The sequence below is a fragment of the Chiloscyllium plagiosum genome, unplaced genomic scaffold, assembly GCF_037043375.1.
Source record: "Chiloscyllium plagiosum isolate Xiang-an unplaced genomic scaffold, Cpla_swu_hap1 HiC_scaffold_19, whole genome shotgun sequence".
NCBI classification, from domain to species: domain Eukaryota; kingdom Metazoa; phylum Chordata; class Chondrichthyes; order Orectolobiformes; family Hemiscylliidae; genus Chiloscyllium; species Chiloscyllium plagiosum.
The window spans coordinates 53,918,227-54,180,333 of record NW_028270157.1 but is presented as its reverse complement, the minus strand read 5'-3'; the positions used below and the strand labels follow the sequence as shown (position 1 = coordinate 54,180,333).

At 42.0% G+C, this 262,107-nt stretch overlaps 4 protein-coding genes across 10 annotated transcripts; all 4 read left to right on the top strand.

The window, feature by feature from the left end:
• Positions 1 to 11,368: 11,368 nt before the first annotated feature.
• pnpla3 (patatin-like phospholipase domain containing 3) lies at positions 11,369 to 40,619 on the top strand. Of its 2 annotated transcripts, XR_006314458.2 has the most exons (10): positions 11,369 to 11,920; positions 18,691 to 18,923; positions 25,193 to 25,258; positions 28,316 to 28,525; positions 33,115 to 33,175; positions 33,712 to 33,960; positions 34,184 to 34,316; positions 36,629 to 36,751; positions 38,026 to 39,195; positions 39,610 to 40,619. XR_006314458.2 is itself a non-coding variant. In XM_043709204.2 (9 exons), the coding sequence occupies exons 1-9, from the start codon at positions 11,734 to 11,736 to the stop codon at positions 38,237 to 38,239; spliced, it is 1,476 nt and encodes a 491-aa protein (XP_043565139.2). In that variant the 5' UTR covers positions 11,369 to 11,733; the 3' UTR covers positions 38,240 to 40,619. The 2 variants fall into 2 exon arrangements, 1 of the variants encoding a protein (XP_043565139.2); XM_043709204.2 differs by having other exon boundaries at positions 38,026 to 40,619.
• Positions 40,620 to 49,259: 8,640 nt separating this feature from the next.
• Positions 49,260 to 96,024, top strand: LOC122559551 (sorting and assembly machinery component 50 homolog). 2 transcript variants are annotated; one of them, XM_043709206.2, is made up of 15 exons: positions 49,260 to 49,390; positions 54,893 to 55,003; positions 58,015 to 58,116; positions 63,758 to 63,845; positions 64,424 to 64,530; positions 64,618 to 64,748; positions 67,971 to 68,058; positions 68,721 to 68,849; positions 70,835 to 70,906; positions 88,174 to 88,260; positions 88,549 to 88,619; positions 90,191 to 90,258; positions 93,332 to 93,478; positions 95,019 to 95,160; positions 95,883 to 96,024. In XM_043709206.2, the coding sequence occupies exons 1-15, from the start codon at positions 49,370 to 49,372 to the stop codon at positions 95,926 to 95,928; spliced, it is 1,410 nt and encodes a 469-aa protein (XP_043565141.1). In that variant the 5' UTR covers positions 49,260 to 49,369; the 3' UTR covers positions 95,929 to 96,024. The 2 variants fall into 2 exon arrangements, with proteins under 2 accessions (XP_043565141.1, XP_087853524.1); XM_087997398.1 differs by lacking the exon at positions 58,015 to 58,116.
• Positions 96,025 to 98,412: 2,388 nt separating this feature from the next.
• Positions 98,413 to 179,928, top strand: parvb (parvin, beta). Of its 3 annotated transcripts, none has more exons than XM_043709207.2 (13): positions 98,415 to 98,620; positions 135,019 to 135,108; positions 135,397 to 135,467; positions 136,169 to 136,271; positions 143,329 to 143,469; positions 149,721 to 149,836; positions 153,844 to 153,902; positions 156,429 to 156,448; positions 158,498 to 158,559; positions 160,231 to 160,299; positions 166,997 to 167,098; positions 170,025 to 170,097; positions 173,382 to 179,928. In XM_043709207.2, the coding sequence occupies exons 1-13, from the start codon at positions 98,503 to 98,505 to the stop codon at positions 173,456 to 173,458; spliced, it is 1,101 nt and encodes a 366-aa protein (XP_043565142.2). In that variant the 5' UTR covers positions 98,415 to 98,502; the 3' UTR covers positions 173,459 to 179,928. The 3 variants fall into 3 exon arrangements, with proteins under 3 accessions (XP_087853523.1, XP_043565142.2, XP_043565144.1); XM_043709209.2 differs by lacking the exon at positions 98,415 to 98,620 and adding an exon at positions 123,474 to 123,584; XM_087997397.1 differs by lacking the exons at positions 170,025 to 170,097; positions 173,382 to 179,928 and adding an exon at positions 168,964 to 170,018 and having other exon boundaries at positions 98,413 to 98,620.
• A 22,910-nt stretch (positions 179,929 to 202,838) lies between these two features.
• Positions 202,839 to 254,515, top strand: parvg (parvin, gamma). 3 transcript variants are annotated; one of them, XM_043709210.2, is made up of 14 exons: positions 202,839 to 203,196; positions 203,673 to 203,763; positions 216,642 to 216,732; positions 220,963 to 221,027; positions 223,443 to 223,545; positions 224,231 to 224,374; positions 226,917 to 227,032; positions 234,309 to 234,364; positions 235,983 to 236,011; positions 237,502 to 237,563; positions 242,715 to 242,783; positions 248,969 to 249,070; positions 251,694 to 251,766; positions 254,110 to 254,515. In XM_043709210.2, the coding sequence occupies exons 2-14, from the start codon at positions 203,689 to 203,691 to the stop codon at positions 254,181 to 254,183; spliced, it is 1,059 nt and encodes a 352-aa protein (XP_043565145.1). In that variant the 5' UTR covers positions 202,839 to 203,196; positions 203,673 to 203,688; the 3' UTR covers positions 254,184 to 254,515. The 3 variants fall into 3 exon arrangements, with proteins under 3 accessions (XP_043565145.1, XP_043565146.1, XP_087853522.1); XM_043709211.2 differs by lacking the exon at positions 203,673 to 203,763 and having other exon boundaries at positions 202,840 to 203,196; XM_087997396.1 differs by lacking the exons at positions 202,839 to 203,196; positions 203,673 to 203,763 and adding an exon at positions 214,855 to 214,877.
• Positions 254,516 to 262,107: the final 7,592 nt, after the last annotated feature.

Below are 262,107 nucleotides of genomic sequence, written 5' to 3'. Positions count from 1 at the left end.
AATGGAGATCAGCAGCTTCTCACCATCAAAGTTAAATTGATTAGGAAAGCATCTCATAATATTCAGTGAGGGAAATGCATATGGAATCCAGGCACTAAGGGAATGCACAAGTTTATCTATTATGCTAGTTTTTTGTTAATGTTTTCTAATCAACCAGCTCAGAGATGTTATTACACAGATCTCCTGGCTCAAAGGTAGGAATATTACTACTGCACCATAGGAGCCCTGTTTTATGCTGGTTTAAACCAGTGTAAAATTTAGCAGGTGCTAGTAATTTTGGTCCCCGACATAACTGTCCAGTTAGTGAGCAGTGTGGATGCCGCCTGGATAACGAAATCATTCAAAGCAAAAGGCACCTGGAAGTTGGTGTAAAAGCAAATGTGGATGTGAAATAAAAATGGAAAGTGCTGAATGAATTCAGCTGGCATGGCAGTATCTGTGGAGACAGAAACAGAATTAAAGTTTCAAGTCCAATATGCCTTCTTTGGAATGTTCAGTTTCAAAGAATAGTCGTATTGGACTCAAATCATGAACTCTGTTTCTCTTTCCAAATGGCATGGCTTAATCATCTATCACAACTAACACACCCAGTTTTAGAGAATAATGAATTTAGCCCCAGTAACTACCTAAGCTCCCAGGTTTGTGTTGTGAGGTTTACTGATGATGATGAAGCTGCAAAACAGAAAAAAAAATCAGCACTTTCAGAGGAGGAAGAAGACACTGTGCATTTTTTTCATTCAGAACTTGCATCCTGAAGAATGTTTTTTTCTTTTTGAGGCTTTTATTCACCTATATTCACCTAAGGTACTGAATATCACCAGAACAGCCTTCTATCATTGCTAACAAACATTTAGTATTTCGCCAAGTGGCTATTAATATGTGAGCTCAGAGTCACTGATGATAGGTTAATCAACACAGAAGACACCAAACCATACAACATTCCATTCTAAGCAATATTCACTTGGGTTTACAATCCAACAGTGGATACTGAAGAACATCAGGAGGGGGAGCCCTGGCAAGTTTTATTTAATTGATGTTAGTAATCAATGTATTCTCATATCGGTGTGTTAATTTGGTACCACAACTGGTTCCTTAAACAGATATCCTTTAGAGAGAGTATCACCATCAACGAGCCTTACTAACAAGTAATTCTTATCCAAAACAAAAACAGAAGTTGCTGGAAAAGCTCAGCAGGTCTGACAGCATCTGTGGAGAGAAATCAAAGTTATTGTCTCAGGTTCATTGACCCTTCCTCAGAACTGATGGTAGCTAGGAAGATATTGGTTTATATTTAATTCTTATGTTGCACCACGAAGTTAACTCTTAATTCCTTCCAGGCATCCAGAGATTGGTAATAAATGCTGGCAGTCCATCCCAAGCACACATTTCTTTAGCATGAGTCTAGTGATACTTCTCTGCAAAGCACTGTTTTGAAGTTTCTGGACTCCTGGCACAGCCTCAGCAAAGCAAGCACAATTAGCTCAGTAAGCTCGAGTCAATTTCAGCTTCCCAAAGTCATAAGACAGTTTAATATATTTTCAAAGATAATAATAGCTGATTAGAATGTTATTACAGAATATGTTTACAGGCACTCCTCAGATAACAAGCATATCAGCCCCTGGACTTTGTTCAAATACCACTTATCAATATGCGTGAAAATCAAGAAGATAGAAAACAGTTACATAAGTGTAATTAAAAGTCCAATTACAGTAATAGAGAAGGAGCAAAACTTGACATTCTCTTGGGAAACAAAGCAGTGTCGGTGACTGAGGTGTCAGTGGGGAAGCACTTTGGGACAGTGATCATAAATCTATTAGTTTTAAAATAGTTATGGAAAAGGATAGATCTGATCTAAAAGTTAAAGTTCTGAATTGGAGTAAGGCCAATTTCGACAGTATTAGGTAAGAACTTTCAAAAGTTGATAGGGAGAGGCTATTCGCAGGTAAAGCATGGTTGGAAAATAGGAGGCCTCAGAAATGAGATAATGAGAGTCGAGAGGCAATATGTTTCTGTTAGTGTGAACAGCAAAGCTGGCAGTTGTAGGAAATGCTGAGTGACAAGAGAAATTGAAGCTCTGGTCAAGAAAAAGGAGACATATGGTAGGTATAGACAGCTGGGATTGAGTGAATCCCTCAAGGTGTATAAGGACAGTAGGAATATACTCAAGATGGAAATCAGGAGGGCAATAAGGGGACAAGAGATAGCGTTGGCAAATAGGGTTAATGTGAATCCAAAGAGATTCTACAAAAACATTAAGGACAAAAAAGTAACTAGGGACAGAGTAGATCCCCTTAAGGTTCAACAAGGCTTTTTAAGTGTGGAACTGCTGGAGATGGGTGAGATACAAAATGTGTATTTTACATCAGTATTTATTGTGGCGAAGGATATGAAAACTAGAGAACTTTGAGAAATAAATGGTGATATCTTAAAAAATGCCCATATTACAGAGGAGGACTGGGCGTCTTAAAACACACAAAGGCTGTTAAATCACCAGGATGTAATCAGGTGTTTCATAGAACTTTGTGGGAAGCTAGGGAAGTGGTTTTTGGGCCCCTTGCTGAGATATTTGTACCATCGATTGTCACAGGTGAGGTTCCAGAAGACGAGAGGTTGGCTAATGTGGTGCTACTATTTAAGAAAGGTTGTAAGGAAAAGCCAAGGAACTATAGACCAGAGGGCAAAAGAGAAAATGCTGGAAAATCTCAGCAGGTCTGGCAGCATGTGTAAGGAGAGAAAAGAGCTGATGTTTTGAGTCTAACTGACCCTTTGTAAAAGACCCTTTGTCTCTTTTGGTTTCAGATTCCAGCATCCGCAGTAATTTGCTTTTATTTTTTGTAGACCAGAGGGCCTAACCTCAGTGGTGGATGAGTCATTGGAGGGGTCTCTGAGGAACAGGATTTATATATATTTGGAAAGACAAGGACTGATTAGTCAACATGGCTTTGTCTGTGGGAAATCATGCCTCACCAACCTTTGACTGAATTTTATGATGAACTTGCATAGAAGATTGATGAAGGCACTGCCTAAGTGGATTTCAGCAAGATATTTAGACTGCTTAGCAAGGTTAGCTCATAGGAATCCAGGGAGAGCTAATCATTTGGATTCACAATTGGCTTAAAGATAGGAGACAGAGGGTGGTGATGGAGAGTTGTTGTTCGGACTGGAAGCCTGTCACCAGTAGTCAGCTGCAAGGATCAGTGCTGGATCCACTGGTTTTCACCATTTATAAAAATGCTTTGGATGTGAATATAGGAGGAATAGTTAGGAAGTTTGCAAATGAAACCAAAATTGGTGGTGTATTAGACAATGAGGAAGGTTATCTCAGAGAATAATGGGACCTTGATCAGATGGACCAATGGGCTAAGGACTGGCAAATGGAGTTTAATTTCAATTAATGTGAGGTGTTGTATTTGGTAAGGCAAATCAGGGCAGGACTTATACACTTAATAGTAAGGTCCTGGGGTGTTGCTGAACAAAGGCACCTTGGGGTGCAGGGTCATAGTTCTTTGAAAGTGGAGTCTCAGGTGAACAAGGTAGTGAAGAAGGCATTTAGTATGCTTGCCTTTATTGGTCAGTGTATTGAGTAAAGGAGTTGGAATATCCTGTTGCGGTTATACAGGACATTGGTTAAGCCACTTTTGGAATACTGCATTCAATTCTTTTCTCCCTGCTATAGGAAAGATATTGTTAAATTTGAGAGGGTTCAGAAAAGATTTGCAAGGATATTTCCAGGATTGGCTGGTTGGAGCTGTAGGGAGAGGCTGAAAAGGATGGGGCTATTTTCCCTGGAGCATTGGAGGCTGAGGGTTAACATTATAAAGGTTTATAAAATCATAAGGGGCATAGATAGGGTGAATAGCCAAGAGCTTTTTCCCAGCATAGGGCAGTCCCACATTAGAGGCATAGGTTTAAGGTGGGTGGTGGGGGGTGGGAAGATAGATTCAAAAGGGACCTAAGGGGCAACTTTTTCACAGAGAGGGTGGTGTGGGTATGGAATGAGCTACCAGAGGAAGTCATGGAGCTGACACAATTACAACATTTTAAAGGCATCTGGATGGTATACGCATGGGAAGGATTTAGAGGGCTGTGCCCAAATGCTGGCAAATGGGATTAGATTAATTTAGGATATCTGGTCGGCATGGACTAGTTGGACTGAAATGTCTGTTTCTGTGCTGTACCTCTCTGTGACTCTATCCCTCTATTCCTTAAATGTTTTATATGATTTTTGCACTTTGCAGCTTCTTCAAAAGCTGGAAAGTTCTCATGAAAATGAAGAGAATTTTCATATTGTGTCTTATAGAAGCGAGACAATCTAGTACAATTTAACACAACAGAAAGCTGCATAACGTGGAAAACCCATTGTGGAAAATGGGATTGAATAGTATGAGTTAGCCTGATTGTTTTATGACAGAGCTGAAAATGTGTTGCTGGAAAAGCGCAGCAGGTCAGGCAGCATCGAAGGAACAGGAGAGTCGATGTTTCGGGCATGAGCCCTTCTTCAGGAATGAGGAAAGTGATTGTTTATGACAGGCAATTTTTTAAATGTTAGAAACTGAGAAATTTTCCAGCACTATAACTAATGGATCCAAAAAAAAAGTCTGCAAAGTAGTTTCTTCTTTCACTACTGTTGGCAACAATTGCATTTTCCGGTAATTTGTGACACCAACACCTCAAGGATTAGTGAATTAACACAATTAAGTATGTGCAGATAGGTCAGAAGCAAAGTTCCTGCACTGCATTGCAGCACATTATTGAGTGTTGTTTCTTTCATCTCTCTCCCCTTTTAGGATAGTCTAAGCTGTACCACAAGAAGTTTATTGACTTGACAAAGGAAATCAAGTTCAGATTAATGTGGCCTTTACTTTAACCGTGGGGCATCCTCCACTTCTTCAGTGGAATAAAACATCTTCATTTACACTGCACTGTACTGAAGTGTTCCATCAGGATCTCACCTCACAAGCTTTTCTTTCAGCCCCACTGATCCTTCTGTCCCATTGGTTGTTTACTGCCATCTGGCAGATTGCATATAAATGTCTGCCCCTCTCAGTATTACTCGGGAAGAAACTGATATTTAGGAGCTTAAAGGAAAAACTGAATGTTCCAAAACACTCTATGGTCCTGAGCCATAATAAGAGAATACTGTAAGTCAGAATAGGAGGCAATCTGAACAGTCTTGATTTTAACGTAGTGATGGTGCAAGGAAGAAGAAAAGTTCTACAGTATGATTTGACATTAGCAGCAATGAGTGAGGGATATAATGGGAGAGATGGCAGAGAGTTAAGAAAGTTAATGATGGAAGGAGGGTGGAGATGAAAGGAGGATCCTTTATCTGACAGTAAGTTTTATGTACTTTCATGGATTTATAAAATCGTGAGGGACATGGATAGGTGAATGGCCAAGGTTTTTTTCCCAGAACAGGGAAGTCCAAAACTAGAGGGCATAGGTTAAAGGTAAGAGGGGAAAGATTTAAAAGAGACCTGAGGGGGCAACTTTTTCATGCAGAGGGCGGTGTGTGTATGGAATGAGCTGCTACAGGAAGTGGTGGAGGTTGATACAATTACAACATTTAAAAGGCGTCTGGCTGGATACGTGAGTAGGAAGGGTTTAAAGCGATATGGGCCAAAATGCTAGCAAATGGGACTAGATTAATTAGGTTATCTAGTCAGCATGGGCCAGTTGGACCGAAGGGTCTGTTTCTGTGCTGTATATCTTTACGATTCTATGTCAACAAGTAATAGAGGTATGAGGAGAGTTTTTCCATTTATAGATACAATACTCAAATTTGGGTTGGCTTTACTTTCTTTCAAGGCAGGAAGAGTAGGTCTTTAATAAACCATTCCCATCAATAATACCTGGAGTCAAAACCTGATCAGAAATATCATTGACTATAAAACATTGATGAATATAGAACTCAAGTTCATTAGAACTCGCAAAAAAAGCATAAACATTGAGTGAAACAGATCTAACCCACTTAGAATTAAATTAGCCAATGAATGTAATATCTTTACACAAACTAACCCAGTTAGAACTAAATTAACTAATGAATGTAACATCTTTACACAAACCAAAGTAATTTACGACACAAGATTACAAAGGTTAATTCAGGATATATAATCATTACAATCTCACTGAAATTGCCTGCCACTGCTAAATATCCATGCATTGTAAAATCATTAAAATAGCAAACCAACTGATAACAATGATGTTACACCTGCTAACATGCTGAAGCTGCACCTTAAAGAAATATCACTGAAATCTTGCTCTTCGACGCTTTAAACATTGCCAGCCTCCATGTATGCCTGTGAAAAGTATACCTACAAAACAGAGAAACCGGAGCTCATGCTTTGGTGCAGTGATAAGGCATAAAAAGGTTCATGAGACAGGGCAGTAACTTGGTACAAAGTAAGGTCTGGGTACCATATATTGCAAAAAGTACAAGAGAATATCAACAGCCAGGTGTATACCTCACCTAATTTTATTCCCATTATCACTCAGCAATCAAGACTGAAATACAAATATGTAAGTTGCTTGGTAATATATAAGGAGATCATGGGAAATTGTAGTTACACATAACCCTGCTGCATAACCCTGAGGTGACAGGGTTCAAGTACGTGTCTAACAATTGATTGCACAAGTTTGTGATATCTGAAAGAACGTCAAATAGACATTGAAAGAGGGAATGAGAAACATTTCCATGGGATGACAAGAAATTAATCATATCAGTGAGCTCTTGTGCTCTTCTGTATTTATACAACCCCTATCTCAAATTCGGAATGTGTCAAATTATTTCACACCTAATGAGTTATTTTCTAATGATCCAATCATTAACATTTAAAGAAAAGTCTAAATATCGATTCTTGCCTTTATCAGTTGAGACATGGATTATAAGTACAGGGAGTTAATGTTGAAGATGTGTAGGACTTTGATTAGGCTACATCTGGAATACCACGTGCAGTTCTGGTCAATGCATTATAGGAAGATGTGATTACACTGGAGGGAGTGGAGAGGAGATTCACCAAGTATTGCTTGAGATGGAGCATTTCAGTTATGAGCACAAGCTGCATAAGCCTATGCTGTTTTCTTTGGAGCAGAGAAACCTGAGGGAGTATCCTTGATGGAGATGTACAAGATTGTGAAGGGTTTAGATAAGATGAATAGAAAGTAGCTATTTCCCTTAGTTGAGGGGTCAATGACAAGGGGACATAATTTATGGTGATAGACAAGATGTTTAGAGGGAGGTTAAGGAAAAATACTTTCAGCCACAGGGTAGTGAGGGTCTACAATGTTCTGCCTGTGAGGGTGTTTGAGGCAGGAAACCTCATAAACTTTAAAAAGCACTTGTATGAGCACTTGAAATATCATAACATTCAAGGCTATGGTTCCAGTGTGGGAAGGTGGGACTAGTGTCAATTTAATGTAGGTTTGGTGATACAGACTTGATGGACTTAAGGGCCTCTTCTGTACTGTATGATTCAATTATTGTAATTTTAACAAATAGAACTACACCACAATATTTCACAGATTAAAAACAAATACATTTTATTAAAAGACTTAAACAAAACATGCACTATTATCCTCACAATATAGTTTACAACAATGTATCTTAAGCACGCAGGTTTATTCCTAATTCCACAAAGCAATCTCATAAAATATGACAGTGCTCTAGTTATTTACTTCTGAAGGAACCATTCATAAATATACCAGAATTTTCTAGAAACTATTTTTAATTCTTTTCAGCATCAACTAATCGAAGAAATAAAACTTTCACTGACATTTCTCAATCATGGATGCTTCAGTCTCCTGTTCTGGTTAACTTTCCAATATTTCCAAGCTAATCTGCTTATTGATTTTTTTTTGCCAAAACATTCTGAGGACCATTGTACATTCTTCCACTCCTTTCAAACTAGGTAATCTTCAAGTTTTTGGTCTGCCACAAAATTCATTTTGAGATTAATCCTTACCTGTATTCTACATAGTGAATGATGAAGACACATGGTGTTGATGTGTTCTTCTTGCTAATAGGAAAGTGCTGAACTAGACACTACAGCAGGCCAAGTCAGACACAGCATAATCTCCACAATTGTTTGAGAAGATTTGTAGCTCAGGTTGAGGTTTTGGATGTAGGTTTGCTCGCTGAGCTGGAAGGTTTATTTCCAGATGTTTCCAGATCAATGTGGATTTCACCAGTTTCCTCATTTCCCCTCACCCCACCTTATCCCAGATCCAACCTTCCAACTCAGCACCACCCTCTTGAACTCTACTACCTGTCCATCTTGGGACACACTTGATCAGGTCAGAGAGTCATAGAGATGTACGGCGTGGAAACAGACCCCTCGGTCCAACTCGTCCATGCCGAACAGATATCCCAATCTAACCAAGCCCCATTTGCCAGTACGTGGCCCATATCTCTTTAAACCCTTCCTAGTCATATACCTATCCATATGCCCTTTAAATGTTGCAATTGTACCAGCCTCCACCACTTCCTCTGGCAGCTCATTCCATACACGCACCATCCTCTGCATGAAAAAGTTGCCCCTTAGATCCCTTTTATATCTTTCCCCTCTCTCCCTAAACCTATGCTCTCTAGTTCTGGACTCCAGGGAAAGACTTTGTCTTTTTATCCAATCCATGATTTTATGTCCTTGCCTTTCCAAATACATGTAAATCCTGTCCCTCAGGATCCCTCCAATAACTTGCCCACCACCAACCTCAGGCTCACCGGTCTATAGATCCCTGGCTTGTCCTTACCACCTTTCTTAAATAGTGGCTTGACGTTAGCCAATCTCCAGTGTTCTGGCACCTCATCTGTGACTATCGATGATACAAATACCTCAGCATGGGGCCCAGCAATCACTTCCCTAGCTTCCCACAGAGTTCTAGGGTACACCTGATCATGTCCTGGGGATTTATCCACTTTTATGCATTTCAAGACATCCAGCACCTCCTCTTCTGTAATATGGACATTTTGCAAGATGTCTTTTTCTCTATATTCTACATTTTCCATGTCCTTCTCCACAGTAAACACTAATGCGAAATACTTGTTTAGTAACTCCCTTATTTTCTGTGGCTCCACACAAAGACTGCCTTGCTGATCTTTGAGGGGCCCTATTTGCTCCCTAGTTACCCTTTAGTCCTTTATGTATTTTTAAAAACCCTTTGGATTCTCCTTAATGCTATTTGCCAGAGCTATTCTCATGTCCCCTTTTTGTCTTCCTGATTTCCCTCTTAAATATACTCTTACTGCCTTTATACTCTTCCAAGGATTCACTCAATCTATCCTGATATACCTGACATATGCTTCCTTCGTTTTCTTAGCCAAACCCTCAATTTCTCTAGTCATTCAGCCTTTCCTTTCACCTCAACAGGAATATACTGTCTCTGGATTCTTGTTATATCATTTCTAAAGACTTCCCATTTTCCAGCCGTCCCTTTCCGCCACTATTTTGAAACTAATATAATTATGGTCCCTGGCCCCAAAGTGCTCCACCACTGACACCTCAGTCACCTGCCCTGCCTTATGTCCCAAGAGTAGGTCAAGTTTTGCACATTCTCTAGGATATCCTGGGGATTTATTTATCTTTATGTGTTTGAAGACCTCTAGTCCCTACTCTTCTGTAATATTGACTCTTTTCAAATGTTGAGTACAAAGAAAAATTAGATTTTTTTTTATAAAGACCATTTTGTCACAAAATACCAACTTTCAGTCGAGTGGAACAGGTGTAATAGTTTCTCTTTATATCAGATGTCTATGTGTATCTCTCCAAGTCATGTTTATATACATTAGTCCTCTGTGAAAAATCATCAAGGGGATGATTAAAATGGATAGGGAGTATTTGCAAAAGAAGCAAATGTGATGTGGGAAGAAAATGTTTTCACACAATTGCTGGTTAGGGTGTGGAATGTACTTTCTGGACCTGTGGTGAAGGCAGTCATTCAAGAGGGTCCTTTGTTATTCGTTATTTACATAAATGATCTGGATGTGAATATACAAGGCATGATTAGTGTGTTTGCAAATGATACAAAATTAGGAGGTTTATAGCCAGAAAGGCTTATATCAAAAATTACAAAGGGATCTTGATCAGATTGGGAAGTGGGCTGAGGATTGGCAAATGCAATTCAATACAGATAAGTGTGAGATGTTGTAATTTGGGAAGTCAAACCAAGGTAGGATTAATACAGTAAATAAGAAGGTTTTGAGGAGTGTTGTGGAACAGAGAGACTTAGGAGTACAAGTACATAGTTTGTTGAAAGTAGTGTCACAGGTAGACAGGATGGTGAAGAAGGCATTTAGCATTCTGGCTTTCATTGGTCAGGGCACTGAGTATAGGAGTTGGGGTGATATGTTACAGTTGTATAAATTGTTGGTGAGGCCACACTTGGGAGTACAGTTTTGATCACCCTGTTATAGGAAAGACATAGTTAAACTGGAAAAAGTGCGAAAAAAGATTTACCAGGATGTTGCCAGTACTAGCAGGCCTGAGTTCTAGGGAGAGGTTGCATAGGATAGGACTTTATTCCTTGGAACGTAGGAGAATGAGGGGTGATCTTATCAAAGTGTATAAAATCATGAGGGGCATAGATTGGATGAATGCATATAGTCTTTTTCCCAGGAATGGAAGCACACTAGCTTTCGGAGCGACGCTCCTTCAAACCTGTTGGACTATAACCTGGCGTTGTGTGATTTTTAACTTTGTACACCCCAGTCCAACACCGGGATCTCCAAATCATCCCAGGAATGAGGAATTGAAAATTATAGGGCATAGGGAAAGAATTATGAAGGACCTGAGGGGTAACTTCTTTGTGCAGAGAGTCATGCATAATGAGCTGCCAGAGAAAGTGGTTGAGGCGGGTACAATAGCAACATTTGGATAGGTATATGGATGGGAAGGGTTCAGAAGGATATAGACCAAATGCAGACAATTGGAAGGAGCTGAGTGGGCACCATGGTCAGAATGGACCAGTTTGGGCTCAATGGCCTGTTTCCATGCTGTATTACTCTACGACTCTAAGAGGACAATGGATTTCTATTTTAAATAGAAATCAATATGGGGGATAAAGTGATGCTCATTTGGAGAGTCAGTGCAGACACCATAAGCTGAATAATGTTCTGCTCTGTAACTCTGTTGTGATGATGTAGGGCTTCCGTTGTTAATAATGCTTCAAAACCGCCGTTCGCTCCTATTCCTTCTCTCTTCGATTGGAATAACTTCGTATTTTGACTGATAACAATTCAATTGTAAATTACAGGATTTTCAATGACTTGATTAGATATGAAAACCTGCAGAACTGTCACATTCGCTGTCAACGATTAAAATTGTTGCCAATATGCTTCTATTCCACCAACTGCGGTAGGCAGCAAGCTCCCTCAACTTACCTTCCAGCATTTTTCTTTCTAAGTTGCTGATATTTTGGTAAATGTTGCGTTTGCACCTTTCACCTGTAAATTTCACCGGTGTGTATATGAAAATATCGACGTGAAATAAGCCAGGTTCCATTAAAATGAATTTGGAGAGTGATTAAAAGTTCTCCAATAATTCCATGTCCCCACCCTTAAGTCTGTGTAGTTGATTGGCCAGTGTTAGCGTTACTGTCACACGGACACAGTGCCTTTAAACTGAGCCTCCTGCTTGCCGTGTGAAACAGATCAGGAGAAAGACGATTAGCTCAGCTCTCCTTAATGTAAACTCTTAGGGTTGTGAAATTCCCTTGTCGCTTTCCTCTCTGTAGCTCGAGATGCTCGATCTGGAAGGCGGCTGGAACATCTCTTTCGCTGGCTGCGGGTTTCTGGGTGTTTATCATATCGGTGCAGCGAGCAGTATCCAAGAACACGCTCCTTACCTGACCAGGGACGCCACCAGGATCTATGGAGCGTCCGCCGGAGCGCTCACCGCCGCCGCTGTGGTCTGCGGGGTTCCGCTGGGTGAGTCCCAAACCTGGGGTGGACAGGGGACACCATCTGGGTCAATAAATCATCGACACGAACGTCAGTATCCTGCTGAGTACGGGGCTGGCGAGGGCTTTAGAATCCAAAGGAAAGTCAGAGATGAGGTAATGTTTGGAAAATGGGCAGCGGGCAATTTTGGAAAGTTTTTTTTTTAAAATTTATTTCAAAAATATACTTTGTTTACAAAAAAATCTTATTCACAAAGGCAGTTCAGTTCTGTACAATGGCACATTAAGGAAACAAACAGACCATTGGAGTTACATTTTTTTAATACATAGTATTTCCCTTTTTGGAGTCTGGAAAATGTGTATAATTTTGCCTCCAATGATTGAACTTTTGTCTCTTCACCGTCATCGTCACTAACTTTTACATTTAAAATCAAATAGCTTCCAGTTTTGAGAAACTGCAACAGCGTTTTGAGCGGCAATGTCTTGGAGCCTGGCTTGTTTCTCGTTCAGACTGCAACACATGAAATTTCCACTATTCTCCCAACAATTCCAATACCGAATGTGTTTTACATCCGCTGCAGAAGCAGTGGATGTGTTTAATTGATTGTTTTCTTGTTAACGCACCATATTTGGCCGCTTCATCTTATTTACTAATAGGGTTGACAGAATGATCCTCAGTAGCTGGAGGTTTTTGTATTGCACAGAATCCAGTGAAGAGAAATTCCAAGGAGAAAGTAAAGCTTGTTTTCTCTCGGCCTGCCCCTATTTAATAAACACCCTGAGTCTCCTCGCTGATTTCCCGCACATTTAATACACAATGATTTAACAAGTCGCTTTATTATTAGCTGGGACAGCTGTTAAGTTTTTTAAAAATCTGATTCGCTGTATCCAATGTTAATGTGGAGTTACTTCCTGCCCAGGGTTGGATGGTGATTTGTAATTCCTCAGAATTTGAAGGCAGTGGTTCCACGATGAATCACGGCTGACCTGAGGAACAGCGCTCTGTGTAATTGGAGGCTGCTCCGTGGACTGATTTCATGGCGCGGGTTTCAAAGTCCGCTTGTTGGTGGGGTTACTGTCGGCCATTGACCTCACTGACCTCACACCGAGCTTGTTGTAATTAGGCTCTTTTCAAATACAAACTTGTCAAAAATGATTTTAAAAGTTCAAATTTTTTTCAAAATAACACTTGCACTGTTTACGTGGAAAGTGGATGCTTAGTTTTGGTATTAAAGGGACTCCCTTTTTATAATTAAAAGCCTTTTTAAAAATGATATTATCCAGTGTGGATACTTTTTAAGGGAAAAAGCAGTTTTAGCAATCATTACAAATGTTTGCTGGTATATCTTTAGGATGAACTAAACGACTTCACTAATTTACAAGCTGAATTTAAACATGCATGATTACACTTTAAATTAAATAAAATGTTCCCTCCTGAGGGGCTTTGAAGAATGTCATCGATCTGTACTTAACAATGACTTCATTCAGTCACATTGGCTGTATTTGTTGTTCACAATGTGACCCCTGCACACTGGGTGACCATGTGCTGAATATGTACATTCTGTAAAAATGGCCCCAAATTTCCTGCTGCCTGCCACTTGGATACATCCCCTTGTTCCATGCCAACATTTCTGTCACAGGCATGTTACAGTGCTGCAATGAGCTTCAACACCAGCTTAAGGAACAACACCTCATCTTTCACCTTGATAGCAAACTTGAGTTTAACAATTTTAAGAACTTAAATATCTTTCTCTATTTTCATTAGTCTTCTCCCACTACACACCTCTACCCCTCAGTCCTCTTGTCAAACATATATACTACTTGTTAGCAGCATACCTAGCATTTATCTCTCTCAGCTTATCATCAACAATCTTTTTTTGCCTATCCTCTTTGTTGTTACATGCTTTCCTGTGCAGGTCTATCACTTTTGTCTCCAAGTACCTTTTTATTCACTTACTCAGTCATTTACTTCCATTTAGAATGTATTTGCAGCTTACAATGCATTGTCTTGCCTTGGCAAGACTAAATATGGATTGGGTTATAGCCTTTTGCTTGGTTGACAAGCATTATCTTTTAGTATTTCTATCCTCTGCCTTGCTATGTGCATGTTTCCATCCATAAGCTGCTGTACTGTTCCAGCAGTACAGCAGCTTATGGTTGACACCAACCAGAGGAAATGCACTTCCTGCTGCTTGCTCCATTTTAGCCAACACATCATGTCATAATAGACTTTGATCTTGACAAGAATCACCAAAAGCCAAGGTAGCTGTTCTTCCTTTAAGGAGTTTTTGATTCTGATTTCCTTTCCTCCGCATGTAGCTGCAACTGTCTGAATCGCTATCAAAAGTTTGTGAACTTTTGTGTACCTTGAACCCAGTGTTATGACCCCAGCTGATTAATACTAGACAAGTCTGGTTCCAGAGTGAAATCTAGACTGATTCACCAATGCTTTATTTTGGTTACCTATACTTAATCACTGAACATGTTCATATGTAGTTGCTAATATACTCCTTAACAAAAGGACATGAGTGTAATGTTGTAAAGAGAGGGGGAAGAAAACTGGTTTTTAAACAAATTACATTTTGGAAAGATCTTATTGTAAGCAACCAAGCAAAAACTAACTCTTTCTTTCAGCAATATCTTTTACAGATGTTGAATCCTAGTCATGCATTACTGCTATCTGAAAATTTCTTCAACTGGCAGGTTCGTAAGCATTGCTTTTGCAATCTTTGCGCACATTCACCAGTTGTGAATTTTTCTGAGACTCAAAACATTTTTTTCATTGCACCTGACAGAAGATATGCTGGCTTTTTCCAGACTTATGTACTTGAACCATTAAAACAGTAAAACAGTTTAAGACTTCTTTCCAACCCTCTTAGCCTGAAAACCTCCAAGTTAAAGACAACTTTTCAAAAAAGATCTATTCCAGCAGAACTTGAATGCTTGAGGCTATTGACCATCTATCTTTATCACACTAGCAAATATTCAACTCTGTAAACATCCCTGCATTTTTATCTCCAGGTAATGTGCTTGTCATTTAACTTAAGTTAGAGTTATAAATACGTACAGCACGGAAACAGAACCTTCGGTCCGACTTGGCCATGCCAACCAGATATCCGGATCTCATCCCACCTGCCCCATATTCCTCCAAACCCTTCCTATTGATATACCCATCCAAATGCCTTTTAAATGTTGCAATTGTATTAGCCTTCACCACTTCCTCTGGCAGTTCATTCCATACACGTACCACTCTTTGAAAAAGTTGCCCCTTGGGTCTCTTTTATCTTTCCCCTCTCACCCTAAACCTATACTCTCCAGTTCTGGACTCCCTGACCCCAGGGAAAAGACTTTGTCTATTTATCATATCCATGCCCGTCATAATTTTGTAAACCTCTATAAGGTCACCCCTCCGCCTCCGAGGAAAACAGCCTCCGCCTGTTCAACCTCTCGCTAAAGCTCAAATCCTCCAACTCTGGCAACATTCTTGTAAGTCTTTTCTGAACCCTTTCAAGTTTCATAACATCATCCCAATAGTAAGGAGATCAGAATTGCACGCAATATTCCAAAAGTGGCCTAACCAACATCCTGTACAGCTGCAACAGTAATCTCCCAACTCCTGTACTCAATATCTGACCAATAAAGGCAAGCATACCAAACGCCGCCTTCACTATCCTATCTACCTGCAACTCCACTTTCAAGGAGCTACGAACCTACACTCCAAGGTCTCATTGTTCAGCAACACTCCCTAGAACCTTACCATTAAGTGTATAAGTCCTGCTAAGATTTGCTTTCCCAAAATGTAGCCCCTCACAATTTATCTGAATTAAACTCCATCTGCCACGCCTCAGGCCATTGGCCCATTTCATCAAGATCCTGTTGTACCTCAAGATCTGAGGCAACCCTCGCTGTCAACTACAACTCCAATTTTGGTGTCTTCTGCAAACTTATGATTATATACCTCTTATGCTCACATCCAAATCATTACATAAAGTGACAGAAAGTAGTGGATCCAGCACCGATCCTTGTGGCACTCCACTGGTCACAGGTCTGCAGTCTTAAAAGCAACCCTCCACCATCACTTCTGTCTTCTACCTTTGAAACAGTTCTGTATCCAAATGGCTAGTTCTCCCTGCATTCCATGGGATCTAACCTTGCTAATCAGTCTCATGGGGGAACCTTGTCAACTGCCTTACTGAAGTCCATATAGATCAGGTCTACTGCTCTGACCTCATCAATCCTCTTGGTTACTACCTTAAATAACTCAATCAAGTTTGTGAGACATGATTTCCCACACACAAAGCCGTGTTGACTATCCCTAATCAGTCCTTGCCTTTCCAAATAAGTGTACTTCCTGTCCCTCAGGATTCCCTCCAATAACTTGCCTACCACCGACGTCAGACTCACTGGTCTATTGAAGAAAGGGAATATTCTTGAATTGTTAAGTAATACATTAAACTCCTTACATGGAGATAGTTTGAGACCACAAGTGTTTAATTAAAATCCTGAGGGGCTGCTTCAAGCTGATAAAGTTTACATTCCATTGTATGAAGACTAGAGGCAGAGGGTTATCAGCTTATCGAAACTGGCAATTGAAGCCACGTTTAAGGTGGACCTTAAGCCCTTCCTGAAGAAGGGCTTATGCCTGAAACGTCGATTCTCCTGTTCCCTGGATGCTGCCTGACCTGCTGCGCTTTTCCAGCAACACATTTCCAGCTCTTAAGCTCATAAGATAAAGGCCGGCAAGTATGTTCTGCCATTCCATCAGGGCTGATGTGCGCCTCACCCCGATTTTCCTGCCTTCAATCCATTACCAAATTTAAAAATGTCTAACTCCTCATTTAAATTTAATTACTGTCCCAGCATCCACCACATTTATGGGTAGTGAATTCCACCGATGCACAACCCTTTGGGAGAAGTAGTTTCTCCCCAACTGTTTTAAATTTGTTACCCATTATCCGAAGACTATGACCTCTCATTCTAGAATGCTCCACAAGTGGAAGCATCTGCTCCACATTTTATCCACACCACCTTTTTTTTATCATCTTGAATACCTCAATTTTATCTCCCATCATTCTTCTAATTTCCAAAGAACATAGACCTCAACTGTTCAATCTCTCTTCAAATGACAAACCCTGACCTCTGGGATTAATCTAGTGAACCTTTTCTGAATGCCACCAAGGCCACTACTTTCCTCAAATAAGGAGACCAAAACTGTGCACAATACTCCAGGTTTCAACAATACCTTTTTATAGTTGTAACAATATTTCCTTACTTTTTTACACTATATTGCTTTAGCTATAAAAGCCAACATTCCATTTGCTTTCTTTATCTGCTGTACCTGCATGCTAGCTTTGTGACTCCTGAACAAGTAAACCTAGATCCTTCTGCACTGGAGCACCCCTAAGTGTCCCCTCACTAAGATAATAGGTCGCCTTCCTATTTTCTCAACCCAAATGCATGACCTCGCACTTATCCACATTAAACTCCATCTGCCACATTTTGGCCCACTCTCCTAACCTATCTATAATCCATTTGTAATGTTCTTATTTCTTCATTGCAATTTACCATCCTGTCTATTTTTGTTTTCCACAAATTTTGCCAAAGAGCATTCTAACCCTGTATCCAAGTTGTTATTGTCGATTTGTAAAAAGCTGGGGTCCAAGGACTGAACCTGTGGCACCCCACTAGTTACATCTTGCCATCCAGACAAAAACAAATCCCAACTCTGTCTTCTGTCCATCAGCCAGTCATCTATCCAGGCTAATAAATTACCCCTAATTCCATATGATCCAAACTTGTGTGGCATTTTATCAAACACCTTCTTCTGGAAGTCCAGACAAATTTATATCTACAGTGTGCCTGTTATCCACTTTGCTTGTTACATCTTCAAAGAATTTAGTCCAACATGATTTGCCCTTCATAAAGCCATGCTGACTCTAATGGATATGAAATGGAACGAGTACTCTCTAATGGGATTAATATGATTGTGTATTTTTTTTTTTGAAATAGTTAAAATTCTGTTATGTAACTGGTTTGGTTTAATCTATTTTTCCATTTGTGTAATAAAATCTGCCTTTATTGCGCTTCTGTTTTGGTGCAATTTGTGGTTGTTTAACAAGACCATCTAGTTTAAAACTGAAAAGGAATGATCTATCAAGCCAACGTTTAGCTGGGATTATAAAGTTAAGACTCTTAGATTAAATGAGGTACTGGATTTGAAGTATAGTTTAATTATATAAAATAAGTCCACAACTGAATTATACTTGTCAAATTATGACAATTAGGAACTATGTTGAAGCCTTCTAAACTTTTTCAGCATTGTGCTACTTTCCAAGGAGACTATCAGTTATGTCAAGAAATTGGAGAAGCAGGAGTTTTTCTCATTGGAATAGAGCATGGTTATAAGACTTAAATGTTTTTTGGAGTTCAATCATTTTAATGAAGATGCTGTGTTCAGGTTCAGAAGGGTGAGTAGTCAGTAATCAAGAACGTGCAATTTGTGTAATTGAGGAAATCGGTCATTAAGACTTTAAATTAGACAGTTTATGATCTGGAATGTATTGCCTGAAAGGGTCATTAACTTTAAAGGGTATTTGATAAATGGTAAGGCCAAAATTTACACTATTTTATGGAAAGAAAGGGAAATTGATTAGCTCGGACTTTAAAAGAACTGTCAAGGGCCGAATGATCTGAATGGCTTTCTTGTGTGCGATATTATTCTGATTGCATAATCTATTATTTCTTCGTGTATTGATGAACTGCAATTCTCTAACTTTATTCTTTGTTTAACTCTTCAAGACAGTTGTTGTGCAGATGTCATGAAAGTAGCTAAGGAAGCCAGAAAAAGACACCTAGGACCTCTGCACCCATCCTTCAACCTCGTAAAAATAATTAAAAATGGACTTTTCAGGAATCTTCCAGAAAATGCACACCAACTAGCCACAGGCAGGCTCTGCATTTCTCTTACACGGGTACCCGACGGTGAGAATGTGCTGGTATCTGAGTTCAACTCTAAGGAAGAACTCATTCAGGTAAGATGGAATCTCCTCAAACTGTAGCTGTCTCTACATTGTTATATGTGCTGAGTCATAATTTTTACCTCAATTAGGATTGTACAAAGCAATGATATGGGACTGCAACTGAGGCTAACAGTCTGTGAATTGCTGAGTACCTCTGCACCTGAGTGGGGATAGGGGATACTTGTCACTCAGCGATGACAACAAACTTTAGGAGTTCAATCACATGAGTGTTTGTGACATTTTGCATATTGCTATTATAAAAGATAAGTCAGGGTCTGTGCAATTGTCAGTGTTTGCAAACGTTCCTGTACCGAAACTAAAACAACCTTGGACATGTGCAGCGTAACACAAATCCAAAGGTGCTATTGGTGAGTGCATGCTGTCCCTTAAGGTGCACTGTCAAGGTTCCCCACACACTGCTATGTCCCTTTGAAATTACAAACTAACAAAAGCTGCCAGTCTAATGCTGCCAGTTTTCCATATTTGAAACAGAAATTTGGAAAATGTTGCATCTTATTGAATGAGGTATAAGTGAATGTTTTCATAATGTATAAAGTCATGTTTGACATGCTCAATGGCCCTAAAAAGTTAATTTTAAATTTGTGTACTGTCAAATTTATCTCCTAAGTTCCATATTTTGGCAATCATTTGAAAGTCTGTTTTACTTGATTTTAGCTTTTATATTAATGAAGTTGTACACCTTAGTGTACACCTGAAAATGTAAATGAAGACTTTTAAGACCTTGTAACTTCCTGGTTTGCTGTGTGTGAGTACTTCAATGTGATTGTCTAGTTCCTTGTTGACATCATTGATATGGCACACAGAAATACCCTGTTGATTTGAGAGCAGATTTAATCTACTGTTGGTACATTTTTGTCAGATTGATAGATCTTTGTGGACAGTTCTCTTTTGAGGTCAATGGTTAACATCCTTACTTCATCACTGGACTGGCCTGGATTTTATACAATGTCAAAATCATCCTGGGATTGAGCCACTGTGCTTATTTTATTTTGCTCTTGTTCTACTATTACCAGTATTTGTTTTGAAGTTTAATTAACACTTTTTTTTTTTAATTTTAAATTTCATGAGGAAATATGACTTTCAGCAAAAAAACATAAGGTTTGTCTTTTGAGAGTCTGAGTCTGTCCAAAGTTTAAAAATCGTACAACACCAGGTTATAGTCCAACAGGTTTAATTGGAAGCACTAGCTTTCGGAGCGACGCTCCTTCATCAGTTGGTTGTGACCTGATGAAGGAGCAGTGGTCCGAAAGCTAGTGTTTCCAATTAAACCTGTTGGACTATAACCTGGTGTTCGTGATTTTAATTTTTTTAAAAACTTTGTACGCCCCAGTCCAACACCAGCATTTCCAAATCATGAGTTTGTCAAATCATTGAGATTGTTGCTCTCTTGTTAGCCAAATGTTCTTCCTCACTGCAATGACTGCTCGTTATGTTCTCCCTGAGGTGGAGGTGTCGGTGTCGGTGTTGGACTGGGGTGGACAATGTTAAAAATCACACCAGGTGATTGTCCAAAAGGTTTATTGGGAAGTACAAGCTTTTGAGGTATTGCTGCTTCATCAAGTAGCTAATAGGGCAAAATCATAGGTACAGAGTTTATAGTAAAAGGTCAATGTGTCGTACACCTGATGCGATATATTGAGCAAACCTAGGTTGTTAAGTCTTTTAGAATAGGTTGCAGCTTTCTAATCACTGATTTATGTAAATCCCAGAACGTCTTTCTCAGGGCTGTGATGTGAACGTAAGGATTTTTTAAAAAAAAGTGATCTCTCAGCTCAGACAGTGTATTAAAGGTGTGAGGTTAGAGTCTGAAAATGTGTTGCTGGAAAAGCGCAGCAGGTCAGGCAGCATCCAAGGAGCAGGAGAATCGATGTTTCGGGCATGAGCCCTTCTTCAGGAATGGTAAGAGTCTGTCTATATCCCAACCTTGAGTCATACTGGTTCTGTTTCCAAAGTAGGAATTTATAAAATGTCACAGGGAATTCAGAATGGTGTTTTGCCTCCCTGGTGCCAGGATCAAGGGTGTCTCAGGATGCAGAATGTTCTCAAGGGGGAGAGGGCCCAGTCGGAGGTTACTGTACACATTGGAACAAATGACATAGGAAGGGAAAAGGATGAGATTCTGAATGGAGAATATAGAGAATTAGGCAGGAATTTAAAAAGGAGATCCTCCAGAGTAATGACATTTGGATTACTCCTGGTGCTGTGAGCTAGTGAATGTAGGAATAGTAGGGTAGAACAGATGAATGCATGGCTGAGGAGCTGGAGCATGGGAGAAGGATTCACACTTTTGGATCATTGGAATCTCTTTTGGGTTAGCAGCGACCTGGACAAGAAGGATGTTTGAAACTGAATTGGAAGGGGACTAATCTACTAACAGGGAGATTTTCAAGAGCTGCTCGGGAGGTTTTAAACTAGTAAGATGGGGTGGGGGGGCGGGGGGGTGGTTGGGAAACAGGGAAATAGTGAGGCAAGAGATCAATCTGAGACTAATACAGCTGAGAAAAGATGAGTCGGGCAGGCAGGGACAAGGTAGAGAACAATAAACTGCATTTATTTCAATGCAAGAGGCCCAACACGGAAGGCAAATGAACTCGGGGCATGATTAGGAACATGGGACTGGGATATCATAGCAATTACAGAAATGTGGCTCCGGGAAGGGCAGGACTGACAGCTTAATGTTCCAGGATACAAATGCTATAGGAAGGATAGAAAGGGAGGCAAGAGAGGAGAGGAAGTGGCATTTTTGATAAGGGATAGCATTACAGCTGTGCTGAGGGAGGATATTCCTGGAAATACATCCAGGGAAGTTATTTGGGTTGAACCAAGAAATAAAAAAAAGGATGATCACCTTTATTGGGATTGTATTATAGACCCCCCCCCCCCCCCCCCCCCCCCACCAATAGTCAGAGGGAAATTGAGAAACAAACTTGTAAGGAGATCTGTTATTTGTAAGAATAATAGGAAGGTTATGGTAGGGGATTTTAACTTTCCAAACATAGACTGGGACTGCCATAGTGTTATGGATTTAGATGGAGAGGAATTTGTATGTACAAGACAATTTTCTGATTCAGTATGTGGATGTACCTACTAGAGAAGGTGCAAAACTTGACCTACTCTTGGGAAATGAGACAGTGCAGGTGACTGAGGGGTCAGTGGGGGAGGACTTAGGGGCCAGCGACCATAATTCTATTAGATTTAATATAGTAATGGAAAAGGATGGATAGACCAGATCTAGAAGTTGAAGTTTTAAATTGGAGAAAGGCCAATTTTGACGGTATTAAGCAAAAACTTTCAAAAGCTGGCAGATGTTCGCAAGTAAAGGGATGGCTGGAAAGTGGGATGCCTTCAGAAATGAGATGACGAGAATCCAGAGAAAGTATATTCCTGTCAGGGTGAAAGGGAAGGCTGGCAGGTATAGGGAATGCTGGATGACTAAAGAAATTGAGGATTTGGTTAAGAAAAAGAAGGAAGCATTTGTCAGGAATAGACAGGATCGACCGAGTGAATCCTTAGAGTATAAAGGAAGTAGGAGTATAGTTAAGAGGGAAATCAGGAGGGCAAAAAGGGGACATGAGATAGCTTTGGCAAATAGAATTAAGGAGAATCCAAAGGGTTTTTACAAATAGATTAAGGACAAAAGGGTAACTAGGGAGAGAATCGGGGCCCTCAAAGATCAGCAAGGCAGCCTTTGTGTAGGAGATGGGGGAGATACCCAAATGAGTATTTTGCGTCAGTGTTTACTGTGGAAAAGAACATGGAAGATGTGAGGAAATAGATGGTGACATCTTGAAAAATATCCATATTCTGTAGGAGGAAGTGCCGGATGTCTTGAAATGCGTAAAGGTGGATAAATCCCCAGGACATGATCAGGTGTAGGCAAACGTGAGGACTGCAGATGCTGGAAATCAGGGTCTAGATTAGTGTGGTGCTGGAAAAGCACAACAGGTCAGGCAGCATCTGAGGAGCAGGAAAATCGCCGTTTTGGGCAAATGCCCTTCATCAGGACTGACTTTTGTCCGAAATGTCTATTTTCCTGATCCTCAGATGCTGCCTGACCTGCTGTGCTTTTCCAGCACTACACTAATCTAGACCCTGATCAGGTGTACCCTCGAAGTGATTGCTAGGCCCCTTGCTCAGATATTTGTATCATCGATAATCACAGGTGAGGTGCCAGAAGAGTCTAGCTTGGCTAATGTGGTGCCATTATTTAAGAAAGATGGTAAGGGAGAGCCCCACATCAATGCTGGGCAAGTTGTTGGAGGAAATCCTGAGGAATAGGATCTACACCTTTTGTAAAGGCAAGGAGTGATTAGGGATAGTCAACATGGCTTTGTGCGTGGGAAATCACATCTCAAAAACTTGGTTGAATTTTTTTGAAGAAGTAACAAAGAGGATTGAGGCCAGAGTGGTAGACGTGATCTGTATGGACTTCAGTAAGGCAATCGATAAGGACCCCCATGGGATACTGGTTAGCAAGGTTAGATCTCATGGAATACAGGGAGAAGTAGCTATTTGGTCACAGAACTGGCTCAAAGGTAGGCCTGTGACCAGTGGAGTGCCACAAGGATCAGTGCTGGGTCCACTACTTTTCTTCATATAAATGATTTGGATGTGAGCATAAGAGGTATAGTTAGTAAGTTTGCAGATGACACCAAAACTGGAGGTGTATTGAACAGCAAAGAAGTTTACCTCCGATTACAAGGGGATCTTGATCAGATGGGACAATGGGCTGAGGAATGGCAGATGGAGTTTAATTTGGATAAATGCAAGTTGCTGCATTTTGGGAAAGCAAATCTTAGCATGACTTATACATCTTAATGGTAAGGTCCGAGGGAGTGTTGCTGAACAAAGAGACCTTGGGATGCAGGTTCAGCATTCCTTGAAAATAGATCAGAGGTAGATAGGATAGTGAAGAAGGCATTTGGTATGCTTTCCTTTATTGGTCAGAGTATTGACTACAGGAGTTGGGAGATCATGTTGCGGCTGTACAGCACATTGGTTAGGCCACTTTTGGAATATTGCATGCAATTTTGGTCTCCTTCCTATCGGAAAGATGTTGTGGAACTTGAAAGGGTTCAGAAAAGATTTACAAGGAAGTTTCCAGGCTTGGGGGATTTGAGCTATAGGGAGAGGCTGAATAGACTGTGGCTCTTTTTCCCCTGGAGCGTTGGAGGCTGAGGGGTGACCTTAGAGGTTTACAAAATCATGAGGGACATGGATAGGATAAATAGACAAGGTATTTTCCTGGGGTCGGGGAGTCCAGAACTAGAGGGCATAGGAATAGGGGGAGGGGGAAAAGATGAGAGATCTAAGGGGCAGCTTTTCCACACGTGTGTGTGGAATGAGCTGCCAGAGGAAGTAGTGGAGACTGGTACAATTGCAACACTTAAAAGGCATCTGGATGGGTATATGAATAGGAAGGATTCAGAGGGATATGAGCCAGATGTTGGTAGGTCTGACTAGATTAGATTTTGGTTGGGATGTCTGGTCGGCATGGACAAGTTGGATCGAGGGGTTTGTTTCCATGCTGTACATCTGACTCTGTCTAGATTTGTTTTTTTTTTTGGGAACAAAATAGAATGTATATGCAAATTCACCCCATAGACTGATATGTACGTGGGAGAGAGAGGTGTATGTGCAAAAGAGTAAATGGCTATATGGGGTGGAGGTGTAGTGTGGTGTGTCTGAAAGAATGCATATAGACTCTAATCGCACTTTTTTTTTTAGAAAAAGCATTGTCTGAGCTGAGATGGTACCTTTTTTTTATTTTAAAACCTTAAATTATCTGAGGACTGTGTGACTTGAAAGAAGTTCTGGGATTTACATATTGAATCGAAACCTGCATCCCCATTCTAAGTGATTAAAGGCTTAACAGCAATCTAGTTTTGTTCAATACATCGCATCAGTTATGAGGCTTTGATCTTTTAATATAAATTGTGTCTTATGATTCTGCCCCACTAGCTATCTGACAAAGGAGCAGTGTTCCCCAAGCTTGTACTTTCAAATAAACCTATTGGAGTATAACCTGGTGTTGTGATTTTTAACGTTCTCCCTGCGGTTTGGGTGTTTTCAAATGATCAACCGAATAAGTTGCATAAAGTAAGGTACTTTTCACTTCCCTCCATGAGGCCCAGTTATGTTGATTAGGATCTGACTTCTGCACTTAATTCCATAACTTGTGATGTTTTATACTCTGGCTCTAACACTGAATATTGCATTAAAATATATCTATTACAAATATTTCTGTTTATTCTCCTCAGGCTCTGATCTGCAGTGCCTTTGTTCCAATTTATTGTGGACTCATTCCACCATCTTTTCGAGGAGTGGTAAGTGTGGTGTGTTTTTTTTTTTTTGTTAGGCTTTTCAGAATATATCTCTTCAATATTAATTTAAAACCTTTTTTTAACCTGTGTACGAGGGTCAATATAGCTAAAAGATCATGCATCAATGGGGTTTGATCATGACCGATTCAGAATGTCTGATTTCATTGCAAGAACCTTTAAGAATGCTTCTTGCTGCAACATGAACAACTTTTGATCACAAAACTCCATGAAAGGGAATTTGATCTGCTGACTCAAAGATGAATGGATCTACCACTTGTGATTTTTTTTTTTCTTTTCCCCAAGTGGAGTAGCGCACTTTCTGTGGAGAGAAAGCAGAGTTAATGTTTTGAATCCAGTGACCCTTCTTCTGATCACTGGACTCAGTCTTAACTCTGCTTTCTCTTCACAGTTGCTGGCAGATCTAAGTTTCATCAATTTCTGCTTTTTGTTTTGGATCTTTTTCATCCACCGTTCTGTTTTATTTTAGCAAATTGTTCTGGCAGATGGCAAATGTGAGTGTGAAAAAAAGTTTCTCAGATTTCTTCTGGTGACAACTGGTAGAAATCTTCAAATGCTTTTAACCAAATAATTTTGCATAAGGACCAAAATGAATTCTTGCTATTTGGTTTCTCCAATATCTAATTACTAATTGTGCTAATAGGTTAGTGTTTCCAATACAGAACACTGGCCAAAGTTTTAACATTCATGAAGTGCCAGATCAGCATTAGAACCCTTGAATGACTTCTTGATTAGGTATTGATAGGAAGAAAATAAACCTCAATTTTAGGAAAAAAAAATGGAAGTCCCCAGTTTAGTAAAATCTTACCACGCACCTCTTTTTAACCATGCTGATGACCAATGTGTGATTTTTGTTTTATTAAATTTAAAAGTAAAACACTTGGCTTGCCCTATTACCTTGCAGTTCTGTACTGCTGCCAATGTGAAAATAGTCTTTCTGTGTTGGGGTGGCAGAAGAGGAGTGAAGAAATAAATAACAACTACAAAGGAGTTAATAAGGTTCTTGGCTTACAATAGGCATAACAAGTTTACTGAGCCTACATAAGATGTTCTTGTAATTAAATTCCCCAAAATCAGTGTATAGTGACTGAACACAAACCTTTGTTATTTCTAAAAACATACATGAATAAAGGTGTATATAGCTCACAGACAAAAGAATGTTTTGTGATTGTGTAAAATACACAAGTTTGGAAAAGAAATACAACGTTAATGTTCTTGTAATTGACAACTGTTGCAACACTGCTTCGGTGTCCAGCTCATGCATTACATGAGTGATTGGATTGGGAATTAATTGTAAGGACTTTTTTGTTTTTGTAGGATTTTTGATTTTTACAGACTACACAGTGTGAAGTGGGAGGCATTTTGTTTGCATAGGTTTGAGAAGAAAACATAAACAGCACGTTCTTCACTACAGTCCTCATACAGAAATGGTTGATTACTGAAAGCTCAAAACATTTCTGAAGATTACCTATTATTATCGTATTGAGTTAATGGTCCTTAAATTTCACCCAACTTGAAGAGCAGTAAGAATGCAGATCGAACATTTTTTTTTCTTGGTTTTGAAAAGCCTAGGAGTGTGGTTTGTTTGGGGTGCAGGTGGTGTAGGGAAGCTAAAATTATGCTGTGAGCTCTGAATTAGTCAGAGTTATACACACTGACCAAACATCCCAATCTGACCTTATCCCATTTTACAGCATGTGGCCCATATCCCTCCAAACCCTTCCTATTCATGTACCCATCCAGATGCCTTTTAAATGTTCTAATTGTGTCCACCATGTCATCTGGCAACTTGCTTCATGGACACCACCCTCTGTGTGGAAAACGTTGCTCAGATCCTTTTTGTTTTTTAAAAAAAGTCTTCTCCTCTCCACTTTTAAACCTATGCCTTCTAGTTTTGAACCCTTAATTCCCTAGTTAGCAAAAACAATCTGTCCACCTGTCTTGAAGTATTCAATGCCCTTTTATCCACCACCTCCAGAGGCCAAGTGTTACAAAGTCACACCTCAGAATAAAAATGCCCTCAACTGTTCTAAAACAGCGCCCTCTAACCCTCATAAGAGGGTAGCATAAATCTTTTAAAAAATTTTATTCCTTTTTAATCACTCAAGTGTAATTTATGGCAATGTCACATTGGAATGAATATTTAAGAGCTCTTAGGAAGTGGACAACTAATCTTGCCTTGCCAATTAAATTAGCTCAGCTTTAGTGCTGCATGGCATTCACCTCATAATGTTTCCACTAATCTCCAAGGAACAAAAGTCATCTTTATCAGAATATTTTGAAACCCTATCACTGTCTCTATTTGGAAACGTCAGTTTTAACTTTGTTTTTTCTCGTTCCAATATTCTCAAAACTGCTTTGAACCGAAAACATACTTGTATGAGCTTTCTCCTCTTAAGAGCGTTAATGATCTGACTGATTGTAGATTCGTGGATGTTTACAGCACAGTAGGAGGCCATACCGGTCAACAAAGATGTAACTACACTAATCCTATTTTCCAGCTCTTGGCTCATAACCCTGGAGGCTATGGTAACAGAAGTGAATATCTGAATGCTGTTCCAATGTTAGGGTGATAGCTTTTCTAATTCAATCAGGCAGTGAGTTCCACATTCCCAGTACTATCTGCATGAGGAAAAAAAACTCCTTGGCTTTCCTCTTGGTTTTCTATCTCTTGTTTTTAAAGTCATCCCTGTGGTTATTGACCTCACGAATAATTAACATACCATTCCTGTGCTTGTAACACACAGGACAAGTTACCGTGCTTGACATCCAAAAAAACTTCCTGCATTATCTTGCATTTATAATTACGTTTTCTTTCACCCTCCACAGACACTGTACTGTAAACTTCAAATGCTTGCACTCCGTTTTCTAATTTTCCTGTGTTTTCTTGAGTTTAGCATTTTATTCTGATTTAAGTAACTATTTTTACAGTGTGACTTTGGAAGAAACCTTGTTTTAGAATATATTCTAAGTTTGAACTGGAGACTCTACCATGCAAATCTAATTTAAAAGCATTTAAAATGAATCCCTTTATTTTGTTAGCGTTATGTGGATGGAGGGATCAGCAACAACTTACCTCTGTCTGAATTGAAGAACACAATTACAGTGTCTCCATTCTCCGGAGAAAGTGATATCTGTCCTCGAGACAATCCCAGCAACTTCCATGAACTGCGGGTCACCAATACCAGCATCCAGTTTAGCTTGGGAAACCTGTATCGACTGACCCGAGCTCTCTTCCCTCCAGAACCAAAGGTAGAATTTTTTAAACTTACTAAAAAATTGTTTAAATTTAAATACTTAGCTATGCATTTAATATTATCTGGGTAGCACTCAAAACAAAATTGGGCCCCAGCTTTTCTGAATTTCTCACTCTGTTTTGCAAAAAACTTTTTGGATTACTTATTTATTATGTCGATGGAGGGATCTAAAACAATGTTTTATCAGCGTATTTAAATATTATTTTGTTGCATTGGAAGTGTACACAGCTTATTTCATCTTTGCACAACTTTGACATCTTTGGGACAAGGTTACAAGATTTTTTTACTTCAAAAAGCCTCCACCCTGTCTGCCTCCCTGATCAGTTCTACCACAATTAGCTTTGGCTGCCTGCTGAGGCCACCACTTAAACTGCATTTGGGTTCAATGTGAATGTAAAACAATGTTGTTTTTGGGATGTTTAGGGCTGCCAGCTCAAGAGAGCAAATGAAATTGGAGCCAGATGGTTCCATGATCCAAAACAGGGAAGCTCTTCTGGTAACTTTATTTTAAACTTTTTTCCCTAACGAATGACTTTCATTGGACAGGCTAGAGTTAAATTCACTCTGTGTTTCCTGCTCATTGTATTCTGATGATCGGGCAGCAGATGACTTCAATATCTGAAGTATCTCCAAAAGTATAATTGTTTCTTTACACATTGTCCATGGTTACGTAAATGTAATAGATGAATTTATTTTTCCAGTGTCTGAATTTCACATTATTCGAAATAAAATGCAATTCTGGAAAAAAATCTAGTCGTCTCCTTGTTCCTACACCAATCTACCAGTTTTTATATGCATCCATCAAATGAATGTCTTGATGTGATCAGAATAGGAAATGCAGGATTATGCGGGTTCTGCAGTTAAGACAGGATAACATTTGTAATATTTTGGATTTAATCTCTAGAAGGTTCATCTTCTTTTCTCTTTTTTATATATAGTTGCCAATGCACTAGATGTGTATTTCAAGCATTTTGTATGTTTATTTCCAAGTTATACATTTTTTTTCTTATGCCAGGTTACCTTTCTATTCTAAATTATATTTTGAGACCTCTGAGCAGAGCCATTCGGCCCACTCTACTATTCAGTGAGATCATGGCTGATCTGATAATCCTCACTCCACTTTCCTGCCTTTTTTTTTCTCCACCGCCCTGGAGTCACTGACAGATTTAAAAATCAGTCTCTGCTTTGAATATATTTGATGACACAGCCTCGACCGTGCTTGGCAGTAAAGAATTCTGCAGCTTCACAACCCTCTGAGGACATTCCTCTTCACCTCTGCCTTAAATGTGTGACTCATTATTTTGAGGTCATGCCTTTTTGGTTCTACAATAACCCAAAAAGGGGAAGTGAGTGGAAGATGGAGTTTTAATTTAGATAAATGTGAGGTGCTGCATTTTTGGAAAGACAAATCTGAGCAGGACTCATACACTTAATGGTAAGGTTCTGGGGCATGTTGCTGAATAAAGAGACCCTTGGAATGCAGGTTCATAATTCCTTGGAAGTGGAGCCTCTGGTAGATAGGATAGTGAAAAAGGTGTTTGGTATGTTTTCCTTTATTGGTCAGTGAGTATAGGAGTTGGGAGGTCATGTTGTGGCTGTACAGGACGTTGGTTCGGCCACACTTGGAATATGGTGTGCAATTCTGGTCCTCCTATCGGAAGGATGTTGTGCAATGTTGAAAGGGTTCAGAAAAGATTTACAAGAATGTTGCCAGGGTTGGAGTTGAGCTGTAGGGAGAGGCTGAATAGGCTAGGGCTGGTTTCCTTGGAGCATCGGAGGCTGAGGGGTGACTTTATAAAGGTTTACAAAACTGAGGGGCATGGATAGGGTAAATGGGGTCAGGGAGTCCTGAACTAGAAGGCATAGCTTTAGGGTGAGAGGGGGAAATTTTTTTTAAAGGGACCTAAGTGGCAACTCTCTATGCAGCAGGTGGTGTGTGTATGGAATGAGCTGCCAGAGGAAGTGGTGGAGGCTAGTATAATTGCAACATTGAAAAGGCATCTGGATGGTTAAATGAATAGAAAGGGTTTAGAGGGATATGAGCCAAGTGCTGGCAAACGGGACTAGATTAGGTTGGGATATCTGCTCGGTATGGACGGGTTAGACCGAAGGGTCTGTTCCCGTGCTGGACAACTCTATGACTCTGACCTTCTTTCGCTCTACCCTGCCAGACCACTAGGGAATTTTGTATGTTTCAATAAGATCTCTCTCTCTCTCTCTCTCTCTCTCTCTCTCTCTCTCTCTCTCTCTCTCTCTCTCTCTCTCTCTCTCTCTCTCTCTCTCTCTCTTTTCTAGATTCCAAAGGTTACAGGCCTAACCTATCTGACCTCTCCTCATAAGGCACACCCACCGTACTTGCTATCAGTTTAGTGAACCTTCTCAGGAATGCCTCCGTTGACTGTGTAAATCCTTTTTTTTAAGGGGCCCAAAACTGTTCACCGTATTCCAGCCAAGGTCTTTTCCATGCTTTGTACAGTTTTAATAAAGCCTTCACACTTTCTTATCCTACTCTCTTTGAAATAAAAGCCAACACTTGCTTTCCCTATTACCCACAGAATTTGGTTGCCAGCTTTCTGTGATTCATGGATAGGGAATCCCAGATTCCTCTATTCTGTAGCTTTCGGCAGCCTTCCTCTATTCGAATGAAATTCAACTTCTCTTCTCCCTGACAAAATACACAACCTCGCATTGTATTCCATGTGGCAAATTTTTGCCCACTCTCTTCAGATGTTGAGTCGGCGTCACCACTTGCCTTACATCTATTTTTGTGACCTGTGCAAACCTGACTATAGTATTTTCACTTTCCTTATCCAGATCATTTGGTCCCAGCGCTGCTCTTCAATGCATAGTGATAGGGAATTTAAAAATTGCTTAAAAGGAAACTATTATTTAGGATTTTTCCCCACACGCTCTTCAGAACTAGGATGCAAGCAGCAGACTTGGGAGATCGAAAGACCGAATGAGAGGGGATGCTCATTGGTTGGGCTATAAGAGACAGCGATGCAGTCAGAACAGTTAACTGTCAATCCTAATTCTCAGGCCATGTAGGCAGACCTGAATTGATCAAGGATTACACCAGCGTTAAGCCGTTGTCTTCCTTTCATTTTGAGGAAAGTAAAATGTATGCACAAAATCCTTTTTTTTTTTTTGCTGACACGAAACCAGAGACTGAATATTTCTGGATTCTAGCGTGCGCGAATACAATATACTATAGCCTGGCTGATTTTTATTTTGAATAGTTTCCTAGTGGAATTCTTAGAACAATCCTGATTTATTTTAAAGAATGACTTCTAATAGCAGAATGGCGGATATGTTTTTGAGGCTTGCACAGATGAGCTGGTTGAACACAGTCAGGATGCTGTCAGATGCGAATGCTCAACAGGACAGGTTTGGTCTGCCACTCATTAGGAAGTACAGCTGACATACCAGGCTTTACACTTGCTCTGAAACTCTCATCACATTACTCATACACGTGGTTGGCAAAATGTCTTTTTGACTTGATGACCGTGCCGTGTAAGTGACAAAAACTATTCGTGGATTAGTCTTTAAGTATATTCATAGCATGTAATTTAGCTATTAGAAATCATTTTATTTTTAAAAATCCAGACTGTGTAGAGTTACACTGACAACCACTTATGATCATCAGCTGGGCCCGCAATGTGCTTTTGCTTATGGTAGATACATATGTAAAGGTTAAGGACATTGTTTTATGTCAGCAAAATGAATTTGTACATCCACTGCACCTCTTCCCAAAAAAAAATGATTTGGAGATAGTAGAGACTTTTGCTGCATCCCTCTGCAACACTTTGATCAATCAGAATCTGCTTTGTCTGGTATGATGATTAATTTCTTAAGTTTTTTTTTTCTCTCTCTCTCCTGGCATCTCCAGTGAATTATAAACCAACCAATCAGCACACTCTTCACATTCTATGTAAAATGGTGTCTGTTTACAGATTACATTACAGTGTGGAAACAGGCCCTTCGGCCCAACAAGTCCACACCGACCCACCGAAGCGAACCCACCCATACCCCTACATTTACCCCTTACCTAACACTACGGGTAATTTAGTATGGCCAATTCACCTTACCCTGCACATCTTTGGACTGTGGGAGGAAACCCACGCAGACACGGGGAGAACGTGCAAACTCCACACAGTCAGTCGCCTGAGGCGGGAATTGAACCCGGATCTCTGGCGCTGTGAGGCAGCAGTGCTAACCACTGTGCCACCGTTTATTTCCTGCCCCTCTCCCTCCTGAGTCTGCTTCTTGCATCCTAGATCTGAGTGCAAGCTCACAAGCTTCAATGTCTGGGTCTAGCTGTTCTGAATTGTGTTCCAGTTTAACTGAATGCAGAGAGAGGAGGAAAAATGTCATGAGTATCTTTTGTAAGTGTGAAGAGTGCAGGGTTAGGCCAGGAAGTGATCTTGTGATTTTTTTTTTTCATTAAAAATTCTACTGTCACCTTTTTGTCTGTTACCATAACATGCTTTCTTAAAACAAGGCAGAATGTCTGTACACTTTTTTTTTTCTACACAGCCTGCCTTTTATTAAAAATAAGTAAATTTTGATGAAACCTATTTTCAGGTGCTTGGTGAAATGTGTCATCAAGGGTATGGAGATGCACTTCGATTTCTTAAAGGGAATAGTAAGTCTTGAATTTCCTTTTGCATGATTTCAATCTTGAACATTGTTAATCTAATTTGTTGCCACCATTTCCTAAATTTGTCATTTAAGAGTAGCACTTGGTTTTCACAAACTAACTTCTTTCTTTAATGATTTTCAAGAAAGAGCGTTCCTACTGTCATTAGTCTTTTTTTTGTTTTTTTTAAAATAAAAGTAGGATGTATTCACACCATTTGTGCATGGCAAAGCTGTCAAAACTAAAATGTGAATGCAGTCCAAATCCAAACAAAGTCTGATCTATCGGTGAAATTGAAGTGGTTCCCTTAAGGATGGGAAATCTTGTTATATTTTATCCCAGAATTTAAAATTTCAATCTCTGGATTTGCATTTCATGAGTTTTAGTGCCAATACTTACTTTCTTTTTGTGTTACACCTTTTAAGAAATATTGACGTGGTTTATTTTGCAGTTTCTATCTACTATGTGGTAGAAATTTTTGTTAGCTGCTTTTAAAATATTTTTGCATATGCCAATCTACCCTGTTTCTGTTTGCTTCTCAGATCTGCTTAAAATGCCAGTTCTTACAGTTGATTTGACTTCTGTCACATCAATGAGGGAGATTGACAGATCTTACAAACAGTATCAGGACAATTGTTACAGCAAATCTCTGGAACAGGAGGAGGTAACAATGGTTACAAACAAAGCTTCAGCACCAAAACCCAAATCAAACAATCAACAACTGAGGAAAAAGCATTGGTCATCAACCTTGGATGCCGAAACAGACAATTTACCACCAAGACTTTGTATCGGTACTGTTAAAAACAAATGTTTGCCTTGAATATATAAGATAATTGCATTAGCTAATTGAAAAATTCTGAAATCTGGCCATTGTGGAAATATGATACATTGACTTGTGTACAAGATTCCTGTTGCAAGTTTCTGATTACATCCCCTGGGGGATTTTAATAATCTAAAACTGTTCGGTTCTGACATCTCCATTTTCTTTTTTCTTTTTTCTTCTTCCCCCTATAGCGTTGCATGAAGCTTGTAAGGAGACAAGTGGTCTTTATGCACAGCTTAGCAACCTCTTCTTGGTTAGAATGGCATCTTATGCAATGCTGCCTTACACACTACCATTGGAATCTGCTTATTCTTTTGGTTGCAGGTATGTGTTCTGAGCAGCTAAGTTTTGCTGGCTTCAGTGACTTTAAAAAATATGGTTATTTTACCAAATAATTTGACTACTGCATGAATCTTCCAAAAAAAGAATTCACATAAGGAGTAGGCTGTGCACGTTCTGCCGTTCAGTAAGATCATGGCTGCTCTGATCTTGGCTTCACCCTGCTTTCCGGCATTTTGCCTGTAACACTTTGTTTTCCCATTTCAGTCCAAAAACCTGCCTCTTAGCCTTGAATATATTCATGACTCATTGGGGCAAAGGTCTTCCCAGCACACATCCTGTCAAGCCCCCTCAAATTCTTTATTTCAATTGGATCACCTCACATTCTTCGAAACTCCAAGTATAGGCCCATCCTGCTTAGGAAATAACTTTTCATTTGCACTAATTAATCTAGTGAACATTCCTTGACGTTTCTCAAGTGCAAGTATATTCCTCCTGAAATAAGGAGACAAAAACTGTTTAATTTATTTGATCTGTTAGGAATAACTCTGCTTTTTATTCCTTCTCTTCTTCCTCCTTTTAATGTTCAACCCAGTAACCTTTTCAATTTTGGACTATGAAAGGTTTAGGTACTGTAAATCAGTATACAAGAAAACGTCATTACATCAATGATCTATGCAAGTCAATATGGCAGTCAACACACTCCATTCCACAACAAATAAAGATAGATGCATGACCTTTGCAGTTACTGGAAAAATAAAAAGGCATAGATTGATAGAACCTACATGTCAGATATACCTGACATTCCACCACTTTATTGTACTAAAACAATACTATTAATAGGAGGAATATACTTGCACTTGAGAAACTGTCACTATGAATAGCATTGTGACAGCAAAATTTATTTAAGGATGACAACACTGGAGATAGGAGAATTATTTTCTGTTGGGTTATATTGCAATGGAACATGTAAATGCTTAAAACTAGTAAGGTGCATATCAATATCAATATATTAATTGCATCCCTGAGTAAATTGCACTAATACGTTAAATTGAAGTGTCTGATTGCTCTTATTCACTCGTTAGTTTGTTCCGAACCTGAGGCTATTCCACAACTAGTGTCAGGAACCGTCAAATACAACCAAATGATGCATGCATATTTGGAAACTACCATCATATCTCAAATCTATAAAGTAATTTTAAAGGAAATAAACAGCCACTTTGGACAGACTCCTCAAAATCCCTTTTCTTATTGAGGAAAGTGTAAATTTTTAGAAGCGTCTTAAAATAATACCATGAAGTAGGAAATCATTGATCTATTGTACCAGCCCTTAGGGAATTGTTGTTGTTTTTTTTTTAAGAAAATGGTTAATGATGCAGTCACCTTTTTTGTTTTATGGTCCCTTTCTGTGTAACTGTAGCTTTTTGAATGTGCAAATATATAACCACCTTAAACAATGTATTTATGCTCTACAGTTAAAATCAACTAACTGATTTCCCACTAAGGACATGGCAATCTTGGTTATTTTCCTTGGCTATCAGTTTCCACCCGTCATGCCAATAGAAAGTCTAATTGCGTTATCCCAACTGCCACCATGTAGATTACTTAGGCACCTAGTTCAATTCTCGTACAGTAAATAGCCATTTCCACAAGGTATTGGAGAGTTGCTATGTCTCAAGGAGCTGTGGCCTGTGTAAAGGGAGAACGCCATTTTCTGTGTATTTATAGTAGGTTTGGGTTTCCCTATTACTGTACAGAATTGCAATTGCAACATCATATAGGATACTTGGTAGAGGAAGCCAAACCTGTTTAGTGACATATAGTGGTGTTTCACGTGCTAACTCAACTGGGGTGGATTGACTCTTGTGCCAGTGACGCCACATGGTTGCAATTACATGCTAGCTGCTGTTCTTGACAACACAAAGGCGAAATATAGCAGATATTGGCAATCTGAAGGAAAACACTGCTAAAAACATTACATGACTGAATAGGTAACTCTCTTTTTTCCATAAGAACTGTTAAGTCACTGGTCTGGAGTTTAATCTTTCTATCTCCTCACAGCTGTGACCCGACATACTCGTGTCTAATAGCATTTTTATGCTTGTCTTTCTTTTCAAAAGGCTTGCAGTTGTCTACATATTCAACAGACAAGGAGATGAATTTCATGTAACTGAGTGAGACTTCTGTTGCATGGTCTGCCTAGAGTGGTTGTAACTTCAACCAGCAATGGCTTGGAACAGAAATTACCTGGTTGGTTTTAGGAAAATGCTGGTTTGATTGCATTCAGTAAAGGAACATCATAATTGCAATAATTTGGCTACCGCAGCTTCTATTTAACTAATGTTTTTGGAAAACAGGTTAGTGGAGTGGCTTCCTGATGTCCCAGAAGATGTCAGTTGGATTCGTGAGCAATTGCACATTATCAGTGGTGTCCTTTATCACCGAGCGACAAAGCGGTTTCGGCTGCGTCCATGTTCTAGGTATGTATAGCACCATTTTCTGTCTTAATAATGTTTGGATGTTCCAGCTTCCAAGTATAGGCAATATAATTGACTAAGACTTCGAAAATTTTTTGGATATGTTTGGAAATAAAATTACTTCAGTCAGTTTAAAGCAAAGGCTGACTTTTATAAACTAATGTCATGACTGAGTTGCTCATAATCTTTGGTCTCTTTTTAGGTTTTGCAGACCTCTGTTGGGTTAGAATTTTTGAGTCCAAAATGAAATGGGAAACAAGTACAGAAACATAGAAAATAGGAGCAGGATTAGGCCATTTGACCCTCGAGCCTGCTGTGCCATTCAGAATGATCATGGTTGATCATCCACCTAAGTACGCTGTTCCCACTTTGTCTCCATACCCTTTGATCCTTTTACTACTAAGTATGTATCTTTCAGGATTAAGAAAATATATAATCTGTGGCTCAGGCAGTACCACTGTACCTCTGATCCAGAATGTTCCCAGTTATAGTGCTACTCCAGGGCATGTTGGTAAGGGAAGAACCTAACATTGGCTTGTCTGCACCAGCTGTTATCAGTACAAGTCCTCAGCCCAGAAGAGCAAGAAGGGTTTAGTGGTAGGAAAGTAAAATCGTCCACCAAATCCAAAAATGTTGATTTTGACCATGTCATTCTGCATACTCATCAGTATAATCAATCCGCATTACAGGACTCCGTCCAAGATTATGCAATGAAGACTGAAAGAAGTGGTATGCTGGAAATGTGTATGCTAACTAACTGAATATCCCAAGATGTATCTGTGATTTGGGAATTAATTTGTTCAACTTGCTCATGATAACTATCTAATTGCTAGATTGACTGACTCTATTTCCCCAACAGTGGATACTTCCCCAATCTGAGAGGGTTTTGTTGTACAACAGTCATGTCCCCACTTCTAGATAGGAGGGTTCAAGTCCCACCTGCTTCAGAGGTATGTAATAGTATCTCTGAACAGGTTGATTAGAAAATGTCTACCACACTAATCAAGAATCATCATACCAATAAAACAATTGTCAGGTTATGAGTTTCAAATAAGACTAAGATAAAGCTTTAGAAGATGGTTGTTCTGTTGGCTGAGTAGAATGTATTTTCATTGCTATAATAGCACACATTTTTATTCAAGTGATTTTGAATTTTATGTATCCAGGCTGTTGTGAATTGATTAACGCTTTTTTTAAACAAAGCACCAGTTTTTAATAGAACCTTATTTTGATCCATGAACTGTGTTTTTGGTAATGGTTGCCTTTTTATTTTGCAGTGTTCTACCTAATGTACCTCTAAGAAAATGCTTTAGCCTACCACCTATCTCTAATCCGTGCCAACCTTACTTCACTTCTCAAATCTCATCTGTGGAGCTTCACTCCCTGCAGTTTGGATTGCAGGAGCTGGGGAATTCGATGCTGTGTGAATCTGATGTTTTGGCAAAGCAGGGTCTAGTTGCGTCAGACAAGCAAATTCATTTTTTTCACTAGCTCTTATGAATCCTGAATGGTGACAGAAGATTTGGAAAGACAGCCAAACAGGACATCTTTTCAGAGAGATGTGTGTTGCCTCCCACAGTTGTCATTCCTATATTCAGTCAGAGTAACCAATGTTTCTACTAGTTTCAAGTTAATTGTCTTAAATCCACTTAAATGTTTACCTCCTAGAATTGTTGTACAATCCAAACTGCTTTTCAGGAATCTTAATGTGTTAGGAATTACATAGGGCATGACTTTATTTGCACTTTATTGTTAACCAGATACAAATGGCTTCCACAGCATTGGTGATTAATGCTGAACTGTTTATGGCTCATCAATTCAATGGTATTTATCATTTTAATCTACGAAAGTTATCAGGATATAAACTATTTTATTAGCACAATTAATGGATTTTAAACTACTGGATATTTAGTTTGATCCAAACCATATGCGTTAGTTTACTTCTTTCTGTGTACTATTCCTACTGTGGAATCCTTTACGTGCGTGACTAAGAAACCTGACCAATTGCATTTGTTAATTAAAAGTTAGTATATCAAATTCATTAATACTTTGGTATTTTGCCTTTGGGACTTTTGAATATTCAAGTATTTGTAAGTACTATTGAATTCACGTGACCATCTCCTACAACTTTATACATTTTTTGGACTGTCTAGTTAATATTTTTGCAATGCTAGAAACATTAACTTGTTAAAATGTTTGTGAGTATTGCACTTTATATTGTGCTGAAAGCCTTGCTGTAACAATTGAGGGAGTCTCTAAATTTTGCTTTTAAATAAAATATTAAATATCTCTATCTACTACCAGTAACAATATGAAACTTCCAGTGAATGAACTTGCTACTTGCTGTGGAAAATTGTGTGTGTATATAAAGCATACATTTCTTACACCATGTATTTTTGTTCATCCATTAAGATGACTGAAAAACCTGGAATTCTTTTCAGTGAAAGGTGATTTTTTTTTTTTTCTTTTAAGATTTCTTTCAAGTCAACTTTATCTCTGGTGCTATTTTCATTGTGATCTTTTTGAAGATGATAAAAGTCATGATGTGTTTTGTATCTGTCAGTACTAATTGATGCACATACCTCAATTTCAAATACTGCTTTGAATATTACACCTTTTTTTGTATAAATTTAATTCTATTTGTCTTGTTTTGTTAACTATAAATTACTTAATTTAACATGTAACAAATTTCTGTATGATCTGAAGAGTGTATCTCTAGAAAGGTATAATATACGCTGTGCTCATCTTGATTTAAGATACTAATTATAGTTTCTCTTCTGATTCAACACTCTCTCCAATATTGTAGTCAATCTTTTGTGACATTGCCTGGAATACAGATCAAGTTTTCTCTTTGGTTTCAGGATTAAACGGAACACTGTAGCAGAAAATGCTGAAAATACTAAACAAGCCTGTCTGTACCAGAGAAGAAAGTTAACAATGTGTATGAAACGTTGGCCTGCATAAATTATTTTTGTTTCCCTCAGTCAGTTGAACATCTGTCTGTCTGCACTTGCAGCTTTCTAACGCAACATTTATCAACCTGCTGACAAGATGCTGTCTGCAGAACTGATCTCTATGTAATGGGATTAACACCAATTATCTGACACCTTCCTTCTCCACCTCCAAGACCATGACTATATCATTGAATGTAAAGCCATTTTTCTATCACTAAACTCCTATTGTAGATCTTCCCTCCACAGCCTTCAATCCCAAATAACCAGCTTCTCCCCACAACATCCACAAACAGGACTCTGCTTGCAGATTTCTTATTACAGCCTTTGTCGTCCCATGGAACTGACTGACCCTCTTTATCTCAACACTTTTTTTTGGCCTAAACTGTTCCCACCTAATCGGTGACTCTTTCATATCTTGCCATTTTTTTTTAAAAGTTCTGATGTACAGTCAGGGACCTGAAATGTTCATTTCTGCTTTTCACTCTCAACTGCTGGACCTGAGTATTTGTTTGTATTACTGATTTTCTGTCTCGACAGTCCTTCAATTTTGCCACAGAAATGGTGTGTACAGATAATTCTGCTTTCATTTTAAAGATCTGTATTCTAATGTTTTATGTAATGTTTTGATGTTTTTATAGAAAAATCTGTCCAGGAAAAAAAGAGCAGAGTTCACATTTATTCAAATAAAGCAGTTGTAGACAGGTGCTACAGATTAAGATGACAAGTTTGCATTGGCTATTTCTATCATAATCAACTTTTATTTTTCGATGCTCACATTTCAGTAAATATTTCTCTCACAAACATGTGAAGACTTTTTTATTTGTACTTCCTCACCCATGCCATTGTACGTGCCCAAAGGGAAAAGCAAATTACCATGTTTCGATAGATCTAGGCAAATAATAAAGACTAAATTAAACATGTTTATTGTTAGTCAGCTCAGCATTCCTCCTTTTTGTTTTCATTCATTTTATACGAAAGCCAACTGGAGTCTGTGTAGGTAAAACTTAAGAAGAATGCAGCATAATACAATATAGTGTTAGAAAACTTTTTTAGATCAGGCAGTTCAGAAGTAAAACATTTATTGTCGATGAAGGGATGATCACCTTATTGGGATTGTACTATAGACCCTGCCCCTCCCGCCCCCCAATAGTCAGAGGGAAATTAAGAAACCAACTTGTAAGGAGATCTCGGTTATCTGTAAGAATAATAGGGTAGTTATGGTAGGGGATTTTAACTTTCCAAACATCGACTGGAACTGCCCTAGTGTTAAAGGTTTAGATGGAGAGGAATTTGTATGTACAAGACAATTTTCTGATTCAGGATGTGGATGTACCTACTAGAGAAAGTGCAAAACTTGACCTACTCTTGGGAAAATGACAGGGCAGGTGCCTGAGGTGTCAGTGGGGGAGCACTTTGGGGCCAGCGACCATAATTCTATTCGTTTTCAAATAGCGATGGAAAAGGATAGACCGATCTAAAAGTTGAAGTTCTAAATTGGAGAAAGGCCAATTTTGACAGTATTAGGCAAGAACTTTCGAAAGCTGATTGGAGGCAGATGTTCGCAGGTAAAGGGACGGCTGGAAAATGGGAAGCCTTCAGAAATGAGATAACAAGAATCCAGAGAAAGTATATTCCTGTCAGGGTGAAAGGGAAGGCTGGCAGGTATAGGGAATGCTGGATGACTAAAGAAATTGAGGATTTGGTTAAGAAAAAGAAGGAAGCATTTGTCAGGAATAGACAGGATCGACCGAGTGAATCCTTAGAGTATAAAGGAAGTAGGAGTATAGTTAAGAGGGAAATCAGGAGGGCAAAAAGGAGACATGAGATAGCTTTGGCAAATAGAATTAAGGAGAATCCAAAGGGTTTTTACAAATATATTAAGGACAAAAGGGTAACTAGGGAGAGAATAGGGCTCCTCAAAGATCAGTAAGGCAGCCTTTGTGTGGTGCCACAGAAAATGGGGGAGATACTAAATGAATATTTTGCACCAGTATCTACTGTGGAAAAGGATATGGAAGATATAGACTAGGGAAATAGATGGTGACATCTTGAAAAATATCCATATTCTGTAGGAGGAAGTGCTGGATGTCTTAAAGGTGGTTAAATCCCCAGGACCTGATCAGGTGGCTAGGGAAGTGATTGCTAGGCCTCTTGCTGAGATATTTGTATCTTCGATAGTCACAGGTGAGGTGCCGGAAGATTCAGGTTGGCTAACGTGGTGCCACTGTTTAAGAAGGGCGGTAAAGACAAGCCAGGGAACTATAGACCGGTGAGCCTGACCTCGGTGGTGGGCAAGTTGTTGGAGCGAAACCTGAGGGACAGGATGTACATGTATTTGGAAAGGCAAGGACTGATTAGGGATAGTCAACATGGCTTTGTGCGTGGGAATTCATGTCTTACAAATTTGATTGAGTTTTTTGAAGAAGTAACAAAGAAGATTGAGGGCAGAGCAGTAGATGTGATCTATATGGACTTCAGTAAGGTGTTCGACAAGGTTCCTCACGGGAGACTGATTAGCAAGGTTAGATCTCATGGAATACAGGGAGAACTCGTCATTTGGATACGGAACTGGCTCAAAGGGAGAAGACAGAGGGTGGTGGAGGAGGGTTGTTTTTCAGAATGGAGGCCTGTGACCAGTGGAGTGCCACAAGGATTGGTGCTGGGCCCTCTACTTTTTGTCATTTACATAAATGATTTAGATGCGAGCATAAGAGGTACAGATGGTAAGCTTGCAGATGACACCAAAATTGGAGGTGTAGTGGACAGCGAAGAGGGTTACCTCAGATTACAACAGATCTGGACCAGATGGGCTGAGAAGTGGCAGATGGAGTTTAATTCAGATAAATGCGAGGTGCTGCATTTTGGGAAAGCAAATCTTAGCAGGACTTACACACTTAATGGTAAGGTCCTAGGGAGTGTTGCTGAACAAAGAGACCTTGGAGTGCTGGTTCATAGCTCCTTGAAATGGAGTCGCAGGTAGATAGGATAGTGAAGGTGGCGTTTGGTTTGCTTTCCTTTATTGGTCAGAGTATTGAGTACAGGAGTTGGGAGGTCATGTTGTGGCTGTACAGGATATTGGTTAAGCCACTGTTGGAATATTGCGTGCAATTCTGGTCTCCTTCCCATCAGAGATTTTGTGAAACTTGAAAGGGTTCAGAAAAGATTTACAAGGATGTTACCAAGGTTGGAGGATCTGAGCTACAGAGAGAGGCTGAACAGGCTGGGGCTGTTTTCCCTGGAGTGTCGGAGGCTGTGGGGTGACCTTATAGAGGTTACAAAATCATGAGGGGCATGGATAGGATAAATAGGCAAAGTCTTTTCCCTGGGGTTGAGGAGTCCAGAACTCGAGGGCATAGGTTTAGGGTGAGAGGGGAAAGATGTAAAAGAGACCTAAGGGGCAGCTTTTTCACGCAGAAGGTGGTACGCATATGGAATGAGCTGCCAGAGGATGTTATGGAGGCTAGTACAATTGCAACATTTAAGAGGCATTTGGATGGGTATATGAATAGGAAGGGTTTGGAGGGATATGGGCTGGATGCTGGCAGGTGGGACTAGATTGGGTTGGGATATCTGGTCGGCATGGACAGAAGGGTCTGTTTCCATGCTGTACATCTCTATGACTCTATGAATATGCAATGCTGCTGTATGTTAACACATACAATTGTGGTAGAAGAGTTCAAGGATCTGTGGATACAAGTGAACGTATCATTTTAAAAAGCAGGATTACAGGTCATCATAACAAAAATGAAGTTTTATTTCTTTGGACATGTAACTTCTATCCACATTGTACACAGAGCTGGTCAGACTGCGCTGAGAATACTACTAATGTACTCTATATTGTTTTATAATATGGAGTTACTGAAGGAAGAACCAATAAATATTTACAAGGATGATTCCATAAAATGTAGATAGCTGGGAGGATTGAACAAATAGTTTTCCTTTAGAAAACAGAAGACTTGAGTGACCTGAACATTTGGTCAAACAATTATGAATTGTTGGTTGTGGTGGATGTGGACAGAATGTTTCCAACAATACTGTGCATAAACACAAGATTATTATAAAGCAAACAAATGTAATTGCTACAATGAAAATGTGGATCAATTGAATTAAAAAAAACCTTTCAAAATGAAGACTGCACAAGTACATACGAGAGGAACTGGAATACAAGGAACAATATTAGTCAATAGATATATGCAATATGCAACATGACCAGCACAGACTCCTATGTGGGTTGAATGGCCTGTTCCTCTGATATTTTTCTGTGCACATTATTTATTTTTGCACTTAGGTTGGTAGTTGGGCTACAGAGAGAGACTGAACAGGCTGGGGCTGTTTTCCTTGGAGCGTGGGAGGCTGAGGGGTGACCTTATAGAGGTTTACAAAATTATGAGGGGAATGCATAGGGTAAATAGACAAAGTCTTTTCCCTGGGGTCGGGGAGTCCAGAACTAGAGGGCAGAGGTTTAGGGTGAGAGGGGAAAGATATAAAAGAGTCCTAAGGGGCAACTTTTTCACGCAGAGGGTGGTATGTGTATGGAATGAACTGCCAGAGGATGTGGTGGAGGCTGGTACAACTGCAACATTTAAGAGGCATTTGGATGGGTATATGAATAGGAAGGGTTTGGAGGGATATGGGCCGGGTGCTGGAAGGTGGGACTAGATTGGGTTGAAATATCTGGTCGGCATGGACGGGTTGAACCGAAGGGTCTGTTTCCATGCTGTACATCTCTATGACTCTAATTGCCCATTGTTAAACTATCACATTATAATTACACTTCTGGAGCTGCAACAATTCCAATCACCTAAAGGTTTAATTCCAGGATGTGACATAATACTTCAATGAGACTTAAGCTAACTCAGATTAGTTTACCTACATTGTGGAAACAGGCCCTTCAGCCCAACACGTCCACACTGACTCTCTGAAGAGTAACCCACCCAGACCCCTTTCCCTCCAACTAATGCACCTAACACTATGGGGCAATTTACCATGGCCAATCCACCTGACCTGCACATCTTTGGACTATGGGAGGAAACCAGATGAAACCCATGCAGATACTGGGAGAATGTGCAATCTCCACACAGACAGTCGCCCAAGGCTGGAATCGAACCTGGGTCCCTGGCTGTGAGGCAGCAGTGCTAACCACTGAGCCACCGTGCCACCCCCTTAAAGAGTAACCCACCCAGACCCAATTCCCTCTGCACCTAGCACTATGGACAATTTAGTATAGCCAATTCACCTGGCCTGCACATCTTAGGTCTGTGGGAGGAAACCAGGGTGCCCGGTGGAAACCCACGCAGACACGGGGAGAATGTGCTATTTTGCTGTAATGTTTTTACAGAAACGGCTTGCTTCTATTCCTGAAATATATGAAGAAGCAACACTGTACCACTTGAGAATGTGGAGACAATATCCTTAGACTCAGGTTCACATTTATTGCATTTCCCTTTTAAATAATAATGAAACAACATCCATGATTCTGTGAAGAAGTCTTTCACTCTGAATGTTCAATCCTCCTATTTTGGAAAATGTTTACATTAAGCAAAGGAGCAAGTCTGGCAACCCACTCTTGTTATGGAAAGGTTTGGCTGGAGATGGCATGAAAAGTAAGATTTGGACGTTATAGTGCTTTTCCTGACCTTAGAATGACCTAAAGAGATTTCCACCCAATGGAATTGCTATACTGTTGAACTGTAAGAAGTTCATAATGTCATATGTACTGTAGTCATAGTCTCCCTTCATTATGGGGCTACACAAGAAGATTTTATGAGAGGCATAAGAACTTGTAGAAAGTCAGTTTCTCTTGAAGCTTTCCTATTTCAAATTGCAGTCGCGAAATCATTAATTGTAGTAAGTTTGCTGCTTCTTTGTATTTGTTCACTTGCAGCACATCTGTGGGATTCTTTTCTCACTGGTAGAATTCCGAACTGTGCTAATGTCAGTTATTTCTCCCTTTTCCGAAAAATTAGATTTCCATACTTAAGTAAAATTCAACAAGCAGTTGTTCCTGTCTGATAAGTTAAGTTGCTATTAGTTATATTTGAGCTTTGCCACTGATTATTAACTTGCGTCATGTCAGGCTGATTCTGACCATATTTGTCAGGCATGCCTATAGGTATGCAGCAGTGACGGTTCGAAGAAATAGAAATACCAACCCTAATACTCCTTCCCTTTCTGGGCACCAAGACAGTGATAAAAGCCTAGAGATCAACAAATTTGACACAAGTCAGTTGTCCAATATGGAGCTTTGCTAATTAAGGGAGTCATGTTTGTATTATTATAAGCATGCCTTTATAGGCTATAGGACCACAGAAAAGTTATAGCATAGAAATAGGTCATGCACTCTATCATGTTGGCACAGTTGAATAAACTAGCTTCCTATTCCAATTCTACTTTACAGCACCTGATGCTTAGAGACCAGAAGTTATAGTGCTTCAGGCGCAGTTCCAGATTGCTTCCAAATGAGTTGAGGGTTTCTGCCTCAACCAGCAAACTGGGCAATGAATTTCAGACAACCACCACCCTCTGCGATTTGCCTGACCATCTTATCTAAAGGCAGCACCTTCTCTAGCATAACCTCAGTAAGGCAATGTTGCACCTCCCGAGTATTGCTTAATCTTTAAAATGGACATGACCTTAAAAATGTGTAGAAGTGCAAAAACTGAGCCAAAGACATAGTAACTATATACTAGAAGAAATAATCAAAATTGAATATGTACAGCATTTACCTTAAGGGTAATTGGCTATATGGAGAACAGCACCCATGTTACTGTGAACAAGAATTTGATTCTTATATTTCAATAACAGCAATATGCATTATTTGCCAGCATTCTTTAAAAGTTTGTAAAATTTGAAAATGTGTAATTTTTTAATGAAAATAAATGATTGAATGCTTAGTTATTAAGGTTGGAAGAATTTTCAATTATGTACCAGAATATCATGTTCCAACAATCCTGAAAAATGCCATATTCAAATTTTATTACTTTTGATTTTACATTGCTGTCCAAAAGATAGTAACTATCTTGATCAGTAAGCACCTCTGTTAATATATATTGTTCTGTTTGAAAAATTGACAAAAACATCAACATAAATAGGGCAGGTGACTCATTTAGGTATAAGAATGTGCATTTCCAAAAACCAATGCATCGAACATCAGAACTAACAAAATTTCTAATAAAACATTTCATCAGGACCAGAAACACTAAGACAATTGATACACATCTCTTGAACATTAAATAGAAAGAATGATCACAAATAATGAACATTTGCATGGAAAAAAGTTATTTTCAATGAGTGATCAATCCAGTGCCAGGCACAGAACTTTCAGCATCAAACCTTTGGAAAGAATGAAGGCTGGAGAAGTGGGAATTCAGTTATTTGAACAACCTGGAGAAGCTGGTATTATTTTGTTCAGAACAGAGAAAGTTAGTATTCTAATTTATGAAGTTTCAATACAATAGAAGCAGATTCAATAATGGTTTTCAAAAGTGAACACTGGAAATACTTGGAAATCACATCAGAGTGCTTGAAGAGTGGATTCAATGGAAATCTTACAAAGGGCTGGTGTCAGGTCCTGGGGTTTCAAGAAGTTTGAAAATTTGCTACTTTGCACATATCTCGAGATGGTAATAAATGTATTACTCAGATCTTAGCATCTGATTTGGATTGTTACATTGAGAAGCAGGGTACATGTAAGTATGTGTGTACAATATAGTTTCGAGATCATATCTCTTAAAATACTCAGCTCTTCCCTTGAAGCTTTTTCCTGCCTGCTTGACACTCTATTTACATTACTGAAAAACATGAGAACTTCCATTTCGCTGGGAAGCTTCCAGTCAATCAACATCCAGCAACCTGCTCTGAAAACAATACTCAATTTGTGATAAATTGCACACATCTGTAGAGACCAACCACGATATTCTAATTTAAGCTGTATCTTTTGAATAAATAATCAAATTGCCCTATCTTCTAATGTTATCGAATCATTTTTTATTAAAATCCAAGATCTGGAACTGCATCTGTACACAAAGTAATTTTTCTCCTGTGGAATGTTGCTGAACAAAGAGACCTTGGAGTGCAGGTTTATAGTTCCTTGAAAGTGGAGTTGCAGGCAGATAGGATAGAGTTGCAATTCTGGTCTCCCTCCAATAAGAAGGACATTGTGAAACTTGAAAGGTTCAGAAAAGATTTACAAGGATGTTGCCAGGTTTGGAGGATTTGAGCTTTCGGGAGAGGTTGAATAGGCTGGGGCTGTTTTCCCTGGAGTGTCAGAGCCTGAGGGGTAACCTTATAAAGGTATATAACATCATGAGGGACATGGGTAGGGTAAATATGGGGAGGGGTGGCACGGCGGCTCAATGGTTAGCACTGCTACCTCACAGCACCAAGGTCCCGGGTTTGATTCCTGCACATTCTGTGTCTGCGTGGGTTTCCTCCCACAATCCAAAGATGTGCAGTTCAGGTGAATTGGCCATGCTAAATTGTCCATAGTGTTAGGTGCATTTGTAGGGGAATGGATCTGGGTGGATTACTCTTCAGAGGATTGGCGTGGACTTGTTGGCTGAAGGACCTGTTTCCATACTGTAGGGAATCTAATCTAAAATAGACAAGATATTTTTCCAATGTAGGGGAATCCAGAAGTAGAGTGCATAGGTTTAAGATAAGAGGGGAAGGATGTAAGAGGGACCAGAGGGTGGTGTGTGTATGGAATGAGATGCCAGAGGAAGTGATGGAGGCTGGTACAATTACAATATTTGTTGTGGTTCTGTTCGCCGAGCTGGAAATTTTTGTTGCAAACGTTTCGTCCCCAGTCTAGGTGACATCCTCAGTGCGTGGGAGCCTCCTGTGAAGCGCTTCTGTGGTGTTTCCTCCGGCATTTATAGTGGCCTGTTCCTGCCGCTTCCGGTTGTCAGTTTCAGCTATCTGTTGTAGTGGCCGGTATATTGGGTCCAGGTCGATGGAGTTTGTGGATGAGTGCCATGCTTCTAGGAATTCCCTGGCTGTTCTTTGTTTGGCTTGCCCTATAATGGTAGTGTTGTCCCATTACAATTACAATATTTAAAAGGCATCTGAATGGGTATATGAATAGGAAGGGTTTAGAGGAATATCTGGTCAGCATAGATGAGTTGGACCATAGGGTCTATTTCCTATAGGACTGTACATCTCTATGACTCTAACTGGGCCATACGGAGGCATGTCTGTTAGTTTTATTTTGATTTGATTTATTGTTGTCACATTTACCTAACTCCAGTGAAAAGTAGAGGCACACTATATTCCAGAGATAAAGTCCGAAGCTCCTTTCCTGGGATAGCATTCGATGAAGGATCAACGCTCCAAAGCCCCAGTGTCTTCAGATAAACCCGTTGGACTCTAAACTGGTGTAAGGGTGATTTTTGACCTTGGGATAGCATCAACCGCGGGCCGCGTGGCCGCCTCTAGCGAGAAGGTTCCGCCGACAGTTGATTGACGGCTTCCTTCAACTTGTGATTGGTCCGTGTCGCGGCCCCGCCCTCTCGCTGCCACCCAGTCAGCGGGCGCGCTGGCCCGGTCACGTGCTGTGTGCTGACGGCGGCGGCGTCCTTGCTGTCGGTCTCGGACCGTGTGACGATCGGGGGTCACCAGGTAGAACCCGGCGGCGAGGAGGAAACAGCGGCCCCGGCTCTTAGTGACCATGGGCACTGTCCACGCTCGGGTAAGGACAGGCTAATGATCCGAGATCCCCGCGGGGATATCCTCTCAGCACTCGAGCCCCCCTAACCTTCCTCCCCAAAGTGGCTGGGCCCTCTCCGGGATCAGCTTATGGATCTGTCCAAGTGTTTTCCCAGTGAGTCGCTCAGCCTCACCTGCACTTACTGCTGCCACTAGCATCCTGACTGGGAACAATTGACAATTTTCCCTCGGATATTGAGGAGAAGCGTTATGTTTCTTCGCTGTTCATTCCTGGGATGTGGTTGGCAACCCATAATTGAGGAGGTGGTGATGTGTTCGACCACTTGGCGTGGTGTGAGTGCAGTGCCCTTTCCTCAAACAGTTTGATGCAACTGGGTAACTTGCTAGGTAGGTCATTTCAGAGGGTAGTTAGGAGTCAACTACTTTGCTCACTTTTATAGGTCTGTTTCACGAGTTTGTATGACTTTAGGCTTCTTGTCACCTTGCTGCTGCTGACCTTTCTTTGTGGTTCAAGGGTGTAGAAAGGGTGACATTGATCATTTACTAATTGATTGCAATGCTTCTGTTAGATTGAATATTGAATACTACAAACAAATGCGTGTCAATGGTATGGGCTGTGTATACGAGTCTAACCGTAGAGAGATTTTTGAGTTTTAATGTGTCCCTACACCTGTCCAAATGCACAATGAGTGTATGTCATCATTCTTTTGACTTGAGCTGTAGTGGTGCTTTCACAGGTCAAGTGGTGAACTACATGTCGCAGAATATCTTGCTTCAGCCCAGCTCTTTTGCTGTGTAATTTTTTAAAAAGTTAACGCTTGAGATGTTGACATTGATTGGTCTCTATGCCAGTGGAAGTGTTGAAACGGAGAGGTTTTTGAATTTTTAGACCATCAGGATGCATAAAATACTTGACACATTTTTCTTTTGATGTGTAGTCTCTGTAGTTATCACAACAAATCTATAAGCCAATTTATAAATCTGTTGTAAGGTCCTGCAGACCACAAAGGAGATAAGAGACCAGTTAAACTTTCTTTGGTGTTAGAGGATGCACATCAGCCAGGATACTTGATGAAATCTCTAGCTTTCTCCAGGTATGGAACACAAGATACGCCTAGCAGTCAAGTCCTCAAATTGGATTTGTGCACCTTGAACGTCTGCCAGAGATAAGAATGATGAAGTTTGATTGATAAGCTTTTTCTCCTGCCACTTTTGGGAGAACGTTACCAACTCTCCTGACAGTTGGGTAATGTGGAATGGAAATATGTTGCACACTTGTTAGGTTAAATGGACTATTTCTGTGCTCTTGGTGCCATCTTATAGACATGCTACCTAGGTACAGGATGCTTAAGTATGTGTTACAGAATTGAGTAACTCATTAATAAAAGCTCAGCATAAGAATAAAGGATAAAGAAGTTTTCTTTTTAAAATGTACTCACACTTTAGTCTTTTAACTAAGTCCATGCTGGCTTTCAGACCGCCGAGCCAAGTGTCTAGGAGATGCTGGGCATCAATCAATAGACAATAGACAATAGGTGCAGGAGTAGGCCATTCAGCCCTTCGAGCCTGCACCGCCATTCAACATGATCATAGTTGATCATTCCTAATCAGTATCCTGTACCTGCCTTATCTCCATAACCCTTGATTCCACTGTCTTTGAGAGCGCTATCCAACTCTTTCTAAATGAATCCAGAAACTGGGCCTCCACTGCCCTCTGGGGAAGAGCATTCCACACAGCCACCACTCTCTGGGTGAAGAGCTCTATCTAACTCTTTCTTAAATGAATCCAGAGACTGGGCCTCCACTGCCCTCTGGGGCAGAGCATTCCACACAGCCACCACTCTCTGGGTGCATGCAGTCCTCAAGGAACTCACTGCTGTCCCCGTGCTGGCTTCCGCTCTGCTCTGCTTATCTCTGGGACTCCCCAAAACGTGTTGCCCCCATGCTGGGTTGGCCTGGGGCTTGTCTTCAAAGCTCACCTGGAGTCGCTGCCTCCCATGGTGGCCTCACCTGGGACTCGCCTGGACTCGCTACTTCCATGTTGGCCTGGCCTAGGCCTAGCTTGTGGGATTCACCAGGACTTGCCGCTGCCACTCCAGCCTGTCCTGGGCCTCTCACCCGTCACTCGCCTGAGCTTGCTGCCTCCGTGTGGCCCCTCCAGGGCAACTGACTGCCCACTTGGCAACTACATGCAAGAACAAACCCCCATTGCTATCTCTGTTGTATCCAGACCATGCGTTACACATAAATAAGAAATAACAAGCTGGGAACCAATAGGTTTCATGCACATTGTATTGTATTCACATTTTATATTGTGAACTCACTTGTGAGGGATGTATGTGACCTGATCATAAGACTTAGGACCAGAAGTAGGCCATTCAACTCATCGCTGAAAATGTGTTGCTGGAAAAGAGCAGCAGGTCAGGCAGCATCCAGGGAACAGGAGAATCGACGTTTCGGGCATAAGCCCTTCTTCAGGAATGAGGAAAGTTTGTCCAGCAGGCTAAGATAAAAGGTAGGGAGGAGGGACTTGGGGGAGGGGCGTTGGAAATGTGATAGGTGGAAAGAGGTCAAGGTGAGGGTGATAGGTCAGACTGGGGTGGGGGCGGAGAGGTCAGGAAGAAGATTGCAGGTTAGGAAGGCGGTGCTGAATTCGATGGATTTGACTGAGACAAGGTGGGAGGAGGGGAAATGAGGAAACTGGTGAAATCAGAGTTCATCCCTTGTGGTTGGAGGGTTCCGAGGCGGAAGATGAGGCGCTCTTCCTCCAACCGTCGTGTTGTTGTGGTCTGGCTATGGAGGAGTCCAAAGACCTGCATATCCTTGGTAGAGTGGGAGGGGGAGTTGAAGTGTTGAGCCACAGGGTGGTTGGGTTGGTTGGTCCGGGTGTCCCAGAGGTGTTCTCTGAAACGCTCCGCAAGTAGGCGGCCTGTCTCCCCAATATAGAGGAGGCTACATCGGGTGCAGAGGATGCAATAGATGATGTGTGTGGAGGTGCAGGTGAATCTGTGGCGGATATGGAAGTTTTCTTTGGGGCCTTGGAGGGAGGTGAGGGGGGAGGTGTGGGCGCAAGTCTTGCACCTCCTGCGGTTGCAGGGGAAGGTGCCAGGAGTGGAGGTTGGGTTGGTGGGGGGTGTGGATCTGACAAGGGAGTCACGGAGGGAGTGGTCTTTACGGAATGCTGATAGGGGAGGGGAGGGAAATATATCCTTGGTGGTGGGATCCGTTTGGAGGTGGCGGAAATGACGGCGGATGATGCGCTGTACATGGAGATTGGTGGAGTGATAGGTGAGGACCAGTGGGGTTCTGTCTTGGTGGCGGTTGGAGGGGCGGGGCTCAAGGGCGGAGGAGCGGGAAGTGGAAGAGATGCGGTGGAGGGCATCGTCGACCATGTCGGGGGGGAAATTGCAGTCCTTGAAGAAGGAGGCCATCTGGGTTGTACGTTTTTGGAACTAGTCCTCCTGGGAGCAGATGTGGCAGAGTTGAAGGAATTGGGAGAATGGGATGGCGTTTTTACAGGGGGCAGGGTGGGAGGAGGTGTAGTCTTGCGCCCTCACCTCCCTCCAAGGCCCCAAAGTAAACTTCCATATCCACCACAGATTCACCTGCACCTCCACACACATCATCTGTTGCATCCTCTGCACCCGATGTGGCCTCCTCTATATTGGGGAGACAGGCCGCCTACTTGCGGAGCGTTTCAGAGAACACCTCTGGGACACCCGGACCAACCAACCCAACCACCCTGTGGCTCAACACTTCAACTCCCCCTCCCACTCTACCAAGGATATGCAGGTCTTTGGACTCCTCCATAGCCAGACCACAACAACACGACGGTTGGAGGAAGAGCGCCTCCATCTTCCGCCTAGGAACCCTCCAACCACAAGGGATGAACTCTGATTTCACCAGTTTCCTCATTTCCCCTCCTCCCACCTTGTCTCAGTCAAATCCATCGAATTCAGCACCGCCTTCCTAACCTGCAATCTTCTTCCTGACCTCTCCGCCCCATCCCATTCTGACCTATCAACCTCACCTTGACCTCTTTCCACCTATCACATTTCCGACGCCCCTCCCCCAAGTCCCTCCTCCCTACCTTTTATCTTAGCCTGCTGGACAAACTTTCCTCATTCCTGAAGAAGGGCTTATGCCCGAAACGTCGATTCTCCTGTTCCCTGGATGCTGCCTAACCTGCTGCGCTTTTCCAGCAACACATTTTCAGCTCTGATCTCCAGACCTCACTTTCTCCATTCAACTCATCATCTGCTTTGGCATTCAGTGAGATCATGATTGATCTGATATGCCTCAACTTCCCTTTCCTGCCTTTCCCGATGACCTTGATTCCCTAACTGATTAAAAATCTCTCTATCTCAGCCTTGAATGTACTGAACAACCCAGCCTTAGCAGCCCTCTGTGATAAATAATTCCATGGATTTGGAGCCCTTTGAGAGAGAAAACTCCTTCACATCTGTATCTTAAATGTGCAATCCCTTTTTTTTGAGGTTATACCCTCTGGTTCTCAACTCTCCCAGGGGAATCAGAACTTTCCACATGTACTCAAAGTCCATGAAAAATCTTCTATGTTTCTAGAAGGTTTACTCTCATTGCAAAGAGTGCAGGCACAATCTACTTAACCTTTCCTCATAAAGCATAATCTTTCATCCATACTGGTATCAATCTAGTGAACCTGCTGTGAACTGTCTCCAATGCCATTTTACTTTTCATTTGACAAAATGCCCAAAATGCTTCACAGTATTCCGGTTGTGGCTAGTACCTCATACAGTTTGAGCAAAACCTCCCTTTTATTGTTTCAATCCCTTTGAAATAAAGGTCAATATTCCATTTGCTTTCCCTATTTTCCCGTTGAACTTAGGTGCTAGCATTTTGTGATTCACATGATCCTCCTCACGTTTATTCTGTACCTTGAGTTCAAAGCTGCTGCATTTCCCAAAATACCATGATTGGTTTTGTTTTACCTTTGAATAAAATGTATGCCTTAAAATCTCAAACAGTTTCACCATTGAAATGTATGTTACTTGTCAGCAGTCTTTAACAATATGCTCATTATGTCTGGCATTTACACTTTCACTGTGTGTTCTCAGACCTGCGCCTTCTCTACCCAATGAGAAACCCAGTGAACATTTGGGGAAAAAAATACATTTTGCATAATTGATCATATGTTTTAAGATCTTTCCCTTATTATTAACATTTTAGACATGAACTGATTATAGATCCATTGTCATTATTGCTGGCTCATGCTTCCTAGAAATGCGTACTTTTATTTTTCCAGACCCTTTTGGTCTAGGGAACTATTTTGAGCATTAGATCTAACAAGACCAAATTATTTTATTCATTGAATCTCGATGTGCGCAGCACAGACTAAGGGTAAGAAGCAAACTACTGGTATTGAAGTTTTTAAGAGTTGTGTTTGACCCATTTGACTTCATTTTTTTTTCCATGTTACTGTATCTAGCAAGTATGCATTTAGAACACTAGAGAATAAAAGAGAAATATATACAATATCTTTCAGAGCTTGGAGCCTCTTCCAGTGAGTGGACCGAATTTATCACCTTCAGTGGATGAACTGGAAACAGTTGAAGTGGAACCTGAAACCAAACAAGAGGTTCTAGAAAATAAAAGGGTGAGAAACTTTTTTTTAAAATCTTTTGCTTTAGTTAAAACAGCTTTGGTTATGACCATATGTTGTGAGATTTTGTCTGTGTTTTCACTCAGCTAGCAATGTCTGCTGTGTGCTAAAGGACAGACGAGTGATAACGTGGTGAGTTATTCAAATAAATCACAAGATGAAGCAAGTTGTGAAACTCACCTAGAATATAAGTTGGGAGTCTTGGTCTGCAGAGCACTGGAAGCAAAAAGCCCTGGGTTGATTCATGGAGAAAATAGTCTGAGAAATCAGCACTTCAAGTCACCAATCAACCTAGTGGTTTGAAACAAAAACACATTGCTGCCATAACTCAGAAGGTCCAGCAATATCTATGGAGTGAAGACAAAGTCCAGTGACTCTTCTTGACAACTATCCTGATGGTATTTTTGCTGTTTCTATAGCCTTTCAGCATTGTTTGTAATGCCTGAGAGATTCAGGCAATTGTACCTTTAAACCTAGACTTTTTTTCTTGCTAACAGCTTGTCAAGCCTGCATGATAGATGCATGCTAGATATTCTGAACCACATACAAAATGTTGGATTTATTTTTGTTAAATGACTTTGAGTTAGCTATTGCTAGTTAAATTCTAAAATGACAAGCTAATCAATATAGTTTATTGATTTTTGAAATTTACCGCTTCAGTTTCTGTGTCTGTGGGCAATTCAGTTTTTATTATGACCTCAAGTTGACGCTTGTTAGATTCTCAAAGTCCCAGAAGATGGGAAAATTGCCATTGTTACACCTACATTGACAAAAGAAAGGACATAGAAATGAGGTAACAAGAAGCCAGTTAGCTTCATGTCTGTTATTGGGAAAATGTTATAGTCTATCATGAAGGATGTAAGAGCACAGCATTTATAAATGCAAGTTATGATCAAGTAGAGTCAGAATGGAAAATCATGCTTGACAAATTTACTAGAAACTTTTGAGGAGGTATCCAGCTGGATAGATAAGTGAAGCGATGGATGTGATTTCTTTTGATTTTTAGATGGCTACTTAACAAGGTAAGAGCCCCATGTTGGTGGAGATAATGGTTTATCATGACTAGAGGATTAGCTAATTAACATACAGAGTTGATGAATTTTCAGGATACTAACTGTAACTAGTTTTCTGCCTAAGAATCGGTGCTAGGGTAACAATTGTTTAAAATATATATCAGTGATTTGAATGAGAGAAGTAAATGTACTCTCGCTAACTTTGTGGATGACACAAAGATAGGTTGGAAGGCAAGTGGTGAGGGTGACACAGTCCGCAAAGGGCTGTAGACATGTTCAATGAGTGGGCAAAAAACTTGACAGTTGGAATATTGTATGGGGAAATGTGAGGCTAGGTACTTTGTCAGGAAGAATAGAGGAACTGAATATTATTTGAATTGAAAAACACTGTAAAACGTAAAAGAGCGGAGGAATTTGGGAGTCCTTGTCCATGAATCGCAATCTGGGATCAGAAGGCACAATCTCAGAAAAAGGGATCGCACTTTTAAGACACAGTTGAGAGGGAAGTTCTTCTTGCAGAGCTTAGTGAATCTGTAGAATTCTTGATCTTAGATGACTTTTGAGACTGAAACATTAGGTCAGTTGAGGCTGACATAAAGGGATTTTTAATCAGTAAAGGAATCAAGGGTTGTTGGGAAAAGGCAGAAAAGTTGAGTTGAGGATTATCAGATGAGCCATGATCTCATTGAATGGTGGAGCAGACTCGATCTACCAAATGGCTTACTTCTGCTCCTACATTGTATGGTTTTATTCTGGAAGCGAATACTGATGCAGCATGGAATTAATTCCGGTGTTTGTTTCAGAAGGAGTTGTTTTCCCTCTTGCTCATCACTTCATCAGATTTTCTAATGTGTTTCAGGCAATGAGCTATACATTTGGAGTATCATAACTTTCAGCCTTTTCTGTTTGGTACAAAGTTCCACTGTTTGCCGATCTTTATTTTTATTCTAAATCCCCTTTTGGAATTGCTCTGTCCTCATTCTCATATTTGCACTTTTTTACATGAATTTATTTACTTATGCATGACTATAACAATGTTGAACGAACTTGTATTCTAATTGTTCAGAATTGTAGTACTTAAAGTATGCAGAACTATGTATCTGAATTGACAGTTAGTATAAATTTCAAATCTAGGTCAGAAGCCTCCTTTTAAACAGTATCTCTTTAGCATCAGATCTTACATCAAAACCATGCAGCTAGGTTGTGATTAACAAAGCAGAAATATGTGGTTTAAATATAGAGTTTCCCAGCTATAATACTGTATTGATTCTGCTTGAAGAACCCAAGATTATGTCTTAAAATGGAAGAAACTGTCTGAATTTCACGTGTACTTTAAAACTTTAGCTCAAACTCTTTAACTATCCGACTGACTTCTAATCACTTTTTGACTTCTGTTATTGTGTTGATAATCTGTATATGGGACTTCTTAATGACTTGTCATTTTCTCCATTCGCGAAGCTGTATATTGTAACATTCAAAGTGTAATGTGGAGTTTCCTTGTTTTGACCCAGAAATGGGGAAGACTGTATGTGTTCAGAGAACCCCATGCACCTTCCACCATTGTTGCCACTGCTATCAGATCCAGCCAATCAAATTTTAACTGTAGTATATGACAGGTATTCACATTGCTCAGTTGAGTATCTGGTAACAGTGATTTAATTTAATTTGGTTTCAGTACTGGGTATTATTACTGGCACATGTATCAATATTAAATACATGTTAAATCACTTAGAGAACGTCATTCTTTCCAATCCACTGATACGTTCTAAATTCCTGAATTTAGTCAAGACTGTCTGATTGGATTTCTTGGTTAATCCTTGGTCTTTTTTTTCTTGCTAAGCCCTATTAAATAAATTTTATTGTACGTCATGTTTGGGTTCTGCTCGAGGGAATTAGCTTTTTAAAGTTGAATTTATACATGCCTATTTTAAGTTTAGAAGAATTCTCAATTTGAAATACTTGTCAGGTCATAAACTCTTTTTCCCATTCTAGGTGGTAGTTCAGCACGTGCACATTGATGGAATTAGCAGAACTAAAGATGATCTCCTAATATATGAAATTGCTGATGTATTCAAAGCTAAAAACCTCATTGAGGTAAGTATATATAAAAAAGCTAGTAGAACAAATTTACAACAGTATTAGAGTGTTCCAGGGCCCATTCCATAAACATGTTAGTCAAATTGTAGGAGAAATAATTTGCATTTCAATTGGGAGGAAAATCCCAGGGCTAATTAATGGAGAAGAATGCATAAGACACAAGAAGTGCATAAAATATCATTGGACTATGTTTGTCTTCACTATGGCTTCGAGATACTGTTGAGCTATTTCTTTCATGTACAATTTTAACTTTTCTCCTGCTCAACAGCTGTAAATTCCCAGCCCTGCAAGGTGATTCATATTTTACATTCTGTGTCTGCCCATTCTTCCAAATAATCATTTGTTTTTCTAATCCAAAGCCCTAGCCCTCTTTCAAATCTTCTGTCTTGTGATAGTTTCTCTCAATGCAGTCATCTGTTTCGTTAATAAAGATGAAGAGCAACTGTCCTAATGTCATTGTTATAGAAACCAATCTGCTAATAGAATGATTACGAAGGAAGATTTTCGCTTCCCCAGTCCCCAACGCCTTATTTTCACCATGGACATCCAGTCCCTGTACACCTCCATCCCCCATCACGAAGGTTTGTCTCCGCCTGCTCCTGCCCCACCGAACTCATCTCCGCATACCTTGACACCGTCCTGTCCCCCTTAGTCCAAGAACTCCCCACCTACGTTCGGGACACCACCCATGCCCTCCACCTGCTCCATGATTTTCGCTTCCCCGGTCCCCAACGCCTTATTTTCACCATGGACATCCAGTCCCTGTACACCTCCATCCCCCATCACGAAGGAGTCAAAGCCCTCCGCTTCTTTCTTTCCCGCCGTACCGACCAGTACCCTTCCACTGACACCCTCCTTCGACTGACTGAACTGGTCCTCACCCTGAACAACTTCTCTTTACAATCCTTCCACTTCCTCCAAACGAAAGGAGTAGCCATGGGCACCCGCATGGGCCCCAGCTATGCCTGCCTCTTCGTAGGATATGTGGAACAATCCATCTTCCGCAACTACACTGGCCCCATCCCCTACCTTTTCCTCCGCTACATCGATGACTGTATCGGCGCCGCCTCGTGCTCCCACGAGGAGGTTGAACAGTTCATCCACTTCACCAACACCTTCCACCCCGACCTCAAATTCACCTGGACAGTCTCAGATTCCTCCCTCCCCTTCCTCGACCTTTCTATTTCTATCTCAGGCGACCGAATCAACACGACATCTACTACAAACCGACCGACTCCCACAGTTACCTGGACTACACCTCCTCCCATCCTGCCCCCTGTAAAAACGCCATCCCATTCTCCCAATTCCTTCGACTCCGCCGCATCTGCTCCCAGGAGGACCAGTTCCAAAAACGCACAACCCAGATGGCCTCCTTCTTCAAGGACCGCAATTTCCCCCCCGAGGTGGTCGACGATGCCCTCCACCGCATCTCTTCCACTTCCTGCTCCTCCGCCCTTGAGCCCCGCCCCTCCAACCGCCACCAGGACAGAACCCCACTGGTCCTCACCTACCACCCCACCAATCTCTATGTACAGCGCATCATCCGCCGTCATTTCCGCTACCTCCAAACGGACCCCACCACCAAGGATATATTTCCCTCCCCTCCCCTATCAGCATTCCGTAAAGACCACTCCCTCCGTGACTCCCTCGTCAGATCCACACCCCCCACCAACCCAACCTCCACTCCCGGCACCTTCCCCTGCAACCGCAGGAGGTGCAAGACTTGCGCCCACACCTCCCCCCTCACCTCCCTCCAAGGCCCCAAAGGAAACTTCCATATCCGCCACAGATTCACCTGCACCTCCACACTCATCATCTATTGCATCCCCTGCACCCGATGTGGCCTCCTCTATATTGGGGAGACAGGCCGGCTACTTGCGGAGCATTTCAGAGAACACCTCTGGGACACCCGGACCAACCAACCCAACCACCCTGTAGCTCAACATTTCAATTCCCCCTCCCACTCCACCAAGGATATGCAGGTCTTTGGACTCCTCCATCGTCAGACCACAACAAAACGACGGTTGGAGGAAGAACGCCTCATCTTCCGCCTAGGAACCCTCCAACCACAAGGGATGAACTCGGATTTCACCAGTTTCCTCATTTCCCCTCCCCCCACCCTGTCTCAGTCAAATCCATCGAATTCTGCACCGCCTTCCTAACCTGCAATCTTCTTCCCGACCTCTCCGCCCCCACCCCAGTCTGACCTTTCACCCTCACCTTGACCTCTTTCCACCTATCACATTTCCAACGCCCCTCCCCCAAGTCCCTCCTCCCTACCTTTTATCTTAGCCTGCTGGACAAACTTTCCTCATTCCTGAAGAAGGGCTTATGCCCGAAACGTCGATTCTCCTGTTCCCTGGATGCTGCCTGACCTGCTGCGCTTTTCCAGCAACACATTTCCAGCTCTGATCTCCAGCATCTGCAGACCTCACTTTCTCCTAATAGAATGATTATCATTGGACAATGCTATTAACAAGAATGTAATAAACTGATGTTCCAACCAAGTCGAAAAGATTCTGTCTCATTAAAGTAGACTATGTATGTTTCATAGGTAGAAGTGGATACTGCAGTTGCTGGAGTTTAGAGTCAAGATTAGAGTGGTGTTGGGAAAATACTGCAGATCAGGCAGCATCCTGACGAAAGGGCCTTTGCCCGAAACGTTGATTTTTCTGCTGATGAATGCTGCCTGACCTGCAGTGCTTTTCCAGTACCACTCTAATCTTGACATGTATGTTTCATACAGACTTGTAATGCAATTTGTCTTCCCCTTGAATTCTTTCTATCCTGATTTTAGTAATCTCAGCTGATTAGATTAAAGTACAAAGTAATATTTTGAGGCATTATACTTTGTAGAAACAGGATATTAGATTGTCGAAACATGGGGTCTTAATTACCTTTCTGATCCATTTTAAATAGACATTAACAAAATGAATGACCAACAATGTAAATTACAATACTTTTCCTGTGCTTTTGATTCATTTTTAAGGCAGGAAACCACAGAGTAAATGTGGTTGGTACTAGTACAGCTTTAAGGTGTTTGCTTCTAAGGTGATTTAAAATCAGTGAAAATTTATGAACAGTCACTGTAGATAATGTTTAAATTATTTTTTTAAATTAGTGGTTCTCAACAAAACATTTGAGTCAAAATGAGATTTTGTGTATTTTATAATTAATGTATTAGAGATTAACGATTGTGATGAATTTAGCTTTATCTTCCCCATTTTTCCATCAAGTAATTACTTTTAAAGTTTTACTGGTGTAAATGCAGCTGCAAATGTGTGCACAGTAAGTTCCTAGGAACACCAGTTAAATGAGTGACCAATGCTTGTGAAATTAAATATTGACCTGAATATGACAAGAACTCACTGCTCTTGTCAAAGCAGTACTATGTGTGCAATAGGCAAGGATTGGATTTTAATGTCTTTTCTTAAGGCTGGTGGTGCCGTTCTCCTTTAGTTGTATTGAACTGAAGTATAAACCACGATTATACAATTGAATCTCTAGTTATGATTAACAGAATAATCTTATGACTCAAAGTTTGTGAGAAGATTTGTAGCTCGGGTGCTCGTTGTTGTGGTTCTGTTCGCCGAGCTGGGAATTTGTGTTGCAGATGTTTCATTCCCTGTCTAGGTGACATCCTCAGTGCTTGGGAGCCTCCTGTGAAGCGCTTCTGTGATGTTTCCTCCGGCATTTATAGTGGTTTGAATCTGCTGCTTCCGGTTGTCAGTTCCAGCTGTCCGTTGCAGTGGTCGGTATATTGGGTCCAGGTTGATGTGCTTATTGATTCAATCTGTGGATGTGTGCCATGCCTCTAGGAATTCCCTGGCTATTCTCTGTTTGGCTTGTCCTATAATAGTAGTGTTGTCCCAGTCGAATTCATGTTGCTTGTCATCTGCGTGTGTGGCTACTAAGGATAGCTGGTTGTTTCGTTTCGTGGCTAGTTGGTGTTCATGAATGCGGATCGTTAGCTGTCTTCCTGTTTGTCCTATGTAGTGTTTTGTGCAGTCCTTGCATGGGATTTTGTACACTACATTAGTTTTGCTCATGCTGGGTATCTGGTCTTTCGTTCTGGTGAGTTGTTGTCTGAGTGTGGCTGTTGGTTTGTGTGCTGTTATGAGTCCTAGTGGTCGCAGTAGTCTGGCTGTCAGTTCGGAAATGTTCTTGATGTATGGTAGTGTGGCTAGTCCTTTGGGTTGCGGCATGTCCTCGTTCCATTGTCTTTCCCTTAGACATCTGTTGATGAAATTGCGTGGGTATCCGTTTTTGGCGAATACAATGACAACCGGAAGCGGCAGATTCAAACCATTATAAATGCCGGAGAAAACATCACAGAAGCGCTTCACAGGAGGCTCCCAAGTACTGAGGATGTCACCTAGACAGGGGACGAAACGTCTGCAACACAATTTCCCAGCTCGGCGAACAGAACCACAACAATCTTATGACTCTCAGAAGTGCGTTAACACCAAGCCAAGACTGACACCTGAACTGAGCCATATGATTAGAATTTATACAAATATAAGTTTATATTAATAAGTTTATTTAGTACATAGTATGATGTACTGAAGTAATGCAATTGTATTGGAATCACTGAAGTCTGTGGTGCAGAAGAAGGCCATTTGACTTATTGTGCTTAGCAAATCACATGGGCATTATTCTCTGGTACCAAATCTCCTATTTTTTTCCCCATACATTTAAAACTTTCCCCCTTACGTTAATCCATGCAGTATTTGCCAGGTAGAAGCAAAACTTTGCAAGGCCTCTATTGAACCTGCCTTCATCACAATTCCAGACAGTACATTCCACATCCTAACAATTCGCTCACCGAAAAGGTATTTTTTCTCTTATCACCTTTTCTTCTTTTACAGGTCACTTTAAATTTATGTTGTTATTCCCATTCCTTTTCCAAGCAGGCACAGTTTTGCCCTATATGTTGTGTCCAGTCTGCTAGATAGAACCATTTTCAGTGTGCTGCACACCCATAAACTATGTGTTGAGTAGAAGAATATTCAAAGATTTTGGTTAAATGTTATAGAGAATATGATGGTTATGAGGTCTGGTCATGAGCCTTTTTTAAAAAAATACAAAACACTGAGTTAAGGTTTCAGACCAATGTCATAGTGTATGTTCTGAGTTGGGGAATGCCTGTGCTTCATGCACTGTGCAGTGTTGTCACCCGTAATAAGTCAGCAAGAGATTTTCAAGGTCAAGGGGAACAGAATCAACCCAATTCAGTACTTTAGCTTAAATTTGAACTGATAAGTGAGATTGACCTCTGCAGCTGTTTGTTTGCTCCACTATTATTAACTTTATTGGTTATTAAGTTATGGAATCGACTTTGCTATTATTCTGTTTTTTTAACAGTCACTTAGGCAAAACAGTTTTTTTGAATCTACGTTTTCTTGACAGCAGTATGTGTCCTCCTCAAACGTTACTTTTGTCATACAATTAAAACTTTTCCCCTTAAATTACCTGGCAAACATTGCATGGATTAGAAGCAAAACTTAGCAAGGCTGTGTTTAGCAAGGAGCACTATAAAATTTAAATTTCATACTTTGATAATACTTTTGTCACTGTAAGAGCTGTTTCATTGCAAAGTTGATGAAATATTAATTTTTTTCCTATCTTTTTTAAAAAGGTGATGAAGAAGTCCCATGAAGCTCGTGAACGCTTACTTCGCCTGGGAATTTTCAGAAATGTAGAAGTCCTTATTGATACTGCCCAGGGTAATTTTCAAGATGTACATACTCTAACCTTCTACCACCTAGCAGTTCCTGGCATAGTTGAGTGCAGTTTAATAGTATTCCTGAGAAGTCTATGAAGGGTGTCTCCTTTAAATATTTTTCTTTTGTTTTTGCCACCCCTCCAATTCAGCCTTTGCTTTTTTTTTCAAAAGAATCTGTGATTAGATTAGTAAAACATCTGGTGATCAAAATAACCCTGTCTTTCACCTGTATCATTTATTCAGTATTTCAGACACATTAACGTTCTATACTGGGCCCAGTAACCCCTGTATCTGGCTACTACATTGTCTTCGATACATATAAAAGGGAAGCAAATAACTTGTTTCCACTCTTACCACTACAAATCCTTAATAAGCTGTGCAACTACTGGTGGAGAATGTGTTCCTTCCCTCCCAGTGAAGTTAAATTTGATGCTTATTAAGAACCCATGAAGTGGTTGTTTGAGCTCAGAAGCTCTGTGTTAAACATATTTTGCTTTGACCTGTTTTGTGCTTTGACCAATGGTGCTGCAGAGCTTTCTGATGTTTGTTTACGTTTGATACGTTTTGTTGATATTAAAGGTGAGGAGGCATTGGCTGAAGGATTGGACGTGATTTTTGAAGTAAAGGAAATGAGACGATTGACTGGGAGCTACAACACTATGGTTGGCAATAATGAAGGAAGTATGGTAAGATAGTTTTTATAATTGCATTAGTTGTAAAGACTACAGCTGCAATTTCATTTTACAACTTCTCTCTTTTCTTTTTCCATATAGGTTTTGGGTCTAAAGCTGCCCAATCTATTCGGTCGAGCAGAAAAAATAACTTTCCAATTCTCCTATGGAACAAAAGAGACCTCTTATGGCCTCTCATACTTTAAACCACAGCCCGGTAACTTTGACAAAAAGTAAGCACTTTAGTCCATGCTTTTCCACCATATGAAAAAGATCAGTAGGAAGTTATGATCTTGTTGCATGTTTGTGCCATATCTAATGTCTCCACAAAATCATTAGATATATAGAGGTCCACAGCACAAGAAAAGACTGTTTGGGCCATTGAGATTGCCTGGGTCAAAATCAAGCACCAAGTTATTCAGCACTTGGCCTATAGTCTTGTATGCCTTAATATTAAAGTGCACAACTAAATATTTCTTAAATGTTATGAGGATTTCTGCCTTTACCATTCTTGGAAGCAGTGAGTTCCAGATTCCCACCACCCTCTGGGTAGGTCTTTCTTTCCCCTCTAACTTACTGTCCTGTACCTTAAATGTATGTCACCCTTGTCATTGATCCTTCCTGCAAGAAGAAAGGGTCCTTACTGTCTACCCTATCTATGCTCCTAATAATTTTACTTATCTCAGTCTCCTTTATATGCTGTCCAGTACAGAAGCATCACTCCCATAATGTGAATTCTAGAACTGCACATAGTACTCAAATTATTTTTCAAATAATAACTATTAATCTGAATATTTTCCAAAGGCGATGAACATTTCATTTTGTGCTTCACAAGAATAATTTGGGTTTTTGATAAATACTACACAGAAATGCAACCTCCACCTCTCTCATCAAGCTCCATATCTTGGGCAAGGATTTGGGAAGTACAAAATATAAATTTCATTATGCAAATATTTGTCTTAATTTGTGAAAACTATGGGTAGGCTGATGGTGCTTGTCATTATTTTAATGCAAATGCCACACAAATTCTGCCAGGGTTAGGTACACAATTAAACATGTAAGTTGACAGGTTGCTGTCAGGAGTGGGTGTAGCTGTGTATCAGCTTTGCAAAAGCAGGATCTCATGGTTTAACTTTTTATTCAAATGTGTTGAGTGACATGAATTTCTTGTATGAAGTCAAGTTGCCACAGAAAGTTAAGTCAAGCCTTAAGTATCTTGTTAATAGTGTAATTAATGTTCGGTACTCCCAGTGCATCTGTCTGGCAAGAAAATTAACTATTATGACTGCATATTGCTAAAAAAGACACTTTGTTGAAGATTTTCATCTGGCACTCTTTAGATCAATTTGGGGGAAAACCAACCTCACGTTGTATGATAGGATAGGGCTGATTGGTGATAGGATTTTGGTGGAGACATTGTCATGAAGAATGCACCTATTAATAATGATTGACAGTTAACTGCCATGCATTGTTTTCATATTTCAAACCAGCCAGGTGGACACTGATTGGACAAGGCATTGTTCTAACAAATGAACTAGCAAGTAGCTGTCACTTATTTTGTTGAGTTTATATATACATGTACATGTTCTTTCTGTCTGCAGTGAACAGGTTCTTGTGTATTAATATATGTAGCATCAAGTAAACGTGTCAAACTGACAGCCCAACTGACAAACATAAAAAGTGAAATTCTTCTCACTATCCAGAGTATCTAGTAAGTGTTGATGCTTGGTATGTAGGATGTACATCCCAAAGACCAACAGATCATCTCAAAAAGCATATCCTTCAGTGTTTGGAACAAGCACTGATGATATCAAACCAGCCATGCTTGCTTGCATAAGTCCTATCAATAGTCATAGACTAATCATGGAAACAGACCCTTCGGTCTAACCAGTCCAGGCTGAACATAATCCCAAACTAACTAGTCCCACCTACTTGCTCCTGACCCTTATCCCTCCAAACCTTTCCTATTCATGTATCCATCCAAATGTCTTTTAAACATTGCAAATAAACTCACGTCCACCACTTCCTCAGGACGTTCATTCCACATGCGAATCGCCCTCCGTGTAAAACATTTGCCCCTCAGGTCTTTTTAAATCTGTCCTCTCATCTTAAAAATGTGCCTCCTAGTCTTGAAGAGACAACTGCCATTAGCTCTATGTAAATCCCTCATTATTTTATAAACTTCGATAAGGTCGCCTCTCAATCTCGTACAATCCATTGAAAAGAAGATCTCAGTCTATCCAGCCTTTCTTTATAACTCAAACCATCTATATCTGGCAACATCCTGATACATCTCTTCTGAACCTTCTCCAGCTTAATAATATCCTTCCTATAACTGGGTCAGCAGAACTGGACACAGTGTTCCAGATGAGACCTCACCAGTATCCAGTACAACCTTAAATTGACTTCCCAACTCCTATACTCAGGGGACTGAGCAATGAAGCAAGTGAGCCAATGCCTCTTTTAACCATCCTGTCTACATGTGATGCAAACTTTAAAGAATTATGTACCTGCACCCCGAAGTACTTGTGTTCTACAACACTATCCAAGGCCCTACCGTTAATTGTATAAGCCCTACCCTTGTTTGTTGTACCAAAATATAATTCCTCACATTTATCCAGATTGAACTCCATTTGCTATTTTTCAGTCCACTGACCCATTTAATCAAGATCCATTTGTAATCCCAATAGTGTCAAACATTAGATGTGATTCTGCAATTGGACACCATTCATTGGTCCCCCTGCACCTCTGAATTCTGTAGACGTTCTCAGTTTAGGTGACACTCTGCTTTTTCCTGACAATGTAAACAAATTCTTCATTTTTTCCCCCATTAGACTCCATCTGCCAGATTTTTGCACACTGATTCAAGCTATCTGCATTGATATGCAACTTTAAGATGTTGTCACACATACTTTCCAACCTGTCTTTGTGTTGTCTGCAAATTTAGCTCCAATAGCTTTTTCTCATCTAGGAATAAAGGCAGTTAGAATTAGACCCTTTTTACAAAAATAAAGAAATCTAATGCTTTGACCATTTCCGTGCAGACAAATTCAGCATCTGTTCATTTGGAAATAAATAATTCTTTGTACTTTTTGCTATAATAATTAGTTAACTAGTTGTCCATTTGCTTCAATGCATGCAAAGTTGTATTATCACTTTTGGTGTTTTTAAGAAATCATAAATACACTCACATCCATTTAGGCTGCAAGTAATAAAATTCATGGTGATAGTGCTTTGTAAAAGATAAGAATTAAGCTGAGGGATTTGGAGATTTCCTGTGATTTAATGAGGTACTGCTCTCTGCTTGCTGAGGTGAACTATATAATTAAGATCGGAAAAAATATCAGTTTGAAGGTAATGAAACTGCAGTATTTGTATCAAAACAAAGCAAATTTTTTGTGATATGAACAAAAACATGCTTATCAATTTAAGTATGTCTGTATCTTTTTCCTCAGTTTTTCTGTCAATTTGTATAAGGTAACTGGACAGTTTCCTTGGAGCTCTCTTCGTGAAACTGATAGAGGCGTTTCAACTGAATACAATGTATGTGTGAAGTACTTTTTTTATTTAATTGTTTTAATTTATAATCTTAGTGATGCTGTTTATTTGTAATGATGCATGATGTATAATTTCTGTTGGTAAATAGATTTTTATCAGCATCAATATGATTGTGTTAGCATGCTTGAAAGGAAGTGGTGAAGAGGTGGAATAAGTTTCAATTTTAAGATTAGAGGTACTGCAGTACAATATTTAAATACAAACATCTTGGTATGGAAACTACGGAGAATATTCGTGTAAATTTAATCACAATCATAAGCCTGTATTTTGAAGTAGAGACTACTTTCAAGAGCTGTTTCATAGTACTGTGTCTCTATATCAATGGGAAGCTTTTCCTATTGAATTATCATGGCAGATTCTTTTCATAAACAAAAGAAAGTATTGCGCCTGTTTTCTGTATACTATAGCAGGTGATAGAGACTTATAAACTGATTGATTTCTTTGCGCATTAGGTTTGAACAGTTATTTTCTGAACAATAGATATCTGCGATCTTGAACATGTATCGTTCAGAACATTTATATAGAGAAACTATTTGCGCTGAGAGTATTTTTTAGAACCAGGGCAATGCAGAATAATTATTTTTGCTTTACAACTGTAATGTAATATTCTTCAGGTACTGATGGAAAGATCTCTCTTCTCATTGCAGTTTCCAATCTGGAAAACACATCATGCACTGAAATGGGAGGGAGTTTGGAGGGAGTTGAGCTCATTGTCTCGCACAGCATCTTTTTCTGTTCGGGAAGAAAGCGGACATTCTCTCAAATCTTCGATTTCGGTAAAGCTTCAATTACTGCAATTGTGTTGTGGCTCTAAAGGAGGTTAATCAGCCTTATTTACAGATTTAAAATGCTTAAACTTAAAGATGACTTCCCATTTTGTAATCTTGATTTTTCTGCTGCATATTAACAACTATTTTGCATTCATGTTGGTAATACCCAGCCTTGGTTTTTTACGATACAATACCGCATTTTATTTTTGTCAAACAATAAAGCAGTCAGTACCTTCTGAAAAGGGTATATCCCCTGTGACTTTGAAGTCCAGCTATCTCATTTGCTGAAATTGTAATAATGGCAGTCCAAGCTTGATTGTTTTTACCTAAATGAATTTCAATTACTGCAGATGCTGGAAACCAGAGTCTAGATTAGAATGGTCTGGAAAAGCACAGCGGTTCAGGCAGCATCCGAGGAGCGATAAAATCAACGTTTCAGGCAAAAGCCCTTCATCAGGAATACAGGCAGAGAGCCTGAAAGGTGGAGAGATAAGTGAGAGGAGGGTGAGGGAAAAAGTAGCATAGAGTACAATAGGTGGGTGGGGGAGGGATGAAGATGATAGGTCAGGGGGGAGGGTGGAGTGGATAGGTGGAAAAGGAGATAGGCAGGTAGGACAAGTCATGGAGACAGTGATGTGTGGAAGTTTGGAACTAAGGTGAGGTGGGGGAAGGGGAAATGAGGAAATGACCCTCCTCTCCTTAATCTCTCCACCCTTCAGGCTCTCTGCCTGTATTCCTGATGAAGGGCTTTTGCCCGAAACGTCGATTTTACTGCTCGGATGCTGCCTGATTTGCTGTGCTTTTCCAGCACCATTCTAACCTAGATCCTGAAATTCATTTATCCCACTGACACAAAGTTTTGCAAACATTTCTTTGTCGTGCTTGTTTCCATCCTTTTGTGTTGAAAAAAAGACATGCTTTTTTCCACCTCCCTCTCTTCTCCCCACCCCCTCAAATCCCCCAGTAAATACTGAGCTCTAACCTCAATCTCATAAAAAAATTTCAAAATTAGTTCGAAGAAATGGCTTTCAGGATACTTGAGTGAAATGAATTGATAGAAACCCAACAGTGTAGATAAAGGCCACTTGGCCACTCTGCACTGACCCTCCAAAGAGCATCCCATGCCCTCTATCCTTGCAACCCCACTTTTACCATAGCTACCCACCTAGCCTGCACAACCCTGGACTCTATGGGGCAAATTAGCATGGTCGATCCATCTAACCTGCACATCTTTGGGCTATGGGAGGAAACTGGAATGCCCAGATGAGAGAATGTGCAAACTTCACGCAGACAGTCACCCAAGGCTGAAATTGAATCTGGGTCCCTGGTGCTTTGAGGTAACAGTGCTAACCACTGAGCCATTGTGCCAGCCTAATGTAGTTAGCAGAATTTAAACCAGTGATAAAACTAAAGCATAGAATACAGTTCAGTGAACTAGACCTCTAAATTGGCTGTGTGCTTTAATTCCTAAAGATTCATCCGTGGACATAGTTATTCTACTGAAATTCAGATATTCCTGTCAAAACTATATGTAAACTATTCAGGGTTAATTCTACAGAGGAGCAATAAATAGAATACAGCTAGTGCTTCTGAAGATTTTTAATAAAATTATTTGTTTATAATACAATCTTTTCTGAATTGGATTTTTGTGATTGTGAACTTTAGCTGAAACCAGATCAATGATCAAATGAACCATAGTGTCATGCTTTGCTATCAAAACATCTTCAAGTACTTAACACTTCATTACTTGGAAGGGCAATGACTTGTGGATAAAATAAAACAGCCATCTTGTCCAGTCATCATCACACAAATAGCAATGAATTGAATGACAAGTCTGTATAGCTGCAGTTCCTTTTAATTGGACTTCTAATTGATAAAGTTCACTACAATTTTTTTTTGCAAAGGCATATTGGAAATGCATTGACATTAGTTGTGTGTTCTGGGAATTTTGTTACTGTCTGAATACTTATCAACATTTTTCTTTTTCACAGCATACCATGACTGTTGACACGCGAAATTCAGCGATCCTCCCCAAACGTGGAGCTTTGCTGAAAATCAACCAGGTAAAGCAGAAGTACTGACAAATGAATGTGTTTTAAGCACCAAAGCAAAAATTTCAGCTTTTGTCAATGTGAAGCAGGTCATTTTCGGGGTGACAGAAAAATTGTGGTTCAGTTTTTATCGTGGAAACTACAAACATTGTGCCAGAATCAAAAGTTAATCTGCTTCATGAAAAAGGTTCACTGAATTATTTGATTTTGAGGAACATTAGAGCACTTAAATTAATTGAGGGAATCCACATTTAATGTTGTTAGGTTATTAAAACTGAAAATCTTATTTAGCATTATGACAGTTATTTTAATGTTGTTTAGTACAGTACTGTTGTGGGGAAAATCACTAGTCTCGGAGTCAGAATCGGAATTCACCGACAGTTTATTGTACAAAGAAACCGGAGCTCCGGGGGAGAGAGAGAGAGAGAGAGAGAGATATTCATCAGCACGGCTGTCAGCTGCGAGCCTCCTCTCAGCCTCCGAGCATGTCATGATATTTTCTACATTTTGTGGTACAATAGTTCAGGTAACGAGTCTTTGTACAGCATAGTTTGTTTGCAGAAAACATTACAAAATCATTGTCAGTTTCAGTGGTCGTGATCGTTCTCCCTGAGAAGGAAGATAATTTTCCATTACTGCAGATCTGAAGTTTTAACACTTGTATACAAGCAGTCTCAGGTAGTTAACATTTCTATTGAAGGTGGTGGCTTGACTCAGACACTTCGGCGGGCAGTAGATGTTACTGGTGTGTATTCTTTCCCCCACCTGCCTTAAACTAATCATCTATGCTTTGTCTGTTGTGCTGGTATCCTCTTAGTCTCAGGCAGTATCTGTGTATGCTTTGCTGCATTAATGTAATGGCTCAGCAGCCATCTTGTATGCTAAGTGACCAATTTATGGCTCAGCAGCCATCTTGTGTCTGTGTGCTCTGTCAGCATGCCCAGTGTCAACTCCCACTTCACTCCCCCCTTTGTGGTCGAGGTGACTTCTGAGATCTCCCACAGACCACACAATTCACATATAGAGGTAGGCCTTTTGTCTACCTGGGTTGTGCTGTGCGCCAACCATGCACCCGCGGCAGTGTTTGACTATATCTCTTCTCGTTCCCTTCCACCACCACTCTCCCTAGACTTGCTATCATAGCTTCCCTGCCTGTACGTGATACAGTTCGATCAAAGTGTTTTGTCTGCATGCTGGTGCTACCACCTTGTCCGCTTGTCTCCAGATACCGTGCTCCCCTTTAAGTGCTCCCTGCATTCCCCATCTCTGCCTCTCTGCATGCGGGGTGTCCTCCTGTAGGTACTGTATGTGAGTAGCATCTTCCACTAGTTCTATTGTTGCTATTGTCAGTGGTTTCCTGCTCTAAGGGCTGGGCTGCTCTGTCTGCAGCTTGGTTCCCTTTAAATTTCAGTCAGCCTGGACTATCTTTCCCTGGCTCCTTTGGGTGCGCTTTGATTTTTATTACTGCAGCTTTTTTTGGTAGCTTGCTGGTGCTCAGCATTGCTTGGATTCTTAACTGGTATTTGATGGGGATTACCCCAGCTGTGGTGAACTGTCTTCTCCCCCATGTAACCATGTAGTCGTGTATAACTCTGAAGGCATATTGGCTGTCTGTGTTAATGTTCACAATTCTCACCTTTGACAGCTCAAGTGCTTTGGTTAGCGCTACTATCTCTGCTACTTTTGTGGACTGACTTCCTGACATAACGGTCTCGAGTTTATTGTTTACCACGGCCCATCCTGTGCAGGGTGACCCAGCTATATATTTCCGTGACCCATCCGTGAAGAGGGTGTCCTCGGCTGTGTCTGGGGGGGGGATATCCTTTACCCTACCCTTATCTTCATCCCCATCGATGTCTCCGCAATTGTGTGGTTCCCCTGTATCCAGAATTCCTTCGGTTGGGTTATATCCTGTATCCCTAACTATTATGAGTGAGGGCAGCTGATTGTCAGCTCTGTGGATCTCTGGAGTCCTGGCATTCCGCAGTGTTCCAGGTGTTGTTTGGGGATTCCCCCATGTTTTTCCCAGCACACTGTATGCCCTGCTGTATTGCAGTGGCTGCAGTATTTTATGCTGTTCCTTGTCCTATTACCTGCCTGTGGGGCCCTACAGTCTCTGGCAAAGTGTCCCTGTCGGCCACAGTTATGGCAGGATAGTTTGGTTCTGCCTTTGCCTCCATTCTGGTAGTTTGCTCTGTCAGATTTTGGTTTTTATTGCGGGAGCTTCAGCCTCCTGAACCCCGCTAGCCCACTCTACCAGGTCATCGTAATTTTGGGACATTATCACTCCCATTTTCAGGATGGATTGATGGGTGCTAGAGAGCCCATCTCTAAAAGCCTGAATGAATGCCTGGTCCCCATGATCTGAGTTTGCTTGTCCTGAGCACTGCTGGTATTACCCTAAATGATTGTTCCACATACTCAGAGGCTCCTTCCCCTTTCAGCTTTTTAGTGGTCGTGATTTTGCACCAGTTCATGGGAACACTTCCTAATACCCGCTGGATCTCTTCCTTAAAATTGTCGAAGGGGGTCTGCTGGGCATCTATCTCTCCTGTAAGGGCAACAGCTTGTGTCCACCCCCTGCCGCCCCCATAGTCTTGGTATGCTGTGCCTTCAGGTCTGCCATCTACCAGTCTCCATTTGTCTGCTGAGAAGGCTGCCTAGACCAGCTGGTGTATATCTCTCAAGTGTAGTTGGTGCCCTCCCCATATACTGTCTAACTCTCCCCAGAACCTCATGTTTTACGCTTTTGGGCTGAAACTTGCCCAGGGAGGCCATGATCTGTTGCCTTTCTCTGGGGTAAAGGGCTTATAGTTTGCTTTTGGCTGCAACTCTGTTCCCCCCTCTAGAGACTGGCACGAGATTATATCCTTGCACCTCCTGCTTTGCTGAGGGAGCAGTTGCTGTACAGTTTTGTAGGAGGAGACAGAGTCAGTCTCCCTTTCCTCCTGTACTTTTTCTAATCTTTGTTCTAGCTCCTTTATCCTATCCTCCAGCTCCTCAATACGTTCTTGGCTTTTCCTCCACCTGCTAGTGGAGGCACCTACTTGTTCAATTAGGCCTGCTAATTGGTACACTAATATTACCCCTATCTTTTAAGCTTTATTTCGTTTTTGTTTGTCAATCCCATTCCACTGCTGTACTCCTGTCTGGGATGGATCCCAACCCCCTTTTCTCATCTTTTCTGTCAGCACTAGTCTGTCTGTCTTTTATTTCTCAGCAAGGGAACCTGCAGTGTACTCTTTAAAATCCTGATCCGCCATCTCGCAGATTGTGTACCCCTGGATACCACCAACAGTAAAGTGTCCTTAGCCAGTGGGACTTCTCCACCCCATGGCCCTTAATACTGTCCCAGAACTGTCCGTAGCAGCCTTCTACCAAGGTGTGCTCTCTACCGGTGGGACTTCTCTACCCTCTCGGCCACACCACTGGTTGGGAATGTCTGTTCAATAGGGTGCACTCTCTACTGGGACTCCTCTACCCTCCTTGCCACCTCTACTTTCCAACACCACCCAATAGGCCCAGAAACCTACCTCTAGCCCAGTGTGCTCTCTACCAGAATCCATCGGGCCATGAAGTCACCACAGGCAAGTTCCATAGCTCCATCACCATGCCCCTCTGACAGATTGGGACCCACAGCCAGTCAAACAATAAAGGGAGCCTCCAATTTACCCTTTGACCTCCAGCCCAGACAAAACCCAGTAACTTCTCTTCCCTGATCCATTTGCCATGAACCATGGCATTTGCCACCATCACGGGGGAAGGGGAAGAAAAAGAAGAGCAAGGCCAAGGTCTTACTGCAGGAAAATCGACGTTTTGGGCAAAAGCCCTTCATCAGGAATGACCTGCACCACTCTAATCTAGACTCTGATCTCCAGCATCTGCAGTCCTCCCTTTCACCAAGGTCTTACTGCCATTAACCAGGATCAGCTCAGCTCCACTGAATGGTGGCTCGATCAGACACTAGAAAAGGTCTGAGGGGTTCTGCTGATGTTCCAAAGAAATGCCAGTAGTGGCCAGGAGTAAATGACAACCCCAAATAATTGACATTAAGCACAACAGAATTGGATGACACATTTTACGATTACGACTATTCTAAGATTAAGATGGAGACCAGGACAATCTTTTTCTGAAGGTTGTCTGTGGAATTCCCTTTTTGTTTTCAGAACATAGTGGATACTGTGTCAGTGAATTTATTCAAGGCAGAGTTACATTTTTTATTTGATAGATCAAGGTAATGAGAGGCATACAAGAAAGTAGGGTTGTTACCACAACCAGATCAACCATTATCTTATTGAATGGTGGAGCAGGCTCGAAAGGGTTGAATGGCCTAAATCTGATTGAAAACAGAACTTTGATCTAACACGTCTGCACTGTCGAGACATCCCAATCTGACCTAGTCCCATTTGCCAACTATTGGCCCATATCTCTTTAAACCCTTCTGTTAGCGTCGATGAAGTGATATCAGTCCGAGCCCAGAGTGCAGTTCAACAATCGGTAACGTTTATTGATACTGTAACACCAGCGGAGACCAACCGAGGTCCGAATCGCGGCTGTTCTGCTGTTCCCGCACGCTGCTACACATTATATACATTTCTTTGTCAGGATGTGAGGATTTTGAGTATGAATGGGATGATAGTTTCCCATCCTCGCTGGAGTAGGTGCAAATGGTGGGTTTCCTGCCGTCCCAGGAGAGTTGCAGTGTACACACAATAGGGTGCTAATTGGATTATGTAAACAGGTCTGGGTACTATCTGCTTGTCTCTCTCTGTGAGGGCTGGGGGCTAGCACCCCCCTTTGTTCCCTTGGGGTGCTGGTGTGTATTAGTCTGTTCGTTCCTGTCTGGTGGATGCCTGTCCTTTGTGTCAGGATGGTTCTGTATTGATGAATATGGGTGTGTTTCAGTCAGTCTCTTGATTTGATTAGGAGATGGGTTTCCATATTAATTAGCTCTGGAGTTTCGGTCTATGAGTCATGGTTAGTGTCTGGCCTAGTGTGGATTTGATCTGTCCTCTGGCTCCCATTTCCCGGTCACGTGGGCGGACTGGCAGCTGCTGAATTCTGTGGGTTTAAGCTGCGGCTGCCGTTTAAAACACAAAATGAGTTCCTATAGTTTTACTGATGTAGGCATAGTCCCGTGGCAAATGCGGGGCGGCTCTGATGCCCGCTTGCAGTCCCCCCCTTTCGGCAAGGGGTTGGACACGTCCACACCCCCGATGCCGATATCTTGAAAGTCGGTTCCTTGCCGGGTACATTCCGCCGGCCGTCATGCTGCAGTCATGGGGCCTTTGGATAGTCCCGGGAGATGGTTACATTAACTCGAGCCCTGTGAGCTCGTGGTGCCTGATCGCCCGCCAGGAGTCTATGGCGTGGAGCATGGTCTTTCTGGCCTTTCGTTTCTTGTGCTGACGGCATGAGTGACACGCCACCAGGAGCCAGGCCAGAGACAGCAGTAACTGTATGCCTACAATGGTGTGCGAGATGATTCGGATCCAGGGATGTATGTTTACGTTTAGGCCCCAATCCCACACCCTCTGTGCCCAGCCCTGGGACTGCAGAGCTGTCTCTGTGTCGTCCTCTAGGTCCTTTATATGTGATTGCAACTGGTGGTACAGTTTCACTGAGTGTCCTACCCGGGTCCTAAGCTCCCGTAAGATCTCGGCCAAATGTGGGATGGGGGCTTGTTCGGGCTCCTGATATTCCCTGAGGGTGTCCCTGAATTTGTCGGTAGTTTGTATGGTCTCGGGGTTCCGTCGTCGGACCTCTGAGATGTGAGCTTGCCCAATCGTGACTGGGTGCCTGGGGGTGAAGCAGAACTCGTGCTGGGGAGTCGGGCACTGCAGTCCGTTATACCAAAATGAGGTTTCAAGAGTGGAAACACAATACTGTCCCCTTCCACCATACCCCGCCCTAGTGAAGTGGGGGCCCGTGGGTTCGATTTCAAGGATGCAGCCCTGTGTCCGGTTGAACCCGCATTCCGCTGTTTCACTCCTTTGTAAGGGGTGAGGGCAGATGGTAATTGCCCCCTGCCGCTTGCAGCCTGTAAGCGGCACCCCGTACACAGCGCCGTTTCGAGATATGGCTGTGTGGTGAGCTAAACGATATTTGAGGGAAGCGTTTTCCCGTATGACTCCGATGTTCTCAATGTGAAACGGGGAAATGGCCCAGACCCTGGGGTGACCACAGGCATCAGGAGGACAATCCCGACTCCTGTCGCCTCACAGTCGGGAATCACTGGGTATACTCTGGCCATACCCTTCAGAGTCCGGCTGTCGAGCGGCCCGGAGCGCCCCGCGAGTGAGGCCAGTTTGGCGCTGTCGATCCAGTCGGGCACCTCCCCCCTTTGGACCTGGTCAAGATTATGCTGAATCTGGGCTACCATACGCATGGCACAGCTGCCCCTCATGGATATGGGCCGTGTTTTCTCTTTCCCGGTCTATAAGGCGGTTAATGGTGTGGGCGTGTGTTTTCAGGACTGCAATGCCGTCGAGCTGGATGTATGCTCCCTCTTCCCCCAGGAGTGCCTGGTCTGCCTGATTTGTGAGAGACCTCTGTAGCAGGTCCCTCATTACCCCTTTTATTTGCTCGATCTTTACGTTAAAGCCCTGGATGTCTAGGGAGTTTACTACGGATGTCCCCGTGTTGAATCCTGTGAGAGCATCGTTGACTATATCCCGTCTGTGTCGTTGTGTGTGCGTGTTATGTATGTCGGTCCGGTAGTGGGTTGCCCCCATGGTGTCTATGGCCCTCTCTATAACCTCCTTCCCCATCATGGCGTATAGGTTGCGTACCTGTGCTGTGCAATAGTCCGGTACCTGGATGCCCGATATATTGACCAGCACAGGTACGACCTCGTGTCGGGCGTTGTCATAAAGGGTCTCTCCCTCATCCCACAATACCAGTCCCCCCGCAGACCTCGGTCCCAGAGAGGGGCACGGCAATATCTCGGGAGTCGTGGTCGGGGGTGGTGTGGTTGGGGCGGGTGGAAAGCACAAATACAAGGAGATTACCGCGGCATTGGTGAGCTCATAATACCCGCAAACAGACAGATCCCGTAAAGTAAAAGCATCAAAGGCCGGGACAGAGGCGAGGTCCTCCGGCATGGAACACATTATCACGAACATGCAACCCCCCAAGTCCATCGCCTCAGCACGCCGGAGGCAGGTCGGCCGCGGGTCACGCTCCGACGTGCAGAATAAACAGAGTGTCTGTACGCCCGGGAGAACTTCCAGCCAGGTGTTGTAGAATGCGTCGATCTCGTCGGGCTTGTCCCTTGCAGGAATACAGATGGCGTCGGACGCGTTGAAGGCAACACCGTGGCGGTAGAAGTTGTCATGTATCTCGGGGAAAGAAGGCATTAGTCGTAGGGCGAAGAGGAGAGCAGGGAGGAGAGCGGTGCACCGGTGAAGCATGTGGGAAGAGAGGGAGAGAGAGGGGCACCCTTACCAAGGGTGTAGGGTTAGTGTGTGTAGGAGCAGGCCCCCCCCGGACCGGTCCGCCCGTCGCGCTGTAAGGAGAAAAAGGAGGCGTTTAGAGCCAAGTCAAGGGGCGGGGGGGGGGGGGAGTCTGTCCGGTTGGGGCTTAAGGGAAGGGTTTAAGCTGGGACCAGTGTTTCCATTTGCCCTTTCCTTTCATGTCGACACAGGCGCAAGTGTCGCTGGTGAGGATGATTTCGTGCGGTCCCAGCCACCGGGGGGCGAAGCCGGGCCAGTCGGGGGCGGCCTTGACCAGGACTTTGTCCCCAACGCCGGGAAAGGGTTGGGCGGGCAGATGCGGTTGCAGTTTTGTCTGGTCCCTAATGTCCTGCTGGTCGCGCGCAGTTTGTCTAAGGGCCCGCAGCTGCGTGTCCAGCTGCCTGATATAGCGCGTCATCCTGTCCCTCGGGGGGGGGGGGGGGGGCATGTCTTCCTTCCCCCCCCCCCCCCCCCCGACCATGACGTTCTCTGGTAGTCGCGTGGCCCTCCCCGTCATGAGCTCGAAGGGAGTGAGGCCAGTGGAGCGGCCTGGGGTGGCCCTTAAGCGCATCGGTATGCTGGGCAGAACGTCCACCCAGCCCTGCCCTGTTTCGGCGATCGCCTTCGCAATCGCCGCTTTGAGGGTCAAGTTCATGCGCTCGACCATCCTGGAGCTCTGGGGACGGAACAGGATGTGGAAGCTCTGTCTGATGTCTAGGAGGCGGCAGGCCAGTTTCATTGTGCGCCCGGTGAAGTGCGTGCCCTGGTCCGAGTCAATCTGGAGGGGACACCCCAGCGCGGGAAGATGTCGAAGGCCAGCACTCTGGCCATGGTGGCGGATGTACAGTCCCGTGTAGGGAAGGCTTCTACCCAGCGCGTGAAATGGTCAACGATCACCAGGCAATACTTCTTGCCACGGCTGGAGGGTAGAGGGCCTATGAAATCAACCTGGAGATTCTCCCAGGGCCCCTTGGGCCGTGGCTGGTGCGCCCGGGGAATGCGGAGGGGCCGCCCCGGGTTGTGCTGGGCGCAGACAACGCATCGGCGGCAGTGTTTGGCCACGTTGTGGCCGAGGCCGGGCCACCACCAGTCGGTCTGGAGCCTAGCAAGCATTCCGTCGCGGCCCGCGTGGTCTGGATCGTGGTGTAGTTGCATCAAGGTCGTTCTGATGGCCGCGGGGGCCACGACCCTGCCGCCGTGCTGCCACACTCCATCGGGGTCGCGGGCTGCGCCCTTTGCCAGCCAGTCCTCTACCTCTCCGGGCTGTGCGCAATTCTGAACGAGCAGGAGGAGGCGTGCGGCCGCCACCAGGTCGCGGACCTTATTTTCGTGTTTAATCTGGCCACTGCTGGCCGTAATAAAGCCCCGGCGGCTCCACGCTGCCATGTAATCATGGGCTACCCCGAAAGCGTACTGGCTATCGGTAAAGATGTTTACCTGCTTGCCTGTTCCCAGGCGGAGTGCGGCGGTGAGGGCGACTGCCGAGTCGATGGCGGCCTGGCAATGGTGGGGTTCCCCTACCGCGATAATCCCGTCGGCGGGGTTTGGCCCTGTGGCCCTAACGATCTGAATGGACTGGTCCCAGGGGAGGAGAACCACCTCCCAAGTTGCCCTGCGGGCATTCGAGACCGTCTGGAGGTGGCCCGTATTCAGGAGTTCGACTATCGTGTGTCTAGTGTGTAAAATTATCTGGCCGGACATGGTGACCAGCTCACACGCCCGGACCGCCCATGCGGCGCAATCCAGCGCCGCCACGCAGCGGTGCATGCCCTTCACGACCGGGGACTTCTTTGTGGAGTAGTAACCCACTGGTCTCATGTGATCGCCTGAGGTTTGGGTGACAACAGCCCTGTAAAACCCCCCCTTCGAGGCCGTAAAAGATGTGGAAGGGCTTTGATAGGTCAGGGAGGCGCAGGGCCAGGGCGCTGAGGAGATGGGACTTTAACTTAGAATAAGCGTCGTCCTGTTCGGGTCCCCATACCACCCTCTCCGCTCCTGGCCTGCCCCCTTCACTAGGCGCTGAATGGGTTCGGCGATAGTGGCGAAATGTGCAATGAAAGAGCGGCAGTAGTTAAAAAGCCCTAAGACGTGGCGGATTCCCCTGACTGTGTCCGGTCGCGGCATGTCGGCGATGGCCGACTTGCGGTCGGGGGGTAGGGTCTTGCTTCCTTAGCTGATGTCGTGTCCCAGGTACCGGACTTTAGCCAGTCCGACCTGGGCCTTCGTGGGGCTTATTTTGAAACCTGCCCGACTGAGGGTCCGCAGGACGGTGGCCAGGGCTCCCAGGTGGTGGCGCGCGTCTGTGGACGCGATCAAAAGGTCGTCTACATACTGTAGGAGGGTGCTCGAGAAGGGGGAGAGGTCGCACCCCTCCAGGGTCCGGCTCATGACCCTGTGGAAAATGTTAGGGCTGTTGTGGAAGCCCTGCGGCAGGCGGCTCCATGTATACTGTCTGTCCCGCAGCGTGAAGGCAAACTTGTCCTGTGAGTCACGGTGCAGGGGAATGGACCAAAAGCCATTCGCCACGTCCAGGACAGTAAAGATCCGCTGTGAGGGTTCGAGGCCGTTGAAGATGGTGGTCGGGCTGGCTACGATAGGGTGCTCTCTGGGGGTGACCCTATTGAGTGCCGTGTAGTCGATGGTGAACCTGTAGCTCCCATCCGGCTTCCGGACTGGCCATATAGGGGAGTTGGTGGTGGACGCCGTGGGGCGCAGGACGCCGTGCCGGGTGAGCTCGGCAACGATTGCCTCAGTGGCACGCAGGTTTAATCGGGTATTGTCGGTGCGGGGCGTGTATGGGACCGGGTATCCGCTCGTGGCCGCAGTCCTGCAGGCCGCAGTCCTGCTTGCTCGTGGCCCACACCTCTGGGACTAGTTGGCAGACAGCCCCAAAGGCCCAGTCCCGGGCGATCGGCACACTGGGGGCAAGCGCAGCGACGGATTTAGTGGGCACCCATCTACCCTCGTGGGCGCTCTTGTGAAATTTGCGGGATGTCCACAGGAGGCGGCGGTGGAACGCGTCTACCACCGCCCCCAGTTCGCCCAGAAGGTCGATACCCATAATCGTCCCCTCCGAGTTTGGGCAAACCCAGAAATGCACGGGGAGTAAAATGTTGTCTACCTCTAGGAGGACGGCCTCGCTTCGGCGTGCAATCACCGAGCTTCCACCAACCCCTTTAATGGAAATGGAGTGGTGGGTTGAGGGAAGGTTGAGGTCGGTGAGGGAGGACGACGCCCCCGTATCAATCAAAATCTTGCATCGGCAGCCCCCTCGTGATGCGGAAACCCAGATACGGGGGTCGGCTCCCGGGATGCGGGCCGACGCTACTCAGTCTTTGCGTCGGGTGAGCAGCTGTAAAAGCTCGAGCAGCTGGCCCCGACTGAGTTGATCCCAGTCGGGGGGGGGGGGGGGGGGGTTTGTGGGGGCTGGGGTCACTTTTGACCCCTTGTCTGGGGCGATCCTGGTCGTGGGGGCGTGAGGAGTGCGGCTGTGAAGGTGGCGGGCCCCCCTTCGGACCCGGACCCCAGGGGCGTCGGAAAGAGAGCGGGCATTGGGCTTTGCGGTGCCCCGTCCGTTTGCAGTGGAAGCAAACGTCCGGTTCGTCCATCGAAACTGCCACAACGGCGGGCGCCGCTCGGTTGTCAAGGGACATGGCCCAGTTCTCAAGCTCCGCAAAGGTGACATAGGGCACCAGGCCCGTCCGTAGGACTGCCTGGTGTGCAGGGCTCAGGCCATCTTTGTATAATTGAATGAATGCGGGGTTCTGCCTATCAGCGTCGGGAACCCCGCTGTGTGCTCGGAACGCCTCAAACTTGCGGACCCCATATTCCTGGGCGCCCTCCCCAGGTTTCTGAGTGATACCCACAATGGCGTTCCAGTTGACCGGTGTATGGCTGAGCGCCTCGCTGACATCAGCCTTGAAGTCGGCGAGAGCAACCTCCTGTTCGCGACGGCTGTCGCTGAGGTCAGCGCACCAGGACCCTTTCTGGTGAAGGTTGTGGCAGATCTGCATCTCCCTAAGCCTCTGCCAAAATTCAGCGTTATTGTGCCGAGGCTTAAGGGCGGGGAGCCTGTCCAGAAGTTTCATGGTGTCGCCCGGGGTCAGGGAGATGTAGGTCATCTTAAGGCGGAGGTTATGGGCAAGGGTCGTGGCCCGTCCCCTCCCCCGGGGTTATATTCAACTTTCACCGGGGCTGCACGGGCATAGCCCGTGCGCGATTCCCGGGGGTCCGGATTGTCCGTGAGCCCCTCCCAGTCCCAGGTGGGGGACGGCGGGGCGCTGGGCGCATCGGATAAGGACTGTAAAACCGTACGGGCAGCAAGTGCCTGGGCTTCTAGGTGCTCTGTGGCCTGCTTTTTCTTGTCTTGGACATAAAGCTGAACCTTGCCAGCAAGCCTAATGTGTGCCTGTAGCACCAGGACGCAAGCTTTCTCATAGCTATCTTTCTTCTGGCGGGCCCACCACTCGCGCTGTACATCCAGCGGGTCGCCAGCCTGAGCGAAGCATAGCCTTAATAACTTTTTTATTCTCATTGGCTATAAAACGGGTAAGGGAACCCTCTGGCCCCCAATCTAGGTCTTCAGCTGCGATTCCACCCATGGTCGGGGCGCAGTGGGTGTAACTTGACAGAAGCTAAACTAAAGTAAAGCTAACAGGCGTGCTAAGGGATGTCGCTGGCACTAGCTTATTAATCTCCCAGTCAGGGAGCCCACTCCCTGTAAGTCGAACCCTAGCCCCGCGGGTCAACCTGGGCAGGGGTGGGGATAGTTACAGACGGGGCGCGTGTCAATTCCTGAGCGCGCGACCCTGGGTTTCCGTGAGTCTCTCTCTCACCGCTTGACGTTCAGCGGCCATGTGTACCCCACGAACACTAGGCGTGAACCAGGGGCCCGAGTGCAAGGGGGGGGCGTGAACTCAGACCTAACCGTGCCTGATCCTGCAGAGGCCAACACCTCGGGACCGCGAAGTCAATGGGCAGAGCGCGTAACCGTCGCTTGGCCCAGAGGCTCAGCGTCTCGGGCTGGTTTGGAGGACTTCCCTTCTTGTAGCACGCGTAGACCTCCCAGCCTCTACCGCGTACGCAAGGAAGGCGCTAAAACCGGGCTCAACGTACAATGGGGTCCCCTAACTCCCACTGCAGAGGTCAAGCGGGAAGGCTTGTTTGGTCGGTTTTTAAACGTGGGGTCAATCTGTCGGGGTCTCGTACCTAAAGTCGTCGGTCCAAGGATCGTCCGTCAGTCACAGTAGCACATTAACAATAAACGACAATAATAATAATCACGCACACATTTACTAGTGTTCCGCGACCCCAATCATCCACCCGCGAAGGATAACTCTCTCACACACACACACACACACACTCACACTCACACTCACACTCACACTCACACTCACACTCACACACACACACACACACTTTTAAAGAGTACTCTACCGTTACACGACTGCCGGACTCACTCTGTTCACAGGTTTAGATAACAGTCGGCAGTGAAGTCCCTTGCGGGGCACTGGGAGACTTTTACGCGAGAAGTAAAAGAGTAAAGATACTCACCCAGTGCCGTCGCAGGGATCCAGCAGCCTTCGGCATCCCGGACGAGCCCCCAATTGTTAGCGCGGATGAAATGATATCAGTCCAAGCCCAGAGTGCAGTTCAACAATCAGTAATGTTTATTGATACTGTAACACCGGCAGAGACCAACCGAGGTCCAACTCTCGGCTGTTCTGCTGTTCCCGCGCGCTGCTACACATCCTGACAAAGAAAGGTATATAATGTGAGGATTTTGAGTATGAATGGGATGATAGTTCCCCATCATCGCTGGAGTAGGTGCAAATGGTGGGTTTCCTGCTGTCCCAGGAGAGTTGCAGTGTACACACAATAGGGTGCTAATTGGATTATGTAAACAGGTCTGGGTACTATCTGCTTGTCTCTCTCTGTGAGGGCTGGGGGCTAGCACCCCCCTTTGTTCCCTTGGGGTGCTGGTGTGTATTAGTCTGTTCGTTCCTGTCTGGTGGATGCCTGTCCTTTGTGTCAGGATGGTTCTGTATTGATGAATATTGGTGTGTTTCAGTCAGTCTCTTGATTTGATTAGGAGATGGGTTTCCATATTAATTAGCTCTGGAGTTTCGGTCTATGAGTCATGGTTAGTGTCTGGCCTAGTGTGGATTTGATCTGTCCTCTGGCTCCCATTTCCCGGTCACGTGGGCGGACTGGCAGCTGCTGAATTCTGTGAGTTTAAGCTGCGGCTGCCGTTTAAAACACAAAATGAGTTCCTATAGTTTTACTGATGTAGGCATAGTCCCGTGGCAAATGCGGGGCAGCTCTGATGCCCGCTTGCACTTCCTATTCTGATACTCATCCAGATGCCTTTTAAATATTGCAATTGTACCAGCCTCCGCCACATCCTCTGGCAGCTCGTTCCACACAAACATCGCTCTGCGTGGAAAAGTTATCCCTTGGATCTCTTTTAAATCTTTCCCCTCTCACCTTAAATCTATGCCCTCCAGTATTGGACCCCTCCACCCTAGGAATAAATTATTTTATAAACCTCTAAAGTGACCCCTCAACCTCCGACATTCCAGGGAAAATAGCCCCAGCTTGTTCAGCCTCTCCCTATAACTCAAACCCTCCGAACCTGGCAGCATCCTTGTAAATCTTCTCTGCACCCTTTCCAGTTTAACAATATCCTTATAAAAGGGTGACCAGAATTGTACACAATATTCTAGAAGTGGCCTCACCAGTTTCCTGTATAGTTGCAAAATGATGTCCCAACTCCAACACTCTGTGTTCTTACCAGTAAAGACAAGTGTGCCAAACGTCGCCTTCACCACAGTGTCTACCTGTGACTTCACCTTTAAGGAACTATGCACCTGCATCCCTGGGACACTTCCCAGAGTTTAGATCAGAGTGGTGCTGGAAAAGCACTGCAGGTCAGTCAGCATCCGAGGAGCAGGAACATCGACATTTCAGGCAAAAGACCTTCATCAGGAATAGAGACAGAGTGCCTCCAGGGTGGAGAGATAAATGGGGGGGTGGGTGGGGAGAATGTAGCAAAGAGTACAATACGTGAATGGGGGTGGGGATGGAGGTGATGGGTCAAAGGAGAGGGTGGAGTGGATAGGTGGGAAGGGAGATTGGCAGGTAGGACAGGTCATGAGGATGGTGCTGAGCTGAAATGTTGGAACTGAGGTAAGGTGGGGGAGGGGAAATGAGGAAACTGGTGAAGTTCACATTGATGCCCTGGGGTTGAAGTGTTCCAACGCGGAAGATGAGGCGTTCTTTCTTTAGGCGTCAGGTGGTGAGGGAGCAGCGGAGGAGGAGGCCCAGGACCTGCATGTTCTCGACAGAGTGGGAGGGGGAGTTGAAATATTGGGCCACAGGGTGGTGGGGTTAATTGGTGCAGGTGTCCCGGAGATGTTCCCTGAAGCGCTCTGTGAGTTGATGTCCAGTCTCCCCAATGTAGAGGAGACCGCATCAGGAGCAACGGATACAATAAGTGACATTGATGGATGTGCAGGTGAAACTTTGGATGTGGAAGGCTCCTTTGGAGCCTTCGATGGTGGTGAGGGAGAAGGTGTGGGCGCAGGTTTTGCAATTCCTGTGGTGGCAGAGGAAAGTGCCAGAATGGGAGGTTGAGTAGTTGGGGGGCGTGGACCTGACCAGGTAGTCACGCGGGGAACCGTCTTTGCGGAAAGGGGTGGGGAGGGAAATATATCTCTGGTGGCGGGGTCCGTTTGGAGGTGGCGGAAATGGCTTTGGATGATATGATTAATGCGAAGGTTGGTAGGATGCAGAAGTGAGGACTGGGGTGTTCTGTCCATGTTACGGTTGGAGGGCTGGGGTTTGAGGGCGGAGGCTGGATCAGTGGTGCTGGAAGAGCACAGCAATTCAGGCAGCATCTGACGAGCAGCAAAATCGACGATTCGGGCAAAAGCCCTTCATCAGGAATCGTGCGGGATGTGGACGAGATGCGTTGGAGGGCATCTTTAACCACGAGGGAAGGGAAATTGCGATCTCTAAAGAAGGAAGCCATCTGGTGTATTCTTTGGTGGAACTGGTCCTCCTGGGAGCAGATACGGCTGAGGTGGAGGAATTGGGATTACGGGATGGCATTTTTGCAGGAGGTAGGGTGGGAAGGGGTGTAATCCAGGTAGCTGGGAGAGTCGGTGGATTTATAAAAAATGTCAGTGTCAAGTCGGTCATCATTAATGGAGATGGAGAGGTCCAGGTAGGGGAGGGAGGTGCCAGAGCCCTAGCATTAACTGTATAAGTCCTGCCCTGGTTTGCCTTACAAAAATGCAACACCTCACATTTATCTAAATTAAACTCCACCTGCCACTCCTCAGCTCATTGGCCCATCTGATCAAGGTCCCATTGTACTCTGAGATAATCTTTGCAGTCCACTGCATCACTTATTTTGGTGTCATCTGCAAACTTACTAACCATGCCTCCTATATTCATATTCAAATCATTTATATAAATGATGAAAGGAGTGGACCCATCACCTATTCTTGGTGCACTGCTGGTCACAGGTCTCCAGTTCAAAAAAACAACCCTCTATATCCTACCTTCAAACCAACTTTCTATCCAAATGGCTACGCTCTCCCCTCCCAGATCCCATGTCATCTAAACTTGATAAGACCTTTGGTCATATAGTTGGTCTAGGCCTCCAAGTTACTATAGTTTTGAAGAACTGCCATATCAGATTCAAAATGTTAACTCCTCTTCTCTCCACAGACATTGCTGAGGTTTTCCAGCATGATTTAGTTTTATCTCTGAGTTACTAATCTAGTCACCTAATCACTGTTATCTTTTTTTCTCTTCATTCCATCAGTCAGCTCAGACCTCAGCTCCTGACTCCCATCCAATGTGGCTGTTGAAGCCCTAGTGGCTAATTTCAAGATGGTGGCAGAGTACAGAGAGAAAGAGAGTTAATATTTCCTCTCTCTTTTTCTTCTTCTTTTCCCTCTCTGTCTTCATTCTTTTCCCCCTCTCTTTTTCTTCTTTCTCAACAACTCCCAGCCTCCAGCGAGCGACGACTCCTGGCCTCCTCTGGTGCAGTGGCCTGCCCGTGTGGTGACCTTCCACAGTGGCCTCCTGGTGTTGGCATGGCAACCTCGTGCAGCAGCCTCTTGGCTTGGCGCACTGGCCTCCTCCCATAGGAGCCTCCCAGCATGGTGTGGTGACCTCCTGCAGCAACCTCCTCCTTTAGGGGCTTCTTGGCATGGTGTGGCAACCATGCCTCCCAACATGGCATGTCTCTGGCACGGTATGGAGTCAGGGTCTAGTGCAGACTAGAAGCTAAGTGCCAGTGTGGTCTGCTATATTGAAGTTTTATTTCTGTAATGCAGGACATTCCATTTTCTGTATTGCCTAAATCTTGTAACTAAAGAAGCTGTGCCTAGAAACTTCTGTATCTAAGTTGACGTTATAATTGGCGACGTAAAAACTTTTCACTATACTCATTGAGTATATGTGACAATAAAGGCTATTCTATTCTCGATGCTTTGAAAAATGCTGCACGTTACAGGCAGAAATTCTCAGTTCCAAGATTGCTTGATCTAGTCAATGCAGGCCGTTCAAACAAGGAAACTGAGCAAATCTTTCATATCTGTTTCACTTGCAACATTATCAATAAAAAAAAGTCCTCATTTATCTTGGGTGTTTAAAAGTAGTTGGAGAAAATCATTTGCCAAAAAAATCAAACATTATACTTATGAAGCTGTTAGTCTTGTGTATGCACTTTACATGCAGTGCAAGCCAGAATAATTGTTGCCTGTTCATAAGCATGCTTGTTATTACATCAGTTTTCTTTCCTTTGAATAGGAGCTGGCGGGTTACACCGGAGGTGACGTGAACTTTTTGAAGGAGGATGTTGAGCTGCAGCTCAATACCAGCCTCTTATGGGATAGTGTAAGAACTTATGATTTCAGTCTAGTTCTGGTTATAATACAACTCATGAGCTTAGAAATGTTAAATCTCGAACAAGATTTCATGTAGTAGAATTGATTATAACCTGTACAATGCAGCTTTGTGATATGCTAGACAAGTTGCATTCCTGAAAAAGTGCATAGAATGACTTGCGGCATTGCAATGTGACGAGATTGAATGGTTGTTGTGTTGCTTTGTTGATGTGTTTACATCAAGGATAGTTCCTTGTATTTATGTAGTGCTGCATTTATCTTTTTGTTTTATCACTAGGTTCTCTCAGCTTCCTTGTGGGGTGGTCTTCTCGTACCCATGGGAGATAAGCCATCCTCTATTGCTGATAGGTGAGTGTTTGTTTCAGTGGTAAATGAAAGTAGCTATGTGCTGGTTATTAGATAATGTTCTAGTACAGACAATGAAACTAAAATGCATTGTGGAACACAGTATAAGGACATGGTACACCTCATTTAATCCATCTTCTGGAGCACTTGGGTGCTGTGGTGCCACAACTCATTTCATTCATCTGTGTGGACATTCCACATCTTGTCACTAGAACAGAATTTTCCTGTACTACTTTGCACATAAAATGGGCTAAATGTATTATTTAGGAAAATTGGATGAGGGAAATTAATCTGGTAGTGTGAAGGGAGACAGTTGATGCAAACTTTTATTTCCTGTGTTTTTATTTGTGGATTATTGGACTTCAAATACACTGTTTGTAGTTTTCTTGCTCACCCATAAGTAAGACGGTTGAGATTTTAAGGGCTCATCTGAAAGTCTAGATTCATCAAGGGTTGAATATTCACCATTTTTTTTTTTCCTGGTCAAGCTGCTTCTGGGGTACTTGTATCCATGAATTATAACTTGGATTGCCAATAATGGATCTCGCTTTTCAGGAGCTATGACAGTCAATTGCAAGTTAGAACATTATATTCTGACTTACTGTCTATTAAAAGAATAAGTAGGGCAAAGTCTAATGTTTAATGGTAAGACTATTACTAAAGCCAACTGTCACACAATGCTAATGCATTGCAACAGAAGTGTCTAGTACATGTTTTCCCCAATTCTCCATGAAATTCCCAACCTCTGTCAAGTTTCTTTTGAGTACTGGGGTGGGAGGGAAAGACTTATCAGCTACTTGAAACAAAAGTACAGATATTACTCATTTAAAGTGAGTTGTAACATTTTGTTTTTGTTTCTGCATGATTTCTAAACTGGGGACATTCTCCAAATATTGTTGCCTCCACTTTTAAACTCTGCATGCTCAGTCTTTTTTGAAAAAAAATCAAACCCTTGCTTCCCCCCGTTGCTGTAAGGATCTTGGGAAAGGATTGAGTAAAGGAGCTAGAGGTGCTGTGACTGGCAGGGAACAGGGTAGGCAGCTGGTAATGGTAAGCAGGAAATTCGGGGGAAGGAAATGGAGATAGGGTGGTGGGAGGGTGTAGAGGGGAGTGTTAAGTGAGAAGTAACAGACAAAAGACAAGTAGAAGAATTAGTGCATTTTGATTTTTTTTTTTAGCAGTTGAGTTCAAGGAGGGGTAGGCTTTTAATATAAAAATTCCAGATTAGGAATGTGACCCACATCATATTTTCTTGTGGGAAGGTGATTTTTGTTTTATTAGGGCTACAAGTGCTACATGAGGGATAGGTGTTTGGATAGATCTTTTTCTGTCCCAGGTGGCTTTTGTGAATCTAAAGATGCTCAATAAAATTCCATTAGTGTATAAATCATGTCATTATTAAAGAATGAAAAGGGATACTGTTAAATCCAAATGTGTTTATTTTTATATAGAATGACATTTGGACCAATGTCCATTGTGAAATGTTTCACTGTGAGGACAGTGAAAACGATGGCATGTAATGTGCAGATCGGCTAGTTTTATTACTGACTCTTCCAAATCTGTTTGATACTCAGATTTTACCTTGGAGGGCCAACAACTGTGCGTGGCTTCAGCATGTACAGTATTGGACCACAGAGTGAAGGTATGATATGCATGAAGACACATATACATGTTTAACAAAGGTTAATAGAAAAGCTCTTCATATTACCTGTTCTAAAACTATTTTTTATGATGTGAATTCCCCACCTTGTTGCAGTTTGAAGACAAAATCAAGTTTCACTTCTTATTCGGTTGATAGCTCAGTGTGTCACTGAGCTGAACAGCAGGTAGACTTGCCAGTTCAATCCCTGCTTTGCATTTAGGTAGTGACAATTGCCTGTGCTCAAGAGGGTTTAGAATTATTGGCTGATGTGCCAGCTCTTTGCTGAAGATTGGTCATTGTTGGTTTATGATAAAGTGTTAGTTGAGCTGTGCTACTGTTGTTAAGTACTATATCAGAACTGTCTGGAAGAGGCTGGAAAATATATCTCTGACTTTAATATAGCAGATGAAAAATTTCAGGAAAGCCAAAGTAGAATTATATTGAATATACAGCTCCGAAATAGGGCGTTCTTCAACAATATTTATTGTGTGTGCTTATTTTGTATCTTTGCCTTGGGACATTATATTACATCAATTCACAAAAACATTATAAAGCATGCTTTCTCACCTAGCTTCATAGATGATATTGAGGTAGATGACCATAAACTTTTAAAAGAGGCAGGTTTTAAGAATGTTAGAAAGGAGGTAAGAGAAGCAGAGTGATTTAGGGCGGGAGTTCTGAAGCCACTAGCCTGCAGCTGCCTCATGGCTAAGTGGTGAAGCATTTAAAATGAGCAGATTGCAAATATCTTGGACATTGTTGGGAGAAATGGAGTCATGAGAAATTTGAAAACCAGGATGAGGATTTTAAAAATTGATGCACTGGTTAAGCACCGCTTAATTGAACTTTGCAACTTGATGGGAGAGTGGGACTTGGTGAAAGTAAAGACATGATCAGCAAACCTTTGGCGTCATGTTTACACACAGTAGAGTGAGAGGGACGTGGCAGGTGTGCATTAGACTTAAAAGGGAATGAGGATTTCAGCTGCAGATGAGCATAGACTGGGTTGGATTCAAGTGACGTTATGGCAGTGGAAATAGGCTTGCTTAGTGATAGCTCAGATATGTGGTTGGATACACATAATTTGGTCCATCTAGTCTATAATCATGTTGATATTTCATGTAAGTCTTATTATTCAATACACCACACCTCAATGTGTCCTTATTTCTTTCATATCACATTTGCCTAGTTTCTCAATGAAAATATTTTAAGCTGTTTGCCTCAATCAATTCCTTTGGTACTGAGTTCCATGTTCCAATGGCTTATAAAATTTGTCTCCTTATTTCTGTGTTGTTTTCTAGCCCTAGTTTTGGATTCCCTCCCAAGTGCTAACAATCTTTTCATGTTTATCCTGTCCAACCCATTCATCTTTTTCTAAAGAAAATTTCTCTGCAACTGTTTAATCTTCCCTGATAACTGCAATCCCAACAATGTTCCATTCATCTTCTGATTACTTGCTTAGAAACGTTTTGCAATTCATGCACTAAGACATTCAGATTCTTCTGCATCTTCAAGCTTTGCAATCTCTTCCCATTTCAATAATTTGTTTTTTTTTCTTCCTACCAAAATGGGCAATTAAACGTTCTTTCAGGTAAGCTTCATTTGCCAGACCATTACCTAGTCACTTATCCTATCTAACTCCCTTTGTCACTTCCATGTGTGCTATTCACAACTTGCCTTCCAACCTGTCTGAGTATTATTCTTTCCATCAACCAATCAGGTCATGCCCTCTACCTGTGTTCACCTATCCCTACCTCACCACCCCTCCCCTATTCCCAACCCCACCCCCCACCCCTTATCTGCAGCTCCCCTTACATTCACCCCCAGTCCTGAAGAAGGGTTGCACCCGAAACATTGACTTCTCCAGCACCTGATGCTGCCTCTTCTAACCTCTTGTCTACCTATCATTAAATTTAGCAACCATCCAAATCAATTTTATAAACTGCAAAAAGTCAAGTTTCCAACAATGATCCCTGTGGCACTCCACTTCTTACATTTTGCCAACCAGAAAATGACTAATTTATGATTGCTGTTTCCTGCTATCTAATCAATCTTGTCCCCATGCCAATATGTTCCCTCCTACACCAAACAGTTTTATTTTCTGCAGTAATCTTTGTGGTACCTCATCAAATGGGCGGCACGGTGGCTCAGTGGTTAGCACTGCTGCCTCACTGCGCCAGAGACCTGGGTTCAATTCCCACCTCAGGCAATTGTCTGTGTGGAGTTTGCACATTCTCCCCGTGTCTGCGTGGGTTTCCTCTGGGTGCTCCGGTTTCTTCCCACAGTCCAAAAATGTGCAGGTTAGGTGAATTGGCCATGCCAAATTTCCCATAGTGTTAGGTGAAGGGGTAAATGTAGGGGAATGAGTCTGGGTGGGTTGCTCTTCGGAGGGTCGATGTGGATTTGTTGGGCCAAAGGGCCTGTTTCCACACTGTAAGTAATCTAATCTAATCTAAAAAATGCCTCCGAGAAATTCAAGTCTGGTACATCCATCAGTTTCATCCAAATCACCAAACATGATATTCTGCAAACATTTCTATCAGTGCTACAGTCACTGATTGATCTTAAATCCACCTCTAGCAAAGTGAAACAAAAAACGTGCTGGAATAATGAAAGAGGCCACAGGCAGTCAGTGATAATTTTCTTTATTGGAATTCATATTAAAAACAAGTAGTGTTTGAGCCTATTTATGAAAACTTGGTGATTTTAAAATTGCACAAAATATTAACCCTTGGAATGCAATGGTTACAGTGATGCAATATATTGAAATGCTTCTAAGTGGTTGTAGGGAAAAGAGTTTCTAGGCATGAGTTGCTCATGTCTTCTGAACTATACATCATAGAACAGGTCTGAGGCAAGTGAATTAGTTATATTCTGTCATATGAACAAAACAGTAATTATTCTTGGTATTTATGCTTGTATTTTTTACAAAAGAATGTATTTTCACATTTAATGTAATTCTGTCCTTTTTTTACATTCAAAAGCTGCATTACTTTGGAGTTTAAATTTTATATGTATAAAATGTATATCATGTATCAAAGTTTGATTCTCCCTCTCATTTCCACTGTACAAGGAGATTACCTTGGTGGTGAAGCATATTGGGCTGGAGGACTGCACTTTTACACACCTCTGCCTTTCCGTCCAGGCCAGGGAGGATTTGGAGATCTTTTCAGAACACACTTCTTCTTGAATGCTGGCAACCTTTGTAACCTCAACTATGGTATGGCAAATATTTGTTCCATAGGTGATTGCTTCTTGTAAGTTATTTTTGAAATGAGATTTACACTGCATCGATTAGTTAAATTACAATAGAATTGTTGTATCCCATGCTTTCATATATGAGGGACATTAACTAATGTTTTGTCTTGTAGGAATTTCCCAAGCATCACATCTATACATAGTAGTTTCAAAAATTCATGATACCGGAATGTAGACCGTTGTCCTTGCTAGTTTAAAATAAATACACAGCTATAATTCTAGGGTGTAGGTTTGCTCGCTAAGCTGTAGGCTTGATATCCAGATGTTTCATTACCTGGCTAGGTAACATCATCAGTGGTGACCTCCAAGTGAAGCAAAGGTGTTGTCTCCTGCTTTCTATTTATATGTTTGTCTTGGATGGGGTTCCTGGGGTTTGTGGTGATGTCATTTCCTGTTTGTTTTCTGAGGGGTTGGTAGATGGTGTCTAGATCTATGTGTTTGTTTATGGCATTGTGGTTGGAGTGCCAGGCCTCTAGGAATTCTCTGGCATGTCTTTGCTTAGCCTGTCCCAGGATAGATGTGTTGTCCCAGTCGAAATGTCAAACACAGCCACAAACCCTAACAACCTTACCATACATCAAAGAAGCTTCAGAAATGACAGCCAGACTACTAAGACCCCTCGGAATCCTAGTAGCACACAAACCCACCAACACACTCAAACAAAAACTAACAAACTTAAAAGACCCAGTACAAACCATGGACAAAACCAACGCCATCTACAAAATTCCATGCAAGGACTGCCACAAACAATACGTAGGACAAACAGGAAGAAAGTTAGCCACCAGGATACACAAACATCAAAAAGACACGACCCTCTCTCCCTCGTAGCCCTACACACGGATGAAAAAAAAACACCAATTCGTCTGGGACAACACCTCTATCCTGGGACAGACTAAGCAAAGACATGCCAGAGAATTCCTAGAGGCCTGGCACTCCAACCACAACGCCATAAACAAACACATAGATCTAGATACCATCTATCAACCCCTCAGAAAATGAACAGGAACCCCATCCAGGACAAACATATAAATAGAAAGCAGGAGACAACAGCTTTGCTTCACTTGGAGGTCGCCACTGATGATGTTACCTAGCCAGGTAATGAAATGTCTGGATATCAAACCTACAGCTCAGCGAGCAAACCTACACCCTAAACCTCAACCTGAGCTACAAACCTTGCAAAAAGCTATAATTCTGATTTGTATTTTAAATATCTGCTATCAGAGTTTAAATACAAATGCAGTATTTTGCTTGTGATCATGTTGCTCTTAATTTAGGGTTTATTACCTATCCAATTCCACAACAAATAAAAAAAAATCTGCTACGATTTCAGTGGTTTACATGAGAATATTTCCATTAGGATGAACTTGCAATTAAATTACGTTTTATAGTACTAAGTAATGAAAAATCACATTTGATGTGATGGTGCTGTTTTAGCAAAGGAGCTTAATTGGAAATACTTTTTATTTCACGTATATGTGAAAACCTTTTTGAATCTTTTGCAGGCGAAGGTCCCAATGCACACCTGCAGAAGCTGGCAGAATGTATCCGATGGTCCTATGGGGCAGGGCTTGTCCTGAGACTGGGAAACATTGCCAGACTGGAACTCAACTATTGTATTCCCATGGGTGTACAGAGTGGGGATAGGTAAGTCTGCTCATATTTATCAAACTTTTTAAAAGTGTACTAATATTAAAATAATACATTATTAAACTACTGTGTACATATAGGGCTATGTACACACATTGATCTGTGCAGTTTATTTGCCAATTTTAACACTTGAAAGAAAAAATGGATGAGTATTATGTCCACAATGATGAGAAATCTTGCATTTCTCTGTGGATCCAGGGTTGTCTAAACTGAAATATAACCGAATAGTGAAGCTAATGTTGCTAAATAAGGAATTTTGTTGAACTATGCGTTAATAAAACAGTCTGAGATATGAGTTTGCTTTTGGTTTGATATATTGATTATAGGTCTTTAAGGTAAGGCAACATCTGTGGAAAGAGAAACAGTTAACATTCTAAGACTGATATGACTCTTCCTCAGAACTCTACCAGACTCAAAACGTTAACTCTGTGTTTTCCTCACAGATGTTACCAAACTGCTGAGTGTCTCTAGTGTTCTATTCTTCAGATTACAGGAATCCCTGGAATTTTTCCATTATAGGACTGTAGAATCCTTGATATAGGAACTAAAAGATAGTGTTGGATATCAGAAATTAAAATGAAAAACATTAGTAATATATGTCAGATTTATCAGTCTGAAAGAGAGAAAATTAAATTATTGGACAGACTTTTTTTATTCATTTTGATGCCAAATGTTACCAAGTCAAAGTTTGTTGTAATCTCTGTTTTTATCCAATGCAGGATATGTGATGGTGTCCAGTTTGGAGCAGGAATAAGGTTTCTATGATACCTTTTTTTGAAAAGAAGCAATCTACATGTATTTCATTATTGAAAACTGAACCAGTACTTTATCAAAAACATAATAAAGTTGTCTGTAATTTGATACAGTTTGGTTTTATTTAATACTAAACACTGCACAAATGATAACTATTGGTATAAATACTCAAACAGGCATGAGCCATTCAACCCTTGATCTTGTCTGACATTGTGGCTGATGTGTTTCTGCTTGCATTTGTCTTGCCAGTGAAAACTTATGAACTGTGTCACTGTGTTGGTGGTCATTGCTATCTTTGCAGAGCTCTCCAGATTGGGGCTTTCTACCTATGAAGTTTATTATGTTTGATGACATAAAGATCACCCCAAGAGCCCTAACATGCAGCAATTGACAGCAAAATCCTCACATATATATCTCATAGTTTCTTCACTGTACAAGTTTATTGGTGCACATAAAATAGTCAAGGCATGGAAGGTATTATCTTGACTTAATCTTTTATTCCTGAAGAGGTGCCTAAATCCATTTTGCATTCAGGTCTATTCACAGTACTGTAGTCAACATTTATTTAATGAAGGGAAACATAAAGTTGGTTCTTGGTGGTGAATTAAATTGGCTGATCTCATCATCCTTATATCAACTTTCCTACTTTGTCTCCATGACTCTGGATTCCTTTAATGATTAAAAACTGTCTATCTCAACCTTCAATATTCTTAACAATTAAGTCTCAACTGCACACTGCAGTAAAAAATTCCACTGATTTAGAACCCTCTGAGAAAAGAAATTCCTCCTCCTCTGTGTCTTAAATGGGAGACACCTACTTTGAGAATGTGTATGTCCTCTGGTTCTCGACTGTTCCCCCTTATGGGACAATCTCTCCACAGCTATCCTATTGAGCACCATAAGAATCTTGTATGTTTCAACAAAGTCAACTCTCATTCTTCTAACTTCTAGAGTTCAAACTACTTAACCTAACCTCCATTAGAAAATCCCTCTATTGCCTCAGATCAGTCTAGTCTGGCTTGTCTGCACTGTTTCCTATGCCAGTATAACTTTTCTGTGGGGATGGGAACCAAAATTGATCACATTCCAGGAGGGAGTTTGAAAAAGAGAGACTGACAGAGGATGAGAGTACAGGCAGCCGTATCAGGTGAGTGTTGTCTGCAGACATGAGGAGGAGGTGGTGCAGTGGGAATGTGACTCAGATGAGTGTGTGTATGATGGTGGAGTGGCTTTGGTGGCTAGCTACTTCTGGACAGCGGCCTGGGGAATGTGGTGACGTCTCTTTTTGAGAGCGGGTAGCGGGTGATCAGCCACATCAGAGCAGAGGGTGCAGATACTCAGGAATGTGACTGTGATTGTGCTGGGATAGGGACACTGAATTAAGAGTCTGTGTGTATATATATTGAGTGAAGTGACCATTAGCCTTATCTGGAGGAATTGAATTGAAATTGTTTTAGTTTCACTTCAGTTGCTACATTGGGAATGTGACCATGAGGGGGTGAGGGTTGGGAGAAGGTAAAGGTCAGGAGGCATTGCCTTGAGAATTTGGTCAGGCTGAGTAAATGTGAGGGTCTAGATTAGAGTGGTGCTGGAAAGCACAGCAGGTCAGGTAGCATCTGAGGAGCAGGAAAATCGACGTTTCAGGCAAAAGCCCTTCAGGAATTTCCATCACTAACGTGCTGTGCTTTTCCAGCATCACTCTAACCTAGACTCTGATTTCCAGCATCTGCAGTCCTCACTTTGCCTGAGTAAATGTGAGAGCTATGGGGAGGTGGAGGTCAGATGCAACCTAGTGACCATGAGATACCAGGAGCTGGTGGTCTGGCAGAATGGGCGTTGTCTTAGGATTGTAACCATGTGAATGGGGTTGGGGAGGGTGAAGCTTGCGTTCAGCCACTTCCCGGCAGAGAGGGCGCTGTTTGGGAGTATAGCCGTGCGACGGGGGAGGTGGCGCTGTTTTGGGAGTGTGGCCGTGCGAGGGGAAGGTGGCGGTCAGTTACATTCTGGCAGAGAGAGGCGCTGTTTTGGGAGTGTGGCCTACGAGATGGGGTGGGGAGGTGGCAGTTAGCAACATCCCGTCAGACGGGGCGCTGTTTTGGGAGTGTGGCCGTTCGAGGGGGGAGGTGGCGCTGTTTTGGGAATGTGGCCGTTCGAGGGGGGGAGGTGGCGCTGTTTTGGGAATGTGGCCGTGCGAGGGGGAGGTGGCGATCAGTTAAATTCTGGCAGAGGGAGGCGCTGTTTTGGGAGTGTGGCCTACGAGATGGGGTGGGTGGCAGTTAGCAACATCCCGTCAGACGGGGCGCTGTATTAGGAATATGGCCGTGCGAGGGGGAAGTGGCGGTTAGCAACATCCAGTCAGAGGGGGAGCTGTTTTGGGAGTGTTGCCGTGCGAGGGGGAAGTGGCGGTTAGCAACATCCAGTCAGAGGGGGAGCTGTTTTGGGAGTGTGGCCGTGCGAGGTTGCGGGCCGGTGGGTGGGTTGAGGCGAGGTGGCGGTTAGCCACATCCTGAGGCTGCGGCTCCTACAGACGAACCGCAGTACTGTACGGTACTGTATTGGCGACGTCAGTGAGTAGCGGCTGGAGAAATGGCTACCACACCGATCAGGTCACAGAATGTGCAGAAAGCCGGCAGGATGAAGAAGGACGAGTCTTTCTTGGGAAAGCTAGGAGGAACCTTGGTGAGGAAGAAGAAGGCCAGAGAAGGTGAGGAGAGGGACGTGGTGAACAGAGCTACTGTCCAGGAGTCAGTGGTTCACTCCTCTCTGACTTTATACAAATAAAATAAAATAGCTTCAACTGCTTCACTTCATGCATTACTTGATCGGAATTTTAAAATTGTGCCTCTGTTATTTTACCTTTAAACTACTTTTTAAAGCCAAATTAATTTGATTCAGATGGAAATACCCCCTTTAGTTTGGTTCTTGGTTTAAATTTATTGAACTACCCTATTTGCGGTTGATTCCCCATACAGGTCTAAAGCCTGAAGGTTATGTTATTTTAAACCGAATTTAACACAGCATTCATTCTGTAAAAAGTTTGACGATCAAATTAGGTTTGACAAAAGTTGATTTTTATTGTTGAAGGCCTGACTGGGTATGATTAATAAAATAAATGGTCACGTGCTATTTCTATGTCTCATTCTTTCGTGAGCTTAAAAGCTAGAGATAAGCAGATAAAATCTGTCCATGTTCTCCCTGTTGTGGTGTTCTCAAAACCTGTAAAATTATAGTAAGACTCTTTACTGTTCCACCAATCAAACCCATGTGGTATTTGCCTTACTAATTGCATATTGTGCCTGCATTCCAACTTTGATCCTTTGTATGAGGATACATTAATCTATCAACATTACAAGTTTCTACTATCTGAACAGTCTTGATTTTTCTGATTGTCTTACCAAAGCGAATGATCTCTCATTATTACAAATAGCCTTCAAAAGAAAGACTGGTTAAGTGAGTTGATAGAACGTGAGATCACTCTATAATTCTATAATTCTACCAACTCACTTAACCAATCTATCCCTTTTGAAGGCTATTTGTATCCTTGCTTTTAGTTTATTAGATAGATTCCCGACAGTGTGGAAACAGGCCATTTTGCCCAACAAGTTCACACCGACCCTCCAAAGAGTAACTCACCCAGACCCATTCCCCTACTTCACCCCTGACGAATGCACCTAACACTATTGGCAATTTTAGCATTGCCAATTCACCTAACCTGCACATCTTTGAATTATGGGATGAAACCGGAGCACAGGGAGGAAACCCAAGCAGACGCAGGGAGAATGTGCAAACTCCACACAGTTCCCCGATGGTGGAATTGAACCTGGGTCCCTGGTGATGAGGCAGCAGTGCTAAACACTGAGCCACCTTGCCGCCCTTCTCCTACTTAGCTCTGTAATGCCAGCAAATCTGGATATATTACTCAGCCCCTTCACAAAAGTCATTATTAAATATTGTGGATAACTGATTGAAAAGCAGTAGTCCAGGTGGCACTGCACTAGTTACACCCTACCAACTTAGTGCTTAATTTCTTAAAGTATCTGTCCGTTCTAGTATAGCAACTGCTCAAATCTATAGATTGTTTAATAAACAATCATTTTGTTGCATACATTTCATAAAATTACATACACTGCTTACATTGATTTCCTTTTATCAACTATGCTGGTTCCTCAAAAGAAAAGTCCCAATAGATTTGTCAAACATGATTTTCTTTTCAGAAAATCCTGTTGACTTTGCCTAACTATGTAATGATTTTCTAAATCCCTCGTTATAATCACCTTTTAATAATGAGGTTGAACCAACTAGCCTGTAGTTCCTTGTTTATTATCTTTCTTTCTTTCTTGAATTGTGGTGAAAATATTTACTACTTTTCAATATGCTGGACTTAGAGAATTTAAAAACAGATAAAAGGTTACAATGAGTACGCTTACTGTTTCTGCAGCCAATTCTTTTAGGACCCGAAGATATAGTTGAGGGAATTTGTCAACGGTTCGTTCTTTTTGGTTGCTACTTTTTTTAATGCTGATATTATTTAACTTAAGTTGCTCAATCTCATTACTCCTTGATTCCCTACTATTTTTGGTACATATTTTGTCTTCCGAGGTGAAGAAAGATTCAAAAGAGGGATTCCATAGTGCCTGTAGCTCGTGTTTTAATTTAAAATTAAGCTCATTCAGAAATGTTTGCTTTAAACTCCGCCAGTTTACTGTAGCAAGAAAAGTTGTTTATTTCTTATGTGTATTTTTTTGTAATAAATGCAGCTTTGTATTATGACCTAAGTTGGAAGAGTGTGCTGTTAATTATGCCCTGCTGCCATCCCAAAATGTATAAAATCCCACCTAGACCACAAAGATGACTACTTTCATTTGTGGGATGTGTGCATTGCTGGGTGGGCCAGCATTTATTTTCCATCCATAGTTGTCCTTGAGAAGGTGGTGATGAGTTGCCTTCTTGAACTGCTACAATCCAAGTGCTGTATGTACCCAGAGAGGTGGAATTCCAGGATTTTGACCCATTGACACTGAAGGAATGGTGATATATTTCTGAATCAGGATGTTGAGTGGCTTGAAGAGGTATTTACAACTGGCAGATTTTATGTATCTTCTGCTCTTATCCTTCTAAATGCTACTGGTCTTGGGTTTGCCTGTCTTACTTCTATTTAGAACAAAAGCACTGCATCAGGTTTTATGATTAACTAAAAATAACGTTTTATTGAAACACGATTTCAACAAAAAAACAGAACGAAAGGAGGGATTTCTAATGTACCACAATGTGACTTAAACTAAGCTTCCTTTAAGATTCCCAAAGAATCTTAAAATTTAATCAGAATTAATGCAGACAAAATGAAAAGGGCCTAGGAAGGAAAACAAATATGTCCGGTTAAACAAAATTCCAATGATCATTGGTCCAGATTTCAAGAGTGGGTTTATTCATCTATCACAGTCTTGTTTTTAATTTTCACAGTGATGACATGCTATTGTGTTTAAGGTGATGGTTGATCAGGTGAAATTAGGTCTTTTGTCAGTATTCTTTCTTTCTTTCAAGCTTTTTATTTTGCCTTTTTTCAACACTGGAAGAGGGAGATGGATGCTTTTAGTTTGCAGACTCTGGATGTGTTTTCTCTCTACTGCCCTGGTACTTGGAGCTTTTAGCACTGTGCAGGTTAGTCAGTCAATTGAAGGACTGTAGTCAGGCAGAACTACTTTAATTCCAAAGAATCTCTGTGCCACTCTGTCTTGAGCTCTTCCCCATCGCTGCTTCAAAAAGCATTATATTGTGCAGCTCACAAATATGCAACATTTGATTTTCCAGTTGCAATTATCTCCCAGCATTTCATTTAGATAGCAGTCCAACTTCAAATTTAAATTTATAGTCCCAAAAAGAAAAATATTTTGTATTATAGTAAATTTGCAGTTAGACTATATACTCTGATGGTCTTCCAGTTATTGGGCAGATCAGAAGCATATGGTGAATGGACTGGATGCAGTCTAGTCTAGTTTATTCTGGTGTTAAAGATATTTTCTAATCAAGCAATTCAGAGATGAATTACAAACACTTGAAGCAGGTGGGTGTTGAACCTCCCGGTCTCCAGGTAGAGACACTATCACTGCACCACAAGAGCCCCTATTCTAGTGTTAAATGTTATCTCATCATGTCTGGTATGGATGTTTGAGATGAAATAGAAGTAGAGTTCTGGTGAGAATTATAATTTAATTAAAGAATAACTGAGTGAGAATTACATATATATGACATAGGGAACAAGTATCAGTAGTATTTGAGTTTTGTGATGTGAGTTGGAATTAAACTTTGATTGGAAATAATATATGCCTAGATTCCAACAGTACCAACACAATGGTTAGCTGTTTGTGGGTTCATGATTGAAAGCTAACCATTATTCTAACCAAAGAGGGATTGAGGGGTGGAGGGATCCCTCAGCCTAGTGGAAGAATGAAGTAACAATGTGAGCCTGGGTTGTTTCTTCACTGAAGAGGGGACAAGGTATGGCCTTGGCTTTTCAAAACCGCACAAAAGCAAGATAGAATTTTTTTTTCAGAATTGGATATTAATGTGACATGAATGAAGCTTTGGAGAAAGTATTTAACTTTAATGGATAATATCAAGAAGTTGGCTGACAATCTGCTTCTGAAGCATGGCAGATTTTGACAAGTTTAGAAAAAATGATAATTCCATCGAATAGTTCAAATTGGAATTCAATAGATTGTATCCCAAACTGCATACATTCTATTTGGAAATTCCCCAGTCCTGGTATCTTAAGTCATTAGACTGTGCAAACATGTTGTGTTTAGACAAACTTTTAGTTTTGACAGGATTTAAATTTGCAGAGAAAAAGCACACAGCTAATCCACACTCCTTAAGCACTAAAAATGTTCTCTGAAAGTTTCCTTTCCAATGGTGTTTCTGGCACAAATGGGAAAATCAGCCATAGTACAAAAAATGCAGGACTCTGTTTTAATGGACTTGGAAGGCGAAAGATACAGTTCATGGGTGAGAGTACAGTACACAAAAATTAACTAAGAGAAATGAAGACAAGTGCTTTTGACAATTTTGAGAATCAAATACAATTTGGGGCTTACAGTAAAATAATAAACCGAGAGACATCCAAGCTGTAGGCACTCGATGTTTTGGTGTGATTCAAAATACCATTATTACACAAAGTATCATGAATGGTAGTATAGAATTTTTAAAAAACTAAACACAACAGATTCAAAAGAAGAAGTTGGAGATATGGATCAAAGAGAGGGCATTGCTCTGGTCAGAAAATATTTCTGCCCAGTAATTAATGTACTGGTGGCAGAATCTTTCAATTTTTAAAAAATTCACTTGCAGGGTATGGGTATCACTGATTGAACCAGCATTCACTGCCCATCCCTTGTTGCCCTCGAGAAGTAGTGGTGACCTGCCATCTTGAACTGCTGCTGTCCATTTTGGTGTAGATATATCCACAATGTAATTTGGGAGGGCATTCCAGGATTTTGACCTTGTGACAGTGAAGAAATGGCAAGAAATATCCAAGTCAGGATAGTGACCTTGTAGGTGATTGTATTCCGATGTATCTGCTGCCATTGTCCTTCTAGATGGCAGCAGTTATGGGTTTGAAACATGCTATTAAGGAGTCTTGGTAAATTTCTACAATGTATTTGTAGAAAGTGCACTTGCTGCTACTGAGCATTAGTGGTGAAGAGATTGAATGTTTCTGGATAATATCAACAGGCTGCTTTGTCCTGGTTGGTATCGAGTTTGTGTTTTTGTCAAGTGGGGGGTTTTCAGTCATATTCCTGGCTTGTACCTTGTGATTTGTGGACAGTCTTTAGGGAGTTAAGAGGTGAGTTATGCTCTCATTATTGTGGAGTGTTAGGTGGTATATGTAGCTTTAATGGAATAGACTGGCTGAAATGTTACTAAACTTTGAGTAATAAGGATCAGAGTAAAGGAATTTAGAAGTTCCTCCTGTTTCAGAACTGGGGGTGATTGCTGGTTTTTAAAGATTTTCGTTATTCCTTGTAGAGCTATTTGAATCTATTACTATGTTAGTCTTGATGTAGTGTCCTGTAAAATACTCTTGCTATTAAGAATTCCATTAATTTAAATAAAAGTATAGATGACACTGAATATGTAAAGTAACAAAGCTGATGCATTTGGAAAATCTAACTCTTTGAAATTTTATGCAATTGTAATGCTTTACTGGAACACAACTCCTCCAAAGAAATTAAACAAATGTTATTGATGTTGGTGTGCAGAAAGGTAATTGTATTAAAACATTTAGTTTACTGATCTGTCCTCAAAAGCATTTGAAAGTGTGGCATAAAACAAAATGCACTTTGTAGATTTAGCAACAAGATTCCAAGGAGAGTATCCAATTAAAACCCAAGGCATACAAAGCAGTGGAAACAAGTGGTCAGAAGATTGGGATTTTTCTTAGGAACCAGCAGTACATAGCTAAATGGCTTATAAGGAGGGAGAAGCTTGATTGAGAAAATAAATTGGCAACAAATATATAAACAAACAACAAAACATTCCATGAATATATAATAAAAGAGAGTAGCTAAAGCAACTGTGGGACACTTGGGGGATGTAGCTGGGGAATTGATAACTGGGGACAGGGAAATGGAAGATAATTGTAACTAATATTTTGCACCAATCTTCATGTTGTAGAAACTAGAAGCATGCCAAAGATAACACAAGCAGGATGGCTATGGGAGGTGAGATCATGTAGCAGTCTCTATCGAGAGGGACAAAGTATTCACCAAACTAATGGGACTAAAGGCAGGATGCTAAGATCTGATGGCTTACATCCAAGTGTTTTAAAAGAAATGGCTGCAGAGATAGCAGAGGCATTGGATGTCATATTGTGGATCTCACTGGATTCTGAGACAGTTCGAATGGATTTGAAACTTGCTAACATACTGCCTTTATTCAAGAAGGAGGAGAGACCAAAAGCTGGCGATTGTACTTCGGTTAACCTAACATCTGTTTGAAAAATGCTGCAGATGGTAAGGAAGAAATTTAAATTAAAAAATTGGAAAAGCTTAATGCAATCAGAGTAAATATAGTTTTGTGAAAAAAGTCTTGTTTAGCAAATTTGCTTGCATTCTTGGAGGATATAACAAGCAGACTGATAAGAACTGGTAGATGTAGTGCATTTGAATTTATAGAAGATATTTGATAAGGTTATTGCACAAGCTAGAAGCTCGTGATATTGTGTTTAGAAAGTGTATAAGATATGAACAGATAGGGAAAGAGTTAAATTTTGGGTTGCATGAGACAAAGGCTCAGCTAGCATGCCTTGGATCAGATAAAAACTTGCAGTAAACAATGAGGTGCTGGAGGCAAGGACAGTAGGTTGACCAGATGAAAAAACATTCCTTATGTAAAGCCATTTAACAAGATGAAAAAGCATTTGTTATGTAAAGTCAGTTAACAAGGTTAAGGGCATTCATTGCGTAATACCAGATGGCTTAATCTTTACTGTTGATGCTCACTGATTGTAATGGTCACCCAATCAATATAAATGTTGCCTTACTTGGATGCTGCTCCCTTTAAGTAACTATATAATTCATTAAGAATGTGCTGTTCGAGAGAAGATCGAGAACTCATATCTCTGTGCACATAGGCGATTGTTCTCTATCCCTTCAGGGCCCGGAATAACTATGGAGGTAAAACCATACTGTGTCTGAGTGTTTGTTTCGACTGATGCAGGGATAGAGAAATGATACATGAGTCTAATGTATTAGAATGGATAAATGATGTCTTAACATACAATTGAGTCGTAATTAATGGATCTTTTTTCAGTTTGATTGGAAATACGTAAGTACAGGTTGCTCTGGTATAATAGTTTGGATTAGAGTGATGCTGGAAAAGCACAGCAGGTCAGGCAGCATCCGAGGAGCAGGAAAATGGATGAAACGTCGATTTTCCTGCTCCGCGAATGCTGCCTGACCTGCTGTGCTTTTCCAGCACCACTCTAATCTAAACTCTGGTTTCCAGCATCTGCAGTCCTCACTTTTGCCTGCTCTGGTATAATAGCCAACACAAATTGGCTATAATGCAATTGACAAATTGTGGATGTTGTTTGGAAACCGCAAACTTTTTACTGAATGGGTGTAGTGATTTTCTGTAGTGATTTTCTACAGTATAATTTTCCATAACGGTTTTCCAAAGCGTGCTCTTCGATAATGCGAGGTTGCAGAGGAACGCAACTGTCACATTATAGCAGAACAACTTGTAATTGAAGTGTCACAAGGATTGGTCCTAGGGCAGCAATTACTTATCTATTATGTCTTGGAGGAGAGAGCAGAGTGTAAATGCATCCAACTTTGCTGACAATGCAAAAGTAGGTGGGAGGGCATCTTACAATAATGTAAGAAATCTACAAAGAGTATAGAGTAAGTGAGCAAACGTTTGGCAGATACAGTTTACTGTACGAAAGTGAGAGGTTATGCACTTTTGCAGGAAGATTCAAAATGCAGACTATTAAATAGAGGGACTTCAAAGTGTAGCATGGAATGGTCTTGATGTTCTTGTGCATGACACACAAAATGTTAGCATACAGTTGCAGCAGGTAATTAAGAAAGTGAAATTTTGGCCTTTACTGCTAGGGTTTTGGAATTTAAAAATAGGGAAATCCTGTCCTTTGTCCAGGATATTGGTGAGGCTACAGTTGGTATTAGGTACAATTTGGACCCTGTATTTAAAAGGATCATTAGAGGGTATTCAAAAAAGTTCACTTGGTTGATTCCTGGGATGAAAGGATTGACTTCTCAAGAACATCTAAACAGGTTAGGCCTGTATTTATTAGAGTTTATAAGAACGAGGGATAATATTATTGACGATTTGGAGATGCCGGTGTTGGACTCGGGTTTACAAAGTTAAAAATCTCTCAACACCAGGTTATAGTCCAACAGCTTTATTTGGAATCACTGGCTTTCGGAACGCCGCTCCTTCGTCTCCTTGATGAAGATGCACATGTCCAAGAATGAGACAGATAGTAGAGAGTAGTCGATGGTGAGTTTGGTGGGATGAAACTTGTTGATATCGTTGTGTAGATTTTTCAGTGACTCCTCTCCATGGGTTCAGAGGATACAGACACGAGCTGCAACCGACAGGGTGCCCTTCATTGTCCAGTACTTCCCAGGAGCTGAAAAACTACGCCATGTTCTTCGCAGCCTGCAACACATTATCAATGAGGATGAGCACCTCGCCAAGACCTTCCCTGCACCTCCACTTCTCGCCTTTAAACAGCCACCAAACCTTAAATGGATCATTGTTCGTAGCAAATTGCCCAGTTTTCAGGATGATACCATACAACCTTGTCACGGTAGACGCTGGAAGACGGGTCAGAATGTTGACATGGATACCACCATTGTGCGTCGGGACACCGCCCACCACGTACCCGGCAGGTACTCATGTGACTCAGCTAACATACGCTGCAAATCATACGCTGCAGGCAAAGATACCCTGAGACATGGTACATTGGCGAGACCAAACAGAGGCTATGGCAACAGGTGAATGGACATGGCAGAACAATCAACAGACAGGAGTGTTCCCTCCCAGTCGGAGAACACTTCAGCGGTCCGGGACGTTAGACCTCGGACCTTCGGGTTACCGTCCTCCAAGGCGGACTTCGGGACAGGCAACATTGAAAAGTGGCCGAGCAGCGGCTGATAGCCAAGTTCGGTACCCATGGGGATGGCCTCAACCAGGACCTTGGGTTCATGTCACACTGCAAGTGACCACATTACACTGTCCGCACACTGACAGATTTTTTTTTATTTCAAAAATATACTTTATTCATAAATATTTGATCTATACAATTGGACATGCCATCCTTCTGTAAACATTCCATTTCTTTGCGTATCGAAACAGGGTAATCATTCCTATTCACAGGTTGGTGCGATTACATTGAGCTGAGGCGCCAGCGGAGCCCAAATGACTGCGTGGGCCCCCTGTTCTTCTTAGGCAGGCAGATGTTAGACGGTGGTCTTTCCCCACCGCGCCTTGGTGGCAGCTGCCCCAAGCTTCAGCGCGTCCCTCAACACGTAGTCCTGGACCTTGGAATGTGCCAGTGTGCAACACTCAGTCGGGGTCAACTCCTTCAGCTGGAAGATCAACAGGTTTCGGACCACGCAGAGAGCGTCCTTCACCGAGTTGATGATCCTCCAGGCGCAGTTGATGTTCGTCTCGGTGTGCGTCCCGGGGAATAGGCCGTAGAGCACGGAGTCCCGCGTCACAGCGCTGCTCGGGACGAACCTCGACAAACACCACTGCATTCCTCTCCAGACTTCCTCTGCATAGGCACATTCCAGAAGGAGGTGTGTGACAGTCTCGTCCCCCCCGCAGCCGCTTCGAGGGCAGCGTGTGGTGCGGCAGAGAGTCCGGGCGTGCATAAATGATCCCACAGGCAGAGCCCTTCTCACCACCAGTCAAGCCATGTCTTGGTGCTTGTTGGAAAGTTCTGGCGATGAGGCATTCTGCCAAATGGCTTTGACAGTCTGCTCAGGGAACCGCTTGACAGGATCTGCCCTTTCCTTTTCCCGAAGAGTCTCAAGGACACTACGTGCTGACCATTCCTGATGGACTTGTGGTCAAAGGTGTTTTTCTTCATAAATTTCTTCACGAAGGACAGGTGGTACGGAACGGTCCAACTACTCGGAGCGTTCTGCGGCAGCGAGGCCAGGCCCATCCTTCGCAACACCAGGGACAGGTAGAACCTCAGTACGTAGTGACACTTGGTGTTTGCGTACCGGGGATCCACGCACAGCTTGATGCAGCCACACACAAAGGTGGCCATCAGGGTGAGGGTTGCATTGGGTGTGTTTTATCCCCCATTGCACCGGTCTTTGTACATTACATCTCTTCGGACCCGGTCCATCTTTGATCTCCACACGAAGTGGAAGATGGCCCGGGTGACTGCGGTGGCACAGGTTCTGGGGATAGGCCAGACCTGTGCCACGTATAACAATACTGAGAGCACCTCACACCTGATGACCAGGTTTTTACCCGCGATGGAGAGCGACCGTTGCTCCCATCTGCCCAGTTTCTGTCTCACCTTCCTGATCCGCTCCTCCCAGGTCTTGGCGCATGCCCCAGCCTCCCCGAACCAAATACCCAGCACCTTCAGGAGGTCGGTCCTGACGGTGAAGGGGATAGAGGTTTGGTCGGCCCAGTTCCCGAAGAGCATGGCTTCGCTCTTGCCTCGGTTTACCTTGGCCCCCGAGGCCCGTTCGAACCGGTCACAGATGCACATGAGTCTGTGCACGGACAGCAGATCCGAGCAGAAAACAGCGACGTCATCCATGTACAGGGATGCCTTAACCTGCAGACCCCCGCTGCCAGGAATAGTCACCCCTCTCAGGCTCGCATCCTTCCTGATGGACTCGGCAAATGGCTCTATGCAACACACAAACAAGGCAAGAGAGAGAGGGCAGCCCTGCCTGACACCAGATCTGACTGGGAAGCTATCTGATTCCCACCCATTGATTGAGACTGCACTGACAATGTTGGTGTAGAGCAGTCTGATCCAATTAGCGATTCCCTCCCCGAAGCCCATTTTGCAGAGGACATCCCTCATATATGTATGCGATATCCTGTCAAAGGCTTTCTCCTGGTCCAGGCTGATGAGGCAGGTGTCCACCCCCCTGTCCTGTACGTAGGCAATTGTATCTCTGAGGAGTGCGAGACTCTCAGCGATCTTCCTGCCTGGTACAGCACAGGTTTGGTCAGGGTGAATCACCGATCCCAGAGCAGACCTGACCCGGTTGGCGATGACCTTTGACAAGATTTTGTAGTCTGTGTTTAACAGTGAGATCGGTCTCCAATTTCTAATTTCTTCCCTCTCCCCCTTCTGCTTGTAGATGAGGGTGATGATGCCTTTCCTCATGGATTCACTCATGGTACCTGCCCGAAGCATACTGACATACACCTCCAGCAGGTCCCGACCAATCAAGTCCCAAAGAGCGGAATAGAGCTCGACCGGTAAGCCGTCGTTTCCGGGAGTTTTATTCTTTTCGAAGGACTCGAGGGCCTTGGTCAGCTCATCCAGAGATAGCGGCTGGTCCAGCCTCTCTCGTGTTCCGTCGTCTAGGACCTCCGTGATAGAGGACAGGAACGACTTGGAGGCAGCGTTGTCGGTTGGCTTCGAGTCATACAGACTGGCATAGAAGGATTTGCTGATCCTCATGATGTCAGCCTGAGATGACGTTACCGAGCCATCATCTTCCTTCAGGCTGCTGAGCACAGAGCTCTCTTTGTGCACCTTCTGGAAGAAGAAACGTGAGCACGTCTCGTCCTGCTCCACCGAGCGGACCCTGGACCGGAAGATTATCTTGGAGGCCTCCGAGGCAAAGAGCGAGGCTTGCTGGCCCTTCACCTCCTTGAGGTCCTCTGTGACATCGACCCCCAACGTCTGCAGCAGGAGCAGGTTCTGCAAACTTTCCTGGAGCTGGGACAGTTTTCCCCGCCTCTCTCTCGCCTCCTGAACACCGTTGAGGATGAAGAACCTCTTGATGTTCCCTTTTACTGTTTCCCACCAGTCCGCTGGAGACTCAAAGAGGGGCTTCACGGTTCTCCAACCTGCGTAATCCCTCTTGAGCTCCTCGATGTTTCCCGGGGTCAACAGCTTGGTGTTCAGTTTCCACGTTCCCTTACCAGCCCGCTGCTCGTCCTGTAGGTGACAGTCGGCCAGCAGGAGGCAGTGGTCAGAGAAGAACACCGGCTGACCGAGAGCGTTCGGGACACAAACAGAGCGGATAGACCCGTCTGCCCGTGACCATGTATATCTACGCTGCGCTCCGTCTGCAGGTCTTTGACCGTGTCCATCAGGGCTCTGGACGTGGCGTCCAGTTTACTGTCCCCCCCCCCCCCCCGGCCGGATCGTCCATCTGCATCGATGATACAGTTGAAGTCTCCGGCCAGAATGACCGGCCTGGACGTAGCCAGCAACAGTGGAAGCTGTTGCAGGACGGCCAACCGTTCACTCTTACCCGCTGGGGCGTACACGTTGATTAGTCTCATGGGAGCGTTTCTGTATGTAACATCAGCAACGAGGAGGCGCCAGCCCACCACCTCCTTAACCTCGGAGATGGTGAAGTTGCCTCCCTGTAACAGAATACCCAGGCCCGAGGAGCGGTTCTCGTTACTCCCCGACCACACTGACGGCGCATGGGCCCACAAGCTCGACCATCTCCTGTAACTGCTGAGGTGCGGTATCCCACACTCCTGCAGAAACAGGATATCGGCTTTCACGTTGGCCAGGAAGGCCAGTGTTGAAACACATCGCGCAGCAGATTTTATGCTGCGCACATTAATAGTTGCAATTTTAAACCCCATTTTGTTAACAGGTTGTAAGGTTACCCATGTCCGATTGTCGCTGGTCCTGCCCCTCTGGGGCAGCACACAAACTGCTGGACCCTCGCAGGGCTGAGGTAGCTGTCCAGTTCCTCACTCGGCCCATTTGCCCGCTTCGGTGTCATCGGGCCGAGACCAGGGTCCACGCTGTCTGTTTCTATATCTGACAGCGGGGCTGTCCACAACGGGGGAAATTCAAATAAGGGGACATAATTACAGAATATGGGGAGGCGATAGCCTAGTGACATTATTGCAGGTTAATCCAGAGATCCAACATTCTAAGCACCACGATTTGAATCCTGCCACGGCAGATGGTGTAATCTGAATTCAATAAAATTCTGGAATTATATGTTGAATGATGACCATTGTTTCCAATTGTCGGAAAAAGCTATCTGTCACTCATCTCCTATATGGAGAGAAACTGCCATCCTTTCTTGGTCTGACCACGTGTGATTCCAGACCTACAACAATGCAGTTGACTCTTAGCTGTCGTTGTCAATTAAGGATGGGAAATAAATCCTGGCCGAGCCATTGATGCCCTCATCCCATAAATGAATTTTTTAAAAAAGGCATGTTCATTTAAAACATGTGAAGGAATGGTATTTTATTAAGGATAGTGAATGTGAGTGCTTCTCTATCTTACCATATAGTTGGGGTAGGTAGATTTTTGAAATACCAGAGGGTTGACAGCTATGCAGAGCTGGCAAGTAAGAATAGTAGAAGCCTGGGAGAGATCAGCCATGACCTTGTTGAATGGTGTGGTGGATTTGAGGGACTGAATTGCCTTCCCTTCTCCTATTTCTAATGTTCTTAGATTCAATCAGTCAACAATAATACAAAGTAAAGATGAGAAAATAATTATGGGTAAAGTAGAAGAAATGGGTAAGGACTGGTCCCTGACCAAAATTACTCATGAGTAATGCAAGGGAGTTTGCTAACAGTAAATTTTGAGATTTGTGTACAAATATGAATAATAAGATGAATGTATACTTATGAGTTTAGCAATAGAAAGCCCTTTTAGGAACAGATGTTGGAAAGGGACCACCAGTGGTTCATACATTTTGGCCAATATCCCTAAGTTTTATGTTGTTGTCTGTACTAGCATACGCTGTCCATGCTAAAATTAAAAATCTCGCACACCAGGTTATAGTCCAAATGGTTTATTTGGAAGTACTAGCTTTCAGAGAGCTGCTCCTTCAGGTTACCTGGTGTTGTGTGATTTTTAACTTAGTCCACCCCAGTCCAACACCGGTACCGCCGCATCATATCTGTGCTAAGATGTATATAAATGATTTGGATGTGAGAGGTATAGTTAGTAAGTTTGCAGATGACACCAAAATTGGAGGTGTAGTGGACAGTGAGGAAGGTCACCTCAGATTACAACAGGGTCTTGGTCAGATGGGCCAATGGGCTAAGAAGTGGCAGATGGAGTTTAAATCAGATAAATGCGTGGTGCTGCATTTTGGGAAAGCAAATCTTAGCAGGATTTACACACGTAATGGTAAGGTCCAAGGGAGTGTTGCTGAACAAAGAGACCTTGGAGTGCAGGTTCATAGCTCCTTGAAAGTGGAGTCACAGGTCGATAGGATAGCGAAGGCGGCGTTTGGGTTGCTTTCCTTTATTGGTCAGAGTATTGAGTACAGAAGTTGGGAGGTCATGTTGCGGCTGTACAGGACATTAGTTAGGCCACTGTTGGAATATTGCCTGCAATTCTGGTCTCCGTCCTATCAGAAAGATGTTGTGAAACTTGAAAGGGTTCAGAAAAGATCTACAAGGATGTTGCCAGGGTTGGAGGATTTGGGCTATAGGAAGAGGTTGAATAGGCTGGGACTGTTTTCCCTGGAGTGTCGGAGGCTGAGGGGTGATCTTAGAGGTTTACAAAATTGAGGGGCATGGATAAGATGAATAGACAAAGTCTTTTCCCTGGGGTCGGGGAGTCCAGAACTAGAGGGCATAGGTTTAGGGGCATAGGTTTAGGGTAAGAGGGGAAAGATATAAAAGAGACCTATGGGGCCCTAGCCTGTTCAGCCTCTCCCTATACCTCAAATCCTCCAACCCTGGCAACATCCTTGTAAATTTTTTCTGAACCCTTTCAAGGTTCACAACATCTTTCCGATAGGAAGGAGACCAGAATTGCACGCAATATTCCAACAGTGGCCTAACCAATGTCCTGTACAGCTGCAACTCCTGTACTCAATTCTCTGACCAATGAAAGGGTGGTACGTGTATGGAATGAGCTGCCAGAGGAAGTAGTGGAGGCTGGTACAATTGCAACATTTAAAAGGCATTCGGATGGGTATATGAATAGGAAGGGTTTGGAGGGATATGGGCCGGGTGCTGGCAAGTGGGACTACATTGGGTTGGGATATCTGGTTGGCATGGATGAGTTGGACCAAAGGGTCTGTTTCCATGCTGTACATCTCTATGATTTTATATTGTGATAGAGGATATAGTTTGTAGTAGTTAATTTTGGGAGGAAATCTTAAATGATCTCTTAAGTAAATAGTGATTTATCCCAGAATGAGAATGGATTGCAATTAGCTGTACTGTTGTGAGAGTTTGTAAATTGCTTAGAGCTGAAGTTGATAATGCCAAAATCTCAGAATTAGCAAGCTTTAAGGCATAACATGAGGCCATTGAAACCTATTTCAACTGGGGAGAAATGTTTTATTATAATGAAGAGAGACTTAAAAAGTGGAAAGGCCCATGAAAGGTTGTGGGTAAAGATTGCAAAATAATAATTGTAGGCTTAGGAATTGACTGGCCAGACTATTCAAGGATATTTACAGCATGGTGACAAATGTACAGATTCTAAAAGATTTACAGAAAGTAACTAAGAGTCAGGTACCTCCCATGAGCATATGTTATCCATGTATCGAACTGTATCCAGGATCGAACTGTAGCAGTTGACACCTTGACGAAGATGGGATCAGCCTGATGCTAAAAAGGACAACTATCAAAAGTGGGTATTGAAGTCAAACATTAAACAAGGAGCATGTCAATAGAGCAGTATGACTATTGTAAGGAGAGGAGGGAAAGCTACTTGAAAGTACTGCAGTTAGTTTGAGTGTTCAGGTTGAAGGATAGGAATTTAAAGCCATGGATATGAAAAATGAATGACAAGAATGGAAATTGCAGAAAATGCAGTGTAAGCTTGGGCGACAGCATTGAGACTGAGCATGCCTTTAGACAGAGATAACAATCTATTGCAACCAATCGTTTAAATTGGACAGGTAGATCAATGAGTAACAGTACTGAGGTAGAAGGCAAATAAAAGTATAACTTTGCCAGTTCAAGGAATGTAGTACAGACTAGGTGGAGAAACTTGTGTGCCTTAGTGTCTGCAGACAAGATAATAAATGATGTCAAATAACAAGTTCCAAAGCAGGAGAGAATTTGGGTGTATGCACAGATGCACAGAACAGGTGCTAAAACCTGTCAGAAGTCAGGCAGCTCAATACAGTATATCTCTGCAAACTAACTTCATAGAAAATATTAGTTATTAGATTATTTCAGTGCCTAATCTTCCACAAACCTGTATTTTTACACCATTGTATCCATGCAGGGGAGAGTTTCAGAAAAATGGTCTGTGGAAAAATAACGCGAATCAATATTAGAGCAAACTCCGATTTTGTAACAGCTGATACAATATTTTGTGTTTTCATCTCTGTACTTAATGCTTTCACTTAATTGTAGTTTTTTTTTATCCTGAATAACACAACTTTAAGTAGAATGACTCGAAGATGGTGAGGACTGCAGTGCTGGAAAGTCAAATCGATGAAATGTGGAGCTGGAAAAGGCAGAGCAGGTCAAGCAGAATCAGTAGAAGTGGAGAGTTGATATTTCAAGCAAGACCGTTCATCAAGACTGGCGGCTGGGGGACTGGGTTGAGCAATAAATGGAGGGGGTATGGGGACTGCGGAAAAGGTAGGTGTGATGGCAATAGGTGGATGTAGATCGGTGAATGAGATTAGACAGTGGGAATAGTGAAGCGGATAGGTGGCAAGAAAGATAGACAGGTCAAGGGGCAGGGCAGAAATGGACAGCTGGACCTGGGATTAGGTGAGAGGATTGGGAGATTTGGAAGCTGATGAATTCCATGTTGAGGCTGTGAGGTTTTAAGCTCCCGAAGCAGAAGAAGTGGTGTTCTTCCTTCAGTTTATATATGGCCTTTTTGTTTTGTGATGGTGGAGGAGGCCCAGGATGGACATATCGTTGGGGGAGTTGAAATGGCTGACAACTGGGAGATGGAGTTGATTGGAGTGTGCAGACCATGGACGTTACCTGAACCAGTCCTCGTGTTTGTGCTCAGTCTCTCCAATGTGATGGGGATGCAAGTGAATTTCTGCGGGACTTGCAATGACTCTTTGGGGCCTTGAATGAAGCTAAGAAGAGGGGAAGTGTGGTGGCAGCTGTTGCACCTCGTGCAGCTGCAGGGAAAGTTACCAGGTGGGGAGTGTGGACCTAATGAGGGAGTTGGACATGGAACGGTCCCTATGGGGAGCAGATGGGGTGGTGAAGGAAATATCTTCTTGGTGGTGGAGTCAGACTGCAGTGGTGAAAATGGCAGAGGATGATGCAATGAAGTAACTCATTTGTTTATTCTTTGGACATTATCAGGAAAAAAATGTAAGTGTTGAAATACATGCAATAGGTGTGCAACTCTGCATTCTTAACTGAAATCATTTCCAAACTTAAATTATCAATAAATAGAAAAATAAAATATCTTCTAAAAAGTACTACACTTGCGTTCATTGTCCAGTCATGTTAAATTCCTAACTCCATCTAGTGGTAAACATTGGTGCGGGAGCTGCTGGACTTCCAGAATTAGTTTGCATTGGCCAACATCTGACAATGAAGCTCATGATGTCACTGTGAGATCAGGAGGGGAGCCAGCAGACATGCTCGGGCCAAAGGGACAAACAGAGAGTAGCAATAAGGCAGAGGATGGGTATAGGCAAAACCTGATGAGCTGAGACCATGGCAGGGGAATGGCTGGAGGGAGGCAAGATCAGAAGCCAAGTCAACAGTAATGATTTTGGGAGTGGAGTGAGAGGGTCAGACTAGAAATACTGGGACAGATGTCATGTGAGAATGCAACCCATCATCTGTGGCTAATAATGCTACAGTGAAGTTCAGATTTAATGAATACATGCCATATTTTATTAATTATGCTCAGCAGTGTGACTTTAAGTGAGGCGTAGTGTACAAATTACACACACTCAACTTCTGCATTAATAAGGGAACTATGTCAAAGTCTTTCATTGTTGCAGGTTTCAATGCACTATGTTACAGTATGTTTTTGATAGCTATACTTGTTCATTTATGCTTTCCAGAATGAAGATTAGATTAGATACCCGACAGTGTGGAAACAGGCCCAACGAATTCACACTGACTCTTCGAAGAGTAACCCACCCAGACCCACTTCCCTCTGACTAATGCACCTAGCACTATGGGCAATTTAGCATAGCCAATTCACCTGACCTGCACATCTGTGGACTATGGAAGGAAACCGGAGCACCCAGAGGAAACCCACGCAGACACTGGGAGAATGTGCAAACTCCACATAGACAGTTGCCTGAGGCTGGAATCCAACCTGGGACCCTGGTGTTGTGAGGCTGCAGTCTAACCACTGAGCCACCGTGCCACCCTTCTCCTACTTAGCTCTGTAATGCCAACAAATCTAGATATATTACTCAGCCCCTTCACAAAAGTCATTATTACCTGTATAGTAGAAAAAAATACACGCTTGAATTGCAGTGATAATGAGGCTGAAATAATTAGGACAATGATATTGTCAAGCCAATGACTAAACAACTTAAATGTGTATTAATGTTTCCACATCTTGCGAAGGAGTTGTAATTGGGTGAAAGATTTCAGAATGTTTGTGTATGAATGAAGTAATTTAATATTGGCTTCAGTTAAATATGATGTCATTCTGATTCTTGGGCATAAATATTGAAAAAAATGGCAATATAGTTCCAAATCAGGATAATGTGTGGATTGGAGGGGAACATGCAGATGGTGGTGTTCTTGTGCATCTGCTGTCCTTTGCCTTTTGAGGCAGCAGACATTGAGTTTAACAGATTCTGTCAAAGGAGTCTTGATAAATTGTTTTGCCTTTTGTGGATTGGTACAGACTACTGCCACTATGCATCAGTAACAGAGGGAGTGAATGTTGAAGGTATTAGATGGGTGCCAACGATATAGGTTACTTTGTCCTGGAAGGTGTCGAACTTCTTGAGTGTTATTGGGATTGCATACATCCCCGTAAAGTAGAAACTATTATATCAAACATCTAACTTTGCCTTGTAAATAGTTGACAGGCTTTGAGGAATCCGATGTGTGGTTGCATGCCACAAAATTCCTAACCTCTGGCCTGCTTTAGTTGCTTTATATGGTTGGTCCAGTCAGTTTCTGATCATTGGTGGGTTCCCAGGATGTTAATAGTGAGAATTCAGTAATGGAAATGCTATTGAAGGTCAAAGGGATCTCTTGTTGAGATCATTGCTCAGCACTTGTATGATACTAATGTTTTTTGCTATTAATCAGCACAGTCCTGAATATTATTCAGATCAATATGGACTGCTTCAGTACCGGAGGTACTGTGAATGTGTCAAACATTGTATAGTCGTCAGTGAACATCCCCAATTCTGGAGGGAGGGTAATTGATGAAGTACCTGAAGGTGGTTGGGCTTAGGCTACTACATTGAGAATTGCTCACAGTGATGTTCTGTGACTGCAGTTATTGACTTGCAACGGCCACAACCGGTGGGAGGTTTATTTGCCCCCCCCCCCCTTTCACCCAATACCTATTTAATGCAGTTTTGCGTGGGCTTTGTAATGCCATATGTGATTGAATGCTGCCTTTGAAGTCCAATATAATCATCCTCATTTCATCTGTTAAGTTTAGCTCTTTTGTCAATGTCTGGACCAACGCTATAATGAGGTAAAGCCCTGGTGGTACCCTAAGTTGGTAAGTTTCTCACAGTATAATCAATGATCCCTTCCATCGTTTTGTTGATAATTGAGAGTACATTGATGGGGCAGTAATTGACTGGCTTGGATTTGTCCTGCCTTTTGTGCACAGTGCATTATCTGGGCAATCTTTCACATTGCTTGGTAGGGATCCCAGTGTTATATTGTTACGATCTGGAGACTGCCAAACCAAATTAATTTTTCTGTCCCTGGATTGCAACACAGTAAAATTAAAGTATTCAATCGTCCTTGAAATTGACCCCATACACATTTTGAGTAACTGGAACTTGACTCTGAAATATTGGTAATACACACAGGTTTTTAGTTCAAACAAGAATTAACAATACAGTAATTTTGAATCAAATAAGAAAAAATAAGGTAATCTAATCAGTGTGTAAGATTTAAGCCCAATCCTGTTGAATTGAACCTTTTGTCTTGTATCAAAAAATGTGATGCTGGAAAAGCCTTGCTTTCTCCTTTAGTCTTGTGTGTCAGCTTTATTTGCTAGCTTGTGGGAAAGGGGGATTTTGACAAAATAGTCCAAGTAGTCAACTAATAGTTTTAAGAGTTTGTATCATTGCCATTCCGAGAATTTTGTAAAGTACTTTTCATGAGTAATTATTACTTATTTCTGGTTTACACAAAAAATAGTGTTAGAAGTCTTCATGATAGGAATAGCTCAGAGGCAGGAAATTGAATGACCGATCAACTGGGAGGAATTATTGCAATAACTTCACACAACTTTCATCGCATGTTACAGACCCGCAATTCTCCACTTTGTATTTGTCCATATGGTTATCGTTGTCTGTGTCTGTGACGTAATCAACAATTCTACAGAGTGCATCAGAACTCTTTTTTTGAGAGTTAGAGTCATAGAGATGTACAGCACGGAAACAGAACCTTCGGTCCAACATGTCCATGCCGAATAGACGTCCCAACCCACTCTAGTCCCACCCCAGGCCCATATCCCTCCAAACCGTTCCTATTCGTATACCCATCCAGATGCCTTTTAAATGTTGTGATTGTACTAGCCTCCACCACATCCTCTGGCAGCTCATTCCATACACTTACCACCCTCTGCGTGAAAAAGTTGCCCCTTAGGCCCATTTTAAATATTTCCCCCCTCATCCTAAACCTATGCCCTCTAATTCTGGACTCCCCTACCCAGGGAAAAGACTTTGTCTATTTATCCTATCCATGTCCCTCATGATTTTATAAACCTCAGCCTCTGACACTCCAGGGAAAATAGGCCCCAGCCTATTCCACCTCTCCCTATAGTTCAAACCCTCGTCTTTTCTGAACCCTTTCAAGCTTCGCAACATCCATCCAATAGGAAGGAGACCAGAATTGCACGCAGTATTCCAACAGTGGCCTAACCAATGTCCTATACAGCCGCAACATGACCTCCCAACTCCTGTACTCAATACTCTGACCAATAAAGGAAAGCAACCCAAACGCCGCCTTCACTATCCTATCTACCTGCAACTCCACTTTGAAGGAGCTATGAACCTGCACTCCAAGGTCTCTGTTCAGCAACACTCCCTCGGACCTTACCATTAAGTGTATAAGTCCTGCTAAGATTTGCTTTCCCAAAATGCAGCACCTCGCATTTATCTGAATTCAACTCCATCTGCCACTTCTCAGCCCATTGGCCCATCTGATCAAGATTCTGTTGTAATCTGAGGTAACCTTTGCTGTTCACTACACCTCCAATTTTGGTGTCATCTGCAAACCTACTAACTCTTATGCTCACGGATACTCTGGCCACTCCCTCACAGTCGCATGTTACCCCAAATACAATGGTAGGATGAGAACATCCTCTGAGATACTGCAAATGTAAATGCCCTAATCCTGGGGAATCATTATGCAGATGACTTCCTGACAGTAATTCCCCAAGACAATGTACATGTGATATACCTAGCTTCAGGGGATAGCTAGAAAGTATTTCTGAATGGAAGAGATCAAATGATGGTTTAATTTGATAATAGGAGGAGTAGTAGCAAATGACTGTCTAGTTGGAGTGGGAGTCATCCACATTCTTTAGATTAGATTACTTACAGTGTGGAAACAGGCCCTTCGGCCCAACAAGTCCACACCGACCCTCCGAAGAGCAACCACCCCAGACCCATTCTCCTACATTTATCCCTTCACCTAACACTATGGCAATTTAGCATGGCCAATTCATCTAACCTGCACATTTTTGGACTGTGGGAGGAAACCGGAGCACCCAGAGGAAACCCACGCAGACGTGGGGAGAATGTGCAAACTCCACACAGACAGTTGCCTGAGGTGGGAATTGAACCCGGGTCTCTGGCGCTGTGAGGCAGCAGTGCTAACCACTGTGCCACCGTGCCGCCCAGAACGGCAGCATCAATGACGTCCCCAACCACTCCAGAATGTTTAGTCAGTGCATTAATGTCCAGAGAGAGTCCCATTTAATCTTTTGACATTACAGTCTGCTTCAGCATCTGAGGACTGGTGCTGAACACTCTAATGAATGGGGCCTTGATGTCAAAGGCAATCACGCTAACTTCACCTGGAATTTAGCTCTTTTGGCTAAGTTTGAACCAAGGCAGAAATGAGGTCAGGAGCTATGTTGGCCTGGTGGTACCCAAACTGGGCATCACTGAGCAGTCTGAGCAATACCTGGGCAATTTTCCACATTCAGGTTGATGCCAGTGTTGTAATTGTCCTGGAAGGGCTTGACTATGAGAGCAGCAAGTTCTGGAGCACAAGTCTTCAGTACTATTGCTGGAATATTGTCAGGGCTCATTGCTTTTGCAGTATCCAGTGCCACCAACTGTTTTTTGATATCATGTAGAGTGAATCAGATTGGCTGAAGCCTAGCATCCATTATGCTGGGGAACACAGGACAGATCATCCACTTGGCACTTCTGGCTGAAGATTGCTGAAAGCGCTTCAGGCTTGTCTTCTGTACTTGTGTTGGGCTCTTCCATCATTGAGGATGGGGATATTTGTGGAACTACCTTCTTCAGTGAGTTAATTGTCCAACACCATTTATGATTGGATGTGACAGCACTGTGGAGTTTAGGTCTAATCCTTTGGTTATGGGATTGCTGAGCTCTGTTTTTTGCTTTTATACTGTTGGGCATGTGCATAGTCCTGTTTGGTAACTTTATCAAGTTAACATCTCATTTTTAGGTATGCCTGATGCTGCAGTTGGCATGCCCTCCTGCACTCTTCATTGAATCAGGGTTGATCCCCTGACTTTGATGGTAATGGTTCAGTGGGGATATGCTGGGCCATGAAGTTGCAGGTTGTGTTGGAGTACAATTCTGTTGCCGTTGATGGCCCACAACGATTCATGGATGCTCAGTCTTGAGTTGCTAGATCTATTAGTGGTCTGTCCCATTTAGCAGTGTGAGTGTCACACAACATGATGCAGGTTATTCTCAAAGTGAAGGCAGAACTTCGTCTCCACAAGAACTGTGCAGTGGTCACTGTTGGTGATACTATCATGAGCAGATGCTTTTGCAGCCGGCAGATTGGTAAAGATGAGATTGAGTATGTTTTTTTCCTTTTGTTCCCTCATCACCTGTCGCAGATTCAATCCAGCAGCTATGTCCTTTAGGACCCGACCAGCTCGATCAGTAGTGCTGCTGAGCCACTCTTGGTAGTGGACATTGAAATTCCCTAAACAGAGTACATTTTACATTCTTGCCACCCTCAGTGCCTCCTCCAAGCATTGTTCAACATGGAGGAATGCTAATTCATATGCTAAGGGAGGATGTGGTAATCAGCAGGAGCTTTCCTTGCCCATGTTTAACCTGAAGCCATGAGACTTCATAGGATATGGAGTCAATGTTGAAGACTCCCAAGGCAAGTTGGTAAGGGTAGGGTGACAGCCTCGTGGTATTATTGCTAGATTATTAATCCAGAAACCCAGCTAATGTTCTAGGTCCCAGGTTTGAATCCCACTATGGCAGATGGTGGCGTTTGAATTCAGAACGTATCTGAAATTCACGTGTGACTTCAGACCCTCAGCAATGTGGTTGACTCTTAACTGCCCTTTGCAATGACTGATTAAGCCACTCAGTTGTATTAATTGCTATGATGTCCCAACAAAGAAATGAAACCAGATGGAGCACCTGATTGACTTGTGCATTGGAAAAAACAATGACAGAAATAACCTTGCCGACGCTGCAAAGTCGTCCTTCTTAACATCTGGGGCTAGTGACAAAATTGGGAGACTGAGTTGAGAGTTGATCTTTTGGGCATGTCCCTTCTTCAGGATGCTGCCTGAACTGCTGTGCTTTTTCCAGATCCACACTTTGTCATCTCTGATTCTGCAGCATCTGCAGTCCTCACCTTCTCCTAAATTAGGAGACAGGTCAAGCAACATACTAGCATTGTCTGTCAGGTATGATTCCACTAGTATGACAATGTCCCAGACATTGTCGTTGTCATCGTTATCATCCATGCATATATCCTATCCCATCAGCAGGACAGACCCAGAAGAGGTGATTGCACAGTGATAAACACAGTAAGCCTCCAGATTTAGGGTGCACAGATTTCATAGAAGCATAGTATATAGAGGTCAAAATGTCAGCATCAATAAAAATATGAGAAATTATACTGTTTGTGACTGAGTTTCAGGCACCCATCTAAGTGATGAATGAATGTAGACCTGAGGAAGAAATGACTAATTGAGCCAGAGGGATACTTTCAGCTGGTGTCATAAGGCCATATTGACAGACAGGTGTATGTACCGTGCTTGTATCAATTAGGAAAAGTTGCATGATAACTAAACTATACAACAAGTTGAAGATAAATGGATTGAAATATATTTTTGGTTTAGGCAGCATTCCTGAGTTTTAAAGCCCATTTTCTTGTCACTGGCATAATGTGTGGTATATTTGCTTTTTACTGGTGATGCATGTGTTAACATTATATGAAGAGTTTTAGAAGCATACCATGGTTTCAGTGATGGCCATATAAAGTAGTAATGGTTTTACATTTCCTTTGACAAAAGCAGAATACTAATTGAATGTTGTACATATGTTACTGATAATCCATTTCCTCCCTGTATCTTTTAGGCTAAGGTTTGATCATAACATGAACATGGCTTCTTCCTCATTTTATGCTGTTTCATTGTCCTTTTCGTCATAATTGTGTTTCTTCTGTTTTTTTGGTAAATCCCTAATCATTGTCATGACCATGACAATTGTGAGATATCTGACCATAGTCAGTACATTTATTCATTATGCTACACTGTGCTGGATAAACAGGCTGTTAACTTGGCTCTGCTTCTTTGTTGTTGATCATCTCTAATTTATTTGTCGTGTCTGAAGGAAGAATCTTAAACAGAAGTAAGTAAGCCAGAGAACAAACTGATCAGCTTCAGTGACCTGATCTGCGTAATTCCAGCCTTTTCATGCTTGTATGTTTGTAATCTGTCATTAAATGTATTGCTGTCCATGGTGTATTTGTTGAAACTTACTCCTTTAGTGATAGTGAGATACATTTAATGTTGTAGTTTATGCAATGAGAAACCGAGAGATAAGGCAAGTTGCAGTTTGTAACTATACGGGGAACCTAAGTTAATATTTTGGCACAGAGCTAACAATAATACCAAGCGAGTGGCTGAATCTTTCAGAATTAGGCTTTTACATGAAGTTCAATAACTTTTAGTGACATTGCTTCTTATATTGATGCTAGTAAAGTTGTTCCACAAATATTTTATTAGCTCGTGCCTGCAGTTTCCTGCTTGGTGTGTTTCAGATCTTGTTCTGGGTATTGGATTGATGCTGAGACTAAATTCATCATAGGAGGAAATTCTCAGAAAGGAAGTGCCTGACATTGCTCAGTTTATTGTGGAATACTGCACAAGGTGGAGAAATGTAGATTTGAATGTATTCAATGTGATTAAGTGTTGCAAGATTTGTGCCAATGTTTGCATTGCTGTTGGATGTAAAGTTAAGGTTTTTATTAGGGAATCTTTGTCCAGGAATTTGTTTGGCTGGGCTGAATGACCATTCTTATCTGAATCTTGATTGTGCTGTTTTGTGCCAAAGTGGAACTGAAATGAAATTGGGATTTCATATCCTCAAAATTTAAAACCAAGTTTGGTTCTTCACTTTGCTCTCAGTTTTAAAATTAACTTAAACTATAGCAATACAATAGAAGTACAAATGTGTGTTGCATTAAAGTCCTGACTCTGACACAGGGTGATTGTGTACTGGTTTAACTAATCAAATATTCAAGAAGATCTGCTTTGATCATGAGAGATCAATGTAGTTTGTAACCAACACACATTGGTTACACACTACACTGATCTCTCATGACCAAAGCAGATCTTACAGTCACAGAGATGTACAGCATGGAAACAGACCCTTCGGTCCAACCCGTCCATACCGACCAGATATCCCAACCCAATCTAGTCCCACCTGCCAGCACCCAGCCCATATCCCTCCAAACCCTTCCTATTCATATACCCATCCAAAAGCCTTTAAAATGCTGCAATTGTACCAGCCTCCTCCACTTCCTCTGGCAGCTCATTCCATACACATACCACCCTCTGCGTGAAAAAGTTGCCCCTTAGGTCTCATATCTTTCCCCTCTTACCCTAAACTTATGCCCTCTAGTTCTGGACTCCCCGGCCCCAGAGAGAAGACTTTGTCTATTTATCCTATCCATGCCCTCATAATTTTGTAAACCTCTATAAGGTCACCCCTCAACCTCCAACGCTCCAGGGAAAACAGCCCCAGCCTGTTCAGCCTCTCCTCATAGCTCAACTCCTCCAACCCTGACAACATACTTGTAAATCTTTTCTGAACCCTTTCAAGTTTCACAACATCTTTCTGATAGGAAGGAGACCAGAATTGTGCGCACTATTCCAACAGTGGCCTAACCAATGTCCTGTACAGCTGCCACATGACCTCCCAACTCCTGTACTCCATACTCTGACCAATAAAATAAAGCATACCAAACGCCGCATTCACTATCCTATCTACCTGCGACTCCACTTTCAAGGAGCTATGAATCTGCACTCCAAGGTCTCTTTGTTTAGCAACACTCCTGAGGACCTTACCATTAAGTGTATTAAGTCCTGCTAAGATTTGCTTCTTGAATATTTGATTAGCTAAACCAGTACACAATCACCCTGTGTCACAGTCAGGATTTTATTGCAATGCACGTCTCCTGTAAGTTGAATTTCTGGAAAAAACACCCAGAAATATATTTTCTAAATAACTGAACTGTTCCTTCTTACTGAAGTACACATTTTAAAAGTATTCTTTCTTGTAGATCTACAGCAAAACAGACAGTTTGACAGTGTCATGCAAAGGCTAATACGCCACATGAGCTTCACTAGCCCTATTATCGTATAGTTCTATTCCTTTCTCTCTTTTATGTTCATTATCTTTCCCTTGAATACATCTATACTGTTTGTCTACACTACTCCTCAAGTTCCATGTGACAAATTTATGTTCAGTATTTATAATGGAATGAAGACATTTTTCCTGGATTCACATGTTGTGGTTCTGCAGGACATTGGTGAGATTACTTTTAGGATACTGTGTGCAATTCTGGTCTCCCTGCTACAGGAAAGATGTTAAACGTGGAAGGGTTCAGGAAAGCTTTACAAGGATGTTGCCAGGATCAGAGGGTTTGAGCTATAGGGAGAGGCAGAGTAGGCTGGGACTTTTTTCCCTGGAACATTGGAGGCTGAGGAGTGACCTTACAGAGGTTTATAAAATCACGAGGGGCATGGATAGGGTCAATAGCCAAGATCTTTTCCCGGTGGGGGTGGGGGGGGGGGGGAACTAGATGGCATAGGTTTAAGGTGAGAGGGGGAAGATTCAAAAGGGATGTAAGGGGCAACTTCTTCACACAGAGGGTCATGCCTGGAAAGAGCTGCTAGAGGAAGTGGTGGAGGTCGGTTCAATTACAACATTTTAAGAGGTATCTGGATAGGTACGTGAATAGTTAGGGTTTAGAGGGATATAGGCCCAATGCTGGCAAATGGGACTGGATCAGTTTAGGATATCTGGTCGGGATGGATGATATGGACTGAAGGGTCTATTTCCATGCTGTATAACTCGATGACTCTATTTATTAGTTTAATTATAGCCCTTGGATTTGGCCTAGTGCAATTGGAAACACCTTTAAATCTGTCCAACTAGAATCTTTAATAGTGCTGAAGATTGCTTTAAGGCCACCAGTCAGTCTTTTCATTTCTTGGCATAAATTCCCCTGCCTGTTCAGCCTTTCTGATTGGTATAACCTCTCATTTTTGATATCATTTTAGTTTTATTTTTCAAACTATGCTTTATACTTATCCATAAAGTCATGGATGCTGCTGAGCAAAGACATTGTCCTAAGTTGAGGCACTTGTTTTTCTATTTTAAGTATAAAACTGTTTTGCATTACACTATAAAGGAAGTTTGTTTATGGAATCATAATGTTGATATTAGTTTTATGTAGTCACCCTGTTAGCACTCCCTTTAGTAATATGAAGTATTAGGACTTAGTTGAACCTAGACTTGTCTTTTCAAGGAAAATGTTGAGTCATTCACTATATAAAAGAAAAGGTATTGGGCATCAAGGACGTACAACATTCATGCTTGAGAAAGAATGAATCAAAAACCCTGTTTTGCAACTATATTGGGCCATGCATACAGAAAATGTTCAAATTCCTGTTGCAGTTTTTTTTATCGTCTTGTAATACTGTATGCATTTGCATGAAGGATTCGTTATGTCAATGTACATAACCATCCAGTAGGTGATGCTGTACTACACTCCAAAACTAGACTGCAAATAGAAAAACTGAAAATGAGCGTGACATCTGATAGCTTTAGAACAGACAATTCCATGTATAAACACTTTGCAAAAATTGGAAGAGAAAGCAAACCCTTTGAGAGGCAACCTTAGAATGTTAACCTACTACTCGCTTATTCACAGACCCACTTGAGTAAATTCCTTTTATTCACAATTATAGAATTTGTAATCTTTCTACATTATCCTTTGTCAGGGGACAAAGGAGATATGATCTCTTAGCATTACGTTTGACCCTGAGAGCTCTGACCACACATCAGCTCCAACTCTAAAAGTGTCTACTTCGACTTCTAATATTGCTGGTCTTTGGATCTCTTGCTGAAAACCCCAGTTTTCATAAAGCCAAGCTCTACTAGAACTTGGCCTCTATTCTAATTTGTGCCAGGTCCAGTTTGCCTGTTACCTCTCTGCACACTCCTTTGTTCTTGATTCACAGTGCCTTGTTTTTAAAAGTTCTTATGCTTGTTTTCAAGTCTCCTTGTGACTTCACCCTTCATTATTTCTATAACCACCTCCAGAGCTAAAGGTTCTTGTAGATCTCTGTGCTCCTTTCATTCTAGACTCTGATTTAAATCACTGTTGCCAGTTGTACCTTCAACTACCCAGGTCCAAAGCTATGGAACTTCTGCCATGTGTCTCAGCCACATAAACCTCTATAAGGTCACTCCTCAGCCTCCGATGCTCCGGAAAACGGTCCTATTCAACCACTCCCTATAGCTCAAATCCTCCAAACCTGGCAATATCCTTGTCAATCTTTTCTGAACCCTTTCATGTTTCACAACATCCTTCCGATAGGAAGGAGACCAGAATTGCACGCAATATTCCAAAAGTGGTCTAACCAATGTCCTGTGTAGCCGCAACATGACCTCCCAACTCCAATAACGGAAAGCATACCAAACAGCTTCTTCACTATCCTATCTACCTGCGACTCTGACTCTATGACTGACTGTTTCCCCTTTTAGGATACTTCTTAAAACCTGTGTCCTTCATAAGTTTTTGATCAACTGTCCTAATGTCTCTTTATGTGGACCAGCCTTGTTCAAACTATTCTTGTAGACCATACTCTCCATGATTTTTGAAATTTCTGAGATTATAAGATTTTTCAGTTCAGATATATCTAGGTAAAATTCTAATAAACTAAGAGCTATATTTTAGATTACTTCGATAGCGTGTTTCATTTTATGCTGTCATGGAAATGCCCATGTTCAAAGGCAGTTCTTCTATCACAAACTGTGACAGCAAAGGTTCTTTTATATCATTGCCAAACATGTATCTTTTTATTTAATGGAGCGATTAAGGATCTTATTTCCTCTCTTCCCTTGTATACGTATATGTCACTTGGCAATTGCACCCAAAAAAAGTGGGCACTTATTTCTACGTCATCTCCTTTATCAGCTTGGACATTCTTCCTGGGACTGCTTAGCAAGACCCAATAGTATAAAATATTAATCGTTAGTGAAGTTATTTTACCACAATGTTTCTTAATTTTTTAAAATAACAAATATTTCAATTCATGATAAACCAATTTATTAGAAAGGAAATTAGATTTTAATAAACAAAAAGTATATTTTTAGTAAATAAACTTTGTCACGACCTTGTTTATGGTAGCAGATAGTATAGCTTATGCTAAAACTATGACTGTAGTCACTGTTTTCAAAATAGTTATTTTGTAAATCCTTAGCTACAAAGGTTTTCTAGTTTGATTTGACTTCAGTAGTTCTCATCTCATGACTTCTCTTTGAAGACTCACTTTCAAAACTCAAAAAATTTGAACTAAAATGTTAATTTGAAGCAAAGAGAATTCATATAGCTGTCAATTCAAACTTCAAAAATAGATTGCATATTTAAATTAAATAGCATGACTACTCCTTCAATTGCTTTCTCAGGATGAGGCTATTTAAGACCATAAGAATAAGAATAGGCTGTTCAGCTATTTGAGCCTGCTCCTTCATTTAATAGAGGTAAAAACAATGACTGCAGATGCTGGAAACCAGATTCTGGATCAGTGGTGCTGAAAGAGCACAGCAATTCAGGCAGCATCCGACGAGCAGCAAAATCGACGTTTCGGGCAAATTCCTGATGAAGGGCTTTTGCCCGAAACGTCGATTTTGGTGCTTGTCTGATGCTGCCTGAATTGCTGTGCTCTTCCAGCACCACTGATCCTCCATTCAATAGGCTCGTGGCTGATCTAGCATTCCTCTCTTCCATTTTCCTTATGCCCATGATTTCCTTACTGATCAAGAATCTTTCTATCTCAGCCTTAAATATACACGAGGACTCTGCCCCTGCAGGAGTTGCAAAGATACTTAACTTTCTGAGAAAGTAAATTCCTTCTATTTTTGTCTTAAGTTGGCAACCCTTTTTATTATGAGACTGTCCCCTCTGGTCCTAGACTCTCCTTTGAAAGGAAAAATCCTCTTAATGTTTAGACTCTCTAGCTCCTGCAGAATTCTGTTTCATGAGATTGCCTTTCATTCTTGTTCACCACAATGAATAGAGTCCTAACCTGTTTAACCTTTGTTCAAGGATAATCCCTCCATACCAGGGGTTATCCTAGTGAGCTTTCTCTGAACGGTCTCCAATTGAATAACATTTTTCCTTAAATGAAGGGACCAAAACTGCTCTGAATATTCTAGCTTGTCTCATCAGCACCTTGTACAATTGCAGTAGGAGTAGGACTTGCCTGCTTGTATACTCCAACCCATTTGAGAAGAGATGACGCAAAGTTTCCCAGAATGAAACTAGTTTTTAGCCTAAATACTTGCCCTTGCCAAGCTAAATGCTCACATGCTTTTGAAGTCATGCTCAACAAACATGGAAATACAAATTCAGATTCTTCTGCACTTCCTTCTCTTCGAAATTTATACAATCTAAGATTACTATAATGCCACTTGCACATGGCTGCACAGCCTTATTACCTTGTTTCTCAAACATCTCAACTGTTCATTATCCAGTACCTGCAACAACATGACCACATTACACTGATAGTTAACCAAAATCAGTTTCTTGAATTGGTTGGTTGGAAATTGTACCCTCCCAGTTCTCATTTATCACAAGCCATGGAAGCAAAGCTTTTTTATATTACTCCCAACCAACTTACCCTTGTTTTGTGGCATGGGGATTATTTATTTCTTGTGTCTGTGGTTTGCTGTGCAGCACCACCCCAAAAATGGACACTTATATCTCGATTATCAGTATTCGCACTCCTTAATTAGTAAGAATCTCATCCGAATAAAATATTAGCTTTTAGTGTGGATATCTTAACACAATGTGATGTTCATGTGTATGTTTGAAAGGTCCAGCTTTTGCGTGTTGTGGTAACTTTAAATTAGATTAGATTAGTTTCCCTACAGTGTAGAAACAGGCCCTTCGGCCCAACCAGTCCACACTGGCCCTCCGAAGAGTAACCCACCCAGACCCATTTCCCTCTAACTAATGCATCTAACACTATGAGAAATTTAGCATGGCCAATTCATCTGACCTGCACATCTTTGGAATGTGGGAGGAAACCGGAGGAAACCCACGTAGACACTGAGAGAATGCAAACTCCACACAGTCGCCGAGGCTGGAATCTAACCTGGGATCCTGGTGCTGAGAGGCAGCAGTACTAACTATTGAGCCACCGTGTCGCCCCTAAATCTTGACTTATTAGTTGCCTTCATTGCATGTTGCAGAGATTTGTAATTTAAAATGGATGTATACACCTGCAAAGTCTTTTTGAGTATTTGTGTTTTAGTGACAGGTGGTGTGTCTGTGTTTTTGAATGTATGCACAAGCTTCATGCCTGCAGCAGTTACAGCATTACCACCTTTGGTGGAAATCATATTGTAATAGGACATGGAGTTGTGGATAGTCTTTTCTGCCCCACTCATCTAGCGCCACAGCAATCTCAACTCTACTGAGAGTTGATAAGTGTACGCTCTTAATGCCCCATTTTTGATTTGATCAGGAAAACATTGTTTGCTGTTATCAATGGTCCAGGATGTATATAATTTTTTTTCATTTTTGTACTCCAGGTGCAATTAAATTGAAAATATCTTTAACCTAACTTGATTTACTACTTAACAGAAAAAAATTTCACTCTGTTATCTGTCAAGTTATTTTCTCTTTGTGCCCCTCTTTGTATCTCTCTCTTCCAGAAGCATATGCTGTCTTCAAATGCGCAATTATGGGATGTATATCAGTTTTACACTGCTGCACATATAGTGTTCAGTCATGCGTCATCTCCTTTCAACACTGACAGCACTAACAAGAATCAAAGTTTAAAAAGAAATTGTTCTGCTGTCATCATGATGTACGATGCAGTTCTTAAACTAGTGTGGAGATGTTCCCAGCTGTGCTTTTGACCTGAATTTCTGTAAACTAAATTTAATGTTTGACTGGTTGCCAATTATTTTTATTTCCATACTGTCTCCCCATGATACCAGTTCATTTTCCGCCACTGACCCTTGCATCATTGATGTGATATTGTAGGTGCAGACTTCTTGGCGCGATAAATTCTGTATCCTGTAATTGAGAATGGTAAATGGCTCAGTATTGCAGAAGATCATGTTAATTGCCATCTTATTTTTGGAGTTGCACCAACTCAAACCTCAGATTTCGTAACATTTTGATGAAGAAAAATTGCTCACTTCAATGTACAGAATTTGTTTTAACAAAGTTTAGTAATGGTGCAGATAAAAACTACAAAGAAATTTTGTTTTTTTCTACTTTTATATAAAAGTATTAACCATGTTTGTTCCCTTTTGGGATAAGGAGAAAGTGAGGTCTGCAGATGCTGGAGATCAAAGTTGAAACTTTATTGCTGGAACAGCACAGCAGGTCAGGCAGCATCCAGGGAACAGGAGATTCGACGTTTCGGGCACAGGCCCTTCTTCAGCATTCCTGAAGAAGGGCCTGTGCCCGAAACGTCGAATCTCCTGTTCCCTGGATGCTGCCTGACCTGCTGTGCTGTTCCAGCAATAAAGTTTCAACCCTTTTGGGATAATATTCACAAAGTAGTAGTGATGTGCTCAAGTAATCATAAACCTTTGGCTTGTGTTTTTTTAAGCATTTCCCCCTATTGATGCAAATTCCCTGTGTGAGGAATGTAGAGAAACCACTTATGCCTTTTCTTGCACAATATCATTATTGAATTGACCATTGTAAGTGTATACGAACTGTCCTGGGTTGATCCATTTCCTTTTTTGATCCCTGAATGAGGGACCCCGGAATGATTTTGATTGAGCATGCAACCGATGTTGTAAAGTTTTCCCAGTGCTTTAGGATTTGATTTTTGCACCTGGGATTTGATTTTTGCACCTGAGATTTGATATGAAACCCATGAGATGTTGGTTTCCGCAGGTCTGTAAATCTTAGCACTGTGCTGATGACTGGGCTATTGAGTAGAAGGATAAAATTGCTTAAAAGATGCCTTGATGTCCAGACCCTCTTGGATGATTAATTTCACAAAAATTTTTAAATTTTTCTTGTTTACAGACATGTAATATAAGCATAGAAACTTGCATCAAAATACATCATTCCACCATTTGTGCAACATCATCTGAATGAAAATGGATCTTGCCAAACAAAAATAGAAGCATGGAATACAAGGCCTGTAATGATGTGACACTTATCCACATATCTATTAGGAGGCTATTCATTTTATAAGTGGCACCATTGCAAAGCTGAAATTCATTCATTTTAAAATATTTAATGGATAAACTTGCAAATTGTCTGGATGGAATCTGATGGTCTATATTTACAGAATAACAAAGCTACAGAGTACAGAAAGTGGGCATATTATACTGTCTCGATGAATGTAGTACATTTCAGAACTATAACATTACTTTGAATGCAAAGTATGTTTCTCATGTTGACATTCTGCAAATGAGCTTTCACTACCTTCAGGTCTAATCCTGGAAATCTCTTTAAATTGGGCTTGATATGAATATCAAGTATCATCAAATATACTAGAAAACTACAAAAAAAACTATCTTTTCATGAATATTCATTCCTATAACTGTAGTGGAGGAAACTGGCTTTGATTTATAGTTTGAAATAATCAGGCAATATTCTATGTGTGATTATTTTTCGACACAGCATATATTTAACTCATCTTCTACTCATTGGACTTTGTATCTGAAAATATTCTGCTTCAATATTGTTGGCCGCAAGTAAAACAAAATGAGCAAGCTGTTTAGAGAGTTGTCAGAGGATGCTAGTTGTGTCCTTGTTGCTTAGAATGGAAATAATCATTGCATGTGTCTCTTGCTGCTTTCAACCCTGTCACAATGATAGAAATGACACATGTGGGACTTGGCTAGGCAGCTCATGGTTGGCCCAGCTGCAACTCTTCCTCCTGCAGCTGGGCTGCTGTATTACGTAGCTGGAATATATAACTGTCTCTTACTAAAAAGATGGCAGGGCTCTTGTGTGGGGCGAAAAGGAGCAAGAAAAAAGGTAGTGAGAACTTTTTTTTTGTCTGGCATGTGAATTGATGAGTGGAGAACAGGTTTTGTTAGTGCAACCATAACCAACAGTTCTATGTTTATGCTATTTATAATACAGGCAAGAACTGCAGTTGAGTTTGAGATTGCTTTCACACCATTTGATAATTTGTAGTCATGAATCTAAGATGCCTGTTTAAAAGTTTGTTCGACAAATAATTCTTCATCAGTCAAAGCTTCATTTAATTTTAGATGCACCATTCTCATTTTTTAATCATCTTGGATGTAGTACATTTGCTTCAATAACTTAAGTTTGTTAGTTCATCGTGATTTATGAATGGCTACAATATTATTACTCGCAAGTGATTTATCAGCAAACAAGTTTATGTTCACTAAATGTAAAAAGTCTTAAGTGACTAGATGTGATTTGGTGCCACTTGGGGTCAGTTTTCTCAAATGACAGGCTTTTACAAGCAAACAAGTGGTGCAAATGCTGAGGCATAACCTGTAGTTAATGCAGGAATATTTTTGTTCTTTTCATTAATCTGGTGTGATGGTGTTTCTATTAATAATGTTGTCTTCTCCTCACCATAAAGCCTATACATATTTTAAATTCATCAGGAGTATCAGGTGAATAGACTGCATATCCTTCAATGATCAGAGCTGTATTTAAACTCTATTAATAAAATGAGAGATTATGTTTTGAAGATAATATTGTATAGCTGACCCATGTTTTATCCGCCCAGCTCTGAAAATCCACTTCTCTTTTTAATCTGAATAACTTCTGTTAGTTTGAAGGTTTAGCATTTTTTTCTGTCTTTATAACTTAATGCATCAGCACGTTAATTCAGCAGTTTGCAAAGGATCATTGTTTCATGTGGTGCAAATAGTATTTGCTGTTCTACCATTTGACTGACTGGTGTTTCTGATCTGTGGTCCCATTAGTCTTCACCCAGAATTAAAATATAAACCTGAATACAAATTAAGGGCTGATATAATGTGGATTTTTTTTTCAAAAGAACAAACAATTTTTGTTTTGCGGAATGATGAATAATTACTATTTCTAATCCGTTATAAAGATGTGGTGCAGAGTTATAGAAATGGTCACATATTTCCTGCTGTTGTTTGTGCAGATGCTTTATTGTACAGATGGGGCTATTGTACAGATGGGGCTGTGCCTTTCGAGTCATAGACATCTATAATCTGGAAAAAGGCCATTCGGCCCACCAAGTCTGTCCTGGTCAAAAACAAGCATCTAACTATTGTAATTCAATTTTCCAGCATTTGACTCATAACCTTAATCATGGTATTACAGAATAAAGTAATTTTTATGATGAACATTTTGTGGGGAAAGAAAATTCATGATGATAATGGCAGCTTAGGAATTCTCTCTTATGCTTCTTGATTTTTTAAAAAATCCATTTTAAAAAGGAAGAGTTTGTCGCCGTTCATTAGTACCAGTTTTTTAAAATTACTATATTGCCTGATAACTTTCTTTTGATTTTCTCTGATCTTATTACCCTGTTTTGTTCCTTTCTAGTGAGTGACTTACAGGAAGAAGGTAAAAATGCTATCAATGCTCCACTGTCTCCAACACCTACTGACATTCATCCAGAGGACACAATGCTAGGTATTTAAGTGTGCTAGTCTTTGCTTTGTATTTTTATTGATTATTTTTAAAGCAAATCTTTACCATGCAATAGTACGTGGCACTTTTCATTTTCTGTATCATCAGATTGCTAGATTTTGTTTTCATTTTAATTCATCAACTATAACATTTCAAATGTTTAGGTTTCCTTTATGTTTAGTTTATTAAGGCTTTCATGTATTTGGTGTTGATATACAAAAATATCAAATTCCTAAAACAAAGTATTGCTCTCTTACTTCCTTGTTTATTCTCTGCTGGATTCAATTATAGAAGAGAATGAAGAAAGAACAATGATTGAACCACATTCCAAGGAAGAAGCCAAATTCAAAGAACTTGTAAAGGTAAAGTAGTTAAGTACAATGTAATACAATCCTGAAATCTTTGGTAATTTGCTGTCAAGCACTGTGATCTATTCCTTAATTTAACTATTATATATAGGACAGATGATGGGATGAGTAAGAAATGCATTATATTCTTGCAGGCATAGGTTGGTAATGTTTATAGATGTGGATGGAAAGTCGTTACTGGTCAAGTCCTGGTGGGATTGTCATTAGTATTATTTTTCATCATCTTTATTAATAATTGTATGAAGGTGTTTGCGGATGCCACACAATTGTTCTGGTATTTGAGCATTAGAGAGGGTAAAATGATGATGATCAGATCCTGATCAGTGGAATTCCATGTAAGTACCAAGCAAGGCTCAGATTAAAACTTGCACGCTGGAAGAGATACAGGAATGATGGTGCAAGCTTTGTCCATTCACAAATAGTGCTTTGAGGCTGCAGCAAAAGCTGCTACCAGTTGTTGAGACTTTTTGGATGATTTCACATTTTAAAACAAATTTAATGTTTACTAATAACCTTATTCGCAGCTCATCTGGAATATTGACTGTTTTATTCCCTTCAAAAGTACATGATATAGAGGGGCCAGACAGGACCTGTGGGTACCAAATTGAATCCTGATTTATAAAAGCCATTAGTTGTCGCAAAATAACATCTGAACTTATTAGTATAATTTACGGTGCAATAATTATAATTTTTAGGTTCTCATTGACTGGATTAATGATGTACTTGTAGAAGAAAGAATAATAGTGAAAACTCTTGAAGAAGATTTGTATGATGGACAGGTTTTGCAGAAGTTGCTAGGTAAGAATAGATGTTTTATATATATTGCTTTAATATTAAAACATAAATACCTGAATTTTTGCATTTCTGGATTGTTAGAGGTGGGATGTATTTTGCAAAGGTCCTGATGTACAGACATGAGAAAATTGTTTGAGAAGTTTAAACTTCGATAGGCTGATTTCCACAGGTCTGGATCCTCCATGTATGTCTTTGACTCTGAGCTTAGTGTGGATACTTAGTTGAGGATTTAGCCTCATACGTAGCCAAAAAATACTAAACATTTAATGCCAAGGCTAAACTGAGCATCATAACTACCCTTCCAACCACTGGACTACGACCTTTCTCAACCCCAACCAGATCTTGCCACATCCCTGACTATATTTTGCCCCTGACCAGACCAGACTAGCCAACATCCCACTCATTTGAGCCATTCGGTTGCCCACTTAACTCATTCACTCACCCACCTATGTTCCTTCATTTAAAAAAATTGACAGCCAGTGTCTTTAAAAGGGGGAATGTCATCTCCCTCCCCCAAATCTCTGACTGTTGGAAATGCTATGCTATCCAATTTTCTGTGCCTCCTGCAATCTTCCTCCACAGTAAATAATTGATTTTGTCCAGAATGATAATTTTATGATCTTTGTTCCAAAAAGGCATTCACATTTAATTGAATCTTCGGTACTTGCAGCATAGCAGGAGACAATTCAGCCCATTATGACTACTCAAGCGCTTGGAAAGAGTATTTTGTAGTAATTACATGTCACTGCTTTTATTCCCCTAACACTGTACACATTTTTCTTCAAATGCTTGTTCAACTCTTTTATTGTATTTTTAAGGACTGCCATCCATTACCTTTTTTCCATTTGGTACATTCTGAATCCTTTCAGCTCTTGAAGAATTCTCCTCCTCTCCCCACTTCTCTGATTTGCATTTTTCCTGTTCTCCCGAAACCTGCCCCTCCTTAAATTCTCCTGACCATGTGCGTAGTTGCCTTGTGAGATATTGCTATCTCTCTTACACATAGAATCCCTACATTGTGGAAACAGGCCATTTGGCCCAATAAGTCCACACTGACCCTCCGAAGAGTATCTCATCCAGACACGTTCCCCATCTCTATTCCTCTGTATTTCCCCTAACTAATGCACCTAGCCTACACATCCCTGAACACTCTGGGCAATTTAGCATGGCCAGTCCACCTAACTTGCACATTTTTGGATGGTGGGAGAAAACCGGACCACCTGGAGGAAACTCACGCAGACACAGCTTTTTGCAGCAGAGAGCGGCGGGGGCTGGGCGGAAGTGAAGTCAGAAGCTGTTGTGAAGGTGGGTGAGTGTTGTTTAAATAGATGTGTTCTAGGCCCCAGGTCCTACACATTTAGGGCCTCCTCTAACCTAAATTAAAAGTCCACAGACTTGCAACAAAACACAGGGGTCGTGGGAAGTTTCTTTTGAGAAAAGAGCGAGTCTTTGGCTCAGGAGTCTTCGACAAAGAAGTTGAGAGAAGTGATTATGCCACAGTTGAAGAGGGTGAAGACATGACTGCCAAGCTGATTCAGTGTACTGCATGTATGATGTGGGAGGTCAGGGACTCTGGTGTAGCTGGCTTGTATAACTGTGGAAAGTGTGTACACGTTCAGCTTCTGACAAAGCATATTGCAGCACTGAAGAAAGAACTAGATGACTTCAGGCTCATCCGAGAGAACGAGATCTTTCTGGACAGGACCTTCAGCGAGGTTATTACACCGAGCATACCAGAAGAGAGTAGAAGAGAGAAGACGATGAGGAAGGCAGAGATGAGACAAGTGTAAGAGACACTGGGGGAAGTACCTGTCAGGGACAGGTTGAATCTCTTGGAAACCGTAGAGACAGACGTCACTGCCAGTCCAAGAGGCGGTCAGGTCTGCCAATCAGAAATTGGTGTGGAGGCAGAGCCGAGAAGCCAGAAATCTCACACAGCCGTGGTAATAGGGGACTCCATAATTAGAGGGACTAAAAGGGGTTCTGCGGCAACAGGTGAGATTTGAGGTGTGTTGCCTTCCTGGTGCCAGGATTAAGGGTAGTGCAGACAGAGTGCAGGAAATCCTCAAGGGCGAAGGTGAAGAGCCAGGCTTGGTTGTGCATGTCGGCACAAATGACGTCGGGAAGAAGAGGAGCAACATTCTACAGTGGGACTTCGGAGAACTCGGAACAAGGCTGAAAAGCAGGACATCCAAGGTGGTAATCTCCAGTTTGCTTCCAGTTCCTTTGGCTGGAGAGGACAGGAACAGGGAGATAATAGATTTGAATGTGTGGCTGGGGAACTGGTGCAGGAAGCAAGGATTTAAATTCTTGGATCACTGGGGTATGTTTAGCGGTAAGGATAAATTATACAAGAGGGATGGTTTGCACCTTAATAGGTGGGAGAACCAGCATTCTGCAACACAGCTACGTTTAAACTAAATAGCGGGGTGGAGGGGACAAACTGAAAGTTTAAGAAGGAATTTAAGGGGAAAGTTAGAACAAGAGAAGTCAAGAAAGACAACGGAATCAATGGAGCAGAAAACTCGAAAAAGGATCATGCTGTAAGGTCAAGTGAAATAGGGATTGATAGGAAGGGTGAGGGGAGTAGCAAATTTAAAAATATATATGAATGCACGAAGCATTAGAAATAAGGTGGATGAGCTTGAGGCTCATTTGGAAATTGGCAGTTACGATGTTGTGGGGATAACTGAGACGTGGCTTCAAGTGGACAGGGCCTGGGACATGAATATTCAAGGCTATATGTGCTATCGTAAAGACAGACTGACTGGCAGAGGGGGTGGGGTGGCCCTGTTGGTAAGGAATGATATTCAGTCCCTTGCGTGGGGGGGGGGGGAACCTAGAATCAGGGGATGTAGAGTCAGTATGGATAGGGCTGAGAAATTCTAAGGGTAAAAGACCCTAATGGGAGTTATCTACAGGTCCCCAAACAGTAGCCTGGATGTAGTGTGTAAGTTGAATAAGGAGCTGAAATTGGCCTGTTGCAAAGATATTACTACAGTTGTTATGGGGATTTCAACATGCAGGTAGACTGGAAGAATCAGGATGGTACTTGACCCCAAGAAAGGGAGTTTGTGGAGTGCCTCTGAGATGGATTCTTAGAACAGCTTGTGCTGGAGCCTACCAGGGAGAAAGCAATTCTGGATCTGGTGTTGTGCAACGAACCGGATTTGATCAGAGACCTCGAAGTAAAGGAGCCATTAGGAGGTAGTCACCACAATACAATAAGCTTTAATCTGCAGTTTGAAAGGGAGAGGGTACAATTGGAAGTGACAGTATTTCAGTTGAATAAGGGGAACTATGGAGCTATGAGGGAGGAGCTGGCCAACGTTCAATGGTGCCATACCCTGGCAGGGATGGCAGTGGAGCAACAATGGTAGGTATTTCTGGGTATAATGCAGAAGATGCAGGATCAGTTCATTCCAAAAAGGAAGAAAGATCCTAAGGAGAGGCAGGGGTGGCCGTGGCGGCCGTGACTGATGAGGGAAGTTAAGGACCATATAAAGTCAAAAGGGAAAAAGTATAACATAGCAAAGATGAGTGGGAAATCGGAGGACTGGGAAGCTTTTAAAGAACAACAGAGGATAACTAAAAAGGAAATACGCAGAGAAAAAATAAAGTATGAAGATAAACTGGCCAGAAATATAAAGGAGGATAGTAAAGGCTTTTTTAGGTATGTGAAAAGATAAAAAAATGGTTAAGACTAAAATTGGGCCCTTGAAGACAGAAACGGGTGAATTTATTACGGGGGACAAAGAAATGGCAGAAGAGCTGTCTTCGCTGGGGAAGACACGAGCAATCTCCCAGATGTAATAGTGGCTGAAGTACCTGAACTTAAGGGAATTTATAGTAGGCAGGAAATGGTGTTGGAGAGACTGTTAGGTCTGAAGGTTGGTAAGTCCACAGGACCTGATGGTCTGCATCCCAGGGTATTGAAGGAGGTGGCTTGAGAAATCGTGGATGCATTGGTGATCATTTTCCAATGTTCTATAGATTCAGGATCAGTTCCTGCGGATTGGAGGGTGGCTAATGTTGTCCCATTTTTTAAGAAAGGAGGGAGAGAGAAAACGGAGAATTATAGACCAGTTTGTCTGACCTCAGTGGTGGGAAAATGCAGGAGTCAATTATAAAGGACGAAATTACAACACATCTGGATAGTAGTAACAGGATAGGTCAGAGTCAGCATGGATTTATGAAGGGGAAATCATGTTTGACTAATCTTCTGGAATTTTTTGAGGATGGACAAGGGAGATCCAGTGGATATAGTATACCTGGACTTTCAGAAAGTCTTTGATAAAGTCCCACATAGAAGGTTAGTGAGCAAAATTAGGGCACATGGTATTAGGGGTAAAATTCTGACATGGATTGAAAATTGGTTGGCTGACAGGAAACAAAGAGAAGTGATAAATGGCTCCCTTTCGGAATAGCAGGCGGTGACCAGTGGTGTGCCGCAAGGATCAGTGCTGGGACCGCAGCTTTTTACAATGTACATTAATGATATAGGTGAAGGTATTAAAAGTAATATTAGCAAATTTGCTGATGACACAAAGCTGGGTGGCAGGGTGAAATGTGAGGAGGATGTTAGGAGATTACAGGGTGACCTGGACAGGTTAGGTGAGTGGACAGGTGCATGGCAGATGCAGTTTAATGTGGATAAATGTTTGGTTATCCACTTTGGCAAGAACAGGAAGGCAGACTACTGCCTAAATGGAGTCAAGTTAGGTAAAGGGGCAGGACAACGAGATCTAGACGTTCTTGTACATCAGTCAATGAAAGCAAGCTTGCAGGCAGTGAAGAAAGCTAATAGCATGCTGGCCTTCATAACAAGAGGAATTGAGTATAGAAGCAAAGAGGTCCTTCTGCAGCTGTACAGGCCCTTGGTGAGATCGCACCTGGAATATTGTGCGCAGTTTTGGTCTCTAGATTTGAGGAAAGACATTCTGGTTATTAAGGGAGTGCAGCGTAGGTTCACGAGGTCAATTCCCAGAATGGTGGGACAATCTTACGCTGAAAGCTTGGAGCGACTGGGCTTGTATACCCTTGAGTTTAGAAGGCTGAGAGGGGATCTGATTGAGACGTATAAGATTATTAAAGGATTGGACACTCGGGGAGCAGGAAGTATGTTTCTGCTGATGGGTGAGTCCTGAACCAGAGGACACAGTTTAAAAATAAGGGGTAGGCCACTTAGAACAGAGTTGAGGAGAAACTTCTTCACACAGAGAGTGGTGGATGTGTGGAATGCTCTGCCCCAGAAGGCTGTGGAGGCCAAGTCTCTGGATAGTTTCAAGAAAGAGTTGGATAGAGCTCTTAAGGACAGTGGAATCAAGGGTTATGGGGATAAGGCAGGAACAGGATACTGATTGAGGATGATCAGCCACGATCATAATGAATGGTGGTTCTGGCTCAAAGGGCAGAATGGCCTACTCCTGCACCTATTATCTATTGACACAATGAGAATGTGCAAACTCCACACAGACACTCGCTCGAGGCTGGAATCAAACCCGGGTGCAGCAAGGCAGCAGCGTTAACCACTGACCCACTGTGCTGTACGCTTCTATAATCTCTGATGAGAGGCATTAATGACAACATCCTTCTTCCTACATTCACCTACTTGTTTTTAACCTTATTTCCTTCTAATTTACTAGAAAAAATTCTTGTCCTGTCATTTCAAACCCCCAACTGCCAACCTTTTGCCCTTCTATGTCGTGTAATATTTCTGAAGTTTTCATAATATTAAACAACTCATTAACCTCTGTCTTTGTCCCTAGCCCCAGCAAAACCATAATCAGTTATTTTGTTGATCTGACTGATCATTTGTGCAAGTTTAAGAGAAAAATTATCCAGGGTACAGTTGGGTTTAGGGATTTGTAATTAAGTTAATTGAATTACATCAAGTACTATTTAGCCTGGCTCTCTGCCAAAATCAGCTGCTACTCCAGAATATCGTGGAGAGTTAAAATAACTCCCAGCTTCTATCCTGGTCTCGAAAAGCTGTCTACTTTTTTTTCCCAACAATGGGGGGGGATATGGACATCTTTCCTCCTAAAATTGAGAACCCCTCTTAGCTGCCTTTGCTACTTTCCTCCTTTTGCCTTTCTAATTTAATCAAACCTCATCCAGGATTAAACCCTCTTCTTGAGCTGAACAACCTTTATTGTCTAGTTTCTTTGCCATCTCCTCTTATCTCCTGTCTGAGTTCCTTTTTCCCATGAGATCCATCACCTGCTTCCTTCACCTCCATTCTTTTATCCTTGTTTGGTCAGTGTGCAAGAATTTTCTGGTATTGTCTTCAAAGCACCATTTTCACAAGGACTGTAGTGGTTCAAGGAGAAGGCCTCTGTTAATCACCTTAATTTAACTGATATTATCTATTAAATGCAGCCTTGAAAGCTCACCTTTGGACAACAAATATCTAGTCTGAGTTTAATAGTAATTGTGACCTCAAATTATCATTTGGGCGGCACGGTAGCACAGTGGTTAGCACTGCTGCCTCGCAGCGCCAGAGACCTGGGTTCAATTCCCGACTCAGGCGACTGACTGTGTGGAGTTTGCACGTTCTCCCCGTGTCTGCGTGGGTTTCCTCCGGGTGCTCCGGTTTCCTCCCACAGTCCAAAGATGTGCGGGTCAGGTGAATTGGCCATGCTAAATTGCCCGTAGTGTTACGTTAAAGGGATAAATGTAGGGTATGGGTGGGTTGCGCTTCGTCGGGTCGGTGTGGACTTGTTGGGCCGAAGGGCCTGTTTCCACACTGTAAGTAATCTAATCTAATCTAATCTACCTTTGCTCAAAGTTGCTAAACAGAGTTATTTAAAGAACCTTTCAGTAAAAAGCCTGAAATTTTCATGTAGGATCATAGTGAACTCTTACTGTTTTTCTTCTTTGCATCATTGTAACATTAAGTAGGTGGCTGTTTAAGAAACATACAAACCTCGTTTTGGTTGGTTAAACAGTAGTACCATATCAGTTTCAAAACTTTAAGTCGGTTTTTGCTTTGCTAAATTTTTTTTATTTCCAGGAATATTCTAGGGATCTTTGTCACGTTTTGGTTTTGCTCATGCAGAGAAACTTGGAAATCGTAAACTTAATGTTGCAGAAGTGACACAGTCAGAAATAGGGCAGAAGCAGAAACTTCAGACTGTCTTGGAATCTGTAAATGACCTGCTTCGACCTCAAGGCTGGGCTATAAAATGGAGTGTTGATTGTGAGTATAAGATTGCTGAATGAGTTTTTGCTGTTGATATAAAACTTTGTCCTCTTAGTTAACTGAACTGGTATTAGACCAATGAAACGTTTTCTGTTGCAAGCATTTAAATTTTACTTCCATATCACGAGAAAGGTGGTTTAATATTAAAGATGAAAGTTTAATGTTAAACTTGGAAATTTTCTGACCAGGTTAAACAATGGATATTTTGTCTGTCTCAGAATTGTACCTTAAATTGAGTTTGAGTGAAGGAAAGGAAAATTGTTCAGACTCTAGCAATTCGTGGAGAATCTGCTAATTTGACGTTTTGGTATATTGACTAAGCGTGAGGGACAATTGAAAAGCAGGGCAGCAATGAATTAAGGAGCCAAATCCTTCTCGTCAGTTTTGCTGGAGTTTGATGTTTTTTGATTTTTTTTGTTGGAATTTTCTAGAAAATCTTGCAAAATGTACTAAAATGGTACAATTAATAGAAGATATATTGATATAGTTTATGCTTATTTTTTCTCATGTTTGTTATTACTGTTGCTTGAATCAGTGCGATGCATTCTTCAGCTGAAATATATGATAATCTTACTTTTGCTAATTTTGTTCCTTATCTCAGTATTAGTACAACAGTTGCTGGACATGGAGAAAATTCTCTGTATTTGCTCAGCCTCTCTGTCTTCGCTTTATTTAGATGTTGCCAAGGTTGGAGAGTTTTGGCTATAGAGAGAGGCTAAATAGGCTGGGTCTGTTTTCCCTGGAACATTGGAGGTTGATGAGTGAACTTGTAGAGGTTTATAAAATTATGAGGGAGGTAAAATCCTCAGGGTAGGGGAGTCTAAAACTAGAGGGCATAGGTTCAAGGCGAGGACAAAGATTTAAAAGAGAGCGAAGGGGCAACTTTTCCACGGAGAGGATGGTGCATATGTGGAATGAGCTTCCAGAGGAAGTGGTGGAGGCTGGTACAATTACAGCATTTAAAAGGTATATGAATAGGAAGTGTTCAGAGGGATATGGGCCAAATACTGGCAAATGGGACTAGATTAGTTTAGGATATCTGGTCGGCATGAACTAGTTGGACGGAAGGGTCTGTATTCACTATGTACATCTCTATGACTCTATACCTTGCCAATAATCACAGTCATAAGAATTGAAAAAAATTCTGGCCACTTTCTGTGTATCAGCAGCGTCCCCATTATAATTATCCCTTTATTTATCTGTTACAGGCAGTTTACTGCCCATAGCTTAAACTTCATGTCAGTCTCACATCTGTCGTCTGCAAGGTATTAGAAAGGATTCTGAGGGATAGGATTTATGACCATCTGAAAGAGCATGGCTTGATTAAATGCAGTCAGCATGGCTTTGTGAGGGGCAGGTCATGCCTCATAAATCTTATTGAGTTCTTTGAGGATGTTACTAGACAAGTTGATGAGGGTCGAGCGGTGGATGTGGTGTATATGGACTTCAGCAAGGCATTTGATAAGGTTCCCCATGGTAGGCTCGTTCAGAAGGTCAGGAGGAATGGGATACAGGAACATTTAGCTGTCTGGATACAGAATTGGCTGGTCGACACAAGACAGCGAGTGGTAGTGGAAGGAAAGTATTCTGCCTGGAAGTCACTGGTGAGTGGTGTTCCACAGGGCTCTGTTCTTGGGCCTTTACTCTTTGTAATTTTTATTAATGACTTGGATGAGGAGATTGAAGGATGGGTTAGCAAGTTTGCAGACGACACAAAGGTTGGAGGTGTTGACAGTATAGAGGACTGTTGTAGGCTGCAGCGTGATATTGACAGGATGCAGAGATGAGCTGAGAGGTGGCAGATGGAGTTTAACCTGGATAAATGCGAGGTGATGCATTTTGGAAGGTGGAACTTGAAAGTTGAGTACAGGATTAAAGACAGGATTCTTGGCAGTGTGGAGGAACAGCAGGATCTTGGTGTGCAGGTACATAGATCCCTTTAAATGGCCACCCAAGTGGACAGGGTTGTTAAGAAAGCATGTGGTGTTTTGGCTTTCATTAACGGGGATTGAGTTTAAGAGCTGTGAGATCTTGTTGCAGTTCTATAAAACTTTGGTTAGACCGCACTTGGAATACTGTGTCCAGTTCTGGTCACCCTATTATGGGAAAGATGTGGATGCTTTGGAGAGGGTTCAGAGGAGGTTTACCAGGATGCTGCCTGGAATGGAGGGCTTATCTTACAAAGAGAGGTTGACTGAGCTCGGACATTTTTCATTGGAAAAAGGAAGGAAGAGAGGGGATCTAATTGAGGTGTACAAGATAATGAGAGGCATAGATAGAGTTGATAGCCAGAGACTTTTTCCCAGGGCAGAAATTGTTAACACGAAGGGTCATAGTTTTAAGCTGTTTGGTGGAAAGTATAGAGGGGATATCAGAGGCGGGTTCTTTACGCAGAGAGTTGTGAGAACATGGAATACGTTAACAGCAGCAGTTGTGGAAGCGAGGTCAGTGGGGACATTTAAGAGACTGCTGGACATGCATATGGTCACAGAAATTTGAGGGTTCGTACATTAGGTTTACCTCACGTAAGGATCAATGGTCAGCACAACATCGTGGGCTGAAGGGCCTGTTCTGTGCTGTACTGTTTAAAAAAATTTTTAAAGATACTGAATATTTGCATTTGTGCTTTCTGTTTGTAATCCTGCATAACCAAAATTCCTCCTGCCTTGATGAAAATGTATTTCTGCTTTTTTTGTCTGAACTCTAGTTGAGTGTAAGAAGGTGATAGTTTTGAGCTATTTTCCCTGCTGAATGCAAGTTCACCTCAGACTATAATCTTCAGGCAGTTGCATCAAGAACAATGGTTAAGAGATTTCTTCCCTCTTGGACAATGGACATTGTCATAAAGGTGTTTGCCATATTCATTTGCATGAAGGAGTAGTATGTTCAAAGAGCTAATCGAGATGTTAAATTTGTTCCTTTGGGTATCATTCAAAGAGAGATTCCCCAATACATATTCTGAAAATCAACTGGTGAAGTAGACAATGAAGTAAATATCCTCTAGTCACAGCTCTAAGCTTTTATGGTTATGAAGACTTGACTTCACCCTTTACCTAAGGTGTGATGACCCTCACATTAAACTTATCATTCATTGCCCTGTGTTAGTTTCCTTTCCCGAGGTTTCACACATGAGATGCAATTCGCACACACCAACTTCTACAAGCTAGGTGACCCCCTTTGACTCGCTTTGCAGGCGTGTGAAGTTGAGTCAAAAGAGGCCCCGAACAAAAGAAACACGTCCCCTTAGCAAGTTTTGAGAAGATTTGTAACTCAGGTTGAGGTTCTGGATGTAGGTTTGCTCACTGAGCTGGAAGGTTCATTTCCAGATGTTTCATCACCTTACTAGGTAACATCTTAATCATCCCAACATCCACAAATGCAGCTGCATCACAGCATTATTTCAACGAGCCAACACACACTGCAACATAGAAGAACTACGCAGAGCCGAGGAAAATCATCTACACTGTGTATTCAAAAAGAATGGGTACCCCATGCACACAGTCCGCCGATTTCTCAGCAACAAACCCAAACATGCAGACAAAACACAGTCAGAAACCCTAGCCACACTCCCCTAAATCAAAGTCATCTCAGAAATGGTTGCCAGACTACTCAGACCCCTTGGCATCATGGTAGCCCACAAATCCACGAACAGACTAAAACAGCAGCTAATGAACTTGAAAGACCCTATACAGACAACAAGCAAAACTATTGTAATTTACAAAATACCGTGCAAGAATTATAACAAAGACTGCATTGGACAAACCAGCAGAAAAGTAGCCACCAGGATACATGAACATCAACTAGCCACAACACAACATGACCCTCTCTCACTAGTATCCTTACATACAGATAAGGAAGGACAGCACTTCGACTGGGACAACACATCCATCCTCAGACAAGCAAAACAAAGGCATGCACGAGAATTCCTAGAAGCGTGGCATTCCAACCGGAACTCTATCAACAAGCACACATTGAGTTAGACCCATCTACCACCCCCTGAGAGAAAGAACAGGAAACTACATCGCCACAGGAAATGACATCACCAACCCAAAGAAACCCAAACACGCAAATAGAAAGCAGGAATCATCACCAGTGCTTCATCTGGAGGCCCGCTGAAGATGTTACCTAGTAGGGTGACAAAACGTCTGGTAATGAACCTTCCAGCTCAGTGGGCAAACCTACATCCACAAACACATCGCCTCTATGCAGGTCAGTTGGAAATGCTCACAGGTACTCTGGCCATTCCCCCACCAACTTGTTACCCCAGGTACAATAATAGAATGACGTCATTCTCTGAAATAGTGTAAACGTAAATGTCCTAATCCTGGGAAATCATTATGCAAATGATTTCCTGACTCCATGATTTCTCAAGATAATTTAGAATAATATACTTCAGTTTCGGGGGATGATCACACAAATGAATTTGATTGGCTGGGAGATGGCTTTGAAAGCATATCTGAATGGAAGGGACTGAATGGGAGTTTAATTTGATAATAGCAGTGGAATAGCAGTAAATGGCTGCCCAAATGAAGTGTGGATTACAATGGATAGTCAACTAAGTTCCTGCATGCTGTCTAAGACAATGTCGCACCCACCCACTTCCAGAATGTTCAGCTTCTTGGAGAAAGACAGTACAGTTTAATCCTTTAACATTACTTTAATGTCCAGAGAGAGAGTACAATTTAATTTTTTAACATTACACATTTCTAACATAAAAGCAGCCCATGGTCTCCTGGGACAATGGCAGTTATCACCTCACTTTCAAATTTTTATACTCTTTCTTTTCATATGGTTAAATAAAAATATAGATTCTTGAATCATCATTGATGTACAGAAATTCATTCTCTACAGAAATATTTTTCATACTGTTTCTGGACCTAAAGATTATTTTCTTTCAGATGTTGTTAATTTAATGCTTTTTATGATGATATGGGGGAATGTTGAAATATTTCCACATTCATCTTAGTGAGTTTGTATGCGTGAGGAGATAATTTTTTATGCTCTTTGGTTCAGACAGAATGGTAATTAGAATGTTCTAGGCTGTGGATTTTCTCATGGCAGCTGCTAATGCTACAGTCACAATGACTGATTGGAGTGTGTTTCTGTTTGAAGCTACTCCTGTCAATTTTAGAGAAGTTTTATCATTTCTGTCTTGATGATAATAGAGTATTCACCAGCTATATCACAAAGCAAAGGTCATGCTTATTAAACCTTATGAAATTGTTTGACATGGTGGCACGGCATAGATGAGGATAATGTAGAAGATTAATATATTTGCATTTTTAAAAGGTTTTTGAGAAGGTACTATATAATGGGCTCAAGACTAAGGTCAAAACAAAAGGAATGATGCAGTGGATTTTTGCAAGCTGAAAGTAACTGGCAAATTAATTTTAATGTGGTAGACAAGTGTAAGATGGTGATTTTATAGGAAGAATTAGATCACATAGTGCTAAGGTAGTAATGCCTGAATGAGATGGGGTGTTAAAAGGATCTAGGGGTAAAGATACACAAATCACAAGAAGAAACATAGGCTAATAAGGTCTTTTTAAAAAAGCAGTCCAAATACTAGTGTTCATTGATAAAGGTTAGAACTGAAAAGCTGAGAAGATATGATAAACATTTATTGAATCTTGGTTAGTCTATACTCTGATTAATGCAAATGGTTTTGGTCTCGATATTATTAAAAGGGATATAGAGCTACTAGAGATTATGCAAAACAGTTCACAAGAATGATCTCAGAAAAAGGTGTACAGGCCAGGACATTGTCTTTCTGTGAACAAAAGTGACTTAGGGGGTGACCTGACAAAAGGTTTTACATCTCATCCATAAAATTATTTTCACTAACTTAATGAAGATGATCCCACATTCAAGGATGCCCAGAATTAAGGTGATAAAGATAGCTATTAATAAATCCAATGGATAATTCAAGCACAGTCTCTTTTACCTGGAAATTTGTAAAAATGTGGCATGTGCAAGGAATTGTTGAGGCAAAAGCAGTGTTTTTATTGGGAAGCTGGATAAGCAAGTGAGGGAGAAAGAAATTAATGAAAAGGCTGGTTGAGTGAAAAGAAGCGCTCCTGGAACATCAAGTCCAGCACAACTAGTTGGACTGAATGGCCTGAGGTGCACAATACAAAAATAATAGAACAGAACAATGTAAGGAAAGCTAAGTGACTACTTAGTTGTGTGATAGAATCCTTGAAAGCTGTTTGCTGGGTGGTGTTGTGATAAATGTATCTTCTTTTTAGCGATCCACACAAAAAACATGGTGGCTATTCTTCACCTTCTCGTGGCTTTAGCCATGCATTTCCGAGCGCCTATCAGATTGCCAGAGCATGTCTCCGTGCAGGTGGTGGTTGTACGGGTAAGTGAACCATCAACCTCTTAAAATCATTTGGTATTAAAGTTTTGTGAAACTATTTGCATGATTGTTTGGTTTAACTTTGCAATTTGTAATAATTTTGAACAGTGTGATAGAAAATGGAGGAAGATGTTAGCTTTCAAACCAGGAGAATTTCCAAAATTTCCTCAGTTAAAATTGTGGAGATAAAAGTTTTACAGTAGTATGTTTGCAAACCTGAGATGATAACATACGGAAGCTCTTAGAAAATTGCAACATGGCGTAACCAAGGGAATGTGGTTTGAATAATTGTATGAAGATCTGATTTGAGGGGTATGTGGAACATTCCTTCGCTTTGTGGAGCCTCTCCCTCTCCTCTTTTTTTTCTAGTATATTGATTACTGTATATTTGCGGTTTCCTGGTTTTGCCTTGAACTGGAAAATTTCATCAACTTTATTTCCTGTTTTCATGTTTCTCTCACTTATGCATGGTCCATATCGTCTTCCTCCCATCACTACTCTGTCTCCGTTCCTGGACTAGACTATGTATATTTGTTAGAATTCCACTGAAAACCTTGAATGTTTTCTCAACCCCTTAAGTCCTGTAAAGACTCCATTCCATTGTTCCAGTTTCTGTACCACCGTTGCATCTACCCTGGTGTTACAGACATCCATACCAGCATATCTGACGGATTGTTTTCTTTCTCCCTAAACTAAAGGTCTCTATCTACTAAGGCTGACAGGCCCTTCAATTTACTGACCAATTTTTCAGCCCTTCCCCAGTCTCCCAAAACAATGATAGAGTTCCTCTTGTTCTCACCTCCATCCCACTAGTTTTTGTATTCAGTGAATCATCCCTCTGCCATTTCTGCCACCTCTAACTTGATGTCACTACCAAATGCATCCTTCCCACCCCTTTAAGCATTCAAGAGGATTGTTCCTTCTGGTACCCTGGTCCACTTGATCATCCAAACCTTCTTGCCTTCCATGCATTTGCAGGGTATGCAATGCCTGCCAATTTAGCTTTCTCAGTCAAAGGTCCATTGAACATTGATGAAACAGTGATTTGCATTCAATTTAGAATCATAGAGTCTGCACATTGTGCAAGTAGGCCTTTCAGCCCATTGAGTCCACACCAACCCCTCAAAGAACATCCCACCCAGACCTCGCCCCTAGCCTAACCCTGTAACCTATAATCCCCATGGCTAATCCACCTAACCATCCCTAGACACTGTCAGCAACTTAGCCTGGCCAATCCAACCAATCTGCACATCTTTGAACTGTGGGAGGAAATGGAGCAACCGGAAGAAATCCATGCAGTCACAGGGAGAATGTACAGACTCCACCCAGACAGTCATCCAGGGGTGGAATTAGTACATGATGTTCACTAAGAATTAAGTCGACTGTACAGTGGGGAGTCCATATGCAGACCGGGTGGCCGTGTTGTGATCACCTATGATCAATTTACAAGCATGATCATGTGCTAACCTCCCTGTCCTTGGCTTTCTTCTATGTTCCGTGTTAGTTGAACAACAGACAAACATTCTTTGATTAAGTCATTTATTGCCTACTGGGCTCTTTATTTTGTTCAACAGTGTCAGACTGTAATCTCCATTCCTATTTTGTTTCCATTCTCTTTGGAGATTTCAATTTTAATATCATTTTTCCCTTTATTATTGCTTTTAGCTGATATTATTCATCAAACTGTCATTCACATTTCCCCAGCCACATAGAGTCATAGAGATGTACAGCATGGAAACAGACCCTTCAGTCCAACTCGTCCATGCTGACCAGACATCCCAACCCAATCTAGTTCCACCTGCCAGCACCATATCCCTCTAAACCCTTCCTTTTGGTATACCCATCCAAATGCCTTTTAAATGTTGCAATTGTACTAGCCTCCACCACTTCCTCTGGCCGCTCATTCCCTACACTTACCACCCTGTATATGAAAAAGTTGCCCCTTAGGTCTCTTTTATGTCTTTCCCCTCTCACCCAAAACCTATGCCCTCTAGTTCTGGACTCCCCGACCCCAGGGAAAAGACTTCGCCTATTTATTCTATCCATGCCCCTCATAATTTTGTAAACCTCTATAAGGTCACCCCTCAACCTCCAATGCTCCAGAGAAAACAGCCATAGCCTACTCACCCTCTCCCTGTAGCTCAAATCCTCCAACCCTGGCAACATCCTTGTAAATCTTTTCTGAACTCTTTCAAGTTTCACAACATCCTTCCGATAGGAAGGAGACCAGAATTGCAAGCAATATTCCAAAAGTGGCCTAACCAATGTCCTGTACAGCCGCAACATGACCTCCCAACTCCTGTACTCAATACTCTGACCAATAAAGGAAAGCATACCAAACCCCGCCTTCACTATTTTACCTACCTTCACTATCTTATCCACTTTGAAGGAGCTATGAACCTGCACTCCAAGGTCTCTTTGTTCAACAACACTCTCTAGGACCTTACCATTAAGTGTATTAGTCTTGCTAAGATTTGATTTCCCAAAATGCAGCACCTCGCATTTATCTAAATTAAACTCCACCTGCCATTTCTCAGCCCATTTTTTTGTATTTGTCATACTACAACCAATCTCTTATTATTTAATTCTTTTGTCTTTCACCTAATCACAGACCTTCCCTTTTGTTTTTCACACCCTACATCTCCTTTGGTTTGCTTCAAATTAATTACATTTCTAATCATTTGCAGTTATGATGAGATCTCATCAACCTGAAGCGTTAACTTTATATCTTGCACCACAGCTGCTGCAAAGCCTACTCAGTTTCCAGCATTTTCATCTTTTATTTCCGATATCTAACATCTGTAGTGTATTGATTCTGAAACATATTTTTTCAGTTTGGTTTCTAGGAATTGAGATTCCTAGAAAACCCTAGGGAATTGTATGCAGTCTGTCTCACCGTAAAACTGTGTCTTTTGCTAATAGACTCTGAGACAAAGAGCAACCTTAAAACTATCCACAATAATTTGAAGAATACAGTCTAATCAATTGACCGTGTTGGAAATGTCTTCAGTCCTTGCTTTGTGCCCTGCCAAGGGGAAGCTTGCAAATAGGATTGTAAGCCCATTCATCAATCTCTATTGCTTCATGGCCATTTTGCTTTTGCAGTTATTGTTTGTCATCGATTGCAATCCTCTTTGTAATTATAATTAAATGCTACTTAATTCCTTTTAAATAAGGTCTTTTCTTCCCTCAGTATTTCCTAGTTTCTGACTCTAGCCTTTCCATTACTCATTCAGATTTATACATCCTTGAGCGATACTTTTTTTTGGGTAGGGAGGTGATGGTGACTCCTTGTATTTATTTCCAATTGTGATCTTCTAGTCAGCTGCATTACCCTTTTTACAGGTACCTCTATCTTCCTGATTATACCTACATTATTAATACTATTTGCTGACCTAAAAACTATTCATTTGGGGCTGATATGTTTCTCGACCCCATTCTTCTTGGCTTCTCCCTGTAACCCTTGATCCCCATACTAATCAAGTACCTATCTATCTAAATCTTAAATTCACTCAATGTCTTAGCCTCTAAGCCCACTGCAGCAATGAGTTCCACAGGTTCACCACCCTATGGCTGAAGAAATTACTCCTCATCTCCATTCTAAAACGTCATCCCTTCAACCTGAGGCTGTGCCTTCAGGTCCTAATCTTTCCTCCTAGTTGAAACTACTTCTCCATATCCAGGCCTCTCAGTATTCTGTAAAATTCAATCAAATCCCCTCTCATCCTTCTAAATTCCAAGTACAGAACCATAGTCTTCAACTGCAACTCTTCCAAGGCCAGCTCACCCGTCCTTAGATACAAGGCTTAAAACTATTCATGATATTCCAAATGTGGTCTGACCGGAGCCTTCTACAGTCTTAACCGTACATCTGTACTCTTGTATTCTAGCCCTCTTGTAATTAATTCATACTTATTGTTAAATTGTTTATACTGGAAAAATGTAATGTGATTTGTAAAAGTCAAATTGATTCTGCTTCTGGTTCAATGAATTTGTATTTTTTTTTACAGAAGCGGGAGGGCATACTTCAAACATCGCACGTTACAGAGGAATTTACCAGCACAACAGAGTAAGTTGAAGTTTACCATGTGTCTCAAATATAAAAGTAGTTCAGTAGAGTAGTTAGGAATGAAAACTGTTTTAAGGTACACCATTTTGTTCAGGAGTTGAATTATCATCTCAAAACTGGTGAAATTAAATTTTAAGGGAGTTTGGGAATTTTCAAGAGAATAAGGGCACATGGTCACTTCCATAGAAAAGACCATATTTCTTGTGGGCCAACATGTTGTTTTATCTTAAGTTAAAGTCTGGACATAGCCAATTCTTAGTGAATAACTTGTTAATATGTTCATTGGTAACAGCTATTCTGATCCCCTTTGAGGAACAGATGACATAAATTCTACATCTCATGCTAAAATTGCTGAACAGATTTATTAAGAATTAACCTTGGAAGCAGAAGTCAAAAGGAATCATTAATTTCTAAAATTGGGTACAAAATAGCTAGGAATTGTGTGTTTTCTGTGGAACTGTTTTACTTTGAATGAAAACTTGTTTTGCAAAGTTTTAAAGGATTGAATTTCTGTGAAATTCTTAATTGACCTCTATGATTTTAATGGCGTTCGGCAAATTGATAAACTGAGGAAATGCTCAAGTATTTACTGAACTATCAGTTAGACCATGAAAGACTGGAAAATCGACACCAGCATTGAAGACCCAAATTCAAAATGCTTGCAACAACTGGCTCTTAATTCTCGTGGGTAATTATTCCCTACCTATTAAGTGTCTCCTCCTGGTACCTTGTTAAATTTCCAAACAGCCATATTCTGAGTAGAGAGCATGCGAGTCTACGGACTTGATATCCATGAACAGATTAATGATCATATTGAACAGCATCGCCTGTTTTGCCTCAGGCAGCCTTGTGTTGAATTCTTGTATAAACTGTAAAACAAGAGACCTGATTGTGTTCCTTTCCTGTGTCTTATTTTAGGGCCATATAAATATCTCCATCTGTATATCAACAATCCCTCATGTCAAGGAGAGTTCTTAGTTGTGGATGGCTGGGTTGAACTGAGGTGTCAAGTGTTGCCTCTGATTTATGAGCCTTGTTTTAGCCTTTTCTCGCTATTAGCTGATAGAGATGGTCGCAGATTGTTAGCTCCATAAGCTGTTCCCTGTTTTTACCATTCTCTCCCAGTGACCACTCTTTTTGATTAGAAGTTGTTAGCATTATGTTTGATGACATCAAAGATTTGGTCATAATTGGGCAATCTGCTTTCCACATGATGAGATTAATAAAGTTGAACTTCATAGAGGCTTTAAGAATGCTTTTGAATCATTTCATTCAGTTGAAAAGGCTCCCTTTTGTTTGAAGCATAATATTTTGCCACTGCTGCTGCATTCCCCCAACATATGGGCACACACTTGCACCCCACATTTTGACAGACATGCACAAGCTGATAAGCACCTTCCTTGACTGTTACTCTTCAAATCAGTTCATTGTGAAGATAGATTTCTGAACCAACAAATTCCATCAGATGTCCTGATGCTGTAAAGATGTCTTGCTTTAGGGCAATGTTCGCCTCTCAACCACCCTGAGATATCAACTATAAAAATGGCACACGAGCTGAAGTGACTACATATTTACAAGAACTGGCCTGGCAGACAATCCAGAATTGCCCAGTACCAGAAAAATACACGCTTCCTTCTTAGTGAATGGACTTGCTGCTTTGTATGAACTGTCAAATTGTACTGACACAAGTTTGTACACAATCACAGGTCAGTTACAAATTCCAGTGTATTCCCAGGTTAGGTACATTTTGTGCATTGCAAAATAAAGTTCTCCATATCTTCCTTTAAATAGAATTCTATATCTGCTTCCCCTGGGTGGTATTTCCAGTTTTCTCACTAACAATTTGTGTGGTTTCCTTCAACATGCTTGCCGTCTAATATTCAAATATGATCAATCTTGTACTGTGGGCTGTACGAAATTGAAGTAATTCACTCAGCTATTGAAACTGAAAAATCTGTCATCATTCTGGGCTAGCTTCTACTGTGGGATCTGGAAGTGATAGGGACAGCTGTATTATGGGAATGATAGGTGGCCAGCGTATGAATATTGATATGCACCATTGCCTTTTCATATTTAGGTGTGCTAAAATAAGAATCTACTCTTTCTCCATATCACTTTTCAGAAGAGCTTCTTCAGTACCCTGATTATTATGCTCTTTGCCTGTGACATGATGTGGATGCACACAGGAAAGAAAAAGCAGAGTAATTTGTTAAGAAATATGCTTCAAATAATATATGTAATTAATTCTCAGCGTAAGAATGCCTGTAAGCACAGCTCTAGTCTGGTGATTAGGTTAATTGATCTAATCCACATACCCCTTATTATATTACAACTAGACATATGATAGTTAATTTCTTTGTTATTTATTTTCTAAATATTAATGTTTGCCAAACCTCCTCAAATAAGATATTTCAACTCTGTCTTATCCAAGAACCTTTAAAAGTTGGCCAGAAGTCGGGTATGAATGAGACCAGACTTGTTTGTTTGATTTTAATTCTTGACTGTTTGTTGTACTGTGTGTTTCAGGATGATGATGGGGAGATTCGGTAAGTAAAGGATGAAATGCATTCAATCTTTATTACACCAAAAATTGAAAAAGGTCAAATAGTTTTATTTTATTCTGTTGAATCTTTTAGTTCATGGCAACATTGTATCCCGATTGTGAAAGCAGTCCTTATGTCAGGATTTCAAACAAGGTATTCACTGATGTTTAGTCAAAGAACTACATGGGGAATCCTCATTTTGTTAATAGGTAGTATATCTTTTTTCTGAGGGGACAGGTAAGGAATGCATTTCTTTCTATACCAAAAGCTTGCCTAGAGATATTAAAATATCATAGACATATTACCAAAGCCTAATAACAAGTTTACTCGTGGATGGAATATTTTTTGAACAAAATAGCACGAACTGAATGCAAGCCAGATTTCACCAAAGTATTTCAAGATTAGCTGCCAAGCCTGTAAGAAGAAGCTTTGCTGGTGATAAAGTGGGGAAATATAACAATTGTTGTGGTTAGAATGTCCCCAGCTTTACTCCTGTTCTGTGCTGAATTATTTAATCTCATTTGTGATCATTAATCGTGTAATTGTTGCAGTTGTACTCAGCAATGCTCATTCCTGATTGCCATTTCATGATGCCTGCTGAAAAGTGTATGATTGTAGGTTCTGGGTGGTGATATAAGTATTACAGTTGCAAAGCTTTCCTCCTTGCTGTTTACGGTTGCTACCTGGCTTTGCATTTGGGTGAGATATCAAGCTGTAAACAAGCAGCTTGAGGTCATTGACCTTAGATCCAGATGTGATGTCACATGGCTGAAATTTCTGAGGTCTGAATAAAATTTTGATGGACTGCATGAGATGATCATGTTTTCCCTATCAGAGGACAATTACACCATCTAGTACTATACTGTCCCTGGTATAGTCGTGCACCAATATGCCATGGTTGAATTCTCACCACTTTTTTGTTTTCGTTGCATGTTTTGTCCAGCTGCTGCACTGGAACTTCTCCTGATGGGACAGTTTAGATCAGGAGCTTTCTCTGTGATACAGCAATGGGCTAGTCATTTCAACCTTCTGTGTTTCAAAACATGTATTTTACAACTTCCTGTCATTTACAGAGTCGTAGAGGTATGTGGCATGGAAACATGTCCTTCGGCCCAACTTGTCCATGCCGCCCAGATTTCACTATCAAACTAGTCCCATTTGCCAATGTTTGGTCTGTGTCCCTCCGTACAAATCCCATCCATGTACCTGTCTAACTATTTCTTAAATGATGAAATTCTACCCATTTCCACTGCTGTCTCTGGCAGCCTGTTCCAGACACTCACCACCTTCTGCCCCCTTTCCCCTCTCTCCTTAAACCTATGCCCTCTAGTTGTAGACTGCCTTACCATGGTGAAAAGCTGTTGGCTATTTACCTGATCTCTGCTTGTCTTGATTTTGTAGATGTCTACAAGGTCACCCCTCAGTTTCTTACACTGCCTATCTAACCTCTCCTTATAACCCAAACCTTCCAGTCCAGGTAGCATCCTTGTAAGTCTTTTCTGTGTGGAGGTAACTGTGCACCTTGGAACCATTCAAGTAAAGTAGTCCCAGGTTTTATTTATCAGTTTTGGCAAAGTTATTATATTTATCCAAACTTAAGTGAGGTTGTAAGAATTGACTCTATTTCCCTGGGTTAGAAAGGGGCAATGTCATACGTTTCAGCACCCGATCACTTGGCAGCAAGCCTTGTGAAAGGTGCTTGGAGTACCAGTGAGGAAAGATTTAAACTCTGCTTTTGGCTCTCACTCTCAGGATCACATATGAGTAATATGAGATACCAAAGTGCCTAGTGGTGTTTCTGCCAAACAGCATGGGTGTGCAGTTGAGCAACAGCCTAAAAGGCACTGTGCAGGCCTCTTTTTTTAGATTAAGTAATTTGTGTGTGGAGATAGCATTTTAATTTTTGCCTAAGTATCACAGTTTTGACATTGCTACCCAATGCTGCATCATTACCCCAGAGAGGCATTAAATAGTGAGGAAGTGAGGTCTGCAGCTTCCACAAAAATCCTTTTTAAAAAAAAAATTGATGTTCATTCTCACTTGTTATTTCAGAGCGGGATGCATTCGATACACTGTTTGACCATGCACCTGATAAGCTCAATGTTGTTAAGAAGGTAAATTCAAAAATGAGTTCTAAAACATCTCAATTTCTGAAATGGTATGATGAATTGCATAAACAGATCAAATGTGAAATTTTTCAAGTGGTACAATGAGTTACTTTTATCTAAGATCATTACTACTTCTATTGAATAGTAAAGAAGGACACCACTCAGTCTATTATTCAGTCCTGATGCTAGGTTTTCAACTGGGGCTATCTACCATAATCTCATTAATTTGTCCTTTAAGTGTATGACTTTACATTCCTTCTTTTTGTCTACTTACTTTGAAACTGTGTTCGAGTCTATGGCAGTATCCCATAAGAGATGAAAATGTTCTAAGCATTCTTTGTTCTTCCATAATCTCCGGTCTGTGCAACCTTTTTACAATTCACAAAATGGGAATGGCCTTTCACTATTTACCTATTCACAATTTTGAATTAATCACACATGATCATTTTTAATTGAACTCAGTTTTACAAGCTCCCTTGGTGAGTTTGAACCTCAATATTGGGTTGCTAATTTGCTACCATAACTAAAGGAGTACCATACCAAAATTGCAAACTTTGTATCAGTTTTCAGTAGACCGTCTGAGACTGAGTGTGACATGATAGAAGTGTGTAAAATGATGAGAGTTATGGATATTGCAGACAGTCAGTGTCTTTTTTTTCCCCCAGAGTGGAAATGTTAGATACTAGGGGACATAAGTTTTAAAGTGAGAGGTTTAAGGGAGATGAGCAAGGAAAGATTTTTATGCAGAGAGCAGTAATCGTCTGGAAAACACTGTCAGGGAGATAGTAGAAGTAGATATAATAGCATCATTTAAGAGGTGTTTGGACAGATACTTAGACAGGCAGGGAATAGATTGATACAGACCATATGCAGGTAGATGGGATTAGTTTGGAATGGCATCATGTTGTCATTGATCGCATATATGTACATGCTATAGTTATGTTTAAGAGCAGATACTAACTGGGGAAAGATGAATGAATGTGCATTAATGCTTTTTATTGTGAAGTGTAAATGTCCATACCTCTGTGTCAGGAGGTCCATGATCAAGTTCATCTGTCACAGAACTGATTCATAATGTATCTGAACAGGTTGATTAAAAATTATTTTTAAAAAGCACTTTCTGTTAGGAAGGGGCTCGTCTGTGAAGTGGAGTAGTAGCCTATACTTAGAGTATACTATGTGGAAGACAGATCAACTCCTCATTCTTCCTTTGCCAGAACCATGTTTGCCACATTAATGCCACCTTGACAAAGTAGCTTGAATGAGGTTATCTGAATGGGGAAAGACATAATAATTTTTGTGATTAAATAGACGTTAAATATTGGTGGCAACAGAAGCAGGAAATAGAGGGTTCTATGCTTTAAACAAATCCTCTCCATTGACTGTGGTTATCTCTTCTGCCAATTTCAATTTAACACAATGGCCAGAAATTCAATTTGGTTTTGCTCCATTCTATTGAAGCTAACCCATAAGTACAAGTGAACAATATTATTTATTGAATAAGGTGTAAGTTTGTCGTTGTGAAGGCCCAAATTGTCATGTGATCCTGATTGGAAGTTTTGGTTTGACAAGAAGCTTTTAAATGATCATTGGCGAAGAGCAAAGGCACCACTTGTTTGATAGCCTTGTTTGATTTGAAAATAGAGCTTTGATGTTTTTATTGTTTTGTTTTCCCAGTCGCTTATCACATTTGTGAATAAACATCTAAACAAACTTAACTTGGAGGTGACAGAACTGGAGACACAGGTATAAATGTTTTGGAAATTTTCTCATTTTGTTGTATAGCAGTACAGACCTAATAACTGATTACTAGAAAGAGCATTCAGGATTCTTCCATCAGTGCTAATTATTTATAATTCTAATATTTAATTATTTATCATTCTTTCAGTAATCGTAGAAACAAGTCACTTCATAAGATGCCACATCCACCAGAACCTTCAATTTGTAACCATCATTTGGAAAAAACCTTTTAAAGCAACTTTGTAAAAGAAAATTCCCAGTTTGTAACTCATTCCCCATTATTTGGTAATAATATAATTGTTATTGGACAAGCAATGGTGATCATAGCAACAGTTCATTTCACTTGAAATATGAAGGGAAACAGAAAAGTGAGTGTAGATAGTTTTAACTAATGTGTGTTACAAGAGCAATGCACTAGTAACCAAGCCCCACCACTCCATGAGTTGCACTATCAATATGTAAGTGTTTTGATTCAATCAGCAATATGACTGACTGTTTCCTTTGTGCTGCAATCCAGCTTTCATAAATGTAATTAGAAATACCCTATTTATTATGAAACAAAACTCATTTCCAAAAAAAGGCAGCAAAACTGATTAACATTCAAGATATAGTCTGAAATTGGATCTATGCCCTTTTAATCTCAAGGCAAGTGTTCACACAATGCAAAAGATAACATAGATTTAGAGTCATAGAGATGTACAGCATGGAAACAAACCCTTCGGTTCAACCGGTCCATACCGACCAGATATCCCAACCCAATCTAGTCCCACCTGCCAGCACCCGGCCCATATCCCTCCAAACCCTTCCTATTCATATACCCATCCAAATGCCTCTTAAATGTTGCAATTGTACCAGCCTCCACCACATCCTCTGGCAGCTCATTCCATATACGTACCACCCTCTGTGTGAAAAAGCTGCCCCTTATATCTTTCCCCTCTCACCCTAAACCTATGCCCTCTCGTTCTGGACTCCCCGACCCCAAGGAAAAGACTTTGCCTATTTATCCTATCCATGCCCCTCATAATTTTGTAAACCTCTATAAGGTCACCCCTCAGCCTTAGACGCTCCAGGGAAAACAGTTACTAACCTGTTCAGCCTCTCCCTGTAGCTCAGATCCTCCAACCCTGGCAACATCCTTGTAAATCTTTTCTGAACCCTTTCAAGTTTCGCAACATCTTTCCGATAGGAAGGAGACCAGAATTGCACGCAATATTCCAACAGTGGCCTAACTGTATCTGTACAGACTATATCTATACAGCCACAACATGACCTCCCAACTCCTGTACTCAATACTCTGACCAATAGAGGAAAGCATACCAAACGCCACCTTCACTATACTATCTACCTGCAACTCCACTTTGAAGGAGCTCTGAACCTGCACTCCAAGGTCTCTTTGTTCAGCAACACTCCCTAGGACCTACCATTAAGTGTATAAGTCCTGCTAAGATTTGCTTTCCCAAAATGCAGCACCTCACATTTATCTGAATTAAACTCCATCTGCCACTTCTCAGCCCATTGGCCCATCTGGTCCAGATCCTGTTGTAATCTGAGGTAACCCTCTTCGCTGTCCACTACACCTCCAATTTTGGTGTCATCTGCAAACTTACTAACTGTGCCTCTTATCCTCGCATCCAAATCATTTATGTAAATGACAAAAAGTAGAAGGCCCAGCACTGATCCTTGTGGCACTCCACTGGTCACAGACCTCCAGTCTGAAAAACAACCCTCCACCACCACCCTCTGTCTTCTACCTTTGAGCCAGTTCTGTATCCAAATGGCTAGTTCTCCCTGTATTCCATGAGATCTAACCTTGCTAATCAGTCTCCCATGGGGAACCTTGTCGAACACCTTACTGAAGTCCATATAGATCACATCTACTGCTCTGCCCTCATCAATCTTCTTTGTTACTTCTTCAAAAAGCTCATTCAAGTTTGTGAGACATGATTTCCGACGCACAAAGCCATGTTGACTATCCCGAATCAGTTCTTGCCTTTCCAAACACATGTACATCCTGTCCTTCAGGATTCCCTCCAACAACTTGCCCACCACCGAGGTTAGGCTCACCAGTCTATAGTTCCCTGGCTTGTCTTTACCGCCCTTCTTAAAAGTGACACCATGTTTGCCAACCTCCAGTCTTCCGGCACATTAGCTGTGACTATCAATGATATAAATATCTCAGCAAGAGGCCCAGCAATCACTTCTCTAGCTTCCCACAGAGTTCTCCGCTACACCTGATCCGGTTCTGGGGATTTATCCACTTTTAACCGTTTCAAGACATCCAGCACTTCCTCCTCTGTAATCTGGACATTTTGCAAGATGTGACCATCTATTTCCCTACAGTCTATATCTTCCATATCCTTTTCCACAGTAAATACTGATGCAAAATATTCATTTAGTATCTCCCCCATTTTCTGTTGCTCCACACAAAGGCTGCCTTGCTGATCTTTGAGGGGCCCTCTTCTCTCCCTAGTTACCCTTTTGTCCTTAATATATTTGTAAAAACCCTTTGTTTTCTCCTTAATTCTATTTGCCAAAGCTATCTCATGTCCCCGTTTTGCCCTCCTGATTTCCCTCTTAAGTATACTCCTACTTTCTTTATACTCTTGTGGTATAAACATATATTAATAAATATTGCAGATGAGTGGAATCGAGACCAATCCTCCAAGTTAAATCAAAACATAAAGACAAGGCACCAAAAACATTTTGCGAAGGGTAAAAGAAAACCATCCTTGTTGGCCAATAGTCCAAAAAAAATAGAATTTAGCAAATTCACACAGTCCACCGGGTTGACAAAATCAAATTGCTGAGGAGAAAGTGAGGACTGCAGATGCTGGAGAGTGAGTTGAAAATGTGTTGCTGGAAAAGCGCAGCAGGTCAGACAGCATCCAAGGAACAGGAGAATCGACGTTTCGGGCCAAATCAAATTGCTAACTACCATAAATTGGCTAAAGATGTTCGAAACATGTTTTGATTCAGGTGGAATTCAATCCGGTTCCAAATCTTTTGGGAGAGGTCATAGTGCAGCTTTTCAGGGTTTACAAGCTATTCAAAATATTGAAATATAGAAACTATATCAGGTTCCCAAATACTTTTATGTAAGAAAGGGAATGAGAGGATTTGAGGGTTTCTCCTTCCTAACTCTCTAGGTTTGTATGAGAACAGAAACCAAAGCTAGAAAATGTTCCTCGTCAAGTATCAGCAAAGGGGACCATCTATAATCTCTTTCAAAGTCAGGTTTTCGAGTAAGTGAACTGCAGAACTTGTTTAATTTTTCCTAAAAGCTGGGTGGTTGTTTCCCAAAATCATTTGACTTTCTGTAATTAGCAGAGGGATCGTCGCTCATGTTATACTTTGACCTAATTTCTAACAAAGTGAGAATTCCCTTTTCCTATTGTGACAACTTGTTTAATCTAGGTATCCAGATGGTTCAATATCTTCCAATATTTTTTAATATAATCCACAAATATAGTTATTTCGTCCCAATAAGTAGCATCATCTTCCCAAAGGAAAAAATGCATGAGAAACTTTAAAAGTTTTGTTCATAAACTCAGTCATGATAAGGATGATTTGAGAGTCTTGGGAAACTTGTCAGTTGTGTGTGTTAATAATCTCAATATCATATTGCTTGCTACAGGAGCAACATATAGAGAAGAATCCAGTAAACACGGTATAACAATTAATACCTGAGTTTTTATAAATGACATTTTGACGTTAATAATCCTCAATTCCAAATTGTTAACCCTATTTTCAGTGAGATCAATTGTCACAGCCTCTTACCTGCTTCCTGTAGCTTGACACACAAGATACCAGTTTCAGCTTGTTGTTGGTCTTATTCTACTTTCAGTCAGTCATAGAATCATGCAGCACAGAAACACCCTTCAGTCCAACTTGTCTGCGCCAACCAGCCATCCCAGTCTCACCTAGTCCCATTTGGCCCATATCCTGCTAAACCTTCCTATTCATATATCCATCCAGATGCCTTTTAAATGTTGCAATTGTACCCACCACCAGCACTTCTGGCAACTCATTCCATACACGCACCAGTTCCTTTTTAAAACTATCCCTTCTCACCTTAAACCTATGCTGTCTAGTTTTGGACACCTCTACCCTTGGAAAAAGACCTTGGCTATTCACCCTATCCATGCCACTCATGATTTTATAAATCTCTACAAGGTCACCCTCAGTCTTCACTCCAAGGAAAAAAACCCCAGCCAATCAACCTCTTCCAATAATTCAAACCCTACAATCCCAGCAACATCCTTGTAAATCTTTTCTGCATCCTCTCAAGTTTAACAACATCCCTCCAGTAGAAGAGCAACCAGAATTGTATACAGTATTCCAAAATACCCTTGCCTATGTTCTGTACAGCTGCAACATGATGTCCCAACTCCTATACTCAGTGTTCTGACCAGTGAAGACAAGCGTGCCAAACGCCGCCTTCACCCCACTGTCTACCTCTGACTTCACTTTCAAGGAAGTATGCACCTGCAACCCTAAGTCTCTTTGTTCAGCAACACTCCCCATTAACTGTATATGTCCTGCCCTGGTTTGCCTTAGCAAAATGCAACATCTCACATTTATCTACATTAAACGGTATCTGCCACTCCTCGCCCATCTGATCAAGGTCCTGTTGTACTCTTGAGATAATCTTCAGAATCCACTGCACCACCTATTTTGGTGTCATAGAATCCCTAGTGTGGAAACATCCAAAGAGTATCTCATCAGACCCATTCCCCTATGCTATTATTTTACATTTCTCCTGACTAATGCACCTAACCTACACATCCCTGAATGCTATGGGCAGTTTAACATGGCCAATTCACCTAACCTGCACAACTTTGGTCTGTGGGAGGAAACTAGAGCACCCAGAGGAAACCCACACAGACATGGGCAAAATGTGCAAACTCCACACGGACATTCGCTCAAGGCTGGAATTGAATTCGGGTCTCTGGCACTGTGATGCTGCAGTGCTAACCACTGAGACACCTTGCCTAATCTACAAACTTACTAACCCTACCTCTTATATTTACATCCAAATCTCTCTAATTCTCTTTACTTCTTTACTTTCCTCAGTCTCCTGCCCTTTAGCCAACCCCACATCTTTAAAAACACAAAATAGTTTTCCTTTAAAGAAAGTAAAATTTAAAATGGATATTTGAACCAAATGATGTTCCATCCGGAAAATTGAATGCAAATATTAAAATATCTTGTATTTGATCTGAGTGCTGAATTGAACTGAACTGAATTTTCTTCGATTTTACATTTACTGTATAATATTTTTCATCTTCGTAAGTTTTATACCTATGGTTTAGGACCTTTTGATTGTTCTCCCCCATCCAACTTCAAAGTATTAACAGGAACAGATAGAGTAGATAAGAGAATATCCTATTTCCACTGATTGGGGATTCTAGAATTTAAAGTTCATATTTGAGAATTAGGGCCAGGCATTCAAGAGATATGTTAGGAAGCATTTCTACATGCCAACGGTGGTGAATGTTTGGAACTTTTCTTCCACAAATGGCAGTGAATCCTGGATCAGTTGTTAACTTTAAATGTGCGGTATATAATTTTTTAAGTAAAGGTATTAAGAGATATGGGCCAAAGGCCATACGGAGTGCGCCCACAGTTCTGTCATCGCATTGAATGGCGGAACAGGCACAAGAACCAAATGCCCTACTCCTGTCGCATGTTCCTATCTATCTCATGGGCTCTCAGCATTAGATTAGATTAGATTAGATTAGATTAGATTAGATTAGATTAGTTACAGTGTGGAAACAGGCCCTTCGGCCCAACAAGTCCACACCGCCCCGCCGAAGCGCAACCCACCCACACCCCTACATTTACCCCTTACCTAACACTACGGGCAATTTGGCAGGGCCAATTCACCTGACCTGCACATCTTTGGACTGTGGGAGGAAACCGGAGCACCCGGAGGAAACCCACGCAGACACGGGGAGAATGTGCAAACTCCACACAGTCAGTCGCCTGAGTCGGGAATTGAACCCGGATCTCTGGCGCTGTGAGGCAGCAGTGCTAACCACTGTGCCACCGTGCCGCCCATTGTGTTCAACTGTAAGTTAAATAGAGTTGCATATCTTCTTCTGTTCTAAGTAGAAGCTTTTTTGCAGTGTTGATTGCTGTTTTTGTGGGCTCAAACTTCCTGACATTGATCTCCAGTTGCTTTTCACTAACTTGAATCAATTTGTCATCCTCATCAATATACAGCTTGAAATAATGTTCATGATTGCCATTTTGCTATGTAAGTTATTTTCTCTCTTCATACTTATACATAAGATCACTTGTCAATTGTTTTCTTTCCCTGCTGGAAAATCCAGATTTCTTCTGTGTCTCCTCAGCGCAATGATCTGATGACAGAATTGCTTCTCTTATTCTTATCTGTGCTGTCTCCAGGGCAGCTGTATCTTGGTCCTCGACTGGACACAATAGGCCTGGCATTGTCTGACCAGAGAGCTGTGCACAAACTTTAAATTGCTATGCACCTGTTCAGAACGCGTAGTTTAAATGGATGTTGTCCTCCAAATTGAGCTGTACTTCGCATTCATGTTGTTTAATTATATTTGCTTAATTGATTTCTATTCCAAGTTGATCAGATATGTTTTTTTAGAAGAAATTTAAGTGATTTGGATTAGCTATCTGCTTTATAGAGTAGAAGCACTGTCATTTTAATGTACTACTCTGTCAGTTTGCAGATGGTGTATACTTGGTGTTGCTTATGGGACTTCTTGAAGATTACTTTGTTCCTCTCTACAACTTCTATCTGACACCAGAAAGTTTTGAACAGAAGGTCAGTCCTATGAGTACAGTATAGTTGACTCTTGTTCAATCAGCTGCATTTGCAATTTGTGAGCTTTTATTAATTTAGCAAGGTAGTAAAACTAGCAGGCATTGGTTACTTATGATCCATTGGGTCAGCACATTAATCCTGGTATACTGTGAAAATTGTAATGTTCAAGTTTGATGACCTTTGAACTAGAAGGGGGAACGAGGACAATCTGTAAATCCTGTTAAGAATTTGTAGCAATTGTAAAAAGATCTTTTATTTTTTGGTAATAAATAAGAGTCCATGTCACCTGATGACCTTAAATCAAGAAGCAGTATCAATCGAAAGGAAACTTTGGTGGTTCAGGCTCTACCTGAATCATGCTGTGACCAGGATCCTGGCAAATCGCATAACTAGGGCTATAGGTAGGCTTTAAGCTAAATTTGAGTGTGGGTTTGGTCATTTACATAGAAAAAATTAAAGTGGATTGAACATTCAGAAGAGGTTATTAAAGTTTCCAGAACAATTAATAGGACAGAGAATATAGAAAGAGTAAGGGATCTAACTTTAAATTGATAAGGAGACAATATGAGAAGGGGACTGAAGGTGTTGCGCCAGAATGCACACAGTACCTGAAACAAGGTTAATGAGTGTGTAGCATGGATTGTAATTGGCATGTTTGATGTGGGTGTCACAGAGACATGGCTGCAAGGAGTTTAGCAGTGGGAACAAAATATTCAATGATACACATGAAATCAAAAGGACCAGCAGATAGGCAGATGGAGGTAGGGTTGCCTTGTAAGTAAGAAATGAAATTATATCAATAGCAAGAAATGGCGTAAAATCTGCATGAGGTACAGTTAAGGAACTGCAAAGGAAATAAAGACCCTTGGCCTTATAGCAATAGTCGGGATGTGGGGCAGAAACAAAACCAGGAGATAGAAAAGGCATGTAAGGAAATCATGGGGGACTTCAATGTGCAAGTGGACTGTGAAAATCAATTAGGTAGCAGATCCTGAGAAAAGGTATTTGTGAAATGCCTATGAGATGGTGTTTTTGAAGTAGGTTGTAGTAGAGTCCATTAGGAAACAGACAATTGTGGATTTGGTGATGTGCCAGTGAGGCAGACTTGATTAGGGAGCTAAAGGTAAAGGAACCCTAAAGAGGCGGTCGTCATAATATAGTAGTATTCACCCTGCAGTTTGAGAGGGAGAAGGTGGAAGTGCATTTGTGGGGTGAATAAACGAGGCTGACTGCTAATGAGACTATAGCATTTAGTGTATGGAGCTAGGAGACTGAGGGTGCCCAAGCTTCACTTCACAGACTCTTGCAAGCATGAGGCGAAGACCCTAATCATCGACAATCTTACCTGAAATCACCAGCTGGTGATGAAAGGATATGGCAATATCCCTGTTGGCTAGTGTGCACGACTAAGATGACCATTGACCTTAACAGCTTGTCAAAAGTCACTGATGCAAAACAATAATCCACATTGTCACTTGGCACCTTCATGTGTGCCTTTTATGGCAGAACCTGCCTGTCAAGGATTGACTTTCACAGTCATCAGTAAAAGAACACCAAATGTAGACATCCCCATGTAAATGGATTACTGTTGCATGTATATTGTTTTATAAATGAAAGAATGCCAGTGCACGCGGGGACCCTAACAGTAAGTGGTAAGAATTATATGTTCACGAATGGAAAGGTTTCTGAATTGAAATTTATATATTTCATATGAGGTTCAATTTAAAATAATGTGCCTGTTTAGGTTTACTAAATTTAATGTTTATGCAACAATTTCAGCTTTCCACCTTTTTAAAAAAAAAAAGCCTGCTTTGTAAGTTACGTGTTGAGATCTAATTGATGGAAAAGTACATTTCTTTGTCTAGGTAATCCACAAATCCATTGTGGAGTCATGAAGGTCCTGATTCAGGATATCACTGCTGCACTAAGAAAGAGCAAAACCCATCTTCATCAGTATTGCAGTTGTGCAAAGGAATCTTTTGAATCAATAAAAACACAACCTCAGAGCAAAAGGATGATGAATTTCCTGTGGAGTAGGGTTGATGAGTTAATGGTATAACATTAATAAGCATAGTATTTAATTTATAACAAGTTTTTTTAAAAGGCTAGAATAGTACAGTGAGTAAATTATAGAAGTTTTTAATGTTTTTGGATTTTTAAAATATTCTTGACTCTCGGGTTTTCAGTCCTTGCATCTTAGATTACTGTCTGTTACATGAGTTCCAACTTTTTCCCCTGCTGAGTGTGTCTTCATTTGCTTTAGATCTTTATAAAAGGTTTAGTAATATTCCTGGGATAACAATCGAATAATGAAAACCCTGGCCTGTCAGTTAAGTATCCTGTGATTAATGCCTGTGTTTAAAAAAATCAATTGATCTTGAGCGTTGTAAAATATTTGGATTAAACACATTAAAGATTGGAATAGGTGTCTGCAATATGCAAGGACATTTCTTTGGAGTTTTTGATAATTTCAAGCCTTCCTGAAAAACAATATAAAATAACAATCGCAATGATTTAAACTGACTTGTGCAAATTGGAACTCGTACTTCATGTGATTCAAATAGCTCTGAACTGAAATATTCACTGGTATTTAAATCCATTGGTTTAATGGGGCTTCCACACTTCCATACAACTGTCTGCAAGTTGTGGCATTGTGTGGAAGATGAGTGACTGAAGTTGTGCAGTGCTGAAAAGCATTGGAGCTGGTGCATACATTGTAGGGTTTGGAACTTAGATGATCCTACTCTTACATGGAATGCTGTATTCTAGTTGGTGGGCTGAGCTTTGAATGGAGCAACAGGCATACAGTAGATTTGACTGGTGAATGGTACAGTGAACAGTAGTTATTTTCTTGCAATTTACTTTTTTGATGGACTAAACCTTTGATGTCATGAAGTGATTGTATTAACTGTTTGTTTTTCTGTAGGCTCACAATGTAGCATTTTCCTTTGAGCTTATGCAGGATGGCGGACTTAAGAAACCAAAGGCTCGCCCAGAAGGTATTTTTTGAATTTCAAATATATAATCTTGACTACGGTGGTTCAGATTTATTATCAACTGTATTGCTTATACCAATTATAAGCAACTCTTTAGTATTTGGAACCATAAAATATAATTTCAGGCCAGTATTAAATTGCTGTAGAAATAGAAAATAATCGAATTTGACTCTAGTTACTGTTTGTCAAATTTCAAGGTTGAATTGTACATTGGTTCAGGTACTCACTAGAGCATACTGTATGGCTAGATTTAACATAACATAAGAAAGGGGAGCAGCAGTAGGTCATTCAGCTCTTCAGGTTTGCCCCACATTCAACAAGGTCATGGCTGATCTGTCCCAGGTCTGAATTTCTCTTGCCACCTCGCCATAGCCCTCGAATCAAAAGGTATCTATCTCCTCTTTGAATACTTTCAGTGATCTAGCCTCCACGGCTCTGTGGGGTAGCGAATTCCAGACATTCTGGGAGAGGGCATTCCTTTGCCTCTTAGTTTTACATGTGTGTCATCTTATTCTGTAACTATGCCTTCTAGTTTGGGATTCCCCCACTAGTCTACAATTTCTCAATATCTAACATGTTAAGCCCCCTCAGAATCATTTCAGTGAAATCACCCCTCAATCTTTTAAAATTTAATGAATAAAGTCCTAACCATTTCCTGAAGAAGGGCTTATGCCCGAAACGTCGATTCTCCTGTTCCCTGGATGCTGCCTGACCTGCTGTGCTTCTCCAGCAACACATTTCCAGCCCTAACCAGTTTAGCCATTCTTGATAAATCAACCTATTGAATATCTTTTGAACTGTCTCCACTGCCAGTCCATCCTTTCTTAAACGTGGGAATGAAAACTGTGCAAAGTACTCTCCAAGTGTGGCCTCACCAAGACCATGTACAATTGTAACAAGGTTGCTCTATCTTCCAGTCCTAGCATTAGATGTCATAATTACATATGCCACCTTGCTGTGCCTGCATACTGCCATCTTTTGTGTTTCATGCGCAAGACCGCCTAGATTCCTCTGTATATTTGTTTGGAGTCACTCTCCATTTAAGTAATAGTCTGTGCTTTGATGCTTCCTAGCAAAGTGCATATCACTTTCTGATATCAAACTCCATCTGCCAAATTTTTATCTACTTAACTTAAGGAATCTTCAAGGAATCTACTTATGTCTTCATCATAATGTACACTCTCTCCTATTTTTGTATCAACATCAAATTTGGATAAATCACACTCTGCCCTCTCCTCAAAGTTACTAATATAGGTAGCAAATGATAATGGCACTTCAGAAGTTATGTATTTCCAACCTGAAAGATCATTGATCCTAACTGTTTGTCTTCTGCATTAACCAATCCTTAATCCATGCTAATACATTATCCTCAATAACATTAGCTCTTATCCTGTGCAATAAACTTTATGTGGCACCTTATCAAATGGCTTCTGGAAATCCAAAATCACTATATCTACCAGTTCCTCTTTATCAACTGTGCTTGTTATATCTTCAAAGATCACTTACAGATTTCTCAAATGTGATTTTTCTTAGACCAAACTTTGTTGATTGTATTGAGCTTCCTAAATTCTTGCTGTTTCTTCCTTCATAATTGACTCTAGCATTTACCCAGTGAATGATTTAATCTAATTGGTGTATAGCATCCTGCTTTTTTTCCTCTCTCCCTTCTTAAACAGGTGCTTCACATTAGCAATCTCCCAATCTACTGGAACTCTTCTAGTATTCAGTAAGTTTTGGCTATTTGACCAATGCCTCCATTATCCCTACAGCTACTTTAAAACCCTTGAATGCAGACTATCAGGTCCTGGCAACTTGTCTGTCTTTTGTCCCATTAGTTTGTTGAATGTTTCTTACCTTCTGTTAGAGACCATTACAGGATCTTTCCTCTCTTTAGCGCTTTGCTTACCTGTTATCTTTGGAATGTTCATAGTGTCTTCCACCATGAAGACCAGTGCAAAGTATTGGTTTCTACTATTTGCTGTTTCCCTGTTCCCCATTATTAATACCCCAGTTATATCCTCAAAAGGTCCCATGTTTATCTTTTTTTAAAATGTTCCTGAAGAAGTTCTTGCTGATTTGTTTTTATATTTATTGCCAATTTACTTTCATAATCACTTTTTTTTTCTATTAGCCTTTTGCCATCTGATTCTTAAAATAGTTGCAAAGTCCTAGCATGCCACTAGTTTTCGTCATTTTATATGTCATAGTTTTTATTGGATAGTCTTCTTGACTATCTTTGTTAACCAACTCAACGTCCAACTTAAGAATGAAATGCCAAAAAGGATGTATTAATATTAATTTAATGATTGATATACAAACATTTCCTCATATTTAGGAACAGTGCCCTGTTCATTTGCATAGAAATTGAGTAGTGAACTGACTTAAGAATGGAACCTATTCTCAACGGGGGGAATGTCTGTAATTTCCATTGTTCAGTTTGTGGAAACTGGTTTGAGATTTGAGTTGCTTTCCCTCAAGCTGAATTTGAGATTCAATCATGTTGTGATTGCTACCACCCAGAGGATTGTTATATATAGGATCTTTTATAAATCTCATGTATTACTAGATTTAAAATGTCCTGTTCCCAGGTAGGTTTCAACGTACTGCTTTACGAAGCAATTTCTGGTGCACTCTACAATTTAATTTTCCATGTTACCTTTCCCCATCTGATTTGTGCACAATATGCATATTAAAGTTGCCCATGTCAATTATAATGCTCTTACATGCCTCCACTATTTCCTGATTTATATTTTATCCCTCTGTTAGACAACTGATTGGGGGCTATGGGCGATTGCGACCTGAGATTATGTCCCCTTGCACTCCCTTATTTCCACCCAAGCATCATTGCACCTAAATGACTACTCACCACTGCATCTTTTATTAACAAAGCTGTCTCTGACTCTTGTGGCACCTGATAATTATATATTCACGTTGCATAAAAGTTATAAACTGAATGTCTTATACATTTTTGGCAGCAGGTTCCCTGCTGGTTTTATCTTGGTGACTGCATGTGCTGGTGACACTAAACCTTTTGCCTTTTCTGGAGGCAAAAGCTCACTCTTTGCACCTGAAGTTACACTCCAGAGATATCAATGAGATGAAATTAAGTAGGATGAGTTAGAACTGCATTCTCCTGGACTTTTGAGCATTGCTATGGTATGCCAAGCCATGAGCCTGTGATCTTCCCTTTCCAGTTCACTTTCCCTCTTTGCCTTTAATTTCTTTCTTGTGAAATTGCTAATTTTTGTTAGAACGTTCAGTGAATGTGTTGCATATTCTCTTGTCAGATATTGTAAACCTGGACTTGAAGTCAACGCTGAGAGTGCTTTACAATCTATTCACAAAATACAAGAATGTGGAGTAATTGTTGGAATAATCAAGACATTCTGGGAGAAACATCACTGAGCAGTTACCAGGAATGCCTCCCATATACCTGTGCCTTGCCAAGTTGACATCGCAGTATTAGTTTGTTTGGATTTTTTAAATAAGAAAGTTCCTAGTTTGTAATTTGCTTTTATACTTATAAGACTCTTTCCTCCAGATATGTTTCTTCCTTCTCTTAAAACCATTTTGTTATTTAACTAAATGTCCACACCTTGTCTGAAGTGCTACAGTTACAATATTGTCTGTTATAGAGTCAATGGAACCCGACCATTTTATTTCCTGTGTTTTCTTTTATGCTGTATTGTAGTATGAATTTTGTTACACCATGCATGTTACCTGACTCTTTCTCACCAGGTTATATTGAGGATAGAGTATATCATTTGTTTGCCTTGAAACCTCTTGAGGATTGAGCAGTGTTTCACCTTTCAATGCACAGAACTCGTTCCTAGAATATAGTGATGTCTGTGTGGGAGGATACTGGTTAGAAACGGAGAATGCTTTGCAATTGTACAACAATTAATTGACTTTAAAAAGTGACAGGTGTAAGTCATCACTTACGCTGCAATACTGTTTTCTTCACTCTTGTAGTGCAGTGGTAGGTTCCCTACCTTGGAGCCAGGAGACCCAAGTTCAAGTCTCACCTGTTCCAGCATTGTGCAGTAACATCTGTAAATAGATTGATTAGAAAATAGTAACTGTTTTCTTCAAATGGCCCTAGAGGTGCAATGGTAGTGTCCCTTCCTCTGAACCAAAAGTCTGGGTTCAAGTCCCACCTGATCCAAAAGTATGTACTAGCATTTTTTAACAGATTGTTTAGAAAATATATTATTTTCTTCAGGGGCTTTTGTGTGTAGTGGTAGTCTCCTGACCTCTGAGCCTCATTAGTTCAAATCCCATCTGCTCCAGAGGTGTGTAATAATATCTCTGAAGGTTGATTAACAAATATCTATTTTCTTCAAGTAATCATGACGCATCTTCTTCGTTTATATGAAAATTATCCTATATATTTACTCCCACAATTTCATCAGTTGAAATGAAGTAAATAATGCAGTTATAGTATTGTTCATGTGCTATGCCTTATTTTATCATTGTCCACTTTAGTTCTTAAAGCCAAGAGAGTAGGTTTCTACTTCCTTTTAAGGCTTTACCAATGACACTGAGAGATGCATATGTCTTGCATTTTTCTCCTGGGCTCAAATGTCTCAGTGCAGCTGAGATTGAGAATTCAGTGAAGCAGCAACTTTCATCTCTTTACAATGCTACAGCCTCACTGCAAGCAGTGATTCATCATTGTTGGAGTACTACACTGAGAGATTAAGTCAGTACAATTTATGTAATAAAATAATTCTCACAAATTTGTAACAGGCTTTACAAAGATAAGAATTTCTTCTGCTTTTGTAATCTGTCTCAAATTCTTAGGAAAATGATGGCCACAACAACAAAGGAGGAGGAAGTGACTGAACATAATGTTCTAAGGAGAGAGTGACAAGTAGTTGGGTTGAAAAGCCGTCATCAAAATTAATGGAAGGAAATAATACAGTGAAAATACTGACTTGAAGGAATTTTCTTTCTTTAAATGATCAGAATTAATTATTTGTATGGATCCCAGAAAATGTTCTAGGATTTTACTGCAGTGTTCTAAATTACAATACTTAATATTTAATGTATGTTTTGACAATGGGTAATTAAGTAGAGGCACAGAAAAAGCCGGGTTAAATATACTTAGATAACTTATATAACAATACAAAACGGTTAAACATAAACTAATTATGTATCAGTACACAGCTGGTTGACTACTTGAATTCTGTATTTTGACAATTCTGTTTTTTTTTTGGTATTTAATACTGTTAAAGAAAATCAAAATATTAGGCTGGAGATTGAAATGTTAATGAATCCTTCAACCAAATGGTGGCACTGTAGTACAAGTAGACTGGAAGGCACAAGTGAGCCTTTACAATATGACTGAAACATTTCTGCTTTGAAACATTTGTCACTTTGCAGACTACTGAATATTAGGGTGCTGGGGGTGTCTGGAAGCAAAATTCCTTGTTTTGCCAGAAATGTTTTGAAAGCTGTTTTATAATTGGAAAATGAGGAGGGCTTAGTGCACCGTATTTGAGATGACTGATTCACCAAGTTAAAATTGATGATTTTAATGGAGCAAAGTTAACCTGAGTACAGATTGAGAATTCTTGGATAAAATTGTTGATGGGAGAAATCTCCCTCTGTAGGAGCACAATCATGTTACCCACTCACCCAGGGACAGCATAAGGACAGTTTAACCTGTGTAATTGGGCCTTGATCTAGAGGATTCACCGTTCTCCTTTGCTGAGTCATAACCCAGGGTGCAAGTAACTGCTTTCAGAGGTCTAATCTCAGTGCTTATTTCTTACCTACTTTATTCACCCTCTCACAAGAGTGGCACTGAAGTGGAAGAAGGTGTCAAATTCAATCCTTATAAACTGCAAGTGAAATGTAGAGCCTTCAAATTGTGTCAATGCATGGGAACCTTGCAAAGCAAGCTCCTTAATGGTACAGGAGTTCAGAAAACATTGCAAATTGTAGGAACAGTTCTGTTTTTCTGTATTTTTTTAATATACTTGAGTGATTATATCATAAACTGTTTTCTATTGTTAGATTCCAATCTACAATTATAATTGAGACATGAACAGATAGTGAAATACATGTACCATAACTGGCACTTGAGCATTGGAAAAAAAGTTTGCACACAGTTGGGTTTTTTCTGATATTTGCCTTGCATACAGTTATTTGTTTTGCCATTGTGACAATTTATAAACTCTTACTATCTTTTGTATAATCTTTTACTATTTATCAAACCAACAAGTTTATAGGTATTTTCTTAGTGCATAATATCATCAACTACGGTGCTAGTTAGGTGTAACCAGAGGCCAGTATGGTTATAACTTGCAGTGTCAATTTACTTGAAAATTGTTTCTTTTAATAGAAAAGTATACTATTAGCTGCAATTCTTCATAAACTGGAGATAAGTTTACAGTGATGCAGTCACTGACTAGTGTTACTTGAACAATCATACACATGTACCTGTAAGTTCCTTTTGCACTGAATTACCTTAATAGTGTGATTTTCTTCTAGCACTTTAGAAGAGTATAAATATGATTCAATGATGTTATCAGTTTTCTTATTTTGTATGTCATCTGAGTTATATTCACTGTAAGTAAGGTACAAGACACCAGCACGTTTCCATCTGGTATATCAGTCTTCGCAATCTCATAAAAAAACCCATATCCGACTTTACATAATGCCCTACTAGTGCATCTCCCTGAACTTGCTGATCTACATTGATTCCTGGTCACCTAATGTCTCCAATTTAACTACTTCCTCCTTTAATTTAAATCCCTCTATGGCCATTTCATTCCATAACTTTGTAGCCTCCTAAAGTGCTTCTTCAGGCTCCTCCTCCCATTGAGCCCTACATTCTTACAAATTTGACCTTTCATGCATTTTCCCTTCCCTATCTTTCACTTCTGCACTATGCCTGCTTTCAACGGTTTGGAATTCCCATTTTACATCCCATGTAACCTCTGTTAATGCGTTCTGTTGACAAAACCTTGTTCTCCTGTTACGTCATCACCATTAGCAAGGCATCAATTAATTTGAAGATTAAGAATCTTGGGATATTTTTGTGTTAAAGGCATGTCTAAATGTTTCTGCTGCATGCCATTTACATGGTACAGATTTTACCTACTAGTTGCCCAAGCCTGGTTATTATCCCAACTTGTTGCAGACTCGGATGGGCTGCTTTATTGTTGGAAGAGATTGCCCATTAATGTAACCGCTAATGTTTGCATTCCAGAAAGCTTCCCTGATGAATTTGATGACCGAATGTAGCAGTTTTTCCTCCCATTACCAACCACCTTTAGTGCCTCCTATTCTTAAGCTATCTTAAGGGTTTCCCTTTGATTCCATTAACTCAAGTTTGGCCAGGCTTCTTTGTGCTGTGCTTGGTTAATTGCTGTCTTCTTGTTGATTGCACGTACTACTGCCTGTCCTCCAGGCTGCCTTTTCCCTGGGGTGATGTGTAATATAAGGACATACATCCAGATTATGCCTCTGACTTAATTGACAAGACATCAGAATGGATCAAGCTACCATGTTGTTTATCTATTCCTAGTATATAAGAACAAGATCACTGTTACCTGAATTAATCTGATTCATGTTAATGTAGCTATAACATGACTGAATTTATACAGAATATCCTCTGCAATAAATATAGTTAAGTTTTGACTTATGTACAATATGTTCTTTAGGAATATGGAGGTTGTAAATCTCACTGATTCTTGGCAATTTAATTTTAATCTTAAAATAATTAGTTAAATTCTTGCAACCAAATCACTGACTTTATAGTGCATAAAATTTGAAAGTTACAATTGTATGCTGCACCTTTTTGACACTTGGAACTGGCTGATATTGAAAGTTGCAGCTAAGTGAGGCTCAAGAATCTGATTTTAAAGTTAAACCAAGTTTTGACTTTTTTTTAAATGTTCTGAAACACTGAATATTTACATTTTCTTCACTCTACTGCATTGGGTAATGTCAGTTCTAATACACTCTCCAAGAAAAAAAACAGGTTAGTTTTTAAAGTATTTTAAGGTTAAACACATTATATTCCATGTTAATAGAATATTAGATGTGTGGAACTCAAATTGAATACTTCTTACTGAACAAGAGAATGTGAACAATAACCTTGATTACAGCTTGGACTCTTATTCCTAGCAGCATATTTACATCTGTTTCTTGTAAAGGTGATGTATTCTGGAGGACCTATCAGATTGCAAAGGTGCATTTTACAGCTCCCTTTACAAATTTTGCAAAGGTACTATGCATGTAGACAGCATTCTGACATTTGAGCTGCTTTATCCAGGCCTGTATGATGATTTCGTAGTGACAATTTTGACTTGAATGAAGGAATTGGATTACTAGCTGACCTCATTAGAGATGAGGTGAAGCTGTATGGGACAAGATGTTAGCCCACTATTTAGAAAGTTCAGTTTTAGTTATGTAATAAATATAATTTATTTTAATTGATTTTGTTGGATGAATCCTCAATGCAATAAACGTAGATATCACTATCATGAGCAGTCCAACAGGAATATTCTATAGATCGAACAGAAGGTTACATAGTATTGCAATACATTTTAAAATATTTTATTGCCAATAATGCAATTCAGCTGAAGTTAGTGCTGCACCATTATAAATAAACATTATGACACAAAAGTAACTGCAACTATAGTTTGTGTTTAAAGCAGTTCAAAATCTGATGTCTCAGAAAGATTGCTGTTTGATCACTGCTTTTGCCATCCCACTCAGCATCCTTAGAGAGCATTTGTATAATGAATATTCAGTGAAGCAATGTATTGTGGTAATCATCTCAATTTCCCATTCCTATTTTTGTGCTCTCATTGGGAGTCCATGTTTGATTATTTGTTCAAAATTAATTCAATGGCATACCAGGGTTAATCTTTGGTGAAGGAATGGGGTTGTCAAGATTATTCTCTCCCCGGATTTGGTTGTTTATTTTTGGTTGCTTGTTTGTCATTATAATGTAAATTTCAGCTAATAAGGGATATCAACTTAATGTCCAAATATTATACTTAAACAATACAGGCACATGTCCAGCTGTTTTAAGAAGTTTATAGCAAATCTGTGAAAATAGCCCAAAATAGTAACAGAATCTGAACTATAACCAGCAAAGTATTGCATAAAACCTCAAACTGATTCAAGTTATGATAGGAAGATATTAGGTTTTCACATGAGTGAAACAGGTTAGTGCGGTGATTGGTCAGGAAACTGTACTTTCACCCTTAGCAGCTAGGTGTGAGTCTAAACCTGATTGAGTTTTGACAGTTTCATCATAGATGTCAGTTCATGGAATATAATTTGGTACTAAATAATCAGTCTTTCTCATGGACATGCATTGTGGAAAACATTGTTTTCCTATTGGGATTAACTACAGATTTCTGCAAAAGCATAATAAGAATTCAGAATGCAGTTAACCAGTTAGTTACTTTTGTTGAGTGTAGTTATGATGCTGGAGTTGCTTACCTCAGTACAGACATGTCTCAACTCATATTATACCTGATGTATTTGAGAAGGAAAGAATTTCTCATTTATAGTGAAGTATCCAACAGAAGTGTTCATCTATTATTAGAAAAACGTGTTGCTCCAATCACAAGCTTTTAAGAACTTGAGAAATTATCTTGTCTTCGTGCACTGTTAATGAATTGTCCTACTGTTAAAAGTTATTTCTTTATTTGATCTCCAAGGTCACTTAAAATGCAGTACTGAGTCAGTTACTAAGAGTATCAGAAACTATACTCCTGTGAAAGAATACAAATGTCTTCTGTATGCATGGTTTGAGAAACATTAACCATTATTTATTCTAATAAATATGTTTGTTAGTGACCACGATGATATGTAGTTTTTGTTGCCTTATTAAAGTTTCACTGGTCTTGCAATTATCATAGCTGACAAAGCTGTAAGTACTACTATATTTCATTTCCTTTTTTTGTATATACATTTATTAGCAATTTTTTTAACTTTACAAACATACAAGATTATTGAAAAAAAAAAGCAATAACAAATATCAATATAATAAAAAGAAAAAAATACAAATTACAATACAACTACTGTCTACTAACTACTAACCTATCCTATAATACAAAGCAAACCCTAATACTGTGCAAAGCAACACCAAAAAAAATGAGCAAAATAAAACCAAAAATACACAAAATACAGAACAGCTATGCTCAGTGCAAAGCACCCAAACAAGGGAACGGGAGGATTGTATATATACCCGTAATAACTCAGGAGACCCCTTCCAGGGCTCAGGGCTTGACAAATCTAATCATCCTGGTTAAAGAAACGCCATAGTTAAGATAACTGACAATTCTATATCCAAATAACTCAAGTAGGGCTGCCATGTCTTATAAAATGGTCTGTTGTGTGGTGCACCATGTTTGTAAAAACGTCCAAGGGAATGTGCTCCATAATTAATTTCTGCCATCCCAGCAAGTCCGGCGGGTTCTCAGACACCCAGTTCATCAGAATATTCTTCCATGCACAGTACTCAAGAATATTAAATAGTTTCTTCCCATGCCCGTCTAAAGATGGTAAATTCAATAGACTTAAGAGGAGAGATATCGGGTCTACTTTGACTTTAGTCCTCAATACCCTCCCTATCTCTCCCCACAGCGCTCCAATAAACACTGCGCCTGTGGCATGTCCAGAAGCAATGGGTAAGAGTACCTACACTTATTTTACATTTGGGGCACACTGAAGATGCCCTTTTTTAAACTTCGCCGGATGATCTGGCGCCAGATGAGTCCATGTGCAGAAATTTTAACTGCATAGCGCATGTCCTATTACAGATTGAGATCTTTTGAGTATTCTCCCATATGTTCTCCCATGTTTCAGAAGAGATCTCCACTCCCAGCTCTTGCTCCCAGACCTCACAACTGGTTAATATCCTGCCAGGCCCTGCCACCCAGCAGGCGATAGAGGGCACTAACCGAAAGGGTGTTTGTGGAACATAGCAAAAACCTCTCTATATCGGGATAATAGGGCTTAGTGAGAAGCGTAGTCTTCTTCTGGATGAAATCCCTAACCTGAAAAAAACGGATAAGGTCTCTGCTGGGCATCCCGTATTTGTGGCTCAGTTGCTCAAAAGACGTCATAACCTCCCCCTCAAGCAAGTCTCCCAAACTAGAAACTCCTCTCGCTGCCCATAGTTTGAACCCTGAGTCCATCATCCCTGGTCGGAACACTGGCATGCCAACTCTAGGTGTAAGTGGCGAAGTCTTGGATAAACAACCCTCACTCTGACACATCGCCCTCCATGCCTTAACTGTACTAATGACAATGTGGTTCCGGCAGTGATCCATAACTGTCCTCATCTTATCCATGAACAACAGGTTAATAAGAAGGCACTTTGCCTGGGTGGCCTCAATATCCAGCCATATTGAGTTTGGATCATTACCTACCCAGGAAAAAGTGAGGACTGCAGATGCTGAAGACTAGAGTTGAGAAGTGTGGTGCTGGAAAAACACAGCAGGCCAGGCAGCATCCGAGGAGCAGGAGAATCAACGTTTTGGGCATAAGCCCTTCAGGAAGGCAACTGCAATTTAGTAAGTTTGATGAGGGGCCGCCCATCATGCCAGACAAAGGAACCAAACCACCCCATAAGCTTCCGCAGCGTTGACCTGGGAAACATTATAGGGAGTGTACGCATGGGATAAACCAAACGAGGAAGAACATTCTTCTTAATGAAATTGGAAGAGCTTCCCATCTCTGGAGATCTCGCCTAATATTGTCGAGCAAGTGAGCAAAGTTAGTCCGAAATAACAGATCAAATGTGGGGGTAATAAAAATGCGTAGGTATCGGAACCCTGCCTGTGACCACTTAAAAGGGAACTTAGGGGCACCTTCAACTTTTGGTACATCCTTTAAGGTTCCCCAAAGGCATAACCTCCAATTTTGCCAAGTTAATCTTATATTCTGAAGTAGCCCCAAATGAATTGATACATTGTATCAAATGGGGTACAGAGGTCATTGGGTTCGATAAAAACAGAAGGACATCATCCGCATACAGTGTAATCTTGTGTGCCCTCGATCCCACTTCCAGAGCAATTATGTGGACGTTCTGATGAATGACCTCTGCCAGCGGCTTTATCACCAACGTAAACAACAACGGTGAGAGGAGGTAGCCTTGCCAACTACCCTGACCAATCGTAAAATTCTCAGACTTCACCCGGTTGTTGATGACTGCGGCCAGAGGGTGGCGATATAAAACCTCAACCCACCTAGCAAAGACCCCACCCAAACCAAACTGTTCTAAGACATAAAATAGATACGGCCATTCTACCCAGTCAAATGTTTTCTCTGCATCTAAGGAAATCACCAACCCCTGAATCGATCGTTGCTGACAAGCTTGGACCATATTCAGCAACCTTCTAATATTAGAGGACCCATGACCCCTTGTAAAGCCTGTCTGGTCCTCTTTAATAATATGGGGCAACACCCTTTCCAATCTCAGCGCCAGGATCTTGGACAGAATTGTGAAATCTGAATTTAATAGAGAGATGGGCCTGTATGAGTCACAATCCTCAGGAATCTTCTTCAGAAATAAGGAAATATTAGCTTCTCTCAAAGATGGTGGTAGGCATTCATGCATATAGGAGTGATCGTACTTCTCCAACATCGGCCCTGACAGAATCCCTATAAACTCCTTATAAAACTCACCTGGAAGACCATCAGGGCCAGGCGCTTTCCCAATCTGTAGTTGCCTAGCTGCCTCCTGTATTTCCTAAACTGTTAAGGGGACGTTATGGAGAGAGGCCTATTCCAAGGTTACCCCAGGAGGAGAAAGTGAGGTCTGCAGATGCTGGAGATCAAAGTTGAAACTTTATTGCTGGAACAGCACAGCAGGTCAGGCAGCATCCAGGGAACAGGAGATTCGACGTTTCGGGCACAGGCCCTTCTTCAGGAGGTCCATGCTCTTAAAAAAGGTCTCCGTTTTAGCCCTCCTGTCTTCGCAACCTTCAGACCAATACAATTCAGAGTAAAAGCTCCGGAAAGCCTCATTAATCATTTTAGCATAGTGTGCAAGGACCCTGGCGCTGTCTCTGATTACAGCAATGGATTGGGGAGCACGCTTTTTCCTAGTCAGGTACGCTAAATACTTCCCTGGCCTATCGCCATATTCGAACAGCCTTTGTCTGGCAAAAGCAAGATCTTTCTTTGTGTTGTGTGTCAGTATTGAATTCAAGGCAGCCCGGCGGGCTGTGACCCACTGTAGCTTATCACTGAAGGCCGCGCAAAATGTGCCGCTTCGGCAGCTCTCAACCGCATCTCAAGTAGATGCTACTCTTCCTCTTTCTGTCGTTTCCGGCTAGCCGAATAGGAAATAGCTAAACCCCTAGCAAAGGCCTTAGCAGTCTCCAATAGCATAGATGGACTACTAGCCGTGCCTGATTTGATAGTCAAGGATTCCTGAAACTCCTTCAAGAAGTATTCCACAAATTTGGAATCCTTAAGGAGAAAAGGGTCCAAACGCCAGTGCCGCAAACATAGCCCCTCACTCTTGGCCTTAACCTCCAAATACACTGCTGCATGATCAGAGATAGCTATATTCCCAATTTTACAACTCATAATCAAATCCAGAAGGGCCGAGGGAGCCAGAAAGAGGTCAATCCTTATGTGACATTTATGTGGGTTTGTAAAAAAAGGTGAAGTCCCTGCCGGTAGGGTGAAGACATCTCCAAATATCCACCAGCCCCAACTCCTCGCATATGTCAACCACCTGCTTGGCCTGCGAAGAAATAGTTGGGAACCCGCAAGGCATCCTGTCCACTGTCGGATCCAAAAGACAATTAAAATCATCCCCCATAATAATGTGTTGCGTTCCAAAAGCACTCAACTTAGAGAAAGCACTAATCAAAAATTTGAGGGGATGCGCCGGAGGACAGTAAACATTTAAAATGCCATATTCCTCCCCATGTATCAGGGCTTTAAGTATCACAAACTGTCCCTGCTCATCTTTCACCTGCTCTAATAATGTGAACGGAAGATTGTTCTGGATAAGTACCGCCACTCCCCTACTTTAAGTAGTAAAGGATGAAAAGAATACCCGGTCATAACCCCATGTTGTAATTTCACATGTTCCCCATCATCAAGATGGGTTTCCTGCAACAAAGTGATATCAACCCTTTCTCTCTTTAGGCTGAAAAGCACTTTTTTCCTTTTAACAGGCAAATGGCTTCCCTTAATGTTCCAGGTGCACAATTTAATAAGACACTTAGCCATATCCCCTTTCAGAGACCCTTGAACCCCTGGGAGGGCGAAACCTTCTTACAAAGCGCTGAGCATAAGTAAATAAAAACTCATAGCGTCGAAGAACTATATATACAAAAACTACTCTATCATAACTATAAACAGCTATTACTACCAAAAAAAAATTATAAAACCTTGAATAGAAGACTCTTTCCCCTGCCCATAGGGGGCACTCACCCTACCCATCCCCTCCTTCACAGATCCTTCAAACCCGGACTGTGCTCCAGCCTTAGGCCAGAGACAAAACATGAGATGATCCTTAAATCAACAGAAAAAAGACCAAGTCAGGATGAGCACTCCACCCATCCCTGGCTTCATGTCACCCCTACTTGTGACTAAAAGAGAAACAGAACAAACAAAAAAAAGGGGAGAGACAACAAAGAACATCCACAAAATTTCCCATCAGAAAATCCAGTTATAAAAAAAAGGAACAACTTATTCCAAGCTCTTCCCCCCCCCCAACCAAAAAGGAAATCATTAGGGAAGAAGAAAATAATTTTTTTAAAAAAAGGGAAAACATGGGGAAAGATAGAAAAGAGAACAAACATTACTGTATTCTGCAGGCCAATCCGTTTATTTTAAAGTATCTACAAAGTTTTTAGCCTTATCCGCTGAGTCAAATGTATAAACTGAGTCCCCGTGGCTGAAACGGAGCACTGCGGGGTATCTCATGGAGTACTGGATGCCCAGGTTCCTCAGCGTCTTTTTAACTTCATCGAAGGACTTCCTCTTTTGAATTACAGCTGCAGAGAAATCCTGGAAAAACATGATTTTTGACCCCTTGTACAGCAGTACCTGCGGATCTTTTCCCAGGGATCTGGAAGCTTCTATGACTTTTTGCTTGTCCTTATATGAATGGAAGTGCACTAGGACCGGGCGGGGGCACTGCACCAACCCTGACCTGTGCACTGTAACCCAATATGCCCTTTCAATCTGTAGCCTGCTAGACTCGATGTAAAGGCCCAAAAACCTTGGCAGCCAGTTTTCAAAGAAGCTGACTGGCTGCTCACCTTCCTCACCTTCAGGGAGCCCGACAATTCAGAGAGTTATCCTCCGTCCTCGATTTTTGAGGTCGTCGATATGGTCTCGCAAGGCCCGCACATCTCGCCCCAGCACCTGGATGAGGACTCCATTGCAGCTTCCGAGGCCTTAGTTCGACCCTCCACCCTCTTCCCCGAGGCCCAGGATCTCCTGCTCATACTTCTGCAGCATGTATGCAATAGATTGGACCTGGGCATGAGTCTCCCCACGGATTTCCTCAATCCCAGTCCCAACTTTCAAGGTAAGTCTCTCCATCATCGCAGCCAATTCCTGTGAGTCTGTCAGGTCTCCGGGGCGGGGGGGTTCAGGAGAGGCTGCTGCTGCTGCTGCTGCAATCTCTGGTGTGGTAGGTGCTGCAGGGGAGTGTCCTCCCTGCTGCTGTTTGCTTGTTCCTTTTCCCTTTGGCATCCTTCCCACTCCCAAATATTAACAAATATATGTTCTGTCAGGTTTTAAACTAATAATTCCACCACATAAATTGGCCAGGGATAGCAAAAAACACCGGTATGCCTTGGCTGTTAGGCAGAACTGTCCACAGCAGTTCTACAAAATCGCCGCCATCTTGCCGAGTCACTATATTTCATTTCTAATACAACCTTTTGACCAAAGTTTTTGCAAAGATTTGTAGCTCGGGTGCTCGTTGTTGTGGTTCTGTTCGCCGAGCTGGAAGTTTTTGTTGCAAACATTTCGTCCCCTGGCTAGGCGACATCATCAGTGCTTGGGAGCCTCCTGCGAAGCGCTTCTTTGATGTTTCCTCCGGTGTTTATAGTGGTCTGTCCCTGCCGCTTCCGGTTGTCAGTTTCAGTTGTCCGCTGTAGTGGTTGGTATATTGGGTCCAGGTCGATGTGTTTGTTGATGGAGTTTGTGGATGAATGCCATGCCTCTAGGAATTCCCTGGCTGTTCTGTCTGGCTTGCCCTATGATAGTAGTGTTGTCCCAGTTGAATTCATGTTGCTTGTTGTCTGCGTGTGTGGCTACTAAGGATAGCTGGTCGTGTCGTTTCGTGGCTAGTTGATGTTCATGTATGCGGATTGTTAGCTGTCTTCCTGTTTGTCCTATATAGTGTTTTGTGCAGTCCTTGCATGGTATTTTGTACACTACATTAGTTTTGCACATGTTGGGTATCGGGTCCTTCGTTCTGGTGAGTTGTTGTCTGAGCATGGCTGTTGGTTTGTGTGCCGTTATGAGTCCTAGGGGTCGCAGTAGTCTGGCTGTCAGTTCTGAGATGCTCCTAATGTATGGTAGTGTGGCTCGTCCTTTTGGTTGTGGTATGTCCTCGTTCCGTGATCTTTCTCTTAGGCATCTGTTGATGAAGTTGCGCGGGTATCCGTTTTTGGCGAATACCTTGTACAGGTGTTCCTCTTCTTTTTGCAGTTCTGGTGTACTGCAGTGTGTTGTGGCCCTTTTGAATAGTGTCCTGATGCAGCTTTGTTTGTGTGTGTTGGGGTGGTTACTTTCATAGTTTAGGACTTGGTCTGTGTGTGTGGCTTTCCTGTACACCCTTGTAGTGAATTCTCCGTTCGGTGTTCTCTGTACCATCACGTCTAGGAATGGGAGTTGGCTATTCTTTTCTTCTTCTCTCGTGAATCGGATTCCTGTGAGTGTGGCGTTGATGATCCGGTGTGTTTTTTCTATTTCCGTGTTTGTAATGATTACAAACGTGTCATAGACATATCTGACCCAGAGTTTGGGTTGAATTTGTGGTAGGACTGTTCGTTCTAACCTTTGCATAACTGCCTCTGCTATGAGTCCCGAGATTGGTGATCCCATGGGTGTTCCGTTGATTTGTTCGTATATCTGGTTATGGAATGTGAAGTGTGTTGTGAGGCACAAGTCCAGTAGTTTAAGTATGCCGTCTTTGTTGATAGGTTCAGCGTCCTGTTTTCTGTTCTGTATGTCCAGTAGGTTGGCTGTTGTTTCTCTGGCTAGGGTTTTGTCAATCGAAGTGAACAATGCCGTCACGTCGAATGATATAATGGTTTCTTCTTTGTCTATGTGTATATTTCTGATGATGTCCAAGAATTCCTGTGTTGATTTTATAGAGTGTTTGGATCCGCTGACCAGGTGTTTCAGTTTCTGTTGTAGTTCTTTGGCCAGTTTGTATGATGGTGTCCCTGGTAGTGATACTATGGGTCTGAGTGGGATGTCTGGTTTGTGTACTTTAGGTAATCCATAGAATCTGGGGGTGTTGTTGCTTTCCGGTTTCATTCTTTGTAGGTCAGCTCTGGTTATCTGTCCGTTTTTTTGTAGATTCCTTAGTGTGTTATTTATCCTATTGCTGAGTTGTGGTGTGGGGTCAAATTCCTTCATTTGGTAGGTGTTGATATCTGCAAGTAGTTGTTGTGCTTTTTGGATGTAATCAGATTTATCTAGGATGACCGTCATTCTGCCTTGCCTTTATCTGCTGGTAGTATGATTATGTTCTTATCGTTTCTTAGTGATTTCAGTGCTTCCCTCTCCTTGGTGTTGAGGTTATGTGTTTGTCTTTTCCTTATTATCATAGGTACGACAGTTTGTCTCACTGTTTGTTGTGTCTCTTCTGTCAGTCCATTGTTCCTGAGTGTGCATTCTAGTGCTGCTAGGAAGTCTGCTGTCATGGTGTCCCTGTGGTTGTAGTTGAGTCCCTTGGCCAGTATTGTCCTTTCCGTGTCTACAAGGACATGGAATTCACTACAAGGGTATACAGGAAAGCCACACACATAGACCAAGTCCTAAACTATGAAAGTAACCACCCCAACACACACAAACAAAGCTGCATCAGGACACTATTCAAAAGGGTCACAACACACTGCAGTACACCAGAACTGCAAAAAGAAGAAGAGGAACACCTGTACAAGGTATTCGCCAAAAACAGATACCCGCGCAACTTCATCAACGGATGCCTAAGAGAAAGATCACGGAACGAGGACATACCACAACCAAAAGGACGAGCCACACTACCATACATCAGGAGCATCTCAGAACTGACAGCCAGACTACTGCGACCCCTAGGACTCATAATGGCACACAAACCAACAGCCACGCTCAGACAACAACTCACCAGAATGAAGGACCCGATACCCAACATGAGCAAAACTAATGTAGTGTACAAAATACCATGCAAGGACTGCACAAAACACTCTATAGGACAAACAGGAAGACAGCTAACAATCCACATACATGAACATCAACTAGCCACGAAACGACACGACCAGCTATCCTTAGTAGCCACACACGCAGACAACAAGCAACATGAATTCGACTGGGACAACACTACTATCATAGGGCAAGCCAGACAGAGAACAGCCAGGGAATTCCTAGAGGCATGGCATTCATCCACAAACTCCATCAACAAACACATCGACCTGGACCCAATATACCAACCACTACAGCGGACAGCTGAAACTGACAACCGGAAGCGGCAGGGACAGACCACTATAAACACCAGAGGAAACATCAAAGAAGCGCTTCGCAGGAGGCTCCCAAGCACTGATGATGTCGCCTAGCCAGGGGACGAAACGTTTGCAACAAAAACTTCCAGCTCGGCGAACAGAACCACAACAACAACCTTTTGAAATTCAATGCAATGCAATATGTTGTGAGATCAAACTCAGGTTGTAGAGAGCCAGGTCTGGGCACATACTGGACAACCAAGCTTTGTTAACTCTACTGACCATCCAACTGGGTCAGAGAAAAAGGCATTCCTAACTCTGTGTGTGTCTCCCCATGCCACAGGCATCAAGGATGATGTATAGTATTCGGTAGCATAATGGAACTTGCCCTATGTCTCACTGCAAGTCGTTTTTTTCAATTCTTTAAATCATTGTTGTTTTACCACTCAATATTCCTTTTAACACTTAACGGTCAACATTTTTCTAATTTTCACTCTAACAAAAAGCCTCTTTTTGGACCAACTTGGGGGAGCGTTTGGATCTTAGTGGGAGCCAGGCCAAGTCTTAGCTGGCAAGGAATGTTATCTGACATGACAGCTGGCACCTAAGTATATCTTTCATGCCAATCTGAAGGTCACTGCTCTGGAGAGAGATCAACTTGGAAAACATTTAAAAAGAAGGCAAACCTTCTGGACTGTAGAGACTATGGGAGATCCCAAAGTTGTTATGGTTCAGAAAGAGGCCATTCAGCCCATTGTTGTTGCAACGTCTGAGTATTTTAAGTTTGGGCCAACCTCCTTCCTTTTTCTCCAGAACCAGTGTTGCTGTTTAAATAATCACTTAGTGCCTGCTTGAATGCCTCAGCTGAACCTGCTTCCATCATGCTATGGCGCAGAATATTCTAACCCTTAACCACTGAAAAAGATTTTTCTCACCATGCATTTGCTTCTTTTGCAAAACAGTTGAAAACTGTTTTCTGATTATCAATCATTTCCCAGGATGAACAACTTCATCCTATTTACTCTGTAGGCCTCTTATAATTTTGAGAGCTATGAAATTTCCCCTTGACCTGCTTCCCAAGGAAAGGTCTGAACATCTATCTATCCTCGTAACTGAAGTTTCTCATTAATGGGCTCCATTAGTTCCCTTCCTCAAGGAGACAGTCCTATGAATCTGAGGAAGGTGGCACAGTGGTTAGCTCTGCTGCCTCACAGCGCCAGAGACCCGCCTCAGGCAACTGTCTGTGTGGAGTTTGCACATTCTCCCTGTGTCTGCGTGGGTTTCCTTTGGGTGCTCCGGTTTCCTCCCACAGTCCAAAAATGTGCAGGTTAGGTGAATTGCCACGCTAAATTGCCTGTAGTGTTAGGTGAAATGGTAAATGTAGGGGAATGGGTCTGGGTGGGTTGCTCTTCGGAGGGTCGGTGTAGACTTGTTTCCACACACTAAGTAATCTAATCTAAAAAAAAAGGTGGACCTTAAGTGAATTCTTCATCAGGAATGTGATTCATAGGTCGAATTCCTAGAGTGTGGAAACAGACCCTTCAGCCCAACAAATCCACACTGACCCTCTGAGGAGTAACCCACCCAGACCCATTCACTCACTCGATTTACCCCTGACTAATGCACTTAACTTACAAATCCCTGAATACTATGGACAATAGTATAGCATGGCCAATTCACCTAACCTGCACATCTTTGGAGCACTCAGAGGAAACCCACGCAGACACTGGGAGAATGTGCAAACTCCACACAACAGTAGCCCGAGGCTAGAATCGAACCCAGGTTCCTGGTGCTGTGAGGCAACAGTGCTAACCACTGAGCCACCGTGCTGCCCCTTGACAAAGGACATTTCTACAGTAGCTGAAGTTGTGGAGTGAAGTAGAAGTACTGAGGATAATAGCATCAAAATGAAGTAGCTCTGTCATGTTTAGAGGTGCAGGCTGGCTTGCAGTCAAAGCAGATCTCGGAAAATTAGAATGAAGAATCTTGGGCAACTGATCAAAGAATCCCCAAGTCTTGACCAAACAAAGCGGCATCTCCTCAGACAAAGATTGATATTTTGATCTTCACGAACTAGAAGAATGTTTCAAGCTAAAAGAATTACTTGTTTAATGAACTGTTACTTAAGTACTCTGTTCCCTAGCTGATGTGTAGGATTAAGGACTTCTGTGCTATCCCCTTAGAAAGTTATTTGATATTCTGTGTTGTACATATCCTGGGAGACTTTGAAGACTCTGTTACATACACAGACCAGGAAGACAAGAGTGGTGAAAAGGACATTAATTGTGAGTATCTCTACATTGTCAAGAAGGGTTTTTTCCCCATTAGCTGTAGGGAAGACATCAAAACATAATTTTGTTGACACAAAAGGAACAGGATGTTGCCTATGTCAGTTCTTTAACAATGAAGCGTTCTGTGTGACTGAGACAGGGACACAGCTCTCTTCGTATAGTTAACAAAGGTTCAATACTGGTCAAAAGAGACCAGAGAGACTGTATGAGGGATGTTGATGTCTCTGCTGTGCTAGAAAGTCATGGCTAAATGCAAAACATCAAATCATCAGCATCTGATGGTGGTATTGTGTTTGTCACTTGCTGTGTCTTCAGAGAGCAAGTGCACGTCTAACATGGCATTTTGCAGCTGTTGTTTCCACATTTGCGTGCGGTGTGTCCTGAAAAGAGATTGGAAGATCCAGAAAACTCACCAGTAGTCCTCATGGGTGGAGTATTGTCAAAGGAAGGCAGATCTTAGCCATCTGTTGCTGCTGAATAAACAAGATTCAGGACAAGACAAGCTTCTCCATTTAGTAAATAACACATAATGGCATCAAAATGAAGTAGCTCTGTCATGTTTAGAGGTGCAGGCTGACTTGCAGTCAAAGCAGCATAAAAGTTATATAGATTAGATTAGATTACTCACAGTGTGGAAACAGGCCCTTCGGCCCAACAAGTCCACACCGACCCGCCGAAGCGCAACCCACGCAGACCCATTCCCCTACATTTACCCCTGCCCCTAACACTACGGGCAATTTAGCATGGCCAATTCACCTAACCTCCACGTTTTTGGACTGTGGGAGGAAACCGGAGCACCTGGAGGAAACCCACGCAGACGCGGGGAGAATGTGCAAACTCCACACAGTCAGTCGCCTGAGGCGGGAATTAAACCTGGGTCTCTGGCACTGTGAGGTAGCAGTGCTAACCACTGTGCCAACCTGCCGCCCACAATGTCTACAAATCAGTGTGCATTGTAGCAAACTGTAGCTTGCAGCTGCGTCTTCAATTGAAATGCCTCCTGCATGTTGAAGTTATATGGTAGGTTGTAAAAGGTGATGCCATAGACCATGGATACAATATCAGAAGGAATAGACAGACAGACTCTCGTACCTAGTCTAAAACAGGTCTTTTTGCTGTTAAGTAGTAGAAATCATTTGATGATCTATAACGTGCCTGAGAATTACTGTCTTTTTCTTGGACAAAAATAGGTTGCAATTTATTTTGATATTTTGCGCCACTACAATCCTTGCAATGAGTGTTCTTCATCTGCAGGCAGTTCTGAAATGGCACCTTGATGTGTTCTGCAATTTTCCCACCAATAGGGAGATGTCTTGTCATACTGAATAAAGAGCAATGGTGCTCTCTTCTCACTGCTTTTTATTTCTAAATGACTTGGCCAGCTTGCTGTTTAAATTGAACAGACTTATCTCTGGGGTCCCAGGGGGAAAAAAAATCTGTCTCCTCAGAGAAGGGACTTGTGTTTATGGATTTAGAATCTTTACATGGTGGGAGCAGACCATTTGGCTCATCGAGTCCACACCGACCTTCCGAAGAGACCACATCCTCTACCCGATCTCTGTAACCTTGCATTTCTCAAGACTAATCCACCTACACATCCCTGAACACTATGGTGAATTTAGCATGGCCAATCTACCTAACCTGCACATCCTTGAAGTGTGAGAAGAAACTGGAGCACCTGAAAGAAACTTGCACAGACACGGAGAGAATGTGCAAATTCCACCCAGACAGTCGCCTGAGGGTAGAGTCAAACCTGGGTCCCTGGTGCTGTGAGGTAGCAGTGCTAACAACTGAGCCTTGTATTTCAAGCTACTTGAACAGCCTTTGACAACATGTGTTTTTCTGAGCTGTAAGAGATCAGAGAGTCTCAATCTGGATGCACAATACAATGTGGTCTCAGTCGGGTGTTCATTCATTTGCATTAGATCACTGAATATCTTTTAAGTTATCTTTTTAACCTTTTTGTTTACAGCCTTCTGCAAGTTGAACTCGGAGGCCTCTAGGCCTTCTCCCAGGATAGACCTTCTGCCATGCACTGACCATCTGACTGATTGATTCTAGAGCTCATTTTTGACAATACCCAAGTATCACACTAACTTTTCATCAGGGTTCATCAAGAATTTGTCATGTGCTGCTGACTGATTCGAATGCTATTAATCAGGACGAATGGGAAATTTTATCGAGCAAGGGGGTCCACTACCAATGCCATTAATAGTGAGATCAAACAAAGAGTTGTAGAGAAATCCTCATGCTTCTGAACCTTTTATTAAGTGTTTGCACTGTACATGTAAATTAATAGGAAACAAGATTTTTAAAATGGTATTAGCTTGGTCCTAGTTTCCGCCATTAAAGTTCTTAGTTCTTGAATTCAGTTTGATATGGAAGGTTAGGTATTAGCACTTTAGCATGTCCATTCTGAAAAACCCACATCTGTTGCATTCATGCTGTAATGAAGAGTAATCTAGACTCATTGTTAGCTTGCTCTCTCTCTCCATGGATGCTGTCTGACCCGCTGTGATCTCTAACATTTGTTGTTTTCACTACAGATATTGCAATATTCCCCTGATTTTACTATATCAAATTCTGTACTTTTGTTAGGTGCTTTTAAAATTCGTGATTTATTTATTTGTGTCTGACACTAATGTTTTTATTCTGGGAGGATTCGCTAAAGAAGTCCACACTACCACACACAAATTGTGTGGCCGTGTCAGAAAATTTTAAGAAACAATATCCACTTTGATCTGCCATGCATTTGAAAAATGACTTAACAATGAGCACTGGTCCTATAAAAAGCGAGTCTGGGGAATTAATAATGAAAGATGATGAGATGGCAGATGAATAGGTCTCTTCCAATCCACTTCACCAAAGAAGATAAAAGCAACATTCCAGACATACTTATAAATCAGGAAATGGAAGGGAGGGAGGATCTCAAGAAAGTTACAACCATCAAGGATGTGACATTGAGCCAAACTATTGGAACTGTGAGCTGACAGACTCCTGGATGCTTGATAGACTTCATCCTCAGGTCATAAAATAAATGGCTTGATAGATGTTTGATGCCTGGTTTTGATTTTCCAAAGTTCCCCTAAAGTTAAGCTAGGTTCGGTTCGATTGGAAATAATGAATGTGACTCCTTTATTTCAAAAAGAGAGGAATAAAGAAAGGGGAACTGCAAGCCAGCTAGCTTACTATCTCTCATCAGGAAGATGTTAAAAGACCTTAAAGCAGGGCACTTAGAAAAGCCCAAGGTGATCCGGCAAAGTAAACATGGTTTAATGAAAGGAAAATCATATTTGTTGGAGTTCTTCAAGGAAGTAATGCACAGTAGATATTATTGGATTTACTAGGATTTCCAGAAAACATTTGAAAAGCTTATTTGATTTCATATCAAAGGTTATTGTTGGTAATAAAAGCACATGGTGTAAAGGTTAACATTGACATGGATAGAAGATTGACTAGCTAGCAGGCAATGGTAGGCATAAATGAGTCATTTTCTGGTTGGCAAGATGTAATAAGTTGTATGCTACAAGGATCAGTGCTGGAGCCTCAATTTCTTAACAGTTTATATAAATGAATGAATAAAGGATCAAAGGAAGGGTTGTTGAATTTGCTGATGATGAACTGACAACTACATTGTGAAGAGGGTAGAAAAGAGACCACAAGGGCAGGGAGCTAAGTCAAATGAAATGAGTAAATATGTTAAGTATAATAGAAGAGGAGAGTGTGAAATGGACTGGTAAGCTAGAAGAGATACCTGTTAGGAAGGAAGATGTGTTGGACATTTTGAACAACTTGAGGATAGACAAGTCCCCCGGGCCTGACGGGATATATCCTAGGATTATGTGGGAAGCAAGAGAGGAAATTGCAGTACCGTTGGCAATGATCTTCTCGTCTTCACTGGCAACGAGGGTGGTACCAGGGGACTGGAGAGTAGCGAATGTTGTGCCCCTGTTCAAAAAAGGGAATAGGGATAACCCCGGGAATTACAGGCCTGTTAGTCTTACTTCTGTGGTAGGCAAAGTAATGGAAAGGGTACTGAGGGATAGGATTTATGAGTGTCTGGAAAGACACTGCTTGATTAGGGACAGCCAGCACGGATTTGTGAAGGGTAGGTTTTGCCTTACAAGTCTTATTGAATTCTTCGAGGAGGTGACCAAGCATGTGGATGAGGGTAGAGCAGTGGATGTAGTGTACATGGATTTTAGTAAGGCATTTGATAAGGTTCCCCATGGTAGGCTTATGCGGAAAGTCAAGAGGCATGGGATAGAGGGAAATTTGGCCAATTGGATAGAAAACTGGCTAACCGGTCGAAGGCAGAGAGTGGTGGTAGATGGTAAATATTCAGCCTGGAGCCCAGTTACAAGTGGAGTTCCGCAGGGATCAGTTCTGGGTCCTCTGCTGTTTGTAATTTTTATTAATGACTTAGATGAGGGAGTTGAAGGGTGGGTCAGTAAATTTGCAGATGATACGAAGATAGGTGGAGTTGTGAACAGTGAGGAGGGCTGTTGTCGGCTGCAGAGGGACTTAGATATGATGCAGAGCTGGGCTGAGGAGTGGCAGATGGAGTTCAACCCTGCCAAGTGTGAGGTTGTCCATTTTGGAAGAACAAATAAGAATGCGGAATACAGGGTTAATGGTAGGGTTCTTAGTCAGGTGGAGGAACAGAGGGATCTTGGGGTCTATGTACATAGATCTTTGAAGGTTGCCACTCAGGTGGATAGAGTTTGTAAGAAAGCCTATGGAGTATTATCGTTCATTAGCAGAGGGATTGAATTCAAGAGTCGTGAGGTGATGTTGCAGCTGTACAGGACCTTGGTAAGGCCACATTTGGAGTACTGTGTGCAGTTCTGGTTGCCTCACTTTAGGAAAGATGTGGAAGCTTTGGAGAGGGTGCAGAGAAGATTTACCAGGATGTTGCCTGGAATGGAGAGGAAGTCGTACGAGGATCGGTTGAGAGTGCTAGGCCTTTTCTCGTTGGAACGGCGAAGGATGAGGGGTGACTTGATAGAGGTTTATAAGATGATCAGAGGAATAGATAGAGTAGACAGTCAGAAACTTTTTCCCCGGGTGCAACAGAGTGTTACAAGGGGACATAAATTTAAGGTGAAGGGTGGAAGGTATAGGGGGGATGTCAGGGGTGGGTTCTTTACCCAGAGAGTGGTGGGGGCATGGAATGCGCTGCCCGTGGGAGTGGTAGAGTCGGAATCATTGGCGACCTTTAAGCGGCATTTGGATAGGTACATGGATGGGTACTTAATCTAGGTTAGAAGTTCGGCACAACATTGTGGGCCGAAGGGCCTGTTCTGTGCTGTATTGTTCTATGTTCTATGTTCTATGTTCTATAATGTGGGATATGTGAAATTTCCCATTTTGGCAGCAAGAATAAAAGAAATTATGTAAATAGTGAGAGATTGTCGAGCTCTGAGATGCTGGATGCCCTGCTGATTGAATTATAAAAGCTTAGTATGTCTGTATCACAAGTAATTAGAGAAGTTAATAGAATATTAACATTTAATGCAAGGTTGATTGACGATAAAATTAGAGAGATTATGCTTTATTTATACAGGACATTAAAACCATATTTGGAGTACTGCTTATGTAAGGAAGGATATAACTGCATTGGAAGTAATTCAGAGAAAGTTCACTAGACTAATACTGCATCTGGAATGGGCAGGTTGTCTATGAGAGAAGATTGGACAGGCTAAGATTATTCACCGGAGTTTAGAAAAATGAGAGGAAAGTTGATCGAACCATATACAGTAAAGACCTGGGGTGTTGAAGGGATGAACAAAGAGAGGATGTTTCTTCTTGTGGGAGACTATAGAGCTAGGGATAACTATTTAAATAAAGGATCACCCATTTAAGGCAGAAATTAGGAGAATTCTTTCTCTCAGAGGATTGAAATACTTGTAAATTTTCTTTAAATGACAGTACAAGTTCAGACTTAGAATATTTTTAAGACAGGGATAGATAATTAATAAGGAGGTGAAGTATTGGCAGAGGTAGGAGTAAACATTAGGTACTCATCAGACATGATCTTATTGAATAGCAAAACACTTTCAGACTGCTCACCATTCAAATCATGTGAGCTACCATTTCAAGAGATTCTTGAAAATGTTGTTTTACCATTAAATGGGAGTGGATTTATTCATATGTTTGTCTAAAATGCAGTTATTTAACATTTTCTAAAGTTGCATTGTTGCACATTACATTTTCAAAAATAAGTTGTGTGCAACACAAAGGTCTGATTTATTTGTCATTCCTAGTTGCCTTGAGAAATGATGGCTGTACTACTTAAATTGTTATGACACAGGGACAGACAGTCAAACTAAATCAGCCTTTCTATCTCTGTATTTACAACATGGCAAAATTAAAACCATTGAAGATCCTCAATAATTACTCCAGTGGTTCCGAATCAGACTTTTGAACAACAAATCCCAGACTTTGCGAATAACTAGTTCAAGACATTGATTATCTATCTTAAAAGATTTAACAATTTATTAACTATGTTAGAATTTTAGCAGAGATAAAAGATAAACAACAAAATAATCTAATTAAAGTCTATGCTTTAAACCTGAAGCATTTGTTTTTGGTCCCATTCATACAAAAGCCAGACAACCAAACATACACAGTTGATGGATAAATAAAGGAAAATAACAAAACTGGCCAGATTGATTCAATAGTTTTCTCAATGTGTGGTTTCATAAGTGGACTCCTTCATTGCTTTCCTGGAAATATTGATCAGGGTTACCTTTCCAGTTCACTCACATATGGACTGTAATACTTCAAACTCAGCTTTTTACTCTCTCGGCTTCCAAAAGCTGTCAATGGTAGTTAGGCAGTTCAACATCATCTTGCTGTGTCATCAGCAGCCAAACTCATCTCCCTGAAATGATCCAAAATGAACAGCTTCAACCCTGGTCCTGCCCTGATAGACTAACTGTCTTTTCCAGACATCCCAACTGCCATTCAACATTTGCCATCTGCTTGAACGTAAGGTCTCTTCCAGACTCGCAGGAGCCAATTTCCAGGTGCTGACCTTGATAATAGAAAAGTTCTATCTGGTTAAACACAGTGTTCTTCATTGTTTCTACAGGATTGAGCAAAAATCCCCATCATCTGAAATGCTGGACAAGACCCTGGACGTTTCTAACATCTAAAATACTGGACAAAATCTAGAGTTTAGGCTGCAACAAATATCCACAGAGCCAGAATGATTTCTGTCCAGCACTGTTGTTCAGCCTGGAAGTCCAATCCACTCCATGAAAACAATTAACCAGACCTGAAACTAACTTTTACACCTCAGGCTTCCCAACACAGACTGAATGGAACCTGTACAGATACCAACTTCAATCAATATTCATTCACAGAGACACTGGATATTCAACTTCGATCAAAATACATTCACACATACTCTTAATTATCGGCAAGCCAATTAGCTTCAAAGAGAGCAGCACTGACACGATGGCAAGCACAGTTTGGCGTGAAGATAAGAGATCTGCAATTAATATAATTGTAGGACCCAACTTCAACCATGGAGCAATCCCCACACCTATCCCCAGAAGAGGGATCCCAGAGAGCTATCTCCCTGAGCAGTATCTGCACAGCTATCTCCAGAAGAGGGATGGACAGGAATTCTGAAACCTACTGGCACAGGCCTGTTTCATACCAGACAACCAGCAGGCCTAAGAACTGACTGACACCACAAGGCCTCAGGCTCATCTTGAGATGAAAATCAACCTGCAAAACCACCAGAAAGTAAGGAAAACCAAGTACTCACCCACTAAATTCATTATGTGTCCTACAGCATCAGCAGACTCCACCCAGACTGAAGGCCTACACCATGTGAAATCTTCATCAAGGAACCATGCTGGGATAGGCAGCTGTACTTCAAAATCATGTTTCTCCCCAGTGGTGAGCTTAAATTGCTGAGACCCCAAGGTTTTCAACGTTGCTAGCAGGGATGGGAAGGTGGATAGTAGCAGTGCAGGAAACCCAAGGGTAGGAAACCTGATTGGAATCTCTGTGATTAAAGCTGCTGTTTAGCTACTAATAGTGCTCAACCTGTATTTAATTTGATAGTGTATTTAATTACTGTCCTCTGTATGGTTGATTGTGTCAATTTCATTGTTTATTACGTCTGCCTTTATTTATTATATTACGCTTCCTTTTTGTATTCAATAAACACATTTTTCTTTGCCCTGAAACACCTATTTACTGCCTTCTTCACATTCCTAAATAAGTCCAGTGTCAGAACCAGGGATCTGAGGGTGACTCAAACCACCTAAAAAAATCAATAAATTAGTGATCGCATACCAGAACCCCATGGTTGGCTGTTATCTGTAGGAATCTGTGTCTTTGAATCAAGATTAGCCTGCAACTAACCTCCAAGCCTAGCCTCACAAATAGTCTGTTCTTTTCCACTTATCGCAAGCTGGTTCATGAAGTCCACAAGTGGCAATTCCCCTTTAACAGCTCCAAACCAAAATTGATAAAAGAATAAAAGCAAAGACAACGAAAGGTCAGCAAGGGTTCTAACTGAACTGTCTGGGTCCTTTTTACAATGGTTCTGACAGCACAATGAAGGATCTGTTCAGCCAGAATGGTTTATGGCTCAAGAACAATTTGAGGTGTGGATTGCTACAACATTACATCTCTTGCCTTCTCAGTGATAGAAGTGACAGTGAAAGGTGGTTCTCATTAATTAACTATTGGATTGTTAGAGTGCAGTTGGGAAATATTGAATACTGTTTTAGATTACTTACAGTGTGGAAACAGGCCCTTCGGCCCAACAAGTCCACACTGCCCCACCGAAGCGCAACCCACCCATACCCCTACATCTACCCCTTACCTAACACTACGGGCAATTTAGCATGGCCAATTCACCTGACCTGCACATCTTTGGACTGTGGGAGGAAACCGGGGCACCCGGAGGAAACCCACGCAGACACAGGGAGAATGTGCAAACTCCACACAGTCAGTCGCCTGAGGCGGGAATTGAACCCGGGTCTCTGGCGCTGTGAGGCAGCAGTGCTAACCACTGTGCCACCGTGCCGCCCATAAACCACCTGTTCTCTGAATGCATGTGAAATGGAAGTGTCAGCAACGAGTACATGTATTCTCGATGGGGGGACAGCTTTACTGAGCTTAATTAGAGTGCATCCTTCAGGTACAGTGCTTTATTAAACAATCCTGACTCAAGATCCAAGGATGGTTTTGAGGGACCATTGTTATAGAATGACTAGATTCTGTCCTGCTGTTGCACCTATGATATTTCAATAGGTGTTTAGTTTCAACTTCTGTTCAGTGGTCACCCCCAAGCTGTTGCTTACACCTGAACTAATAGTGTTGTCTTTGAAAGTGGCTGAAGTAACTGTTCAAGATAGCTTTTTACCCATATAAATGGAGTGGAGCACTGAACAGCCCCATTCTAAACTAAATGAAAAAGACGGTTATTTCTAAAAATATTTTAATAAAGTAATTAAAGATATTTGACAAGTTTCTCTTGCAATGATGTCCTGGAGCTGTGATGATTGCCTTCTGATAAAGACAATTTTTTTTAATGATTCCAGCCATTGGAGGGTATTGCCTTTGTATATTGGAAAATATCCAAATAACTTCAATGATCTTTCTGCAAATTAAAAATGAATTATGTTGAGATTGATAGCTGAAATTAGAATTTTAATTTATCTTTAAGCTGGATCACAAAATCTCATGGAAATTATTAACTTCAAAGGGGTGAGCATATTGGAGATTTTGCCACATAAGATTGTAAAAGCACCAATTATGCAATTTGGAATTTGTACTAAACATTTCAACAAGTGCCACTGTGACTGTTTCATATTTACTTCTGTAATGGTACATTTCCAGGCTGATACTTGCTGCACTGTATAAAAATTGGAAAATCTTTGAGTGGGGATAAGGAGGTTGAACATGGTTTGAAGAAGCACCGTGAACTCCATTGTGTCATTGGGAAGTCTGAAAGAAATGAATAAAATGTCATAACCACAAGAAACTTTGCTGTGAAATGAAATTGGCATGTAACTCAATTCAGTGAACAGAGAGGAAATGTGATGAAACCGCTGGAGACTGTTTATAGAACTGCCTGTAAGGTCAGGCTTTTCACAACTATATGAAGAGGAAGAATGTACAGACTGAAACATCGTGATGGTGCAGCTCTATTTTAACATTTCTGTCACTTCTAGTTGATCTGTGCATATCAGAGTGAGGGAAGTCACTGTTTGTACTTGTTTTCCACATATTTAGGCCCTTGAAGAATCTCAATTATTCATGGAGTAAATCTCACTTGACATGGTTCCTCCTTGAAGATGTATGCCCTCTGATTCTGAGATCTTTCAATAGACTTTTCGTTTTCTCATTTCCTCGTTTTGCATTATCAATTCCCCAGTCTTGTTCTCTAAAGGACCAATGTTTACTACTCTTTTCCTTTTTATAAGCTCTCAGTAGTTCCCGCTAACTACTTCTTTCATCTACTTTCCTTTTTTTTCCAGTAATCTTTGCTGGCCTCTAAAATGTTAAAATTTTTAGCCACTCACTTGACGTCACAATATGTTTTCCTTTTCTTCCAATTTCATAACACATTTAACTTTTTAAAAAATAACCATGTTCATCCTTCTCATAGTCTTTCTTTTAGAAATGAAATGATTATTTGAGTGTTATGACAAAAGGTCCTTAATGTCTTATTATTTATATAGCATTTTAAGCTATCTTCATAATCCACTTCAATTCCCATTTTCAATTCCATGTAATCATTTTTATTTAAGCTAAGACCTAAATTTATCACCTCATACTGGATGTGATATTTTATCATGTGACCAATTTTATGGAAAATCTTTTGTGATGGGATTATAAACTAATCCTTTCTCATTAAATATGACAGGATCTAAAACAGCCTGTTCTCTAGTTGTTTCCACAATATATTGTTCTAAGAAACTGTCCCAACTACCTGCTATAAACTCATCCTTTAGGCTATATTTTTGTATTTGCATTATCCAACCTGCATAAAGATTAAAGGCACCAATAATTACTATAGTACCTTTCTTACAGGCCTGTTGGTGTGGGTAATAGAAGTATTGCACCCATACAGTTCAGTTTGTGACTGTTTGTTGCAGCATTATAGAAGGAGTTTTGTTATGCAGTTTAGTTCATCCTATTATTGAGTTGGAATATTTGATGTTGGCATCAAATGTGAAAAGTGAAACTTTTCCTCCCCAGCATCTTGTTAATCTGCCACTTTGGTGTAAGCTTTTCCACATGTCCCCAAAAAGAACTAAATACCATTGATCAATTTAGTGTATGGAAAGATCGGGATGGGGTCACCATATCCAGTCAAACTACTTTGAGTGATTGTTAAGTGTCTTAGAGAAATTGCAGTGTATTCAGTGTTAATTGTTTTAAGTGATTAGGTACATACAAGTTAAGAAATAAATGCTGGTGAAATTCATCGTATTAGAACTTAATTCACTGTAAATTGTGTATGAATATGTACTTTTGAATGCATCTCAACATCAATAGTTCCTCCATAGTATGAGTGAATGAAACTCAAACATTAAGTCAAAAAAACCATTCAGCTAGTTTAGGTTATCCCAATATTTAGGTCAGTCTTGCAATGCTACTTTGACTCCCCTTCTATCATCTTATAGTGGCTTGTTTCAGTTTTCTGTCTGTTGCAACGGTTAATTGAGGGGGTGGCCCATATCACATCTACCAAGAAATCATTTCCGTTACTCAGCGTTGCAGATATCCATATGATCTCCAGTTAAAACCACAAAGGGTGAGGAGGAAGTCACCATAAAGTCAGAAAAATAACTGCTTTGCTAATATATTTGATTTTTTTTTGTATTTTGTAGGGATTGAGTTGAGCCTACATAAATTCACTTCTCAGATTTCTGTGTAAGAATCTAACAATAGTAAAGTTAGTTATCTCCTTGCCACAGAGTTCAATCTCCAGCATGTACATGTGGCCACTGCTGATAAACAAACTGTTTAGTTTTCTGTAATAGCAGTTGAAAATATGAAGTGAAGGAGATGCCTGATAATTTCCCACTTGGCTGAATTCCAGGAAACCGGTGATCTTTTTGGGGGATAAAGAATAATTCACAACTTAAAATTGTGGACTAACAAAGGTAAGTTTTAGAGATCTGTGTACATGCATTTGGCAACATTATACTATAAAATCATGCAAAACATGCTATTTTAAAGTCACAAGTTGCGAATTGTCCTTTCTTTCCCATCTTTCTCTATGCATTTTCTTTCACGTGCAAACATTATTTTAGAATGCCTTTATGTTAAGTACCCTCTTCTGCAGATTGTAGAGGAGTATTGCAGAATCTGCAATGTCAACCATGCAAGTGTACTGAAATTAATTTCCCAGTCTGTGTTTGTATGTCATTGAGAATTTATTATATATTGGGATTAAGGCACATTTATTTTTTAAAGCAATAACTACATCAATGCATGTTGATTCTGGCTGAAATTCAGAAAGGAAGGAAAGTGGAGTCAGAATTAGAACTAAAACTTGATATTTTTTCTGTATGTATTACTATATTCCAAAAAAAAGTACATTTTGCTTTAATGTTTTGTAATATTTTTATTTTCTTAGTTTAGTGGAAAGGAGAATGGTTAACATTACTTCATATGTGTTCAGTGAGAAGAGGCCCAAAAATCCAACCCTAGACAACTTCGAAGCAGAAGTAAGCCATTCAGTCCATCGAGTCTGCTGTACTATTCAATCTGATCATGTCTGATCTGATAAACCTCAACTCCAATTTATTGGTTTTTTCCCATTAGCTTGAACCCCTTACTAATTAAAAATCTGTCTCTCTCACCTTTGAATATACTTAACACAGCATTCTATAGCAAAGAATTCTATACATTCACTACCCTCTGAGAGAAAAGACTCTTCATCTCTGTCCTAAATGGATGACCATTATTCTAATATTTAGACCTCTGATCCTAGACACTCACAAGAGGAATCTATCTTTCTGCATTCGCAGTCAAATCCTGTAAGAATCTTGTATGTTTGAGTAAGGTTGCCTCTCATTCTTCTCTATTTCAATGAGTACAAGCCTAATCTACACAACCTCCACTCATTTGCCAGTTCTTCTGTATATTCACCGGACAGCCTCCAATGCCAGTGTATCTTTCCGTAGAGAAGGGGCTCAAAACTGTTCACAGTATTCCATCTGTGGTCTGACTAGTGCTTTCCAATTCCCCCTGAAATAAAGACCGAAATTCCACTGGCCTTCTGTATTACTTGCCGACGTCAGATGCTTGCTTGTAGTGATCCATTCAGAGAAAGAGGTTTGAAGAATTGTGCAGTTGGTAAAATCAGTGAAACCTGAACAAAAGCCATTCCCACTTCTGAAAAAACACTACGAAGGCCAGTATTCCACCACCAAGTCTCCCTTTATTTACATGTGCATTGTATGTGACACTGACCCAGCTAGCTCAGAGCTGGCTCCTAGAGTGAACAGACTCTATGACACTCCTGTTTATTTTTCTTTTCTTTTTCTTTTTTTTAGTGCTTATTTTATCCCCAGCACCCATGGTGTGTGTGTGCATGTGTGAGACACAGTGAAAGACACAAGGTGCACCAATCTTTATTCAATTTCTACCACCAGGAAGATAGGAAAACACCCGGGTGGCCAGTGACAAACACTGCCCTTCACATCAAAGGACAGTGCTGTGTGATCAAAAACAGTGAGGGGGAGGGTAGGGACTAAATCAAAATAGAATTGGAGGGAGAAATGATGCACTCCACTCCCTGCGGCGCCCACCTCTCCCTGAACAACTCCAGGGTGTTGGTGGACACCGCGTGCTCCTTCTCCAAGGACACCCGGGCTCTAACGTAACCGCGGAAGAGGGGCAGGCAGTCGGCCCTAACGTCCCCCTCCACGGCCCGCTGCCTGGACCTGTTGATGGCCAGTTTGGCCAGGCCCAGGAGCAGACCCACGAGGAGGTCTTCAGACCTGCCCTCCTTCCTCCGTACCGGGTGCCCAAAGATCAGACACTCCTGTTTATTTTCTTTTTTTTTAGTTTTCCTCTACCACCTAAGTGATCCCTGGTTTATTTTTTTATTTTTTTATTTTTTTTTATTTATTTTTTTCTTTATTTAACCCCCACACTACCACCTAAGTGCGGTAGTGCTTATTTTTTTCCCCAGAACCCATGGTGTGTGTGCGCAGGTGTGAGACACAGTGAAAGACACAAAGTGCACGAATCTTTACTCAATTTCCACCACCAGGAAGATAGGAAAACACCCGGGTGGCCAGTGACAAACACTGCCCTTCACATCAAGGGACAGTGCTGTGTGATCAAAACAGTGAAGGGGAGGGTAGGGACTAAATCAAAATAGAGTTGGAGGGAGAAATGATGCACTCCACTCCCTGCGGCGCCCACCTCTCCCTGAACAACTCCAGGGTGTTGGTGGACACCGCGTGCTCCTTCTCCAAGGACACCCGGGCTCTAACATAACCGCGGAAGAGGGGCAGACAGTCGGCCCTAACGACCCCCTCCACGGCCCGCTGCCTGGACCTGTTGATGGCCAGTTTGGCCAGGTCCAGGAGCAGACCCACGAGGAGGTCTTCAGACCTACCCTCCTTCCTCCGTACTGGGTGCCCAAAGATCAGACACTCCTGTTTATTTTTTTTTTGTTTTATTTTTCTTCCCGGGTGGCCAGTGACAAGCACTGCCCTTCACATCAAGGGACAGTGCTGTGTGATCAAAACAGTGAAGGGGAGGGTAGGGACTAAATCAAAATAGAATTGGAGGGAGAAATGATGCACTCCACTCCCTGCGGCGCCCACCTCTCCCTGAACAACTCCAGGGTGTTGGTGGACACCGCGTGCTCCTTCTCCAAGGACACCCGGGCTCTAACGTAACCGCGGAAGAGGGGCAGGCAGTCGGCCCTAACGTCCCCCTCCACGGCCCGCTGCCTGGACCTGTTGATGGCCAGTTTGGCCAGGCCCAGGAGCAGACCCACGAGGAGGTCTTCAGACCTGCCCTCCTTCCTCCGTACCGGGTGCCCAAAGATCAGACACTCCTGTTTATTTTTTTTTTTTTTAATTTTAACCCCCACACTACCACCTAAGTGCGGTAGTGCTTATTTTTTTCCCCAGAACCCATGGTGTGTGTGCGCAGGTGTGAGACACAGTGAAAGACACAAAGTGCACGAATCTTTACTCAATTTCCACCACCAGGAAGATAGGAAAACACCCGGGTGGCCAGTGACAAACACTGCCCTTCACATCAAAGGGCAGTGCTGTGTGTTCAAAACAGTGAAGGGGAGGGTAGGGACTAAATCAAAATAGAGTTGGAGGGAGAAATGATGCACTCCACTCCCTGCGGCGCCCACCTCTCCCTGAACAACTCCAGGGTGTTGGTGGACACCGCGTGCTCCTTCTCCAAGGACACCCGGGCTCTAACATAACCGCGGAAGAGGGGCAGACAGTCGGCCCTAACGACCCCCTCCACGGCCCGCTGCCTGGACCTGTTGATGGCCAGTTTGGCCAGGCCCAGGAGCAGACCCACGAGGAGGTCTTCAGACCTACCCTCCTTCCTCCGTACTGGGTGCCCAAAGATCAGACACTCCTGTTTATTTTTTTTTTGTTTTATTTTTCTTCCCGGGTGGCCAGTGACAAGCACTGCCCTTCACATCAAGGGACAGTGCTGTGTGATCAAAACAGTGAAGGGGAGGGTAGGGACTAAATCAAAATAGAATTGGAGGGAGAAATGATGCACTCCACTCCCTGCGGCGCCCACCTCTCCCTGAACAACTCCAGGGTGTTGGTGGACACCGCGTGCTCCTTCTCCAAGGACACCCGGGCTCTAACGTAACCGCGGAAGAGGGGCAGGCAGTCGGCCCTAACGTCCCCCTCCACGGCCCGCTGCCTGGACCTGTTGATGGCCAGTTTGGCCAGGCCCAGGAGCAGACCCACGAGGAGGTCTTCAGACCTGCCCTCCTTCCTCCGTACCGGGTGCCCAAAGATCAGACACTCCTGTTTATTTTTTTTTTTTTTAATTTTAACCCCCACACTACCACCTAAGTGCGGTAGTGCTTATTTTTTTCCCCAGAACCCATGGTGTGTGTGCGCAGGTGTGAGACACAGTGAAAGACACAAAGTGCACGAATCTTTACTCAATTTCCACCACCAGGAAGATAGGAAAACACCCGGGTGGCCAGTGACAAACACTGCCCTTCACATCAAAGGGCAGTGCTGTGTGTTCAAAACAGTGAAGGGGAGGGTAGGGACTAAATCAAAATAGAGTTGGAGGGAGAAATGATGCACTCCACTCCCTGCGGCGCCCACCTCTCCCTGAACAACTCCAGGGTGTTGGTGGACACCGCGTGCTCCTTCTCCAAGGACACCCGGGCTCTAACATAACCGCGGAAGAGGGGCAGACAGTCGGCCCTAACGACCCCCTCCACGGCCCGCTGCCTGGACCTGTTGATGGCCAGTTTGGCCAGGCCCAGGAGCAGACCCACGAGGAGGTCTTCAGACCTACCCTCCTTCCTCCGTACTGGGTGCCCAAAGATCAGACACTCCTGTTTATTTTTTTTTTGTTTTATTTTTCTTCCCGGGTGGCCAGTGACAAGCACTGCCCTTCACATCAAGGGACAGTGCTGTGTGATCAAAACAGTGAAGGGGAGGGTAGGGACTAAATCAAAATAGAATTGGAGGGAGAAATGATGCACTCCACTCCCTGCGGCGCCCACCTCTCCCTGAACAACTCCAGGGTGTTGGTGGACACCGCGTGCTCCTTCTCCAAGGACACCCGGGCTCTAACGTAACCGCGGAAGAGGGGCAGGCAGTCGGCCCTAACGTCCCCCTCCACGGCCCGCTGCCTGGACCTGTTGATGGCCAGTTTGGCCAGGCCCAGGAGCAGACCCACGAGGAGGTCTTCAGACCTGCCCTCCTTCCTCCGTACCGGGTGCCCAAAGATCAGACACTCCTGTTTATTTTCTTTTATTCTTTTTTTTTAGTTTTCCTCTACCACCTAAGTGATCCCTGGTTTATTTTTTTATTTTTTTTATTTTTTTTTATTTATTTTTTTCTTTATTTAACCCCCACACTACCACCTAAGTGCGGTAGTGCTTATTTTTTTCCCCAGAACCCATGGTGTGTGTGCGCAGGTGTGAGACACAGTGAAAGACACAAAGTGCACGAATCTTTACTCAATTTCCACCACCAGGAAGATAGGAAAACACCCGGGTGGCCAGTGACAAACACTGCCCTTCACATCAAAGGGCAGTGCTGTGTGTTCAAAACAGTGAAGGGGAGGGTAGGGACTAAATCAAAATAGAGTTGGAGGGAGAAATGATGCACTCCACTCCCTGCGGCGCCCACCTCTCCCTGAACAACTCCAGGGTGTTGGTGGACACCGCGTGCTCCTTCTCCAAGGACACCCGGGTTCTAACATAACCGCGGAAGAGGGGCAGACAGTCGGCCCTAACGACCCCCTCCACGGCCCGCTGCCTGGACCTGTTGATGGCCAGTTTGGCCAGGTCCAGGAGCAGACCCACGAGGAGGTCTTCAGACCTACCCTCCTTCCTCCGTATTGGGTGCCCAAAGATCAGACACTCCTGTTTATTTTTTTTTTGTTTTATTTTTCTTCCCGGGTGGCCAGTGACAAGCACTGCCCTTCACATCAAGGGACAGTGCTGTGTGATCAAAACAGTGAAGGGGAGGGTAGGGACTAAATCAAAATAGAATTGGAGGGAGAAATGATGCACTCCACTCCCTGCGGCGCCCACCTCTCCCTGAACAACTCCAGGGTATTGGTGGACACCGCGTGCTCCTTCTCCAAGGACACCCGGGCTCTAACGTAACCGCGGAAGAGGGGCAGACAGTCGGCCCTAACGACCCCCTCCACGGCCCGCTGCCTGGACCTGTTGATGGCCAGTTTGGCCAGGCCCAGGAGCAGACCCACGAGGAGGTCTTCAGACCTGCCCTCCTTCCTCCGTACTGGGTGCCCAAAGATCAGACACTCCTGTTTATTTTTTTTTTGTTTTATTTTTCTTCCCGGGTGGCCAGTGACAAGCACTGCCCTTCACATCAAGGGACAGTGCTGTGTGATCAAAACAGTGAAGGGGAGGGTAGGGACTAAATCAAAATAGAATTGGAGGGAGAAATGATGCACTCCACTCCCTGCGGCGCCCACCTCTCCCTGAACAACTCCAGGGTGTTGGTGGACACCGCGTGCTCCTTCTCCAAGGACACCCGGGCTCTAACGTAACCGCGGAAGAGGGGCAGACAGTCGGCCCTAACGACCCCCTCCACGGCCCGCTGCCTGGACCTGTTGATGGCCAGTTTGGCCAGGCCCAGGAGCAGACCCACGAGGAGGTCTTCAGACCTGCCCTCCTTCCTCCGTACCGGGTGCCCAAAGATCAGACACTCCTGTTTATTTTTTTTTCTTTTTTTTTTCTTTTTTTATTTTTTTTTCTTCTTTTTTTTTTCTTTTTCCTGTTTATTTTCTTTTTTTTCTCTCTTTTTATATATATATATTAACCCCCACACTACCACCTAAGTGCGGTAGTGCTTATTTTATCCCCATGACCACATGGTGTGTGTGTGTGCAGGTGTGAGACACAGTGAAAGACACAAAGTGCACGAATCTTTATTCAAATTCCACCATCAGGAAGATAGGAAAACACCCGGGTGGCCAGTGACAAACACTGCCCTTCACCTCAAAGGACAAGCACACCTGTTTTTTTTTTTTCTTTCTTTTTTTTTCACATCAAAGGGCAGTGCTGTGTGAATCCCTATTTATCTTTTTTTTTCTCTTCTTATTTTTTTTTTCTTTTGACCCCCACACTACCATCTAAGTGCGGTAGTGCTTATTTTATCCCCAGAACGCATGGTGTGTGTGTGCAGGTGTGAGACACAGTGGAAGACACAAAGTGCACGAATCTTTATTCAATTTCCACCACCAGGAAGATAGGAAAACACCCGGGTAGCCAGTGACAAACACTGCCCTTCACAGCAAGGGACAGTGCTGTGTGATCAAAACAGTGAAGGGGAGGGTAGGGACTAAATCAAAATATAGTTGGAGGGAGAAATAATGCACTCCACTCCCTGCGGTGCCCACCTCTCCCTGAACAACTCCAGGGTGTTGGTCGACACCACGTGCTCCTTCTCCAAGGACACCCGGGCTCTAACGTAACCGCGGAAGAGGGGCAGACAGTCGGCCCTAACGGCCCCCTCCATGGCCCGCTGCCTGGACCTGTTGATGGCCAGTTTGGCCAGGCCCAGGAGCAGACCCACGAGGAGGTCTTCAGACCTGCCCTCCTTCCTCCGTACCGGGTGCCCAAAGATCAGACACTCCTGTTTATTATTTTTTTTTTTAATTTTAACCCCCACACTACCACCTAAGTGCGGTAGTGCTTATTTTATCCCCAGCACCCATGGTGTGTGTGTGCAGGTGTGAGACACAGTGAAAGACACAAAGTGCACCAATCTTTATTCAATTTCCACCACCAGGAAGATAGGAAAACACCCGGGTGGCCAGTGACAAGCACTGCCCTTCACATCAAAGGGCAGTGCTGTGTGATCAAAACAGTGAAGGGGAGGGTAGGGACTAAATCAAAATAGAGTTGGAGGGAGAAATGATGCACTCCACTCCCTGCGGCGCCCACCTCTCCCTGAACAACTCCAGGGTGTTGGTGGACACCGCGTGCTCCTTCTCCAAGGACACCCGGGCTCTAACGTAACCGCGGAAGAGGGGCAGACAGTCGGCCCTAACGACCCCCTCCATGGCCCGCTGCCTGGACCTGTTGATGGCCAGTTTGGCCAGGCCCAGGAGCAGACCCACGAGGAGGTCTTCAGACCTGCCCTCCTTCCTCCGTACCGGGTGCCCAAACATCAGACACTCCTGTTTATTTTTTTTTATTTTTTTTTTATTTTCTCTTTTTTTTAATTTTAACCCCCACACTACCACCTAAGTGCGGTAGTGCTTATTTTATCCCCAGCACCCATGGTGTGTGTGTGCAGGTGTGAGACACAGTGGAAGACACAAAGTGCACGAATCTTTATTCAATTTCCAGCACCAGGAAGATAGGAAAACACCCGGGTGGCCAGTGACAAACACTGCCCTTCACATCAAGGGACAGTGCTGTGTGATCAAAACAGTGAAGGGGAGGGACGGGACTAAATCAAAATAGAATTGGAGGGAGAAATGATGCACTCCACTCCCTGCGGCGCCCATCTCTCCCTGAACAACTCCAGGGTGTTGGTGGACACCGCGTGCTCCTTCTCCAAGGACACCCGGGCTCTAACGTAACCGCGGAAGAGGGGCAGACAGTCGGCCCTAACGACCCCCTCCATGGCCCGCTGCCTGGACCTGTTGATGGCCAGTTTGGCCAGGCCCAGGAGCAGACCCACGAGGAGGTCTTCAGACCTGCCCTCCTTCCTCCGTACCGGGTGCCCAAAGATCAGACACTCCTGTTTATATTCTTTTTTTTTTTTTTTTTCCTCTCTTTTTTATCCCCACACTACCACCTAAGTGCGGTAGTGCTTATTTTATCCCCAGCACTCATGGTGTGTGTGTGCAGGTGTGAGACACAGTGGAAGACACAAAGTGCACGAATCCCCTATTTATATTTTTTTTACTTTTTTTTTCTTTCTTTTTTTTTTGAAAGACACAAAGTGCACCAATCTTTATTCAATTTCCACCACCAGGAAGATAGGAAAACACCCGGGTGGCCAGTGACAAACACTGCCCTTCGCATCAAAGGGCAGTGCTGTGTGATCAAAACAGTGAAGGGGTGGGTAGGGACTAAATCAAAATAGAGTTGGAGGGAGAAATGATGCACTCCACTCCCTGCGGCGCCCACCTCTCCCTGAACAACTCCAGGGTGTTGGTGGACACCGCGTGCTCCTTCTCCAAGGACACCCGGGCTCTAACATAACCGCGGAAGAGGGGCAGGCAGTCGGCCCTAACGACCCCCTCCACGGCCCGCTGCCTGGACCTGTTGATGGCCAGCTTGGCCAGGCCCAGGAGCAGACCCACGAGGAGGTCTTCAGACCTGCCCTCCTTCCTCCGTACCGGGTGCCCAAAGATCAGACACTCCTGTTTTTTTTTTTTTTTTTTTTTTTTTTAGCACCCATGGTGTGTGTGTGCAGGTGTGAGACACAGTGGAAGACACAAAGTGCACCAATCTTTATTCAATTTCCACCACCAGGAACGCGACTGTGTTTATTTTTTTTTTTTCCCCCTTTAACCCCCACACTACCACCTAAGTGCGGTAGTGCTTATTTTATCCCCAGCACCCATGGTGTGTGTGTGCAGGTGTGAGACACAGTGAAAGACACAAAGTGCACCAATCTTTATTCAATTTCCACCACCAGGAAGATAGGAAAACACCCGGGTGGCCAGTGACAAACACTGCCCTTCGCATCAAAGGGCAGTGCTGTGTGATCAAAACAGTGAAGGGGTGGGTAGGGACTAAATCAAAATAGAGTTGGAGGGAGAAATGATGCACTCCACTCCCTGCGGCGCCCACCTCTCCCTGAACAACTCCAGGGTGTTGGTGGACACCGCGTCCTCCTTCTCCAAGGACACCCGGGCTCTAACATAACCGCGGAAGAGGGGCAGGCAGTCGGCCCTAACGACCCCCTCCACGGCCCGCTGCCTGGACCTGTTGATGGCCAGCTTGGCCAGGCCCAGGAGCAGACCCACGAGGAGGTCTTCAGACCTGCCCTCCTTCCTCCGTACCGGGTGCCCAAAGATCAGACACTCCTGTTTATTTTTTTATTTTTTATTTTTTTTTTCTGGTAACATTTTATTTTTATTTTTTTTTTTATTTTTTATTTTTTTCTTCTTTTTTTTTGTTTTAACCCCCACACTACCACCTAAGTGCGGTAGTGCTTATTTTATCCCCAGCACCCATGGTGTGTGTGTGCAGGTGTGAGACACAGTGAAAGACACAAAGTGCGCCAATCTTTATTCAATTTCCACCACCAGGAAGATAGGAAAACACCCGGGTGGCCAGTGACAAGCACTGCCCTTCACATCAAAGGACAGTGCTGTGTGATCAAAACAGTGAAGGGGAGGGTAGGGACTAAATCAAAATAGAATTGGAGGGAGAAATGATGCACTCCACTCCCTGCGGCGCCCACCTCTCCCTGAACAACTCCAGGGTGTTGGTGGACACCGCGTGCTCCTTCTCCAAGGACACCCGGGCTCTAACGTAACCGCGGAAGAGGGGCAGGCAGTCGGCCCTAACGACCCCCTCCACGGCCCGCTGCCTGGACCTGTTGATGGCCAGTTTGGCCAGGCCCAGGAGCAGACCCACGAGGAGGTCTTCAGACCTGCCCTCCTTCCTCCGTACCGGGTGCCCAAAGATCAGACACTCCTGTTTATATCTTTCAGCCAGGACTCCCTGATTGGATTAGGTTAACAGCCTCAATCAGGGAACTTATATTCAATGAGATCTACCTGACTGACCTTATTCCAATTTGGATTAATTAACTTCCATTTGTATGTTTTGCAACTGCCCTGAATGTGCTCTGCTCCTTTATTCTTGGAAATTGTTGATTTTCTTTTCATAGTATTACTACCTCAGGCCATCCATTGTTCTTCCATATTAGCAAAATGACTTGTAAAATGCAGCAATTAAAAATTCTTCAATGCATTTTCTTTCAATCATTGAAGTCCCTCACCTCATCCTGATTTTTTTGTTATCCATCATGTGCCATTAAAATAGGATTTAAAAATTGACTCCTATGAGGTGCATGGACAATAACTCCCCATTTGATTCTTCTCTTATCTGTAGCAATGTTCCTCATTTATCCTGTTTTCATCTTATAGTCTCATAACTGAGACTTGTAACCATTTGGAACTTCAATGTCCAAGTCAACATGTCTGTCCTTACTGAGACAGCATGTTTAGGTTCTAACATCACTTACATCAATGAAAATTTCAATTTGCATGGTACCATTAATTTAGAAAAATCTCCTGAGGCACTTCACAAAGGCATATTTGGATGTTAAATGAAAGGTCATGATGGAAGACAACACCAAAGCTTAATCAGAGCTGGGTTTAATGAGGGCTTTAAGGAGAGAGAAGGAGGTGCAAAGGTTATGAATTTAAGGAGGAAGTATCTGATTTGATTTGATTTATTATTGTCACACGTACCTAAGTACAGTGAAAACTTATATTTTGTGAGCAATACAGGCAGATCAAGGCAAATAAGGACATACAGATCATAGGGTGTGTAAACAGAGTGAGGCATTCAAGGTTACGGCTGCACAGGAAGTGCACAAAGCAAAATCAACATTATTTGAAAATAGAGAGGTCCATTTAGCAGTCTAATAATAGAAGGGAAGAAGCTGTTCATGAACATGTTGGTGTGTGTGTGTGTTCAAGCTTCTGTATCTTCTGCTTGACAGAAGAGGTTGGAAAACAGTATTACTGGGATAGGAGGGGTTTTTGCTGATGTTGGCAGCCTGTTCGTGACAGCGAGAAGTGTAAATGGACTCCATAGATGGGACGATTGGCTTTTGTGATGATTTGGGCTGTGTACACAACTTTCTGTAGTTTCTTACGGTCCTGGGCAGAGCAGTTGCCATACCAACCCATTATGCACCCAGATAAAATGCATTCTGTGGTGCATCTATAAAAGATGGTGACGGCCCTTATGGACATGCTGAATTTCCTAAGTTGCCTGAGGAAGAAGAGACATTGCTGTGCCTTCTTGAACGTCATATCTCCGTGGGAGCTCCAGGATAGATTGTTGGTTATCATCACTCCAAGGAACTTGATGCTCTCAACCCCCTCCATCTTCACTCCGTTGATATAGATAGGGGTGTGTTCTCCTCCTTTTTTCCTGAAGTCAATGATCAATTATTTTGTCTTGCTGATTTTGAGAGTGAGATTGTTATTATTGCACCATGACACTAAGCCCTTCATCTTCTGATTTTTATTCTGACTCATCATTATCTGATATCAGGCCTGTTGAGCTGACATTGCTGAAAGCACAGCTGTCGATGTTGGAATGAAGGAATAGTGAGACACCCAATGAGTCCAAGGTCCGAGCACCAGTATGTTTTCTTTAGGGAGGATTTTAAAATTGGAGGGTCAGGGAATGGAATAAAAGATCAGTAAGAATGTGTGGTGTATGAACAGAATTTTATGTAGGGCAGGGTATAGGCATCAAAGATATGGATGAACTGAATGTCCAAGCAGATTGGAAGGTGGCTAGGGTATCATGAGAATAACTGAGTCTGAAAATGACATTGCATGGATAAATGTTCTGCCAGCAGATGTACAAAGATGGATGAAGGGAACACTAATGGAGATGGAAGTAGATTAGCTATCTCTACAATATATCAATAGTAGTAATGATAAAGCAAATTTGTGGCAATTTACATTGCACCATTAATTCCTTAGTGGACATCATCAAGCATAGTCACATTGAGTGCATGCATTTTTTTTCATCGTACTACAATATTTCCCTCTTTAAGTTATGATAGCAGATCCTATTTTCTTGTTCTGCAGATGAAGGGAATGTAGAATGGGAACAGATCTCTGGGGTGAAATTGACATAACTCACCACAACACCCAAAACATGGATTTGGAGGTGGGATGGTCCAGAAAGTAAATGGGTGGCTAACCTGCTCCTCCAGCCTGTTCTCTCCCTTACTTGTGGTGACTAAGGTGTCAGGCAGCCCATCCACCATTAGGCCTATTGAGGCTTTTAAGTGGATAATTGACTCCCTCTTAAGGGCCCCATTGTGACTCTACCACAATTGTTAGCTCTGTGGGGAAGATAATTAACCCAGCTCCTTTCACTGCACAGGCTAACCATGAGCATGTAATGGGGAGAGGGGAGGTAGAGGTATCATCTTTATGATTCCCTGTGCCCTACTGCCAACTCCCCAAAATGATACACCCCTTGTCTCCCTCCACACGCCCTGAGTCTCCTAGTTGGGTCTGGCCAAAACCCCAAGCAAGTCTGCAATTCATTTTGTTCTTCTTCAGGATTGCCTCCAGTCCCAACAGTGACCACTACTTTCTTTTGATACTAGTGGAACTTTGGATCTATTGGCCAATCAGATTGATTTAACTTGAGACTTCCCATCTTTGAGGGACTCAGATCCCTTTCTGAGCTTCTTAAAGCTATTCTCAGAATATTATCCCTGCAGAGTGGCTGCGTTTCTGGTCCGTAAGGTGCCAGTAGACTTTTGGGAAGCAGGTGAGGATGGTAATCTGTTCTTTTTGTGAGATCCACCCCTTGGAGTATTCCTAGCAGTTTTGTTTTTGAAAAATCATCAATAAAGAAAGGGGTTGACGTGAAAGTCAGTAGAAAAAATGTTCCCAAATTATTTGTGTAATACTGTTGTGAAAAGTCTCACAAATGTCAACTGAGTACAATAGGCTGTAGGATTTGTGATACTTGATGTTGTTATCTGTCTTGAACTAGGCTGTACATTTGTTATGCCTGGTGGCTATCTGAGTAAAGCAGGTACTCGATAAAGTCTGATGAATGGAGCTCTATTCATTTAAATCTTGCAGATAATATTTTATAGAGACATGTTTTGCAGAGATATGTACATATTTGTATCTACAGGAGAAGCAAAGTGAAATGGATTCATCTATTCCTAATCTTGTCACTGAGTATGAAGAATTTAAACCATCAACAGAAATTGACATTGCTCCAGGTTTGTGCTCATGTTGCTTTTAAAAAATGTTCTTTTAAATTTTCTCTTGGCATCTCTACACAATATGTTTTTCTGTTGAGAGACAAAATGTTCCAGACCATGTAGCAGGAAAGACAATTCAGGTAGAACAGGTTGATGTCCCAAAACTGTTCAGAGGGGGTGTTAAAAAGCATAATAGAAAAGCAAAGATGGATTATGAGAAAAAACTGGCAACTAACGTAAAGGAAATACTAAAGTTTTCTATAGGCACATCAATAGTAAAAGGGTGGTAAAGGGACGATTAGTGATTTAAGGATAAAAAAGGGGATTTATACATTGAAGCAGGAGACATGGATGAGATATTACATGTATGCTTTTCATCTGTCTTTAACAAGAAAGTAATGCTGCCCAGGCAATGTTGAGAGAGATGGAAGCTGTGACTGAAATTGATAAGGAGAAATTGTTGGATAAGTTATTTATACTTAAAGTTGACAAAGCAGTGGGACCAGTTGAGATGCATCCATTGAAGTAAAAGAGAATGACAATTACAGGGACACTGACCATTGTCATTCACACTTCCCTAGACACAGAGGAGGTGACAAGGACTGCATAATAAAAGACGCTATGCCCTAGTTCAGAAAAGGTTGTAAGGATAAGGCTAACAATTACAGACCAGTCAGTTTAACCTCAGTATGAAACTTCTGGAAACAATTATTGGGACAGAATTAGTGGTCACATGGGAAAAAAATGCTTTTTTAGGAAGACTCGGACTAGGGAAAGGAGAAATTGTGTTTGGCTAACTTGTTGGAGTTTTTTGAAGGGGTAACAGAAAGGCTGATGAGGGAAATGCTGTTGGTGTGGTGTATTAGAATTTTGAAAAAGGATACAGTAGCACATACTTGTGAAAAATGTTATACAGCTCATGGAACAAAATGGACAGTAGCAAAGTAGATATAATATTGGCTGAGTAATTGGAAATAAGATAATTCAGAAATGAGATAACAAGAATCCAGAGAAAGTATATTCCTGTCAGGGTGAAAGGGAAGGCTGGTGGGTATAGGGAATGCTGGATGACTAAAGAAATTGAGAGTTTGGTTAAGAAAGAGAAGGAAGCTTTTGTCAGGTATAGACAGGATAGATCGAGTGAGTCCTTAGAAGAGTATAAAGGAAGTAGCAGTATACTTAAGATGGAAATCAGGAGGGCAAAAAGGGGACATGAGGTAGCTTTGGCAAATAGAATTAAGGAGAATCCAAAGGGTTTTTACAAATATATTAAGGACAAAAGGGTAACTAGGGAGAGAATAGGGCCCCTCAAAGATCAGCAAGGGAGCCTTTGTGTGGAGCCACAGAAAATGTGGGAGATACTAAATAAATATTTTGCATCAGTAGTTACTGTGGAAAAGGATATGGAAGATATAGACTGTAGGGAAATAGATGGTGACATCTTGCAAAATGTCCAGATTACAGAGGAGGAAGTGCTGGATGTTTCAAAACGCATAAAAGTGGATAAATCCCCAGGACCTGATCAGGTGTACCCGAGAATTCTGTGGGAAGCTAGAGAAGTGATTGCTGGGCCTCTTGCTGAGATATTTGTATCATCGATAGTCAGAGCTGAGGTGCCGGAAGACTGGAGGTTGGCAAATGTGGTGCCACTGTTTAAGAAGGTCAGTAAAGATAAGCCTGACCTCAGTGGTGGGCAAGTTGTTGGAGGGAATCCTGAGGGACAGGATGTACATGTATTTGGAAAGGCAAGGACTGATTAGGGATAGTGAACGTGGCTTTGTGCGTGGGAAGTCATGTCTCACAAACTTGATTGAGTTTTTTGAAGAAGTAACAAAGAAGATTGATGAGGGCAGAGCAGTAGATGTGATCTATATGGACTTCAGTAAGGCGTTCGACAAGGTTCCCCATGGGAGACTGATTAGCAAGATTAGATCTTATGGAATACAGGGAGAACTAGCCATTTGGATACAGAACTGGCTCAAAGGTAGAAGACAGAGTGTGGTGATGGAGGGTTATTTTTCAGACTGGAGGCCTGTGACCAGTGACGGCCATAAGGATTGGTGCTGGGTCCTCTACTTTTTGTCATTTACATAAATGATTTGGATGGGAACATAAGAGGTACTGTAAGTAAGTTTGCAGATGACACCAAAATTGGAGGTGTAGTGGACAGCGAAGAGGGTTACCTTAGATTACAACAGGATCTGGAACCAGATGGGCCAATGGGCTGAGATGTGGCAGATGGAGTTTAATTCAGATAAATGCGAGGTGCTGCATTTTGGGAAAGCAAATCTTAGCAGGACTTATACACTTAATGGTAAGGTCCGAGGGAGTGTTGCTGAACAAAGAGACCTTGGAGTGCAGGTTCATAGCTCCTTGAAAGTGGCGTCGCAGGTAGATAGGATAGTGAAGAAGGCGTTTGGTATGCTTTCCTTTATTGGTCAGAGTATTGAGTACAGGAGTTGGGAGGTCATGTTGCAGCTGTACAGGACATTGGTTAGGCCACTGTTGGAATATTGCGTGCAATTCTGGTCTCCTTCCTATCGGAAAGATGTTGTGAAACTTGGAAGGGTTCAGAAAATATTGGCAAGGATGTTGTCAGGGTTGGAGGATTTGAGCTATAGGGAGAGGCTGAACAGGCTGGGGCTGTTTTCCTTGGAGCGTCGGAGGCTGAGGAATGACCTTATAGAGGTTTACAAAGTTATGAGGGGCATGGATAGGATAAATAGACAAAGTCTTTTCCCTGGGGTCGGGGAGTCCAGAACTAGAGGGCATAGGTTTATGGTGAGAGGGGAAAGATATAAAAGAGACCTAAGGGGCAACCTTTTCACGCAGAGGGTAGTACATTTATGGAATGAGCTGCCAGAGGAAGTGGTGGAGGCTGGTACAATTGCAACATTTAAGAGGCATCTGGATGAGTATATGAATAGGAAGGATTTGGAGGGATATGGGCCGGGTGCTGGCAGGTGGAATTAGATTGGGTTGGGATATCTGGTCGGCATGGACGAGTTGGACCGAAGGGTCTGTTTCCATGCTGTACGTCTCTATGACTCTATGACAGGCAGAGAGAGCAGTTATTAAAGCATATTGTATCCTGAGCTTTATTACTAGGGCACCAAAGACAAGAACAAGGAGGATATGCTGAATTTATACTAGTTAGACTTCAACTGGAATATTGTGTTCGATTCTGAATGCTACACTACAAGAAGGACACAAATGTTTTAGAGAGATGCAAAGGGATTATGAGAATAGTTCTTAGGATGAGAACCCTCAGTATGAGGATAAAGAGAAAATGCTGGAAAATCTCAGCAGGTCTGGCAGCATCTGTAAGGAGAGAAAAAGAGCTGACGTTTCGAGTCTAACTGACCTTTGTCAAAGCTGGGCTCAGTATGAGGATAGATTGGAAAGCATAGGGAGTGTTCTTCTTGGAGAGAAGAAGGCTAAGAGGAGATCTTTTGGAGCTTTTCAAAATCGTGACAGGTCTGGATAAAGTACATAGTGAATAAAAAAAATCCCAATCCTGTTTATAAGATGAGTGAGGATGACAGCACAAAGATTTAAAATGGTTTGCAAAAATTGTGTGAGAAAAATGTTTTCACACAACAAGTGGTCAGATTTGGAAAACTGCTTGGAGTGAGGTTCAATTAAAGCATTCAAGAGGGCATTGGATGATTATTTGAATAGCAACACTGTGAAAGTGTATGGGGAAAAGGCAGGACAATGGCACTAAGTCATAATTCTTCCAGATGAACCAAAGCAGACATCAGCCGGTGTCTGGTACCACTGAGCTGAACGGTCATCTTCTGTCCAGTAGTGATTCTGTGTAATATGTCTATTATATTTAATATTTTAAATGTTAATTTTATTTCCTGCACCAGTTTCTGCAAATGATGCTATGTAACTGATTTATGCCAAAGCTCCTATATTTAAAAGGGCTTCTGAATGGTCTGCACCCCTACGCCTGTGGGTTTCACCCAGTGAGTTTGCCATTTTCTGGTTGCTACAAGCTCGTCAGCTTTATAAACAGCTGTTTGTAAATTGCGGACTTAATCCTACGTCTGATCGTACTGCTCAAAATTGCTGGTAAAGCCCAAAATGACCTATATAATTGATACTGACATTGGCCATTGCATGCAATGGTTTGTCACTTGCAAACAATTCCTGACTGTATTGGCTCAGTGGAATATGCTGAGAAGAAATGTTACTTTATTGATTTACTGTTTATTTGGATATCTCTTTTTGCTTTCACAGGTGAAAGGAGAAAATTTATACAACCAAATTCACTCAAGGATCCGAAATTGGATCAATTAATGACGGTAAAAACTTCACCTTCCTTCTGTTTTTATTGTGACCACTCACAATATAGATTGAGATGAACATGTAGACCTTTATCTGTCTGGGGAAAAGGTCAGATTTCTATTGATTTTACTTCTAAATCCTAAACACTTTGGGATTGAGTGACACTTAATAGCCCACTTGCCCTTTTGAAATCTCAGTGGTCCATCACATGTCTGAACACTGAAGTCAGGACCAGCTTCAGGATAATGGTCTCCAGGTTCATTTTTAAAAGAACTTTACATGGCATTTGTAACTTTAAAAACAAAATGTTAAATTGTTTGAAAAAGTCCCACATGAGAAGTTAAAGTGTAAAATCAAAGCACACATAGTTGATAAAATGCCAGCATAAATGGAGAATTTGTTAGCAGACAGGGAATAGAGTAGGAATAAATGTGTCTTTTTCAGAGTAGAAGGCAGGATATGTGAGGTACTTGGGCCCTAGTTCTTCATGATGTACATTAATGTTTTGGGTAAGGTAATCAAATGTCCACTTTGCCAAAAACAGGGAGTGAGAGTGCTCAGGAGGATGTAAAGAGGCTTCAGTGTGATTTAATTAAGTAGAATGAGTGAACAAATGCATGGCAGATGCTATAAAATATTGATAAGTGTGAAGCTGTCCACTTCAGTCAGAAAAGATGAATGGCAGAGTACTATTTAAATGGTATAAATTGGGAAACGTTGATGCATAAAGGAACCTGGTTATTCTTGTCGCCAAAAGCGAGCATGCATGTGTTACAAGCAGTTAGGAAGGTAAATGGTATATTGGTCTTCATTGCACAGAAAAGCTTTGATTGCAGGAACAAGGAAGTCTTATTTCAGCTGTAGAGAGCCTTGATGAGACCACACCTGGAGCATTGCATGCAGGTTTGGTCTCATTTCAGAGAAAAGTCTATACTTGCCATCGAGGCAGTGCAACGCATGTTCATCAGACTGATTCCGGGGTTGGCAGGTTTGTACTGTGAAGAGAGATCGACTAGGCCTGCTTTGACTGGATGTCAGTAGAATAAGAAGGGATCTCATTGAAACATGTAAAATTCTGACCGGGATAGACAGACTGGATCAAGGATGATGTTGCATTTGGTCAGAGGGTCCAGAACGAGGGGTCAGGCTCTCAGGATACGATGCACCCTATTTTGACTAAGATGAGGAGAAAGTTCTTCCCTCAAAGGGTAGTGAAACTTCATAAATCTCTATCATACAAAGCTAGGTCACGGAATATATTCAAAGAATAAATAGATTTCTACATGTTATTGATGTCAAAGTATATGGGGAGAATGGGGGGTGGGGTATGGCATTGAGAAACAGGGTCAGCCCTGATCATGTTGAATGGTGGAGTGAGATCGATGGGCTAAATGGCCTACTCCTGCTACTATTTTCTATGTTTCTATTTCATTCTGGTTTCTGTAACCCCTGCCCTCCACTTGCACCAATGCACTCTATTTCAAATCACTGCCCCTAACCTTCACTCTTCTAGTTCATTCCTTTGACCTTTCCCCTGAATGCCTCTCCATTTCACCTCCTGACCCATACCCCTGGTAGTCCCTTCTCTCCTGCAATCTGATTTTCAGCTTCAGCTTTTACATCTCTCTTCTCAGTCTGACATTCGAGGGTTTGGGCAGAGTAGATGGAGTGAAACTATTCCCATTGGCAGAATGGTCAAAAACCACAGGACACTGATTTCAGTTTTTAAAAACTCAAGGGGTAAGGGACAACATTTTACATGGCGAGTGAAATGCACAGCCTGAGAATTTTGTTGACGTTGATTCAGTCATGGCTTTCAAAAGAGCATTTGATAATTACCTGTAAAGGAAAGGATTGCAAGTCTCCAGGGGAATAAAAAGCAGGCATCAGGAAAGTTGCTCTTGCAAAGAGCTGGTGCATATCTGAAAGGCTGAATTGCTTCTCTCTGGTTGTATGGTCAATTATGCTATGACTCCCTGGTTTGAAGTCTTTTTGTGTTTATACATATTTGTTATTCTTCAACCATCTGGTTGAGATTAACTTGTGGATTGCTACTGTGCAACAGATTTTGGCTCCAAGTTATAAGGAGAATACAGAGCAAGAAAGCTGGGATGCTATCTGACATGAGGAATTAGAAATGTGAAAATATTTTGAGTATTTTGTATGGACAGATAGCATAGTGTTTACTTTGAAATCTCACCCTTTAAAGCAGCTAGTTAACATAGAGAAAGCTTTTTTATGATAAATGCTAAATTTATAATGGAAAATTTGACAATAGAGAATAATATTTGCGGATGAAAACTTCATGCAAATGTCAGCTTTTTATTAGCTTTTTTATTACGCCACTAGATATTGTGCCATTTAATTTAAAAAGCAGTTTGGAATTTATTTGCTTATGAACTGCCGAACCAGCTCTTATTGCCTCTTCTCAGTTTCTCATTGACTGGATCAATGCTACATTGAAGCAGGATCATATTGTTGTCCAATCATTGGAGGAAGACCTATATGATGGATTAGTACTACACCATCTGCTAGGTAAGCCTATCAAGACCCAGTGTGCTTCAGTTCTGTTGCTCTGTATGGCATTTTGTTTGTTTCCTTGCCACAAACATTGTCTGGTGTAAAGGAAATGCATGTGGTCAAATTGGAAACTGACTTTAGACAATATTTTGGATTACTTCCTGAATCCATGTGTTTTTAAACAGGGAAGGGTGCGTTTCTTGACCAAGTCCTGGGAACTGATAGTGCAAACAATTGAGATGAAAGTAAGGTAACAATTGAGAAGTCTTGATCATAATGTTGTGGATGCCAAAGGTTCAAAGTTAAAGGTGTTGGGCTCTGTGGAACAGTCCTCTTTAAATGTGCATAAGTGACGTATAGCTGAGGACAAATTGAACAAGAGAGTGTTAAGAAAAGTCCCAGGCTCCATATCAGAGTAGACTATAATTAACCCAGAACTGATGAGTACTTCCCAATCTTCAAATTTGTTTGATAATAGCAATTGAGTTGTGATTCACTTCAACTTAATGGCTAGAATTGTAGCTGTAAACATTAGAAATGAGAAAGTATGAGAATAAGCATCAGTTTTAATAATGCAAGGCAAATGCTTCTTGTAGCTGTAGAAAGACAGAGCAATAGCTCGTCAGCCTATATGTATCTACACAGCCAAGAGTTCAGTTTCAATCAGAAAGTTTTTATTTTCCCTGTATCTCTCCATTAGCACATTTAGGAAACATCAAGCTGGATGTGGAGGAAATTGCTGTGTCTGCCAATGCACAGAAACAGAAACTACGTGTCATATTGGATACTGTAAACCAACTTCTACAAATTACAGATGATCATAATCTGAACTGGAGTACTGAATGTAAGTATTTAGCAGAATGCAGATGAGCTTTAATTACAGTTTACATGCCCTCTGTTTCATATTAAAATATACTATAATGTAGATCACTGAATGTCAGCTGGTAAACTATTTACCTCAATCCATTCAAAACCAAAAATTGTTGGAGAAGCTCAGCAGGTCTGGCAGCATCTGTGGAGAGACAGCAGAGTTAACGTTTCAGGTCGATTGACCCTACCTCAGAACTGCTTTTGCAGCAATTTCTTTTTTTTTTGTTTCTGATTTACGGCATCTGCAGTTTTTCTTTGGTTTTTATCTCAATCCATTGACTGGTTCTTGGCTAAGTGCAGGAAAAACATTATGAAGCTGGAAAGGAGCATGCATTGAGTCAGACTGTTGAGGGCGAGACGTCTGATGGCTGCTGAGTGGTGGATGACTGATGAGGGATTGCAATGAGGAATTAAAACCAGGCAGAAGAAAGGGTGAGGGCTGGAGGCATAAGAAGTTGCAAGATAGTTAATGAAGGGAGTGACTCAAACAGCATCCAATAAATCAGCAGAAGGATTAGAGGATAAAATGAGAGTGAAGATGTATTTTGTGATCATTAATCAAAAGTCAGAAGGGCATCTGACTTCACTGCCTGTAAGTGTTAGTGATGTAGGGAGTGGGTTAGAGGGTGAGTCTTGTGGTTTGTAAGATTCTGAAAGTTCTTTGCATCTGCAGATTTCAGTATTTTGTGATTATATCCCACACATGTAATTCAACAACTTTTTCTGTGTTTGTCCCTCCTCTGAATGACCTTTTTCACTTGTATTTCTTACTACTGGAAACTGTACATGGGGTGTTAAAGCAAGTCACTGAAGTTCAAGATTAGTCATGGCTCGTTACTTTGTGCACGATGGTGGCAATTGATGACACAGTTGGGTATGCAAATGAGGTAACTTCAAAAGCCCTGCTGCTAAAAAGCACTTTGTGACTTAGTGCTGTGTGTAGGTGTTCCATTCAGTTTTCTCACTGTTTAGGTGCAGATGGTCAGGCAGCAAGATGTTGCCATTCTCTGCTGGGTTGAGATTGAACTACAATGAGAAGCTCTTCACTCAGAGCGTCCAGCTTAGATGAATTAAATTTTGTTAATTCGAATTAAGTCTTAAACCAGAGCTATTTTATTTTGGTGCTAGTCAGCAATGAGGCAACGTCTATTTAAGACTCAGACATATCATAGCATTACAAAATGTGTTTTAATGTCTTTAATTATAGAAAAATAAGGAAGTGTATTATAATTTCATATATCAAAGAGGAAAGTTAATATATGGCTCAGTGTTTCAGGTTGTGTTCAGGTTTATTCCCCCTGTTTATGAAATGTTGTGTTCATTGTGAGCATCACTGTTCGGTTGGCTTGTGAGTGGGCACACACAGGGACACAGTGCTGCTGTGTGACATTGCTACTCAGTGACATTTGCCCATCACAAAAATGGCACTGCCCAAATATCTCTCACTCAGTCTGGGGCACAGGGGCAGATGAATCCTGAAAGCTGTCATGGCCAGCTGATATCACCTACCATTTTGGAGTTCAGAATAATTATTCCATTTATGTGAATCAATGAATTGTTTGGTTTGGATTCGACATTTTGAGGAAAGGAAAATTTTCATGGTAATTCAATAGCCTGTGCAAAGAATGATAGTAATGGACCAAATTATCCAGGAAATGGCAGTCCATCCCCTTTATTTCATGACATGAGGGAGCCCACATTCCTGAGACGAGATTCCACTCAGGTCTCCCTCAGGAATGTGGAGTTTTACTTCTATAAGACTGTTCTTTCATACAGCAGCACACTCAGAAGAAGGTAAACCATGGCCTTGGGGGAAGGAAATGTAAGTGTCCCGGGGGTGGACTATTTGGAAATATGTAAGTATGGAGACTGTTTCATAGCTACTCCAGGGTTGTGCTATGTATTTAATAGTCAAACTTTACCTGAGTAACTACTTTACTTAATTTTGTCTGAACCCTCTGAAGATTCTGGTTTTAATGACCACTTACAGAGGGTTCCAGGTGTGGGACACTTGCCCAGAGGTAAATTTGATCTCCTGGGTAATTTCTTCAGAATCTGCTACAATGGAACATATCTGACTCTCAGAGTAATGGGGCAGAGCTCTGTAAATATCGAGCTTCTTGTCTTAACCATACAGCTATGTGTAGTTGTGTAGTGGAAGACAAGTACTTGTCTGCAGCACGACAAGCTTAATAAATCTGTTGGACCGATAATTATACTTTAATAGAACTCCTTGACCTGCTCATGGCATTCCCATATGTTGTTTCCATAAATAATTATAAAAATGGGACTGACAGTAATTTCCAATCTGTTAAAGTCACACTGATGAGTGAATCATGATTGGGGCCCATGTTAAAGGTGAGAAGAATCAAGGTAATATTTATTGTAGCTCGCATAGTCCCAGCTCTTCAGAAGCACAGAATACTGATTTGGAAATCCTGTCCACTTGTTCTGTGTAACTCAAGTCAAAACTATTGTTTGGTCTATTGTTCGCTGTTGTTTCCTTTCCCTTTCAGTAATCCATAAAAAGGATTTGGTCTCCACATTGCATCTCTTGGTCGCCATTGTGAAACACTTCAATCCTGACATTGACCTTCCGCAAAATGTGTGTGTGGAAACACTCGTACTTGAGGTAACTATGGAAACCAAAGAAGGAGATGGTTACTTATTCTGACATGATTTCAAGTTTATTTTAACAATAATTCTTTTGCAATGTTGGTACAGCAAAGGATCTGTTCAGCCTGATGGTAGGTCTTGAGTAAAATCAATACATGTTTACACACAATGAGTGATGTATACTAAGCTGAAACTTTATTGCTGGAACAGCACAGCAGGTCAGGCAGCATCTAGGGAACAGAAGATTCGACGTTTCGGGCACATGCCCTTCTTCAGGAATGAGCAGAGAGTGTTCAGCAGGAGAAGATAAAAGGTAGGGAGGAGGGACTTGGAGGAGGGGCGTTGGAAATGTGATAGGTGGAAAGAGGTCAAGGTGAGGGTGATAGGTCGGAGTAGGGTGGAGGCGGAGAGGTCAAGAAGAAGACTGCAGGTCAGGAAGGCGGTGCCGGGCTGGAGGGATTCGGCTGAGACAAGGTGGGGGGAGGGGGGATGAAGAAACTGGTGAAGTCCAAGTTCATCCCCTGTGGTTGGAGGGTTCCCAGTCGGAAGATAAGACGCTCCTCCTCCGACCGTCGCGTTGTTGTGGTTTGGCGGTGGATGAGTCCAATGACCTGCATATCCTCGGTGGAGTGGGAGGGGGAGTTGAAATGCTGTGCTACAGGGTGATTGGGTTGGTTCGTCCGGGTGGCCCAGAGGTGCTCTCTGAATCGCTCCGCAAGTAGGCGGCCTGTCTCCCCAATATAGAGGAGGCCACACCGGCTGCAGCGGATGCAGTAGATGATGTGGGTGGAGGTGCAGGTGAATCTGTGGCGGATATGGAAGTATACTAACCCAATCTTAGTCCTGGTATCTAGGTTCATTTGTATAGTATATGGTGTCAAATCACTTCCTCTTCCTGATATCTTTAATTTTAAAAAGTTGGCTCGTAACATAGTCACAATCCTTTTCTATAACTTAGTCAACTGAGATTACCCAGAGGAGAAATGTATGGGAGAATCATCGTCTGTCTTAATCCTCATGTTCTTTTCTCTCCTGTTGACGAAGGAGAGTATAATGTGCCATTGCTCCCCAAGTTGACTTTGATTTGAAGATAATCATTTTGAGGACTATCTGTGGATTCCAGAACTGTAGCCCTTTTGGTCTGGGGCTGAGGAATTAATTTTGACCTGGTCTTTTCCAAGCATCAAAAATGTAATGCACATTTCATTGATTCATTGAAAACCATGAGAAGTATGGAATACAAAATTACTGAGCACTAAAGCACATGCCTGCTACAAAACCAAATGCAATTTTACCTATCTTCAAACCAGTCACCTGACGGGAGGTTTGCAAACTATCTCCTTGTCTTCCAATATTAAGAAATAAAGCAGGAGAATTCCTTGATCTCACTTAAAAATTAAAATTTCCCAGCAGTTCAATAACCATCAGGTTCCACGTAGCAATTAGTCATTGAAAGAAAAGGAGCTTGATAATTTATCATTCATCCAGGTAATTAAAGAGATAGGGAAAGAAAATAGAGAACAATATTTTCAAATACAACAGGGCAGCAAACTGAGAAAGTACAAATAGATAAATCTGTGGTAAAGGACAAATTTAGGACAGCTGTTAAAAGACTGAGTGAATAATTAGTAACAAGCACAGGTTGCCAGAAAGGATGGTTGTAGGCATACTTAATAAACAGCTACATGTTTTATTAGGAAAGCAGTAGTGTTGGGTGACAGGGCCCTTATCAGAGCTCATCGTGTGACCTCCATCTGTTCTTTACAGCACAGCTACGTTCGTGACTTCTATTTGTCACAGGAAAATTGAGCAGCATTGTCTAATAGCACAGGTGAATTTTCTTTGAACCTGTGTAATAAAATCAAAATTCAACTTTGTCATCATAAACAGATGACGAATGTAATTGTAAACAGGTGGAAGCACTGTTCAAATCCCACGTATTAAATCAGAAATTAATTTCATAAATTGCCATAAACCAGAGGTCCTATTGATTATATACAAAATCGTTGCTGTCCAACATTGTTTTTCAGGCTCTGCCCGCTCAGTTGTTAAATATTTGGTAAAGCATGACTGTGACTGTTGGTTCAATATTTGCTTTACAAACAGCTATAGATCTGTGGCATTTGAAGCCATTTACTCTTTATAATCTTGTGCTACCAGTTTTTTCAATCTTTCAGAATATTATAATCAATATGCTGGGAGTACATTTGCTGATGCTACTCGGGAGGGTTTAAACTAATTCAGAGGAGGATGGGAACCTAAATTGTAGTTCCAGTGTCCAGGAGATTGAGAGTAGTGAAGTCAGAAATATGGTTTCAATATCGCAAGGGTTCACTGGCAAGCAGGAATGTGATTTGAAGTGTGCCAGGAGTATCCGGAATAAGGTGGGTGAACTGGTACCTGGGACTTCGATGTTGTGGCCATTTCGGAGACATGGATAGAGCAGGGGCAGGAATGGTTGTTACAGATTCCGGGATTTAGATGTTTCAGTAAGAACAGAGAGGATAGCAAAAGAGGGTGAGGTGTGGTATTGTTAGTCAAGGACAGTATTATGGTGGCAGAAAGGACATTTGAAGACTCGTCTATTGAGGTTTTATGGGCTGAGGTTAGAAACAGGAAAGGGGAAGTCACTCTGTTGGGAATTTTCTCTGGCCTCTGAGAGTTCCAGAGATGTAGAGGAAAGGATAGGCAAAGATTATTCTGCATAGGAGCGAGAGTAACAGGGGAACTTTAACTTTCCAAATATTGACTGGAAATAATATAGTTTGAGCCAGTTTTTGGGTCAGTTTTTGTCCAATATGTGCAGGATGGTTTCCTGACACAGTATATAGACAAGCCAACAAGAGGAGAAACCACATTGGATTTGCTACTGGGTAATGAACCTGGCCAGGTGTTAGATTTGGAGGTAGGTGAACACTTTGGTGATAGTGACCTCAATTTGATTATGTTTACTTCAGCAATGGAAAGACATTGGTATATAACACAGGGCAGGAGTTATTGCTGGGGGAAAGGCAATCATGATCTGATTAGACAAGATTTAGGATGCACAGAATGGGGAAGGAAACTGCAGGGGATGGGCACAATTGAAATGTGGAACTTATTCAAGAACAGTTTCTGCATGTCCTTGATAAGTATGTACCCGTCAGGCAGGGAAGAAGTGGTCAAGCGAGGGAGCCCTGGTTTACTAAAGAAGTTGAATCTCTTGTCAAGAGGAAGTAGATGGCTTATGTTAGGATGAGACGTGAAGAATCAGAGCACTTGAGAGTTACAAGTTAGCCATGGATGAGGGTAAAGCGGTTGATGTGGTGTATATGGATTTCAGTAAAGTGTCTGACAGGGTTCCCCACGATCAGCTTTTGCACAAAATAACGAGGTATGGGATTGAGGGTAATTTAGTGGTTTGGATCAGAAGTTGGCTAGCTGAAAGAAGACAGAGGCTGATGGTTAATGGGAAATGTTCAACCTGGAGTTCAGTTACTAGTGTTGTACAGCAAGGATCTGTTTTGGGGCCACTGCTGTTTGTCATTTTTATAAACGATCTGGACAAGGGTGTAGTGGAATGGTTTAGTAAATTTGCGGATGACACTAAGGTTGGTGGAGTTGTGTATAGTGCTGAAGGATGTTGCAGGTTTCAGAGGGTCATAGATAAGCTGCAGTGCTGGGCTGAGAGGTGGCAAATGGAGTTTAATGTGGAAACGTGTGGAGTGATTCACTTTGGAAGGAATGCAGAGTACTGGACTAATGGTAAGATTCTTGGTGTCCATGTACATAGATCCCTGAAAGTTGCCACCCAGATTGATAGGGTTGTTGAGAAGGCATAAGGTGTGTTAGCTTTTATTGGTAGAGGGATTGAGTTTCAGAGCCACAAGGTCATGTTGCAGCTGTGCAAAATTCTGGTGCAGCTACACTTGGCATATTGCGTACAGTTCTGGTCACTGCATTACAGGAAGGATGTGGAGACTTTGGAAAAGGTTCAGAGGAGATTTACTAGGATGTTGCCTGGTATGGAGGGAAGGTCTTACAAGGAAAGGCTGTTTTTGTTAGAGAGGAAAAAGTTGAAAGGGGACTTAATTGAGACAGACAAGGTATCAGAGGGTTAGATGGGGTGGACAGTGACAGCCTTTTTCCTTAGATGGTGATGGCTAGCACGAGGGGACATAGCTTTAAATTGAGGGGTGATAGATATAGGACAGATGTCAGAGCTAGTTTCTTTACTCAGAGAGTAGTAGGGGCATGGAACAGAATGCCTGCAACAGTAGTAGACTCGCCAACCTTAAGGGCATTTAAATGGTCATTGGACAAGCATGTGGATGAAAATTGAATAGTGTAGGATAGATGGGCTTCAGCTTGGTTCTACAGGTCAGCACAACATCGAGGGCCGAAGGGCCTGTACTGCGCTGTAATGTTCTATGTCTACAATAAAGCCTTCATTGACATCAATGCAAAACAGATACAAAAGAATTTGCTGAACAGGAAATGACCAGCAGCACTTCTGGCTGAAGTCCACCTTCTCTGCTTCTAAAGAAGTGTAAATTAAGCACAAGTAAGCAAAGCTATTATTACTATGACATATTGTTGACAGACAAAACTGACTGACTAACTCACCACAGCCTGAACTAAGGCAAAGAAACTCACTTCCCTTTTGTCCATTTACATTTACCAGTCTGTCAAATAGAATTGCTGTGAAAGACTTACTATAAGGCTATCCTTTTAAGGGACTTTTGCTCTCCGGAAACTGGTTTGCTTTATCTTGCCAAACAGCAACTTCTGCTTATTCTCAAGAATAGTGCAGTGCGCTAAATAAAACACTACTGTATAGTGTGATCACAGCTTTTGACTTCTGCAAAAAACAACACTTGCAAAAGAACACTTGTCCTGTTCGAACAGTCATCAAAATAAGTAAAAAAAAAGTAATGTTTATTCTTAAAAGAAAAGAGCAGTTACATATACTGGAGACTTCAGTGGTTTGAATCCAACTGTGGGCATTGTTTAGGGAGAAAAAAATACTTGAAATAAAGCATTTAATTTATGATATTTTAAGTATCTCCTGTTTGAACAGTATTTAGTCATTACAGTTCTGGCTTTGCGTGGTAGAAATCAAATTGGATTTTTAAACATGAGGCTGAGAGTTCATTTGGAGATGGAGAAATAGTGGACCTAGTCAAAACTCCTATCCTGCAAACCAGAAATTTCTGCATATTGAATTGAACTGAATTTATTGTCACATGTACCGAGGCAAGTGAAACGCTTTGTCTTGCAAGCAATGCAGGAAGATCACAAAGTTAAGTAGATAGATAAGTAAATAATTGGTAAACAGCGGCAAAAACAAAAACACAGGTACAGACGAATGTTAAGCGTTTGTGAGTTCATTTATTATTCTAAAAACAGTAGGGTAGAAACTGTTTTGAAAACTGTTGGTGCATGTGTTCAGGCTTCTGTACATTCTGCCTGATGATAGAGGTTGTAGAAAAACATTGCCAGGGTGGGATGGATCTTTGAGAATGCTGGCGGCCTTTCCTTGACAGCGGGCCTGGTAGATGGATTCAAGAGATGGAAATTGGCCTTTGTGATTGTCCGGGCTGAGTTCACCACTCTCTGTAACCATCTTCGATCTTGAATGGTACAGTTGCTATACCAGGTACTGGTACATCCAGAAAGAATGCTCTCAATGGTGCACCTATAAAAGTTGGCAATGGTATTCGCCATCATGCCAAATTTTCTCAGCTGCCTGAGGAAGAAGAGACGTTGTTGGGCCTTTGTAATCAGTGTGTCCAAGTCAAGAGTCCAAGAAAGCTTGTTGTGGATGACCACTCACAGGAGCTTGACACTCTCCACTCATTCCACCTCTGTGCTGTTAAGGTGTAGGGGGGCATGAATAACATCCTGCTGAAAGTCAATAATGAGTTCCTTGGTTTTGCCAGCATTGAGAGCTAAGTTGTTTTCACGTATCTATTCTTAGTGTCAAGATGTTTTAGGAAAGAGTGAAGGGCAAGGGATATGGCATGTGACATGGATCTATTGGTCTAATAGGCAAATTGGAGTGGGTCAAGAGTAGTGGGGAGGCTGCAATCGATTAATGCCATGACAGGCCTTTCAAAGCACTTCATGACCACCGAAGTTAGGGCCATTGGGCGGTAGTCATTGAGACAGGCTGCATGAGCCTTCTTAGGCACAGGGATAATGTTGGCCCTCTTGAAATAGGCAGGGACAGTGGCCTGCTGCAGGGAAAGGTTGAATGTGTCTGAGAAGATCTCTGCCAGTTGATCTGCGCATGCTCTGAGTGCACGGCCTGGTACTCCGTCTGGTCCCATCACTTTCCTTGGATTCACATGAAGGAAAACTGATCTGACCTCTGATGCAGTGACTGTTGGGATAGGTTCGTCAGGACTTTTCGGAATAGGCGTTACCTCTCCACTGAAATTCTGCTCAACGCATAGAAGGCGTTGAGACGATCTGGGAGGGATATGTCATCATTTGCTATCTTGCTCTGTCTCTTTTTAGAACCTGTGATGTCATTCAGTCAGTGCCATAGTTGCCGGGTGTCTGTCTGGGTCTCTGGTTTGGATCGGTATTGGTCCTTGGCTGTCTTAATGGCTCTGCGAAGGTTATACTTACCTTGAATTATTGTGACCCCCGTGTAAAAGAGACTTTATGTTGTAAAGTTGAGTTTGAAGCAAGTTCTTTTCAACATTCTAAGAGAAATATTTAATTTAGTGGAGTGTTTCAATTTGTATTCATCAAAAAGAGGCATGTTGCTTTGAGGGAATATTTATCACTTTTTAAGCTGGTGTCAGCTCAGGATTGGATTTTGAAATGATGTGCAATATGAGGCTTCCCCTTCCCCAATCCATTAATGCTCTTCACCCTTACTACATCAGCCTGACATTTCCATTTTCCAACCTTACTACATGACTGAGCAAATCATCCAAGAATGTGAGAGGAGACTTTCACGATGGGCTGGATTTTATCTGTGTTCCACTCGTGAATGAGCTGTATGCTAATGTTTGTGGAAGATTCAGGAGCAGCAGTCCCTCTAAAAATTAATTTACACAAGACTGTTAAATATTGATTCAAATGCTGTGGAATACATGGGTTGGAAAAGAGCTTCCAGCTCTATAGTTCAGGTTGTCTGTTCCAGTCACTGGAGCCCTACAAAGATTGTTGAAAAATTAATATTTCAAAGAATTTCGTAGCAGTACTTATTCAGTCAGAATTACGTTACTTTTTCTATGGAGGGAAACCTCTTACGTTTACATATCCCAAATGAAAACTTAATTATTGTCTTTTGCTAGATTGACAAAACAGGAATAAAGACGGTAAATCAGTTGGAATATTTCACAGGCAAAAGGTAGGATCTGTTCAATTTTATATCACTAGGTGTCATTCAAACTCTTGAGTATACCTTGAAAGTTTCAAATGTTAACTTGCATATGGTTATGAGATGTGGTGGGACTCAGATATGAATAACAGATGGTACCCCAGAACTTTAACACACTTTCTCTCTCTACAAATGCTGTCTGATTTGCTGAGTATATGCAATCCCTCCTTTTTATTATTTTTGTATTAGTTCTTAGCCTTATTTTCCTATGCCTGTTAGATTGAGTTAAATAGTTTCTTCCAAATGAATCATAGCTTGTAAACATCACGTGTGGATGTGACTTATCTGAGCTTTCATTAGAGTTTGTGAATTGATTTGTATTTTACAATGAGCTAGATGGCTTAGTGGATCATCATGCTACTTTTTTCACCAGGGACCTGGTTGTGAATCTGGATTAAATGGTGGACTGAAGGGCTTCTCAATTCATTGGTGTTAGTGATGTTCAAGACTAACAGAGCAATTTGGGCAGTCTCAGCTCATCTGCTTGTGTACATTGTTCCACAACTAAAATAAAGAACTGTGCTTCATTTGATTTGGTTTGGACAATGTTGCTCTTGGTGTGGAAAATATAGAAGTGTTCCAATAGATGATTCAGTTCTGAACTTGGGGCTGAGCCTGAATGAACACTTAAAGGTTATTGAGGTAAATGGGAATGTGAAAAACTGACGGATCAGCCATGATTTTATTGAATGGCAGAACAGACTGAAGGAAGCTGATTTACCGACTCCTGCTCCCAATTCTTGTGTTTGTTTATGAACTTGGGACTGAGCCTAAGTGGCTTGGGCTTTGCTCTGATTTGAAACTTGTTTCGCCTGAACTGAAGTCACAGAGATGGGGTGGCACGGTGGCTCAGTGGTTAGCGCTGCTGCCTCCCAGCGCCAGGGAATGGGTTAGATTCCACCCTCAGATGACTGCGTGGACTCTGCAAATTCTCCCCGTGTCTGCGTGGGTTTCCTCCGGGTGCTCCAGTTTCCTCCCACAGTCCAAAGATGTGCAGGTTTGGTGAATTGACCATGCTAAATTGTCCATAGTGTCAGGGATGTGCAGGCTATGTGGGTTAGCCATGGGAAATGTATAGTTACAGGGATAGGGTAGAAGGCTGGCTCTGGATAGGTTACTCTTCAGATGGTCAGTGTGGACTTAATGGACCAAATGGCCTGCTTCCACACTATAGGGATTCTATAATCCTATTCTACGTACACCCTGGAAACAGATCCTTCAGTCCAACCAGTCCATACCAACCAGATGTTAAGCTAGCCAGCATTTAGCTGATATCCTTCTCAGCAACAGCATTTAAAAGGACTGCAACCTGTTTAACAACAAAATGCTGTTTTCAAATATGTCATTTTCAAACGCTCCATTTTGTTAAAAGCTTCTGGACTCATCTGTATTTTTGTTGACACTCCTTGGTTTTGAGACAGTCACATTGTTATACCACATGTCCTCATCATAATTCCAAGCAAGAAGCCTCCATGTCAACTGATTTGGACTCAGGATGTAAATATGTTTCTGTTTACGCATGAAGAAGGAATAAAGTGAATTGGTTTTGCACATTTTTAATTAGTTCTTTCATTTTTCTTTGGAATAGTGATGATACAGAACAAGACCAAAATCCAGGTAAGATATTTCCTGAGATAATTATCCACATAAACATGGTATATGGCTGGAATCTAATGAAGCCTTCAAACTATAGAATAAATTTCTCAGAACTCAAGAACATATGTTGGCTCATGATTTGATTCCATAAAGTCTATAAAAGGTTTCCCTGCTTTGGTATTTGTGTCATTGTAGATCAGTCTCCTTTGGTTCTCTTACTTTTGAATGAAATCTGTGAACTGGATCTTTAAATCAGAAAGAATTGATAGTTATGTATCGGATTCTGTTTCCAACATCCCTGTTTTCAACCTGATGTTATTTTGCAGTAAACCAGAGATCTTTAAATCAGTTAGGAGAAAGTGAGGACAGCAGACGCTGGAGATCAGAGCTGAAAAATGTGTTGCTGGAAAAGCGCAGCAGGTCAGGCAGCATCAAAGGAGCAGGAGAATCGACGTTTTGGGCATAAGCCCTTCTTCAGGAATCTTTAAATCCGTGTTAACCATTTCCACCAGTAAATTCCCTGGTATTGACAGATTGCTGGGTGTGTTTCTAAAAAAAACCAAACAGGACTAAACTTTGACCTGCAACAACAACACAATTTTCCTGGCTTTCAGTGGATCCCAGAATGAACAAACATGGTGATAGTGGTGATGTATGTATGAAATGTTCCCATAGAGTGATATCAGTATTACAATGTACACTGCTGGAAAAGAGGTAAATCTAGGCAAATCCTTTTTGTTATACTTAGAACAAAGAAGATTCACTACATTGAATGTTCACTCTTGAAAATTCAATTTTCATATAAACTATTTAATATTGTTAGACTTAAAAAATCGTAACTTTTCATAATAGTCTCGTGACTTTCTACTTCAAATGTATGTTTTACCAGTTAACATTTTGTAGTGGTTCGGCTGGAAATGTATTTTACTGCTTGAGTAGTTTAACAGTATTTAGAATCAGCAAAAATTAGTTTGCCTTGTTCTGACTAAATCCTGTTCTTCACTTCTTTTTAAGAAAGTGCTGATTTCTCCTCGTTATCATCTTCTTTGTACTTGCAATGTGAACGTGTGTGTAGTCATCATTAGCATCAAATCTGTCTTCCCTTAGTTAGTACACTGTATAACACATTTATGTGAAATATCAGATAGTTTTGGAATTATTTTAGTTTTAGCTAGCTGTGTGCCTGTCTCCTGTGTTTCCCTTTTTATCCTCCCCACCACCACCCGCCACCCTCCCCCCGCCCCCCCCCCCCCCCCCCCCCCCCCTCCCCCCCATGTCAATTTTTGGTATTTGCATTTCAAATAGACTTGAACAACTTTTTCAAGGTTAAAAGATCTTAGTTTAAAGCAATAAGATTGATGGCTTACTATTTGGTCTATAACATGTCTGAATGAGCTATATGGAAAATTGAATCAAAGTGTTTTCAAATTAAAATCTCAAGAATGTTTTTCTCATGATAAGAACTACATGCTGCACATTAAGATTATTCTGATTTTCTTTTGGGTTTTTAGAAGCTGATGGCATTAATGACCTCTTTAAACTTGGGTCCGACAAAGTGAAAATAGTACAGCAGGTATTATATTGTACAGCAGGTATTATATTGTACAGCAGGTATTATATTGCCAGTTGAATTACATTTCTTGCATTTCTTGCTATGTTGTTCTCCGTTATTTTTTTCCCAACTGCCCTTTCTTTTCATTGTTTTTTAATAAGCTTAGCGGCACTATATAAATGCACATTGTTGTTGAGGTAGAGTTCGAGAGATACTAGCACCCTTCCAGTAACTCACCCACGTTCTCCTTATATATAAAAATAACATCAGGTAATGAACACTGACAGATTATTTAATCATCTATCTCTCCCTCATTCCTGCCCTTGACAATTGCACCTCATGGCATAAGAGAGGGGTAGTATTTCTCACAGGTGGACTCAATTTACTCTTTGGAGTAGCTTATCCTGCAATGCCCTCACCTTCACTGAACTGTTGCACGTGACTCCAAGTAGTTGTTAACATGAAGCAGCAGTCACATCCTGATAAATTGTTTTGATAAGTGGTCCAGACCAGGTTGGGATAGCCATTTGGTCACCTAAGCTCAGTGGATTAGCGATTTGTCTTTCTAGCAGACTGGGCTGTCTAATCTAATGTCCAACAGTCTTGAAGATTGTTTAGTACCATGTTGTGCAACACCCAGAACTCAACAACATGCAAGAGAGAGATAGTTGAAGGTCAGTCAGCACAGCTCCAGGACATCTCTGCAGGAGTTACTCAAGGTAGTGTCATTGGTCCAACCATCTTCAGCTGCTTCGTCAATGACCATTCATCCATCATAAAGTCAGAAGTGGGGATATTTGCTGTTGATTGCACGATACTCAGCAGCATTCACAGCTCCTCAAATACAATGACCATTTCCAAATGCAGCAAGACCTGGGTAGTTTTGCCTTGGGCTGACAAGTGGCAAGTAACATTTACACCACACAAGTACCAGTAGCAACCATCTCCAATAAGAGAGAATATCATGGCATCACTGAATCACCAATATCAACACCCTGAGGGGTACTGTTGACCAGAAACTGTACTGGGCTGGCCTCATAAATCCTGTTGCCACAGGAGCAGGTCAGAGACTAGGAATCTTGTAACAAGTAGCTCACTACCTGACTCCCCAAAGCCTGCTTATCATCTACAAGGTACAAGTCAGGAGTGTGATGGAATAGTGGCCATTTGCCTGGATGGGTGCAGCTCCAACAGCACTCAAGAAGCTTGACACCATCCAGGACAAAGCAGCCCACATGATTGACACCACATCCACAAGCATCCACTCCCTCCACCACTGATGCTCACTGGCAGCAAACATTCACCAAGGCACCTTAGATAGCTCCTTCCAAACCCATGACCATTTCCATCTGGAAGGACAAGGGCAGCAGGGACATGGGAATTCCATCAGCTGCAAGTTCCCCTCCAAGCCACTCATCCACATCCTGATTTGCAAATATATACTCTTTCCTTCACTGTAGCTGGTCAAAATTGCAGAATTCCCTCCCTAATAATATTGTAACTAAACTAAACAGACTGCAGCACTTCAAGAAGGCAACTCACTATCACTTTCTTTAGGGCAGTTAGGGGCAGGTAATAAATGCTGGTCCAGCCAGCAATGACCATGTCCAATGAATGAACAAATAAAACCGCCCAGGACACACAGTGCATTCTCAAGCCATTTGGATTCAGCTGCTGACTGAGATGGGTCAGAACAAGTGACTGAGGCTGAAAATGTATAAGTCTCTCACAATAATCCAACACAGGCACAGATCATATTCATCACATTTCTATCATCTGTCTTCTGTCATCTGATGTCACAATTCCTGCGCAGTCACGTGAGCTGGAGCTTTGAAGCTGCCCAATAGCCACTCAGGTGACAGGGCTGCTGCCCAATGAGAGTGGAACTCTACAGCTTCCTGAGCAATTTAGCAGCCCTTTCAGGATCCCACTGATCGCATTTCTAATATAAGAAAGAGAAAGAAAAGGTGCTCCGGGTGTTATTTGATTCACCTCTCTGACTAGCAGACTGTAGCTGGAGTCAAGACAGTCATAAGCCAGTCTTGAAAAAGAGTGTAACAATGACACCATGGTCACCACTGACACATGGAATGTGTGCATCCTCATGAACAACATCACAGCTTACAGGTTTGAGGGGAGAACTGTTCTTGGCAGTTGAAAGCTGGCTCAGTACAGAGTCCAGATCATTACCCTCAGTGAGATTCATCCATCGCAGAAGGGTGAGCAGAAAGAAATCACTGTGGGTGACACATTCCTTTGGAGTGACTGTGGAAAAGAAGAATGACTAAGTTGGTGTAGTCACTGTCAATGGGCATCTGGTCAGTACAGGGGCCATTGGAAACAAGGGGAGCTGGCAGTTGTAAGACTATTGGTCACCTCTTGCTGCAGATGTGTGCTGAGCATGAGCTCTGAATCCCCACTACAGTCCTTTGCATCTTTGATAGAGATAATGTTTTGGGTGCAGCACCGTTCTGTAACATTGGCCACCTTAACATTAAAAACTAAAAATGAAGGTCTGTTCCCCAGTCACCTCTAAGGTTTGAATGTCCTGAGGGGTGTCACAGCACAACATGCAATGTAACATAAACCTATTGTCTGATGCATTTGACAACTTGAGCCTTAGAAGCAGTATGAAGAGAACTGAAGTAATGTACTAACCTGCTCCAGCAAAGTACTATCTTGAATCCAGGTTTTCACTTTCTGACCACAGCCAGTTCATTTTCTCAAGCTATTATTAATTGCTTGTAGAAGATAAATGCCAAAATTGCCAAATGTGATGCAAGTTTATCTACAAAATGGAAAGTCTATAAAGTAATTGTCCTTCCACTCTGCTTTTCAGTGTGAGCCTTGGACTGTTTACCAGCATCACACCAAGAATGGCCACCACTTTCACAAAAGAAACTGCAGATGCTGGAATCCAAAGTAAACAGGCAGGAGGCTGGAAGAACACAGCAAGCCAGGCAGGATCTGGAGGTCGAGAAGTCGACATTTTGGGTGTAACCCTTCTTCAGGACTGAAACATCAACTTCTCCATCTCCTGATGCTGCCTGGCTTGCTGTGTTCTTCCAGCCTCCTTCCCACTACTTTCACTAAGCTCCCTCCAATGGTTTCTGGTGATCAGATGACAGGACGAAATAGCAGACACTGAGGTGCTCACCTGAGCTCACATGCACCCCTTACTGAGACAGTCACAATTGATTTGGCTGGTCATGTTGCTGGAATGCCAGACACTGCCTCAGCAAAGTGAATCTTCTATTAAGAGCTTGTGCTATTATAACAGTTAATGGAAGAACCTCAAAAGACATTCTTAAAGCTTCACTTAAGAATTTTGATATTAACTGAGTCCAAGAGAAGTTTGCCGAGGATCACTGCCCCGGCTTACACAAATAGAAAATGGTGTAGCCACCTTCAAAAGCAAATGCATATCAGAAACAGTAAGGAGAGAAAATTCCGTACAGGCAATTTGACTTAAACTCAAACATCTGTGGTGCCCAGTCCTTTTTATAGTCAAACCTTCTGGGTGCAGACTGGTCTTAGCAGTCACCTGCTATTAACCATCATAGGGGACCACAACGAAGCGAGGTTCTTAGATATGTAGCTGGTGGCAAAATTGCACTTTGGTCAACAACAGACCTTCAGCTGAATTTTGTTATCTCACCATTGTGGGAGGGAGAGACGGTATCAGCAGGAAAACCCATGTTTGTTGTTCTCCTAAGAATACAAAAAAGCCCACTTAATAGGCAAAAGTATAAAATTATTGGGAACAAAATCTCCATGCACAGTGAATGATGAATATATATGAATAAAACAAAATTAGCTGGATTTATTCATTTCAGCCTCACTTAAGCCAATTTGTTAAAGTCTTTTTGCCAATCAGTACACTTTGTTCTTTTCACAAATATATGCCTAGCTGTGAAAATTGCCTAGTAACTAGTTCAGTAATGTATCAGAGATTTCTGCACCTCATCCCATGTTGCCAATCAATGTGACAAGTGCTTTGTTTAAGTGCAAAAAACTACCTCCTCAGGTATTAATATCTCTGCTCCTTCCAGCATCCATCGTTCTTTGTTTTTAGTTTATTCTGATTCCTAATAAATAGCCAAAAGTTTGTGTGACACAGATAGAAATATAAAATGGTTTAGGGAAAGAAAACAGCATGCTGTGGTAAATGGTTGTTTTGCAGAGCAGAGAGTGATAGTGGTGTTTCATGAACCACTGCTTTCTTTATTACAAAAAAATGATTATTGTAATATGGAGTAACATTTTTTTTTAAAAACTGCCAATGCTACTAAACTTGGAGGGATGGTAAGCAGTGAGGATAATGCCAGTTTAATGCATCAGACATATGTCAGCCAGCAGAATGGGTAGACAGTTGTCACATGGAATGTAGAAGTGTGGGGTTTTGGCAGAAAGAAGATGCCATATTGATTGAAGGATCCAGTTGAAAATGGGCAAGGGGACCTTGGGGGGGGTCCATGACCATAGATCTTTGAAGGTGGTGGAACAAGTTGAGACCAATTAGCAGAGTGTAAGGGAATTTAGGATTCATAAACAGATGTATTGAGTGCAAAAGCAAGGAGCTCGGGTAAAACCTTCATTAATTTTTAGTTAAACTCAAGTATTGTGCCTAACTCTAGCCACTGTACTTTGGAAAGATGTGAAGTTCTTGCAAACGATGCATCAGAATGTTTCGAGCGATGGGGGATTTTAGCTTTAAGATTAGGTTGGAGAAGCCGGGGTTGTTCTCCTTAGAAAAAATAAGGTATATTTAATTTAATTTAATTTGTCAACATTATGATAAGGTTCAGATAAGGTAGACTTGAAATAGCTGCCCCATTAGCCAATGGTTTAAGGATGAAGGGGACACAAATTTCAGTTTTTTGGAAAGAACTGCAGAGCGATTGTGGGGAAAACGTCTTTGGATAGTGAGTGATAATGAGCTGAAACTCTTATGAGGATTGTGCAAGTGGAAAAAATATCAATTATTTTAAAAGGAAATTGGCTGGCTATTTGGAAACAAACTTTGAGTTAAAAGGCTGGAATGGGAGAATGGGAAAATGAAAAACCAATATAGGCTTGATGGACAGAATGGTCTTATGACTCTATGCCTCTGAATATGACACTCTGATTTTGTGTTGGCTCAAAGATAAACTGAATTTATTTCTTTTTTAGGCAATACTTCATTTCGCTAACAAACATTTGGGTCGTTTGGGCGTGGTTGTGAAAGACCTCACCACACAGGTTTGTATATTTTCTTTAAATATCCTGTGAAAGATATTTTATCCATTCACAGTCAAATGTCAGAGTGTCAGAGACTAAGGGGTGACCTTATAGAGGTTTATAAATTCATAAGGGCATGGATAGGATAAATGGGCAAAGTCTTTTTCCTGGGGTGGGGGAATCCAGAACTAGAGGGCATAAGTTTAGGGTGAGAGGGGAAAGCTATAAAAGAGATCTGAGGGGCAACGTTTACAAGCAAGAGGGTGTGTTAATGGATATGAGCTGCCAGACGAAAGGGTGGAGGCTGGTACAATTGCAACATTTAAAAGGCATCTAGATGGGTATATGAATAGGAAGGGTTTAGAGGGAAATGGGCTAAGTGCTGGGAAATGGAACTAGATTAGGTTGGGATATCTGATTGGCATAGACGAGTTGGACCGAAGGGTCTGTTTCCATGCCATACATCTCTATGACTATGAAGAATCGATGTTTCGGGCATAAGCTCTTCTTCAGGAATGAGGCTGGGGAAACTTGCGACCACACCTCCCCCCTCACCTCCCTCCAAGGCCCCAATGGATCCTTCCATATCCATCGCAAATTCACCTGCACCTCCACACACATCATTTACTCTATCCGCTGCACCCAATGTGGCCTCCTATACATTGGGGAGACAGGCCGCCTACTTGCGGAACATTTCAGGGAACACCTCTGGGACACCCGCACCAACCAACCCAACCGCCCCATGGCTGAACACTTTAACTCCCCTTCCCACTCTGCCAAGGACATCTTCATCTTCCGCCTAGGAACCCTCCAACCACACGGGATAAATGTAGATTTTTCCAGCTTCCTCATTTCCCTTCCCCCCACCTTGTCTCAGTCCCAAACCCCCGGATTCAGCATTGCCCTCTTGATCTGCAATCTTCTTCTCGACCTCTCCGCCCCCCACCCCCTCTCCAGCCTATCACCCTCACCTCCTTCCACCTATCGTATTCCCAGCGCCCCTCCCTCAAATTCTCTCCCCCCTCCTTTTATCTCAGCGTGCTTGGCACACCAGCCTCATTCCTGAAGAAGGGCTTATGCCCGAAACATCGATTCTCCTGCTCCTCGGATGCTGCCTGGCCTGCTGTGTTTTTCCAGCGCCACATTTTTCAACTCTAGTCTCCAGCATCTGCAGTCCTCACTTTCTCCCATTTCTATGACTATGTATGGAAAATCGAAAGCTATAGGTCACAATACATTCAATGTAAATGAGAACTGTTGTTAGAGGGCTTCCAGCAATGTACAAAATGATTTCTCACTTTATGGGGTGAAAATGTTATTTACAGATATACAACAAGCCCTGCGCTGTTGATAGCACTGCCTGTTTAGTTACAGAGGATCATGGGCACCTCAAGTGCATTCATTCTGATTCATTTTCCTTCCATTTTCCAGCATCCACAGTTCTTTGTTTTTTTTAATAATTCTGATTCCTTAACTGAGTTTTACCAGTCAAAGTGAGGAAAGTAACTAGTTCATTTCCGCAGATGTAACTATGCTTCGTCAAGACTGCTCCATAAAGAAGCTCCACTTAATTTTCAAAATAAATTCATCGACGTTCACTTTTTTCTAGACGTTCACCATTACAGCTCACCCACAGCATCTATTTATGGAGTAATCTCCACTCGACAGGTTGAGCATAGCCTAAAAATTAAACTCTCTGGGTAGCCTCCATCGCAGGAGCACTGATCATTTGTCAAGACTGGCATAACATTACTGTAATGAATTTGGAGAATGAATGGCACTAACATTGCCAAATTCAGAAGGGAAGGGATGAAGGATGGAGGGATTTTAAAATGCAAAGAAGAATTTTAATATTGGGACATTGCTAGACTGGCAGGCAATGTAGTTTACTAAACATTGGCATCGAGTAAATGGGACTTGCTGCGGATTAAGGTACATTGAGCAGAGTTTTTGATAAATTCAAGTTCTTTATGCATGCAGACTGACCAAGAGAGCTTTGGAGTAGTTGAACCTGGCAAATAATACACAGGGTGTAATGGAGTGCCTAGTAATGGGAACACAAACTACACCTGTTTAAAGCATAACACTGGCTGTTTCTCTAACCTCTTCACACAGTTCAGCATTACTATCAGTCCAGAGAACTGCCTCTTTCAGAAATGGCTGCAGGAGCCCAGCTGAAGCCTAATCAGTGTTTATGAAAGTTTAGTGTAATTTGCTTGCTTTTGCACTCACTGTTTCTATTTTAAAAAAAACAAGAAAGTGAGGGATATCTGGAGCAGGCAGAAAGAGGAGCTCAGCAAGAAGATTGGTCATGATGGGATTAAATGGCAGGGCAGACGTAAGGGGCCATGTCATCTACTACTGTGTTGATGTTTTTATAACCTTGTAAGCCTTTTCAGCACCATTCTTTACTTGCTCTGCCACCTTCAGAAACCTGTTTTTATATTCCCCCATGATTCCTTCTGCTTCTGCACCCCACCATTTGGTATATATTTCCTCCTCCTCCTCTTCTTCCTATTTCTCCTGCTGCGTTCCTGGTTTCCACCTTTTTCTCCAAATCCCAATCTTTTCTCCTGCCTGAGGGTTCCTTTCCCTACCCCTACTGATTTCGCTCCACCCACCCCAGCTTCTCTCCACCCTCTAACTCCTACCGAATTTCAAGCCTTCTCCCCTCCCCTCCCCACCCCTGCCCATGTTAGTTCCGTGCATTATCTTTCCTCTTCATCCTGCCATGAGTTCAGGTCTTATCCATGGCCCCTCATGAACCCCCTCCCCTGAACCTGTGTTCTCCTGGCATGCATCAGCTGGGAATACATCGACCCTCATTGTTGGCACATGCAGAGTGTTAATGCTGTGCACATGTGTGACATTGTTTAGATTCAGCCACGATCGGGATGGAATACTCGACAGTAAAACTGAAATGCCTTGTAGGTATTCACTCTGATAAATAACTGCAGCTGATTACAGTGTCCAGGCAAGAGATCTGCAGAAATTGCCAAAGGGTTAAATGTCAACAGCACTATTCTGATTGGGTTCTGCTCTCCAGCAACACTTAAACAAAATGGCATCTGAGATAAATTCAAGCTGAATTGTTCAAACTATAAAAATGTAATTTTTCAATTTCTTTCTTAATTCCTAATTTAAAACAACTGCATTTGTATGGCACCCCAGGATCTCGGAAAGTATTTTACAGCTGTTGAAGAATGTTTTGACGTGTAGTTACTGTCGCAATGTAGCAAACACAGTAGCCAATTTACATACTGCAATCTACCTCAAACAGTTTTGCATTGATGACAAGATAATTTTTAGTGACTATGTTTGAAGGATAAATGTTGGCCAGGAGAGGGAGGCGGTCATCCTTTAACTATTGCCTTGAGATATTTGATGACCCCTCAAGAAGAGTCTCAGTTAATGTTTCATTCAAAAGTTGTCATCTCTAACAATGTAGCAATCCTTCTGGCTTTTGTGCAACTATCTCAAGAGTGAAACTGGAATTATATATTATGAGACTCGGAGTGAACATGATACTGTGGGCCACAGGTTCCGGTAAGAGTTCATCAAGTACAGGAAATGTAGTCATGAGATCTGAATCTTGAAATTCAATCTTGAGAATTATTACTAAGGCATATTATAAGTCTCGATTGTGAACATCATCATTGTGCTTCATTGAGCATGATCTCCTATTTATGTAAAGTAACCTAGAGGAACACTGATTCCATGAGAATAAAGCTCTACTCAATGAGGAATTAAGCCATGAATTCTGATGAAATGCTGAGAGGACTATTTTAACTTATATTGTGTAGAAATGCCTCAGTAAATGTTGGTGTTGAGAATTAGGGTCATAGAGTCATGAAGATATACAGCACAGAAACAAAGAGAATTGATGAGGGCAGAGCAGTAGACATGATCTATATGGACTTCAGTAAGGCGTTCAACAAGGTTCCCCACGGGAAACTGGCTAGCAAGGTTAGACCTCATGGAATACAGGGAGAACTAGCCATTTGGTACAGAACTGGCTCAAAGGTAGAAGACAGAGGGTCATGGTGGAGGGTTGCGTTTCAGACTGGAGGCCTGTGACCAGTGGAGTGCCACAAGGATCAGTACATTTCGTCATTTATATAAATGATTTGGATGTGAACATAGGAGGTATAGTTAGTAATTTTGTAGATGATACCAAAATTGGAGGAGTTGTGGACAGCGAAGAAGGTTACCTCTGCATACAACAGGATCTTGATCAGATGGGCCAATGGGCTGAGGAGTGGCAGATGGAGTTTAATTCAAATAAATGTGAGGCGCTGCATGTTGAACGCCTTACTGAAGTCCATATAGATCATGTCTACTGCTCTGCCCTCATCAATCTTCTTTGTTACTTGTTCAAAAACCTCAATCAAGTTTGTGAGACATGATTTCCCACATACAAAGCAATGCTGACTATCTCTAATCAGTCCTTACCTTTCCAAATAAATTTAAATCCTGTCGCTCAGGATTCCCTCCAACGACTTGCCCACCACCGACTTCAGACTATAGTTCCCTGGCTTGTCCTTACTACCTTTCTTAAAAAGTGGCACCACATTAGCCAACCTCTAGTCTTCCAGCACCTCACCTGTGACTATCAATGATACAAATATCTCAGCATGGAGCCCAGCAATCACTTCCCTAGCTTCCCACAGAGTTCTAGGATACACCTGACCAGATCCTGGGGATTTATCCACTTTTATGTGTTTCAAGACATCCAGCACCATCCCCTGTGTAATGTGAACATTTTTCAAGATGTCACCATCTATTTAAGTACGTTCTATATCTTCCATGTCCTTCTCCACAGTAACACTGATGCAAAATACTCGTTTACTATCTCCACCATCTCCTTTGGGTCCACACATAGGCTACATAGACTCTATTCTCTCACTTGTTACCCTTTTGTCCTTAATGTATTTATAAAAACCCCTTGGATTCTCCTTAATCCTATTTGCTAATGCCCCTTTTTGCCCTCCTGATTTCCCACTTAAGTGTACTCCTATTGGCTTTATACTCTCCTAAGGATTCTCTCAATCTCTCCTGACATATCATTCCTTCTTTTTCTTAACCAAAACCTCAAGTTCTCTCATCAAACAGCATTCCCTCTAGCTACCAGCCTCTCCTTTCACCCTGACAGGAACATACTGTCTTTGGATTCTCGTTATCTCATTTCTGAAGGCTTCCCATTTTTCAGCCATCCCTTTACCTGTGAACATCTGCGCCCAATCAGCTTTTGAAAGTTCTTGCCTAATACCATCAAAATTGGCCTTTCTCCAATTTAGAACTTCAACTTTTAGATCTGGCATGTCCTTTTCCATCGCTATTTTAAAACTAATAGATTTAGGGTCGCTAGCCCCAAAGTGCTCCCCCACTGACACCTCAGTCACCTGGACTGCCTTATTTCCCAAGATAAATTAGATTAGGATATCTGATCGGCATGGATGATGCGGACCAAAGGGTCTATTTCCATGCTGTTCTCTCTGTGTAAAAAGAAAAATCACCTCTCACAGTTCCTTTAAACCTCCGCCTTTTACCTCTCACCAATGCTTCTTAGTACAAAGTTAAAAATCACACAACACCAGGTTATAGTCCAACAAGTTTAATTGGAAGCACACTAGCTTTCGGAGCGACGCTCCTTCATCAGGTGATAATCGCATGAAGGAGCTTCGCTCCGAAAGCTAGTGTGCTTCCAATTAAACCTGTTGGACTATAACCTGGTGTTGTGTGATTTTTAACTTTGTACACCCCAGTCCAACACCGGCATCTCCAAATCATGCTTCCTAGTAGTTGACATTTCTATGCTGGGAAAAAGACTGACAATCCATTCTATCCATGCTGACCATAATTTTGTTAACTTGTCTCACATCGCCCCTCATCCTTTGACTTTAAGTGAAAACAAACCAAGTTGGTCCAATCTCTCCTCATAGCTAATACTCTCCCAACCAAGCAACAGCTTGGTAAACTATTTCTGTACCCTCTCCAAAGCCTCCAATTCCTTCTGGTAGTGAGGCAACCAGAACATTGTTAATAATATTGCACTTCAACTAGTATTGACGAAAGACTCAAAAGTGTCTATTTTTCTGGGAGAGAAATGTTGTTGCATCTAAACTATAGTTAAATATTAATTGAAGATGGATGATTTGGTCCTCTGTCCTAATTGGATTCTGTTCATTACTGTATTTATTTCCCAGTTTTCCAATGGGGTGATCCTGATTCTGTTAATTGGGCAGCTAGAAGGCTACTTCATTCACCTGAGCGAATATTTTTTAAATCCTTCAGATTACAACGAAAAGGTGAGTTTAAAATTGTCGCTGTTATACATGTCTTACTTTTGATTTTTCTGCTTTCTCAAGCACTTATCATGATGCCTTGCAAAGCTCCATAGTTGAAAAGGAAGGAAACAATCACTGCTAGTTTGTGGACCCAAGCTCATGAGGGTAATGTGAGCAATGTGGGGTAAACTCAATCACAAGCCTGACCACCCTGACCGACCCATTGTCTCAGCATGCTCCTGCCCCACTGAACTCATCTCTACCTACCTCGACACTGTCCTATCCCTCCTAGTCCAGGAACTCCCCACATACGTTCGAGACACCACCCACGCCCTCCACCTCCTCCAAGACTTCCGTTTCCCCGGCCCCCAACACCTCATCTTCACCATGGATATCCAATCCCTCTACACCTCCATCCGCCATGACCAGGGCCTCCAAGCCCTCCGTTTTTTCCTCTCCAGACGTTCCCAACAGTACCCCTCCACCGACACTCTCATTCGTTTGGCCGAACTGGTCCTCACCCTTAACAATTTCTCCTTTGAATCCTCCCACTTCCTCCAGACCAAAGGGGTAGCCATGGGCACACGTATGGGCCCCAGCTATGCCTGTCTCTTTGTTGGCTACGTAGAGCAGTTGATCTTCCGTAATTACACCGGCACCACTCCCCACCTCTTCCTCCGCTACATTGATGACTGCATTGGCGCCACCTCATGCTCCCGCGAGGAGGTTGAGCAATTCATCAACTTCACCAACACATTCCACCCTGACCTTAAATTTACCTGGACCATCTCTGACACCTCCCTCCCCTTCCTGGACCTCTCCATCTCCATCAGTGACGACCGACTTGACACTGACATCTTCTACAAACCCACCGACTCCCACAGCTACCTGGATTACACCTCTTCCCACCCTACCTCTTGCAAAAATGCCATCCCGTATTCCCAATTCCTCCGCCTCCGCCGTATCTGCTCCCAGGAGGAGCGGTTCCACCATAGAACACACCAGATGGCCTCCTTCTTTAGAGACCGCAATTTCCCTTCCCACGTGGTTAAAGATGCCCTCCAATGCATCTCATCCACATCCCGCACCTCCGCCCTCAGACCCAACCCCTCCAACCGCAACAAGCACAGAACGCCCCTGGTGCTCACCTTCCACCCTACCAACCTTCGCATAAACCAAATCATCCGCCGACATTTCCACCACCTCCAAACAGACCCCACCACCAGGGATATATTTCCCTCCCCACCCCTCTCCGCCTTCCGCAAAGACCGTTCCCTCCGTGACTACCTGGTCAGGTCCACGCCCCCCTACGACCCACCCTCCCATCCTGGCACTTTCCCCTGCCACCGCAGGAACTGTAAAACCTGCGCCCACACCTCCTCCCTCACCTCTATCCAAGGCCCCAAAGGAGCTTTCCACATCCATCAAAGTTTTACCTGCACATCCACTAATATCATTTATTGTATCCGTTGCTCCCAATGCGGTCTCCTCTACATTGGGGAGACTGGGCGCCTCCTAGCAGAGCGCTTTAGGGAACATCTCCGAGACACCCGCACCAATCAACCAAATCGCCCAGTGGCTCAACATTTCAACTCCCCCTCCCACTCTGCCGAGGATATGGAGGTGCTGGGCCTCCTCCACCGCCGCTCCCTCACCACCAGACGCCTGGAGGAAGAACGCCTCATCTTCCGCCTCGGAACACTTCAACCCCAGGGCATCAATGTGGATTTCAACAGTTTCCTCATTTCCCCTTCCCCCACCTCATCCTAGCTTCTAACCTCCAGAAACTCGATCCCCTGACCTGTCTGGACTTGTCCGACCTGCCCAGCTCCTTTTCCACCTATCCACTCCACCCTCTCCTCCCTGACCTATCACCTTCATCTCCTTCCCCACTGACCTATTGTACTCTATGCCACTCTCTCCCCACCCCCACCCTCCTCTAGCTTATCTCTCCACGCTTCAGGCTCTCTGCCTTTATTCCTGATGAAGGGCTTTTGCCCGAAACGTCGATTTTGCCTGTCCTCGGATGCTGCCTGAATTGCTGTGCTCTTCCAGCACCACTGATCCCTAAACTCAATCAGTTGATTTGCAGGATTGGACAGGAGATCTATCTTTGCATTCAGCACTCCACGTAAACAACCATCATGTGATGAATCTCACATTTGTTTCCTACTACATTGGAGCACAGCTTGCTGTTGTGTTGAGATAAGCTCTGGGTATGCTAAATGCATGAAGTACTTAGTTTAGATTTTATAGGTATCTGTGAATTTCAAAATCCTAGATTCTCATTTAACTCAATGTGTGACTGCTTAGCTTATCAGCGCTGTTTGAGGTTGGAGTGATGTGAAGCTTTAAGAAGCCTGATAATTAACAGTCAGATTCACAGCTAATCACTCCACATTACTATTAATCTGTATTATATTAATCCCCGATCATCAACATACTTTATTAAATTTACTGGTGGTGGGGATGGGAATTGGGGGCAGCAAGAGCCTCTATAGCTTCTACAAAAATTCTAATGCACATCTTCAGATTTAATTCAAATTTTTAACTAAAATTCATTTCTCATGTACCTGAATTAGGCACTGATATCTTTTGCACAGAAAATAAAGCCCATTATAACATATGCTGTCTTCAATTACAGCTTTACAATGTTACATTTGTGGTGAAACTTCTTAAAGAGAGAGGACTGTTGAAGCACCCAATTGATCCTGCAGGTCAGTGAACATTTAGGAAGATAAGAAGGTCCTTTTTTTTGTACTTTTGAAGATTAAGGTTGTTGTGATTTTGCCTATTTCTCGGTCAGTACAGCTGGGTTAAGTTCCTGTGGCGATGAGACTTAGCCGAGGCTGAGACTGGAATCCATCTGATTTGGGCTATTTAAACCACAACAGAATAGAATATAGATTTGCTTCCTTGAAGTTGAGTTATTAATGAGACTTTTACATTTGATTTTTCTTGAACCCACCTCTAGGAAAATGAACCAGCTGTAGGGATGATTTTATATGGAAAGTATAGGTCCTCAGTAACTCAGGCTCTAAGTAACTATTTGCAGGTACACTCTCTTTCAAAACGAACAGTCTCAGGATCAAGGGCCCAGCAAATTTAGATTTTGTTGGAGTTTTGAGGCAGGGGCTTTAGGCAATGGGAGGTTCATGATCCAGTTTGGGTGGGGTCATGGATGGCTTGGAGTATGGCAGTAGAGCAGACTGCAAGTAACAAAATAGGTAACAAGTCCAGCATCATCCAACTCCAAAGCCAGCATTCAGCTATAAGTTGTTCTGGTGTAACGCGTTTTCGTCAACCTGAATAGGTTATAACATGATTGAAGAATTGTGGAGGATGTTTGGATAATGCAAACTTTTTGTTGAACAGATATAGTGGTTTTCTATAGCCATTTTTCCATAGCGCAGTTTTCTATAGCTGTTTTCCTTGGTGCGATTTTTATAACTATCGCGTTATAGCAGAATGACCTGTACATTAATTTTAACCGTGTAAAATTTATTTTAAAATTGGATGAACTGCACATTCTAAAATAATTCAGACACTATTATTAGACAGGTGATTTTGATTGTATGTATCTGCACAAAGATTTGTTGCAAACTGAAAGATAGAGTGAGATATTAATCTTGCAAACACTGGAACGTCCAATTTCAGTATTTGTTTAATGTTGTCATCCTTCCTTCTCATGACCCTGAAGTCCTGTACTTGGTTGGTGTCACTGTTCACTGCTGTTTTAAAGAGGAGTGTGAACAGATGGGAAGGTGATGAAATAATGAACAAAAATCAGATGAAGCTCTCTGATGATCCCTCAATCCCATGCAAAGATATTTAAAACTGAACATTGGGGTAGTGCCACATGAGGCAAACCAGGTGTTCACCCAGAGTGACAACAAATGGGACAAGCAAAAAAACTGCTAGCTTTTAATAAAAACCCAACTCAAAGCCAGTTGTAAACACATGAAGCTAGCTAAAGGTGTGATAAAATAGCTCCCTCTCTGAGCAGTCATCAGTAAGGCCAGAATAAAGGGAAAAACTAAATAAATCAACAATTGAGTAATATATGGAACTTTGTGTTTTATTTTACATCTGTGTGCTGTGTTTGTGAGTTACAGAGAAGGATGGATATTTGGAAATTGCCGAGAAGGATGGATATTTGTTGAAATTATTGATGGCTTGCTGAAAACACTGAGGAAAAGCACCCTCCAGAACCAGAGGGTATAGTTTCAAACTGAAAGGATGCCTGTTTAAGATTGAGATGAGGAGGATTCCTTCTCTCAGATGGTTGAGAGTCTTTGGAATTCCTTGCCACAGAGAGCTTTGGGGGCAGAGTCCTTATGTGTATTTAAGGCTGAGACAGGTAGATTCTTAATCAGTCTGGGAATCAAGGGTCATGGATTGAGGGGCGGGACAGCCTGCTTCTCTTCCTATTTTTTATGGTCTAAGAAGAAATACTACCTCAGCTCCATTATCTCAGTGTCGTTTAATTACAATGCTGTAGATAAGAGAACTGCATATATGCTGATCAGTGCTATTGGGTATACAGAGCCATCACAATGACAAGCTTTAAGATTTCTTTGATAGGAGGTCACAGACCTAAAACACTAACTTTTCTTTTGCATAACAGATGCTGCATGAATGACTGAGTATTACCTTTGTGTTCTGTTTTTAGTTCCGATTTCCAACATCTGCAGTGTTTGGCTTTAGCATCAGGTTTCAGACTGATTTGAACCGTACATAAATATCTGATTTTACATTCATTGAAGCTTCATTCCAACTACGCATTGATTTCAGAGACATATGAAATGGGGTAGGTGTTGGTGGTGGAGTGGAGAGGATCAGAATGGGTGAAAAACAAATTTAGGTCCAATATCAGGGAAAGTTTAATCACGTTACAAAAAATAAGGCTTGAAGTGAACTTTCAAGCCAGCAAGGGTTCTGGAATGAGAGCTGTATGATTGTTTAGTGATAGACTTGGATAGCTTCTTTGTTTGTATATACCTTATGATTGTGATTGCACATTTTAAGAGAAACTTCCTCTCTTTCCTGACTCTCCACAGATGTTGTAAATCTGGACAGTAAAGCCACGATCCGAATCTTGCATTGTTTGTTTGCAAAGTACAAGGACAAGTGAAGGAGAGCATAGCACTTCCTAGCAGCATGAAAGCAACCTTCAAATGCCAGGAGTCGATTGAGTGAAAAAAATTAACTGTAACACAGAGGTTTAGAGACTTGTACATAGTCTGTTGAATGAATTCCAGAAACTGCCTTTTTCTATCTTTACAGAATTAGGCAAAATTATCAAGCAGCACATTTAAGAATGCTGAAACTTTACAATTTTTATACGATTTGCAAATAGACAACACCAAGGAGTAAAATCATTGTAATGAAAAAGGGTTCAATGACAAGGCTCCTAATTAATATAAAGCAATTAAACCAAGAACATTAAAAATTGAATTTCACTAACTGCTAGTGTTTCAGTTCTCTTTTATCAATTGCACTAATCCTATCAGTAAGATTTAACAAGCCTCTGTGGATTTTTAATGCTTCTGCTGAAATAATCTTCATAATAGCATGTCTTGTTGAAGTACAGTTCTTCAAGGGACATTGTTTTCCAAATAGGCTGGTAAGCAATGTTATACTAACACTGTGGTAAACTCCATCACTTTTATTAACCTATGTACTGAAATTCCATCAATTATTAAGAATAATCATTCCTACAGAGCTGCTTTGCTGCAGCAACATGTCAGCTTCTTACCTCGAATTGAACTGGGCCACATAGAATAAGTTTGATTTGAGATCTGTGCTGAGTTAGTTCACTTTGCATACCAATGGGAATAATCAAAGTTAAAAATCACACAACACCAGGTTATAGTCCAACAGGTTTAATTGGAAGCACACTAGCTTTCGGAGCAACACTCCTTCATCAGGTGATAGTGGAGGGCTTGATCGTAACACAGAATTTATAGTAAAAATTTACAGTATGATGTAACTGAAATTATACATTGAAACATTGATTGTTTTCAATGTATAATTCCAGTTACATCACACTGTAAATTTTTGCTATAAATTCTGTGTTACGATCGAGCCCTCCACTATCACCTGATGAAGGAGCGTCCCTCCGAAAGCTAGTGTGCTTCCAATTAAACCTGTTGGACTATAACCTGGTGTTGTGTGATTTTTAACTTTGTACACCCCAGTCCAACACCGGCATCTCCAAATCGGGAATAATCAAGTTAGCCAGGGAGGGAAAGTCAGCTGGAGCTTTTGCACCTAGTAAATAGCCCATGATCAATGTTGAAAAGTACATTCATAGAAATCAGGTAAGGAAAAGACTTGACTTCAGTGCTTCCATTCCCTATACATGGAATAGTCTACCAGCACTAATTGTCCAGACTCTCAGATGAACAATGACCTCAGCTACCAGCACTCATGGTGTTATATCACAGCATGAGTCACAAGAAGCAATGGGGAAATTCACGGAGCTTAATAGCAAAGAATAATTAATGCTCTTGCTTTCCTGTTGTTCTTTTCTCCCGAAGAGTTTCCAAAAATGAAACATTAGTCTGAGTTTTGGGATATTCAAATGCTTCATTGTTTAATACTGTCTTTGGTGCTATCTTTTCATAAGAACAAGAGGTGAAAATAAAAATTGTGTAATTTTCTATTTTTCTACCACCCATTGTTAAAGCAGACATTTTTTTTAAATGAAGAGCATAATAACACTCATAAATGTACCACTGTTTCAATTTAAGAATCTACCAGTTCCAAAGCTGAATTTTACAAGAAACGATTCCTGAATGGTCTGAAATATGAATGTTTAAAGTGCATTAAGACCAGTCACACCAATATATCACAGAAAATCCTTGTACCCAGCGAGAGACTTCCATTTCATTAATCTAGGCTGGTTTTAACTTAATGTTCAGAATGAATCATCACAATGTTGTAAATTAAAACTTAAATTATAATCTGTGAAAATGATTCACTAAAAAGATCTTAATGCAGTTTGATACTGTTGCAAGAGATAGGCAGTGAGAGCAAAGGCTTTTATCTGGAAAGCCATAGTTTTTAATGATATATTGTTGAACAGTCATCCATTTCGAAAACATTGGCACAGCTTTTGTTTGATTTCCAGGCATTTTGTACCTAGTTTGTATTTTAAAAGTTTACAATGAGTCTTAGCAGAGCTTGTTTTCATTCTGTGATGATCTGTGCAATTTGAATTTTTTTGATTATTTTGAAAATTTAAATTTTGTTGAATATGATGAAATTGGAGCCTGTTGGGTTGTTTATAGTCAGATTGTACTTTTATAGTCAGATCAGTCAGGATTGAAGAGTTTTCCTTTCCTTTCCAATATACAATATCTTCCCATTTTGGAATATTGCACACAGTTCTGGTCTCCCTGCTGTAGGAAGGATGTTGTGAAACTTGAAAGGGTTCAGAAAAGATTTACAAGGATGTTGCCAGAATTGGAGGATTTGAGCGATAGGGAGAGTCATAGATTCATAGAGATGTACAGCATGGAAACAGATCCTTTGGTCCACCTCGACCATGCCGACCAGATATCCCAACATAATCTAGCTCCATTTGCAAACACTTGACCCATGTCCCTCCAAACCCTTCCCATTCATATACCCATCCAGATGGCTTTTAAATGTTGTAATTGTACCAGCCTTCACCACTTCCTCTGACAGCTCATTCCATACACGCACCACCCTCTGTTGCTCCTTAGGTCCCTTTTATATCTTTCCCCTCTCACCCTAAACCTATGCCCTCTAGTTCTGGACTCTCCCACCCCAGGGAAAAGACTTTGTCTATTTATCCTATCCATCCCCTCATGATTTTATAAACCTCTATAAGGTCACCCCTCAGCCTCTGATGCTCCAGGGAAAACAGCCCCAGCCTGTTCAGCCTCTCCTTATAGTTCAAATCCTCCAACCCTGACAACATCTTTGTAAATCTTCTCTGAACCCTTCCAAGTTTCACAACATCCTTCCGGTAGGAGGGAGACCAGAATTGCATGTAATATTCCAAAAGTAGCCTAACCAATGTCCTGTACAGCTCCAACATGACCTTCCAACTCCTGTACTCAATGCTCTGACTAATAAAGGAAAGCATACCAAATGCCTTCTTCACTATCCTATCTATCTGCAACTCTACTTTCAAGGAACTATCAACCTGTACTCCAAAGTCTCTTTGTTCAGCAGCAGTCCTCAGGACCTTACCATTAAGTGTATTAGTCCTGCTCTGATTTGCTTTTTCAAAATGCAGCATCTCGCATTTATCTAAATTAAATTCCATCTGCCACTTCTCAGCTCATTGGCCCATCTGATCAAGATCCGAGGTAACCTTCTTCGCTGTCTGCTATACCTCCAATTAATGTCATCTACAAACTTACTAACTATAACTCCTATGTTCACATCCAAATCATTTATATAAAAGATAAACAGCAGTGTACCCGCACCATTCCTTGAGACACACCACTGGTCACAGGCCTCCAGTCTGAAAACAACCCTCCACCACCACTGTCTGTCTTCTGCCTTCGAGCCAGTTCTGTATCCAAATGGCTAGTTCTCCCTGTATTCCATGAGATCTAACCTTGCTAACCAGTCTCTCATGAGGAATCTTGTTGAACACCTTACTGAAGTCCATATAGATCACATCTACTGCTCTGCCTTCATCAATCCTCTTTGTTACTTGTTCAAAAAAATCGTTCATGAGAGGCTGAGGGGCGACCTTATAGAGGTTTATAAAGTCATGAGGGGCATGGATAGGGTAAATAGGCAAGTTCTTTTTCCCGGGGTGGGGGAGTCCAAATTGAAAAGGCGAAGGTTTAAGGTGAGAGGGGCAAGTTATAAAAGGGACCTAAGGGACAACCTTTTCAGGCAGAGGGCGAGGTGCTTATGCAATGTGCTGTCAGAGGAAGTGGTGGAGGCTGGTACAATTACAACCATTAACTTGATTGAGTTTTTTGAGGAAATGGCAAAGAGGTTTGATGAAGGCGAGCAGTAGATGTAGTCTATATGGACTTCAATAGAGTGAAATCGTTCTCTACCATTTTGTTAAAGAAAATTAATGTGTACTGCTTCAAAGGTTTTTGAAATTGTTAATAGTAATGAATGTTCCTTATAGTGTTCCAAAATATTCCAGATCTTCTATAGTTCTCTGCCTGAAGGCAGATCCAAGCCCAGTGCCATGAGCTCTAACACAGGAAGACAAGGATGCATGCTTAGAATCTGTCCCTTACTTAGAATAGGGGTCGAGAACCATACTGAAAGCGCCAATGTTATCCATACCAGCCATCCAGCTAATTGAGCCAACCATTCCTTCACAAAATCTGTATTCACTTTGACATGCATGTTGCAGGCTGGAGCTGTGGATATGAATGGTAGAGGTTCCAATTTCTTCCCATCCAGGAATCTCTCCTCATATCACCCATCACTGGTACATATTAGAAGGATTCATAAGGTGAAATCCAACCTGTTTGGACATGTTATGAATGGACCTTCCTTGGACTCTTGGAGTGAGGCCTGAAGTCAGAGCTTCTGAGTCAGCTACAGCTCACTGTGCCACAAGATCGCCTGATGTTATGGATGAATGTACAAATACAGACTGTAGCTAACCACAGCAGGAAGCAGGCTTGTGAGACCACAGCCTCGCTCTAAGTCATGAACCTGGGATAAAAGCTGAACTGTTAAAGTGAGCATCGAAACTGGGGTGAAAAGCCCAAGCAACAATGGAGGAAGCTGTTCATTAATAGCTGAAGTCTGACACAATTTTTAAATTTAGGCTGGGGAGTAACAAAATACCCTATATTGAAGAAATCTGAGAAATAGACTGCAAATATTCAGGAGCACTGTCGAGTAAATAATAATGAGTTATTAAAAACTTCTTCATAATTTGGGTGCCCTTGTTTAATATCAAGGTGTTGTTGCTAATTTTGACCATCTGATGGCAGTCTCACCAACATAATATCAAAATGTAATTTGAACAATGAGGTTCTGGCTTAATTGTTATAATGTGAAGAAAAAATCAGACTAGAGGAAGCTATGTTTTGGAAATTTAATCAATTTGAGCTCAGATTTAATTCAACATTTCTTGGAGCAAATCTGCATGAATCTCTTACAGTCTCGTGAAGGTTGGGATATTTTAAAGGGACCGGAGGGCAATATTTTCACACAGAGAGCTCGTGTGTGGAATGAACCGCCAGAGAAAGTGGTGGGTGCAGGTATAGTTACAATATTTAAAAGATGTTTGGACAGTTTGGGAAAAGTTTAGAGGGATTTGGGGCAAATGCAGATAAGTAGGACGAGTTTGGTTTGGGTAACTTGTTCGGCACAGACGAGTTGGTTGAAACTATCTATTCCCGTGCTGAATGACTAGATAAAAGAAGATAAAAATCACACAACACCAGGTGTTGTGTGATTTTTAACTTTGTACACCCCAGTCCAACACCGGCATCTTCAAATCATAGATAAAAGAATACTTAGAGATGCTTGACATTTCATGAGGTAGAACAGAAAGTTAACATGAGTGAGCTAGCTCTGTTAATAAAGGATTAGATCATTAATGTAGTAAAGAATAATTTTTGTATGGAAGATCAAATTTTAGAATCGGTCTGGCTGAAGATGAGAAATAGCAAAGAGAAGTCATTATGGTTCAGAAAAATCTACAGCTGCCTAACAGTAGCTGCATTTTAGCACCAAGTATGAATCGAAAAATAACGGGAGACCATTTTGATAAATTGGACAATTCCTATTGCAAAGGTGCCCATAGTGTATACAGGGTAACCCCGATTATCCAAACAAGATGAGCGGGCACTATTTCGATCGGATAATCGAATATTCGGTTAATCAATTAAATGCCTTTCCTCTGGGGCTTTGAGTTTTTTAAGTCTGCTCCCTGTACAGGAGACTGCATAAGCACACAGCGTGCAAACCCCGTCCAACACTGACCCGCTGCCCCCAACCTGGTCCAACACTGACCCGCTGCCCCCAACCTGGTCCAACACTGACCCGCTGCCCCCAACCTGGTCCAACACTGACCCGCTGCCCCCAACCTGGTCCAACACTGACCCTGCCTCCAACCTGGTACAACACTGACCCCGCCCCACAACCCAGCCCAACACTGACCCCGCCCACATCCCCACCCAACACTGACCCCACCCGCCCTCAACCCCATCCATCACTGACCCCCGTCCCAACCTCGTCCATCACTGACCCCCGCCCCCAACCCCGTCCAACACCGACCCGCCCGCCCCAACCCCATCCAACACTAACCCGCCTGCCCGCCCCAACTCCATCCAACACTGACCCGCCCGCCCGCCCCAACCCCGTCCCTCACTGACCCCCGCCCCCAACCCCGTCCAACACCGACCCGCCCGCCCCAACCCCATCCAACACTGACACCCGCCCCAATCCCGTCCATCACTGACCCCCGCCCCCAAACCCGTCCAACACTGACCCGCCCGCACCAATCCCGTCCAACACCGACCCGCCCGACCCAACCGCATCCAACACTGACCTGCCCGCCCGCCCCAACCCCTTCCAACACTGACCCCCCCACCCGCCCCAACCCCGTCCACCCCAACCCCGTCCAACACTGACCCGCCCCAACCCCGTCCAACACTGACCCGACCGCCTCAACCCCGTCCAACACTGACCCGCCCGCCCACCCCAACACGTCCAACAATAACCCCGCCCGCCCCAACCCCGTCCAACACTGACCCGCCCGCCCACCCCAACACGTCCAACACTGACCCCGCCCGCCCCAACCCCGTCCAACACTGACCCGCCCGCCCACCCCAACACGTCCAACACTGACCCCGCCCGCCCCAACCCCGTCCAACACTGACCCGCCCGCCCACCCCAACACGTCCAACACTGACCCCGCCCGCCCCAACCCCGTCCAACACTGACCCGCCCGCCCACCCCAACACGTCCAACACTGACCCCGCCCGCCCCAATCCCGTCCAACACTGACCCCGCCCGCCTGCCCCAACCTGTCCAACACTGACCCGCCCGCACGCCCCAACCCGTCCAACACTGACCCCGCCCGCCCCAACCCCTCCAACACTGACCCCGCCCCAACCCGTCCAACACTGACCCCGCCCGCCCCAACACATCCAACACTGACCCCGCCCGCCCACCCAAACCCGTCCAACACTGACCCCGCCCGCCCCAACACATCCAACACTGACCCCGCTCACGCGCCCCAACCTGTCCAACACTGACCCCTCCTGCCCACCCAAACCCGTCCAACACTGACCCCGCCCGCCCCTGCCAACCCCGTCCAACACTGACCCGCCCCCCCGCCCGCCCCAACCGCGTCCAACACTGACCCGCCCGCCCCAACCCCGTCCAACACTGACCCCGCCCGCACGCCCCAACCCCTCCAACACTGACCCGCCCACCCCAACCCGTCCAACACTGACCCGCCTGCCCGCCCCAACCCGACGAACACTGACCCCGCCCGCGCCAACCCCGGCCTACACTGACCCAGCCACCCGCCCGCCCCAAAAACGTCCAACACTGACCCGCCCGCCCGTCCCAACCCCGTCCAACACTGACCACTCCCGCCCGCCCCAACCCCGTCCAACACTGACCCGCCCACCCACCCGCCACAACACGTCCATCACTGATCCTGCCCGACCGCCCCAACCCGACCAACACTGACCCCGTCCACCCCACCCGTCCAACACTGACCCTGCCCGCCCCAACCCGTCCAAAACTGGCCCCGCCCACCCCAACCCGTCCAACACTGACCCCTCCTGCCCACCCCAATCCGTCCAACACTGACCCGCCCGGCCGCCCCAACCTCGTCCAACACTGACCTGTCTGCCCGCCCCAACCCGTCCAACACTGACCCCGCCCACCCGCGCCAACCCCGTCCATCACTGACCCCGCCCGCCCGCCACAACCCGTCCATCACTGACCCCGCCCGACCACCCCAACCCGACCAACACTGACCCCGCCCGCCCCAACCCAACCAAAACTGACCCCGCCCACCCGCCCCAACCCGTCCAACACTGACCCCGCCCGCCCACCCCAACCCGTCC

Bases quoted from the DNA above. Each gene is read 5' to 3' on its own strand.
- pnpla3 (XM_043709204.2), top strand. From the start codon at position 11,734: ATGCTCGATCTGGAAGGCGGCTGGAACATCTCTTTCGCTGGCTGCGGG. The intron at 11,921-18,690 runs GTGAGTCCCAAA...TAACTCTTCAAG, and splicing joins GGTCTGCGGGGTTCCGCTGG to ACAGTTGTTGTGCAGATGTC. The intron at 18,924-25,192 runs GTAAGATGGAAT...TATTCTCCTCAG, and splicing joins CTAAGGAAGAACTCATTCAG to GCTCTGATCTGCAGTGCCTT.
- parvg (XM_043709210.2), top strand. From the start codon at position 203,689: ATGGTTAACATTACTTCATATGTGTTCAGTGAGAAGAGGCCCAAAAAT. The intron at 236,012-237,501 runs GTAAGATATTTC...TTGGGTTTTTAG, and splicing joins AGAACAAGACCAAAATCCAG to AAGCTGATGGCATTAATGAC. The intron at 242,784-248,968 runs GTTTGTATATTT...TTTATTTCCCAG, and splicing joins TGAAAGACCTCACCACACAG to TTTTCCAATGGGGTGATCCT.
- parvb (XM_043709207.2), top strand. From the start codon at position 98,503: ATGGCTACCACACCGATCAGGTCACAGAATGTGCAGAAAGCCGGCAGG. The intron at 158,560-160,230 runs GTAAATTCAAAA...TTGTTTTCCCAG, and splicing joins AGCTCAATGTTGTTAAGAAG to TCGCTTATCACATTTGTGAA. The intron at 160,300-166,996 runs GTATAAATGTTT...CTACTCTGTCAG, and splicing joins TGACAGAACTGGAGACACAG to TTTGCAGATGGTGTATACTT.
- LOC122559551 (XM_043709206.2), top strand. From the start codon at position 49,370: ATGGGCACTGTCCACGCTCGG. The intron at 68,850-70,834 runs GTAAAGCTTCAA...TCTTTTTCACAG, and splicing joins CTCTCAAATCTTCGATTTCG to CATACCATGACTGTTGACAC. The intron at 88,261-88,548 runs GTAAGAACTTAT...TTTTATCACTAG, and splicing joins CCAGCCTCTTATGGGATAGT to GTTCTCTCAGCTTCCTTGTG.